General features: G+C 42.6%; 4 protein-coding genes, 2 long non-coding RNA genes and 1 other non-coding gene across 18 annotated transcripts in view; 3 read left to right on the plus strand and 4 right to left on the minus strand.

Annotated features, from left to right (window-relative positions):
* Window positions 1-17810: 17810 nt before the first annotated feature.
* On the minus strand, window positions 17811-150729 carry LOC123620221. The gene is made up of 3 exons (XR_006728788.1): window positions 150668-150729; window positions 148994-149095; window positions 17811-17878 (listed from the first exon to the last, which is right to left on the minus strand). It is a non-coding gene; the product is annotated as an uncharacterized LOC123620221 (long non-coding RNA).
* A 3558-nt stretch (window positions 150730-154287) lies between these two features.
* On the plus strand, window positions 154288-154428 carry LOC123621306. The gene has a single exon (XR_006729046.1). It is a non-coding gene; the product is annotated as a U4 spliceosomal RNA (small nuclear RNA).
* Window positions 154429-175069: 20641 nt separating this feature from the next.
* Window positions 175070-212937, minus strand: UTP18 (UTP18 small subunit processome component). Its single transcript, XM_045525165.1, has 14 exons — window positions 212545-212937; window positions 210866-210978; window positions 208944-209042; window positions 204472-204539; window positions 199736-199824; window positions 198059-198184; window positions 197784-197958; window positions 192853-192953; window positions 192482-192572; window positions 188641-188764; window positions 182275-182449; window positions 177239-177381; window positions 175980-176016; window positions 175070-175222 (listed from the first exon to the last, which is right to left on the minus strand). Exons 1-13 carry the CDS (start codon window positions 212935-212937, stop codon window positions 175992-175994), a joined length of 1722 nt encoding a protein of 573 aa, XP_045381121.1. The 3' UTR covers window positions 175070-175222; window positions 175980-175991.
* A 46-nt stretch (window positions 212938-212983) lies between these two features.
* Window positions 212984-272932, plus strand: MBTD1 (mbt domain containing 1). Of its 8 annotated transcripts, none has more exons than XM_045525162.1 (18): window positions 213270-213348; window positions 214269-214332; window positions 218120-218211; window positions 232242-232443; window positions 236109-236248; window positions 237574-237688; window positions 238513-238595; window positions 248981-249098; window positions 251500-251634; window positions 251916-252004; window positions 252214-252448; window positions 253067-253122; window positions 253445-253549; window positions 257712-257859; window positions 258740-258822; window positions 259360-259594; window positions 260085-260162; window positions 269709-272932. In XM_045525162.1, the coding sequence occupies exons 4-18, from the start codon at window positions 232290-232292 to the stop codon at window positions 269825-269827; spliced, it is 1893 nt and encodes a 630-aa protein (XP_045381118.1). In that variant the 5' UTR covers window positions 213270-213348; window positions 214269-214332; window positions 218120-218211; window positions 232242-232289; the 3' UTR covers window positions 269828-272932. The 8 variants fall into 8 exon arrangements, with proteins under 8 accessions (XP_045381112.1, XP_045381113.1, XP_045381114.1 ...); XM_045525160.1 differs by lacking the exon at window positions 213270-213348 and adding an exon at window positions 213411-213633; XM_045525163.1 differs by lacking the exons at window positions 213270-213348; window positions 218120-218211 and adding an exon at window positions 213411-213633.
* Window positions 272933-275721: 2789 nt separating this feature from the next.
* Window positions 275722-279823, minus strand: LOC123620149 (nucleoside diphosphate kinase B). The gene is made up of 5 exons (XM_045525166.1): window positions 279591-279823; window positions 279139-279268; window positions 277777-277878; window positions 276795-276907; window positions 275722-275982 (listed from the first exon to the last, which is right to left on the minus strand). Exons 2-5 carry the CDS (start codon window positions 279262-279264, stop codon window positions 275865-275867), a joined length of 459 nt encoding a protein of 152 aa, XP_045381122.1. The 5' UTR covers window positions 279265-279268; window positions 279591-279823; the 3' UTR covers window positions 275722-275864.
* Window positions 278899-287420, plus strand: LOC123620151. 3 transcript variants are annotated; one of them, XR_006728775.1, is made up of 3 exons: window positions 278899-278937; window positions 282696-282836; window positions 287183-287420. It is a non-coding gene; the product is annotated as an uncharacterized LOC123620151 (long non-coding RNA). The 3 variants fall into 3 exon arrangements; XR_006728774.1 differs by lacking the exon at window positions 278899-278937 and adding an exon at window positions 279911-280022; XR_006728776.1 differs by lacking the exon at window positions 278899-278937 and adding an exon at window positions 280055-281003.
* Window positions 283272-288358, minus strand: part of NME1 (NME/NM23 nucleoside diphosphate kinase 1) — a 6681-nt gene continuing 1594 nt past the window's right edge. For all 3 annotated transcript variants that reach the window (XM_045525167.1, XM_045525169.1, XM_045525168.1), the window contains exons 2-5: window positions 288213-288342; window positions 285489-285590; window positions 284072-284184; window positions 283272-283573 (exon numbers count right to left, since the gene is read on the minus strand). In XM_045525167.1, the coding sequence (XP_045381123.1) occupies window positions 283456-283573; window positions 284072-284184; window positions 285489-285590; window positions 288213-288338 (459 nt within the window). In that variant the 5' untranslated portion in view covers window positions 288339-288342 and the 3' untranslated portion in view covers window positions 283272-283455. The remainder of the gene's footprint in view (window positions 283574-284071; window positions 284185-285488; window positions 285591-288212; window positions 288343-288358) is intronic.

Consider the following 288358-nt stretch of genomic DNA (forward strand, 5'->3'; position numbering starts at 1 on the left):
TGGGGATTGGTCCAAAGATTAACTGGGTCACTGACCCAGCTAGATGTGGTCACTGACCACCTTATTAAAGGGAGTTTCCATGAAGTGATGGGGGCACTGCCCTACTGGGGAGCAATGAGAAGAAAATGGGAGGGGAGGAATGAGAGACAGGGAGCACAGACAATTCTGTCTCTTTATGAAGGGAGGCAGAGGAATGGGGTGATAGCTGGGCTGGAGACACGGGGGCCAAGGCAGGATGTGCACCTCCTTCTGCTGTCTGTGTGCTGGCGGATAGAAGCCCACAGACAGAGAGAAACCAGTCATGTAGGGAACAGGCAGTAACCACTGGAGCAGAGCCCCGAGGAAGCACGAGAGGATGGGAGGCAGGGACCAGGGAGCCGTATCCACCCTGAGTAAGGTCAGAACACCGCCCCAGCAAAACTGACTGGGTCGCGCCTAAAGGCTCATTTGCAGAGAGTTGCAGACAATAAACGAAGACACCAGTCTCTAAACAAGAAAATCCCTAAGAGTAGTAAGTGTGATGAAGATAAAACAGTGACGGGACAAAGAATGATGGGGCAGTAAATGGGCTACTTCCAGCCCAAAGGCCTCCGTCACCAGCACCCAGTGGCCCCTGCCCTGTTCATGGTGCTCTGTGACGTGAGCCCTCTGCTCCAGCCAAGCCGGGAAATAGTTTGGAACCAATATGCCTCAAGCACCTTCTATCTGCTAGATGCTTTACAAGTATTCTCTCATTAAATGCTCATAAGAACCCAGTGAGGTAAATATTAGCCCCATTTTACTGGTGACAATACTGAGGTTCAAACAGCCTAAATATCTTCCCCAGGGCCAAGCAGCCAGTGCATATCAGAGCTGGTACCTGACCTCACATCTGCCTGATTCCAAGTATCAGATACTTTCCAGTATCCCACATTGCATCAGGAAGAATTGGGTGGGGAAGCATGGGAGAAGGTGAACGGAACCTTCCTGAAATTCTTCCCACTATAAAATTCCCTCTCCGTGTTACCTCTACTGAACCAAGTTTCCCTCTGCCTTTCTAATCCTAAATTTAAAATTTTCCCTCCAGGAAATTTTGCCTGGATTCCCTTCCCAATCCTGTTTCTCACCTTCTCCATCATCTGGCGGAGAGCGAGCGATACTATTTACCCAGCAGGAGAGTCACTGGGATTAAAGGTGAAATGTGCAGGTGGCTGGAACCTAACAGGCGCCTATTATTAACTGTATTTATATTGTCATTACTACTCTGGCCTTTATTATTATTACATTATTAACACGGCATCAACTGCTGAAGGCTTTCTCAGATGTGGTCTTATTTGTCCTGCCTCTCTTCATCCTAAGGTACACGGACCACAACAAAGAAGGAAAACAGGGCAGACGATGCTCATTTGTACACAAGGAACCAAATCCTTGCTGTCACCCGCAATCTTGTAAAGCTCATTCATAATGCAAAGGTGCAATGAATTCCATCCACATCACAGCTCTCCATTTTCCCCAGCTCATTGCTCGAAGTCACACATTATAAATTGCCTTTTATGTTATCTCTCTATTCCAGTAAACCCTTCCCCTAATCCTTTTACCCTGCCCAGAGCCCACGCTCCAGGGCTGCCTGCAGCAACCTACCAGAGACTGCATGGGCTTCTCTTTGGAAAGCTATCGATTTCTATAAACTACTTTATTAGTGGTCATTATTATTCTGTTTCTAATCACCGCTTTAATTAAAGTTTTATCATCCACATTAAAGAGGGGATATGACTTTTAATAGGCTGAATGGTTTTCTCTCAGCCATGAAGCATCCCCGTGAAATCAGCCAACAGACTCTCAGTTTCAAGGACTTCCTGAAGTTCGTCTCTTTCCAGGACGCAGGTGTGTGTGTATAAGTGATGATGGGAGTGAGACTCACTGAGCTGGCTCCTCAGCAGCCCCTTTGTCTCCCCAGCAGCCCCTTTGTCTCCCCAGCTCGGGAACCCCCAGACAGGGAATGCCAAGCTTAGTGGCCACAACATTAGAATTATCTAGTCACGGTACTGGAAGTACCCACCTAATTTGAATGATCCGTAAATTCAAAAGGGGATATTGATTGAGACTCCAAAATCTCCTTTAAGTCCCCATTTCTTATAACACCCACTTGAGTCAAATCTTCTCCTCTCACGGGAGTTCCCCACTTGCTCAAGGGCCAAAATAATAAACAGAAGCAATTGCTTCTCTGACCAAACCTAACATCCACATAGAATCCTTTGCTGATACACCTACCGGCAGAGGCTTCCTAAGTCCCCTCCCCACAACACTAAACTGAGTTCTTTGAGGGGAAGGGCAAGTTTTAGTTGATTTTGCATCTGTAACACCAAACCCGGTGCCAAGAACACAATGGGTCTTCAAAGGATTTGAAGCAAAGTTGCTGACTCCATGCAGGGAGCCAAGACTACAACGAAGAATAAAATGGAATCAGCATAGGCACCACTCTGCAGGGGCCTCTTTTTTATTTCTCCAGGAGTAAGAGGTGGGAGAGTATATTCATAGCAACATTATTCACAATAGGAAAAGATGTTTGCAACCCAGTGTCCACCAACAGATAAATGGATAAACAAAATATGGTTACGTATGCACAATGCAACATTGAAAAGGACGGAACCTCGAAGACATTATGCTAAGTACCTCAAGCCATTTGCAAAAGGACACATTTTGCATGATTCCACTTATATGCAATACCTACAGTAGTCAAATTCACGTGACACAAAGTAGAAAAGTGGTTGCCAGGGGCTGAGGGGAGAGCAGAATGGGGAGTTGTTTAATGAGTTTGTTTGTGAAGATGACAATTTTCTGGAGGTGGATGATGGTGATGGTTGCACAACAGTGTGAATGTACTTCATGCCACTGAACACTTAAAAAGGGTTAAGGTGGTTAATTTTGTGCTATGTATATTTTATCACAATTTTTTTTTTAAGTGGAGGAGTATTCTTTCTTCTTTTGGGGCTGGGAGATATAATGATTTTGCAATTAGATCTTTTCAAAAATCTCCTCCTGGGTTCCAGGACATCACACACAGCACGTGTCACACATTGCACTCATCCTTCCACTCAGCGGACACTGAGCACCCACTGTGCACAGAAGGAGAATGACAATTTAAACTGCCCCACTGTGCAAGGCACGAGCTTCATGGAAGCTACACTCCATCGTTGCCCAGCCCTCCGGGGGCCACAGGATGTTGTGTTCCCTTCGGTTCCTCCCACACAGAGTCACCCTGGATTCCTCCAGATATGCCCAAGGCTCTGTCATATTTGTCCCTGGGCCTGAAGCCCCTGTTTCCCAAATCCCACGAGATCCCAGTACAAACGAAACAGTCCCTTTACCTCCAACTGGCAGCTCTCATTCCAGAGGCCTCAGAACACGCCCATGGGGCCACCCTGGGGACAAACACCATCCCTCTCTCGTCTCCACAGGGCTAGGACTCGCCTTGGGCACAGATTTTGAGGGGATGGCAAAAAATTCAGTCATCAAGATAAACAGGAGTTCAAGGAGATATTTTTTAAAAATTAAAATTAATGCAAAGAATACTAAGATAAACAAAATATCAAAACTTCAAAGACAGGATCAGTATTAGTGATTTGTTCTTTTGCCTCAGGCTTCAAGATGGCTTGGCATGACAGTGAGACTGACCTTGCCTTTATTTGAAATTTTGATGTTTTGCTCATGAGTTTTTGTATTAAATTTTTCAAATACTGCATTACAAGATAATTTATCTGGATTACTGCCGAATTCTTCGCCACCTCTTTAAATTTTGTGCCTGATGCAAGCGCCTCACTTGCCTCACCTTAATCCCAGCCTTACTTCTCCATTTCATTCTCTCCCCGCTCAGCAGGAAGGACCCCAAACCTCTTCCTCTCAAAAATCGTCAGCAACTCCACCCAATAAATAACAAAGGGCCCACCAGTCCATCAGAGAGAATGCGGCCTGAATCATTCCAGGATCATCTCTTTGGGGAGTGGGGACATCTGTCATGGACTGAATGTTGTGTCTCTTCAAAATTCAGGTGCGGAAATCCTAACTGCCAATGTGAGGGTACTAGGAGGTGGCAGCTTTAGGAAGTGATTAGGTCACAAGGGTGGGGCCCTCATGAATGGGATTAGTGCCCTTTTAGAAGTGTGCCCCCCTCCTTTGCTCTCCACCATGTGAGGACACAAGAAGGGAGCCATTTGCAACCCAGAAGAATGTCCTCACTCAAATGAGACCATGTTGGCACCCCAATCTTAGACTTCCAGCCTCCAGAACTGTCAGCAATAAATCTGTTGTTAAGCCACCTTTTCTGTGGGACTAGGTTACAGTAGCCCAAACTGACAAAGACAGTATCTCTCCACATGCTCCTGCCCACTCCCCGCCAGTCTGCAAGCACTTGCAGACAGGCTCTGTGCTTTCTACCTTCGAGTCTGTATCCCAAGTTGAGCATCTACTAGAACAGGGCCGGGTCTTGAGCCATCTCCCTGTGAAAATATACAAACAAATACATTCGCTTCCACATTCTGTCTCTCATTTGCCTCAAGTTTCACAGCTTTATGTTTTTCTTTTTTTCTCCCCCCTGCCCATTTCAGGCTTCTTGGAGAGGTTAAGCTGCTTTTTAATCAAATGCATTTCCCTTGCAACCTGTTCCTTACATCTTCTGTATCGAGCAGGTCACAGACTCTTGCCTGTAATTACCCCCTATTTTCTGCTTTGCCTTCTAAGCCTTCACTGTGGAGTTCATCCCCTACGGGTAATTTTCAGCTGTGTTGTGAGCTCAAACCAATCCCCAACCCACCCCCCCAACAACCTCTCATAGACACTTCACCATTCGCTACTTTATTTCCTTAATTGGATTTTAATTTGTCTCACTAAACCCAGATCTACTTGAAAATTCCTCATCCCATGTTGAAATTGCACATTGGAAAGACACACACCTTGCAGAAGGAAGAAGAAATAGGATGTGGGCCAGAAAAATTACAAACGGCAGAAACAGTGCCAAAAGACAGAGGGTCAGAGAGAACCTTTAGATCAATTCTGGAATATTCTTATACTGGAAAAATGTTCCAGGCCAGGCGCGGGGGCTCATCCCTATAATCCTAGCACTCTGGGAGGCCAAGGCGGGAGGATTACTTGAAGTCAGGAGTTCGGGAGCAGCTTGAGCAAGAGCAAGACCCTGTCTCTACTAAAAATAGAGACATGGTGGCACAAGCCTGTAGTCCCAGCTACTTGGGAGGCTGAGGCAGGAGGATCGCTTGAGCCCAGTAGCTTGAGGTTGCTGTGAGCTAGGCTGATGCCACAGCACTCTAGCCCAGGCAACAGAGTGAAACTCGTCTCAAAAAAAATTTCCAGAAAGCCCACTTTGCCCACTGATAACCAAGGTGGTCTCTAGGTTTGCCTTGGCCAGCCAAGGCAATAATCAGACAACACCACCACTGAACATTGTCATGATAAGAAAACACTTTCCCTTACAAAATAGCTTTGATCACCAGAAACTACCACCACCACCCTGGGAAGTGAACATCACCCATCAGCTTTCTCCAAAGGCAAGCGCCAAGGCACACGTCCTCCTGTAGCAACACGGTCCACACGGCATAGTACAGGGTTGGTGGGGGGTGGGGGGGTGCTCACCAGAAGCAGACACTGAGATGTCAATTTGGGGTAAAAATTGTTTATTAAGGACCAGCACCTGAAAAGGGACGGGAGAGGAAGCAGGATTGGGCAGGAAAGGCCGTATAGTGAGTCACTGAGCCTCCTGGACACGGAAGTCCAGTCGGTCATCCACCTGCACAGGGGCAGGTTTGAGCCGAGAAGACACTGGTCCTGTTGGACCAGGATTAGGTTCACAGAACCATTTAACTTGTGAGTATAACACCTCATGGCCATTTTGCAATGTTACATTCCAAAAACCTTCCAAACCACAATCCAAAAAATACACACACTGAAAAATAACTAAAGTCTTCACTTTGCTCGTCACTATTCTCTCACTCCCACCCTCTCTCGGTAAATCAATAACTTCTCTTTAGCCTCCTCTGATCCTCCCCATCCTTTATCCTAATCAGCACAGCAAAGACCAGGAGCTCAGCAGGTGATTTGGGGATCCTTTCAGAAAGCCCTAGGGAGGTCAAGACTGTGAACACCGAGACACTGTATTATATTTGTCTCTGTCATGTACATGCTGCTTCTGAATCCATTTCAAGATGAATCTGTGGTAGGTACCTTAGCTCAAGTGGACAAAATAACAGCCCTCCCTTCCTCCCTGAGACACGCACACACACACACACACCACACACACACACACACACACACACGTACCAGATTGGAGCCTGGGACAGAGCTGGTATACAGTTGAGGCCCAGCTGCCCAGTGGGGAGCAGTGTGTGCAGGGGTTCCCCCTCCATCCTGGCTCATGGAAACGTATGGCCAGGTGCCAAGTCCTAGCTCCATCCTGATTCAATCTTAGCACATCTTTAAGAACAGATTTTCTCAATTAACTTATATAACCTGGCATCTACGCCCTCCCTGCCCCTGGGTTAGTGTTTCCAAACTTCCCTGATGATAAGCATCACTTGAATGCTTGTACTAACTATGAATCCAGCCCCATCCCAGAGCCACCAGTCCAGAATCACCCATGCAAGGGCCTGGGGAGCTATGCAATCAACAACTACCCCGGCGGGGTCCTAACAACAGGAAAACTGAGAAATGTGATGCCTGGACCCTATCCTCAGAAATCCTGGAGCAGAGTTTCTCAAAGTTGGTATTATCAACATTTTGGACTGGATAACTTTTTTGTGAGGGGCTGTTCTGAGCACTGGAGGAAGCTTACCAGCAACCCTGGCCTCAACCCACTAGATGCCAGTAGCACCTGCAACCCGCTTGTGACAACCACAGCTGTCTCCAGACATGGGCAAATGCTGAGCAAGTGTGGGGGGAAATCAACATAGTTGAAACCCACTGGTCTAGGGTGTGGCCTGAGCACTTTGGGTTTTTTTTAAAGCTCTCCAGACGATTTAATGTGCAGCCAAGGTGCTTTAGACCAGCACTTCTCAAACCTTACTGTGCATGAAAACCGCCTTTGGATTTTGTTAAAATGCAGATTCTGATTTTGTAGGTCTGGGTGGAGCCTGAGGGTCTGCATTCCCCACAAGCTTCAGGAAATACCAGAGTGTGAAACGCCTAAAACCTTACAACAAAACCAAGCTCCGAAAACCAGAAAGAGGTAAAAATTCTTAGTAAACTAGCACAAAAAAGGTGCTTCCTTAACATAATAAACCAAGGAGCAGCCAACATCATTCTTATCAATGAAATATTAATGGCATTCCCATCGAGGTGAGGAATAAAACAAGGATATCCACTATTACACACCATTATTTATCATTATTATTTTTTGTTATTATTTGGGTAATCCTAGCCAGTGATTGGGAAAATCAGAAGGGCATAAAAAGCAGTATAAATATTAGAGGAAAAGAAAAACATGATTATCTACCTGGAAACCCCAAAAGAATTAACTGAAAATTTTGCTCTAGCAGGAGTTTAGTAAGCTGGCTAATTACACAATACAAACACAGCAATCAATAGCCAATAGCTTTTTGTGCATGCCAAGTCTGGAAAAAATAGCCTAATAATTTACATTCTTTCCCAACCCACTATACAAAAGAATCCTTAATGGTTTGAAAGCTATTGGTCCACAATTCTTTAATACTTCCCTCAAGAAGTGAAGTTTAATTCTACTCTCCCTGTCTTCTGGCTTGGGGTCTCTCTCTCTCTCTCATCACTTGCCCTGGGGAAAGCTATTAATAGCTACCATACCATGAAGACACTTAGCCTATATAGAAGCCCACATAGCAAGTGTCTTAGTCTATTTTGTGCTGCTGTAACAGAATACCACAGATTGATTAATTAATGAAGAACAGAAGTTTATATCTCACAGTTTGGAGGCTGGGAGGTGCAAGGTCAAGGTGCCAGTAGATTAGGCCTCAGTCTCTCTGCTTCCAAGAGGATGCGTTGAATGCTGCGTCCTCTGGAGGGGGGAATGTGTGTCTTCACACAGCAGAAGAACAAAGGAGAGCAACCCCAGTCCCACCAGCCCTGTCTGCAGGGCATTAATGCATTCACAAGGGCATCATAACCTAAACACCAGCCATTAGGTCCCACCTCCCGATGCTGTTGTATTGGGAATTAAGCCTCCAGCACATGAATGTAGAGGGGACAAAACATTTGAACCACCATGTGCGAGAGCTTGGAAGCAGCTCCTCTCCACCAACTGAGTCTTGAGATGACTGCAGCCTCGTGAGAGAGTCTGCCCCAGAACCATGCAGCTAAGCTGCTCCCAGATTGCTGTCTCAGAGAAAGTGTGAGATAACAACCCATGTTTTAAGGCACTAAGGTTGGGGTCATTTGTCATGCAGCAATAGATAACCAATACAGGATGATTTTTTGCTCCAGTGACCAAGGGTCTCAGCTTGGGTGGTGCTGATCAGAGTAATGGATAGACAGGCAGAGTTGGAATAAAACTAGAAATACTACTTTGGGTGACATGCAAAAGGGCCTGGAGCTACCCAAGGAAGAGCAGAATAGATCTGAAAGAGGAGACTAGAGAGAGGGGGAATGCACAGCTGGCAGGATAGGTGCCCAATGAAGAGCCTTGTAGCCTGCTCTGCTGCAAGCCAGGCAATGTAATGGTCCCCTTCCACCATTCTGTGAGCCTTCAGGAAAGATTTTAATTGTTTTTCAACGCTTTTGAATATTAGCCTTGTGTTCTACTAAATCTAACACTACTGAAATCTACCCTGTGGCAGTTCAGCTTCATTTGCGTATCAACCATATCAATAATAACCAGTTGGAAATGTAATGGGATAATAGAGTAAACATTCCATTTGTAACATTAACCAAAAGTCACAAAATGTCTAGCAATACAGCAAACATGCAGGATTTATATGACAAAAGCGATAAATTGTTACTACAGTATAGGACATACAAGCAGATCTAAATAAAAGACAGTCCATTATTCATTTAGTCAACAAGCCCTTCATTGAAAAATCTAGGTCTCAGGGAAAATAAAAAGGAAGCAATTTAAAGTGTACATATGGTTTAAATTTGAATACGTGTTGTAAAACAAAGTGCAAACATTGTAGGAGTTATCTCCTTCCAAAACAAGCCACACATGTTAGCATTAGAACTTTTCTTTGGGAGGAAACTCTCTTCTTGAAAAACTTTTTTGAAGGAACACTGCTGTGGCATCACAGTGTTCTGGGGCAGATGATGGTCCGATGTTACGTTATGGACACAATAATTAACATTTTGAATGGTTTTTTTCTAAATTTAAAGGTAATACCTTTCCTTTCAATCTCTCATTTCACAAAAGTCAGCAAAAAATGCCTTTGAAGAAATTGTCACAATACTAAAGGTAAATTTTCCAGGACCTCATGTCTGTATATTGAGAATTAGAGTATAATCTTTCTCGCTCTGAACCACCCCACTGATCAGTTCATGTGGCCTACTGAGAGAACCAATGATTATTAGCATATTCAAGTCTGTTTTAAAAATTATTAATTTTAAATTTTATGTTATGCAAATATGAAATTAAGTAACTCAAAACTGAGGTAGGCAAAATCATTGTAATCATGCACATACGCCTGTAGAGCTCTCCTATGGCCGTGGGTACTATTATTCCCATTTTATGAACAAAGAAACCAAGGCCAAGGGCGCTGTTGAATACATTGCTAATATGTAGCAGAGCTGGGACTCAAAGCCAAAAAAACTGGCTCCTATCTTCTTAGCCACTTCATAATCCCAATGTCCAACAGTACAGAATGAATTGCAGTCATTAAAAATAATATACAAGAGCAATTTGAAAACTGGCTTTCAGAAGCAACAAGGAGGTGATATGGCATGACTTACTCCACCCAACCTTTATTCAGAGAAGCTCTGTTTTCCATTTTGTATATTGGGTTTCCACAAAAAAAGTTCATTTTTAAAAATGATTAGCATGATTATATTGAAGAGGGAGAGGTTAAAACCAGAGTTATAGAAGAATATCAAATGACATAACAAAATGTGGAAGAACAATTTTCTGAACAGTATATATAGCAAGACCCCAATTTGTAAAAAAGACACACATATGACTGAAAAAACATGTCAGACAGTAACAATGGTTATATCAAAATTGTGAAAATACAAGGGTTTTTTTCTTTGACTTAGTATATTTTTAATTTTCTACAATGGATATCTTTAATTTTAAAAAATTTAAAGCACATAAAAATGCTCAATATTATTAGTCATTAGAGAAGTGCAAATTAAAACCACAATGAGATACCATTTCATACCCACTAATGACTATAATAAAAAAGACAGGCAATAATAGATGTTGGTGGGGATGTGGATAACCAGAAACCCTCATGCATTGCTGGTGGGAATATAAAAAGACACATCTGCTTTGGAAAACAGTTTGGCAGTTTCTTAAAGTGAAACGTGGGGGCCAGGCGTGGTGGCTCACACCTGTAATCTTAGCACTCTGGGAGGCCAAGGTGGGAGGATCGCTTGAAGTTCAAGGAGTCAGAGACCAGCCTGAGCAAGAGCAAAACCCTGTCTCTACCAAAAATAGAAAAAATTAGACAGGCATGGGGGTGCGGGCCTGTAGTCCCAGCTACTCACTGGGGAGGCTGAGGAAGGAGGATCACTTGAGCCCAGGAGTTGAAGGTTGCAGTGAGCCAGTGAGCTATGATTATGCCACTACACTCTACCCAAGGCGACAGAGCAAAACTATCACCAAAAAAAAAAAAAAAAAAGCAAAACATGAATTTTCCGTATGATTCAGCAATTCCACTTTTAGGTACTACCTACAAAAAATGAAAACATGTGCACACAGACTTACTTGTACATGAATGTTCTTAGCAGCATCATTGATAATTTCAAAAAATTGGAAACAACCCAAATGTCCATCAACTGGTGAATGAATAGGTAAACCATAGTGTGTGTATATATATATATATATATATATATACATATATATATATATACATATATATATATATAGTGCAAACTATTCAGCAATAGAAAGGAATGTGCTACCTATACATGCTATGACTGGGATAAACCTCAAAAACTTTGTGCTCGTTAAAAGCAGCCAGGGACAAGAGACCACATATGGTATGATTCCATGTATATGAAATAGCCAGAAACAGCAAAGCTATAGAGACAGAAAGTAAATTACTGCTTACCTGGGGCAAGGATGGAGAAGAGAGAAAGGAATATTCCCAGTAAATATGCATGAGGGATCTTACTGAGATGACGAAAATATTCTAATCTGATTTATGGTGATGGATGGACAACTTGGTAAATTTAATTTAAAAAAATCATTCAATTGTACACTTCAAAAGAGTGACATATGATATGCAAAATGTGCCTCAATAAAGCAATTTTTAAACAATTAAAACAAAACATTTGGAGGGCATCCAGAGGCCTCAAACCCACGGGAGCCAAAGACAGTTTGCAAACCCCAAAATTAAGAGGGACAGACATCAAAATGAGTGCCAGGGAGTCAGAGGAAAAGGAAAGAAGAAAGGGGTTATTCTAAATGGTGCTTTTTAAACTTTCTCAGAAAGAGTCCCACTGGTGGGAACATGAATCCACGTATCCCCTCTGCAAGGTAATTTGTCAATGAACATGTTGTATGTTTAAAGTGTTTATAGCTACTTCAACTCCCCATTCCACTTTTGGCAATGTATGCTATGGAGTCTGTTGGACAAATGCTCAGAAATGCGCACACAGGTATGTTCATCACAGCATTGTTTAGCAGGGCAAAATATTGGCAATGCCTAGGAAGTGTGGATTGGTTTTAAAAATTACGGTGCATTTATACAATGGAACACTATACAGTCATTTTTAAAAGTTCGTCATTTGGAATGGTATTTATTGATATGGAAAGATGCCCATAAAACATTATGGAAGAAAAATGGAAAAAAAAAAATTTAAAACATATAGAAAATATCTGGAAGATTCTATGCCAAAATATTAACAGCAATTTTCTTTGGTGGATGGGATTGTGAATGCTTTGATTTCTTTCTTCTTTATAGCAGCCTATATTTCTATATACAGAAAAGGCATTAAGGTATTTTGATGCGAACAGGGCCTTTGAAGCAAAGTCTCAGTTTCATCCCCTACAATACTATCTCATGTCTTGGGCATTACCTAACTTTTCTAAGCCACACTTTACTCATCTGTGAAATGGGTATAATAACATTTCCTCCCTTCTAGCATTGCTTATGCATTTCACATGCTTGGCCCAGTGGCATAGAGTTAGAGCTCAAATCATTGTCAATTCTGATGATTTTTCAATAACTTTCAGAATACATAATTTTTAGAAAACATTCAAGCATTGCTTCAATGAAGTTCTTTCTCCTAATATTTTTTTAAATAACAGTAACTTGGCATGGCCAACAAACATATGAATAAATGCTCAAACACCTGTAATCATCAGGGAAATGCAAATCAAAACCACAATGAGATATCACTTAACTCCAGTGAGAATGACTTTTATCAAAAAGTCCCAAAACAACAAATGCTGGTGTGGATAAGGAGAGATGGGAACACTCATACACAGTTGGTGGGACTGCAAACTAGTACAACCTCTATGGAAAGCAGTACAGAGATACCTCAAAGAGCTAAAAGTAGAACTAGTAATGCCATTTGATCCAATAATCCCACTACTGCATATTTACCCAAAGGAAAAACAGACATTTGCACTGGAATGTTTGTAGCAGCACAATTCACAATTGCAAAGATGTGGAAACAATCCAAGTGCCCATCAATACACAAGGATTAATAAAATGTGACATATGTATACCATGGAGTACTACTCAGCCATAAAAAATGGTAAACTCATACCTCTTGTATTAACCTGGATGGAAGTGGAGGCCATTCTTCTGAGTGAAGTAGCACAAGAATGCCAGGGAAGTCCAAGGCACGGCACCAAAGACGTCAGGGTAGCCTTTGCTTCTTGGTGTGCTCTTGGCCGAGGAATGACCAGACACACCAAAGTCTCCAGTCCAGACTATTATCCTGGTCCTGTGACTCCTTGCTTAGAAAAAATCACCAGCATGGACATGATGATGGAGTAACCCCAGTCAGGAAGCAATTTCACTCGAGCAGCTCTTTATTGTAGAGCAAAACGGGTCTGTCTCCGTGAATGGAGAGAGACAGACCAACTCACTCACCCACTCTCTGAGTCACTCTCGCTTCTCGGATTGTCTCCTTTTATTAGCCCAGTCCCGGGTAGCGTTCTTGGGAGGCGTGGGATGTTATCAAATGATCAACAGGTGTCCTCAAAATCCCACCTGTGTCTATGAGCGCCCTCTCCGAAAGCCCGTGGGGTGGCTGGGGGGGTGGGGAGGACCAAAATGTAATTCAAGCTAATGGCATAATAATTACCCTTACGTTACTCTAGGTCACTTTCTAAATCCTATCATGCCTGAGCTGGGGAATTCCCAGATTGAGAAAGCATTTCCCTCCTTCCCCAGGTGTAGCAGTTACTCAGGATAGGATTAAGGGTGGGGCAACACCAAAATGGAGTAGCTGCCCTTAGCCTTCTTCCCAGGTGGAGCAATTGCTTGAAACACCACCAAAGCACGGCTCCCTTGTCCTGAGAAGAGCCGGAGATGCTAACTATCTACCTACCTACCTACCTAGCACCACATGTACTCACCATTAATTGGAACTAATCAATCAACACTTATTTGCACATATGGAAACAACATTCATCAGAAATCAAGCAGGAGGGAGGAGGAGGAGGGTGGGTATATTCACACCTAAAGTGGTACAATGCACACTATCTGGGGGATGGGCACACTTATAACTTTGACTCAAACAGTACAAAACCAATTTATGTAACCAAAACCTTTGGAGCCCATAATATTCTGAAATAAAATTATTAAAAAGTACCAGGAAAAAATAAATAAATAGCTAAAATTAAAAAAGAAAAATGGGCAACGCCACTGGCTGGATGTGAAGGCACAGGAATTCCCATTCACTGCTGGTGGGAAGGGAATAAGGTGCAGTCACTATGGAAGATGGTTTGGCCGTTTCTTACAAAGTTAAACATGGTCTTACTACACAATCCAGCAATCACACTCCTTGGTATTTACTCAATGGATTTGAAAACTTAAGTCCATACCAAAAAAAAAAAAAAACTGACCAAGAATGGCTTGAACATTCCCCTCAGCTTGACTACACTTTAGACAGGTTTATTCCTGACTGTAAGCCCCTAACCTTCCTTTTCTTAGATCATTTATTAATACTTTAGAAAACTTGCTATTGTAAATTCTTTCTCTACCACTTTGAGATGTAAACATTCTCCAAGCCTCCTGCCAGTTTTACACTCCAAAAATATCTCAAGTCATCCCAAACAGTGCCCGTTTCCCAGTCGCTGGGGAAAGAGCCCGACCTCTACAGTGCTAATTAGCAAAAGCAGATGCCCTCATCCCACTGGCCAACCTTCACCCTAACGTCCTTCAGTACTTTTTTACCAGCTCACCGCAGCGCTTAAAACCTCCCCCAACCTTTGTTTCAGCACAACTGATTTCAATCTCTCCCCTATTTTAACAGTCTTGAATAAAGTCCTCCTTGCCTGTTCAGCTTGCCCAGTGCAGTTATTCTTTGATAAAACCTACAAAGAAACACTTATAGCACCTTCATTCATAATCATCAATAACTGGAAGCAACCAAGATTGCTGTCTTGCAACAGGGGATGCATAAACAAACTGTGGTACATCCATCCAGTGGAATAATATTCAGTGATGAAAATGACCTATCAAGTTTTTCAAAGTGATGACTGAATCTTTAATGAATGTTGCGAAGTGAAAGATGCCCATATGAAAAGATTTCATTCATATGACATTCTCAAAAAGCAGAACTACTAAGCTGGTAAACAAATCAGGGGTTAGGAGAGGAGAGGGTTTTTTGTTGTTTTTTGGGGGGAGGTGAAACTATTCTGTATGATAATGTAATGGTGGATGCATGCAGTGTGCTTTTGTCAAAATCCCTAGAGCTTTACAACACAAAGTACATCTTAATATACACAAATATTTAAAAAAATTCATTTCAGTGGTCAGATCATCCCAGGATGGAATGCAGACTGTAATATTTCTAGTCTCATGTGACATTTCCCAGATGTTCACTATTTTCTTCAATCACAAGCCTTCCTATTGAACCCAGGACCCTGTAAGGATTTTTGCATTTCCACACTTTCTCCCTATAACATTGTGACTTAAGATATATATATATTTGGTTTTCATCCCTGTTTCCTAGCACAGAGGTCCTGAAACCCTTGTAGATGAGAGTGCTAGAAGAATTTCTTTTTCTTTGACTCTAGTTCCTGACACAGAGCTCCTAAATCTCTTCGAATTTCCTGGGTAATAAGAGCCTCTTTTGTTCTAATGAGGTGACTCTGTGCTGGCTCGTGGTGAGCCTCAGGATGGGGGCTGGTTGCCAGGGGAACCAGCCACGTGATTAGAGGGTTGGCACTTTCAGCCCACACCTGACCTTCAGAGAGGAAAGACTGGTAGAAGGTTGAGTTGATCACCAGTGGCTAATGATTTAATCAATTTGCCTATGTAATGAAGCCTCCATAAAACCCAAAAGGACTAGGTTCAGGAAGCTTCTGAAAGTTCCTGGAGGGGCACACCCAGAGAGGGCATGGAAGCTTCCCCCACCCTGCCCACATGCCTTGCCCTGTGTGTCTCTGCCACTTGGCTGTGCATCTGTATCCTCTGTGACATCCTTTGTAATAGATGAGTAAGCATAAGTAAGGGGTCTCCCTGAGTTTTGTGAGCTGCCCTAGCAAATTAATCGAACCCAGTGAGGGTCCATGGTAACCACAGTTTATAGCCTGTGGTGGCATCTGAAGGTGGACGGGGAGAGGGGGTAGTCCCATGGGACTGAGACCTCAACCTGTGGGATGTGACGCTGTCCCCAGGTAGAGTGTCAGAACTGAATTGATCTCAGAGGATAACCAGCTGCTGTCTACTGGAGAATGACTTACTTGGTGTGTGGGGAAAACTCCCCCATGAAGTGGTGTCAGAGGGTTGTGCTGAGTAGTATGTGAGAGAGAGGAGGAAAAACACCTAGTTTCTCTTCCCTCTATTGCCCTCTGTCTCAAGTATCCCCCTCCTTTACCTTCAGGGCCTAGTAGGTTCATATGCTCCATCCAGAGCCCAGCTTGGTGAGTCCTCCCTTTGCTTCCCTTTGCAGAGCTCCTCCCTACTTTCCCTGTTTCCGTGACACAGCAGTCGCACCTCATTGTGGTGTTGGAGATGTAAACTGCCAATTAACTCCCCCTCCCGCCCTCGGGGCTCTAACTGATTGAGAATGGATGAGACTCAGAATCTCATCAGCTTCATTGATGATAAAAATAGCTAGGAGAACCCATCAGAAAGAGGCCCCAAATGTGCTTTCTGCTCCCTGCCTTGCAACTGAAGACAGTCAGCCCCTGGGAACGGGCTGACCTGGTCCCCCTGCCCCCTTCCCAGGCTAAGAAGCTGGCAAAGAAAGAGCCAAGACCTGGATGGGGGAGCAAGAGGCAGGTCCCACCTGTATGTGCCCCACCGCCCAAAGACTGGGAGTCCAAAGAGCCTGATGGAATCACTGCAGGGTTTCTCTGCCATGACTACACCTTAAAATCACCTGAGAGCTTTTAAAAACACCATTGCCCGGGCCTTACCCAAGACCATTTAAGTCTGAATCATTGGAGGTGGGGCTGAGGCAGCAATAGTTTTTAAAATTTCCCCAGGTGATTCTAATGTGCAGCTAGGGTTGGGAACCCCCAAGTTAGTCCAAGAGGGCAGCAGGACACATGAACCCCACCAAGAGATAAACTAGGCCAATGAATGTCAGTGGCTTCACCCACTTTACCAGTCAGGCTAGCTATGCCCACACCCCCCACTGGAAAGGGGTGAGGAATGAACTGGTGGAAGGAGGAGGAGAGGCTCTTCCCTGCTGGCTGGGCAGCAGTGCTGTCTGTTCTCTTATGGGCTGAGGAAGGAATATGGGGAAAGGACAAATATTTTTATACATTATTTCATTTGACCTTCACATTTCCTGTGTGGTATACAGGTACCCAGAAAAGTATCCATGTCATAGGAGAGGATATTATTTATATACTGTCATCCTTATCCTCCTATTTGAATTTTACTTCTTTATTATTTTTCCTGATCATAAAAATAATATATGTTCACTATGGAAAATTTATCAAAAACAGAGATATAAAGCAGAAAATAAGAATAAATAATTCTAGTCCCGACCACTGCTACCATTTTGTTGTATTTCCTTCCAATTTTGTTTACATTCTGCCTTTCTCGTCCAATGATATATCCTTTTATATAAATATTTTTAATGACAACATAATCTCCCCTTATATGGCTGTGCCACAACTTATTTAGCCATTCTCCTAACCTTAGGTGTTTAGGGTATTTCCAAATTTACACCGTAGTAAAAAAAAGCTGCAGGAAATAAGCATGCAGGTTTCTGCATTTCAGATTATTTCTTTAGAATAAATTATAAATGGAACTACTGTGTCAAAGAGTATGAATATTTTTTAAGGATCTTGATACATTTTTTCCAAAATGTTTTTTGGAAAAGTTTTTACCAGTAGAAGCCATAATTATTTATGAAAGCAGCCAAAACACTGGAATTTTCTTTACTAGTGATGACTCAAGAGTATTGTCTCACAATGTTTTATAAGTAAAAGGGATTTCTGCTGTTCATTCTTTATTGAAGGGATGCCTTTTGTTCTTCTGTAAGAAATGACAGAGATACTTCTACAGTCGGTCATCTCCGTAGCAATAGTCATTTGCTCACTTTCCCTGATTCAACAACCAAGTGGTTCCGCCAGCTCCTGGGTAAAAGATAAATGAGGCGAGAGAAGCTAATCAGTTTACCAATCATGCTTTCCAAGTAATAAAGAGCTTTCATGTACTCTCTCTGGTTCCACGGAGCTCTATAAAGCAGTCATGACAAGGTTTACTATCCTTTCGCTGCTGGAGAAAAGTGAGGCTCAGACAGATTGCTGTCCAAGGTCGCAGCCTGGTGAGCGTTCAATCAAAGGCAGTGGCCAGGTCTTCTGGAGTGCTTTGCCCCTACACCTCAACTGCCTTTTTGTCATGCTCTGTGTAAGATGGCATGGAGACGGCATTCCTTATTTAAAAGACCCAGATGTCAGCTGAGATCTGCCTGCCTCTTGAGATCTAGGTGACACCGCCTAATCCCTTCTCATAACAAAATACCATAGACTGCATGGCTTCACCGACAGAAATTTACTTCTCACAGTTCTGGAGACTGGAAGTCCAAGATCAAGGTGCCAGCAGGGTTGGTTTCTCCTGAGGCCTCTCTCCTAGACTTGCGGATATCCCTCTCACTGTGTCCTCAAGCACAGCCTTTTCTCTGTGCGTGGCCTTCCCTGGTGTCTCTTCTTCCTCTTCTTGTAAAGACACCAGGCCTACTGGATTAGACACTCCCCATGACCTCATTTAACCTTCATTACCTCCCTAAAGGCCCTATCTAAAGTTGTGGCTGTTAGAACTCCAACATATGAATTTTGATGGGACAGAACTCAGTCCCTAACACCCCTCATTCCACCTCCCATGGGAGTATAAAGCTCTTCTCCACTTGAGATGGGTTTTTGGTGGGGAGCAAAGGCGGGGGTGGCCCCCCTCTGGATCCAAACTCCTGCTTTCACCAAATTAAATCATGTTATTCATCTTTTCTGCTACCAACGTCTACTGTCTCTCCCCTCCCCGCTTCCTGTTGACATGGAAATGAGAACGAGCTGTTGTGTTTTCCAGGGTGAAATCATTCTCAGAAGTCATTTAGGTGGGTATTAGATGTTATTACAAGGACAGAAGGGATAGAAAAGGACTCTATATAGACAGTTTCACCTTGAACACCAGATAGCCTTTTTCTTTGGAGAACAACCTTGCCACATTGGTCTCCTAGTATCTATTCTCAACCACTTAGAACCCAGAGGGCAGGAGGGGTGGTTAATTGATAGTTTATACCTCCAACACCCTAATAGTGAAAATCCACCCCCAGGAACTTTTCACGGGCTACCTCACCCCACGCAGTCCCAAGCGTAGTGCCCTAGCATAGGTTTTTCTCTCTTGCCTACCTTTCCTTTGTTCTTCCTGACTCTCACCCTCTAGGATTGCCCCTTGGGAACTCCAAATTCTTCTCTCTCCATAAGATAGAGTTTTTTCAGCTCTCCCCGGCTCCTAGTGACAAACTCTGCGCCAAACTGCCTTCGAGTGGCCAGACCAAACCCCTGAAGGCCCAGTGGAATAGAAGGCCTTCAATTTAACCAGCTCCACGTCGTCAAACTCCAGTGGCAGTTTTAAATAGCATCTGTGTCTTCATTATTCAAACAAATCCTAATAATGTTGATATTAGTGAAGATGAATGTTTAACAGCTTGGGACTGAAATAATGAAGTTGCTAAATAAAGAAGGATGTCAGAGTTGCTAAAATGCTTGAGAAGTGTCAGCTGGGATGGATAGAAGGGCACACTGTTGATAAATGGCTTAATATAAAGTAGAAACATCTGGGAGAGAAAGTGAGGCAATGCAAACTACAGTCTTAGGCATGCATTTAGCTACAATCAATGATAGAGTTTAGTCCTGAAGTCGTTGCTTATGACTGGGGTGGGGGTGGCTGTGGGGGGGAATCTGACCTTGGGGAGAGACACTTAGTGAAAACTGGTAAAGAAAAGGCACTATCAGGCAGCTTCCTCCCCTCACTGGCCACTGAGACCCAAAGAAAATGAATTTTGACTCATTGCATTCCGTGACTTAAAAGCAGGAAAATGATTGTAGTAGAAAACCAAAGTGCAGGGTTTAAAAAGAAAGAAAACATATAATAACCCCCTCAAGTGCACTGAAATGTGAGCTCCCATCTCAGCCTCCATAATATTAATAGCCGCTCCCATTTATTGATCACCCCCAACTATGTACCAGGTATTGTTCTAAACTGGAAACAGCCCAAAGTTCTTTTAACAGGAGAGTGGGTAAGCAAACCATGGGGCTTCCATACGTTGGGAGAGCCCTCAGCAAGACAAGAAATCAACTATTGATACACGCAACTTGGATGAATCACAAAGGCTTTATGCTGAATGGAAGAAGCCAGTCCCAAAAGGCCAAATGATTCCACGTATTTGACGTTCTCAGAAAGACAAAATTATGGTGACAGAGAACAGACCAGCAGTTGCCAGAGGTTAGGAGTGGGGAGGGTGTGATGATAAAAGGGTAACATGGTAGTGCTGGTTACACAAATCTATACCTATGTTAAAACTCACGGAACCATACGTTCTCAAAAGGTCAATCTTACTGTATGTTTTAAATAATTTTAATTATTAAAAATTATTATAAAATAATAAAAATTAACCATGTGAATAATACATCAACATAAACATTCAAAAATATACATGCACGATATGTGTGTGTGATGTGATTCCACCTTATGTTTCTCCAATTCCTAGGCTTCCTCAGAGATGCCCCAGAGGCCCTGCAGACAGGGCTTCCTGCTCTTCTTCCACTAGAAAGCTCCACGCTCATCTGTTCTGTATATTTAGGTTTAAAGAAGATTTCATTTGAAAAAGTAAAGTTTGAACTGCTGACGTAATAAAACCTAGTATGAATTAGCATTTGAGAGCTCACTATGTGCCAAGCACTGCATGACATGCCTTTTTTCTATGCATCATCTCATTCATTCCTACATACAACCCCATGAGATAGAAATTCTTATTTTGCCCCCATAATATTCTCAAATAAAAAAAGAAAGGAAAAGGTTTAAAAAACCAAAAAATAAATACATAAATACATTCTCTTAAAAGATGAGGAAAATAAGACTGAGAGAAATTATTTAACTTGTCCACAATCACTTAAATAGAGGGTGGCAGAACAGGGACCCACCAGGGTGGGGGTGGGGGAAAGTTGGCCCACAGCCCTGATGCCACCACCCTCCCCAGCCCCCCATCTCCCTGCCCACTTTCCCCCATTGGGAAATTCACTTCCCCCGATGAATTCTCACACCTCTCACTCATCTTGGTGTCTGCTTCACCGCGGAAGGGGCGTCACCACTGGATGCCCCTCACCTGGCTTGTGGCATATACTCAACAGTCATTGGATGAATGACACGAAATAAAGTTTGTACAACCACTAGCTAGGAGGCACTTAATGAAGGCTTGTTCTCTGGCAGTCACAGAGAACAGAGGAGGGAACGGCACGCAGAGTCCCTCCAGGCATCTGGCAGTCCCCGCTTGGGTGTCTGTAGGACCACACCACCGCCAGCCTCTTCCTCCCCGCAAACTGCAGCCAGACGCAGAGGGGCCTGGCTGCCTCTTCCCACTCCCACCCGCTTTTCATACAAAGAAGAGTTTTCATGCTGACATCCAAGCTGGCCCCCATATCTGGTGAAAGTCACTTCATGGGCTGAAAAAAATCTCTCTCTGAAAGGATTACTCTCATAAAGTGCAGTGAATTGGACCCTGACCTGGAGTTGACCAGAGGAATTTTTCAATACCCACTTTTATGTATAAAGTGTGTAACCTTTCTCGTCTCATTGAAACTAGGTGGTATTGATAGAGTGGAAATTTCAGCAAAGTGTGTTTGGGACTTAATAGGAGTGACTCGTGGTAATGGCGGCTACCAGCAGTTCCATTAAGAGTCCTAACCAAAAAGAGAAAATAAAATCAGAATCAATACTTCCACAGGCGCACAGTTTAAGAATTTTGTGGTGATTGGAGCAGAACCTCCTTCAGCCACAACCAGCTCGCATTCCTGCCGTGAGCCTGTTTTCCCATCATTTGTCAATCAGGGGGCAGAGAAAAAAGAACTGAAGGAGGAATAAATGGAAGATGACTGCCGCAGAGAGACAAGAAATCCATCCCTAGGGAAAGATGACCAGACCTAAGAACCAACCAGAGAGGAAAATACATGCCCCCGTGGAACGACAGGGCACTGGCTCTTTCCAGTCAGTAGTGGGCAAGTTCTTGTCTCCAGAACTTGTGGGAAAATTAGAAAATGTCAGATCTAGAAGGGTCCAGAAGATTCTTGTTTTTCAAATAAAACTGAGGCTTAGCAAGACCAAGCAACTTGCTCAAGATCATGAAGAAACAGACAAGGAAGTGACTAGAATCCTGGGCCTATCAGTTATACCCCTCCCTACACAAGGGCCTCTTTGTCAGGCTGATCGATCTCACTACTTGGAAGCTTCCCCCTTTCCTCTTCCTTTAGTTACCTAGACTGTGGTCCCCAACCCACAGGCAGCAGACCCCTACAGGTACCAGTCTGCAGCCTGTTAGAGACGAGGCTGCAGAGCTCCACTGTGGCCACCCCCCTCCCCATCCAGGACAGTGGAATAACTGTCTTCCATGAAACTTAGCAACCAAAGTGCCATACTGCAGGAGGTGAGTGGCAGGCGGGCAAGCAAGTGAAGCTTCATCTGTATTTACAGCCGCTCCCCAGGTTCGCATCACTGCCTGAGCTCTACCTACCTGCCCGCACCCCGCCACCCACCCACTTGGTCCGTGGAAAAATTGTCTTCCATGAAACCAACCCCTGGTGCCAAAAAGGTTGGGGACCACTGATCTAAAGGACTCTACTTTCAATTTTCTTTAAATCTTCTAAGACCCAGGCACCCAACAGTTTATGTAGTTTCACTTCCAGTGTGAGGTGGGGCTCACGGGTTGGTGTATGAAACATCCCAGGACTCAGAGAATTCCATGGGCAATGCCTGACAGGCAGACGTGGACTCACAGTGCAGCAGAAATGTGGAGGTGGCAATTGGTGCTTAAGGGACCCTGCTCCATAGGTTGACCCAAGAAGTTGGCCCAGGTCCAATCAGAGCTTCCACATTATACCCCGAGTCTCCCTCTCCACCGCTCCCATTGTACCCTCTTCAGGATTGAAGCATGACTGAAAATCCTGAAGCACTGAGATCCCCTCCCTCCTGTCCTGCTCAGAGTATGCACAGTCTCCTGTAGAGCCAGGGGGCCTGATGAGTTGATGTTTTGCTAATCAAAAGAAACCAACTTTTCAGACATGATCTTCTCCCACCCATGAGATCCTTCTCCACGATCCCATCTCTGGAGTGTTGGGGGTATCTAGCATCCAGTGCACAGCTGGCAATTTGGAATAAATGGAAAACAAGGGAATATGTAAATAATTATCACAAAGAAAAGCACTGTCTGTTCCACTTGGCTGCATATGTCCAGCAAATGAAAGCACACAATAGTTTACCCATGAATTTCTAGTAACACAACATTTTTTAAAGGCTACGTTGAAACCCAGATGGCTCTCAAATAGCTGAGCTAAAGCCTTATGTCTAGCCTTTTGCAGTAGCTGCTTGGAATCAAGCAAAATGCTTAACTAAAGGCAGAGAAGGAAAGACATGAAAAATAGAAACACTCATTTCTTTGAGTGGTAGCTCATGCAACCTTCTGTAAGTCCTAAAGCTATTCTCATGAGACAGAAATTACACAAATCATGTGTTGACCCAAAGCCCAGGGGTGCACTGCTTGGGGCCTGTGGCTTATGAGGAACCCCTGCAGCTCTGTGTAGTGTGAGGAGGTCCCTACACAACCTTCTGTACCCTTAGATGTCAGTAGTGACTGCTGGCTCCTCTCTGGAGAAAGAAGTGAGGGAGGGCCTCTCAGAAGTTCCCTTTCTCTTCCCCTTGCTCCACCACTACCACCAACAACTCCTCTAAGCTTCCAACTGATTAGGGAAAAGGTCAAAAAGACAGAGATTTTCCTTCCCTGTTCATATGAACAGGACAGTATAGTATTGCTCTAAAAGGTCTCCAAGCTGACTTCCCCTTCTCATAGCCCCATCGTCTCCACATTCCACTCCTCTATTCTACAAATATTTATTGATTAAGCACATTCTAAGTACCAGGCACTATGCTAGAAACTAGGGACCCAATGCAATAAAGAAAAAAAAAACAAATACTATCCTTCCTGTTATGAAACTTAATGGAGAGAAAAAGAAAGATTTTTTGATGAGGAACAGCCCCATTAAGCTGTGAATTGGGATCCATTTTACTAGTCTCAGCATTGCTGGTAAAACAACTCATCGGCACAAAGTTATCCACTACCTTGCACATGGGACCTTCCACATAAGTCCACTACTTTTGGACCTTGTGGACATGTTCTATTCTCACTCCCCTGGAAGGTAGCTGTGAGATAAGAACCTCTCCCTTCATGGAAGTCAGGCTCCCGAATATAGACAGTTCTGACAGTTCATAAGGAAAGGATATCTTTCCTCCATGCCCACTATGTACCAGGCACAGAAATGGGTGCACACACATAGTTCCTTATTGAATCCTCACAATAGCACTATGAGGAAGGTACCAAACACCCTTTGGCAAAGTTGCAAGATACAAATTCAATACACAAAATCAGTTGCATTTCTATACTCTAACAATGAACAATCTGAAAAGTAAAACCACAGTAGCCTTGAAAAGAATAAAACAGTCAGAAATAAATTTAATCAAGGAGCCAAAAGACTTGAGCCCTGAAAACTACAAAACACTGCTGAAAAAAATTAAAGAAGATATAAATAAATGAAAAAAAATCCCATGTTCTTGTACTAGAAATCTTCAAGACATTTGATTTGGCAATGATTTCTTAGATATCACACCAAAAGTATAGAAAACAAAAGGAAGAACAGATAAATCAGACTATCTCAAAATTTAATACTTTTGTGCACAAAAAAATTACTATTACAATAGTGAAAAGACAGCCCATAAAGCAGGAGAAAATATTTGAAAATTATATATATGATAAGAGGTTAATACTCAGAATATATAAAGAATTTTTACAATTCAACAGTAGCAACAATAACCAAAAAAAACCCGTTCAAAAATGGGCAAAGGACTTGAACAGACATTTCTCCAAAGAAGATACACAGATGGCCAATAAGCTCTAGAAAAGATGGTCAACGTCACTAGTCATCAGGAAAGTACAAACAAAACCACGATGAGCTACTACCTCACACCCATTAGGATGGCTATTATTTAAATAAATAAATACACAGAGAGAAAATAACTAGTGTTGGCAAAGATATGGAAAAATTGGAGTGCTTGCTGGTGGGAATGTGAAATGGTGCAATGCTATGGAAAACAGGATACAGTTCCTCAAAAAGTTCAACATAGAATTACCACATTCAGGCATTCCACTCCTGACCCAGCAATTCTACTGCTAGATACATACCCAAAAGAATCGAAAGCAAAGATTTACACATATATGTATATACCAATGTTCACAGAAGGATTATTCATAATAGCCATAAGGTGGAAACAACCTAAACATCCACTGGCAGATAAATGAATAAACAAAATGTGATATGTACTAACACATACAATGGAATATTATTCAGCCATAACAAAGGATTAAATTCTGATACATACTACAACATAGATGAACCTTCAAAACATTATGCTAAAGAGGCATAAGCCAGAAACAAAAGGGCAAATATTTTATGATTCCACATATTTGAGATACCTAAAATAGGCAAATTCATGCAGACAGAAAGTAGAATAGAGGTTACCGAGGGCAAGACAGGGAGAGACGGAAATAAGGAGTTATCATTTAAGAGTTTGTCCGGGATGAGGAAATAGTTCTGGAAATGGATATTGCTGAGGTCGCACAACATTGTGAATGTACTTAATGCCATTGAATTGCATACTTAAAGGCAGTTAAAATGATAAATTTTTTATGTTATATGTATATTTTACCACAATAAAAAAATATGGAGTCAGACATTTACTAAGGTATAAATGGCACAGATTTTTATATTTCTTACCCTGATCAATGGGCTATTCATACTTTCTACTTCTTCTTGAGTCAGTTATGATAATTTATATTCACTCAGAAAATCATCTATTCCATTGATATTTTCAAATTTGTTACGCTGTAGTAGAATTTTATACTTCCCTTTAATATGTATTGCTAAATCTTTTTTCTAATTCCTCATTTTGTGTGCTTATGTTTTCTCCTAATTCTTGATTTGAGTTGCTAACAGCTTGTCTATTAATATATTGCTTTTCTTTCATTATTTTTAAGCTCTGCTATAATCTTTCTTTGCTTTACATTAAGCATATTCATTTTTCTAATTATTGAATTAAGTTTTGTATGCAATTTATTTCTTGTTTACAAATAAAAGTATTTAAAGTTATACATTTTCTCTCAGTATAATTTTGGTCATATCCTATAACTTTTGATAACTAGCATCCTCAATGTCATTATTGTCTAATTGTACTTCTTCATTTGTCCTTTACCTCAGAACTGTGTAGCTGAAAGTTTTCCATTTGTTCTGTTTTTAATTTTCAAGTGGTTAGAGGCTTATTTCAGCTTTTGTTTATTAGCAGCATTGTAGTTAAAGAATGTGACCTGTGCAATTTTGACGAAAGGGAAAGAGAAGAGTTTAGACTTACTGGAGAATTCCAGAGACCCAGCAGCCTCAGGGAGGACGCTGAAGCTGTACGACACCGCAGCAGAGGTTTAATCTCTGCTCACAAATTTCTCTGCCATGCTGGAGCAGCAGCCCAGAGTTGGCTGGGGAGTGCCCCCATGCGTCGCTTGGCAGAGCCATCTGCGCCAAGTGCAATCTGTGAGCAGGCAGCACGCTGGCACTCGACCCCTGATGGGCTCCTTCTCGCAGGATCCATCCATTTCCCTCCGGCTGCCTGCAGCCCACCCTTGCTTCAGCCGGCAGCCCTCAGAACGAAAGACTGTCCCTGGATTCTGGTGAAGTCTCTCCTACTCATCTCCCAGGCAAACTGATTTTAAGTGTAAAAGGAGCCATGAATCTAATCAGTCCTCTTTGGATCCATATTTAACAGAAAGGCTATAGCTTCTGGCATATATGGCTATAGGAATTCCCAGTGTCTGATGCAGGTTTCTCATTCCTCTTATAACCTTGGCCATTCCCATGAGATTCTCCGACGGTGGGAGCTAGATCCAGGTGCTAAAGTCACTACCTTACTTAGAAGTCCTCCTTGCCTTCTTTCCTTTTCTTTTCTTTTCTTTTTTTCTTTCCTGCTACTCAGAGCAATAGTCTATTGGCAAAGTACTCATTAGAGGATAGGTTAATATTTCCTCTTCAGACACATACTCATAATCTAAGGATGTGAAACCAAACGCACTAAAAACACCACCATTACAGAATGTGCTCTGCCTAAGAGCCTGGTTTTAGCTGAGCTTCAGGGCCACTCTACTCGTACAAGAACAGCAGATGTCCCTGAGTCACCAGAGCTCACTGTCAGTAATATCTTAGGTCTGAAAATAAATCCAGCATTAGGCAGCTGACCGCATATGTGCCTCTGAAACTATGGCAACAGAAAGTCCTTTTACCTCTGTGTCCCAATTAAAAGTGTTCTGTTGGCTATAATTGGGATGTTTGGTCTCCAAAACTAATAGATCAAAGCAATCACATAAGCCTCAAATGTCACCATGATACAAATTGATATTTTCCATGCAAGCAGCTAATGAGTGGTCAGACCAAAGAGCATGTAGGATTGAGGTTATGGAGAACAACTGGATTAATCCACTTTGGGATCCTCTTCTCCATGTTCTGCCCCACCTGAGGTTTGAAACTGATTGAACATTGGGGAGGGGAGGAGAAAGGATGATGGAAATGTCAGGTTGGGCATCCAGGAGGATAGAGGAGCTTTTAATAGAAATGGAAAGAAAATACAGGGAGTAAGTTTCATGGAGAGAATAAGAAATGGTGAGAAATAAATGCATTCAAGTCTACTCTGCTAGGGTAGCCACGTGTCTGGCCTTGAACCAGGGCACATAATGTTTGAGTTTTCTGCCTGGATAACAACAACAAAAAATTAACTAGTAATATAAACATCTTCTTTTGATCATTATACTTTCAGATTTGTTTTGTTGTTATTTCTGATTGATTCTTAATCAGCAATAGCATGGAACAACTCTGCTTTTAGTTCCTCCTCTATTAAGTATGAAATGATCTATAAACAAACACTTAAAAAAGACGCAGTTGAAAGGGATCCTGTGATCCTTTTGTAATATGAAAAGTCCTCTGGTAATGCAAATAATCTCACCCTCTAATAATCTGTTTGCTAACAGAAGTAGTACTGTGTAAAGGGCAATTTTTTAGGAAAATAAGGTACACATACACAGATTTCTTTTTTGGCTATATCAGAGGAATGAATATGTTTGACTGCAAACAATAGAAAGCTCAACTTAGTGGCTTCATCAAGTCAGAAAGTAGGCAGTTACCAATATTAGTTCAGCAGTTCAAACATGTCAAAACCAAAGCCCATGGCTCCTGGCTTAATGGTGACTGTAAAACTATTCTACTTCTGACATGGCACCCAAATTCTAAGCAAAAGAGGAGGGTGAAGGGGGAAATGGCTCATGAGCTGGGTCTTCCCTGCTGTGAGGGAAACTTCTTGGAGGTTCCACACAGTGACTCCACGTGCATCTCATTAGCCAGAACCACATCACATGATCATCCCATCTGCAAAAACAACCTGGGAAATGTTGTTGCTTAGTGCACACATCACCATCTTGCAGCTGGAGTTCTGTTAATAATGAGGAAGGGAAAATGGATATTGGGTAAGTAGCTATCCTCTCCCCTCTCTGTCCAACCTCTGAAGAAGTTCTGGCATTTTTGTGGCGGCCATTAGGCAGCTTTGAATTTAAGGTTTCAAGAGGCAAGTCATGCATGATCTATCATTAGAACAAAGGAATTCAAGTCAAAAGACCTGGGATCAGGTTCTGGCTCTGCTACTAGCTCTGCAACCTTGGGCACCTGAGTCATTTACTTCTGTTTCTTTTTTTTTTTTTTTCCTAAAGCCAGTCAAATTTAGCAATGGGGATGGGGGGTTGTATACCAACTTTAGTGACACTAATGTTAATAAGTTCTAATACCCCACTACCATCAGATCAGCCATACTTCCATTTCTAATCTGCAAAATGAGAGAGCTTGCAATCATTGTAAAGATCCTGAAATCCTCTGCTTCCATTCTAAAGCCTTACCTGGTGGATAGCCAAGTTATATTATGCTCCTCTCCTGGCCCCTGTGCCCCACCCTTTGTTCCTGGTAGACAAGGGAGCATGGCTGCAGTGGTCTGCCTAGGACCTAAGAGCAGCATCGCTTCAGGAAGCCCGTTGCTTTGGAGAAATAGAAAGAGATCCTTCTATCCTCTAAAAAGAAGTTAGAGGGCCATGGCGGTTCTAAGATAATGTATATGATCCACTTCCCTGGGCTGTGCATGACCAGCACACCTGTGTCCAAGGCAAGAGGTCATCCATGGAAGTCAAAGGTGAGACAATCTGTCAAAGGTGAGACATCCAACAGACGTCTCCAGACAGCAGCAACATCTCCCACCACCATTGCACACAAACTGCCAGGAAAACTGCTGGAAGTGAGGTGGGAAAGGGAGGAAGTAAGGAGAAAAGAGGGGTAAGAAAACTTAAGGTAACATGGGTAATCTTGCTCAGACCTACAACACTGTGAGGTCCACGGTGTTTTCTTTGGTAGATTTACACCACAAAAGAGGAAAAATTCAATTTCATCCTCCTCCCTCCATCCAGAAACCTCATCCTTACTTAGCTAAACCCACTTTCCAGCTAGCTGGGAAAAGGAGGAGTATTCTATTTGTTACATGCAAGAGGGACCAATTACACTTTGCATCAGGGACCTGTTTGACCAGTTACAGCATTGTGAGTGAACCTGTTTAATCCAAAGAAATTTCACCCTCTATGTCGCTCTTTTAGCTCTGCCTACCACCTTCTCACTGCATCAAATTTACTGGTGAATAGAGACTTTCAGGAGCTGCCTCTGGTTAGTTGATAAATTGGGCTTTGAAATGCATCTATGACTTTATATCACCCACTAAATTCTTTAGATATTTAATAATAGAAAAACCTGGCCTCTGTTGGAAGTAATTCACAAAGGAGCACATCAATTGCAAGAATAAAAAGTGCCCCTTTTCCATGTAAATTGCACAGGCTAAAACCAGATCTACCAAAGCGTCTGAGAGATCCCTGAGGTTTCTGAAAGGAGAGATATCTCACACACCCGTGGGGGGGTCATTAGAGAAGGAAATTTTTAGCTGGATCCAAAAAGCTTCACTCATTTTTGGACTCATATTTCACACCTCACACCAAAATAAACCCACAAAAGTTTCAGAAGAATACATATGAGAAATAAGAATTGCACAAAGCCTGGGAGTTTTAACTTCTAGTATTAACTGCATTTTTTAAAAAAGTCTCTGTATCTTTGAAATATTAACCAAGTTAAAAGACAAATTACAAAATGGAGGAAAAATTGTACCATATCACAGGTAAAGGTATAATTCCTTCAATATATAAAGAGAATCTGCAAAATCAATAAGAAAAGGACTGACAATCCAACAGAAAAAACCCAGCAAAGGATAACTATTGCCCAAATGACTATTCACTGACTATTCACTAACTAGGTAATACAAATGGAAATCAAACATACAAAAATGCTCAAATTTGAGCATCTCAGTTGTGCTGGGGAGAAACAAAGACCCAGCTACTTTCCTTCCCTAAGCCCAACTTTGCCTTCAGAGAATAAATTTCAATATGCAGGGTCAATTTATAAAAATTTCTCATACCACCATTACCCTGCCCCAAATCACTTGGGAAAAATGTAAGCTAAAAATTGAAGAGGGACAGCAATTGCTGTGATTTCAGATTTATTAAGAAGGCTCAGTAAAATGCTTCCCACGTTGGATACAAATGCCTGAACTCCCATCATTCAAGATCTGTTCATTCAGCTTATAGACTTCCCCATTAAAAGCTCATAGGAGAAATAGCCTTCTAATTACTTATTTAATATTACTTGGTATGCATAATAATGGCAACGTAACCTGGTGTTGTGTTTTGCCATTTGCAATAAACTGTAACAACTGGATCTATTTGATCTTGTGGATAAGTCTGTAGAGTAAGAAAAGGGAATATGATTCCAACTTTATACATACTTCTTCAACATAGAACTACTCAAGTCCGGGTTGTCTGACTCCAAATGCTAAACATTTTCCAGAATCCCATGCTGTATGTAGGTGGGTCTGTAATGTCCTTTCCAGAGATGGCATTCTGTTGGGGCAGTGACGTGAGTGTAATGAGGCCATGAACTCCTGGTGTGACTAGGAGTAAAGGGAGGTGAAAGAGAAAGCACCACCATAGAAAAACAGTACTCTAGGAGTGGTCAGGCCAACGGACGACATGTTAAACTTGACTCACTGAAATTAAAAAACAATGAAATAATACTGCACACCTATCTGAATGGCCACAATCCAAATTACTGACACCACCACATGCTGACAAGGATGCAGAATGACAGGAACTCTCATTCTTTGCTGGTGGGACTGCTAAATGGTACAGCCACTTTGGAAGACAGTTTGGTGGTTCCTATAAAACTAAACATACTGTACTATCCAGCAAATGTGCTCTTTGGCATTTACCCAAATGAATTAAAAATTTGTATCCACACAAAAACCTGCAGGCAGATGTTTTTAGCAGCTTTATTCATAATTGCCAAAACTTGGAAGTATCCAAGATATCCTTTAATAGGTGAATGGATAAATAAACTGTGGTATATCCAGACAATGGAATATTAGCCACCACTAAAAAGAAATCAAGCCATGGAAGACATGAAGGAAACTTAAACACATATTTCTAAAGAAGCCAATCTGAAAAGGCTACACACTGTGTGATTCCAACGATATGACATTTTGAAAAAGGTAGAACTATGGAGATAGTAAAAAAGGTCATTGGTTGCCAGGAGTTAGGGGTGAGGGAAGGATGAATAAACAGAATACAGAGGATTTTTAAGGCAATGAAACTATTCTCTACGTATGATACTCTAGTGGTGGATAAATGTCATTATATATTTATCAAAAACCCATAGAATGTACATTGCCAAGAGTGAACCCCAACATAAACTATGGACTTTGGGTGATAATGATGTGTCAAGGTAGGTTCATCCATTGTAGCGAATCTGCCACTCTTGTGCTGGTGCCAGATGTCAACAGCGGAGGAGGTTATGCCTGTGTGGGGTGGGGGGATGTGGGAACTCTCTGTACTTTTCCCCCAATTCTCCTGTGAGCCTAAAACTGCTCTAAAAAGTAAAGTTTATTGATTTTTTTTAAAAATTGTATCTGCTGATCTAAAAATGAATGCAGATGTTTCTAACCCGTCCTCACCACCCAAGAAATGAATGCTTCAATGTTTCCCAAAGAGGGATTGCTAGAAATTTCTGAGCATCTACTGATTGCCAGCATTTCAGTTCCGTCCTCTTCTCACCATTGTGGTCGATGTGCTCTTTACTCTGCCCACTGAGCTTTCAATTGCGATGACTGCATTTTTCATTTCTATAAGTTTTCTTTGGCTCTCCTTCATTTTTTCCCATATTCTCATTTTCTTCTATTATAACTTTGATGATTTTTTTTTAGCATACTCATTTCAGGGTCTTCCTCTAATTACTCTGTTATTCAAAGCTCTTGGGGCTCCAATCCTATTGTGTTTTTTGCCTAATGACTCTTAGATATGGCAGATGGTTTCCTTGTGCCTTTTGTAATTTTGGCCTTTGAGCTCAACTCTAGTGGGGTTCTATCTGTGCAAATATCAAGTGGCCTGAGTTAAGAGTCTATCCAGCTTCCCAAGGTAGTTTTGTATTTGCTTCTGTAGTCATTCCTAGGATACTACTTGCCTGAAACCAGTGCTATAGATTCATTTTTCAGGTTAGAGGCTCCCAAGACCATGCAGGGAGTATAAACTAGAACTCCAAACCTGTGCAAAGAGTTTGTTATGGATGAATATATCTACACATTCTCAAGGAGAAATTTACCCCCCACTCAGAAGTCAGGTGGAGGCCAATACATTTCACTACAGCCTCTCTGCCAGTGGGTGGCCTTCTTCCTATCTAACCATTTCTCCAAAGGTGTAGCCTTGTAGGTGCCCCAGATTTTTTTAGTTGTCTTAGTTCCAACTTTCTGGCACACAAGGGCCCAAGACCTCATCTCCCATCTTTACATGAGCTTTAAAATCAAAACCTCTTCTTTACCACTGACAATAAACTCTGGCTTCCCCTGGATTGCTGCATCATCAGCTCTGCTCTTCACTTCCCAGTGGTTTGGGCTTCCAAGGATTCCCTTTAATTTCTAGGCATTTGAAAGGATGTTTGCTCAGGTTCAATTTTGTTATTGCTTATGATAAAGTATAACGTTTATGAATAAAAATTAGAGGGTTAATCCTTTCTGAAAGTTACTAGAGAACCTACACTGGTATAAAATAGCTAAGCATCTTATGTTGCAATTGCTCAATCTGTTATAATGTACCTTTAAATTTACCTATAACATGTACCTATTGAACAGTCTCTTGTTTTTCCCATACCAACATGAGAATAGATTAAAAAAATCAAGTATAAAATCTATTGGTGGAAAAAAATAAAAGGATGTTAGTAATATTCTATTCAGCATTTCTGGGTATTTTCTAGTAGAAAGGTTTTCAGACTAGACTACTCTATTACTGAAAATGGTGAAAATGGAACCACTAGTCATATCGGATACATTATTGCATTTAATCCCCATCCCTACCCTGCAAGACAGATAATCATATTCCCATTTCACAAATGGGGAAATTGAGACTCATAGAAGTTAAATAATTTCCCCAAGGTCACACAACTAATGCTGTCTGACCTCCAAGACCTCGTTCTTTCCCTTATCTCGTATTTATTACCTCTCTGAAGAACTAGCCTGTTTCCTCTACTGTGTCCAAAAGAAGAGAAACCAGAGCTGTGAAGAGTTTCCACTGAGTATACCTTTCAATGTTCTCCTTGAAGAACGTTCTAAAAAAAAAAAAAGTTTCTGGCAAAGTTCCATTATTAATTATAAGGGTGAATGGTAAGCCAAAGAATTATGAGGACTGGATGAGGCTCGACATCACCTTTGGGGAAACTGTCAGTCCTTGAGTAGGCTCATGTCTGAGCACACGGAAAGTGAGAGGCAGACCTTCCCTCCCCAGGCAGCCGGCCTCATTTTATCCAGGGGTGGGTCAGCAGGAGGTCTGGAGGATTGGTTCTGCCTGAAATCTGGAGGAGAAAGTGGATACAGGAGAGGTTAATGTCCATGCTGAGGAAGCGTGAAACCAGTGAAAACCTGAATCATTGGGTTAGAAACTGGCCAAAGGCCAAACACAAAATATAGCCATAATTGGAGCCATCCCAAGTAGAAAAAGGTTATTAGTGGAATCCCATTAATCACAATGATTAATGCTGAAATCCATGCTTTTTATTATGTAAAAGGCTAAAAGAGTGTATGAAGAGGGGGGAGTGTTTCCAATTTTGCAGAAAATAGTGAACCAAAGAGGGACAGTAAATATTCAGGATGTGATTTGAAAATCAGAAACCTGGACAAGTCACGCAAATCACGGACGCATAAAAGCTGCTTACACAAAGAAGTTTGCCAGAAAGCAAATGTGCCTACAGATGGCCCATCAGGAGGCAGTTGGGTAGTCCCTGCGAGCTGCAAGGGCAGCCAGGCCAAAGGACAGGATGAGGACGGGGAGAGACGGGGGGAAGGGGTGTGAGCACAAGCTGAGGACAAAGATCTGGCAGCTCATGGTCCTCCCAGAGTCCACAGCCTGCCAAGGGCAATGCCCAGGGGAGGTCATCTTGGAACTCCAGGGCCTTTAAAATCTGCTACCCCAGACAAGTCAGGGCAGAGGAACAGTGCTAACCAAAGGTAAGTTGTGAGTCTAAAGAGAAATTGCAAAAAAAATGAAATAAAATAGCAATGAATCAAAATGAAAGCACATAGATCAAAGCCTCCCCTGTGAATCCAAACCAAGCTAGATGAGAGGTTGATCAGTGAAGAGGTTGCAGACCAATGAGGTCATTTGACAAGAAAGAAGAAAGTCTAACCTGGAGAACATGTCTAAACTGGAATTAGGTGCTCAGGAGGCTTTTGTGGTCTGACCATTACTAATGGTATGGACCCAAACTGATGGACCAGGAAGAACCAAGGGCGTCCACGCATATTCATAAGCTTCCCAAACTGAGAACAGACCCTAAAATAATGGTTTCCTGCTTTATATTTCAAAGAAAAAAATTTCCGGAAGAAGAGAGTTCTTTTTAAATTAATTTCTTAACATGGCTGTTTCCAAAAGGATCTAGAGTAAGTTACTAATATAATATTAAAGCACATGCACACAGCAGTTAAATTAAGATGCTGGGCAAAGACTGGCTCACGCTTCACCAAATGCATTTCCTCTTTCCTGGCCATAAGCTAGACCACATTTTTCTGCCTCCTTTGCAATTAGGTATGACCTCCCTTGCAAACAGGAATGTCTGAGTTCTAGCCAGTAGTATGTGAACAGAAGTATTGGTTCCACTTCCAGGGCTGGCCCCTATTCACCCCCCAGGCACGACCATCCATACTCCTTCTTCATGTTCTGCTAAATGCAGAGAACTCTGAGTGGGATGATTCCTGGTCTCTGAATCTCTGCTTGTGGGAGAACCGCCTGATGACCAGGAACACCCACTGGCACTTGACATGAGAAAGAAATTCCTACTGTGATAAGCCACTGGGATTTGGGAGATTATTTGTCACAGCAGCTAGCATTATTCTGCTTAATACAAAAATTGGTAACTTGAAGAGGAATACTGACATAATAAACGCCTAAACAGTGCTGGCTTAGCCATCGGTGGCAGGCAGAAAGGAAACTGTCGTCAGAGAGTAGAAAGATGGAGAACCATGACATTCCATGGCACAATGTTAAAACTGTTACTTGCCATAACCTGGAAGCCAGATCATGTGCCCACTGAGCACATGTAGTGCTAGACAAATGGTTAGGGAAAGGCCCAGATTATTTCTGCTTTTAATAAAGAGAAAGAGGGAGGGATAGAGAAAAACAGAGATTAAATTGGGGGCCTCTAAGCATTGGATGAGGCTACTATTTCAAGGCCCCGAACAGTAATAGATAAGACTGAAGGAAGCATTAAAGGAAAAGGACCCACAGCTTAGGGCGTGGCCCCGGCCAGGGTCTGCAGTATGACAGCCTTTCTGTCCCAACGTCAGGCCTCTTCTGCCCCTGACTTTCTCTAGCACTTGCACAGACCCCACCGAAGCACTCGGGAGCCTCTGACTCCCTGGACATCATGCGTGGACCCCGGGGAACTGGAGAACTGTCTCAGGCCCAGCTGCATGGACATTTCCCTCAGCTATGTCTAATCTACAACCCCCGCTCAACCAGCACTGTGTTCCCAGAAACCTTGCTGGAAGCGGCAGCCATCGAGAGAGCAACTAGTTATGACTAAAGCACGAGAAGAAGAGCTCTAGGAGACGTTAACCTCCAAGAAAGGCTAACATGTCAACTGACAGATGACAGGTGCATGTGGAAAATCGAATTGAGTAGAATTTTATAGAACTACGGCAAGATATGGGAAGATTTAGGCAGAGACTCCAGAAAGTAAAAGAAGTGAAAATAAATGAGGTAATTATTAATTTTAGAAAAAATAAGGTATTCAAGAAGGAAATATCATAGCAGACTCTTAACTCAGGAATGAGCAGTATGAAACTGTATACTAAAAACAGTAAATATGGATTTTACTCTAGTTATGTAGTACTCTAATTTTATCAGGAGGGTGAGGAGATAGCAAGTGGGAATAGAAATGTAAAATTCTCATCTCCCCAAAATAAACACTTTCTAAAAGTGACTAATCAAGAGAGGGCAGTGTATCTATATTATTTAGAAATATGGAGGTAAATATCACAAGAAAAGAAAGATTAGGAGCTAAAAGTGACTGTTTCGAGAGAGAGAGAGAGAGAGAGAGAGAGAAAGCTGTGAAGCAGGGGGAAGGTGGGTGTTTTATTAAGTAAGTCTTTTAGCACTACTTGACTTTGTAAAATAAAAATACTCTTCTAAAAAATAGGACTTCTTTGCAGGCTCTTGTTCTTCCATCTAGCAATTTTTTAAACTATAATAATAAATCTGTGTAAGATGGTGGGAGACGAAGGCATTAATGATGAGTGGAAGATATTATGTCCATTTCAAAGTCATTGTTGAAGCACAGAACAGACCCAACAACCTGAACAGTGAGTAATCAGGATGTTTTTCATCATTTCTGGCATCCAGAGCTGTTGAATAGCCTTCCTGAGTTTAGGAACGTTGCCACCAGAAGGCTACTGGTCCCCTAGGTCAGAACCTTGCTTTCCCAGTCTTTGCAGTCAGGACGTGGGCATGAGGATCGAGTATAGGGGAGAGTGATGTAAAGAAAGAAGCACAATGTGCAGATTCTGGCAGAATGGGGAGGAATGGCCGGGTGAAAGCCAGTCCTCCAAGGCAGCACCAGCAAAGGTCTTAGCGGTCGTCATGCCAGGCCCAGTGTCAGCTGCACAAGCCACATTGCCTGTCCGTACACAGCGGGGAAAATGAATAGTCAGTCCATGTCACTGGGCTTTATTTCTGACTGTGTTGCTCAAAGCTCAGTTCTCTGACCTCTTTAATGATTCTTTAAGCTATCTGATATCCTTTAATAAGTTCCCCTTCTGCTTAAATTAGCTAGGGTAGCTTTCATTATTTGCAACTAACAACCTTGACTGATACAGGGAGCTAGAGCGGCATAGCCTGCGATGGAGATTTATGAGAGAACAAGAGAACATCAGAGAATATTGCAATGTCAAGATCCAGGGGAAACTTCCTAGCAGCAGCCAGAGCAGGAGGAAAGGAAAACGGCAGATGCACGTGGCAGCTTGGAGGGCTGAATTCATGAACGCTTGAAGATACCATGTAGAGTCTTCCCAAACTCATTGTGATAAATTTTAGGACAGGCTGGAATTCTGACAAAGCAGACCAGGGCAGCACCAGAGAATACATAGTTGTATTGCTGTTACTGTGGGCCTGGTTTTATCTCCACACTGGTGTGCCTAGGATGCACAGCCTACAGAAGTCAAAAACCTGGAAGCAAAGCTATGCGTCACATTCAGATTGTCCTCTCCCCAAACCCTGCTCAAACCCATCTCGCTTGATGCTCCCGCCCACCATTAACTCTCTGACCTTATGTCCTCCCCGCTTCACTCCTTATGCCCCAGCTACTGTCCTCGCTGTTCCCCAGACCTGGTCCCACCTCGGGGCCTTTGCAGCGCCTGCTCTCTGGAGCATCCTTCCCCAGATACTCACAGAGCTCGGCACTCCCTTTCTCCAAGAGCTTGAACGCAAGTGGAATTTTAAATTCCACCTTTCCCAAATGCTCCCCGAACCCCTGCTTTATTTTTTTCCATAGCACTCAATACCATCTAATTCACCATACAATTTACTTATTTATTCAGTTTATTAACTGTCTGCCCCAACTAGATCGAGGATGTTGGACTCAAATGAAGTGATTTGTTCCTTGTTAGTTTCCTTATCAACTGATCTTACAAGAAAACAAAGTAATTTTTGCAGCTTCATATAGTTGAATTTCAAACAGCAGAAAGCCACTGGCCTGAGGACAGCGTGGCTCACCTTTCACCCAGACGGAAGTCTGCATGGTAACGAGCATGGCAGGCTGACATGGTCTCTAATTGACGATCTTCTGTGGCCATTTACAACCAAGTTAAGTGACACCGATCTCTGTTCTCAGGAGCCATCCAAATCCACCTCACTGTCAAGAAGATCAGATTCCATTGTGTTCTTCAGATCTGAAATCACTGACATAGGAAAGAAAACTCCAAAATACACACAAACATACATACACACACACCCTCTATACTATAGGAAGTAATTCCCCTTTTCCCCTAAATTTCACGAGCTGACATCATACCAAGCCTATATGTGAATGAAATGAGAATGGACATTCCTCCCAGTGCAGAAATCCACTCACATTAACATTTCCAGCAGTGTCCACGTTTGGAAATGAGAGTGAAGTGCGTGCTGCCAGGGGGCCAGTCAGTGCTCCCGAGGAGAGAGACCTAGGGGCTGCATCAGCCCCCTCAACTGCATGCTCATGTCTGCTTCTTGTCCCACCCTGGGAAGTGCCACATTACTGAAAAACCACAAAGATCTGGAGGGCCACGTGGGGTCTCTAGGCTCCCTCCCAGACAAGGGGGGCCCCACCCAGGCTGGACTGCAGGAGCATACTGAGTGCATGCAAAGGCAAGGCAGATCCACGTGCTGGGATGCAGAGCAAAAGGAAATGAGAAACTGTGCTATGTAGTCCGTTCTGGCTGCTATAACAAAATACCAAGACTGGGTGGCTTATCAACAACAGAGATTTATTTCTCACAGATCTGGAGGCTGAGAAGTCTAAGACTAAGGCAAATTCAGTGTCTAGCAAGGACCTGCTTGCTGGTTCATGGACAGACATCTTCTTGCTGTGTCCTCACATGGCAGAAGAGGCGAGGAGCTCTCTGGGGTCTCTTTTATAAGGGCACTGATCCCATTCGAGAAGGCTCCAACCTCATGATCTTAACACCTCCCGAAGACTCCTATCTCCAAATCTCATCCCATTGGGGTTTAGGTTTCAACATATGAATTTAGGGGGGACAGAAACATTCAGACCATAGCATTTGCCAAGGACAAAGAGCACTTGGAAGTGAGGAACCTTCCAAATCATCAGGTCTAAGGGAGCAGACAGAGAAGCCAGAATAAAACCAAGGCTAGAGGCTCTACCCCAAGCCGTGACAGATGCAGCAGGCAGGCTCAGAAAACAGTGCCAAGAGAGGACCCCTGGGTACCAGCGCACGGAGGACGCAATGCTCACGAAGCCCCAAGTTCTCATTCTCAAACAAAAAGGGGGCCGCTAAGGATCCTGGACCACACCAGACTGTGTGGGAAAGAGTCGGTGAGGAGGCAGCTGCATCATTGTCCTCAGGGCCAATTGAAGGCTCAAGTCCATGTGGACCACCACAAGGTGGAGGGAGAGCCCAGCCCACAAGGATGTTGAGTGAACATGTGCTAGACCATTCATGCAAGGTTTGCCACTGGACAGGTGTTCAAAAATTGATTTTGATATGCAAAATTTTAAGGACATTGAGTTTAGATTTTTAAAGGAAACTCTTGTGATATAAATAATTCTTGAGCTGTGGTGTAACCTTAGATCTCCAGATATTTTAATGTCTCGAAGCAAGTCAAACAAGGACATAAATAGAAAGAACCACTTCTAGCATTTATAACCCTGCCTCCTGCTGGCAGGGTCTAGGTAGCAGGTAGGCCTCCCAGACAGGAGAGGAAAAACAAAATCTCCCTGAAGCAGAGCTCTGCAAGGGGAGGCGGAACCTCTTATTCAGTCCGATGTGAATCAGAATCTTGACCATAACAATTATTTCCAATTTACCCAGTTTGAGGGTTATCTGCATAAAATACCTCAAGAGATTCTTTTCTTAATATGTTTTGGTTTTAATTGACAAATAATACTTGTATATATTTACGGGGTACAATGTGATGTTTTGATATATGTACACATTGTAGAACAATTAAATCAAGCTAATTAACACATTCATCACCTCATCTGCTTTTTTTTTTTGCTTGTATGCTACAAACATTTAAAATCTCTGTTAGCAATTTTGAAATATACAATACATTATCATTAACTAGAGTCACCATGCTGTGCAATTGATCATCAGAATTTATTCTTCCTGTCTAACTGAAACTTTGTACACTTTGACCAGCACTCTTTAACTTGAAACTTTGTGAAGGCAACAGAATAATTTCTTGAGAATGCCAGAATTCCTCTGCGCAGTGTGGACACCATCTGGATACTCCACTTGTCAATACACGACAAACAGAGAATGTATGGGGGACTCTCACCCCAAGTTCCCCATTTTCTGCACAGTACAGAGCTCTTGGTGACTGTCAGCCAGCAGCCTCAAGGGTTCTCTTATCTGTCTCGAATCCTTTTGTTTCTATTTCAGCTTGCTCTTGGCAAATGCCACTTCTTACTTATCCTCTGGTTTGCAGCCATTTGATATATACTTTTTAAGTATAGAAGACTTTTGTCATTTACAAGGCCTTTTGGATTTAGCATTCATGGTTCTGGCATGCTTGAAGGGCACCGAAGGTCCACGGTGTGGACTATTTTGCAATTTCTTTGAGACACAAATCTCAATCCTATATCCTGCAGGATCAGTGGTCTGAGCTAAGTCATCAACTTAGCTAGTGAATACACCTACCCAAATTCCAGAATCTGCATTTCAACATGATTCAATCACTCTCTCCTTGTCACGTAGAGCATAACTTTCATGAGGTGACTGAAGTTTTGTTTCTGTGTGCTTGTGGCTCCCAGAACAAAGTCAGCTGCTGGTGCAGAGGATAAATATGAAGAAAAAGTAAAGATGCCTGAGAGAGTGATGGTTCTTATCAGACAATCAAAATGCAGGGTACGATAAGGGTGCAATGTCACATTTGGCAGCATCTATGATCTGAAGGACTCCACCATGCATCCTATATAATAACAATAAAGGCAATTTGTAAAACTGCTTCAGGACATTTTATAGTCAGTGTAAAATAAAAATTGCTCATTGAGTGAGCAATAAGTCATTTTCATAAGAGTCCCTTAAACTGTTTGGTTACATTTATGAGGAAAAGTACATGCTATCATGGTGGGGATTCTTGTTGCGCTTGAGATGTACCTTGACTAGCAAAAACATAGCTCAACCACCCATGTAGTAGGTCTTTAGTAACCGGCAGCTGCACAAGGTTTTGCTTTCCCCAGCCCGCTCTGCCACATGGCAACCACATCTGTGATGTTGCCTCTCTCCGTCTCTCTAACTCGAGGACTCTGTGCTGACATCGCTCTTGCCCAAGATTGCCCTCCATGTACTTAGGGGATGGATGCAATGGTCTCTTCATGGGCAGAGTCTCTCCCTGACTGGACCTAACTCTGAAAATAGCTCCCTCTTAAAGCAGAAAGATCCATATGGTGACATTCCCTGGGTAACAACAGTGAAAAGTCCCCAGGATTAATTACTTCATTCATTCACTTATTAATTTTCCTTTTTGTGTTAAGTTCTTAAAAACAAACAGCATAGGCTGGGTGTGGTGGCTCACACCTGTAATCCTAGCACTTTGGGAGCCCCAGGAGGGAGGATCGCTTGAGGTCAGGAGTCTGAGCCCACCCTGGGCAAGTGCGAGACCTGGTCTCTACCAAAAAGAGAAAAAATTAGCTGACCATCATGGCACATGCCTGTAGTCCCAGCTACTCAGGAGGCTGGGGCAGGAGGATCGCTTGAACCCAGGAGTTTGAGGTTGCTGTGAGCTAGGCTGACACCACAGCACTCTAGCCCAGGTGATAGAATGAGACCCTGTCTCAAAAAATAAAAAATAAAAAGCATAATTCTTTATCATCTTGAAAACCACACCTCTTTGTAATACCAGCCATCAGCCATCTGCATACACACACATGCATTGTTACCAGGGGAAGGTAAAATCTTCAGACTTCATGGGCTTCACCTTAACTCCCTGAGACCCCCCAAACTGCATAGGCTCTCCTCTCTCCTCAAAAAAAAATTTTTCCTTCTTTTCACCATTTTCTCACAAGCTGGACAGAAGTTCCATGGCCTCTGAGGCAGTGTGAGTTTAGCATATTTCACACTTGAGGCAGATTATTTTATAATACCTCTTCCTCTATACAACAAAATTGTTTTCAGTAATAATCATAAAATAAAACAAATAATAATGGCAATGGAAATGCACACAGTATTAATACTAAGTCTCTTCTATTGAATTTCATAGGTATAAAATCATGTCAATAAAATTAAAATAACAAATAATATTTCATCACAAAAACAGGAATAGCTTAAAGCTTTTAAAACTCCTGCACTCCCCTCCTCAATTTGCGTGTCCCCAGGGCTGAGGACATCCACAAAGGGACAATGAAGCAAGCAGCTGCCTCGTCAAGATCACAGCATAACTCTCTGGCCATATCATTCTTGGTTTAGTTGAGGAAGGAATTTAGGCCTTCAGGGATTTATCCCACTTAGTCTTTTGGATTCATCCAAAGCATCTAATATGTTCGAAGCTGTTTTAGTAAACCTGTGCCCAGAATTTCTCCTGGGACAACACAGTGTCCTTCTGGATCTTGCCTGTTTTTTGGCCAAATTAGTACAGTCTGGTTCTCTAAGTACCATAGATAATTTCCTAGAACCATATAATGGCTTATAAAATGTCCCCATAATGTGCTAGTCATTATCTTGGCTGTTTTATCTTTTGAGAAATATGTCTATGCATAGAATTAGGTCCTCAAGTCAGAAAATCCATGCACAATCATCTCCGTGCACAATAATTCTTATGGGGCACATAAGCCTCTTATTCCATTCCTTTAGATGCTCTCTCAGTCTGGGCCTTTCACTTTATATGTTTTACAGAACTGTTGATAACTTGATTTCATATACATTGCTATTCCTGGACAGTTACATTAGCCTCTTGCCAATTTATTTACTCAGTAAATATTTACTGAGTACCTGCTCTGTGCCAAGCACAGGTAATACAAGAATGAACCAAATAGTCTCTGCTTCAAGGAACTTAAAGTCCAGTAAGGATCCAGACAACATATAGTTAATGACAATATAGGAGCCTTGATGAAGTCTTGGATCTTTGCCATATGACGGTACTACTTCCCTCTGTGGACTTGGTAAAGATTCTTGAGAAAACTGAAAAAATACTTAATTTACACAAATTACAACAGGGAAGTGAAGGGATGCCTGTGAGTTCTATAGTCTTTCTATTGTGAACTTGCTAATTTGTAAACTTTCTATTAGAGAATTCAGAAATACCTACTTTCTGTACCCAAACGAGAACAGAAAAATTGTAATTGGATGACATCATTGCCAAGCTTCCTAGGTATAAAACAGGCAGTTACATGAAGCAGCAGCAGCAGTGACTTACTCAGGTGTGTCTGCAGAGCTCGGTGGTGGACGGTCCTCCCTCTGTAAAACGGACTGGGGCTGGGCTGCTCTCCAGCCCTGTGAGGGTCCTGGAGACAGGGCAGGGAGAGATCTCACCCACAGAGAGTTGGGAAGGCACTGTCGCCATATTCTGATTCTTACCTAATGTTACCTTAAACAGAAAATGAAGAAAGTGCTGCAAAACCCTATGGTAAATATCTATCTTCTAGAGTTCTGAACCATTTACTCACTGCTTCATTTCAAGAATCCATTCATTAATTTGAGGCCTATAAAGGAAAAGGGAGTGTCCACTCACCTCTGGCCAAAATTTTTCCCAATATGGATGAGTAGGATGTAGAAAGTTGCAAGGGACCATTGATTTTACCATAACAATGAGAAAATAGTCTCTAGAGCCATCAAAAAGCTGTGGATGCAAAGAAAACAAAATGAACTAAATTCCAGAGAAGGACAAGCCCTTACTGGGTGGGTAAAGCCTGGCAATCATCTTTGTCTCTGGAGGCATCTACCAAGTCAAAGCAGGGCAGGAGAGGATCAGTTTGCCAGAGGCAGGGGACTTTGTGGGGAGAAGGGGAAAACAGTCAAATGACCACATGTGGGCTGTCAGAGCATACTGGAATCTGGGGAAACTGCAAAGGCTGAGCCACTTTGCTATGCCTGCCAATTCTCCACCATGGGAATTTTGCTTAGGAAGTGGTGGTGCTAGGGCTGGGTGGGGAAGCCAGGAAAGACCTTTCACAAACTCACAGTGCAGGCATGTCTCATCGTATTGTGCGTGCCTTTACTGTGCTTCACAGATACTGTGTTTCTTTAAAAATTGAGGTTTGTGGCAACCCTGTGAGGACCAGATCTACTGGTGCCATTTTTCCAACAGCACTGACTCACTTCTTGTCTCTGTATCAGCATGGTTTAGCGATAAAGTATTTTTTAATTAAGGCATGTACATTTTTTTAGACATAATGCTATTGCATACTGAATAGACTAAAATACAGTATAAACATAACTTTTATACACACTGGGAAACCAAAAAATTTGTGTGACCCACTTTAGTGTGATATCTGCTTTATTGCAGTGGTCTAGAACCAAACCCGCACTATCTCTGAGTTGTGCCTGGATTAAGATTCCAAAGCTCCGCTACAGAGAGGTACTTGATCACTTGATCCCACTGTCAAGACATTTGAAACCAGAGGTGACCTGAAGGTGTTTAAGCAGCAAATGAGCCCAAACCCAGCTCAATTTCTAAGTAGAAAAAAGAAACCAATCCTTGCCTTAGTTTCCTGATGGAAACAATCCCATTGAGGGGAAATATTATCTATTTCAGACTCTGCTATTCTATTATATATAATGTGGCTCAAAACCAGCAGAAAAAGTAGTTAATACAAATAAACAGACCTACAGATGACCAAGATAATACAGAGATAATATCTTTAAAATAACTAGTATACACGTAATAAATAAACTAAAGGACAATATCAACAAATTGAGTGAAAAGATGAGGAATTTCCATAGATAAAGCAAAACCAAAAATTGCCAAACTGAACAATAAAATATCTGATTGAAGAATTGAAGAATTCATTGGATGGCCTTAACAACAGACTAGACATATCAGTAGAAATGATTAATGAAATTGAAGACAGGTTAGTAGAAATTATCCAAACCAAAGTATAGAGAGAAAAAAAATAGTATAGGAAAAGAACAAAGAAAAGAGCATCAGAGACCTCTGGTACATTATTCAGTGTATAATTGGAGTCCCAGAAAGAAAGAAAAGAGAGAATGTCTTAATGTTTGAAATAGTTGAAGAGATAATAGCCTTGATTAAAGTTATCAACCTGCAGATCCAAGAAGATCTACAAACTCTGTGCAGGATAAGAGCAAAGAAACTCACACCTATCTATGCTGAAAAGCAGATAAACAGAAAATTTTTAAAGCAGCAAAAAGGAAAAAAGATATATTGCATTCAAGGGAATAATAAGAACAATGAATGACTTCCCATTATAAACAGTGGAAGCTAAGGAACCATGGAATTATATGTTTTAAATGCTTAAAAGAAAAAAGAAACTGTCAACATTGAATTCTATACAAAATGAAGCAAAAAATAATGCTTCAAAAATGAAGAAAAAATAAAACTTCCACCTCCAGGAAGATAGACGTGTATTTCTCTATTTCTACTTGTAAGTACAACTAAAACCACTGTATATAATATTACATATAAAAGAAATATAAAAAGATTCTGGAAGATGGAAAAAAGGGAGACTGGCTAAGGACCCCAGGACCCAGGGGGTGACATGGTGGTGAGTTCCCTGGGTTGTCTTTTTGCCTTATATATCCCAGATTGGAGCCAAAATAGCTGGCAGCCTAGAAATGCCAACAGACAGAAATAACAAAAGTCCTAACAAAAGCCTGAGCCCTCTAGTCAAAGGAGAGGGGCACCCTAGCAGACAGAAAACGTGTAGTCAATAACTACTCTACTTCAACCAAACACCACAGAAAAAAACCCACCCACCCATATCAGTAAAGGCCACATGGAGAGCCTAAACTTCCACTCTCACAAGATTTTGATAAAATATTCCCATGCCCCTGCCAGTGTAGGTAAGGACAGAGATGGCCACACAGGGAGCCTGGGCTTTCACCTCTACTGAGAAGTAATAAGAGATCCTCCCCTCCCCACACTGGAAGTCAACAGAGGTTAAGTAGGGAACCTGGAATTATACCTCCACCTGTTGGTAAGAGGAGATGTTTCCCCTTACCCTGCCACATCAATGCCAAAGAAAGCCAACTAAAACAGGAGGTTTAAATAAAATCCAGAGTTTTAGAGCATAGTATGAAAATGTCTAGGTCTCAATAGAAAATCATTCGCCACGCCAAGAACCAGGAATATCTCAAACTGAGTGGGAAGAAATGACAATAGATTCCAATGCTAAAATGACAGAGGTGTTAAAATAATCTAACCAAGATCTAATGCAACCGTGATAAAAATGCTTCAACAAGCAATGACACCCACTCTTGAAACAAATGAAAAAAGTTGAAAGCCTTAGCAGACAAATAGAAAGTCTCAGCAAAGAAATAGAAGATATAAAAAAAGACCCAAATGGCAATTATAAAACTGAAAAATACAACAGAAATAAAGAGCTCAGTCTATAGGCTCATCAGTGGCAGAATGGAGGGGACACAGAAAATAAGCAGTGAATAGGAAGATAGAAATTACACAATCTGAACAATGGAGAGAAAATAAGCTTAAAAAAAGAAAATGAACAGAACCTCTGGGACCTATAGGACTATAACAAAAAAATCTCACCTTCGTATAATGAAAGTCCTAAAAGGAGAGGGAAAAGAAGGCAAGGCTGAAAAAGTACTTGAAAAAAATAATGGCTGGAAACTTCCCAGATTTTGCAAGAGACATGAACTCCAGATACAGAAAGCTGAGCAAATCCCAGACAGGATAAACCCAAAGAAATCTGCACCAAGACACACCATAATTAAACTTGTGAAAACAAAAGAGAAAGAACGAACCTTGCAGCAGCCAGATAAAACAATACCTGGTCTACAAAAACTTATTCGAATGACAGCGTATTTCTCATTAGAAGAGAGGTTACTCTGAACACGTTATCAACTGGAGAAGGGCACAAGGGAACTGCCACTGTAACTGAATCTTGATCTGGCGGCACGTGATAAAAATTCATCTTATCTGTGCACTCAAGATGTGTGCATTTGGGGTATGTAAATTTTTTCTCAATAAAGTCCTGTGAAAATCCAGTCCCAAGATTAAATATGGGTTTGGAACAAAAAGGAGAGACATAGGAATAAATTAGCCATATTACAGCAAACTTCTCAGTGGTGTGGCCTAGGATGGCTTTACTACACACAACCTCTTCTCCCTCCACACAAAGAGAACAAATAAAGCTGTCATTTCTAAAACGTCTGGCTGGCTTTAAATGGATGCCTTAGCATATGAGGGTAGTCAGACTGTCGGGGTCAAAGCCCACTTTTAACATCTTCTTTCTGTCGTTTAATGAACTTCAGCCATTGTCAGAAGTAACCACTTCTTTTCAGAGCCTTGTAACTAACCCAGAGATTCTCCCCAAGACTCTCAACCCTGATACACATTAGACTAATATGGGACGCTTTAAAAAAATAAAAAAACAAAGCCCAGGCCCCATCACAGACCAATTAAATCAAAATCCTTGGGGGTAGGTCCAGGTGTAGGATGTTTTTTGAAGTTCCTTGGGCGATTCTAACGTGCAGGCCAGGATTGAGATTCTCCTCACTTAGCAAATGAGCAAAAAATGCTTGAAACCCGATCTGATGCAAATCTGATTGCAAACAGAGCCAAGGCAGGCAGCACAAAATTGGCTGCAAAAAAAGGAAGAGTCCTATTCCCAATCCAGGCGCGGGGGCGGTGTTAAGCAGCAGTGATTCTGAAAGAGCATGTCAGGCTACTTAGGTTTTCTGGACAGCCCCATCTCCAGCATGAGACTTTTAATAGAGCTCGGTCGCCAGAGCTCATCAAGAGACAGCTGGGAAAAGAAAACCTCAATCAAGACTTCTTGCTGGACTCAATCTCCAGATCCAATTCAATCAAAAAAAATTTTCCCACAGGCCTTATGAGTGTTACGTGTTCTCAGTCTCCAGCTCTGAAATAGCGGGTGGAAGACACCCGTGCCCCAACCTCCGGACACTTTGATGAAGTCCGACTCTGAGAGAGCAGGCTACAGTGCAGGGTGTGTTTGCGAGTCAGGCAGATGCTTGGGTATAGGTGCACACACCCCAGGCACATGAGTGCTGCAGAGTCAAAACATTTGCCAAGGTTGGTGACAGCCCTAGCTTTCTCTGGACCCCCCCTCCGGCTTTGAAATCTAACAGCAGGTGTAAATAACATCTCTGCCCTCGACCTGGTATTGAGTTTGGGGGGAGGAAGCCCTGAGTTCCTGCATTCACCCATGAGTGCAGCTTTTCCTCACTAGCTGCCCGTCTCAACTCTAGCCCTCACTCAAGTCCACCCTCTTGGGGGGCTCGGACACCTGCCTTGCATCTGCAAGCCCCTCCCCACTCAGACCCTGACCACTGCTCTCTACGTCCATGTACACGAGCTGAGAACTTGCCGTGCACGGACATGAAAATGGGCACCTCCTCCTCTTGAATATCCATCATCCTCTGCTTATATGCCCACTTTCTTGCCCCAAACTGGACTCCCTGAATTCCAACACCTGCCAAAACAAGCTCAAATATTTCACAGACATTTCAACATTGCCTATTGAATCACTAAGCCACTCTTATAGAATTACTCACTATAGCTGGGTTAACATCCCCAGTCTCTGTCTTATGGAGCCCTGACCTCCTGCACCTGCTGATTTCCTGAACCTCCAAGTTCCGGAGCTTCCAGCACAGCCCATGAAGAATCCATCAAAGTTCTGACTTTTGCAAATCCAGAATTCTTTGGATAGAAAAAATAAATAGGTATTATTCTATTACTTCATCTTTTTCCCAAAGAAAGAAATTGATTATGCAACATACAACAAAAGAATTGGGGACAGAAGAGAATTGCTTTTCCCTAGAGTGGCAAGTAGTTTTCACCTCTAATAACCCTAATCAATGAGCAGGGGCTGCCTGGAGAGCTACTTTGAGTAGAATTCTGAGGCTATCTCTGGGCTTGGCTAGAAAGCTTATGTGCATCGATTAGCAATGTCTGCCATGGACAAGGTTCAGGAGCATCAGTATTATTATGTCAAATGCCAGCCAACACTGATTCTATCCCACATCAGCAGCAAAGTCAGGCCTAAAACACAGGTTTCCTGACACCCAGTTGTTCCCACGTGCCATTAAAGAACATCCAAGAGACATACATCTGAGTTTACAAAATAGAAACTAGGTCTGATCCATTGCATTAGAGAACTCTTCTTGACCTTAAAATGTGTTAAATGAAAAATATCATGCCTTTAGTAAATTAAAGGGCTGGTTTGCAGACCATTAACCACTTGGCAGTGAAGCCTGGGAGCAGATCATTGGGAGCTCTTGCTAAAATGACCATCAGAGAGAAACTAAGCTAAAATCTAAGCGCAGAGATGATCAGGTAAACTGGTGGTAAAATAAGACGTAGTCTGTAATAACTCCATTTACCCTGAGCTTTTCAGAATCGTGACTCCTGAGGGGATAAACATACACTCCAATTGCAAAGGAAAAACAGAAACACAATATTTTATCTTTGGTGGTCTCCCTAAGGTATGAAAATGATTTTCTTTGGTACACATGATTTGTGAAGTTAAACATTCATTTGGGAGGGGCAAAAAAGTTTTAAATGTGAATATCCTTGGAGCCGGCAATTTTGCTTGAGTTCATGGATTAGCCAGAAATCCCATGAAGAGACTTAATACTCCTCTCCTAGGAGAAGAAACCTCTAAGCAACTGCTCTCATTGTAGCAGGTGTAATGAGACGTGATGAAATAAACAGTCAACTGAGGGAGGATACCCAAGGACTGGGAGCTGAGAGACACGAGTTTCCCAGGAAGGAGTTAGAGCAACAGTCCCCAACCTTTTTGGCACCACGGACTGGCTTCATGGAAGATGATTTTTCCATGGACCACGGGAGCGGGGTGGAGGAGGTGGAGCTCAGGCGGTGATGCGAGCGATGGGGAGCAGCTGTGAACACAGATGAAGCTTTGCTCATTTACCTCCTGCTGTGCAGCCAGGTTCCTAACAGGCCACGGACCAGTACTGGTCCGCAGCCTGGGGCTTGGGGACCGTAGAATTAGAGGAATGAGAGAAGGAGGGAACTCCAGGCCTGAGGACCCAGTGAAGCCAACTCCCCATTGGTTATGGAGGTCTGCCCAGTTGGCCCTGGCTGTGGACCCCTGGCTGGTGAGGTGAGGGTTCACAGGTGGGATACGGTCCAAGGAGCTCTTCCTCCATTGATGAGGAATGTCCAGCTGCCTGCGGGCTTGCGGATTAACTGTCTTTCTGGTCGATTCCATGGCATGCTAGTGATCTGGGACCTGCAGCACTGTGCCACTTGATTCAAACCTTCAGGCCAGGGTGCAGGTAACAGCGTCCCTACCCTTGGCCCTGGTGATGACTCAGAACCAGCTGCCTGCCCCCGGTCAAGTCTGCGTCTTTCAAATCCACAACACTATCTACAGCTGCAGCATCCTGGAAGAATAATGATCCCCAACAATAAATGAACAGGGGGTTCACCTTCCATTACAGCAAGAGCAACTTGCTGTCTGCCAAATTAACTTTAAGTTCCAAGATACATTCTATATCATATCCATAAACTTCAGGCACTGAAACTGTGTTGGAATGTCCATGCACACAAATGAAGAAGCTCACTGATATTTTTTTTAATCTACTTTTTACTTTTAATAAAAGGGGGCAAAACAAAATTATATCAATAATTCTTGTGGACTGGAACTATATATCTATGTCAAGTGACTGCCTTTGGCAATTTTTTTTTCATTTTTTTAACTGCATAATTACAAGCCTGCAAGAGGCGTGGTGTATAATGAAGTCACTGGTGTAACCTTAACTGGCTCCATGCTAATAAGTGTCTCTCTCATTTTGCAAATTATAACCTGCAAAATGATGACATGCCTGAACAGCAGTGATGGGGACTCATGAAGCTTAGCACCAAGAGTTAGAAAATGCCCATGAGAAGCCAGCACAGGCAGATTTATTATGACATTAGACAATACACTCGTGGCATTAATTATACCCTCTGAGCTTTGCTAGATTGCAGCCCCAGACAGTATGTCAGGCAATAACACCCCATCCACAGTGTCTCTTAGCCACTTACCAGTGACATCTTTGTCACAGGCAACCTGCTGTCCTAGAAGCCCCAGACCCAGGCCTGGAGGACAAAGACTCCAAATGTTCCATCCTGCCTCAGTCTGGTGGGCAGCCGGTGAAGCCAAGCTAATGACGAGAAAGGAGTACTGTCCCCAAAAAACGACATCTCAAGATTGAAGAGAAAATGAGAGAATGACTGAGAGGCTGGATACAAGACTACAGAAGAAGGGAGAAAAGACTTGGAACTTTTTAGCTAAGGCAAACGAAGGCTAGAGATGGCAGCAAAACAAGAGACAAGGGAAAGAGGAATGCCTGTCTTTATGTCGTTGAATTTGTAATCCTCATGACTAAAAGAGACCTAGTCTCCCTGCCAACACTTTGATCTTTAAACCCTGATACAACATCCCACCAAATGGGCATCCAAACCCCCCAGCCATGAAATTTTCCACTCCCAAGGCAGGTCATTTCGTCTTAGCTCTGATGACTAGCAAGTTCATTTTCCCATTGAGCCAAAGATCTGTCTCCCTGTTACTGACAGCTGCTAGAAGAAACATGGAATGACTGACCCTCCTTCAAGTGACAGCCCCTCAAGTATTATATAAAAGCTACTGTGTCCCACAGACTACCCTTCTTCAATATGGCATAGATCTGTCTCTGACACATTGTGACATTATTATCAAAAGCAGAAAAGAGAAACTTTTTAAATAAAGCAGTGTATAAAATAAAGCCATGGAAGAACTAACTGATAATAAGAAATTGATAAAGGATAATTTTTCCCTAAAAAAATATAAAATCATGACTGTCATAGGGAAATAAATTAAACCATGTGTTAAAGACTTAATTCATTACCAAATGAGGGAACAGTAAGATGTTACAACTAGTTCAAAGGACAAATCAAAGAATGGACACATTTATAGATGAAGAATATTGAAATCAATGTGCAGATAAAAACAAAACTGGCTCCTTTCACAGCAAGGTAAGGAAGCCAAGTACATCTCTATGTGGATAGGACAAAATTTGCATGAATTATTTTGTATTGCTATCAGTAATCTACAATTTACAGAGTTTAAAATAGCTCATAGGCAATATATTTGTTTGCTAGGTCCTTATGAGTGTTATAATGCTGATGAGCATTTAATTTATTTAATGTTGATATTACAGTATCACAAAGCAAGCAAATCATCTTATCTTTAGCAGAAACAAGATAATATTGCAATTCCCAATCCTCATTTAAAAATCTGTTTTCTTCCTTCAGCATTCTCTTGGTCTGCTTTGACATGATGGGCTGTTAAGCAGACAGAATTAAAAAGTACTCTTGAGCTGTGCAACTATTCACAAATGCCACTTCAAACAGAAACACAGTGCACCGTTGTCAAAAGCTGATAACTGACATACTCGACCTCCATAAACTCTCATCAACCAGCCGCAGGTAGCAGGGGCTCCAGGCAGGCAGGAAAAGTTAGAACTAAATCATGAGCATAGCAGCCATCAATTTAGTCCTGATAGTTTAATGTTCTAATTGTGCCCGTCAATCTGGGAGGATTATTTTGTCGAAACTTATTTTATTCCTTGGCATTTTAAATATGATCATTTTAAAAATAAAATAAAAATATAAAAGATGAACAAAAATGTATTAATATAATAAAAATAAAAGGATTTGTTCTGTAAAATTTGGATTTAGGCAAAAGGTTGCAATTAAGGACCTAGAAGGCCACAGGTTTCCCACCCCTGCATTAGACCGAGGTGGCTCTGACACCCTGAGTTCCTACATCAGCAAACCAAAACCTAACTCAGAATTTAAAAGAAAGCAAAACTTAAGCTTGGCCAATGTACAAGCAGCCAACTGGGCAACAGTTACATCATCTTGAACATCCCACCAGGATAGTCCAAATAAGGAAATTGCTCAAACTTTAACCAATCAAATAATTTCTTTGCTCTGTTTCTGCATTCATCCTACAAAAGCCTTCCCCTCCTGCCCCGTGGGCAGAGCCTCTAACACTTCTGACTTAGAGTTTCCCAATTCATGGATCATTGTCTGCTCAAATAAACTCTTTACAATTTTCATGTGCCGAAAGTTCTTATCCTATAAATGGGGAAGCTGAAGCTCAGAGGACGTAAATGACCCCTCCAGAGTCAGAAAGCCGTGCAGAGGGTGTATGGCAAGCACCCTTGCCCAGTTTTATCATGTTATTTTCCTGCCTTTTTCACCCTTGGACCAAACTTCCTTTCTATTCTTTAAACTATTGGTTAGTATTAGTTTCTTAAACTATGTCCACATGCCTTGTTGAAATGGAGCAAGAAATAAAGAAGTGAAAAAGCCATACAACCAGGACGTGAATACAGAGGGTGCTTCTGCTTGCATCAGCACAGCTACGGAGACAGTGAGTCCTGCCCCTCCTCCTGCACCCCCACCCCGCCCCAGGCTCCTCTCCCTGCGGGTCTGGTGAGCAGGACTGGTGGGCAAGGCTGGCGCTCAGAGCCCTGGAAAAAACAGTCAAATGCCTATCACATGTGTAGGCGGGGCTTAGCAAAAACATACACACCAGGAGAGTCACACCGTCCTGTAGCATCTTCGTGTGAACAAGGTATACAAAAACAAGAAGTGTAGGGTCTCAGAACTCCAGAGGACCACGGTATATTGTGTGACAGGGACTGGCCCCCAGCAACCGTTCAATAAAAATTAATTTAGTTGATTGTCTCCTTTCCATCCCTTGAGTAAAGCCAACCCCACACAGCATGCAGACTTAATTCATCCCTTTCAGGACATATTTATCTCGCATTTGTTTTAGAGTTTAAAAGTTGAAGGGAATTATAGTTTGTTTTGCAAGATGAAAAAGTTCTGGAGACCTATTGCACGACAATGTGGAAATACTGAGCAGTACTAAACTATACACTTAAAAATGGTTAAGATGATAAACTTTATGGTACATGTTTTTTTTAACCACAATTTAAAAAACAAAAAAAAAACAATAAAAGGTGAAGGGAGACCTGGAAGCTTCCTAATCGGTTATGGTTATTCCTCAGGTGTTATTGATTCAAATGATTTTTTTTTCCATAGGAGATTGAGGTTTTTCTCCACATAATCAAAACCAGCGGGTGGTTTGGTAAGGAGGCACTGCCAGCACTACTCACTGTTGCTCATACCTACATATTTCACACTTCATTAGTATGCACATGTTAACTGCAAAAGGAAGGGAGAAAAATCAGGAAAGCCATTTTAAATGGAACTGCTTGCTCTAGGTACCTTCAGGAAGTAGGCTGCTTTTCAAAAGGGATTCTCGTAATATCCATCCCCTTTCTCAGACTGCAGGTAATTTAGATTCCAAGAAAACCTGTGTATGAATTCTGCCCCCAACCCTCTACACCCACTCCAAACATACTTATTTTCTCCAACCCTCCTGTGTGCGTGGAAGGCAACAGCAAGCAATGAAGTTTATTACTCGAATATAAATTGCACGGTGCCAGCAGAGGGAACAGCAACTTTCTCTCCCCAGGCTGAAGAAGGACAGTCCTCAAAGTAACTCTAAATGATCGTTTTGTCATAGGATAGTCATTGAGCCCGACACTGTGCTAGTTTCTGCAGACTATAATTCTAGGACATGGCACACATGTCTGTGTAGCTACCTGGTGTGGATGGGCAGGTCTGATTCCTGCAAGAAGGTTATTAACTGTTCCCTTGCACATACAGAGGCAGGAATGGACGCTGCAAGTCCCTCTCTTCCAGGCTTAGCACTGTTTTTATATTTCCTAGAGCTCCAAACGAGCAAAGAATCCATGCACATCGGAGGCTTTACCTTGCTCTATAGGCCTTTCACAAATAAAATTAATCTAGCAAGAAGGAGACATCTCTCCCCTGGGTGATACATTAAGAAATGAGCGCTGGCTCAAATTCTTTCATGCGGGCTTCCACTTAGATCTGAGAAACACTGAAAGCAAGAGCTGGAGAGAATCTCGGGAACTTTCCAGCCCCAACTCCTTTTGTTATAAAGGGGGAAACTGAGACCCAGAGAAGTTAAGCAACTTGCCCAAAGTCACACAACTGGAGCCAGAACCCAGATCTCCCAGACCAGGGACTTTTCCAACACACCTTAAATGGCTTGGTTTGATATTAAAACACCCACACCTTCTCCTCCTAGTGGCCTGTCAAGCCTGACAAGTTATTATGTGTTTGCTTGTTGGAAGTTTTGTATCGTTGAGACTTTTTAGAGTAAAATAAATGAAATCTTGATGTGAGGACTTCTCTTGAAATTTCATGAGAGTTCTTAAGACTCCTGGAGAATTTCAGGCAGTAGTTTTTAACCACATGTAAGTTGAAAAAAAAAATGCCTGAGCTCTTTTCCGAACCTACGGACTCTGAATCTTAAAGATGAGGTCCAGCACCTGTATTTTTTAAGCCCCACAGGGGATTCTTAAGGTCACAAACCGTGACTCCAGGTTGTTCCAGAACCAGTCTGGGAATGGTCCTTTCACAGGGCACATTCGTTCAGCACAATCATTCCAAAGAGAAGGAAACTAATGCCTCTAAGCGTTAAGAAACTCAGGGCAGCGTGCACCCACGTGATGCCCACCTTCTACCATAAAAACATAGAAATGTTAGACACAATTACAAGGCAAGTTCACTGTGCACTGGGCACTTCAGCCCACTGTATCTTGGGCTGCACTTTCACTACTTGCTTGAGTTCAGTGAGACAGAACATACACACACACACACACACACACACATTATATGAAACAGGTTCACTATCTGCAGATAACAGCAAGGGACAGCAGAAGCCTAGGATTCATGACAAGCTGGCTCCCCCAAGGCTCAGGAAGGCGGCCCAGGGTGGAAGCAGTCTTGTCTTCTTATGCTCCACTTACACCACAGCCGAGGGACCCTGGAAAGCAGCCCGCCCTGGGTTTTATACCCCTGAGGCCACAGGATCACTGGGCTAACGTGTTAAAGGACATCCTGTTTCTAGGAGGGACAGAGCAGAGCCCGGGCTGTTCGGGCCAGTCCCTTTTTATTTCATGATATTGTATTCCCAGCCCATTCTACAGTAATTCTTGAGGACTGTGAGCAAAAAGAGAGAGAGGGGAAACTGAGCTAGTCCAAGGCCACCCAGGAAACTGTTCTACAATACTTTAAATATATTTAAACAAATACATAGCTATACAATAAACAAATTGTCCTATATTCATGTAATGGATCCAACAATAAAAAAGAATAAATTACGGAGACAAGTATCAATATGGATGAATCTTAAAAATCATGATGTTGAAGAAAAGAAGCCAGACGCAAGAGTACATGGTGTATGATTGCATTTATATCAAGTTCAGGAACAGGTGAAACTAATGTGTTGTCATAAAAATCAGGCTAACTCTTAAGGGAGATGGTACTGCCTAGAAAGAGGCCCAAGGGAAATTTCTGGGACGAGAGAAATGTTTTGTCTTGATGTCGGAGATACAGCTTAAGTACACTTTAGATTTTGCCTTTTGCTGTATATAAATTGTAACTCAATAAAGCTCTGTTAACAAGAAAATGCAAAAAGACAAAATACAAAGCTGAGCTCAAAAACAAGAGGAGAAAAAAAGGACAGGAAGGATATCGAATTCAAGACAGTAATTGCCTGCCGGGAGAGGAGGCAGGGCCAGTGCTCGGGAGCGAGAGAGAGGCTCACCTCTGTCTGTGACATTTTCTATCTCTTATGGAAAGCAAACAGGACAAAACCATTTTTAATTCCGGACTGTTAGACTATGAGTGTTTATTAAATTATCCACTCTATTTTTCTGGTTTTGTTTTTGTTTTAAGAAGGAGGAGAAATCCATGTGAGCCGGAGCTCCAGGTCACGGAGCAATAAGCAGAGGCCACGTGTTTGGTCACCAGGCTCAGCAAGCTTTCCGCCCTGCAAAGCCGCCGTGCAGCCAGCGCTTCCCCGAACAGGTGCTTCAAGAAGCTTCTCGGTGAAAGGACCACGTGTGTCACGTGTGTGTTCTTTGTTGCTTTGCCTTGTAGTGTTGGCAGGGAGGAGGGAAGGAAACTTACAGATCAGTTGGCCCAATCAATTCATTTTACAGGTGAGGAAACTAAGATACAAAACATTTTCTTTGGAGGAGGGTTTATGGCTCATCTTTTCATCAGACTGAGTAAAGGAGCCCAATAACACCCAAACTGAGTCCCTTCTTTCCTTCCTTTCTTCCTTCTTTCCTTCAGCTGGTCAGGTATTTTTGGAGCTTTCACTGTTTGCCAAGTCTGATGCTCTGTCTCTTTCAGGTCTGACAACCCACGTACAAACTCATTCCATCGTGTGTTCATTACACACGTATCAAGCATCTCCTGAATGCCAAGCTCTGTGTCGGGCACTCGCCAAGAAAGCGGAGAGGGCAGCTGTGACACTGTGGACCCACAGGCCACGGGACGTTTGAACTGGACAGGAACTCACCCAGCCCAGCCCTGTCTTTTACCAGGTGAGGGAAATGAGATCCTCACAAAGGATGTGACTAACTCAAAGCCGGGTACCTGGTTAGAGCCACAAACCTGGTCTACCTGACTCCAGACCTCATTGAGGCTGGCAGTCCTTCCGGAGGACAGTAGGATGAGTACCAGGCAGTGCATATATCAATGCCAAGTTAATGGCACAATTGATAATAGCTATAGGAGCCAAGAGCAGGAAGGCACAGCTTCTGACTAGGGTAACAGGAGAAGCTTAAAAGCAGCGGTCCCCAACCTTTTCATCAGGGACCATTTTCATGGAAGACAATTTTTCCATGGACCAGGGAGGGAGAAGGGGATGGTTTCGAGATGATTCAAGTGCATTACATTTATTGTGCACTTTATTTCTATTATTATTACATTGTAATATATAATGCAATAATTATACAACTCACCGTAGGTTGGGGACCCCTGGCTTAAAGGACAGCCACCATTTGAGACAACTGAGAAAAGCAAGAGGACATACCAAGCAGGAAGAAGAGAAGACGCCTAGAGGCAGGAAAATGTGCACAGTGTTCCAGAACAGTGAGGAAAGCAACCTGGCTTGAGCGGAGAATTCAGGAAGAAGGTGGACATAATACTGGGGAATGATTACTATTTGTCAATTATTCTGGCAGTTTTGGATATTTGTGGATCTGGTGTCGTGGCAAGAACACTGGGAAGAATTTGAAATCTCAATCGTTTATTCAAAAAACTGAGTCAGCAGCTCCTGCTAAGTTCCAGTCTCCGTAGTAGCCACTGGTGATCGGCCTTGGCTACGCGTTAGAATTACACGGGGAGTATATTATTAATAATCAGCTCGGGTGCATATCCAAGTACTACAGACCGAGTGGCTTAAACAACAGAAATTGGAGCAGTCTGAGATCAAAGTGTTGGAAGGGTTGCTGTTTTCTGAGGCCTTCCTCCTTGACGTGCGGACGCCGTCTTCTTCCAGGGTCTTCGCGTGGTCTCCCCCCAATGCCCATCCATGGCCTAATCTCTTCTTACAAGGACACCAGTCATATTGGATTAGGGCCTACTCAGATGACTTTATTTTACCTTAATTACCACTTTAAAAGCCCTATCTTCAAATACAGCCACATTCTAAAGTACTGGGCATTAGAACTCTAACATATGAATTTGGGAAGGGACACAATTCAGCCCATAACAGAGAGCTTTTGGGGGACAAAAAAAAAGCAATTCTGGGGTCCCAGAATTGGTCTGGATAGGGCCTGGCATTGGTATTTTTGTAAAGCTCCCAGGTGATTCTAATGTGTGCCCAGCAGTAAGAAGTACTAGGTAGGCCTTCAAGGCAGATTCTAGCCTCAGTTCAAGCTAAAACAATGTGCACCATAGTTATAAGATGAACCAGCTAGACAAAATAATTTTAAAGTTCCTCTCAGCATTGGAATTTCACGGAGCAGAGGGAAGAAAATAGTCCCTAGCCGAATTCTTTTCATCCTAACACTGCTACCTTTTGTCCTGAAAACAAGCGGCACATTTGGGGTTCAGGAGTAAATGTAAAGAAACTCAGAAGAGTTGCAGGAGGATCAACTTCCAGCCAATCAGGTGTTCCCCGATAATACGGTTGGGCAGGATGCTCATGGCATTCTGCCTAAGTGCTTTGCAGCTGAAAGCTATCGGGAAAACATCAAGGGGCCCTGCCATTAGCGTCTCCATGCAGCTGCAGTGGGACTCCTCTGAAAGCAAATTTGCACAAAGAGTGAGGTATGCTAATTAAAATGGAATTCTATGTGGATGTTTCACTTGTGGATTAGTTAAATGCAATTAGCATCTGGGGCAGAAAAGGGGTCTGTGGGAAAGAGGCTGAGCTGGGTACATTTTGGGGTGGAATGGAAGAGTTGGGCTTTGGCTGTGGTGCTTAAGGGAGCCGACTCTGCAGTCTCCATGGGGGCCGTGTCACGGTGAGATGAAATCCACAAGGCAGGCTGGCTGAATCCCAAGCACCAGGCCACGTGACAGATTTACTGGGTTCTTGAGCTTAGGCCTCTTTCTACTTCCTGTCTTGCTCACCACCATTAGAAACATAATAGAATAAAAGCAGATTGATACGTGTTGTGTTCATTTGTAGCTAATTGGTAACTGGAGACATCAAATTGCATGTCTCTAGAAATCAGTACAATGAACCTTGTGGAGGGCACCGGGGGCAGGTTCCAAACTGCTAGGTCAGTGGAGAGTGGGCCATGAGAGACACGTCATCGGAGGACATGAGTGAACTAGAAGTGATTTTTCTTCCCTCTGCCCAGAGGCAAGATAAAAAGGTCTGGAAATGGGAGGAAAGAGTTGATGGAAGATAAAAGAAGTTAGAGAGACTGTAGTAGCTGAGGGTTGCCCATCTACTGAGGGCAAAGCAGGGGAAAGGAAAGGAAAATATGAGAGGATCCCCCAGCAGTTTGGGTGGATCTGTAACTGGGTGGACGAATGTGCTCTTTTTTTGACTAACGTTAGAAAGTGAGAGTCCCACCGATGCCATGCACAACACAAGACACTGGCAGGACGACCAATAGAGAGTAGTATTTCCAGACAGAAAAAAAACAGAGAATTCCCTTCCCCACCCCCACCCCCAGTTCCTTACAGCTTTTACCGGGCACTGAGAAGACCCAGAAGGTCCCCCGGGCTGGTGGCAAGGGAGGCACAGAGAAGCTGAGAGTCTTGGTTGTCATACTTGACCAGGGATTTCCATGGCAAGAGCCAAAGTGACCTTGGAGTAGGAAGGCTTGAAGGACAGCCTGCCTCAGCCCCAACTCCAGCCAGAACCAAGCCTGAGGTTCCCCTAAAGAGACTGCTATCAGGCAGGGTCCAGTCAGGGGACAGAAACCACACCAGTTATTTGTACAAGAGAGAATTTATTATCATAGAGCTGTTAACTAGGTAACTGGAAATGCCAAAAGAAAGTTCTAAGGTATTATGAGAGCAGCGACTGAGGGAAGAGCCCCCAACCCCCTAAGGCTGAGGGAACAAAGGACAGAGATTGCAATTATTAATATTTAGAAGCTTGAATAAGGAGGGGTTCCATGGTGGTGAAACTCAGATCCGTGAGGACAGGGTGCCAGCCAACTGCGGCTGGTGTCTCTGGGTGATGTTGGAAAAACTGCTAAGTAGACTCAGCTGCTGCTACAGGGAGGCACTGCTACTGCCAGGATGAAGAAACACCATTGCCAGAGTGATGCTCAGAGACAGACAGGAAGGAGCCAGGAAGGAGCCAGGAAGGAGTACGCCCCCTCCCCCTGCCCCAGCCTCCCAGTCTCCTTCTAGCACCCCTGATGGGTGCCTAACAGAGAGCCAGCCAGCAAACAAGAAAGTTGTTCACAGTCCCAGCTCCAAGAGCCCAAGTATAGAGTATAGATGTGGGGTTTGGATACAAGAGGCAATAGTTTAGCAATAGTTATTATGCAATAATTACACAAGAACAATTGAGCAAATTACACAATAACAATAGCCAACAGTAGTTGGCACAACTGGTCATGATCCACAGGACCACACTGTATGATGCAAAGAGCAGTGAACAACAGCCAGCCTCCCTCTGGAATATCAGGAGAAAAGGGAATTCACTTCTTTCTGTGCCCTGCCCCTCCCTGATCACATTTGCTAACCCTTGGGGCCTCTCACTTTGCTACTGGTCACCGCCTAGAACTCTGGAACTCTTGGGGTGCAATGCTGCTGCTACTGCTACCAGACTTCCCGGTATGCAGATGGCCGTCTTCTCACTGCATCCTTACACAGCAAAGAACAGAGAGTGACAAAAAGCCGCCTTCTGTCTTTCTATAAGGCCACTAATCCCATTCATGGGGGCTCCGCTCTCATTACCTAATCACCTCCCAAAGGGCCCACCCCCTAACACCATCACTTGGCGGTTAGGATTTCAAAATATGAAATCTGGGGGGGCACAAATATTCAACTGATAGCACCCTCTCTCCTCCTTGTATGCACCTCCAAATTCCCACTTACCTCTTTGTTTTGGTCTCCCTCAAACCTCTGTAAGAGTTGTCTATGGATTTCATCTCACATCCTCTACACACTCAATAGTCCCACCTCTCATCTAACATGGCTTTTGCAAAGTCTCTTCCCTCTTCTTGATGATCACAGCACCTTGTACCTCTCACAGAACTGCATTTATTGACTGTTTTCCTCCACTAAACTATAGGCTTCCTGAAGGCAGGGACATTCTATCTTGTTGATGTTAGAATCTCTAGTTGCTAGCACAGTGCATGACCTGCACATGATGCTCAATGGTTTGTTGTTGAAAACAGTGTTTAGAGATTTCTAAAATTGTGAATCTCATCACTTGGTAAAAAGTCATTAGTGTGCATGTCATTCCCTTAAAGTTTTATTCCCATTCATATTTTTACCATTGTGTACATCTGATCAATTTTAATATATGGTATGGTCTGAATGTTTATGATCCCCCCCAAAATTCATATGTTGAAATCCTGACCCCCAAGGGGATGGTATGAGGAGATGAGGCCTTTTGGGGGGTGATTAAGTCATGGAGGCAGAGCCCTCATGAATGGGATCAGTGCTCCTATAAAATAGGCCTGAGGGAGTTCTTTCTCCCCTTCTTGTGAGGACACAGCAAGGAGGTGCTGTTCATGAGGAATAGGCCTTCACCAGATGTCAAATCTGTTGGCACCTTGATCTTGGACTTCCCAGCCTCCAGAACTGTGAGAAATAAATGTTGTTTATAAGCCACCAATATATGGTATTGTGTTAAAGCAGCCCCAAACTAAGACAAAATATAAACATTTTTTACCATCCTAATGTTAACTATCTCAGATGTTAGCCCTGAATAATTTTACTCATAACAAATTTAATTAAAAAAACAGTCTGCGAATTGGTCAGGGCCACTTACAAGTGGAATATGAAATTGCATATTTGGTCACTAATTGTGTCTTAAATTGATATAGCTACTGCATTCAAATAAAACGTTCTCAACTCTCTGACTTTTAAGGAACCTCGATTACACTTGCGTATGAGCCGGTTCCCTCGAGCAGCCTCTGGGATGGAGCAGAGAGTGGAGGCGGGTGGTTAATGCAAAGGCGTATTTCTCGGTAAAGAACAGACAACAGGGACCAGATTTTAAAAGGTTCAAAGCAATCCCGTTTCCCTCTGAGACCAGTCTTGTTGACCACATAAGACAAGGAGTTAAACTTCTCTTCCCTCTTTGAACCTCATGCAAATATAAATGGGAAGTGGAGAAGCTAAGGTAGCAGCCTGGGATTTTGTTCCTAAACCACAAGTGTGAGCAGCAGCCTTTCTTCCGGCAAGTCTAGGGTTTATTATGTTCTGACACATGCAGTCCGGGATGACATCAGCACAATCTCAGCTGTGATATATAAGGTGATGACAACCCTGACTGATGCCCACTTTTAGCTTCCCATTTCTAAAAGCCAAAATGTGCCCTATCTCCCTCCAGATACAGTAAATTCGCATTGACTTAGGACGGCGGTCCCCAACCTTTTGGCACAAGGGACCAGTTTCATGGAAGACGATCTTTCCACTGGGGGTAGGGAGGAGGCAGAGCTCAGGCAGAGATGTGAGCGAGCAATGTGGGGCAGCTGTAGGGGCTGTAAATACAGAAAAAGCTTCGCTCCACTGGCCTGCAGCTCACCTCCTGCTGTGTGGCCCAGTTCCTAAGTTTCATGGACGATTTTTCCTGGGTGGGAGTTGGGAGGTGGGGGCGGAGCTCAGGCAGTGATGTGCAGCAGCCGGGTTCCTAACAGGCCACGGACCACTACCAGGCCGTGGCCCCAGGGTTGGGGATCACAGACTTAGGAGACGCCTTTTCAAATAAGATATCAAACTTTAAGAAGAGCATTTCTTTTTAGGGCAGTGGCTACTGTCATTGGCCCAGCTGGCCACTCTGCCCTTGCAGAATTCTTCCGAGTGTTACTGAGGCTGGGATCCCTTCTCAGTGGCTGTGGCTCTGATTCTAGGGTAGTTTAAAAGTAGACAGAAACCAATCCGGCTGCCATCCACTAGAGAGATTGTGTTATCTTCATAAAGCCGAAGAGTCTGAAAGCGAAGTTAACAGCTCCCGGGCCTCTCTCAAAAGTGCCGATGATCAAGACTGCAGTTGCTTAACTTGGAGATGGCCACCATCAATTACTTCCTCCCTGTAGATACTTGTTATTCTTCTATCAAGAGGTGAAGCCTTTTTTCTGAGTAAAACAATAAATACGCAATGTTTCTCTGGGCATTAGCTTACAGGCAAAGCTTTCCTTGAGTCCTTCAGACTATTATGAACTTTCTCCTCCAGGTGGCTTCTTGCATCACAGCACTTATATTATTATTTGTAACTCTTCTATACCTACCAGATTGCAAGCCCCTGGAGAGTTCCAAGCAAAAGGTGTGGCCAGGAGTGGGCCGTGTAGCTCACAGTTAACTCTAAGGGTTTTGAAAACATTCAATACCAGGTTCAAATCCTGACTCCCCACTTACTTTTATTTATTTTTTATTTTTTTGAGACAGAGTCTCGCTGTTGCCCGGGCTAGAGTGAGTGCTGTGGCATCAGCCTAGCTCACAGCAACCTCAAACTCCTGGGCTCAAGCGATCGTCCTGCCTCAGCCTCCCAAGTAGCTGGGACTACAGGCATGCACCACCATGCCAGGTTAATTTTTTCTGTATATATTTTTAGTTGTCCAACTAATTTCTTTCTATTGTTTCAGTAGAGACAGGGTCTCGTTCTTGTTCAGGCTGGTCTCAAACACCTGACCTTGAGCCATCCTCCCACCTCGGCCTCCCAGAGTGCTAGGATTAAAGGCATGAGCCACCGCGCCTGGCCCCCACTTACTTTTAGATGTGGGACTTCTGGCAAGTTATTTGACTTCTCTGATTCTTAGTTTCTCCATCAGAAAAAGGCAGTAAGACTATCTCAGGGTGGTGTCTGGGCATTAGATAAGGCAATGTCTGTAAATTGGTCAGCACAGGGCGTGACACAGCAAAGCCTTCCATAAGTGGTAGCTATTATTTATCAGGCACTCAGCAAATGTTACAGAACAAATGAAAACACTTCTAACCTCTCTGCTGCTCTACTGAGATGGCTTCTTTTATTTCTCATTTGTAATCCCCTTCAGTCAACTGCTCTTCACCTTAGCTGCACAGTATTATCACCTGGAGAGCTTTAAAAATTCAGATATCAAAAATAAATACATACATAAATACATAATTTTTTAAAAGCGTTTACCAAAAAATAAAAAATATTCTGATACCCAGGCTGCCTTCCAAGCCAATAAATCGGAATATCTAGAGGTGGGACCCAGTCTTGAGGAGCTTTCTTAGTCTCCAGGTAATCCCAACGTACAGCCGAAGCTGAGCATCTCTCCCTGAAGTGGGTATTTCTCGAGGCCCAGCCCTTGGTCCTCACTCTTCCAGGTCTGCACGTTCTCCCTGTGGGATCCCATCCCTGCTCATAGTCTCACTGCCTTCCCCTAGGCTGGTGGCATTTCCTTCTGCGGCTTGGCCTTCTCATCTGGATAGTGCACAAAGCTCTGAATCAACACATCCAAAACAGAAGACTCTGCCATTCATCCCCACCCTCAGCCCACCCTGCTCCTGGGTTTCCCATCTCAGCTGAGAGAAGGAGCAGATTCCCAAATGCTCAAGCTGAGAATCACAAAATCATATTTTACTCCTTCCTAACTCTCCCTCCAGCCCCACAAAAACCAACATCCAAACCTATCAGTCTCCTCTCCACATTGCTCTTTCACCATCCCCATCTTAATGCTCAAATTGTTTCTGCCCTAAATCAAACCCCAAATGCCTCCGGCTCAGACAATGGCAGTGGTCTCCCATCCTGGTCTGCCTGGTCTCTTATAAATCTTTCCATACTTCTCACAAAATGTTCTTAAAACATAGCTCCAGCCAAGCCACCTTTCTGCTATAAAATGTAATGGCTTCCCAAAGTCCTCGGTCCAACTCTGCCTGCGCTCAGAGCTTTCCAAGGTTGGAAATTGGTGACCTTTCCCTATCTCCCACCTAACCCCAGCCACAGCTTACTCTCCAGTCATACGGTTTGCCCGTCCTTACCAGGGCACACACGCACCCAGCACCTGCCTTTCGGCCTGTGACCAAGAGGGAGTTTCCTTCCCAGCCTCACCCCATCACCCTCACTCTTCTCTCTCTCTCTCTTTTTCTCTCCTTTCTTCACTCTCGAGCTGCCCTCCTTCAGAATCAATGCACCACTCAAACCTCCAAAAGTGCTCCATCTTCCTGTGTCAGCTACGAAGCCTCAGCTAGTTTATCCATCCCTGGGTCACCTCCAATGACAGCCTTGTCATGGAAAATTCCAGGGAAAATTCCATTATCCTCATTCTTGTATTCTATCCTCAGCTACCCAGACTAGGGCAGTTGAGCCCCTTGAGGCCCTAAAAGGATGGGCTTGGGCAACTGGAAGCCCATCTCCCTATTGGCATCCACCATCGAACGTGGGTTTTCCAAGCCACTGGGTTTACCATCTCAGTGCTGAGAGGTGTTTTAGCTGTTGTACCAAGAGGAAGCACAGCACAGGACTAAGAACACAGATTTTGGAGCAAGGGTGCCTTTTAGGTTTGACACTGGCTCTGCCACTTATCATTTGCATGAACTTGAACAAGTTTCCTAACTTCTTTGCTTCAGGTTCTTCGTTGGTAAAACGAGAGTAATAATAGTACCAACTTATAGGGCTGTCATGAGGATTGAACGACTTAATATTTAAGCTCCCCAGAATAGTATCTGGCACATGATACTAAGCGTTATGTAAGTGCTTGTTAAATAAATAGAGAATCTTAGTATCTGTTAACAAGCCACCTAACAGCATGTAAGCCCCCTCAGGGCAAAAATAATATCTTATTTGTTTGGAACACAGTAAGTTCTCAAAAAATATGTGAGTGATGATAGCTGGTGGAAGTGGAAATTGGTACATTTCTGGAAGACTGTTAGATAATATGTATCAAAATTTTTAACATGACTATTCTTTGATACAGTAATTCCAACTCTCAGAATGTTTTCTGTGGACATAACTAAAAAATGTGAAAAGATGCATCTATAAGGATGCTCAGTGCAGGGCTGTTTATAGCAACAAAAAAAAATGGAAACAGCCTTAATGTCCTTTAATAGAGAATCAGTTACATAAACTGAGACGCATACCCAATGGAATATCATGCAGCTATTAAAAGATGGTGCGTATCTGTATTTTGAGGACATGAAAAGATGTCTAAGACATATCATTAGGTTTTAAAATCAGGCTACACAACATAGTATGATCTCAATTTTTTTTACACATACGTGTATATGTGTTTACGATACAGCTAAACAGTTTGAGGTGTAAGCTTTCTGATCTTTATTTTTCCCTTCCTTTTTTTTTTTTTGCATCCAAACATAGTTGAATATTAAAGAAGTTTTTCTTTTTATTTATTTAGGCTAATTTTTTTTCTATTTTTTAGTAGAAATGGGGGTCTCGCTCTTGCTCAGTCTGGTCTTGAACTCCTGACCTCAAGCGATCCTCCTGCCTCGGCCTCCCAGAGTACTAGGATTACAGGTGTGAGCCGCCACACCTGGCCTTAAATGAGGTTTTTCTAAGCTTTAGGATTGAAATAAAATTGGCGCCAGTTCCCTCCACAACCTTCTAGAAGTCCGAGGCCCTCACCAAGATTTCTATGAATCCCCAAATTGACACATTTCTCATGACCTCTGCTGGCTTTGAGTCCCTGCTCTTACCAAAATCAGTTCCCTTCCCCACCTCTTCTTGACTTTACCCTCACTGAGTCTAATATGCAACAGAGTTCCTTTTTTTCTAATTCTGCCCCAAATCACTCCCATATATCTAAAAGAGTTTACTGAGGGTTTGGGGCAGTGCATGGGGACTTTTCTCAGCAAAACAACTTGTAATTTGATGTCAAAAATCGCCATTCTTGAAAACCCTCCTGTACCACCCCCCATACACACACACACACCCCACCCCCATCCCCAAATATGGGAATTTTTCCCCACCACCTTTCTCAACAGGCTCAAGACTCCAGCCAGTTTTCTTGAACTTTCTATATTCCCCAAGACCCTCCTTATATTTACTCACATTGGTGAACTTATAAACTGTTCAACAAAAAGGTCATGTTCTCCAGGTCTCATCCTTAAGGGGACATATTAGAGACCCCAAAACACATTGTGCCGCTGAAGCCTCCAGACACTCCCGCAGACGGAGCCCACGTGGTGGGACTGGAGGCTCACGGCATCCCACGGAGCACGGGTCTGCGTGGATGAGGTCTTCCTCTCTCACTCCCTGGTATATAAATGATCCTAGATAAAGGGTGAATTTCTAACTCTGCTCACCAAGCCACCCCTCCTGCCTCGTGGCCTCGAGAGGGGTTTCTTCCCACCACTGATGTAGTAACCCTACCGCAACCGCCCAGCAGCCTCGGCGTAATCAGCAGATTCCAGGGGGCCCATGTGTAGCTTGTGATCGGGGGAGGCCTGGGAGGTGCGATTCTGTCTTCTAAGGCTTCATCTGTCCCACGCTCATCCTCAGACTCACTGTCCACACCACCTCCCTTCCTCCCTAACAGTTGGCAGCATCCCCTTAGGAATATTTTCTGAACATCAGAAGGAAGTTATAAAACTCTGTTGACATCAGGGCGGGTGCAGGTAAACTGTCAGAGGGCCAAGTACTTATGGCATGAGGTCCAGAAATTTCCCTCAGGTGAAAGCAGGCAAAGGAGGCCTCTGGAAATTGTTCATAAAAATCAGCATCTATAGATACAGGATTTCTTTAAAAGTTGAAGTGTTTGCTGGAAGACATGCATGGACTGATTGAAAATCCCCACCCAGCTTATCTAGCAAGGCAGAGCCCTGATGCGGCACAGGAAGAAATCAGGGGTATGACAGACTCCCCGGTAGAAGCTGTGTGCTGTCAGGTACAGGGGAAATTCTAGGAAAATGCAGTGCGGGGCTGGAGAGCATAATTGTAGCATGTGGTTAGACATGCTCTGGAGATGTTATTCCAACACTGGCAGGGCCCCGAGGCAGAGGAGCTGGGGCTGACAGTGTCTCCAAGTCCCTGCTTCAGAAGCCAGCGGCTGTCTTGAAGCTTCAAACGCCTGGGTCCCCATGGCTGACTGCCTAACAACGCTCAAACACGTAGCTGGCAATGCAGAGGGAAGCGGGGACTCAGACGCTAACACTTTGACTATGTATCACCAGAAAGCAGGTAAGATCTCCTCACCTGTGTGCAAAGAACAGCTGCTGGAGACAGAGCGGGAACTGCGAACCGGCTCCAGAGAGAGGCCCTCCCTGGTGGTGTGAACAGGCCCTGCGGTTCTGCTCCTGACACTCCATGTTCAGGGCAGTGGGATAGGTCCCCACCTCTGGCAGAGGGTTCCCAGCACAGACCTTGCTGGGAACAGCAATCCCACCAATGGAGATAGCTAGAAAGTAATCGCCTCTTAGTGTTCAGCAAAGAGAACGTGGCAGATCCAGGAAAGAGCAAAGAACATTAGCAATCTAGACCTTGGTGACTCAGGGTCCCTAAGCTGGCTGCAGGCACCCTCAGACATGGAAGTCTGGTGCTCTGGGGCCTAGAATTGGGCACAAACCTGAAACCACAGATAACCAGCGCCAGCAAGGAGCTTGATGTTATCACTTCTACTGGGCGAAAGCCTGTGTTCCTTAGCTTTTTCCCATCACTCCTAAGTCACAAAATAGTATTGTAATTATTCTTCAAAGCATTCAAAGGAAGCAGTGAACGTGCCGGGACACGGTGACAGGTAAGTTTCAAGGGGCTCAGGTGAGAGGCAGGTGAGCCAGGAACAAACAAGCTTGAGAAGTGAATGCAAGACCTGGCCCTATGTCCTTGTGACCACAGCAGACCCACCTCTATCTTGCTTCAGGACCAATTTTTACTCTGCTTTTTGGATTGTTAATGGCACTTAGCATGTCCACAAGCGACCTCAGTTCCAACTGTAAAGCATTCTGTGGGATAACCAATGAAACCCATCCTCTTACAACACTGACACCTAAACCATTCAAATCAAACCACTATCGGCATCGAAAGAGTGCCGGTGCACATGCCAGACGGTGCAGGGCACCACTACCTTCAGTATATTAATATAATCATTAATACAGTAGCTAAGTTCATTGGCGTCTTCCTCTGTGTCACGCACAGTACTGAACGCTTCGCACAATGTCCGTTAATCTTCACAGCAAGCCCATGAGGTAGCCTTTGTTTTAATCCCCATTTTCCAAGAGAGGAACCTGAAGCTCAGAGAGATTAATTAATTTTCCCCAGATCACACAGCAAGTATGTTAAGGAACTGAGACTCTGAAAGCCATGCTCTTAACCACTCCTCTACATGGGCCCTGACAGGGAACAGAAACGGGCATTTCTTGGGCAGCTACTATGTGCCGAGCACTCCTCTCAGGGCTGAAGGGACAGAAGTGAGAAGAAATGCTCTCTGATCTGAAGCAGCAGAAGGCCCTAGAGAGAGAGTCGTGCAGCGCAAGTGATAAAGCAGTAACGTGAGGTCACTGGTTTCCCCGAGGCTGCAGGGGCCCTTCCCGGCCTGGGCAGGGAGCTTACTCTCCAGGCATTGTCTTTCCTATCTCTGCCTCCCCTGCCGGGCTCTGAGCATGTAGATAAAGGGACTATGGCCCGGTCAATACCACGTCCCTGCTAGGTGGCATCATGCCTCACAGTGCTAATGCCCCCTTGACTGGAAGGTTTCCTTATTGAAATGAAAATTAAATACTGGACACATATGTTAATTGGAATGTAAAAACTGACATATGCACACTCTGGAGAAACAGAGTACACAGCAGGGGTGCAGAGAAGCAGGACAGAGGGAGAGGCAAGGCCCAGCACCGCGCTCTAACCAAGAAGGCTCTCCCCGTGCGGAAGCCGTTAAACAGCAGTCAAAAGGATACCAGGCAGGAGACAGAAAGCAGGGCCTCTAGCTCAGCTGGTCACGCTCCCGATCTGCACTTCCGCAGTCTCTAAAATGGGAATAATCACAGCTGCAAAGCTCACCTCATTGGGTTGTAGCAAGGCTCATGCAGTCAATGAAAAGACAGAATATTAAAAAGTGCCCTGGACACTATCAAGTGCTATTCAGGAATCAGGGGCTATGGTGGTTCCCGTGTTTCCCATTGGATGGGCATGCAGGTCATGGCAGCCCCAGCAGGGGAAGTGGCAGCCCAGGGTCAGGAGAGAGGAGTTGACCAAGGCCTCCTGCCAGCCTCTCTCAGCAGCACCCAGCTCATGCTGGCTCCAAGGGGCCCCCATGGCACCCCCTCCTCCCCTGGGCCTTGGGCCCCAAGGACACAGTGGCAGACTAGAAGCACCTCTTCCCCAAGGAGAGAGACCTGGGCAGGCCCTTGCCCAACCTGGGCAATTCGAGCTAAGCGGCCCTCGCCAATCCTTTCTATCAGAAAATCCATTCCTGCATTACTTGGTGTGGTGCAAATATCACTTACCTCATGCTAGGGTTTGAATATCTGCCCCCTCCAAAACTCATGTTGAAATTTATTTATTCATTGATTTATTCATTTATTTTTTAGAGACAGGGTCTCACTCCATTGCCCAGGCTGCAGTGCAGTAGCATGATCATACCCTCAAAACTCCTGGGCTCAAGCGATCCTCCTGCCTCAGCCCCCCAGGTAGCTGGGACTACAGGCATGCGCCACCATGCCCAGCTCATGTTGGAATTTAATCCCCAGTGTGACAGTGTTGAGAGATGGGGCCTTTAAGAAGGGACTGGGTCATGAGGGCTCTCGTCTCATGAATGGATTAGTCCATTCTTGGCTTAATCCATTCTTGGATTAATGTATTAATGGGTTAATGGATTAATAGATTATCATGGGAGTGGGACTGGTGGCTTTATAAGAAGAGGAAGAGAGACCTGGCCAGCACCCCCTCACCATGTAATGCCCTGTGCTGCCTCAGGACTCTCCCTACCAGCAGGAAGGCCCTCACCACATGTGGCCCCTTGACCTTGGACTTCTCAGCCTCCAGAACTGCAATAAACAAATTCCTTTTCTTTATAAGTTACCCAGTTTGGGATATTCTGTTATAACCAACAGAAAACAGACGAAGATACCCGGGGTGCGGCGAACCTGTGCTCTGGTCTCGTCTCCGGCTCACGTGAGCTATGCTACCTGCGGGTGGGAACCCATCTCTCGGGAACCCCGTTTCCATACCTGTAAATAAGGGGTTTCTGAGATCAGATTTTCTCAGTCTGAGCACTGTTGACATTTGGGGTCAGACGACTCCGTTCTGTGGGGAGCTGTACCGTGCATCACAGAGTGTTCAGAGGCCACCCGCTAGAGGCTAGCAACACACCGCCACCTCCATCCCAACAACCAAAAACGTTTCCAGACATTATATAAATCACCCCCAGGTGAGAACCACTAAACTAGATGATTCCTAAGGACCCCCAACCTGCTCGGGCTTCTCCAGCCCAGGCACCAAGCGCTCAGTGCAGGCTTCCCTTACCCGAGACAGACACCCCTGAACCTCAACTGTCCCCTCCTCTTCAACAGCCACAGCCAAGACAAAGGCATTCACCTCTATCCGTGGGTGCCATCAATTGTCTACATTCTCGTGTGTTATTCAAATGACTGTCAGAGACGGAAGTCTTAGCAGAAAGGACCCAGCTGTCATGCCACAGGGCTTAAAGGAAAGGGAGACTTCTGGATTGGCCCTGGAGTCAAGTAGATCTAAATTGGAATCCTGGCTCTCCTACGTGTCCTTCACCAATTCACACAATCTCTCCCGGTTTCAATTTCCTGTCTATAAGGCAGGGTAATAAAATAACTCCATGGGGTTGCCGTGAGGATTAAATGAGATACGTGTTGCAAGGGCCTGTCGCTGTGTCTCCCGCACAGCGGGAGCCGGGTGTGCGCTCACTCTGCGCTCTCTAGGTGTGTTGACAGTGAGGGACTCAGTAAAGGGGCCCTCCCGCTCTTTGACCTGACCCTTCGTGCAAACCTAAGTTTTCACTCCGTGGCTTTGCTCCACCTCCCTTGGCCATCGCGGTATGTGGCCAGAGGCCCCGGCCAGTTTTCCATCTGGCTTCAGGGACAGCTGCCTGGTCCACCGGCCAGCTCCCCAAGAGGAGAGCCCATCCTCGTCTTCAGAGCTCCCCCACGGGCAGCTGATGTCGTATCGGTGCATCCGGACTAAGTGGGAAAAGCTGCTGCAGAATTCATTACTCGCTGAAGACAGAGTCTGCTTTTAACCCTGCTTCAAATCCCTTCCTGCCCGCCCTCCCCCAGTCCTCACAGTTCAGTAATTTAATGGGAAGGAAGCCCAAGCGACAGGAAACAGAGCTGCCTGTCTATTTGCAATAAACACAGTGAAATCTCACTTCCAGAACAAATCCAGGAGCACAAGCCCGGCGATGAGCCCTGCCTGCTGATGAAGCACCCTCCCTCCCTCGACTGCAGCACCCAGCCCTCCCTGAGAGCAGGAGAGGCGAGCAGGGAAAGCACACGGGTTCTGCAGGGTGCCCGTGACACCGGCTCGTCTGCCCCGCCTTCTCTCTGTCAGATAGAAAACACCAGAGCAAACTGAGCTCCTCTGGAGGCCTCGAGCAAGTTATTTCACTGCTCTGTGCCCCCCTTCCTTATTTGTAAAGAGGTGGTAATGAGTGCCCTCCTGCAGAAGGTGGTTGTGGGGATTCAGTGAGTTAATGTATGAAGCACATAGGACAGTCCCTGGGATATGATGAGTACTGTATAAGTGCACCCTGTTGTTGTTGCTGCTATTGTTATCCTCAGTCTCTGTTCCTAATTATTTGAGACAGATGAGATCCAACACAGCACCATACTCCAAGCTTTCCTGATTGCAATCACAATCAAAGCCAATGCTGATTGAGAATTTACTATGCATATGTTTCTTTAGTCTTTGCAACTGCTGTATGTGGCTGGTATTATTGCTATTATCCCCATTTTACAGGCAAGAAAACTGAGGCTCAGGGGGTTTGGAAGACTTATCCCAGGACACCAATAAGTAGAGGAGCCACCAGACATCACAGCCGATTTGGCTTAGGTCTGTCCACTCCAGACCCTGAATATCACTGGGTGGCCTGGCCTGTACTTCTCAGCACTTCTGGAAATATCTGAATGGCAGAGTAAATATTCTCACCACAAGTTCACATTTAAGAAGTTTAGCGGAAAATTCTTCCATAGGTCTGTGGTTGCAAACAATAGAAACTGATTTTGCCTAACTTGAGCAAAAGGGGATAGCGTGGAAGGAGATGAGGAACATGCAGAATCCGCTAGAAGACTGGGACCCAGGCCTGGGCGCAGTCGGGGGCACAGGCAGCTCCTGGAAGCAGGAAGCACAGGAGTGATGGTCTCCCTGCAGGAGTGGCCAGGCCCAGACGCCACCAGGGCACTGGGCAACACCACACATGTGCAGCCTTTTCTGATTCACTTAAGATTCAAATTCTAGGACAGGAGCATCTGTTTAGCTGGGTTTGGGTCACAGGTTTATATTAGGTCAAGGCCCCACCAGACTAAAGCCTCTGGGCAAGAGGTAACTGCCCCAAAGGGTACCGGGGCGCTATTAGGAATGAGAAATGGATGCTGGATGGCCCAAACACACGCTCACCACTACCACGAGGCTTCCCAGAGTTTGCACCTCGCAGAACACAAGGAAAAGGCATCCTCTGATGAGGGTTGAGTCGAGCTGTCTTGGGCATGGCAGGGCTAGGTAAGAATTCTAATTTGCTAGACTTTGAAGGAACCTTAGAATTATCAAATCTACCCTTCTCCTCGCCCCGCCCACCTTTTTTTTTTTTTTTTTTTTTTTTACAGGCAAGGAAATGAAATCTCACCACTGATTAGTGACAGAGCCAGGACTAAAACAAAGGACTCTCCAGGCCATCGAGTGCTTCTTCCACTAAAAACTAAAGCTCTGTCACTATCCAGGGGCTGCCACCCACTCCAAGCCCCAAGTCAGGCCCCCACGCAGTCCCAGAGATCTTTCTGGGTCAATCATCTACTCCAGACTTTGTAGGGCCTCCGTCTCCAGCCAGCGATGTCTGCAGGGGAGGCAGAGAACCATAGAGAGAGGGGAACCCCGGCCAGCCGCGAGACACCCTTCGCACACACCGCACCTGCTACTTGTTCCCTTCCCCTCTCCACACCCCTCCTAGGCTCTGTGTATCCTTCTGAGCTGTATCCGCCCATCCCATCCCCTTCAGGGGCTCCTCAATACTCACTGTAACCAAATTTCCCAGTATCCTGATGTGAGGCAGTCTGGGGGTTCCTGCGGCACCCCCTGAGATGCCCCCTGGTGCCACAATCCGATAAAGATGGCCCTGTTGGTTCTTGGTCTTTTAGGGTATGACATCTTAGCTGCCACTTCTTGTTGCTCTAATTTAGACCCTGCACCCCCACAGAGGGAGAAGTAAGAGGAAAGAGAAAGGGATACGTGTCCCCAGGTGCCAGAGGCGTGGCTCCTGCAGAAAATGCTAGTTTTTGCAAATTCTAGCCCAGCTATGTGGCCTATAGGAAGACTGGGCACAGCCATATATGACATTACCCAGGGGCATCGTTAGTCATCCACTCCATGCACTCCCTGTTCATATACTGTCAGAGTCATGCAGATAAAAAACTAAATACCACCCAATCAAACTTCCACGTGGGGAAGAAAATTCATTGCCCCATCTGCTTTTTAAATAAGCTTCTGAGAATCTCGATGCCACTACCAGAGAAATGGCTTAGACAAGAGTAGATCTCCACTGAGAAGGCCGAAAATAATGCATTGTTCTTCCTCCTTTCCAAACGCAGGAAAGCTTGCATTCCTCTACCTTAAATTGGGAGTACTCTTCAAAACGTTCAAGATCATGAAAAGCAGCAACAGATTCAGAAACCATCACAGACAAGAAGAGGCTAAGGGTCTACGACGACTCAATGCACTGTGGGATCCCAGATTGGATCATGGAACACAAAAGAGACATGAGTAGAAAAGCTTGTGAATCCTGAAGTCTGTAGTTTAGTTAGTATTGTATTTGTTACTATCAGTATTGTACCAAAAGACGTTAATAGCAAGGGAAGCTAGACAACAGGTATTTGGGAATTCTGTACAATAATATCTTTGCAACTTTTCTGAAAATCCAAAATAAAAAGTGAATTAAAGCTGGGGAGGGATCTCAGGTAGAGCAAAGGCTGGACCGCCCCTTGGCGCCAAGCCCACCATGCGTAAGGGAGCCTTGGGTGAGGCACAGTGAAGAGCAAACCCAGCTCAACCTCACCTGGGCCCCGAGCGTTCAGAAACACTTTGGCAGAAACACCAGAGGGAGGAGGCAGAGAGAATGCTGAGTGACACCGGAGCTAATGAGCAGTGCCAGCAGAAAAGCCAGGAGAGGTCACGGGACTCCTCTCATCCTTGTGAAACACAGACAGTCGGTAAACACCAAGCTGGGCCAGCTGCAAAGCTCCCAGATTTTTTTAAAAGAAGAAGAAAGAAAATACTGTGCTTTTTAATAAAGGAAAACCTTAAAATTTTAAAGTAGCATTAAAAAAGGGGTCAAGAGGTCAGGCAGACAACGGGTGGAAGGGAAAGATGTGCACAAAGTCTCCTCTGGTCACAGTCATGGGGAACAGAAATCAACCTGACTGTGCAAACGCACTCCCTGGAAACCAAGCACACCCTTGACAAGCCCCAGGTCACCCTTCCCACATGCTCTGCCTCCCTGCCGGGCTGACTGCTGGTAGCACAGGCTGTCGCCCCACATGGTGGGCTGCTGAGTCTCCTGCAGGGGCCCTCCTGGCTGTACTAGAGCTTGGGAAGCTGCGAAAGCCCACACTCTGCCCAGCACCTCTACTTGCAACCTGCAGCCACCTCTTGGCTGAGCTCACCCCCACTACTTTCAGCTGAAAAGCAAAGGCAGAGAAAACTCCGGAGAGTGGTCTTACAGCCAGGACACATCTCACAGTCTACAGGCTTTGACCCTCTTTTTCCTTCCCTTTCCACCCATCCATTTGTTCGCCCGGCAACTGTGCATGCTGGTTCTCAGAACTCTAGCAGATTTGATCCTCTTAGCCTTATTAACTACCCTGCCAAGTTACTCCCATCTCAGGGATGAGGAAGCTGATGGTCAGCATCGTTAGTCAAGCTCATGTAACTAACAAGTGGCAAAGCTGGGACAGACACCACTCAAACTGCAGGGCCAATGATACGTCCCCTACAGCGTACGAGTGCATTTCCTACTGTGTGTAAGACTCAGGGGAAATACAGGAAACCAGTTTTTTTAAATGCTTTGTCCCCAAGCAGATGAACAAAGAGACCAAAACTGCCCTCATACAATTCAATTGAATAAACACTCATTAATAATTAAATCTAAGTAAATGATAAAAATGTGACTTGAATGGAAGAGGCATACTCTAAGAAAAAATGTTAATAAGAAAACTAAAATTCCAAATTATTTTGGCAAAACTAGAGGAACATGATCATTTTCATTTTTGTAATTGCTAGGGAGATATATTTAAATATGTATATTAAATATAAACACTAATTGAATATAAATTCATATTGGAACTTCCAATTCACCAGAGAGGAAAAAAAAAAAGAATAAATAAACTTTATCAAGTTTACAAATATAAGTAAAGGAGAAATGAGAAAACCAATAGAAATGAGAAACCATAAAATTAAATGTCAGGAATGAGAACAAACCTCCTGGATGCCAAAAACATGTGAGAGGGTTAAATTCCACTATGAAAAGACAAAGGTCCTTAGAATGGATTTGAAAACCAAAAATCCAATTACGTGCAATTTATAAGAGGAGAACCTGAAACAAAATGACACAGAGAAGGTGAAAACAATTGGATAAGCCAACATGTACCAGACAAAAGCAAACAAAAAGAAGCAGGGCTAGAGATATTAATGGCTAAGAATAGAAGGTTAGGCCAAAAATTTGAACACTTTAAAGAAGGATATTCTAAATGATAAAAGGACACTCCATGAAGAAGTTATAATCGTCATGAATTTATGCACTGAACCACATACAAGGAAAGGCTCTTAGAAATGCAAGGCAAATTCAATTTTTAAAAAAGCACAGTGAATCTGTTTAAGGTATCTCCATATTGTTTTCCATAGGGGTTGCACTAGTTTGCAGTCCCACCAGCAGTGTATGAGTGTTCCTGTCTCTCCGCATCCACGCCAACATGTATTGTTTTGGGACTTTTTGATAAAGGCCATTCTCACTGGAGTTAAGTGATATCTCATTGTGGTTTTGCAAACTGGTTTCCCTGATCATCACCTAAGTGCACATTTGGGAATAACACCAATTGGGCATGGGACAGAGGTGGGGGCTGGGGAGAAGGGATGAGTGTATACCTACTTGATGAGTGTGATGAGCACTGTCTAGGGAATGGACACGCTTGAAGCTCAGACTCAGGGGTATGGGGGGGTATGGACAATATATATAACCTGAACTTTTGTACCCCCATAATGAGCTGAAATAAAAAAAGCACAGTGAGAGTCTAAAACATCACTCTTCCAATTTTGTAGATTAAAGAGACAAAAAAAGGAATAAGTATAGGAATAATTTGGGCAATATAATTATCAATTCTGATTTAATAGATATGTAGAAAGATAACCACGTACACTAAAAAAGAAAATATATTCTTTATGCCCATAGAAAATTTAAAAATATGGGTCATGTACTTGGCTACAAATGTATGGTTTTTATAAAAAAGTTAATATTTTACAGTTCATGTTCATTGACTATAATCACATAAATTTAGAAGCTAATAATTAAGAGATAAGCACACAAAAAATTTTTAGCCATTGGGGAAACCTGAAAATAATCCTTTAAATAACTTAGGGATTTAAAAAATTATTAGAAATAAAATGACAAAATTATTTAGGGCTAACAAAATTTAGAGTACTTCTTTTCAAATTCCTTGGGATATGGCTAAACTCATACTCAGAGGAAAATTTATAGTCTTGAATTATTTAACTGTAAGAAAAATTTGAAAACTACACTCAAATAATCAATAAGCCCATGAAAAAACACTCAACATCGTTAGTCTTCAGGGAAATTAAAACCATGACGAAATACTGCCATACACCTGTTAAAATTGATAAAATGAAAAGGATAGATACCACCTAATGTCGGAGAGAATGCTGAGTAACCAGAACTCTTATACTTTGTTGGTGAGAATGTAAAATGTCATAACCAACTCTCTAAAACTATCTGGCAGTTTCTCAAAAAGTTAAACATATATTAACCCCATAAACCAGAAATTCTACTAAGTATTTGTCTATGATTTAATTAATTTGTAGAAAGAGTTTAGGATGGTGCCTGGCTCAAAATATATTCTCAATAAATGATAGCTATTATTATTTCAAAAGAAAGGAGCTGGCGGCTGAGAGGCCAGGTGATTTGGTAAAGTCATGCCCTATTAGAAGGTCCAAGAGTTTAATGATGGGACCACTTATCAAGTAGTGTGATCATCCCATCCTCACTAAGATTTCACTTCTGTCTTTTTCTGTGAACAACAGCAGAAAATATCTGAACAGGGATAATACCCACTAGGTCATCTGGGCTAGAAAACAAGTGTCCAGCCTAAACACCCTACTGCCATTTCCTCCAATCTCCTTTCCCAAAAAGCAGGGACCCGCTGAGGGCAGATCAACACTGAGCGGCACTGGCTAGTGCCCTGCTCACCTGTGCTCAAAATAGTCTCTCACCCATGGCCCTGTCTGCAAATATCCACTGATGGAGAGTAGCACGATGTGGAGGAAGTGGCAGAGACTTGGGTGGTGTCTGCTGGGCTCTGAATCCCAGCACTGGGGACTCAGGGGCAGCGGTCCCTGCACACCCGAGCCCCACTTTCCACACGGGTAAAGCCAAGAGGAAGACAGGCAGCTCCCAGGCTGCCGGGAAGCTCACCTGAGATATTCCACCTAAAGCAGCCTCCAGGACATGGTGTGCAGAGTGTGGTACATTTTAATTCTCTCGCTTAGTCAAGGTCTTTCTTGGTCGTGAGCACCTCCTTTGAAATTTTAATTGCCTGTATTGTTTGAATTTTGTTTACAATGAGCATGCATCACTATATAATCAGAAGAAACAACAAAGATATTCCCTGTGCAATGTGGGGGGAAAAGCAATTACTGTAGACAAATAACCTTCTGTGCATTGATCAATTAGTCCCTTGAGGATACAGACTGGTTAAGGGGGTACGGGGAGTGGGCAGGCAACAAAACTGTCAACAACAATAATAACAACACCTTACACTTGCATAGCAAGGCACCTTCACACGTGCCATTTTGATTTGTTCTTACAGCAAAGCAGCACAGACTCTTCCAGATGCCTGCGCGGCCCTCCCTTGAGGAAGGCCTCTTGGCCCATCAGAAATGCTGTCGGTGGCTGCATCAGTAGACACACCTTGCTCTCCATTTTGCCATCCTCCATCCTGCTCCGTAGTCCTTCAGAGTGCTGATCACCACCTGACCCTAAATATATAAAGAGTCTATGTCTGTATATTATCTAGATATAGATATGTAAGTATAGACAGAGGTATTTCTCTACATATATCTAGCTGTAGATATGTAGCCTATCTCCCCTGTCGCAATGAAAGCTCTAGGAGGTACAGAATTTTGTGTGTCCCATTTGCTGTTGTATCACCAGGGGCACGTAGTAGCCACTCAGTAAATTTTTCTTATCCAAATGAATGGCTGTGAGCGACAGCCTCTGGGGTAGCCCCAGTGATCCCTCCTCCTGGAACTCATGCCCTGATGTAACCTCCCCTCCTCCAGTGTGGGCTGGACTGAATGACTCGGTTCTAACAAATAGCACTGGGCACGTGATGGAAGGTCACTTCCAAGATTAAGTTATAAAAAGACTGCCTGGGAAGCGCTTTCTGGCTCTCCCTGGATCACCGGCTACTGTGTCATGAGGATGCTCACTCAGGCAGTTTATCCAGAGGCCCGTGTGGTAAAGAAGTGGCTACAGACAGAATTGTGTGTTCCCCAAAATAAACATGTTGAATCTCTAAGCCCCAGTGTGACCCCCACTGCCCTCAGGGTGGCACTTGGAGATGGGTCTTTAGAGAGGTAATTAAAGTTAAATGAGGACATGAGGTTGGGGCCCTAATCCAGTAGAACTGGTGTCAGAAGAAGAGGAAGAGACACTGACCCTGCAGGCACTCTGACCTTGGACATCCAGGCTCCAGACCTAGGAGAAAATAAGTCCCTGTTGCTTCAGCCGTCCCATCTGTGCTATTTGCTATGGCAGCCCTAGCAGACTAACGCGGGAACCATGGGCATGTGAGTGAGCTTGAACTTGAGCCTTGAGATGACTGCCCCACGGCTTGACCACCACCTCATGAGACACCCAAAGCCAGAAGTCCCTGCTAAGCCATGCCCAGGTTCCTGGCCAACAGCAACTGGGAGATGATAAAATGTTTGTTGTTTTAAGCCACTACATTCTGGTGTAGTAACACGGCCATCGGCAAATAATACAATGGACAAACAATTCTTTGAGTTAGATAAAGGCAGTATTATCATTATCCCCTGTCTGTGGGTGAGAAAGCTAAGCCTCCGAGAGGCAGAGTGACTTGCCTAAGGTCAAACAGCCTGGCAGACCCTCCCCAGGGAGAGGAGAGGAAACCAGAGACAAAGCTTGGCCTCCCGCAAGCCTTGCCCTGGGCTACCCTGCCAGGCCTGCTCAGCTGGGGGCACCAGAATACAGAGAACATTCCTGAAACACCCTAGAGTGTCACCTTAATGGCCTCCTTGGAGTCTTCGCTGACAAAGTTAAACAAGAATTGGCATTTAACAAGGTCCACCCAGGCAAACTTTACCTCATGAAGTAATGAGGCCCCTTGGAGGCAGCTGGACAGTGTGCTGTTGGGGACCGTGTTAGAGAAAACTCTCATTGTGGGGATCTTCTCAGAAATTATAACAGCAAGGCTTATAGAACACTTGCTGTATTCTAGGCGCTGTGCTAAGCATTTTATTATATTCATTTAATTCTCTGAGGTAATTCTATTATTACCCCCATCTTATAGATGAGAAAACTAAGGTACCTAAAGGGGTTGAGCAGTCTGCCCGAGGTCCCACAGCTGCACGTGCTGGCACCAAGATCTGAAGTGGGTGCTTTAGCTGCAGAGTTAATGCTTTGACACATTTTTCTGTAGGTCTTCACGTTACTTAATATCCATAATATAATAGCAATTTGTTGGCAAGCTCCTGTATCCTGTAGCCTCTCTAGTTTTAAAATATCAGAGTGAAGAATAATCACAGCACAAGGACATCTTGCCACACCCCAGGGAAAACCTTTTAGGGCTCCCACTGCCCACAAGGTGGCTGATGAGGACCTCTAGGCTCTGACTCCTGCTTTCGCCCCAGCCTGAGCTCACCCCTCCCTCCCCCACCCAAACAGCCAAATTTCCTCTTTACCCGGATCCTGTGTCTCCCTGAGCTTGCACAGGCTCTGCCTGGGAAATCACCTTCATTCATCTCACTCCCTGCTAACCACCACCCACCCTTTACCTCCCCCTGGGAAGTTTCGGCGTCACCTTCGCACCAGTCAGGTGCCTTAGCCCCGCCCCCACCATGCCAGAATCCCCTGGGCCAGCAGTGGTGTGTTGTCCTCCCTCGCTCACTGGGCTCTGATTTCTGCAAGGGCAGAAACAGCTGATTTGTCTTTATATTCCCAGCTATTAGCACAGCACCTGGTACCTATTAAGCACCAGTTTGTTGAATGAACACAAGCCCTCCAGGGAACTTAGCAACATTGTTTAGTTACCCACCCCAACTAGCTCCACTAGACAGTCTTGGAGCACAGAGACATAAATGTTAGGCTGGCAGGGGCACAACAGAGATGCCAGTTTAGTCCAATACCTTCAGTAAACAGGCAGGAAAATGTTGCCTTAGCTGGTCAAGAGCACCATGCGAACAGAGTGGGATCAAGTTTCCAGGAGTCTGAGACCCACGCCCCTAAACTCTCAAAGTGATCTGTATTAGTTTCCTGTTGCTGCTGTGACAGATTATCACAAATTTAGTAGCTTCAAAACAGCATAGATTTCTTAGCTTACAGTGCTAGTGCTCAGAAGTCCAAAATGGATCTCACTGGGCTAAAATCAAGGTGTTGGCAGGGCTGCGTTCCTTCCTGGAGGCTCCAAGGGAACATTGGTCCCTTGCCTTTGCCAGCTTCCAGAGGCCACCTGCATTCCGTGACTTGTGACCCCTCCCTGCCTCAGAACCAGCAGCACTGAATCTCCAAATCTCTCTCCTCTCTGATCTCTGCTTCTGTCATCTCCTCTTCTGCCTCTGCCACCTCTCTCCTTCCCTTATAAGGACCCTGTGATAATCCAGGACAATCTCCTCACCTCTGGACCCTCAATTTCATCAAAGCTGCAAAATCCCTTGCCATGTAATGTAATATATTCCCAGGTTCTAGAGATTAGGACGTGAACATCTTTGAGGAGCCGCTATTCTGTCTACCACAGCATCCTCATGTTTCTGAGGTAGAAACAGACTCATGATCTGACACCTTTCCATAAGGGGAGGAAAAAATCTTCACCAATGTTCAAACATAAATGTCTAGTTTTCAAGAACTGGAAGGAGAAGTGGTTCCCAATATATTTATATAAAATATAGTCTTACGTATTAATAACTATAGGATACTCTTCTATAAGGTTTATGTTTTAGGCATGCATTTTCTGCTATATGAATCCTTCTGATTGATTCCACACAGAGTCAGTAACATCTAATTTGCAAAGAGAGGGGCTGAAGGAAGCAATGTTCAGTGATTATCACTATACGCCAGGCACACTGAGTCTTCTTTAATTCAAACCTCACAATAGCCTTCTGAGTTTGGCTCTATGACGTCCCATTTCATAGATGAGGAAACTGACTCTTAGATGTGGTAATTTATCTAACTCACAAAGCCGGTAAGTGGCAGAATGGGTGTGAAAACCAGATTTATTTGGCTCCAGAACTCATGCCCGTTCCAGTACCTGTGGCTTCCTCCCTAAAAGGTTCAACTTTCTTTTAGCTGCCTGGATTATTCAATGCAAAGAAAGAAGGAAAGAGGGGTAGAGGACAAAAAAAGAGAGAGACAGACAACAGAGAAAGAGAGAAACCATCAGGATGGATGAGTTTGGGTGGAAATTTCCAGAAGCAAAGCAACTTTGGGGAAATCCTTCTTGAGGCAGGAGGGATGCCATCCACCAAAATCTGCAGTGAAGTCCAGGAGACAGCTGGTTGCTAGGCAACTCCTCTCCAACCACACTCCACATCAATCTAATTAGCAGATTTCACCTGAGTTCCGACAGTTGCTAGGTAACTCTCCGACTGGGGTCTTCTCCCCTCCCCTTCAAGCCATTTCTGATCCGAAAGGAAGAAGAAAGGGGTGTTTGTAAAAATTCCACTGAAGTTATATCTATATATAAAATTCCCCTTGTGATATCACTATATCCACCAAGAGTAAGCAAATCCAGGAAATATAATTCAGTGCCCTGTCATTGCAAAAATGGGGTTCCGTGAGCCACGGAATTGATTCTTTAGGAGCAAAAGACTTCTGGGATGGGAAAAGGCCAGAGACCAGGCTGAACTATGTTTGCAAACCACTTCAAACAAGAACTCTTGGAGACTCTGAAGGGACTGATCTTTGAGTGCCCTGAGAAGGGGAAAAAGGGACTAATATTTACGAAGCACCTGTCATGTACCTGGCAAAGGGTTTAATAGTCTCACAAACACCTCATTTAAATCTTCCCCAAATTTCAGTGAGATAGCTAGCTGTTACCACCCACATTTTACCAATGAGAAATTGCAGTTCAGAAATAGTAAATGATCATAATCACTTGCCCAGAGGAACTGGAAGTTAAAGACAGGACCTTCTGAATAAATTCCACACGTGATCTTTCCACTACACCCTGCAGATTCTCCTGTCTCCATGGGGCTATCTCCGCAGGATGACAAGTATTATCATTCATTCAGTACAACCTCAGTATTAAGACAGACTACTGGAAATGAAGATGCAAGCTGAAAAATGTAAATTTCCTTCCCATTTATCGCCAAGGATTTAACATTGCCGTGAGGCAGCGATTTTCAAACTGGTCCCAGGACCCCTTTACACACTTAAAAATTAATGAGAACCCCTAAGAGCTTTTGTTTATGTAGATTATATCTATTAAAACTTGCCATACTAGACATTAAAACTGAGAAATCTCTAAAAAAATGTATATATAAATTAATCATTAAGGTAACAATAATAAGCCCATTGCATGTTAACATAAATTGTCTATTTTTATGTAAAATAACTATTTTCAAAAAACAAAAACAGTGAGAAGAGTGGCACTGTTTTCCATTTTTGCAGACTTCTTTGATGGCTGGCTTCATAGATGAGCTGGTTTCTCACACCTGCTTCTGCATTCAGTCTGTACAATGATCACATGCCAGGCAGCCCCTGGAACATTCTACTCTCCTCCACTTTACACTCGTGAGACAATGAAAGTGACATAAGCAAATAATGTCTTATATTATTATGAAAATAGTTTTGACTTTGAGGACCCTCTGCAAAAATCTCAGAATCCCCGAGCAGTTCCTAAACCACACTTTGAGAATCACTGCCTTAAGGTATAATATCTTGAATTCAGAATTTGACTGTGCTCTTTCTGTTTTTTCAGCCCATTGTTTCAGATTATATCTCACATCTTTCTTGCCTGTAGCATTTTACGGTCCTTTGGAACCCCCAACTATCCCTCTGGTATGCAATCTTTAGGAAAAACAAGATACAAAGATAGTGGCTTCAGACTGACTGAAATAGTTAGAAATATCAGAATACATCGTTTTTGCCTTCCCAGCAGCCTTTCCGCCACCTCTTCTGGTAACTGGTGCAGAAAAAGCATGGACCTTCTGGCCTCTGTGATTGGTAGAAGGGAGGGAGGGACTTGGACCCAGCCAGGCCAATCAGAACCCTTCCCTGAATTTTTTCACCCTGGCTTGCAATTTTTTTCCCCCTGTGGTATTAGCGGGTTATATTGGACCATCAACTTTATGTTGTTATTTTAGTGTCATCATCTCGCCCTTCCACTTCAACCCCACACTTATGATTTCACTTGTGGGGAATTCAGATGATTTCTAATGGGGCTTTTTAACATTGAGGTTTTGCCCTAGGTTGTCTTGCTGAGCACATGCCTCATTGCCCCTGGGAAATCCCACCTTGGCTGTAGGAACCCTGGTGGACTTCTTTCTCTCTGCTCCCTCCCATCCTCCCACACACTTGCCCAAATTCCTTTTCCAGGGGCTCAAGCCTTCTCTGCTTTCACAACAGGGATGAAGTAGCTCAGGGTGTCTCACCACCTTGCAACTAAGTGCCATGGTGGAGCAAGCCTTTTGTCTTCATGTGAACCATTCCCTCTGCCTGAAAGTCAGATCAATGCACTTCAGCAAGCATGTATTGAGCACCTACTATGTGCCAGATACTGTACTGAGAATACAGAACGATAAAAGTCAGTCCCAATTCTCAAACAGCTCCCATCTAATAGGGAAGATGAAACATAACCAAGAACTATAGTAAGAACTAGCTAGTAAGATTTACATATCACATGGGACTTTTGCAGTACAAATGATGAAACAGCCACCTCAAACTGACTTAACACAAAAAGAAGGGTTACTGGCTCTCCTAGCTGACAAATCTAACAGACATCAAGAGCAGCTTTGTGCTGGCTTTTTCCATTTACCTTCCCCACCCCAGATCCATTCTCTGCCCTCTCTACCTGCTCTGCATCCAGGAGGCTGACCTTGATCTCTGGCTTTAATTGCATCCAGCCAATGCAGGTACTAGCAGAAAATGGGAAGGCTCAAGGAGGGTAAGGCCAGAGGATTTGCTCCCCCAGCCCACCTCCACTTCCTCCCTGCCTCATCATAGTCTGACAGTGGCCTTGTCCCTCTGTGGCCACTACCCTTCTTCCATGGCTCAGCTCTTGTCAGCTCTGGTAACATTGTTTCCCCCTACTCTCCTACTGGACTAAGGTAGTAACAGCTCCCTGCTGTGGCTAGGTCTTGGGTGCTCCAATGTGCTTTTGAATTTCCCCAGTCCTCCCCCATGCCTTTGTACACAATCCTGACATCACCCTCTCTTCAATTATGCCCTTTTGAGTCTTCTCTTTCCTGCTGAGACTTTGAAATATGCTTGATGCAGGGACTCAACTGATGACATCAAGAACTGAATTCTTTGTGTAGGTTCTACCCTACATGTGTCAGCTCAATGCTCTGACAATTCTCCCTCACAGTGACAAGGTGACTACTGCTGGCTAAAGCCTCCCATCCTCAATTGTTAAGATCCAAGGCAGTAGAAAGAGAGTGCTTCTCTTTCCTGAGCACCTCCTAAATCCTAGTCATGTGCCCACCCCTGAACCAATCACTCTGGCTGGAGGAATTCAGTGGTCTGATGTTCTAGGTGTGGCCACATGGTCCACCCCCAAAGCTAGTAATGGAGCTGTCTTCATCTAAAGCTCATGGCCTAAGCTTGAGGGAGGAGTAGCAGCCCGAAGGAGATTCTGGATTCGGCTTCCAAACGAAGGAGGAATGGGCCTGGGTGGCCCCAAAGTAAGGAATTTCCACTTCAGCATGTCCCAAGGGAGAAAATCAGGTGAAAGGCTAGTGGAGTTAGAGATAAGACAGGCCACCAGCAACAAAGCTTGTCCCTCTGTTGACTGCCTGTGCTGGAAGGTTTCTGTCCCCCTTTTACACTAAAGGCGATTCTTAGCTCTATCATGCTCACTGTCTCGCACCAAAACGGGGCCTAGCCTCTGCATATTCTTCTGTGATCCTCTGGGCTGTAGACTTCTTCCAGTACAGTCACAGGAACATGACTACCATTTTGTTTCAAGTTAATAAGCAAACTCAAAAGTCGATGTTGAGGTGTATTCCAAACCTCACCAGAATCAGTGACTTCTTCCAAAATTATCATAATATGCATGGACACATGTGAATTTCCAAGTAATAAGTTGTAACAGAGATCCCCCTTGATTCAGTTTAATGCAGCAAATGTAATGTGTGCCCAGATTAAAGCATTTTGCAAATTGAAAAGCACCCTACAAATAACAGGCATAATTGATGCCATGTTTAAGGATTGTTCTGGGCCCCATCCCACCTGCTCAGCCCTTTAAGAGCGCAGTCTCATCCCCCACGCCATGCAGCCGGTACCATGAGTGACAGATCTTTCATATCTACTATTCATTCACAACCTCCAAACTCCTGCTCCAAATCCCAAAGCCTGTGACCTCAGGACTCTGTCTTCCCTCTGCTGACTTGAGCCTTCCCAGATGACCTTGTCTCCACACCTGCGTGGTGAAGTCCCCTCGCCAGCTACACTGTCTCAGACCACATGATAGAGGGCCTCCCTCTGACCCAGGATGGCCAAATACTCCCTTTCAAAACGCTGTTAGTCCTGGGGTCCTCCTGACCCTTAAGAAAGAAAGTAGACAACTCTGAAGTATCCTGAGCCGTGACCTCTGAGAACAATACATCGATTGTTTTCCAGGGAGTTCATGATATCAGGTGGCAGCAGAGTGAGACACTGCAAAGCCCCAGAAAGAACTTGATGGTGAGACTTTGGCACACCTGTCCATCGGGGCACCCAGAGTCCAAAACAATAGCTGATAATCTTGCAATTGATTAAATCTGATTCCTTTCTGGCCAATTTGTTGCCCTTCTGCAATTTCTCCTCCCTCAGTTTGGATATCAGTATCTGTGGCCATACAGCTTAGGCATTAAAAGCAAAAGTTATAGGATCACATGACCTATTTTCAAATTTGGCCACTGTGTGACCTTAGGAAATTCACTTAAACTCTCTGAGCCTCAATAGTAAAACAGGGATAATGATTCTCCTCTAATCACCTAAGAGATGCCTGAGGATTAAGTGAAACAGTGAATAGAACATAGTAGGTGCTCAAAAAAAAGTGAGTGTGAGCTATTCTGATTTTATCATAGCATTACTATTAATAAAACTCAAGAAGACATAAATTCCATTTTCCTCCCCTTCCTAAAACCACATGACGCCCCTCAAATTGCCCCTCAAATTGCCCCTCAAATGCAGTCACCTACTCTGCCCAAGCGCAAGTCCCTCCCTCACCGCCAGGGAAATGTTTTCCTCATATATCCCTCTTTAAAAGGATCACCACTCAGAGCTCATCTCTCCATAGAAACCCAGAGAATAAATAGAAGCACTTGGTTTTCAGCAGTTTCCACTCTGACTGTTTCAATTAAATAAACCCCACACAGCTCTTCCATTAGCACGTGGGCGGAGAAGCCGGCAGTGTCTCGGTGACCCTTGTTCCATGGTTCACTTAGACCTTCCCATTATTGTCAGCCAAGATCATCTCCTTGGCTGGTGTTGTTACCAATAACCTGTACCAGTGTCTGCACAAAGAGATGCAGTCGGGACAAATCTGCTGTAACCTTCACATCTCTTTCAAGTGCTGAAATTATAAATATATAATTTCCAAATCATAATTCTTCCAAATCATGAAATCCTTTATCAAGTACTTTTCTTTTTTTTTCTTCCAGTGAGCTCTCTCTGCAACATCCTCTGTTAGCAGACTCTTAGACTCATAAAAAGGTGAGCAATAAAGAAATGGAAACAGGAATGCTCAGCTTAGATGAGAACGTATGGAATATAATCTGCATATTCAGAGCCCCTTGGCTGCGAGGGCACACAAGTCAATGTGCCCGGTATAGGATTCCCGAGTCTTTCCCCATGAAGGCTTTCTCCAAGAACAGGGGTGCAGACAGCGAGAGCAAGCTCTCTCGTTCCCACCAGATGTAGCCAGGTGGCATCTCACAGACACGGCCTGGCTGGCTGCCAGAGGAAGAGGTCTAATTGCAGCGAGAGGAAGATGCTGCAGAACAAGAAGAGAAACCCTGACGTTGGTGTCAGTGGGAGATGCGAGGAGGAAGGATGAGATGCAGCAGGGGAGATGTTTCCCTGCTGTAAGGGAAACGGTTCTGCATTTGGATTTAGAAATCTTGAGTATGAAATAGAAAAATGAGACCTCCATACCAAAAGAAACAACGCAGCAGTTTAAAAGAATGAATCCTATCTGCACAAACTAACATGGAAGAATATCCAAAACAGATCACTAAAAGAAAAAAGCCAGTTGCCACTTATGTATAGTATTGTATGCATGTTTAAAAAAACCACACAAGCACACACCAAGAAAATCTACATGTTTCCATAGAAATATAGGTACTGTGTGTAATGTGTGGGAAAAGATCTGGAAGGCTAAACACCTAACAATTAACAGCAGAGTCCCGGGAGGAAATGGGGTTTGGAGTGGGGGAAGGAGAACTCAGATCCCACCACTTGGGACTTTGGCGTTGAGCTAATTCTGATTTTCCCCATTCTGCATGTGGGAAATCTGAGATCTCAGAAAATTACCCAGAAACCCAGAGAAGTCTCTGGACTTCTTCATAAACATTGAGCATCTTTCCTTTTATAACTGAAGATAATGTCCTCTGCTCCCTGTGTGCACGTGTCTATAGCGTGCCTTGTGTGCACGTGCACGCTGCTAGCTGATGATTCTCAGACCTCGCACCTGTTTATGCACATACTCTCCCCTGTGGCCACATCAGCGTGTCCCTGTATCCTGGCTGCACCTACCGCGGTAGGATGGTACTCAGCTCCCACCACGCTTATTTCAAGGAAGTCCTAAGTGGTCTCCCTGCCTTTATCTAATCCACCCTACTCCCGCTCCAGGGAGAGTTATCCAGACCACAGATTCAGCAACATCACCACTTGAAACTCTTCAATGACTCTTGTCTCCTTCCACAATAGTTCTCAACTTCAGGCTACACCACAATCACCTGGGAGCTTTTTTCCACAAATACAGATTTCTGGGTCCCTCTTCCAAAGGCTCTGATTCTGCAAACCCTGAATTTTAATAAGCACCTCAGATGATGCTAATGGAAAGACTATGGGGATCAAACTTTGCAAAACACCAACATTAGGCTAAAGACAGCCCTAGTTCCTCAGATCCCTCGTAACCTGGTGCTTACTTATCTCTCCAGCCTCACCCTGCACCTCTCCCTAGCTCATACATTTCCTTCCAGCAACACAGACCAGCTTCTGTCCCCCCCTCACTGTTTCACCCCCAGTGCTATTGTTCTCAGCTGTCCCATCGGGCCTCCCTTCCTCATCGACCACCATCTTCATCTGGCTGATGCCTGTGCATCCTTTAAAAGTTAGTTCAGCCAACAGCTCCCCCAAGAAACCTTCTCCAACACTCCATGGTTACATTACATGCCCCCATCTCATCATTCTAAGAGGCAAGGTACAAGTCAGGCAAAACTCTTGCTTCAGTCCCTGGATTTTCTAGATTTCCTGGATGCTGAGATCCTTGCAGCAAGGCTGTGTCTCACTCATCACTCAACCTCCCCAGGAGCTAGCACAGAGCCTGGCACACCATACACAGTTACACTGGTATCCTGTAATCACTTTGCTGGTGGTTGGATGAGGCTACAGCAAGGGAAGACCTTTCAGATGATACCTCCTTGAATCCCTAAGAGCATGTTGGCCAAGTGATAATACACATGTTCCAACCCCTCCCCAACCAAAGGATGTTGCTGCTCAACCTAAAGTTTGGTATTTTTCCAACCCCACCAAAAAAAAAAAAAGATGGCAATGACTTGATGCTTTTAACAGCAGTTTGGCTCCAAAACATTCGATAACCACTGCTACTGAGAAAGAGAATTTTGTCTGGCCCCCTCATAAAGCAGATAGCCTTATGCTGGCTGAGGTCCTTATTCATCCTACAATTTGCCACCATTTCATCTCCCGACCCCACCCTCACTACCAAATGATTTCTAATTTCTGGCAAATACTCACAAAGACTTTACTCTCTAGAAAGCAACGCCTACCCTTAGGGCCTCTCTCCTTGCCCACAACATGGGTCTGGAGGTCGTTTATGAGTGAATGCGTGAATGTTCATCTCATTCCTGGAGGATTCGTGCTAATCAATCATAACGCTGTTTGGATCCAGGTCACAAGTTTCTGACTTGCTGCTGCTGTATCCTGGACATCACTGAAAGGAGACATTTCCCAAACTTACAGGACAGAGTGTCTCATAAGACTAAGTTCCCGGAAATACATTTTGGTAAATGCTGTTTAAGAAACTACTGAGTCTTGAGATGTGTACAATAAATCTCACAGTCATGTAAACACATTGTCTCAGGGTCCAATGCTTCATTCCTTTTCTAGGGCATGCTATGGAGTTCAGACAGAGGAAAGAACTGACCTCATTGAATTGAGTTGATCTCATTTCTCTGAGACTTAGGGGGGAATGCAGCAGCCCCTCAGAAAAGGCAAAAACTAGGAGGGATCACAGAGGCCATATCCAGTGCTCTTGTTTCCCAGCAAAGGATTGTGAGTGCCAGGAAGCTGAAGGAATCTAAGTTTACAGCCACTCAGTCATGGAACTGGGATCCAGGACAAAGTTCTAATTCAAACCTAGAAATCTTTCCACTATACCATGCTGTCTTCAAATCATTTCTTACATCTATAGGTATACTTTCATCTCTACAGTAGAATAATAGCCTGCAGTGATGCCATTAGGTGGCTAAAGCACCATAAGTGGATAATGTATTTCTGCAAGATTTTCTTAGGTCTGTCTTCTCGGTTTCAAAGATCATTTCATAACCATACCTTCCTTCCATCTCAAACCCACTACCAAGTGATTTTTAAATTTTAGAAATTATGCACTAAGATACTGCTCTTTTGGTAGGCAATGCCTACCCTTTAGGGAAAAGTCAAAGAATAAAGCCTTCACCTCACTCCTCCCCCATGACATGACTTTGGAAGTACCTGACATTCAAATCTAGCTAGTTCTAAAAATGTTGCTCTCAAAGCTCTTTCTGATCCATGAAGCTACCCTGTCTCCATCCTTCTATCCACAGCCAAATTTTCTAAAAAATGGTATACTATCTGTCACCACTTCCTCACATACCATTCACTCTTTTTTATACAGTCTGAAAAACTATCAGTTAGCTGGTGAGTTTAATCCATTCACATTTATTGTGATTGTCAATATATATGGGTTTCTACCATCTTATTTTGTGCTTTCTACTTATCTTTTTCTTTGCTTCCTCTTTCTCTTGGACTATATTGTCAAGAGCTGGAGGAGATTGTGTTTTTGTTACTAATTTAGTTTTTCTTTGCTTCCTCTTTCTCTTGGACTATATTGTCAAGAGCTGGAGGAGATTGTGTTTTTGTTACTAGAAAAAGGGGGAATGAATAGCAAGTAGGAAAAAAAATGGGAATTTTATTCCATGCTGTTCGAATAATTTAAAATGAAATTCCAGGAGTACAATTTACTCAAAAAAATATTACATTAGTTGCAAATCTTTCTTGTGTATTCATTATAGCAAAGCTAGAAGACTCCTAATTTTCTTACTAACCCTTCATAGTATGTTCCATTTCTCCTCTATTTAAAAATTATTCACTCTTTTATTATTAATATTTTAGTGGCTACCCTTAAAATTTTACCATAAGTACTTAGCATAACAAAGTCTAAAGTCATTTAGTATCTTAAATTCATCTACCCTCAAAAAAAACAAGAGCCTTAGAACACATTATTTTCAATCACTCCCTCCTAACATATATGTTCTTATTGTCCTGCTTTTTTAGTTCTGTCCATTTCATTATCTCACAAATTTCACATTTTCATCATCTTCCTCATCATCATCCATCATAACCAGACAATGTTTGTTTACATTTACCTACATGTTAACTGATTTATTTATTTACTATTTCTTCTTGCATCTCAGACCTTTTTTTGGGATCATTTTCCTTCTGAAATACATCCTTCAGATGTTTCCTTAGGGAAAGTCTGCTGGTGATAAATTCTTAGCTTTTGTTAATCTGAAGTTTTCTTTTTTATACCCATTCTTATTGTGGAGAGAGTGCTAGATTATTGGTCATTTTCTTTCAGTCTGTGATCCTAATGAGACATATGATACATATTCTCATTCTATCCTCAATATCTCTTATCTCTCTTTAGTATTTCTCAATTCTTTATCTCCTCATGCTTCATTCTATGTAATTTCTTTAGATCTATCTTCCAGTTCACTAATTCTATCTTCATCTCCCTCTTGTCTGCTGTTTAACACATCTATTGAATTTTTAATTTCAACAATTACATTTTTTATTTCTAAAATGAAATTATATTTTTCACTTCTAAAATGTCTGTTTGCTACTTTTTAAAATCTACATGGCCATTTTTTATGATTTCTTATTTCTTGCTTATAGCTTATTTCATCTTTTATATCTTTAAACATTTCATTCATACTTACTTTATATTCTATATCTGATAATTCCAATATTTGAAGTCCTTGGAGATCTAAATATCTTGTTTCTGTTCTACTAACTCTCCTTCATAGTGACTCATTTCTTTGTATGTTTGCTAATTTTTTTAGGCTTATATTTTATAGAACTTAATTTTGGGAATTCTGAGGGCCTAAATTGGAAGTATTTTCCTTTAGGCCAGACTTGTTTACTCCTACCATATCTAAGAAACCCCACTGACTGGGAACCACTCTTGACACTTTCAGCTCCTCTCCTTTGCCTAGGTTCCAATGAGAGACTTAATCTCTCATTTTCAGAGCTGATATCATATTTGCCCCTGGAGAAATCCCCCTTTTTGAATTTTTTTATTGCTCACAGCTCCCTGTTCTATTTTTTAACTCCCTGATTTATAGGGGCTTTTTGTCTGGTTTTGTTCTTGCTCTTGGTGATTTCTCTTATTTTCTAAAGTAAGATGTTAATTAATTGTTAAAATTATAGTTGGTGTGTAATTTACAAACATCTGGTTATATTTAGCATGAGGGCCTTTCAGAGTATTTTGTTCACTGTATCATCAGCCTGTTGATGCTTCAGCCAGTGTAGTCTGGTTCTGACCTCATCACTTTTTTAAAACCAGTCCCACAAAAGTCACTGGCAACCGTATAACACACCCAATGGCTTTCTCATTTCAGCTTTTATCTGATTTGATCTCTCTGTAGTATTTGTTAATATTAGCCACCAACCCCCCTGCTAAAATTCTGTGCTCCTTTGGTTTCTGTAACAGCACTGTCTACCTCCTCTACCTGTAGTTCTCCTGCTATTTCTCTGGCTATTTCTTCTCACTCTTTTCACTGACTCCATTTTCTCTACCTAAGCCTTAGGATTCCACAGAATCTAGTGCTTTACTTCCTGTCATACTCTCTTCCTGCCCTCTCACAACCACTTCCTGGTATCAGTACTCATTCAAACTTATCCATCCAAATATCCATGATGCCTAAACCCATGTCTACAGCCCAGACTCTCACCCAAATGCCATTCACAGAACCACCTGACTCTCACTGGCACCCAAAGCTAATTGCATCTAAAACAAAATTTATTTTACCTACCCACAATTTTTAAAAATTTGCTCTTTCTCCTTTATCCTCCATCTGTGATAATAGCATCTCAATTTCCAAAGTCACTCAAACTAGAATTACCACTACTCTTGACTTCTCCTTCCCCTCACCCCATGAGAGGTCTTTGTCAATTCTTCCTCTCTCTCTAACAACTGCTGTTCCTTTGATCCTGATCTTCATTTTATCTTGCCTGGACTGTGTCAAGAGCTGCCTAACTCATCTTCCCCACCTTCCTCACTGCATCTTCATGGTGATATTACCACACTCTGATCACATCATTTTCCTTCCCCAGCTAAAGAATTACATTTATGATGACTATAAATACTACTTTAAGTTTTGAAAGTTGTATGATACAAAAAGTAAAAGGTATAGAAGATATATATAGATATAATAAAAATATACAAAGGAATAGATATGTATAAAAATAGACAAAAAATACATTACCTAGTAGTTGGATTGAGGTGATGGAATTAACTGTGGATTTTTCCTTCTATCTATTTTTCATAATGAGGTCATATTACCTTTTCAACTAAAAAATAAATTTATTAGTTAAAATTAAATCTGGTGAGCTCCCATCACCTACAGCAGAATTTTCTGAAGTGTGTTGAGATGTTAACAGGTCTTATGTGAAAAAAAAGGGGGAAACTTGATGATCAAATAAATGTAGGACATAATTAATTAAACAGAGTTAAACAGGTCTCTTTGCTGCAGGACTTCTTGTGGCCTTTGAATTATTAGTGCTCATTATGAATCTTTGAACGGCAACTAGAGTGTTCGGTGGTACCCAAAGTGATTTCATCTTTAAACCTTATTTCTGCAGAACATACCTAGGAACAGAACACTTTTTTGGAATCTCTGTCCTATAGGAAAAGGAAATGTAACCTGTGAAGGTTCTCATACCCTGGCACTGCCCACTTTTCAGACTCCTCCCCCTCAGCCTCTCTTCCCAATCTGTGTTAGTTTTCTACCCCTGCTGTAACAAATTGCCACAACCTCGGCAGCTTAAACAACGTAGGTTTATCACATATTAATATATCTTCTGGAGGTTAGAAGTCCAACCTGGGTCTCACCGAACTGAAGTCAAGGTGTCAGCAGGATTTTGTTCCTTTCTGAAGGCTCTGGGGGAGAATCTATTTCCTTGCCTCTTACTGTTTCTAGAGGTCACCCACATTCCCCGGCTCCCGGCTCTTTTCTCCATTTTAAAAGCCAGTTAAGTTAAAAGTGAGTCAAGTCCTTCTCACCTTGAATTGCTTTGACTCCCACTTCTGCCTCTCTCTCCACTTTAAAGGACACTTGTGATTACATTGAGGCCACCTGGACAATCCAGGGTAAACTCCCTATTTTAAGATCAGCTGATTGGCAACATTAATTCCGTCTATAACTTTAATTCTCCTTTGTGTGTCAAGTAACATATTCACAGGTATCAGGGATTGGGGTGTGGACGTTTGGGGGCAGGAAGCATATACTGCCTACCACACCATCCTTTCCTTTTCCCCTCCTTTCTCCCGTAGTACTGTCTACACTTCTCACCAAAGCTACCTGTTATTCTCAGAGAATAAAATTTATTTTCATAGCCCTAGTTTCTTCTACCTCTAATACCCATTCCCACCTTCACCGTTGTCTTATGTATTCAGAGCATTCCTACTCACCCATCAGTCTTGTTCAAATCTCACTTCCTCTGTGAATATCTCTCTAAATTTCCCAGGCACAACTGGACACTCTGGGATCCTATAATATTTTGTCATGTTACCACAACACCACCCATCACACTGTATTGTGTTTATAATAATATAAAAGCTAACTCTAACTGGACACTGGGTAATGTGCCCACCACTGTGCTATGTGCTTTACCTGCACGATCTCATTTACTCCTCACAGCAACCCCATCAGGTAGGCATGACCGATGGCGCATCTCCTCCAGCCCCAAGTGATGGGCATTTACAATGCAGGGACCCTGCACACCTTATTCATCTCCACATCATCAACATCTCACCCATGGCTTAGCACATAATTCAGGCTCAGCTCATTCGGATCAGTTTAACTGCTGGTTCTCTGAACCAAAAAAGTGTTATTGGCCACCCAATTAAGTGATGGAGTCAAAGCTTTCACAAGGGTCAAACTAAATGCATGTGACATCAGATCTGTCTCAAGTCTCGGGGTCAGGAGCAAACATGTCAGACCTTGATGCACGACAGATCACAATGCACAATGCACAATGTTTGAAGGCCATCACGCAAAGCCCATAGTGAAAGAACAGCTGGCAAGGCAAGCGCTGTGTCGGATGCAGATTTCTGCCGCAGCATCTGCAAATACCACCGGGGTGTTCAGTTGGTCGTGTATTCTTTCTAAAAGAATGAGCCGTCCATCACTAGCTGATGACTCGCTTCTTAAACCAACTGTGGAATAAATATTTGTCGACTATGCCCCATTATGGATTAGTATAAAATAAATTCCCTGATCAAGAAATATAGTAAAACACATTCAATGTCAACATTTCTTCATATAATAAATAATACCTGAGGATATTTCTGGCACCGAAGATGGATAAAATCAGGCCCCTGCCTGTGATTAACTCGTGGTTCCACAGGAGTGACAGACTGGACAATAGATCAGTACAAAGGCCTGTGATATAATAACGAAGCCCTTGGATACTTGCTTTATCTTATAAGCCTCAGGTTCCTCATTTTTGAGTTGGGGATAATAATAGTACCTACCTCATAGGGTTTGTGTGAGAATCATAAGAGTTAATGCATATAAAGAGTTCAGAACAGGGTCTGGCACCTAAAAAATCCGATCCACACTGGGCAAAGTGCTGCGGAAGCAAAGAGAGGCACTGAGCTCATGTGGAGCTAGGAAAGGCTTCTAGGATTGGTGATGTCCAGCCTGGGCCTGGAAGGATAAGGGAAGGGTCACATGCCTAGAAGGATGGGAAGGAGAGTTTATGCAGAGAAAACAGCAAGGACAAAGGCATAAAGATCTGAGTTACAGAGACAATGCTATCTGTCCATCAAGTCCTTTTCTTTGTACTCTCGAGCACACAGCTAAACTACATTCCCCAGATTCCCCTGCAGTTAATGATTGAGTTCTAGCCAATAAAATGGGACCAGAGTGATAAAAGGTCTGACTCCTAAAACTTCCTGAGTATCCCTCCATGCACTTTTATCCTCTTATCTGCAGGCTGGATGACTCCAGGATGAACTTAAAATCACTTTTAGAGATGGAAGGAGCCTGGATCCCTGAGTCATTGCTTGGGGGAGAGCTGCCCAGGAAAGCTGCCCAACCAGGAACTTCACATGACACTGAGTAAAAGCAATATATAAAATTTTATTATGTTAAGGTACTGAGATTTCAGAGTTTGTTACCTCAGAAGAGCCTAGCATTACTTACCCTGATACAGTATGAAACCTCATGCTAAGCTTGAACAATAACTAGTTGTTCATTAAAATTTGGATTTGTGGAAGAAAAAGCTAGAAAGGTAAGTGGGAATCAATTTGCAAGGGAGCCTAAATGCCTTACTAAGGACCGTGGACTTGTCCTATAGGCGCTGGGAAGTTATTAAAGAGTTTTAAGTAGGGGAATAGCAGAATCAAATGTGTGCTTTCAAAAGATCACCCTGAAAACAGGGAGGAAAGTGAACTTGAGTAGGGGTGAAGCTGAAAGTGGAAATTCAGGTATCAAAGACCATTAGCTAGTGAGGCCTTGAAGGAAAAGACTATATGGTGCTCAGTATTGTGTCCCAGGGCTTAGCCCAATACATAGCACATGGCAGGCACTTGGTACAACTGGATGAATGGATGGATGGATGGATGGATGGATGAGTGGATGGGCAGATGTTATTACAGCAATCCTAGATGATGAGACATGAAGTAAGATCATGGCAGTGGGGATAGAGAAGAAGGGACAGATTGGAAGTATATTTAAGGAGTCAGAATAGACAGGCTTGTGGACCAGTTGGCTACAGAGGATGATGTATTTCCAAGAAACTTCAAGTTCTGGGTCTTGGTATCAGAGCCTAGAGGCAGAGAAGACAAATAGTAGATGAGAGCTCTGTCGCCAGCCAGGCTTCCAGAAGGACCGTCTTGAGACTTGGCCTTTTGCCAGACATTCAACACATATTTTCTCATAATCTCTGCAAATGACTTTGCATCCCCCACAGAGACAGAGGAATTAAAAGAAGCAGATTTATCAGTTTCCTAATATTTCCTGGCTAGTCTTTTGGGGCTATTGCCAGTCTGTGGAAGATCTATATTCTCCCTTCATTCGCCTCCCTCCTTTCTCTACAAAGTGGTGTTTTCTCCCAAATCCTGCTCTTCTTTGACCTTTCGAGAGGTTTCTCACTTTTCTGATTCTGTGATTCCCCACTCTGAAATTCCTCCCACCTAAAAAGGCAACGACGTATTTCACCAGGAATCAGTAAACTTTTTCTGGAAAGGGGCAGACAGTACATATTTTAGGCTTTGTGGGCCAGGCAGAATGTTACAATTACTCAACTCTGTTGTTGAGCCGTAGACAACATGTAAATGAATGAGCTTGGCTGTTTTCCAGTAAAACTTAACTTACAAAAACAAGCAGTGGGCCAGATTTGGCCTGTGGGCCATAGTTTGCCAACCCCTGCTCTAGACAGACCCAAAGCCATATTGGAGTGGAAGCTACAACAAGCAAGAAGACCTGACCCTGGTGGTTTTACTGTGTCACCATGAGCAGAGAACGTCAGCTCCCTGGATCTGAGTTCAGGGGTAATAGGGATGTTGTTACCTGTTACTCCTGCCCTCCCTGACGTTGCAGACAAACAAGGAGAAGGGAACTGACTGCCGTTCCATGCTAACCATGTGCCAGGAACTTTATAGTCCATATTTTATCTAATCATGGGGTTCCTCTGGGGAACCCTATTATATACTATTGTGTCCACATTTCAGATAAGAAAGGCAAGTTTCAGAGAGATTAAGTAGGCAGCTCAGTGTCACATTGCTAAGAAATGACAGAGCTGGGATTTGACTGCGGGTCTACCCAGTTCTAAGTTCAAGGCCTTTCCAGCATATCTCACTCTCTCTTAAGTGTGATATGAGAGCTGTTGCCAGGGAAAAGCCAGCTGACCAGCTCTGGCCAGAGAGGCCCTCATCCTCACCACCATATCCCAGGGTCTGGTCCTCAGCTTATAGTTAATTGACCAGACACTTTTGGACAGGTTCCCATTAACCAAGCTCATAAGGGACTTATTATTAATCAGAATGACAAAGTATCTGTTTCTCATGGGGGATACCATTTCTCTTTTTTGTATCTAGAATATTTCAGTCCCTAAACTAACACACACCCCTTCTCAATATTAGGGCACACAAAAGTCAAGTTAAAATCCCAGTGAATATGGAATCAGAACCAGGGGAAGTGGGAAGCCACAGTGAGGCCCAGCCCATGATCCATCTCTGGAAATAACACAGCCTGGAATTCTCATGGCCCCAAATTCAGTTCTCTATGATCAGGACATTGCTGTACATTGTGCCTTTCTGTTCTCCCTCCAGCTCTTCATTTTCCTGGGCGTGATGCTAAATACCTCCCTTTTAATGGTTTGTTCTTTCTTTCTTTACAAACATTTATCTTATTCCAAATACAAATTCATTACAGGAAACTAAGTTAAAATATATAGTAAAGAGGCCAGGCACAGTGACTCACACCTGTAATCCCAGCACTTTGGGAGGCTGAGGTGGGAGGATCACTGGAGGCCAGGAGTTTGAGTCTAGACTAGGCAACATAGTGAGATCCCATCTCTACAAAAAAATTAAAAATTAGCCGGGACGGATGTGCATACCTATAGTCTCAGCTACTTGGGAGGCTGAGCAAGGAGGATGCTTAAGCCCAGCAGTTTGAGGCTGTAGTGAGCTGTGATCACACCACTGCACTCTAGCGTAGGGGACAGAGAGAGAATCTCAAAATAAATAAATAAATAAATATGGTAAAGAAAAAATTTCTAAATTATCCACAATCCCACCACCCTAGGATACCCACAGTCAATATTTTAGAATATAAACATTCAGCCTTTTTTAGTACATGGTAATACCTATACACATATACATACATGCATATACATATATATACACATGTGCTTTTATAAGACTTCGATCATGTTGTGCATATTTTCTGGTCCCTTTTTTGTTCACTAAATAATCTATAGCAACCAACTTCTCAAGTTGACATCTTCTTGATCATTAATTTCATAATTGCATGGTAGCCTATTATAAGTATATGCCATAAAATTCATTTAACCAGTCTCCCTGCTGTTGGACTGATTCTTCCTTTAGCTCTATTAATATCCACCAATTTGACAATAGCTTGGCCTGGGAACCATTCAGTCTCTTAATCCCTTGGCTTATATTTATTAGTCATGCTCCCTGCCTCCCCTATCTGAGTCCATTCTTCCCTCACGGCACGCTCTGAGGTCTAAATGAGGTGCGCGCATGAAAGCCCTCCGTGTGCCGTAGAGCACGGTCCCCAAGGAAGGGATGATCAAGTCTGCATTCATATATTGAACCTGACAGGAGGCTGGGATTAGCACCTGGGACAAAGGTGCCATGGGTTGGTGTGGGGAATGACCTTGAGTGTTCTATCTCTGCCTCCCCCTCCAACGGAGCTCCAGAAACACACACTAGAGAACAAGGAAGTGCAACTGGGCAGGCAAAAGCCAAGATGCATCAGTGCCCAGAACTCTCAACTGGGACAGCCCACAATGCTCCTGTACAGACTGCAGCTGCCCTGCAAACACACATGCACATGCACGCACACACACATGCACACACGTCAGAGTCTGCCAAGAATAAGAAGTCCCTCAATGTCAATGTCCACGTGGAGTATCCCCTTCTTCCTGTGGCTGCTGGGAGAGTAGTGAGAATTCAGACTCTGGATTCAGACTGTCTAGGTTTGAACTCCCAGTTCAAACCCTCCCAACCGCGTGGCCTTGGGGCCACTGCTCAACTTCAACATGGCTTAACTTCAACATAAAATAATGTCTACCTTACAGGATTATGAGAAGTATGAAATAATGTCCAGTAAGTGTTAACATATGTGCCAGGCACACAGTAAAAGCTTAGCAGGCATGAGCTATTGTACTACCATTATTATTGTTATTATTATTATTATTGCTGTTGTTAACAGAGGTGAAGTAATGTCTCAGAGCCAGCTACAGAGAAGAACCTGAGCCTTGATAAATTCCAGCTCACCAGGGCCCGTAACAACTCCATTATCACAGCCATAAACCACTGGGGGCACCTTCAGCACACTGGCTGATATAATGTCGTACTCGGGACGACAGAGGCCAGCCCATAAATAAATCAGACCAAGCTTCAAAGCCAGGGCACTCAGACTCCTAAAACTTAGCAGTGTGCTTGTCATTGCAGCTGACACCATTTTCCCATCAGCAGGGGCCCAGGGCCTGGGTTTCTACACCCCATGGAAACCTTCTTGGACTCGCTGGTCTAATGAAGAAGGGAGGTGGCATATCGTGGTGGAAGTGGAGGAAGGCACAAGGGGGAGCGGTGGGGGTTGATGTTATTGGAGGTGGAGGTGTCTGGAAATGGACAGACCATGAGACAACCACTACCGCAGCCTTTAGAAGGTTCAAACCTGTTGCTGCTCCTCTCCACTGTGATCTGAACTAATAGCAATAGGCCCAGAGTACAGCATGAGGGATTCAAGTCAGATCCGGGGTAGAACTTTATGGCTAGAACAACAGTTAAAACAGTAAACCAAGGGGTAAAAGTTAGTTTAGTATACCTTTCCCCAATATAGCATTAAAAAGAAAAACAGACTGGATCTCCCTGGTTCAGGCCAGACTTCCCTGGGAGAGGAAGAAGGGGAGGGTGAGATGGGGACAAGGAGGCAATGAACAAGATGTGCAGTGTGCAACCTATGCCTGTTGGTCCCATGCTCACTATACTCGGAGATCAACTGCATAACAAGTTTCTATGCTCCAAAGTCAATCATGACATTAATTCCAAAATGCGATTTATTTCCTCGCCTGAGTTGAAAGTCCTGTATTGACACACGTCTGCTTCTTGGCGCCCTTCTTGTAAATTAGTGCCTCTTTCCATCAAGGTCTGCATGCTGATGAGAGCAGGTGGTTTTTAGTAGCAGAGTCAGGCTCCGGCTGCATGGTTTGAAATTACACTCCAGGGTGCAGCTGGATCCCAAGCGATTCACTCACTCCAGACTGACACCACCACCCCTCGGCCCACCCCCAGGAGAAGGGGCTTCTTCCTGTGCTCTCTGAGACAGAGGGGTTCCCTTCCCTGCTCCCTCGTTCTCTTCTTCCCACCCTCACTCCTTCCTGAGTCACAGCCTTTGGTAAGGCAGACAAAAGAGTCACTTTGTCAGGATTACAGCACCCCCAGGCCCTCTCGTAAGAGGCTGTGGGTAACAGCAAAACAAAGATTTTTGGTTTTACGGAGGTGTCATTCAAAAGGCTCAGCAAGACCTGCACTGCCCGGGGTTGGGCCTATGCTGATACCTTTCAGAATGGAGCCAAGAGGAAAAAGCAAGAACCTGAGAAGATCAAGAGGATCCCAGGTGGCAGGGGAGAAGAAGGTGGCGGTCAGAGAGAGAAGAGCCTCCCAAGCACCCAGCGACGAGAGTTCAGTGTGGACACAGAAGTGGCCAGATGGAGCAGGGCAGAAACGGCTCACACTCTCTGGGATTCTGTGTTTTGCTGGTCGACTGAGGCCAAGACTTTCTGTCTGGCAGTAGTTCACATAACCGCACCACCGCAGATGTCATGGGCACTGTCCAGGGTTCTGTCCTACGTTGAGCCTCTGTCGCCTTTCTCTGATGGCCCCCCCTGAGAGCCCAAAAAAAGAAGGTATCATCATCATCATAGCAAAGAAGGATTTAGAGCTGATTGCATGTCGGGTGCTGGTCCAAGCACTTTATACGTATGAGCTCATCTAATTTCCCCAGCAGCCCTCTTACAAGCATAGCTCTTACCCACATTTTACAGATGAGGAAACCGAGGACCAGAGAGGTTAAGGAATTTGCCCATGACCACACAGCGCGGCAGGGGGTGAAGCTGGGATTCAAATCCAGACATTCTGGCTCCAAGCAAAGACTATGGGCCAGGATCAAAGCTGAAGAATAGAGTTTGCAGCCACGTCAACGAGTTGGGAACAAGGAGATAAAAGGGAGAGGGGGTTAGCAACAAACATAGGTGGTAAGGGAGGGCTTGAGTGAGTGCCTAGAACATCCTCTAGCATTCAGGACTTGTTTGGGGGTACAAAGAAGCATGGGGCATGGTGTGCAGATGGTCACACCTGGCTTGATAGGCCAGGAGTGGTCGACAAACCAGGTAGGCAGCATGGGTTCATCTACTGCTCCTGCACGTGACTTTCCTCCCCTCTCTAACCCTTTCACTGTATTGGATAGGAAGAGCCTATCAGTGAATCAACAAATATTAACTGAGAGGTCCCCGTGAGTTAGGCACTGTCCCAGGTGCCAGGGGCACAGGGCAGTGAACAAGACACAGTCCTGCTCTTAAGGTACTTGCATTCAAATGGTCCCAGAAGAATAAATTTTGAGCCAGAAAAGGAGTGAGTGATGGGATGAACCCATCCAAAGGGATGCTTTGAAAATAAAAATCCAAATACAATCTGGAAACAAAGCAACGTTTTTACATCCCTTCTGTGCCAGTCTGCAAGGAATGTCAGTGTTAAGCAAACCAATTTGATCATTTTAGGGAATTTGCTTGCATGTGGTACAATAAGTCTTTTAAGGGTTAGCTAAACACCAATAAATTGTTCCAATAAACTCATCATAGTCAGTCACTTGTATCACCCTTCATGAGTTCCATATTTTTTAAAGTGGTATCTGAATGCACTTTGCAAATTATGATGCCTTCCCCAAATGGTATCTAAAGTTCATGACAATTTTCAGTGACAGTATTTGTGTGAGTGGGTACACTATTCATTCATTTGTACAGTCAACAAGCAATTATTGAGCGCCTGCTCTATGTTGGGCACTCAGTGCACAGTGTTGTCCTCAAGGATCTGTGGCATGGTGGGGACAGAGAGAAGAGCTGACAATTACAACATGGCCTGAAATGTGGCACTTAGTGCTGGGATAATGATATGATCTGGATGTTTGGCCCCTCCAAGTCTCCTGTTGAAATCTGATCCCCAGTGTTGGAGGTGGGGCCTGGTGGGAGGTGTATGGGTCATGAGGGTGGATCCCTCATGAATGGCTTGGTGCCATCCCCGAGTTAATGAGTTCTCCCTTTATTAGTTCTCACAAGCGCTGGTTGTTTAAAGGAGGCTGGCACCACCTCCTCCCTCTCTTGCTCCTTCTCTCGCCTTCTGCCTTGATTGGAAGCTCTCTGAAGCCCTCACCAGAAGCAGATGCTGGCTCCATGCTTCTTGTACAGCCTGCAGGACTGTGAGCCAAATAAACCTCTTCTCTTTATAAATTACCCAGCCTCAGGTATTTTCTTTATAGCATTGCAAGACGGACTAAACCAGATGAGCACCCAGGACCTAGACTTGAGGGCTAAGGAAGAAAGGTATACGAAGGAAGCAGCATCTTAGCTGAAACCTGCAGGATGCATAGAGAGGCCAATAAAATACCCAAACAAAAAACATGCTCTGCCTTCTGGAGAGAATAAAAGCTCCAGATGCAGAAAATCCTAACTTTGAATTGTAGCTTACCAGTTAGGCATTGCTGGGCTAATTCCTTCTGAGCCTCTGTTACCCAACGTGTGAGATGAGCATAGTAACTTTGACGTTGAAGGCTCAGTTTGAGGGCTACTTGTGAATTGCCTAGCACAGTGCCTGGCACATAGGACATGCTTAATAAATGGGAACCACTGTTTGCATGACAGTAGGAGGTCAATAAACATCCGTTCCTTTCAAAGGAGCAGGAGTTACCCTGAGCTGATGGGCACAGGCAGCCGGGGAAAATACAGTAAAAACATTACCATATTTCCTCATTAAAACCTGACTTCGCTTTGGAAACGGAAAGATTTTTCCTCCCTCTTCTCCCATACGTTGTGATTAACTAACATGCTCCAAAGTGGGAGAAATGCCACTTTCCCCTCCAATAAATAATAAGATGAAATTCTTCTACATGCTCCAGGCCACCCCTGGTCTCATCTTTGTGAGCCAGCAGGAAGCCTCTCCTGAGTGCTGAGGGTGACTGTAATTGAATCATTTGGCATGAAATTGGGGAAGGCACCATAATAAATCAGACCCACTGCTGCAAACTGAAAGAAGCAGGCACCTAAGAGACCCTGGTGCCAGATCTAGCTGGGAGGGCCCAGCGGCTGAGGTCGCATGCATTTCTGCACAGTTGTTGAAAGGAAGGATGTTGACAGGTCATATCATCCATCTTTCTGGCCCCAGACAGTCCTGAATTCACCTGGTGCACACAGACAGGACCTTTGATGGGTTCAAAGTTGTGCTCAGGGGGCAGATTCCTCAGGCAGCAAAGTCAGATAGTGGGAGGGGCAGAGGCTCTGGGTCTAACAGTCTCGCTCGATGGGAACCAAACCTTTGTTCCGTCTGTCACTAGCTGTGTGTCCTCGGGCAAGTTGGTCAATGTTGACTCACTGAGGATTGTAAGAATGCTACTGTACTAGTTTCCCATTGCTGCTGTAACAAATACCGCAAATACACAAATGTATTCTCTTCCAGTTCTGGAGCTCAGAAGACTGAACTCAGATTCACTGGGCTAAAGTCGAGGTGTCAGCAGGGCTGGTTCCTTCTGGACGTTCTGAGGGGAGAACCCACTTCCTTGCTCTTCTCAGCCGCTAGTGGCCACCTGTATTCCTTGGAATGGCCCCCTCCTCCATCTTTAAAGCACATCACTCCAACTTCTGCTTCATCGTATTGCCTTCTCCTCTGACTCTGCCCCTCCGGACGCCCTCTCACAAGGGCCCTTGTGATAATATCGTGCCCACCTAAATAATCCCAGGAAGTCCCTGTCTTAAAATCATCTACTTAATCACACTGCACAGCCCCTGTTGCCATGGAAGGTAACAGTCACAGATTCTGGGGATTGGGATGTGGACATACTTGTAGGCCAATATTCAACCTATGGCAACTACCAAAGGACAAAATGAGACATACATGTAAAGCACCTAACACAGTGCCTGGGACCCAGCAGGCCCCCAGTAACATTCCATCCTTTCCTCCTCTCCCTGCCCTCCCAGGACACTTGTGCCCAGAGGGAACATCTCGCAGCAGGCCCTGTCCAGCACAAAGGGCATCCTCGGCTCCAAGGCAGACTCAGGGCCCCACCTGGAAGGTGCATATCTTCTAGGAGACTCTGATTGTTTCTGGCTCCAAAGTGAGTCACCTCTAGTCATCAGAGGCCGTTCTTATTCTGGTCAGGGGTGGTTTGCTTGCAAGGAAAAGAAACGCTCTCGGGCTAGATCGAGTCATTACAGGACTACAACAAGCAAGTGAGCACACAGGGACAGGAAACGTGGTCACAGTGGACTGCGGATGCCCTCACAAGTCTCCCACTGGCCCTCATGCTCCTCCTCTCTGCTAATCTCTGCTCACCCTCTCCAAAGACCAGCCCTGGGGTCTCTCCTCACACCTCAGCTTGCGCATGGGTCCAGTGGGCCTTGGCACCAACTCTGGTGCCAACATTGCATGACTGTCCCTTACACAACCCCATCGCATTTGGCCAGTCGCTATATCCTTTCATTCAGTTTATCGAGAGAGATCATGGATTGGCCCAGTGCATCGTAGATCCCCCTGGGTTAGGTGTGCACCCTGGGCTCAATCAGCTGTGTCGTTAAGGGGCTGAGATCACAGCCTTAGGCTCTTAGGTCCACACCTGAGGGAGAGAGCCATCTCCAAAAAAGATACTCTGGTCTAGACACTCACTCTAAAACATACATATGTGGCAACATCCATCCCTAAAAGGGACACAGAACTCTGTTCATATGGAGAAGTAATAATTAGTTTTATTAGTGTGTAGAATACCCAAGAATCATTATAGCTGCCTAATCATGAAGAATGAGAACTCTATAAATTGGTAATCAAAATTCCCACTTCCTTGCCCCACTGCTAGCAGCCTAGCATAGTAAAAGACACAAACGGGCCCAGAATCTCCTGCTGCCACTGCTCTGACCCTATAAGTAAAGATGTCCATTTTCTCCAAGGGTGGGGGAATGGGAGCGAGGTTCATGCTGCATGTGTTTATCAGCCCGTTTCCAATTTTGTGTCTGAAATCAAACAACCAAGGATCTGCATGCTCTGAATTTTAATCTGTCCCTTTAGGGCAGTCACAGGTTATGAATACAGAGAGTGAGCCCCTGGCACGGGGAGCCAGCTACATACGTACATCTATCCGTGTCTTCCCTGCACCAGGGCCTCGGCACAGAGCCCCTGCTGGTCTTATTTTAGCCAAAATTCTTGTGCCAAAAAAAAAAAAGGCATTTTTATTCCCATCCAATAAAGACCATCTGACCATGCTCTGGAGGCGACAGGGTAGCTGATGAAATCTCATTTCCTCTCTTGAGCAGTTATCTGTTCTGACATCTCAGTCCCCAGGTGACCGTGTTAGGAAAGGACTTCGTTTATCACTGATGTTTGGCCTCCACAAAAGCAGATTCTTCCTTTTCAAAAAATCTTCCCCACGGTGGCAAAAAGAAACCAAATACTCATTCTATGGGGTCTCAAAATTGAAATGGAAGTTAAAGTGAACATCAAAAAAATAAAACATTAGAACGTTGTGAGTAGCCATCGATTTTTTTAGATATTTTGAATTTATGGATTCCTTTTATGTTGCCCAACGGTATGCATTCCGATATCTTCGGGCATGCTCTGCATTCTCCAAAGCTATATGTTGTCTAGAGATGTGAGGGGCTGAGTTCTAAATTATGCAAAAAAAAAAAAAAGAAACGTTTTGTGAGAAGGAAAAGATGATACCACAAGCAGCTCCAGAAGTTTCCTGTAAATCAAAGCACCTGACATTCAACTTGGACTTAAGGAGCTCTGACGCTCAGCCAAGGCTCACTCTCCATATTTAGCAAGTGTATAATGAATGGCTGATTGGGATTTAATCCTTTTTAACTTGCGAATATGAAGAAAGAAAGAAATCGAGATAAGTTTTTTCAAGGCGAATTGGTTTTATTTTTGCAGAATCAAAGGGCAGTGCTGCTTTCTTTTCCCATCTCAGGCTCTATTCAAGATGTCCATTTAAATCTAATCAAAGGCGCCTTCCCTCGCATACCACATCGGCGTTTCTGAAAATTACGGGTGATCAACCACCAAAAAGCTGCAAAAAGGTGAAATCGTGTTTTGGTTTGTTTTTAATTTAAGATCTACTTTGGTAAATGGATTAAATTATTATTGAGCCTACAAACTTCATGTCAATTATACTTCCTTTAGGATTGGTAAAGAGCACACACACACAAAAAGAATCAACCTCTGTGAGGGGAAGTCTTTGGCCATGAGCCATTTATGCAAACACAATTGTGGGGAAAAAAAAAAAAAACCCAATTTGCACACAGACATTTATCTTTGTACCTTTCCTCCTTTAAATCAGTCTCAATGCTAAATGGACCCCTGCAGTTCATTGATTTCTTTCTCTGTTGCCTTCAAGGACAAGATTTCCTAGAAACAGGGTTACTAGGAGAATTGACTCTACAAAGTGGCTTGAGAAAGCTGAGAATAGTGGATTCTCCCAGGGCACGGGCAATAGGGCAGTGTTCTGGAGACAGGAGGGGAATCTCACCACAAACAGGGAAACTGAAAGCCGTGCCCAGCAGCCCACAATGCGAAAGGTATATTTGGCCAGCTCTGTCCTGTGCCTCTAATGCCCTTCTTTGTCCTCTCCCCTCATCGCTTGCAGCTGGAAGAACTGCCCATCCTTGGAGGCCCGGACAAATTGACCCCTCTTCTCTCAAGTCTGCTGGATGATGACAACCTCAGAGGAGAAAGGGTTTCTCATGAGAATGTATCAGTAATAGGCTGAGAGCAGCAAGGGAAGCAAGAGGGAAGCTAACACTTGCTCTGCCCCCCATCAGACAAAACCAGTAGACTTTGCCGCACCCCACCCTGTGTGAAGCTTCCCTTTTATGAAGTTGTGACTTGCTAAGTTGTCTTCCCAGCTGATTCTACCTCTTCCCACCCACCCAACCTGTAACCACGTATCCCCAAGGTCCAGGGCTGTATTCCCAGCATCTCACACACACGAGGGCCTGGGACATAATCAGCTCTCAGGAGACTGTTGAGCAGATGGGTGACGGAGGTCATCTATGCTTAGACACCGGGAAAGATAGGCCTCGGCGTTGTCTGAATTAGGGACTACTGACTATAACAGGGCCCTGGGGGATTCTGAAGGCAAGAACGCCTAAGGAAGAAAATGCTGATGGCCACACCGAGCTGACCATTGCATAAAGGAACACAGGGCAAACCCTGACTGATAGGAGACAGACACTGGAAGACACTTCTCCTCCCCTCCAGTCCCACTGCAGCGACAGGCAGTTTCTGTCTTCTCTGCGGTGGGTGTTATCTTTATTCACTCCATACTCTTCATTCCCTCTTCCAGACTACACCCCACCTGAGGCCCATAAAAAACCAAATACCCCTCAACAAATGTGACCCCAGCTAGGGCCATGAGAGTCCTTTGATACTGGAGCTGACCAGAAATACTCTCTTACCTTGGGGGTCATTGGGAAAGCCCTTTGCGGGAAAAGGGAATGAAACTAAACGAAGCCCAGCAGAGAGAGGCAGAGGTGACAGAGAAACCGAGAGACAGAGACAGTTCCATCGCACACGCCTGATTTCCATCATGACATCACTCACACCCCTCCATGGACATCAGTGAAGGTCCACGCCTCTTCACAGCTGTGGCCTTTTGTTTTGTTTCTATATAGTACAATTTCCCAAGGACTATTCCCTAAAACACAAATTCCTCAATACTGCAAAGGAGCCCACCATCCACTAACATGGGGACACACTGCTGTGGATGGGCTGCATTGCACCCCTCCGAAGTTCATCTGAGCTCCCCGTACCCCGGCGTGTGACTGTATTTGGAAATAAGGTCTTTAAGAGATGATGAAGTTACAACAAATTCTTTAGGAAACTGACTTGTGTCCTTATAAGAGAAAATATGGCCAGCTGCAGTGACTCACATTGTAATTCCAGCACTTTGGGAGGCCAAGGCAGTAGGATCAAGAGCGAGGAGTTCAAGACCAGCCTGGGCAACACAGCAAGACCCCAACTCTACAAAAAATTTTTTAAAAATTGTCAGGCATGGTGATGCTCTCCTATAGTTCCAGCTACTTGGGAGACTGAGATGGAAGGATCGCTTGAACCCAGGTGTTTGAGGCTGCATTGAGCTATGATTCCACCATTGTACTCTGGCCTGAGTGACAGAGTGAGATGAAGAAGGAGAAGGAGAAAAAGAAGACAAGGAAGAGAAATTTGGACACACTGAGAGATACCAGGAAAGCACAGGTGCGGAGGATAGATCACATGAGGACACAGCAAGAAGGCAGCCCTCAGTAAGTCAAGGAGAGAGGCCTTGGGAGAAACTGAACCTGCCAACACCTTGATCTCAGAATTCTGGCCTCCAGAACCGTGAGAAAATAAATACCTGTTGTTCAAACCACTCAGTCTGTGGCACCATGTTATACAACCGATCTGACCCATATCCTGACCCTAACATCTTCCTGAAGAGTCACACTCTCCACTAACAAGGTAAAGGCTCTGTGAAGTCTTGCTGTAAAGGCAACTGATTACCTTTAAACCGTGTTTCCCAAACGTCCTTTATCTATTCCCTGCACAGAACTGCCATTACCAAGACGGATCGCAGAGAGAAGGCCATCTGGATATCAGTAAAAATTATGTTCTTGCTCTTCAGAAATAAAGAGGAGGATAGATAATTGTCAAAAACATTTACCAAATTATAAAAAAGGAGAGATATCATAAAAGTGTAGACAGCTTCGTGGTGTAATGAAAAAAGCACCAAAGTTAAAGCCGAAGTTTAGATTTCATTTCTGCTGTTAACTGACTGGGTGACCTTGGTCCAGTCCCTTTCTCTTCTCTGCCCTCGGTTTCCCCATTTGTAAAGTGAGTGCTCTCTTTAAATAGGCTTTCCCTGAGTCATCAAGTTTGCTGGCATGCCAAAATTTCTTAGAAATCCCCCCTAGGGAACCCACCAGGGACTCTTCCTGGTTTCTAGCACTCAGATTGGAGTTTTCTTGTTGCCATTTTAAATTTGAAAGCATACCTCATAACTTGGTTCTCAACTCCTCTCTGAGGCTTCCAGTGTGCCTGATCTTTAATTTTTTTCATCTTTAACTTTTGTAGCAAAATAATATTCTGATAAATTACCAGGATGGCCCACACATTTCCTTTATCCTTTTTCCTTTCTTATCCATGAATCTGAGCATTCATTCTGTAATAACCATCTCAGGAAGAAATCACATAGCAAAATACAAAGAACAAGTGAGTCAGTTCTTGGCTTTTGAAATGTGAATCCCAAATTCTGAGTCAGTTTAGGGCATAGGAGATACACAAAGAAGAGCAAAGCTGGACTAGCTGGAGATTTCCAGGAAAGACTTCTGGGTCCAAAATGGTGACATAAAACTCTTTCCACCCCCTTCCTTTCTCAACAGTCATCCCAAAATAACAAGCAGAGCAAGATACTGAAACTCTAAATTAACAAGGCTACAGGTTATCTGTAAAATCAAACCATGACACATAGAAACAGGATAGAGGGACCAAAACAGCATGGCAGAGACAGGTCAGAGCTGAGAGCCCAGAGGAAGAAACCATCAATGACAAGAAAACAAGGTCGCCCCTCTGACCTCAGAGAGGCAAAAAGGATCCGAGATAACACATTCCTTGAAAGGAGGGGGGCACTGAAAATGGGGGACTTCTGGAAAGTCTGTATAAACAACAAATAAACCCTGCCATGACCAGCCTCTAAGATGACTCCCGAAGATCCCCATCTCCTGGTATTCACACAATTTGCACTGTTTCCTCTCTGCTGTACCTGGGTTGGTCTGTGTGACTCATAGAACACACAGAGACGATGGTAAGTCCCTTCCAAGTTTAGGTTATAAAGACACACTGGGTCCTAGTGTGTCTCTGTCTCTCTGTCTCTCTATCTCCCTCTCTCTTTCATCACTAGCTCTACGGACTAGCATCAGACTTCTTAACAGCAAGCCTGGAAGTTAGAAGATAATGAAGCCACACCTTAAAATTCTAAAAGAAAATTATTTGCAGCCTAAAATTCTTCCCCTGGCCAAACTATCAATCAAGTGTGAAGCTAGAAAAAAAGATACTTTCAGATGTTCACAGACTCAAAAAATTTCCCTCCATGCACCCTTGTCTCAGGAAACTGCCAGAATCTGAACTCTGCCAACGTGAAAGACTAAATCATGAAAATGGAGCTGCAGAATTGAGGAAGCGGAGTTTCCAATGTGGGAGAGAAGTAAGGGGCACCCCAGGATGATGTAGCAGGCCGAGGCACTAGGGACAGGCTGGGACAGCAGGACACAGCGCTCTAAGACACATGTCTCCAGGGTGCGGGGAGAAAGTTTTGACCATGTGGAAATTTGTATCAAAAACTGTTTTACAGAATTATTGGAAGATGCGAGGAGGCTTAGCCAGAAATGCAAAGAAAACAAGAAAGCAAATAAAATGGCACAATTATTAACATTTTAAAAGAGTTGTTCAAGAAAGGACGTAGGATCGTAGTGCATTCAACAGTGAGCAATAAGAGTATAGTTATAACAATGAAATGCTTCATGTTGGCAAAAACTTGAACCACTGGATTGGAAGGAAGAGAGAGTTGAAGGGGGGGAACAAAAGCAAAATATTTTCATAATAGGAATTAAGTAGAGAATGTCTAAAGTGGACAAACCAAGAGAGAGCCATATACACATATTATTTATGAACCTGGAGAAATGGCTTTTAAAAAATGGCAAGGGCTGCCTCTGGGGAACGAGAAGGAGTTGGGCGGAGGAGAGGGAGGGAGGCTGGGGTTGCTCTTTTTAATTACAAGACGTTTAGCACCATTTGTCCTTCATGGACTGATGCCCAAATGAGGAGGAGGATGCCTGGGGAATGACAGTGGGACGGTCCCAAGTCCCCCCACCTCAAGGTACGTGAGACCTCGGCATTACATAAGGCTCCTAGTATTCATCCCGCCACAGGCAGAAGGAGAAGGACCCCCAAAAGACCATTAAGTGTCCCTCACCCAGCACAGTAAGGGCTGGAAAGCAATATTAAATTCAGTCGTAGAAAAATGAAACTACATTTCTTAACCACTTAAGTGAATGGACTGATATTCACGCCTGCTAGCAGCACAGCCCAACAGAACTCTCTGGAAGGGTGGAAATGTTATTCACTGTCCAGCGTAGTAGCCATCAACCTCATGTGGCTATTGAGCCCTTGAAATGTGGCCCGTGTGTCTGAGGAACTGAATTCTTAACTTCATTTGATTTTAATTCATGTCAATTTGAATAGCCACTCATAGCTAGTGGCTACCATAGCGGACAAGCAGTAGAGTGTCTCTGGTCACATTGGTCTGTCACTCAACAAATGTCGGTGTCTACTGGGTGCCAGGCCATGTTCAAGGATATGTCACAAAGCATTCCTCCTCCCTTTCCTCACAGAGCACAAAGGCGAGTGGGTGAGGCAGACACTGGGCTCCTATTAATACATTATTGCAAACCGTGTTCCGTGCAAGGAAGGACAGGCTGGTAGGAGAGAGTATAATTCAGATTGAGGAGACCTCTCAGGAAAGGGGGCAGGAGAAAAGCCAGGAAGTAACAGGCCAACCGAAGCCCAGGGTATCTGCAGCCCCAGGCTTGAGAGAAGACAGGAGCAGAAGTTGAGACCAGAGGGTTGAGAAAAAGCCCCCTTGTTAGGGCCGCACGGGCCAGGCCGGGGACCTTGTATTTTACCCTGAGTGGCGTGAGCAGATTCGCACTGCGGGAAGTCCGTTCCAGGAGCTGCCTGGAGAATGACGCAGAGAGGACAGAGGGAAGGGGTGAAGGCCCGTAGGGGATGTCACCAGGTCTAGGGGAGGGGGAACGGTGACAGGACTCGAGCCAAGCTGGAGGCAGCTGAGGGGGAGGATGTAAAGGGGATCCGGCTGTTGGGGGAGAAGAGTGGATGTAGTGACAGACTGCATGTGGGAGGGGACAGGGAGGAGCTGGTGGGTGGGGGAGGTTCACCGATGGATCCCTGGGTGGGCACCCAGTCGGTGCTACAGTGTCTCAGCCCCAGGGATCTCTTCCCCACGCCAATCTTGGAAGGCACTAGGGAGGAAGCCAGGGGTTCCTTTCTTTTTTCTTTATTTTATTGATACATAATATTTTACATACTAATGGGGTACACGTGATATTTTGTTACATGCAACAAAACGTCACATGTGCCCCATTAAAAGCACAGACAACAAAAACAAAAATAGACAAATGAGACTATGTTACAGTCTAAGGCTTCTGCACAGCAAGGGGTCATTCTATCAGCCCTGGGTGGATCCTCCTTGGGCCTTGGGCGCTCCTGCTCAGGTCAAAGCGCGCTCATCCCTCAGCAGGGGCACCCTCTGGCGGCCCAGCCCCCGCTCCCCACCCACATACTGGGCTCACGCCAATCTGGGTTTCCACCTGGGGTCCTTACTTTCAAACAGAATCCTTGCCTTGTGCTTTCAGAACAAGGACCCCATGCTCAGGACAGGGCTGGGGGCTCAGGGTGAGGGGCTGGGCATGGGAATAGGCTGGATTCCAAGCGAGGGGTCAGTTTCCAGGATGAGAACGTGACTGGACATCCAAGAATGAGCAAGAATCCTGGAGATAGAGGGAGAGGAGCGAGAACAGAATCCAAGCAGAGAGAAGCGGGTGGGGCCACAGCCAGAGCAGCCCCTTTGCATGGGGCCTTGGGAAGACCCCCCGGGTCAGTGGGATACAGGCAAGGGGCCTTTTACAGGCTGCCTACGAGGGAGCTCTGGGCTGAAGCAGAACCCCCAAAACTGCCTCAAGGAAAACATTTAGCTCTGGTGAAAGGCAAATTCTGAAAAGCTGGGCCATTCTCCTTTACGTAGAAAAGGTGCTGCAGCCCAAACTCTGCAAAAGCCTCACTGCCATCTGCCACCTGGTCCGAGCATCCATGCCCTGAACAGGCTCAGCCTGCTGGCACCCTGAGGCCAAGTGGCACAGCCATATCTCTCAGTTCCAGCTAATCCATGGTGCAGTTGCGACCCCCAAAACTGCCTGAAACTCCACTCGGGGTCAGCCTATACCCCTGATGAGCTTGTGTTGGGTTTTTCTCCTTCCCATAACCTGACTGTTGAACCTGTCTGAGCTCTCAGGTGTGTATCCTCTCTCCAGCTGGAAGGGTTCACTATCTGAGTGGCTAGGCTGAGGGACCCCTAGAATTTAGGCATATCTGAGAAATCTGGAAAGTCATGAGCCACCACCCCCCCAGTGAGTGATCCATGTGCAAAGAGAAAACAGGGGCCTCCTGGGGCAAAGGGACCCCAGCCTAAGGAAAGAGAAAATGCAATATATAAATGTTTAGAAAGAGAATTTTTTGGAAAGGTTGGTGAGGGTAGGGGTGATTCTGACCATAGTCCTAGGTAGAGGACTTGCCTGGAATAGGAGCTCTATGACAACCTCTGCAAGGTGGTGTCAGCAGAAGCCAGCCCCAGGGTGACACACACAGGCCTCAGCATAAATGCCACCTCCTCCAGAGGGCCTCCCAGCACCCAAGCTAGGTATCTTCCCCAACCATATGTTCCCACAGAGTCCTGCGCTTCCCTCTCCCAGGATTTATCATCTTTATAGTAAGTGCCTGTTGACTTACCCACCTCCCCCGCTGGATGTAACCACTGTGAGCCCAAGGGCCACATCTGTCATGGTTACTGTTGTGTGCCTGCAACAGTGCCTGGAATGAGAGTCGGGAAGTCATGGTGCGCGTGTCGGTGTTTTTCCCGTTCCAATAAGGAACCAAGCTCCTTCCTCGGGGAAGACACCTTCACCATCCACTCCCCTCCTGTGCCAGAGACCTCTTTAAGGAGCTGGCAGGAACCCAGAAGAACCCGCAGTTGTCACAATTCTGCAGGCAGGAACAAATGCAGGGAAATGCTGCACTCGCGGGCCTGCCACCCTGAAATTGGCCTAGATAGCAAACAGGTACTACACGCACTTGAACATCCTAAGCACAGGATTCCAAGGTCAGGGCCACGTCTCTCCTACCACAGGCTAAAAATGTGTGGACTGCATTGTTGCAGACGGATGTATATAAAAGTAAAGGTTCTAACAGAAGCAACAACATTTCTTCAGCTTTTCAGACGCTGTCAGATGCCATGACAATATTCATTGTCTTTTCTCCTGACTTAAATCATTTCCTGGGCCACGGGACCATTAGTTTAGAATCCGATGTACAGCTATCAAAGAGAATAACAGACACTTGCCGCTCCAACCTTGACTCCCAAAATAAGATAATAATTCTTTTGACACCTTAGAGAATATTCCATCAGTTGGTCAAAAATGGATGCAGTCATCTAAATATATTTCCAGGACTCAGCAGGGGTTGATTTAAGCACATTTGTTTTAAAGAATTGGAGAAGGGGGAAAAAAACAGAGACTGCTGTCCTTAAACCCAGAGAAGTCATGGATTTACTACTTGACTGCAGGCTAAAACCATATTAATTTTATTTCAAATGTATATATCCAAGCTACGAGAGGTTGCCTTGAAAGGTTTAAATCTTAAATCAAATGTTCCTTCCAATAAGGTCATTAGTGACAGGCTAAAATGTTGCGAAGGATGTATTACATGATGGATGTTTGTCATTTATTCAAAGAAAAATGCTACAGTGAGCCTAAAGGGTCATTTCTCCAACCACAAGGTATTCTCAAGGGGCAAAGCTGCCAAGCGATGAAAACTAAATTGCCCTCCTCCCCCTCCCACCGTGTTAATTACTCCTGAACTTTGCAAGGACAAGCATTCTGTTCTCCATCAGCTGTCTCCCACGTTGCCTAAGGACGTTAGAGCCAGCACGCTTGAACGTGTGCTCTTCGGGAGATCACCAAACCCCAAAAAGGGGAGAAGGAAGAGGAATCTTACACAATCAGAGAAGTCTAGAGGCTTTTCCTTAGCATGATGTTTATGGACATTTCTGGATGTTTATTATATATTTGGGGTTAATCAAAGTAACCTAGGACAGCACTGGCCAGAGGCCGGTGTGGATGCAAATTCTACCAGTTGGTACAAGACCTGTCATGGGCCCATTAACTCACAATACCACTGCCGTATCTCCAGCATCCACGACAGTAATAATCAGGTATTTGCAGCATCCCTGAAATCCTTATGAACAATCTAGGGTTCCACAGAACAGAGTTCAAAAACCACTAGGGATTTTGAGATTGCATGGGGATAGACAAGGTTAAAGCCTGACCCCACCACTCCTAGGTGGGTGGCCATGTATAAAATGTATAGCACACTAAACAGCCTTCTCTTAGTGTCCCCCAACTCTTCACAGAACCCCCTCCTTCACCCCAAAACCTGACAGTATCTTTATTGATGAGTAACTGTAACAATCAACTAGCAACAGTTCTTTCAATAAGCAGAATACCTGTCATATGCATAGCGCTTTACAGTCTACAAAGCCTTTTCAATATATGTTATCTCATATCCTCTTCCTGACAACCCTACATGGGTGGGGAGGGGGTCCCCACAGGGCTACTTCTCTATGTTATAAGCCAAGAAGCTGAAGCTCAGAGAAATGAAACAATTGGCCCAAAACCAGGACTCAGCAAGAAAAAGACATGCCTGGACTAATACCAGGAGCTTCCATCTCCAGCTCGAATGTTCTCTCCCCTAAACTGTGCTGCCTCCTCACCCAGCACCCAGAAGTACCCACCAGTCACCCAGCACACACCTGGGTGCATAACCGTGCCCCAAAGTCTACTCCGAGAGGCCTGCAGTAAGCCTGTGGCCCCAGGAGAAATGACTGACTGTGTCACCTGACTGGCCTGGTCCGGGCTTTATGAAAGATGCCATCGACAATGAAATAAAGCCAAGGCTCCCTTTGGAGCAAATAAATTGGCTCTTGCACAACACCCAAATCTCTTCTTGAGCACTGCAAGCAAGAGTTCATGGACATCCATAGAAATGACCATATTATGGTGATACTGCTGCTCTGGGCTCCTCTGGTCAACTATCTTCCACAATATTGGGTTTTTCTGTTCGGAAAAGTCATTATAGGAGGATAATTCTCTACATTCATTGTGAATTGCTGATATGGACAAGTAGTCTTTGATAGCATATTCAAGTGGCATTTGGTGTTGAAAACTAGTTGTAATTCACAACTCTTCTTGGACTGGCAACTTCAAGCTACATTAGCAAAGTACATCTGCAAAGTTAAATGGCAGGGCAGCACCTGTCCTTCACCAACACTGGCAAAGTAGCTCTTCAGGCCCACTCCCTCCCTGCATAGATCTTTCCAGACTGCAAGAGTCAGAGTCAGGTACCCTCAGTTGATAGCAGTCTTACAAGTGGTCAGCTGTGACTAGGCTTCAGGGGACTCATTTTCCTGTGCCGAACGTCTCCAGATTCCTGGGCTTTTCTTCCAGGAGAGACCTTACGGATGATGTTTTCTTACAACCTCATTTTACAGATAAGAAAACTGAGGCCAAAAGAATTAAAGGCCCTTGCCCAGAGATAATCAGCAATTTAAGATATGAGCTAGGACGCTGATAGCGACACTAGATGAAGCAAAGCAGCAGGTGTTGTTCCTGACTGTGCAATAACATAATCATTTTTCATTCTTTAGAGTAAACATAACTCCTCTGTGCCACCAGGCTAAGCTCTGGGCCTTATATGATTCTTACATCAATAAAACAGAAGAGCCAGTCATGGTGGCTCACACCTGTAATCCCAGCACTTTCGGAGGCCGAAGCAGGAGGATCACTTGAGGCCCAGGGGTTGTTTGAGGCCAGCCAGAGCAACAAAGCGAGACTCTGTCTCTACAAAAAGTTTTTTAAAAAATTAGCCAGGTATGGTGGCACATACCTATACTCCCAGCTACTTGGGAGGCTGAGGCAGGAGGATCACTCGAGCCCAGAAGCTTGAGGTTACAGTGAGCTATGATCACACCACTGCACTCTAGCCTTCAAAGATGTCTGTCAGGAGAGTAGAAAACCTGAGCCAAGAAACAGGGCAAAGGTCTAAGACAGACATGAGACTCAGACCCACGTGACTCAGACTGCACCGGAAACCTCCCTCCTCCTGGCGCAGATGCCCTCCAAGCCAGGCAGCCTGCCTCCCCTGGGCCCCAGGCTCCACGCTTCAGGGCTATGCTCACTCAGAGGAATGACAGACTGCTTCTGCATGCGGGTGTGAGGAGAAAAGCAATTGATTTTGTTTGGGAGAATTTTACATTAGTCCTTTTTATTATCTCAGGAAGGGTCATGAAATCCCCTAAAGCTAAATCAATTACAGTCACTGGGGGGAGGCCAGAGCAGCCCTTCAGCTTTGGCCGACAGGCAGGTCTCCAGACGAGGAGCCCCAGCCTTTGAGTTGCTTCTGGTGGTCCCCCTGCTGGCTTGGATCCATGTCACCCTCTCCTCTCCATAAAGCTCCTTTGTCACCTTACCTAATGGCCCTGCCCCAAGACCCACAGTATGGGGCAGGGGTGGACACCTGGTTCAAGTTGGACCAACTGATTCTCACTCCCAGGAATTGAGAAGTGCCAGGTAGCCTCTGAACGTGACAAGAACAGAAGGGACATTAACCTGGTCACTGGGGAGAGGACATCTGCCACATGTTCTGAGAAGCAGAGAAAACCCATCTGAGCAAGAACAGAAGCAACTGGTAGATAAAAACAAACAGAAAAGAAAGAGAGCAGAGTTCAGGCAAGTCTTCAGGCCCTGGCCCCAGACCCTCTGACTGGTGCGGCTTCTGGAAGGAATTCAGGTGAGTCGATAATCCCCTTCTTCTCAATTAAACTGGCTCAAGCCGATGTGTGTGTTCTTTGCAACCAAACAGTAGAAGTATTTTTTTTCTTCAGTTTGTTTGGTAAATGTAAGAAAAATACCCCACAAATTTGTTTAGTTGTTTCCATTAAGAAACAATATGTTACATGAAATATCCAGAATAGGTAAGTCCATAGAGACAGAAAGCAGATTGTTATTTGCCATGGGGCCGGGGGACGAGGAGATGGGGAATGACTGCTTAATAAGCATGGGGTTTTCTTTTGGGGAGATGAAACGTTTTGGAACTTGATATAAGTGCTGGTTGCACAACATTGTGAATATACTAAACACCACTGAATTGTACAGTTGTAGACAGTTGATTTTATGTTGTATGAATTTCACCTCAATTTAAAAAAAAAAAAAGATAGGACGCTGACTTGCAGATCCCAAAGTAAATAAATAAATAAATAAATAAATAACAGTATATTATACCTATGAATGCCAGGAAGTCCCATTAAAGATGCAGAATTTCCCAACTAACTTGTTGAAATATCTAATTTATTTGTCCATTTATTCACTAATGAGAACATATGTACATAGCATTGACCATGTGCCAAGCATCGTGCTGAAGATACCATCGTGAGCAAAAGAGACGTAAGTCCTTGACTTAGAGAGCTGAGTGGACAATTAACAAGCCATAACATTAAAATACTTGTTTTTGTCCTCCAGCACCCACTCCCTTTCTTCTAACAACAGAACTCGCCTTTCCAACAAGAAATGTGACACAGAAAGGAGGCTGATTCTACCCACTCCTTCCAAGAGGTCAATCAGCGTACTCCCACCCTCCTGGCCACAATGATTGGTTCAGAAATAGGCACATGACCAAAGGTGAGCCAATCAGAATCTCCCTGGAACTTTTCTGCCATTATTAATCTGAAAGACCCTGTCTTTCCTCTGGTGTTGCTAAGTAACAAGATGCAAGTATGGGATGCTGGTGGCCATCTTGCCCATCACGTGGAGAAAACTGACCCAAGAATTCGAAGAAATAGAGAGACCCAGCCCAAAAATTAGCTGCTCACTGATATTTCTAGTGATTGAGCCAAGAAATTATCTTCCTTTTGTCTTAAGCTAGTTGAGTGGCGTTCCATCACTTGTATTTAAGATTCTTGCAGGCCAGGCATGGTGGCTCATGCCTGTAATCCTAGCACTCTGGGAGGCCAAGGCGGGAGGATCATTTGAGCTCAGGAGTTCGAGACCAGCCTGAGCAAGAGCGAGACCCTCTCTCTACTAAAAATAGAAAGAAATCATATGGACAACTAAATATATGTATATATATATATATATATATATACACACATATATATATATATATATACACACACACATATATATATATATATATATATATAAAGTTAGCTGGGCATGATGGCGCATGCCTGTAGTCCCAGCTACCCGGGAGGCTGAGCAGTAGGATCGTTTGAGCCCAGGAGTTTGAGGTTGCTGTGAACTAGGCTGACGCCACGGCACTCTAGCCAGGGCAACAGAGCGAGACCCTGTCTCAAAAAAAAAAAAAAAAAAAAGATTCTTGCATTGCAAGAAGAAGGAAAGGCTTCTCCCGGTACCATGGAGCCTCCTAGCAGGCCCATCTGTTAGATGATCACAGACTATTGAGGTACTTTGTCCTCTAATTTACATGTATATATGGAATTTCAATGTTGATTGGCTATTGAAGATTTATACTCAAACTCCTGTTGTGTACAACATTACATTATGATTTCTACAATATTTTATGGCCACTGATGCTTGGGAAACACTACACCACAACGTACCGTCTCTAAGCCCTTGGAGAACAGGCTGTCAGGGAGCTATTCCTGGGGCCTCTGTGTTTCCAGAGCCCGGAGGAAGGAGCAGGCTGAAGCCACCCAATGGTGGTGGCAGTGCAGGGGTAATCCTCAGTCTCTGGCAGCTCAGAAGAGCCTGAATTGATCATGTACATTTCACATTCCTCATCACATCCTTCCTCTCAGCAGGACTGAGGTTGGTTTCCTAGCAACCCTGCTCCCTTCCTGTCCACCCACCCAGAGATGCAGTCCGTTCTTCCTCCCCAGACTACTGGGATCACTCCCTGATGGCGGGATTCTCAAAGTCTACTGCCTCCCTCCTCCCTCAACTGCCCGCAGGAAGGGAGTTCTCACACGTGACATTTACATACAGCTCTACCGTGTATAACACATTCCACTTCCTTTTCTTCATCAGCTATTCACTGCCACCCTAGGAGGTAGGAATTATTCTCTCCATTTTGTAGATGGGGAAATTGAGGCTCACGGAGGCTGAGTAACTTACCTGAGTTCACACAGCTAGCAAATTAAGGAGCCAGTATAAGATATCACCCCATTCCAACGGACTGCTGTCCACATGGATACTCAGGCTGATCACTCTCCTACCCTGGTTTCTGGGCTTTCATTCTATCATCAGTCTCGGTGAAACTTTGTGCCTCCTGCTGTTTTAACTGCCAAGCGCCCTGATCCTGCTTTACCTGCCAGGATGCAGTTTCCACAACCTGCTCCCATTCTTAGGGACATCTCTCTTACTATTTTACTTCTCACCCATCACAGACATGCCAGAGGGTCACAGGGTCACGGCATAGGACAATGGCTCAAAAGCTCCAAATCCAGGAGGCCTTTTGCCAATCAGGTTTAGGTGCTCCCTGGACAGTTATGGCTAATAAATAAGTTGGCAATAGTGACACACAAAATAATTCAGGGTGTGGCTGATATTTCCAAAACCAATTGGACCTTTACAGCAAAGAGAGCTTGACCCTAGCAGGACTCTTCCCTGGCTCTCTGGGGTGACAAGGGGCTCATTTCACCAAGGCTGGAGCATCTTCTGGAGAAACCAGAAACAAAGCAGTTCTTCCAGAAGAAGGTACTGACTGAGTAAGCTGAGGAGATTGTACAAACTTATTCAATTCAATTTAAAATTCTGGGGAAAAACTCCCAGAGACCTTGCATCACAATATTGGCCACAGCGGTTGCCTGTGACAACGCTGGCTCTTCTGAGCCAGGTCGCCAACCCTTGGTAAGAAAAGTCTACCTGTACATGATGGTATGTGTTTACATGCATGTGCATGTCTCTGTGTGTGTAGTTTTATGATCATGGCATATAAAATTGCTGTTTTTATAAGTCCAAAGCAGCAAAGTATTGACAATTTCATTTGGCTCGACCTAATGTTTTGAAAAATGGAAAATTCCACGTTCATGGATGATTTATTCACAACGCTCTTCTGAAAGTTTGCTTTTCAAAACCAACAAGCAACACCAAGAAACTATTTGGGTTTCAGTTGACCAGCGTAAGAGACAGGGGCCTAAGAGTGAGCAAGCCTCACTCTCAGCCACATCCAGGGCCTGGCAGCTCCGGCAGGAGGGTTCAGCCCGCCCATCAAAGGCGTCATCTGCTGGAATCCAGTCGGACCCTCCGTGTTCTGCTCTGAACCCCTGTTTGCTTGCTTTGCTGGCCAGATTATCCTCTTCTCTGCTTCTGTTTCCTCTTCATGGATTCTCGTGCTGTCTCCCCTTCCCAGTGAGCTTCCAGTACTGTGAGCACCGCCTGCAACTCCACCCCGGCTGTCTGTCGGGCTGGAAGTGCCTTCCCCTTCCTGCACCCCTCCCCTCTCCACGGACTCCCTTTCCTGTCTGGCTCCCTTGCTACACCCCATTCAGTGCCAGCGCACCACTGGACGGCTTTTGCAAATGTTTTTAAATGTCTCGGAAATGTATTACAATGGAAAATGCTTGCCATTTTTATCCAGGTCTGTTCCCCTAAAAATGTGGACAGTCTTAAGAAAACCTCAAAAAGGCAGCATGTTGCTTTCAGAGAGAAGAGGCTTGGGGAGAAGCTGGGAAACCTGCAACCTTGTTGAAGACCTAGGGAAAGAGAGTCCTGGAAGATGGCACCCCAAAGAGGGGCAGAGTTGACCACAAAGAAAAGGAGCTGCCCAGGGGGGGACTAGCCCTAAAAAGCCCCCTATAGGAGTTTTCAGGGTCTGATTTGCCCCAGGAAGGCTTCTCCAGGAAAATTCAAGTTTAACCCGTGTCCCACGTTTTACTGGCAACCCTAGGAAAGCAGGGAAGCTACAGAACCAACTACACAGCCCATGGTGACAGCCTGCCCACCCCTCTCCCCACAGGCTGAACCCACACTACTGCTGGCACAGGCCGGGGCGCTCACACTCCAGAGGGACAGTCACGAGAGCTCAGGGTGAAGACCCGAGAGAGAGGTGCGCCCCAGCTCCCCACATCCAGCCTGGCTCTGGCCCGGTTCCCAGACTAAGGATCTAGCAGAAACGATTTAAGTAGTTCCCACACTTGCCCATCACCCCAAGGAGGTGTAACTCTTTCCCCAAGGCACATTTCGTGGTCCCCACGGCAGCATTTTTTAAGAATAACTTTTCTTATAATCTTGACTATGCAAATGATAGCTGTAAATGATTATGCAAATGGTTCCCTGTAAAAGAAATGGAAAATAGAGGCAACTCTAAGTAAAAGAACGTGACCCAATCCCGTTGTGCTGATATGTTCTCTTGCTGTCCTTTCATATGCATATATGAACTTCTGTTTACATAGTTGCTATCAGACTGTATGCTCATTTTTTCTCTTGCTTTTTTCACTCCAGTAGTTTTTTCATTTGGCATCATCCCATTCAATTCAACTTTAGTCAATAAATATTTACCAAATGCCTCCTCTCGGCCCCTCACTGTGTGTCAAGCAGTAAACAAGCCTGACACAGTCTCTGCCCTATGATGCTGTGGTTCAGGGTGGGAGTCAGACATTGAACCAGAGAGATAAAAAGTGAATTAAATAGCCTCCTACAAAGTCTGCAGTATAATTCAATCGTACATTTTGCTTTTGAGGAAATATGTTCCTAGAAACAGAGAGAATATTTTAAAGGGTTATATTTAAAGTAAATACTTTGTGTGTGACTCCAAGTGGCAGAATATTTAAATGAAAATAGATAACGCCTATTTTTATTTATTCTCCACTCACATGAACCCTGAGGCTTCCAGGGATTACTGCTTAACAAAGCACTGTGATGTCTGTGGGGCTAACACGTTCTTCTACAACACAGTTTTTGGGACTGCATAGTATACCTTTGTGTGAATTGACCGTAAATTCTTTAATCCCTTATTGCTAAACACTGAAGTTGGTTCTAAACATTCACTTTTATCATAACAAAGCAATGAACATCTTTATGCATGAATATCTGTGCGTGAGAATCTGATCATTTCTTTGGGATAAACTCTACAGTTTATTTAAATAATGAGACTTGGGGCAGAGATTGGCTAGTTATACACAAAACCTATTTCCTCATCCTCCTGTGCATGCACAGAGTACATTTCCCAGCCTCCTTTGTGGTTAGGCGTGGCCAGGTGACTCATTTCTGGCCAAGGGAATGGAGGTAGAGTGATGCCTCCTTCCCCACTGGGCCAGCCCATAACACCTCCCATGCTTGCCCCTCCATGTCCTTTCCACTTCTTCCAAGAGTCCTTAGAAGCCACATGTTGAAAATGGAAGAGTCACAAGCTAGAAGAAGGCTGGGTCCTTGAATTGCCATTTGAAGAAGAACTGCCCATTTGCTGGCCAGGAGCCTCTGTTTTGAATATTACATAAGCAGGAAATGAACTTCTACTGTGTGAAGCCACTGAGATTTGAAGTTTCTTCTGTTACGGCAGCCAGCGTTGACTGATATAGGACTCCTGCCCTCACTTCCCATACCTGAGTTCAGTCTCCACGGGGCAGCTCAGGTAGTAGAAATGCAGTGGCCCCTCCAAGGTTCCCTCCCTGGCCACTGTGCACTTTCCCAGTTCCACCACAGGGACCAGGGGCCAGTCCTGTTCTCAACAGCCTTCCTCCCTGGGGATTGGCTGGGCCCCCGCTGAAGCTGCCCGACCCAAACATTCACCTGAAAAGACCCCAGAAAAGGCTGCCAGCTGCCTGTCCTGGGACTTGCCCTGTAGCCTCTGCACCTGGAAGGCTAACACCAATTTCTTTCTACAAAGCAAAAAGAATCTACACAAGTCACAGGATAAATAACCCCACAGATTATAAATAACCTATTCTCCAGGCTCACTGGCACGCATTCTGCGCTCGGAAACCTCTATGTCATTTTGTCTCTATGTCTCTTTTATCACAAAGCAAAATGGACAGTGGTGGCCCTGTTCTGGGAAGGGCTATGGGTTGCTGCAAATGGAAGCATCTGAATATGACTGCCCGGGGTTTGGGTCAGCAGGGCATGTCGGCTTTTCAGTCCCCCTCAAAAGCCCCTTCCCCTACTGTGCACTGGGGAGCCCGCTCTGCAGTTGGGAGACAGACGTTCCATGTTCCTTCGGGGAGGCTGAGGCTGCTCCATCATTGTGCCGTGACTGCCATCTTGTGGCAGAGAGAGAGCGAGGCAGCAGGGCTTCCCTCAGACATCAAGAGAACCCAACCAAAGATCAGCCTCCCGAGAGCGCTGTAAGATGATGGTCAAAATCAAAGTCGCTTCCTCTTGCTGCCTCTCAAAGCCCTTTCCTTTGCCTGCCCCCTGCCCCAAAAATCCATGATTTCTGTTTAGCATTCTTCAAATCATCTATGCTTTAGGGATTGTCTGCAACTAGATTTTTTCCCATTATTATAAAAATGATATATGCACATCATTTAAAAATTAAAACATGACTGAAGACATTAAGAAAGTCACAAGTCACCCCAAATCCAGCCATTCTGAACGAGCCAGCGTTAGTACTTGGAGAAAGTCCCTGCAGACATCTCTCTCCGTGCCACCCACAAGCAGAGAAGCAGCATGGCCCACAGTGGTTCAGAGCTTGGGCTCTGGTGCCAACCTCCTGGGGTTCCTGGCTTGCTCTGCCACTTCCTAAGACCCTGGGCAAGTTACTTAACCTCTGAGAACCTTGTTTTCTTATTTTAGAAATAGGGATAATAGCGGCATCCCTCTCATAGTGTTACTATGAGGACTTCCTCCATAAAGATTCTGCACAGTGCCCAGTGTGTGGGAAACCTTCACATGTCAGCCATTGCTATCATGGATGGATGAGCAGGCAGATACTGAAATATGCTTTTACAAGAAGGATATTTAACAATGCATGTTATTTTTCACTTAAAAAAAAAGTATAGACTGTGAAAAGAACAGGGATAGGGCACCCATAATTGGAGAGACTAGGAACTGAGTAGTTGAATCCTCCCAGGTCCAGAGGTGATTAGCCACATGTCTCCTGGCTGGCTCTAAATCCCTGTCTGGTTTCCCCCTGCCATCCCCAGGGAAGCTGCCTCTAGCCATAGCAATCCCCACTTAAGCAGTTCCCACTCAGGAGGAACAAGGAGCGTTAATAACCAACCAGGGAGAAACAGAATTAGGAGAGGAAGCCTATCCTGCTGCTGGCGCGAATCTATGAGCTCCAGGGACAGGTGCTAGCTCTCACACTGTATTGTCCCAGCTGGCATGTCATGGATGCTTGATCACGTATACTAAAGGAGTAAGTGAATGGTGGGTGGGCCTGGAAGGCCAGGCCTAGAGAGCCACTCCCCGGAGATGCCCACACTGAGAAGCCGCTCTGACAAAATTCCTGCTTATTATCAACAGACGTGGTCCACAATGGAGCACTTCCCCCCAGTGCCCACAGAAAGTACCTTAGACATACATGTCACTTAGTTCTCTGGGTTAGATATTATTATCTCCATTTTGCAGTTGGGTAAACTGAGGCTCGGGAAGACAAAGAAATTTACCTAGGGATACAGAGCTGGTAAATAGCAGAGCTGGGTCAGGATCCCAGTTGTCTGACCCCAAAGCTCTTTCAAGTTCTTACAGCAAAGAGAAAGCAATAATCAACCCATTTGCCTGTTACTTCCAAAGAACTTCAGGAAGTTTCCATATCTGGCCTCAATCCACATTCAGTCTAGTCAAGGAATCCCAGAGGCAATCTGAAGTTTGCTTTTTAATCTTTACTTCCCTTAATAAGCACCAGGTAGAATAAAATCTTGGCCATCTAGAACCCTCATAAAACTGGGGTGAATGGGTGGGTGGGTTGGTGGGTTGGTTAGTTTGTTGGTTCATTCCAAAGAGGTAACCCTAACTTCTTCAAAGAGTCATATTAAAAAGTAATCATCACAATCATCCAGGAAATGTGATGGATATAGGGGTGACTCCCTCCCTCTGATCTCTTCTCTACAACCTATTGCCAACACAGCAACTAAAGTGTTAAATTAAATAAGCAGGAGGCCATTAGCCTGAAGCTGTCTGGTACTTTGAGTTCCTAAGAAACAAACTGAAACCTAACTAAGAGTATATATTTTGTGACAAATAGCCAGGTTTCAACCTATCACAGCCAAGCTTCAGCCAATCACAGGTAGCCAACTGATCAGACCATGCCCAAATAAGGCAAATGCCTACCTGTAGCAGTCAGATGATTTCTCTACTTTGCTTCCACTTCAACCTATAAAAGCTTGCTGCACATGTTGCTGGGTGAGGCACTCTGAATCTCTGAACCTCTCCTGGGTCTGAGTACTGCCTGATTCATGAATTGTTCTTTGCTCAAATAAATTCCGTTAAATTTACTTTGTCTCAAGTTTTTCTTCTAACAAAAGGGACTGACCTTTCTCTAAATCAAAGCCATCCTTGCTGCTCTCTCACTCAACACCCTTCCCTGGCTCCCTACCACCAAAGAGTAAGGCCTAAGGCCCCTTGCGTGGCACATAAGAACCTACACTGCCTGGCTTTAGCCACTGCAGTCGGCACTGCCTCCTCTGAATAAGCCCGTGCCTCTATTCAAGCTGTTTCCTTTACCTGGAAATCCTTTCCTACTTTTTACATCAAGAATTCCTTGAGAAACACCAAAACCCAGCAAAAAGGAAAACAAAATAGTCACCCCTGGAAAGCTCTCTCTCTGATATCCCTCAGACAAAATTACTCACTCCCTCCTTCGTGTCCAGCTAAAACAACTGACACTGCCTGTGTCTCTTTCATGGGCACCTAGTAGGTGCTCAGCAGGTTTGTTGATTGTGCAGAACGGATGCAGAATAACCCAAATGATCTGAGACAACCCTTAAAGGAAATAAGCCTCTGGTAGAAAGCCTATCAGAGCCCATACATTGCTCTGTCCAGGGCCTCAAAGCCACTGACAAGGATGAAATAAAGCAAGGGCCATTTCTGCAGCTGCAGATGGCATCATGCAGACCACACCTCCTTGGTGCCCTCATCTACTGCCCAGTAACCATGTGTGATGCAGGCCTCCTCCCAGCCCCTCGTGGAATGGACCTGCCCTACCTCTGACCACCCAGAACCCAGAGGCAGGTGGTTGGACTCATTTGTGTGCTGAACTGAGGGTGAGATGGCCAAGTGAGGCAGACCTGACCACCAGGGCAGCCTGCTTTCCAGCCCCCCCGCTTCCTCATCTAGGATTTGAAGAGTTGACCCAGAGTCACCCAAAGCAGGAAAAGGAGCCCTGAGAACAGTCACAGGAATAGAAGGAAAGCTCCTAGTGGGGTCTTTTCTCCCTTATTGTTGGGATCTGCCATGTAGGAATGGGGCATAAAAGGCTACGTCCAATTCCCCTTGGGAATCCCAAGCCCTGTAGGACAAACACAGGCTGGCAGGCTAGGAATATGCTCAGAACAATGGCCAGCCTTTGGTCAGAATGACAAGGGCAAGGGCATGGACATTCCCTCTTGCCCAGGAGAGGGGCACATACCCTGGGCCTGATACTCCCCTTTCTTCCTTGGTGAGTGGAGGCATGGGCAGGTAGGGACGCCCCACAGAAGGGCATGTCCATGGTGAGGCCCTGGGACGGGGAGCACAGAAATCTCAGAAGTGTGTCCCAGGACTCCACTAGCCCACAGATTTGGCTAGTCCTGAGAAGGCCTCTAGGTCTCCTCATATACTAGTTGGCTTTGTAAGCAGACATGGGATTTGGATTCTAGAAACCTGGGTTCAAGTCCCCATCCAGCCACTTACTAGCCATGTGACCTATATAAGACACTCCCCTTTTCTGGGCCTGAGTTTGCTCAGGAGCATGACAGGGTGAACTGAGAGCTATCTCCATGGCGTCATCCCATTGTGACTGTACAGGCCTCAGTGGTGGCTATAGCATGGGGGAAGGAGAGGAGGAGTGATGTGTGAGGTTCCTGCTCAGCTTCGCTCAATGCCCAGATGTAGCAGATGAATGACTGGCTATGTTTCCACTCTTACCCTGTCCACCCGAAACATGCCTGCCCCTTGTTTAAGGCAGGAGACTTCTGGCCTCCATCTTGACTCCATGTAAGAAAGACATAAGCAGAGTGACCCACAGAAGGTCAGGAGAGATGTGGGGACCAGCTGGGCAATCCCCAGGCAAGGAAGGCAAAGCCCTGGGAGTTAGAGGCAGTGCTGGAGTTACCCCAGGACTCTGGGTCCACCTCCACAGGGGGCTGCAGGCTTTGTGGCTCATCCTGTCTTGCTGACAGATTGCCCAGAACCGCTGGGGCCAAAATGGCGCTAGAGGAACTGGTGTGGTGTGCACAGAGTGTGAATGTGGAAATTATTAATTCTATGAATTCAGATGCATTACAGCCCAATTATTTGCATGATCTCAGCAACGGCAGTTTCGTACATTTGGAGTTAATTAAATAATTTTTCTATCTTACAAGAAAGTCGGGATAATGCAATGGTTCATTCTGCGGATTCAAAGAAAGCAATGGACCCCGTCCCAAAAACACAAACTCCTGATTTTGAAAAAAATGTCAAAGGGGCCCCAAACCCAATGAAACCCACAAATAATCTATTAGGTGTTCTTGGACCCCAGATTAAGAACCCCCAGAGAAGAAAGACCTCAGGCTTTTTAGCTGAGGTTCAAATCTTGCCTCTATCACCTACTAATTATATAATCTTGGTCCAGTTTCCAAGCCTCTGAGCCTCCATTTCCTCATCTGTGAAATGGAGATAATACCTCCTCCCTTGTAGGGTAGCCGTGAGATTAAAGGAGATGTAAAACCTCGTAACACAGGGGTGCCACAAGGCTTACAGTCGGTAATGATAACTAATAGATACTGAGTACGTTCAAAGTGCCAGGTTCTGTCCTGTGCACTTTACCTGCACCATCTCGGCAACACTAGGAGGCAGGTACTATTGTGATCCCTGGTTTATTAACAAGGAAGCTGAGACAGAGAGGTTAGATTTGCCCAAGATGGCACAGCCAAATGGTGGACTCCGGCATCCATGTTCCTAACCACCACCCCATATTGTCTCATTGGCCAACAATTTAATCTACTCCACAAGTGTGGTTTTTTTTAAATAGATGGATCTTGGTGAGAAATGAGTTGACCCAAAGGCCCCTTTGCAAATCTGCCCATTTTGCCCTCTTCTAGGAACAAAGGCAGAAGAGCAGTGTCCTGAGCCCCGGTCAGTAGACACCCCAGAGGTCAGTCTCCCCGCATCTCCAGTGGGCTGGTGCTTTGAAGACACATGTTTCATGTGCAGGCACTGCCTGAACATGCTTTACAGAATCACCCCAGCCAGTTCTCACTGTAGTGCCGGGAGGTAGATGCTACCACTGGCCCCATTTTACAGATAGGGAAACTAAGACACAGGTTTTAAATGTCCCCCAAGACCACTGCTGCTCTAAACTACTTTCCACCACAGGGTCCCACGAACGGTTTTAGTATAACATACGTGGTGGTTACAATCAGAAGCTCTGGGGTCAAATCCAGTAAAAATGGGGGATTTTAGGGAGGGAGGCTAACTGAGCACAATCCATATACTGCACATGGGAGCTGTTTCTACCCAGTGGGAACTGCTTGAGTGAGTCGGGGCTCAGCAGATAGGCCATCCCAGGGCTGCAGTGGAGAAGTAGAGGAAGTGAGTTGGCAGATGTGAGTCAGAGAGTTGGTGGGCGAGGCAGGCAGCACTTTAAAAGAGGAAATCAAAGACCTGAACTCCAGCTAGAAGGGCAACCCATTCTGATTTCCAGAGCCCCTGGGAAAACTCACCACCCATCTGCCTGCAACTCAGCACTCAGTGCTCCGGCGTGAGCAACAGCAGAGCACAGGAATAGCCCTTGCCCCACCCCCTCCAGCCAGGGGAACCAGATTTCCTTCTATAGCTCTCAATTCAGCCTAAAAATAAGCGGTGGCAAGTCAGTGGTGTAGGATGGAGACTTTCCAAAGGAAGAAGTTCAGGGCAATGAAAAAGCCAACACCCCCTTTTGCATATGCGTCCTGATGCCCCTTACCTTGCTTTAAAATAGTGATTCCTAACCTTGGCCACAGAGTGGATTACCCGAGGAGCTTTTTAAAAATACTAACACTCTCTAGGGATGGGACCTGGACATTGATATGTCAGAAATGCACCAGGTGGTCCTAATGTGCAGCCAGAATTGACAATCCATCCTTGATTCATCGCCCACTGTGCCTTATCTGGGACAGCCTCTCAGACCCCTCCTACTCAAAGTGTGGTCCCCAGAGCGTGTGCACCAGCATCACCTGGGAGATTGTTGGAAACACAGAATCACGACTCCCACCCCAGTGCTCTTGAATCTGGGTCTGCCTTTTAACAAGATCCCCAGATGATTCATGTGCACAATAAAGTTTGAGAGACACCAGCTTAGATTCCGGGTCTTCCTACCCACTCACCAGCCCTTCCCATCTGGACAGTCAGTGGCTGTTCAACTCTGCACCTCCCTCAGCCTGAGACGGGAACCAAGATGCACGCCATGCCAGAGCCCCAGGTTTAGCACGTCTCGGCACCAGCTGGGCAGCTCGGTTAAAATACAGATACCCGGGCCCAGGTGCATCTAACAAGCCCTCCTCGCCCCAGGTGCTTCTAACCCAGGTGGTCCAGACGCTGTGAAGGGAAAAGCTATTATGGTGGAGGGCACGCAGGCCCTGGAATCGGGTACACTACACCCTAAAGTCTGACTCTGCCACTTGCCGTCTATGTGAACTATAAGAGTCACAAACTTCTCTGAGCCGGTTTTCTCATCTCCAAAAATCAGGATAAAGACATCTCCTTTACAGTGATGTTATGGGTTGTATTGTGTCCTCCAAAAAGATACATGTGGAAGTCCCAACCCCCAGTACCAGAAAATGTGACCTTATTGGGAAGCAGGATCATTGCAGATAAATAAGTTAAAATGAGGTCCCATTGGAGCAGGGTGGTCCCTTATTCTGATGTACCTGGTCTCATAAGAAAACACACACACAGGGGAGAATGCTCTGTCACAACAAGGCAGGGATTGAAATGCTATAGCTGCAAGCCAAGGAGCACCAGGGATTGCCACAAACCACCGGGAGCCAGGAAGAGGAAAGAAAGGGTTCTTCCCCGACAGGTTTCAGAGGGAGTGTGGCCCTGCCGACCCCTTGATTTCAGACTTCTAACCTCGGGAACTGTAAGAAACAGTACATCTCTGATGTTTTAAGCTACCCAGTTTGTGACGATTTGTTATGGCAGCCCTGGGAAACAAATACAAGTGGGGTTCAAGGATTAGGGAGCGAACATATGGGAGTTCCTACAAATAGGAGGTGTCGGTACAGGAGGGTTCCCGTCGCCTGTATCCCATCTTCTGGCTTTCCAGGCCTTGCTGGCACTCAGACAGCACTGCCGCTGCCCACTCCTTCAAGGAGCTTTGGGTCCAGAGTGAAATGTCAGAGAAAGTTCTTTGCAGGGTGATACACGCAGAAACTCAGTCCTTGCACCGCAAGCAGACAGACAACTGCTCTCAGACCAGCGTGATCAAAACGTAGCTCTGCCTGTGCCCAGACTGCAGCAGCAATGACACCCCTGCGTGGCCCCAGCAACTGTCAGGAGCCCAGAAGGAAGCCTTCACTCTGGATGACCCGCTCCCGCTCCTACCCACACCCCGAAAGCAAAAACACAAAGGCTGGATCAAAGAACTAGTCAGACTTGGAAAATAATTTCAGAAAAGTCATAAAATCTTAAAAGGAAATTTGAGCGATGTCAACTGGATGGGGTAAAGGAGAAAAGAGATGCAAGAACAAGGCGATTTGAATATAAAAAGCAAAGAGTTGCTCTTAGAATGAGTGAAGAATCATAAGACATTCCTGCCACCGAAAGGGGACTTAGAAACCATCTTCCATCCCCACAGCTGAGAGAGCAACAAGCTTGTCCTGAATCATTTTACAGACAGGGGACTGAGCCCAAAGACAGGAAGGATTGCCCAAGGGCACATAGGCAAATAAGTACATAGCTGAGACATATGCCTCCCAGCCCGGCTCCCTTTCCACACTAGAATTCCGGGGAGAATGCTTCATTCATTTGTCTGCATAAGATTGTCGCATCCAAGCTGGGGTGATTGTAAGTGGTTCTCTCAAGCCAGAAAGCTAGGAGCATGTGAAAGAAACCCCACAAGAGTGTAGTAGCTGGGATCTTGCCATGGGAGTCAAGCCAAAGCGAAAAATTTTGTTTTGCCATAAAAAAATCAGACCCAGAAACTCTGCCAGGCAGCAACTGTGGATAGTGCTCACCTGAGCTCACCTGTAGACTTTGCTCCCATCACCCTAGATTGTGTCCTGACCCTTTGTTATGAATGTGTCCCCCACCCCCAGAACTCATAATGTTAAAGCCCTAATCCATAATGTCATGGTATTAGGAGGTAGGGCTTTGGGGAGGTGATTAGGTTTAGATGAGGTCATGGGGGTGGAGCCCCCATGATGGGGGCTTATAGGATTAGTATCCTTATAGAAGAAGAGACCAAAGCCCTCTGTCTGCCATTCGAGGACACAGTGAGAAAGAGGCTGTCTGCAAGCCAGGCAGAGGGCCCTCACCAGAACCCGACCATGCCAGCACCCTGATCTTGGAATTCTAGCCTCCAGAGCTGTGAGAAATGAACGTCTGTTGCTTAAGCCACCTAGTCTGTGGTATTGTGTTATAGCAGCTTGAGCAGAGTAAGACACCCTTAAAATCCTAGAACGGTTTAGCTGGAGAGGGCCTTAGGGGGGTTCTGGTCAAACCTTCCAGGGGAGGAGCTGCCCAAGGGCAGTGCTGAGTCAGAGAAAGAGTCACCTTGAACTCAGGTCTTCTGGCTTTAATTCCATGTCCCCACAATTCTAGGATTTTTTGGTTATAAGTATTATGGACTGAATTATGTTCCCCCAAAATTCATAGGCAGAAGCCATCATCCCCGATGTTACTGTATTTGGAGATAGGGCCTGTGAAAAGGTAGTAAAGGTTAAATGAGGTCATGAGGGAGGAGACCTAGTCCAGCAGGACTGGTGTGCCTGTAAGGAGAGGGAGAGACACCAGGAGAGTCTGGACAGAGGACAGAGGAAAGACCACGTGCGGGAAGGTGGAGACAACAAGGAGAGAGACCTTGGGAGAAACCAACCCTGTCAGCACTTCGATCTTGGACTTCAGCCTCCAGAACTGCAAGAAAATAAATTTCTGTTGTTGAAGGCACCCAGTCTGTGATATTTTGGTATGACAGCCTTGGCAAATTAATGCAATAAGGAAGAATCCTCCTCAGGCCTCCCTCAAGTATTGGGCATTTATTATAAGGACATACCAATGCAAGAGAAGGGGAATTACCAGAAAAATTCAGGAGACTGACCAGTGACTGGCTGACACCTATAATCCCAACACTTTGGGAGGCCAAGGCAGGAGGATTGCTTGTGACTAGGAGTTTGAGGGCAACATAGCGAGACCTCATGAAGCTTATGAAGAATGCAGATTTCTTGGCCCTAATCATAGAAATTCCTAAATCTGGGTCAGGGCTCAAGAACCTGCCTCTACACAAGCCCCCACACTCATCCGTCCACCCACAGAAGATGGTTCATGGGCCTCACCCGGAGTAACACCACCCATGCTAAGGACCAGGGTATCTGAATCCGAACCTGTGCTTCTGTATCACCCCAGTCCTGCCCAGAATCCCTCTCTAAGGAAAATCTTAGTGGGTCATTCCCTTGCTCAAATAAAACCTTTCCCCAGCTCCCCATGCCCCTACCCCAGCGCCAAATCCCAGCCCTGAGCCTTCATGACCTGGCCCATTCTTGCTTCTGCTGCTGGCCCCCAACTTTGTGCCCCACAGTTTGCCTCTGTGCCTTAGCTAATGCTGTTCCCCCAGCCAAGCCTGCCCTTCCCCTCCTTTTCCACTTGACAAATGCCCATTCTCCCATCAAGACTCCAGCTTTGCTCAACCTGGAGAGAGTCGACTCTCCCCACAGCCTGCCTTCCCTGTAATTGCTGCCCTGTAACTGTCGCCCTTTCTGACTCGGAAGGAAGACAGGACTGGCTCTCGTCCATCTCGGATTCCCCAGCCCCCAACACAACAGGGGTGAAATGTTGGTTGCAGCAACTGGAGCTGATTCCAGCTGCTGCCCACCAGGCTGCATAGCACGGGACGGGGGTGGAGGCAGCTCCAGAACCCAGAGGCTCCTGCTGAAGCAAGATGGAAATATTCAGACAGACTCTTGGCAAAACTTCTCTTCTCTCTACAGTGGAAATACATGAAAGGTGCTGGCAACAATCACTGTTTATTTTACCTTATTTTTTTAATAATCATTGTTTAAACAATAATAGCAAGATGTTTCTGAGTTCCCGAGAGGTGGGGGGGCTGCCCAGAGGACAGGCTGTCTTTCCCAAACATGCCACAAACTGAGTCCTGCCACTCTCAACAAGTCAGAATGAGCCAAGTTCTTTGGCAGGTGCCAGGAGCATAGCCTTGGTGACCCTGGAGAGAAGAGGGGAAGGAGGAACCCCTGCAAACTCAGTGGGTCACCGGATCTTCACCCAGCACCTTGGGATGCCCTCCCCTCCAAGGGTGGGAAAGGAAATAAAAGAAGACTAAACACCAAGTGGCTGACGTGGCTGCTACTTAGCAGACAAATGGGACCGCAGCAATGAATCCGAACAGGATCAGCATAGCTATAGCTAATCATCATACTGTTCGGTCCTGCAGGAAGCAGTTATTAAGGCTGGTGATGGGAGGCAGGGGATCAAAGGGCATTTTGAAAATACAGTGGACCCAGTGACACCCCAAACCAACTAAATCATGACCTCTGGAGGTGAAGCCTGGGCATCAGAATTTTTTAAAGCTCCCGGATGACTCTGGTGCCCAGACACACTTGGAAAATACTGGCCTAGATGCAGAGCTGGGAAGATAGCACCGGGCGAGGCACCCGGGTGTTCGTTCATTCATCCTGCTTCCCTGAGACCCACTCCTGCCAAGTCACTGGGCTAAGTGCGGGGAATGATAGGAGTTTCGTTCTCTGGGCTCCCTGGGTTCACGAAGCTCATGGGCTACTTCCAGTGCCCTGCAGCCCTGGCCTCTGAGAACAAGGGTGCAGTGTCAGGGGGCCAGAGATGCCATCTATGACAAGGGTTCCCATGCTTTCAGAACTCACAGATGTGGGGGAAAAAAACTTTTTTAACAAGGAAATTGATGATGTTGGTTGGCCAGCTTTGTATTAAAAAAAAAAAAAAAGAATGGGGCATTTTTAAAAAAAGAACTACCATTGATCATTAGAATCAATTCACAAAATGAATCACATTTTTTAAGTTGGTTGGACTGTAAGAACCTTTGGAGGAGGATAAAGCCGACCTGTTTTTCCAGCTGCACCCCCAGGCCCAGGAAGGACACACATTTGGAATGGAAAAATGATCACAGCAATGGCTGGTGACAGTAACAGGTGCTTATTAAACACTGACTATGCTAACCATGTGCCGGGCACTGTTGTGCAGTGCTTTTGTGACCTCCCTGAATTCTCGCAACGATCCTGGGAGGCACTTGCATCAGTTGGGGTTTCATACAAGAAACTGAAAAAACTTTGGGAATTTTAAGCAGAAAGGGATTTAATAAAGGAAATTAAGTGCTACAAAATCACTGGAAGGGCTGGAGGAGTAGGCTCTGGTTGAGGTGCCCAGGATTGATTTCCAGAACAATAAGAAGTAGTCAATTTGGGGGGATGCTACCCCTAAGGCTGCCACTAGAACTGCTGAGTCCATGACGCAGCCCTAGTGCTGTGACCCAGAGATGAGGAACCAGAATCAGAAATCTTCCAGCCCCGACTAGTGTCTCCATAACCACTGCTCACCCCAGGGGGCTGGGGATGGGACCTTTCACTTTCACTCCTTTGCTTGCCAGCAGAAGGATCTGGAAGAAGGTCTGTGCCTCTGCCTCACTTGGCCTTCCTCATCCTGGGCAAGCATCTCTAATTAGCAGACCCTCCATTGCATCCTGAACCCTAGTTGCAAAGCAACTAGAAAATGTAGATTTTTATCTTTCCAGGCTCTATAGTCCAGGAAGGCAGCTGAGAAGGAAGGTGGAATGGAGATTGAGCAAGCCAATGCACAGCGTTGCTAGCCAAGTCATAGTAATTACTCATATTTGTATATCTTACAGACAGGGAAACTGAGGCATGAAAAGGTTAAGTAATTTGCCCAAGATAACAGCAAATCAGTGATGGAGCCAGGATTTGAACCCAAGGGGTCTGACTTCAGAGTCCTCACTCTTAAAATGATTCCTTTCAAGAAAAGACAGTTTACAACCTTAGACAGCAAGTTATAAAAGAGACATACTTTTTCTTTTCATTGCAGAAAATTACAACATAAGACTTTATTTTTTGATATTACACTATCAAAAAAAATTGTCAATGTGGGGCTCTAAATTCAGCAGAACTGCCTGAAATGGACTTCAAATATTTAAGAACTTTTTAAAATAGCCATTGTATGAAATCCAGTTTCACATGTTGGTGGAAATAGAAGCATTAAGCAACACTATTTTATTCAAGATGGAATATCCTGGGAGAACAAAGAGAAGCAGAGCAACCATAGCCCCTAGAACATTAGCAGTTTGTCCTGCTGCTTCTTGCAGGGCCATGAAAAAAGGCAAATGGGAAACTGTAAAACTACTAGAAGAAAACCTAAGGGGAAAGCTCTGTGACATTGGTCTGGGCAATGACTTCTTAGATATGACCCCAAAAGCACAGGCAACAAATCAAAAATAGACAAATGGGGTTGCATCAAACTAAAAGGTTTCTGCACAGCAAAGGAAGCAATTAACAGAGTGAAGAGAAAACCCACAGATTAGGAGAAAATATTTGCAAATTATACATAGATAAGAGGCTAAAATCCACAATATATGAAGAACTCAAACAATCAATAATAAGAAAACAAATAACCCATTGAAACATGGGCCAAAGACCTAAATAGACATTTCTCAAAAGAGCACATACAAATGGCCAACAGATATATGAAAAAAATACTCAACATCACTAATCCTCAGGAAAATGCAAATAAAAACCACAATGAGAGCTCACCTCACCCCAATTAGAATGGCTATTATCAAAAAGATGAAAAATAACTAAAGCTACCGAGGATGTGGAGACAGGGGAACTCTTACACATTGTTAGTAAGAATGTAAATTAGTACAGCCATTAAGGAAAACAGTATGGAGCTTTCTCAAAAAAACTGAAAATGGAATTACCGTATTATCCAGCAATCCCACTTCTGGGTATATATCCAAAGGAATTGAAATCAATATGTCAAAGAGATGTCTGCACTCCATGTTCACTGCAGCATTATTCACAGTAGCCAAGATATGAAAACAACCTAAGTGCCCATAAATGGATGAACGGATTTTTAAAATGTGGTATACATACACAATAGAATACTCTTCAGCCTTAAAAAAGAAGAAAATTCTGTCATTTGCAACAACATGGATGAATCTAGAGGACATTACGCTAAGTGATATAAGCCAGGCACAGAAAGGCAAATACCATATGATCTCCCTTATATGTGGAATACAAAAAAGTCGAACTCATAGAAGTGGAGAGAGTAGAATGGTGGTTACCAGGGGCTGGGGGAGTGTCGGGGGGATGGATGGGAAAGGAGAAATGTTGGTCAAAGAGTACAAAGTTTCAGTTAATCGAGAGAAATAAGTTCTGGCAATCTGTTGCATAGCATGATAACTATCATTAATATTAATATAATATATATTTCAAAATTACTAAAAGAGTAGATGTTAAATGTTCTTACCACAAAAAAAGGATAAATATGTGAGGTGATAGACATGTTAATTAACCTGATTTGGTCAATTCCATAATGTCTACATGTATCAAGACATCACATTGTATCCCATAAATATATATATGATTATTATTTGTCAATTAAAAGTTTAAAAAATAAAGGAGATTAATTCTGAAAAAGAGAAAGAAAAGCAGATAGGCACCTGGAGAGGGTTCCAGAACCTTCCCATTCCAAGGCTACTTATCACAGAGCCAGGAATGCCGTAGATGAGGGAAAAGCTGATCAAGTTCAAGCAATGATTCCCAAACCCTCACGTGAGTTACAGGGCACAAGACCCAGGGGCCTGCCCTGTGGGCACTCCGGGGAGACCGACGGGCAGCGGTGCTCACCCGTGGTGGCCACCCTCCTTTCTCCAACCTTACAAATCTGACCTCTAGAAACGAGATCTAAAACCCCCAGCAACATGAGCCAGATTTTCCTTCTGCTCAGTCTTCCAACAGACAACAAGAGGAAATTTTAGGGGAAGAAAGAAAAGGTTTGAGATTAACTGCATTTTTTCATCTTTTACGTAACTCCCTTTGCTTTTCTGTAACTATGGGAAAGCATGAGTGGTGCACAAGGGTCATCCCTTAGCCAAGCATGGTAATCTTTGCTAATGTAGAGCCACGGCATGCATGGAGGAATAAACTGATAGTTAGGTAGAAAAATGAATTAATTGGTGGGTGGATGAATTGGTAGATAAATAATGTTGTCAGGAGAGGGACAGAGACAAAAACTTTAAACAATCAACCAGCAAGGCCAGAGCTAGAACAGATACTGTCTCTCTAGAACCCCTAGAAGAGGGATGTGGCTCCTTCTTCTGGGAGCCTCCTGGGACTGGACATCAAAGACTGTTCAAACTGCCAAAAGAAGCAACAACAAAAACAAACCAAAAAAACGTCATCATCCAACTATGAAAGGATGAACAGAATAATTATGAACCTCAGCAATTAGAAACAAAATAGGAAACAAAATGGAAAGAGAGACCTGTGAAAAACCTTAACACCTCTATCAACTGCCAGGTGCAAAGTGATGTTCAAACCAATCAGCAAAATTCCTAGGAGGAACCCACAGCTGCAAGAAATCATGCTGAAGTCACCGAGTCCCTGCCCTGCATGGCAGAGGCAGAGCTGTTCCTAAATCGCCTTCCCCAGGAATAGAAGCTGACCACGGCTAGGATCCCAAGGGCTGACCCCTGCACCTTGGAGAAAGACTCTAAAGTTAAAATATCACCTTGGTAGGTACTTTGTTTCTTCTCTTGCCCAGTCATGCGTTACCAAAAGGGAGGAAAAGCCGCAAGCCTCAGACCCAGCGGCCCCACTCTCAGTCTAGGAAGGAGCTCCCGTGTGCACCATCATCAGACAGATTTGTCCCCAGAGCCAAGATGTTCTCTGCAGTCTGGGTTACAATGCCCAGAAAATCAGATCCAAGGCCGCTGCCGTTTCTGCACCTTGAACTTGGTCAGTTACAGATGGAGCAGGGAGGAAGGAGTGGATGGACAAAGTAATTATCTGTTCTGAGTAGGATGGCAAGCAGGCAGCATGCGGGGAAGGCAGAACACACACAGATCTTTGGGTTTGCTTTCTACTCTGCCCGATGGCAACTGTGTACCCTTCAGCAAGTTACCTCGCCTCTCTGAACTTGCACTTCCTCGCCTGCGAAAAGAGACAGTAGTGCCTATTTTCTGATGTTATTTCAGGATTAAATATCATGCATCACAGGGCCCATCCCACAATCAGTGAAAGCCGTCATCATGGTTGTCGTCCCTGCCTGGCTCCCGGCACTGCCCCGTGCTCCAGCCCTGCCCACGGAGAGGCCTCTGAGCCCCTGTGCAGGTTCTGCCCCTCCCTCACCTCCCAGAGTGAAGGCACCTCCGGACTGAAACTCTCAGCTCAGCCTCAGCCTTCCTGGCTGCTATGCCCACCCTGATGGGGTTGTCCCAGCATGAGAGGTGGCTTGTAACCTGGTGTCTGCCTCCAATTTTTTGTCCTAATAAAGTACTCAATGGTCTTACTGAGTATTTACTGAGCACCTGCTAACTCAGGTCCCTTCTGGAACAGACACCTCTCCTGGCTCCTGCCTTGCTCTCGCTGTCTCTCTCCCAGCAGCTGGAGCCCCACTCTGAGCCCCGGTTTGGTGACAAATGCTCTGTTATTCAAAGAGAAACCTCCGTGCTAACAGAATCCTGAGCATCTCCTACACCACGGCCCCCATTGCTGGACACTGCCCACGTCAATGCCCACCACTTCATTCCTGCCCCACTCCTGTGGCAAGCTGCCTGCCAGAGGTTGCCAGACACCTCCTGCCTTCCTGCCAAATTTTTCTTCCTCTGCAGAGTGTGGTTTAGTGAAATAGACACAGATTACACAATCAGACTGCCTGCACATCCGCTGTGTGACCTTGGGCAAGTTTCTTCACCTCTCTGAACCTCATCTATGAAACAAGGATACGATCAGCTTCCCGGGGCCATGGAAGAAATTCCAGGGGTGATGCAAGTCATGAGCCTAACACAGTGCCTTGCACATAGGCAGTGCTCCCTAAGGGCCCACTCCCTTCTGCCTCCTCCCACCCTAGATGGCCTGTAACTAGTCATGACCAGCTGAATCCAGAGATATGACAATGGTCATTAAAACAAATTTGTCACTTGGTTCTATAACCAGGTGGCACATGACAGCCATTAATTTTTCACATGAAAAATGGCTCTGCTAATTGAAAAACATCAAAAAGATTGAGGTTTACACAAACGTTCAGCTCTGTTTATTTTTTCTAATTTACTTTTCAGCAGTCAGTAAGAACTTAATGAGCTCTCATTTATGGCTTCCTCCCTATTTATAGATATTAGCGCCTGTGGTGTTCTAGACGTATACACTGAGAGCATTCAGCCTGGGCTGCAGGGCCGGTCGGGAACAGTTACAATACCCAGGTGAATTCCAGACCGGCGTTCCCACTCCCCAGAAACTTAGCCGATACACTGCTGGTTAGGAAAACATCTCAGCTGGTACTTGCTATTAGTTAGCTTCTGTTTTCCTCTTCTCGGGCCAGATCTTTCTGGCTGGAAGTTCTTTCCATTGTTTTATTTGGTGTGACATGAAAATAGATAACATTTATGGAGCAATGACTCTGTTTCAGGCACCGTGCTGTGCACTTCGCATGGATTATCTCGTTTCGTGCCCATCGTGATACGACGAGGAAAGTACCAGTGTTAACCCTGTTTCTGATGAGAGAACAGAGATGTCGGGGGAGATTAAAAATTTGGAGACCCAGTTCTTTCTGGGTCCAGAGCTCGTATTTTTACCATTGGTCTGCACAGCCATATCCTCTTTTTTTTTTTTTTTTTTTTTTTTTTTTTGAGACAGAGTCTCGCTTTGTTGCCCAGGTTAGAGTGAGTGCCATGGCGTCAGCCTAGCTCACAGCAACCTCAAACTCCTGGGCTTAAGCGATCCTCCTGCCTCAGCCTCCCAAGTAGCTGGGACTACAGGCATGCGCCACCATGCCTGGCTAATTTTTTCTATGTATATTTTAGTTGTCCATATAATTTCTTTCTATTTTTAGTAGAGACAGGGTCTCGCTCTTGCTCAGGCTGGTCTTGAACTCCTGACCTTGAGCGATCCACCCGCCTCGGCCTCCCAGAGTGCTAGGATTACAGGCGTGAGCCACCACGCCCGGCCCATATCCTCTTTTCAACAAGCAGAGCCCCAACTGACGCGTTCTGCCTATTTGAGGAGAGAGAAAGATGGAGACAGATCACTGAGCCAAGAACCAGGAGACCTGAGCTCAAGTCCCACATCTGTCAAGGGTTCTCATGACCTTGAGCAAGCCCCTCACCCTCTCTGCCTCAAAGCTTAGAGGTCTAGGGTAGGGTTGGCGCCAGAATATTAGCACAGACCCTTCTTCCCCTCCAGCTGACCAGCCAATAAACCCAACAAGGGGAATTAGAGTATCAGGTTTATTAATGGCCAGTTTTATACCCAATAACTCCCAAAAGATAGAGCCCTCTGACCAAGCTGGAACGGCAAACACAACCTGGACAGAAGCCAAAGTGGAGGCCTCCTCCTCCTCCTCCCTCCCCAAATTGGGATCTTGGAGCCCACATCACCTGGGCAGGCACAGGGGGAGGACAGAGCTCCTTGAGTCTTGGGAAAACAGGTCAAAAAGAGAGAGGGAGCCTCTTTCCCACTGCTGAGGCACCAGGAACCCTGCCCGGCAGTAAAACACAGCTCAACTTGTTTCTAGTGAAGAGAAACAAGTCAGAGGGCAGAGAGAGGGACAGAGCTTATACTGCAGCACTTCCCTGAGCAGACAGACATGACAGCAAAAGGTCCCTCCTCTGTGGGCCAAGGTGGGGGCCTGGGGAGAGGATAATAAAGAGCTCCCTAAAATTCTTGACCTGTAAACCAAAGGGCTGGACACTAAGGCAAGAAGTGACTCAGATGCGCCAGAGGAACGGCTGCAGTGATGCAAAGTGAATGGATTCAAGAAGTTTGCTTGTACCTGGCTGCAGACTGGCTGTTCAGTGGGGAAAGGTTAGTTCCTGGCTTGGAGAAACTGAGGGTGATCCCCTTGGGTTAAGGACCCTGTCTTATTCATTTCCATGTCCCCTGCACCCTACACAGACGGAGCCTGGCTCAGGGTTAGGCTCAATCACTATCTGTTGAACTCACGAGAGAATGAACAGAAGGGCCATGTGCAGTCTCCTCCTGAGACAGTAGGTTCACAGGGCTGCTCTGAGACTGGATCGTAAGCCTTGCAGTGCTGCAGGGATGTTACTCATGTAACAACCGTTCATTCTGATTCCAATCACATAATTAAAAGCCAAGGCAGCAGCAGTTTCTCTACAGTAGTGTTTGTGGGGAGATGATAGAAAAGGAAATAATTTACTCGAGACAGCAGCATGTGACAGCTCAATCACTGGTGTAACCACAGACCTCAGGCCTTGGGAGTATATTTGAAACAGCCTGGAACCCCGGGCTCCTGACTTGTATTCTGGTCATTTTTCCCTATGCTGCAGGGCGGGGGCAGGGGCTGCTGTGGAGGTAGAGCTACACACAGCATGGGACTCCACAAGGACCCTGTCCACAGCCTGGCGTGAGATCTCTTCTTATGAACTGGGTTTGTCACCAATCCTAGCCTTGCTGTCATGCTATATGCATCAAAGAATAACCATCCTCTTCTTGGACTTCAAATACCAATGCCCAGGAACACACAGAAATATACGCCTAAGCTCTCTCTCTGTCTTATGTTGACAACTGAACCAATGAGTTCGTGCAAAACTCCTAGGTAACTGGACTGGGATGTGGTCCCAGATACCTGGGCCAAGGTTCAGGAAAAGCTTTTCCAAGGATGTGATATTCAAGCTGATCCTAGAAGACGAGTACTCAGGGGTCAGCTTGGGGAAGGGGATGGGGGGAACTCCTGCAGGGAGAGGGAGCAGCACTTTCAAAGTCCTTGAGGTAAGAGAGCCTGTGGTTATCCCACCAGACCACGCTGCCTCCCAAGACCCCATTTTATGCATGCAAAGAGGACTTCTCCAGTACAACGACCTCAAACCATATTAAGGTAAGGAAAGGGAAGGAAGAAGAGATCTTCCCCTTTCCAGTCTTCCAAAATCCTTTTCAGCAGACCCCTAAACCTGGGAGATGCTCCATAAAAATAGAGTTGTGAGATCAAATAAATTTGGGGAATAACCACATGCTATATCCTCCTCTTGACAGATCACACAGTTCATTAACCATTTAAAGACCTTGAGAAGTGCCGCAGCGAACAACATGAGTTCTCCAACTCATTTGACTACTTTTGCAGTCAATACCTATTTAACACTCCACGGAATACACATCAGGGAAAGACTTCCATAAATTAATTTCAACAGGCACGTGGAAAGTGCTCACTCCGACATTGTCCCCAAGGCCCAAAAGCCCTTTAACAGAACCGTCTATGGCCCCAAGTCTCCTGCACAGTCCCAAGAGCCTCACAGGTGCCCCGGTCAAGCCCCAGGCTTAAGGTGCCCATCCCATGACAAGGGGCATGTGGAGTGAAGCGCACACGCCCCGTTTGATTCCTTGGGGGAAGGAGGAGGAGGCATGACTCGAGCTGGCTTAACAGAGATTTACTTCCCCGACCTCCTTTGGAACGGATATCCTGCATGATTGAGCCGGGCTTTGTTCAATTCTCAAAGCAATTTGCCGGGAGTGAGAAAGGAGCACTTAGAAAAGCAAGTTGGTCAGTCCTGGATGATTACTTCTTATTCCAAAACAATTACTGTAAAGGTAAAATGGGTTATGTTGCTGTAAAAAATATGACTCTCTCCAAACAGTAGCACATGGATTCCCAACCAGAGCCATCAGGGCCACGGCCAAAAGCAGGCCAGGCACAGGAGCTGTGGGGAAGATGCTTCTGCCCGGCACACAGTACCGGTTTGAAACAGGATTAACACAGATGAAAGAGGGCTAGACAAGGTGGGGCACGGGGGAGAGTGACGGGGTGCCCCGGAGACAAGTACCTCCTAAGGAGTATCCTGAGGGTGTGGAAAACAAACACCGCGCTGCCTTCTCCTTCCACCTGGAGCCCCAGACCCACTGAACCTCCTCCAAGAACAGGGCCGGGCAGGATTTCTCAGTCTAGGCACTGTTAACATGCTGGTTGGGTAATTCTTCGTTGTGGGTGCTAATCCTGGGCCTTGTAGGAAGTTCAGCAGCACCCGTGGCCTCTACCCACTAAATGCCGATAATAGTCCTTCCTCCCTGCCAAGTTGTGGCAACCCAAACCATCTCCAGACATTGCCAAATGTTCCCAGGGGGCAGTGAGGGCAAAATCACCCCTTGACAACCATGGGACAAAAGCAATATGGACATGGGGGAAGGATCCCCCCAGGTCGCTGGGTCCAACACATCTCCAAAGAAAACTGTGCTCAGTACAGGCCTATCCAGAGGTTGTTGCTGTTGGCCCTTTTCTGGGCACTGAGGGAGCAGGAGTGGTCTGAGTCCCTGGACATGCTGCCCAGGGGCTGGCATCACAGCCATGTGCCCAGCCTGCCCTGTGCAGGACAGCCCGCATAAAGGGACAGACACCAACAGATCTCAGTCAGAGCCTTCCTGACAAGCCCAGGAAGCCGCTCCGGGCAGCCTCTCCCCTGCCCTCTCCTGGTTACCAATCCTTCCTTTGCTGTTGCCGGAAAGCAACTTAAAATATGAGGCTGCCTTGTAAGACTCAGGGAGGCTCAGTAGGAAGAGTCTGAGAACTCTTCCTCGAAACTAAAGGTGTTCACTGTTCCCCGGCTGCAAAACTAACAAACGATGTTGCTATAGGACGGCCTGAGTCCACTTCCCATAATTTAGGAATGAGCTCCCATTGATACCAACTGCCTGTGGAGGGCAGAGCAGGAGGAAAGCCTCGGCCTGGAGTGAGACGCTGAGAAACAGGTCCTGACATTTACCCGAGATCGCTTCCCCTCAGCATCCCCTGGTCTTCTCTCCACCATAAAATGAAAACATAGCGATACCCACCTCACTGGGCTGTTGCGAGTTTCAGGTGTGCTGTGTGTGAAAGCACTTGGCAAAGGTGGAGCACCTGGCAGGTGGCAGTTGTTTTCACCAACTCACAAGGTCCTGAAAGTCAAAAGGCAAGGCGATGTTAATTCACTTAAAAGTATACACCAGGCCACAATTTGCAGAGAAGACGGGAAAGGAATGTCTGCTTTGAACAGAGTGATTAAGAGGAGCTAAGATGGAAAAAAAAATGTGGGACAATGTTTATCAGATTTTAAGAGTGATTATTAAAATATCTCAAAACTCTTAGGTACACAGAGAAAAAATAACATTGCTCTTCAAAGTGGTCCTCTCTGTGTCTATTTTTCCACATCTTTAGACCTTTATTCTCTTTTCCCCCATTCACCTCATTTCCACTGCTGCCCGGGCCCCTGAAGTACGCTTAATTGTCACTGCCAGCCTCATCCAGAGCCACTGTGAAGCATGTAACTGCTGATGGCACCATACCAGGCACTGTACCGAGAAAATTACTACTGGTGTAGGAGGGAAGGAAGGGGTGGGGGAGACAGAGACAGAGAGGGAGAGGGAGAGAAGGAGGCGGTGAACAGAGCGGGGAGCTGGACCTGGCCTCTCTGGGGTTTTCAGTCCCAGCCTGGACATCCAAGCCTGGAGGGAGAAGGGGGACTGGAGACCTAGCATGTGCCAGGGACTGTGCCAGGTGCTTCCCGTAGCTTAGTGCATCGAATCCTTGCAGCATTCCTGAGTAGGGCAGCCTTTCCCAATGTGTGTTCCACGTAGCTCCCTGATGCATTCATTCAACCCATGTGTACTGCGCTTTCTCTATGGGCCAGACGCAGGTCTAGGTAATGAGGAAAGCAAATATTTATATAGGGCCCATTATTTGCCAGACATCATTTTATACGTGTTCATTTAATCACAACTTTATAGAGCAGATATTATTATTATCATCCCAGTGTTACAGATGAGAAGGGCTCAGTTATTGCCCAAAGTCACACAACTAGTGTGACAGGCAGACTCTCAGATGGTCCCTCATAACCCCCCCCCCCCCGTGTGGTCTCTCTCCTGGAGTGTGGACTGGCCTAGTGACTGCTTCTAACCAATAGAGTATGGCAATGGTGACAAGCTGTCACTCCTGTGATTAGGCCACATAAGATTGTGACTTCCACCTTGCTGGCAGACTCTCTTTCTGGCTGGCTTTGACGAAGCAGAGTGCTATGCTGGGAAGGCCCACATAGCAAGAAACTAAGAGCTGTCTCCAGCCAACAGTCCACAGGCAACTGAGTCCTGCCAACAATCCCATGGTCATGGGAGCAGATCCTTCCCCAGCAGAGATTTAGGATGAGACCCCAACCCTTGTCAACACCTTGATCGAAGCCTCGTGAGAGACACCGAAGCAATGACTCAGCTCAGCTCTCCTGGTTTCCAGACCCCCAGCAAATGCAAGATAACAAATATGCACTGTTTTCAGCCACTGTCTTTGTGGCCATTTGTTACACAGCAGTAAGTAGCTAACACAACTAGCAATGGACAAAGGCGGGGCTTGTACTCAGACAATCTGGCTCCCAAGTCTGTGTCCTTAACCACCGTGCTACATCACCTCTCATGTCTAAGTGAATATTCTATTGGTTAAAAAAGAAAGTCATACAAGTTTGGAAATGTTGAATCTTATACCTGAGAGAAGTCTCGTGGTGAAGTGTCTTCATCTTCGCCGGGGGGTGGGGGTTCATCTTCGCCTGACCCCACGCTGTGTTCATGTACCTTCCTGACTGCGTAACTCTCTGTTCACGTGACACTTGTGGGCTCCCACCAAACCAGGACTCCATAGAAGGAATTTTAGAAATGCTGAGGCAGGCAGAATTCCTTTTTTTTTTTTTTTTTACAGATGAGGAAACTGAGACTCAAGAGAGTTTAAAAAATTGTCAGAAGTCACACATGAAGATGGTGAGCCTGAATTTGTGGTGTAATTAGAAGACCCCTGCTTTTCCCAGTAATCTGCCCAGAAAAGGGAAGGGCGGACGAAATGACCGGGCGGGTAGGGTGAGGACGTGCTGCGGGAGGCGAGATGCATCAGGTGACTGAAACAGGCGCGGTTTAAACCTCAGCCAGCCTCACACCTGCAAGCCCTCAGTGCCCAGGTGAGATCACCTGCATGCTGAGAAGGAAGGAAGTCTCGTCTGCTAGGGCCGCAGCTGCAAAATGCGGTGAGAAAGGACAAGTGGAGAGGTGCAGCCTAGTGAGCAAAGTGAAAGAACATTCTGGAGCCTGTGTCAAGGGCATATGCAAAGCTAACTTTCCTACACGCCTCGCTTTGCTTGGACAAACAGGTCCCAAGGCCCTGAAAGTGCTGCCCATGAGTAACCTAGAGACCTGCTGTCCTCTTAGGCTAGGTGGCCACCTAGAGTCATCCCCTGTTTGAGGGAGCTTAGCATTATCACACCTAATGAGCTCACCTTTTGAACAGACCTCTGAAAAAGTGATGAGAAGGAGGGAGGAACATTGCCAAGCGGCTACACTGTTCCATGCTAGATACTGGACAAACACTGTAGCGTTTAATCCTAACCACCTTCTGAAGTGGGGACTCTCCTCCCTCTCCCATTTTACAGATGAGAAAACTGAGGTTCAAAGAGATTAAGCCATCTGCTTAAGGTAGGTAAGTGGCAGAGCCAGGATCTAAACACAGGTGGGTCTGACTCCGCAGCCCAGGATTCATTTAAATGCAGCATGAAACCGGCAGTAGTTTAGTGGAAACCCTTTCCCCTCTCCCGACCTTCCACGTAAAGGTGATGAAAAATGGGTGCATTGGGAGCTTCCAGAGAACTAGCAATGTTAGGGGAAGGCACCCCTCTCTTCAGCACATGAAACAGCCCTTGCGATGTCTCAAAAAAAAAAAAACAAACCTTGCTGCTCAGAACCATTCTAGAAGGGAATGTTTTTACTCCATCTGTGGACAAATGTAGGAAAACACTCTCGGGGGTAGCTTGGGACGTGAGGTTTTGGTTTTCTTTTAATGGCCATTTTATAAATGAAGGGGACGACACGTCCAGAAATAACAGAGGGGGAGTTTTGTCACCCAGATGTCTTGGAAGCTGCGTGGCTCAGACAGAGCCAGAGCCGGTCAGTGGCGGAGGTTCTGCCTGTTACAAAGCCGTGGTTTGGGTACACCACTGGCATACCAACACGAGCAGGATCCACAAACAGCCCTTCGTGCAGACAGGCTGTGAAAGCAGATGTCTTAGTTAATATTCTGCCAGGCTACTCCTGGGCTCACATTTCCTTCTCTCTCTGTGTGTGTATGTGTGTGTTTTTTTCAAGACTCAATCACCCCTAGATGGGCAAATAACTATGAATCACTCCATCAACCCACAAAGGAACACGGAAGAGGAAATTTGCATGTAATGAATTCACCCTCGACTCTGTGCCAGGCACTGAGCATACTTTCTCTTGTGTAATGCTCAGTTTGCAAGGTGGACCCTCCCCACTGCTACCCCCCATTTACAGACAAGAAAAGGAGGGCTCTGAGAAGTTAAGCTACCTGTACAAGACCACATGGCCAAGCCAGCACCTCACCCAGGTCAGTCTGGCTACAAAATGCATGGCCCATCCTCTGCATCATGCTGCTTCTTAAAGGAGAGACAAGGAAAAGGAAAATGAGCAAATACCAAAGGGCCCGGCTGTATGCACAATGTCTGTGCCGGCCGCCTGACACATTCAGTCCTTACAGCAGTCCTGCACGGTGGCTCCTACCATGCTCGTTTCACAGAGGAGAAACTGAAGGCTCAGAAAGGTTTGGTTAATTGCTACAAGATCGGCTGGGATCTGAATCCAGGTATGTCTCAATTCAAACCTGGGATCTCTCCACCACACCATCAACACTCACCAACACAACTCCAGCTGTCTCCTCCCAGCTCCCCACCCTCACTGCCCCACCGCTCCCCAACCCGCTCCCGAACACCGACTCAGGGAGGTAAAAACAGGGACTGGGAGCTAGACCAGGCGTTTGGGCACCAACACATAGAGTGGGGTTGGGGAACAAGGGTTGGAATCAGCCTGCTATAGTGAGTATGGATGAATTCGGGCAACAGTAGAATAGCTTTCATGTATGGAGTGGTGCGCATGCCCTGGAAGAAGGAGGGGTTTGGGGGAGGGAGAAAACAGGTATTTGTTGCCTCTGTTGTTACTGTGCTCGCTTAGCTTCAGAGGTCCCATCTGTCCAGTGGGGTCAACTCAATGGGTCCTGAAGGCTCTCCCCCCGGGAGGTGCACACGTGGAGGTAGAGCTGGCCAGTGCCCCTGGTCCAAAGCCAAAATCATCCAAGCACCAAGTGGCCAGAAGATGTCCACATTAGACTGTACAAACCCATCTTCCACACTCACCTTTCCTACTCCACCCTCCCCTCCTCTTCATTCTAAAAGATCTGCAAATGTTACATTATAATTTCTAGTTTGTTTATTTTTGCCTAGATAAGAGACAAATTGCTTTTTGGTTTGGGATTTGATTATTTTTTTTCATTTTTTCTTTTTTGGTCAGATAATATTATGTGATTCCTAGTTTTAGCTCCCTACAGCTACATTCATTTAGAGAAGCATCTTAGAATAATGAAACATATTTTTAGTAAGTGCTTCAAAAAGGAGTCTCCAAGTTCTTGCAGGAGACAAAGGGGTCTCAGCCTAGGGCATCACCCATCCATCCATCCATTAATTCCTTCGTCACCGGAATTTATTTATTTATTCAACACCTACCAAGTTATAGTCTGTGTTGGTCGCTTGGGAAACACAGTCATGAATGAGCCAAAAATAGACACCATCCTTCTCCTTGTGGAATTTAGTGTCTAGTAGAGAAGAAAGAAATTAACCTATTAGTCACATGTAAAAGAAAATGTATAATTAAAAACCAGGATAAGGGCTCGGATGGAACAGTACATGATACTTTGAGGGAAAATTACAGAGGGACCTGAGGAAAATGGCATTGGAGGTGAGATCTAAGAAAAAGGGTGGGGTGGGGAGCAGGGACGTGATCAGATGTGCATTCTGGAAAGGTCCCTGGATGCAGTGCAGGGAACGGTTTGGGAGAACGGTTTGGGAGAAGATGCACGCTCCAGGGCACCTGTGGAGAGCAGGTGGGAGGCTGCTGCAGAACTCCAGGGGAAAGGCGGTGCTACCTTGGACTGGGGTGGTGGCTACAGGGTGGAGAATAGTGGACAGAGTTCAGAGCCATTCCAGCAATATCACCGACAGACTCGGTGACAGGGGTAGAAGCATGAGGCACCAAGATTGACGATTGACTCTTGGTCCAGCTTTGTACCATGGCAGTGTCATAGCCAGTGAGGTTTATCTGAGCTGCAATTATTGCTAATTGAAAACTTTTCCCAATACCCTGACATGATGACTTGAAATACAGTTGGCTTTGGCAATTTTTGACAGTCTCTATGGAGACTAACAAAAAAAAGGTTGACCCCGTCTCTACTAAAAAATAGAAAGAAATTATCTGGACAACTAAAAATATATACAAAAAAGTAGCTGGGCATAGTGGCACATGCCTATAGTCCCAACTACTCAGGAAGCTGGGGCAGGAGGATCGCTTGAGCCCAGGAGTTTGAGGTTGCTGTGAGCTAGGCTAACGCCACGGCACTCACTCTAGCCCAGGCAACAGAGTGAGACTCTGTCTCAAAAAAAAAAAAAAAAAAGATTGACTGTTGGCTTTGGGGCTGGGGAACTGGATGGCTGGTGAGACCATTCGCTGCACTTAAGCACCCAGCATGGTGCCACGCCCTGAGCACACCAAGGGAGTGCCAGTCTCAGACCTTCCGCTGCATCCATACCAGACAAAGGCTAGATTCCACAGTCTCTCGTACAAACCCCACTCAAGCCATTAGGTCTGAAGTGAAGGCTAGAATGGCTCCCCTGGCTGTGCTCTGAGCCCTGGCCACAGTGAATCCCACATCCTCTCCATCCCAGAAAATGCCAGACCCCACTCTAAATATAATGGTTGAAAAAAAAAAACCAAGTCAGGCATGGACGCCCAGATGTCCATAGACCCACAGCCCCGTGTGCAGCCACTGTCTCAGGCCCTCTGGTGGGGCTGTGACCTGGCTCTTGGTGTCCCCTCTGTCCCAGCTTCCAGCAGCTTTGCACGCGTTGCCCACAGACCCCGTCTCAGCAGAGCACCTGGTGCCTGCGTCTGGTGACCGAATTAGGCTCTCCTGCTTTAAATCCTGTGTGCTGTAAGGTCAGAATTCTGTCCACCTTCTAGCTCCTTCCACCACCCTGCAGGACAGGCTTCCAGGACTAAAACAATCATAACGGAGCAGCTAAAAGCCCTGGGACAGACAGCCTGAGTGCATCCCTTTGGTGTTGTTTGCTTTTGTTTATTGGGAGAACAGTAAATATGTGAGAAGCTGATAATTACCTAGATGGCTCAAGGTTACCAGAAAGCAGGCATGGCATCTGTGATGTCACTACCATAAAGAGAAGTAGATTTTCTCCTGAAGGAGCATTTTACCAGGTTCTAAGAAAGCCCAAGCTCAAGAGTCGCCACTTAACTGTTTATTTAAGTAAGCGATGTCAGAAAGGTTAGAGCATCCGAGTTTGGCTCCTGTCCCTTGTAAAACAGAAAATAACATCCATCTGACAGGGTCATGATGAGGTCTAAATGGGGTTGTGACAACCACAAGGTGCTGCACACAGTGGCTCTTGTCACTGTCAGCAGGTCTACAGGCTCATTTGAAAGCCTCCATCCTAACGTTCGCCTTCTCTAGACCTGTTTCCTCTGCCCTCTGTTCAAAGCGGTGCTTTGGCCATCAGAAGCCTTCCCCGAGGGCTGGGCGGGCACTGTTGCTTTCCTCTCTCATCGGGAGGACAAGGAACTGATGCATTCAGACCCCAGAACTTCATCCCCATAGGCACCCTCCCTGGCAAGGCCCCCCAACCCTATTCAGTTATTCATGCAATAAATATCTAGTGAAGGCCAACTTTGTGTTGGGCACTGTTTGGGGGGCTGAGGGTATAGAAGTGAAGAAATAGACAGGGCCCCTTAAGAAGCCCATGGTCACGGGGAAATAGCTAAGGTAACAGACAAGTGTCCTATGATAAGACACATACCTTAAGATAAGGCAGGTGCTGGCGTAAGACATAACGGCACTAGCGAGGAGGAAGAGTTAGCCAGGAGTCCAGGAGGTTCACAGAAAGGGGAAAGCTTGAAGGGGCCAGGGGACAAATGCAGTCAACCTGTGATCTTCCTGGGGCCATCAGCAGGCATTTAGGAGACAAGGCCTTTCCTGGATCGAAGGGAGCCATGTGGCAAAAAATAGAGAGAGAGAATCTTCCACGTCTGCCCCTCTTGGGGTGTTTTCCTGAGAGGTCAGAGAATTTTTCATCACAGAGGAATCAAACATTCTTGGGCTGGAAAGCGAGACAGGTCACTCATGCATGTTCTTTTAAAAGCGTGTTGCAATCAAACCAGTGACCTGGTTAATGGCCTACATGGATTGTCTTCTTTTCTTCTTCCTTCCTTCACTTCCTTTTTACCTGAAATGGACCGATGTGATACATACCACGGCCACTGATAAACTGGACAGCCACAATCCCCGAGCTGAGTGACTTTGGGGAAAGTAAACATTTTTTTTGTTTGTTTCAGTAATCACATGCACACGATAATCAAGGGACAAAAAAAATTAATACTCTTCCAGTTACATTCAAAACTCTATTCCTGGCATTTACTTGAAAATATGAAATACCTTCAAGGCAAATCATTGAAGTGGCTGAACAATCTCTACCGCAATATTTAATGATGCTTATAAATCCTAAAACCCTTATGGGGCCCTTCCTGGCTGGTGACAGAACAGTGTTTGATGTTTCTGAAATTGTGAGTGCTTAATTATGTCGAACAAAGTCAGTTATCAATAAAGTGGGCATCCATGAATTTAATCCGTCTCTTCTTGTCATTCAGGATAACTGGGAATCAGTTTGAATGGAGCTGGTGAGCTTTTTCTGTAAAAAGTCCAGTGAGTAAATATTTTACGTCTTGCTGGCCATGGTGTCTCTGTGGTGATTACTCAACTCTATCACCATGGGGCAAAAACAGCCATAGATTAATCTGTAAGTGAATGAGCAGGTCTGTGTTCCAATAAAACTTAAAGACACCAAAATTGCAATTTCATATAATTTTCATGTGTCATGAAATGCGATTATTCTTTTGATTTGTTTTAACTATTAAAAAATGTAAAAGCCATTCTTAGATCACAGACCACACAGAAACAGGCAGTGGGATGGACTTAGCCCGTGGGCAGTAGCCGGCTGTGCTGGGAGAGTACGAAGAACATAAACTCTGCCTCTCCACAGTCCTTACACCCGGGCAGCCAAGCAGCACCCTTAAGCTCCCAGGGTCTCTGTTTCTTCTCTCTAAAATGAACAAGGAGAGGCCCTTGGTGAGGATTAAATGAGGTGATGTATGTAGAGCAGACAGAAATTCTGGAAGAATCCAGAACAGTTGAGCTCAGAAGGGATTTGAGTGCTCCACAAATGCCAGCTCTCTTTCTTTCCCCTACTTTCCAATTGTCTTACTACCGATGTCTTTTATTTATTTCTCTTTCTTTGTATTTAATCTATGCTTGTAGCAATGGATTAAGTCATGGGGCACAAGAACTGAATTTGCTCCCAAAAGGAGGAAACCCACCCCCTCCTTTGTCGACTTGAGCCCTCGGAGCCGGAGCAGGAGCTAACCCTGTTCCTCTCAGTGTGGGTGGACTACGCTGCCCCTGGTGGGCTGGGTTTTAGCTGCTATTAAATATCAAGGAGAGACTAGTGAAGCCACAATTAATTCATCGAGCTGGACGCCATCTCCCTGTGAAGGCGTCCCCTTAGAGATGTGGGGTCTCTTTGAGATTTACAGCAGCAGCAGATGTCAGTGGCAATTGTATGCATCTCATCTTTCTCATCTCAGCAGAGCCTACTTCTCCCCTTCCCCCAGGTGCCCCAGGGTCTACCAATCACAAGCACCACATGTCAGAGCGTGCTCCACCGGGCTCTGTGTCCTGCAGGCTGCGGGGAGGGGGAGCCTCTCTCCCCATCATGGAAGGAAAAAGTGAATGATGAGACCCAGAAGGAAATAAGGAGACCTGAGCTTCCCGAGGAGACTGGAATACAAGTGAGGTCTTCAGAATCCACTAAAACTGATTCTTTCCAACTGTGAAGATATCTGGAAGTTATTATCAAGAGGCACGCTCTGAGCTGCTGCTTCTTGAAGAATGGGACTAGAAGCCCTCCCATGTCAAGTGTTGTATGTCTGTATTAGTCAGGGTTCTCCAGAAAGATGGAACCAATAGGATACAGGAAAGGGAATTTGTTGGGGGGCATTGGCTCACACGATCACTGAGGCAGAGAAGTCCCATGCTAGGTGTGGCCGAGCAGGAGAACCAGAGCGGCAGGCAGCAGGGTTCAATCCAAGTCTCAGAACCAGGGAGACAATGGCGCAGACCCTAGTTCAAGGTCGAAGGCCTGAGAGCCCCCGGAAGGCTGCTGGTTCAAGTCCCAGAGTCCAAAAGCCGATGACCCTGGAGTCTGATGTCCAAGGAGAATAGGTGCCTGCTCCAGAAGGAGGAGAGAGAGAGCAGGAGAGAGAGAGAATCCGCCTTCCTCTGCCTGTCTGTCCTCGCCAGGACCCCAGCTGGTTGGATGGTGTCCACCCTCAGTGAGGACAGGTCTTTCCCTCTCAGTCCATAGGCTCACCCGTCAATCTCCTCTGGAAACACCCTTGTAGGCACATCCAGAAACGATGCCTCACCAGCCATCTAGGCTGCTCTGGTTCTCCTGCTTCACAACACCTAGCATGGGACTTGTCTGCCTCAGTGATCGTGTGAACCAATGCCCCCAAGCGATGATATTGCTGCTGGCCAATATGCCAAAGTTGATTGACGCCATCAGGAAGAGTTGATGAGATGCACTAGAGCCGCAGCAGCTTTAGAATTAGGAGTCAGCGTCCGGATTTCTGCCACACACTGCCTTGTGACCCCAAACTCACCTCTCTGCTCCCCAGTGTCTGAATCTCTAAAGCTACGGGAAGATGGAGTTAGTAATTCCTAATGTTGCTGCAGGGATCAAATGAAGTAACCAATGAGACAGCACTTGTTGAAGCTGGTGCGTTTTCCTGTACATATCTCGTCCAGGAAGGTCCTTCTGATCACAATTCCTCCACAAAGGTTTATCCTTCCAGCGAGTTCCTTAGGGGCAGGGAGCGCCTTGTGTCTCTCACTGTCCGCAACAGCCAGCCAGTGCCTGGACCTAGCAAGGGTTCCATGAGTACTTGTGGAACAGTCCCAGCGTGCCTGGGATCTACTTGGAGAAGAAATTGAATGGCCACTGTACACAGCGGGCTGGGGCTGCCATAACAAAGCACCACCAACTGGGTGGCTTAAACAACAGCGCTTTATTTTCTCACAGGTCTGGAGGCTGGAGGTCTGAGATCAAAGTGTTGGCAGAGTTGGTTTCTTTGGAGGCCTCTGTCCTTGGCTGGCAGACGTCCACCTTCCTGCTATTTGTCCATATGATTATCTCTGGGCCTGTGTTTTCTGCATCCTAATCTCTTCTTCTTGTAAGAACACCAGTAATATTGGATTAGGACCTCCTTTTACCCTAATTACCTTTCTAAAGGCCCCATGTCCAAATGTACTCCCATTCCGAGGTACTAGGGCTTGGCACTTCAACATATGAATTTGGGGAGACACATCCCCATCCTTCCACTCTGCCTTTGTAGCTTCACTGGCTTGGATCTCCATGCAAGGCCCAGGTTGGAGACACCACAGCTGACCATGACCCCCTCAGAACCCACAATTCAGAAAGTCTTCCATGACTGACCAGCCCTGCCTCTGGCTGGGCTTCAGCTTTGGGTCCCTGCCAAACATTCCCTTTGCCTCTGACCACTTGTTCTTGTTCCCAGAGACAAGCATGGGGTCACTGGTAGAACCTCTTGTAGCTGCCGCTCTGTCCCCCTCCACACGCAAACTCCTTACACTCCTGCAGGCCTGTGCTCTCACCCTCACTCCCTCAGCCCATCTTAGTCCACATCTGCATGGCCAGGCCTTCCTGGCCCTAACACCAGCCTGAGGTCCACGGGCCCCAGCAGAGACACAGCCTTGGGGTGTCAGGTCCCCACCACCCTGACCGCTGGCTTGTTCTTGGCCTCTGAGATGCGTCTACTCTTTATATCTCCTGCCCACCCACCGCTCTCCTCCATGCTGGGATGACATTGTGAAGAGTTAACTGGTGTGTCTTCCTGACCATTCAGTTTTCCCCGGCCATCCCTCACCACCATGGCCTCTCCTCCCACATCCACCTCCCAGCTCACCACATCTTCATCCACCCCAGATGAGGGGAGGAGAAAACTGCTTACAGCTGATCGCACCTTCTTCCCAAATCTTTCTACTTCACGGGGGCTCCTGTGTCTCTGGAACTCAATGGGTCATAATCCGCCACCTCTCTTCTCTGTTCTGTCCAATGCTGGTCTCCTCCCTCTTGGGGAGAGTCACGGGGGGCAGAGAGTCCAGGAGGATAATCAGGGAGGGTGGGGAAACCACATGGGTTAGTTCCGCACCTCACCGTCCCGCCACACACAACTGAGGGCCTTTGTTTCAGACCCCACCTCACTCTCTTGTCCCCTGTCATGGACTGAATGTTTGTGTCCCCCCCACCAAATTCATCTGTTGAAACCCTAAGCCCCGAGGCAAGGATATTAGGAGATGGGGGTCTTTGGAAGTAATTAGGCCATGAGGTGGAGCTGTCACGAGTGGAATTAGTGCCCTTATAAGAGACCCCAGAGAGCTCTCTGGCTCTCTTTCCGCCATGTGAGGATACAAGAAGTCGGCAGTCTGCAATCCCGGTGAGGACCCTCACCAGAAGGCTGTTGTGACACCCTGATCTCAGACTCCCAGCCTCCAGAACTGTGAGAAATAAATGTTTGTTATGGTAGTCTATGGTACCTAGTCTATGGTATTTTTGTTCTAGCAGCCCAAACTGACTAAGACAACACCACCCAGACAAACCTAAAAAGGCTTGGTCTCTCCTCTGGGCCTGGAATGTCCTTCCCCCCCTCCCCAGTGAAGCCCGGTCACCTCTGGGGAGGCAACAGCATCTTGGCTTCTCCCACCTGGTTTCAGTGCCCCATGTCCATTCTCTGGTGGAAGCCCATGCACACCTCTATCTTAGCACCTATGAACCCTGCTCACTAGCGCATGCATTCATCATCCTCATGTCCACTGTGGGCTTCACTTTGTACTCCCCCAAGCATCCAGCACAAAATTTGCAACATTGAATGAATGAATGAATGAATGAGCAAGTAAATGAATAAACTAAGTTTTCCCTGGAGTGGGGACATAGAATTGTTCCTTAATTTTTTTGTAGGTTTTCTCCTTCCTCCAGCTTCTACACCCCAACTCAGGATTATTCTAAAGGGCTGTCCCAGCTCCAGAGTCCCCTGGCGGCTAGTGGTGGCTTTTATTGGGACTTTCTCAGCACTCAGCTTCTTCCTCTGCCCCATCCTGCTCCGGACTCGTTCCTTCCATAGGTGTTGATCCCAAGAACATTCCCTCCTAAATCTCCTGCACTCGAATCCTCACCTCAGAGCTTCCTTCCAGAAGCCCTAATGCTACAAGGTGTTAGGAACACGGATTTTGGACACTCCTAACATGCCTGGGTTTGAGTCCTGGCTCTTCTGCTTACTCACACTGTGACCTTGAGAAAGGTCGCCTGACTTCTCAGAGGTTTCATCTGCAATAAAACTGAACTCACTGGGTTGTGGGAATTAAATGACATGTTTGACGTACACTAACCACAGCACCCGGCACAATGATAAGCACTCGCTGAAGGATTATTTGTATCAGCATCAACATAGCATGGTCCAAAGAACGTGGCAAGGCTAAGGAGCATACTGAGGCCTCTAAAGCCAACTGGATGGACTACAAGGCTGGCCCCAAGAGAGGCAGGTCCCCCGTGGCTTTTAAGGGGGCACACCACACAGGTTGTGGTTGGGCTTGCAGTCATCTGGCGGAGGTACTTGAGGTGTGCATGCGCCAGGGGCTGTGTGGTGGGTGCTTTGGGAGTTGGTGGAACTTCAGGAGGGAGTCTAGAGTCTAGGTACTCCTCCAGCCGTCAAGCAAGTTCCAGCACCCCGGGGAACTAGAATTTAATCCGCTGCTAGAGAAAGCAAGAATTCATTTTTCCAACGGTGCAAGGGATGTTGCCCTAGGGGTATGCAACTCTGAAATCTGTCTCAGACTAGGGAGGGGAGGTACTGTTGTTCAGACGGCGATGTTGGGGACAGAGCTGAACACATGCACAGAAATAGTTATATTTTGAGTAAATTCGGCTTTGTACAATCTCTTCTCTTAGCCTCATAAGCCACAGTTGCGAAATTCCTTTTGTCTCTTAAAGATCAGGAAACACAAAAAGGATGGTTCCTTGTTAAAGGCTTTCTGATGTTCTCTTCTCACTTAGTTTCATGAATGAATACCAGGCAACAGGGTTGCAGAAATGAATAGCCCCAGATGCCTGCCCTTGAGACACTGACATTCTTCTAGGAAGAAAGAGATATGTAAACAAATATTATAAACTATTAATATAAACCTTATCATATAGGTGGGCATTTGTCCACTCACTGCCTCTGTGCTGAGTGCTGTGCTCAGCGTGGCAGACGCAAAGAAGAACTAGATGTTGTTCCTGACCACATGATACTTAAAGATAGTGGATATGGGGTAAAGTAGGGGCATTAAAGAATCAAAGGAGGGAAACCTGGAAACTGGAAACTGGGATTCTGAGCCAGGGCCTGGCTCTACTCATGACAAGCAGACCAGTCCTGATGTTCCAGAGAATCCCAGACACCTTAAGTCTTCGCTTTGTCACTAACCTAGAAATATCGAGGTAATAAGGCAAACCCAAAGTACACACAAATGCAGGAAACCTATTTCATTGGGCTCATTTGAGTCTCTAGCAGAATATAAATCAGATTTCTGCTTAATGCAATTCTCTAGCACCTATTCCACTAAAAAGAACTCAACTAAATAAGTGCAATCTCTTTTTTTGGTTAATATGTTCACATTGGCATACATGAAATATATTTTTATACATGCCCAAAGGAGACAATTAGAAATAGCTCTACCCAGTCCTCCAGCAAATAATTCATGATATAAAGTAATTAAAATGGAATACCAGATGTGTCTAGCTGAAGATGGTAGACTGAAAACATATATTTATCTCCTCTCCTTTTTTAGATTTCACTAATTTTTTTTTTTTTTGAGACAGGGTCTCTCTATGTTGGCCAGGCTGGTCTCAAACTTCTGGCCTCAAGCAATCCTCCCACCTCAGCCTCCCAAAGTGCTGAGTTTACAGACATGAGCCACCATGCCTGGCCAGATTTCACTAAATTTATAGTACAGGAGTAGAATAACACATGCCCACAAAAAAAGAAAACACAAGTAAAGAAAATAAGGGATTTCAGCAAAATTCAAGCTGTCAGGCAGCCAGGGGAAGAATGATAATTGATGTAGCAAGGCAAGCAAGCCCTGGCAGGGTGCGCTCCTCGGGGGACAACAGACAAGAAGAGAGTCAATTTGCCCCCAAAGAACCCAACGAGGGTCAGAGACTGCAGGTTTAGAGAAGGACAGAAGTGAAATGCAGGGTTGAAAACAGATTAAATTGAAAGGTCTTTTTTAGGAATAGCTTACCCCTGACATGTCCCTTTGCCACGACCCAACCCCATCCCCCAGCCTTACAGAGCACTGAGGAGTAGGGAGGCGTTCCCCCATGCCCACTATGGCAAAGGTTGGAAGTTTCTCTTCCGAGAAAATATCAAGCCATCCCAGGAAAAGAGACCACCTCCTTCTGGCAGTATCCTCCAGTATAGCAATAGTATCTTCCCCACTCACCGGAAGCAAAGCCTGCCAATCACAATGCCTCCTTCGCACCTGCACATAAAGCTCCAGGCAGCTTTACTGCACCTCACTCTTGTAAATCAGCCAAGAATCACCAGATTATTTGAAAAACATGAAAAAAAAAATCTCCAACACAAAAGAAGGATAAGAAAACGTGACATTCTAACCTAAAAAATCTATAATTATTATCTTAAAAAGAGTAGATATCAAACCCATAGAATAAGAGGAACAAAGCTTTATGAAAATGGAGCAAACATAAAGCTGAAAAAAGGAGGCTTCAAGGAAATTAAAAACGTGCTATGAAAATATGAAAATTTAACAGACAGGTCAGAAGAGAAAGCAAAACAAAAACAGAGAGACAGGATATAGGAGGGAAAAAATAAGAGACATTTCAATTCAAGAGTTCCAAAATCTAACCATTGACTTACGAGTTCTGGAAAGAGAGAACAGAGAAACCAGAGGAGATGAAATTTTTCAATGAAACAGTTTGAGATAATTCCCATCGTAGATGTTTCCAGACAGACAGTTCCACTGAGAGCCCAGAACAAGGGATGCAAAAAAATACACACCAATGCACATCATGCTAAAATCCTACAGTACTGAGAATAAAAACTGAATTCTAAAAGCTTCCAAAGGAAAAGGCAAAACATTTTAAAAATTACCTGAAAGTAAATAGAATCAGAATATTATCAGATTTCTCAACAGTAATACGCAATGCCAAAGAATAATGTCTCAAAAATCTAAAGGACTTAATTTTCAGATTCAAGTAGATATTTTGAAACACACAAATTCTAAGAAAATTTGCCTCCAACATACTCCATTGTAGAAAGTTATTTGAGAAGGTGCTAGAAAAAAAGCCAGGAACTGAACCCAGAAAATGGAGGCTGTGGGAGCAGGAAACAGAGGCTAACAACCAAGAGAAAAGCCAAGGAGAATCCCAGAGTCCAGGTGGTAGCAGAAGGAAGGTTCCAGAAAACAGACACTGGATCTAATGGAACAGCTGGAGGAAAACCCAAAAACAAAAGGAAGATATGATAAAGAAGGCAATATAAGAAATTAAATGTAATCAAAATATACTATTACTACTTCCTTTTCTAGTTAATAATATTCACTTAGTCATAATAATAGAAACAAAAATAATAAATACTTTATTGGAAAGACTGAACAGGGGAGGGGAGACCGGTGCAATAGAGATAAATCCTCATTTAAATGTTATAGAAGGAAGTAAACAGAAAATGTCTGAAGACGACAGACCATGAAATAGAAGTATGAGCATATTATTTAGAGATATGGAAGCAGCTATCAAAAGATAGGGCTAAAGCGATTCCAAATGGCTGTCTCTAAGCAGAGGACTGGGGGCTTAATTCTAGGATTGGGCACCACACCTAGCAGAAATTGCACACCAGAAAGACGTGTCCATAAAACAAAATAAAACTATAACTGTTTCCAATCAAGCTCAAACACATTTTCAAAACTACAAGACATAAGAGAATATTATAAATCAGAATTAGAAAAACTCAGAAGCAAGGCAACAGAACTCAAGAAAGGGTTGGAAATAAAAGAAAGCACTTCGTAAATGAAGACTAAACTAGAACGAATGCAAGATCAAATAAACACAACATGTTTTTTAAGAGAAACAGAAGGTGAAAACCAAGGGAGAAAAATTCAACAAAAACATGAAGAAAGAGATAAAAAGGATTCAAGAGAAACTGACAAATCTTGAAGGCAGGCAAAGGAGATCATACAGACAGATAATAAAGTCCCTAAAGAAAACCAAAACAAGGGAACAGAACAGATACTCAAAACTATAACTCAAGAAAACTTTGCTGAAATAAAAAAAGATTTGAAATTTCATATTAAAAGAGCAGACCTCATACCCGAGGACATTTACCCAGAATGATCAGTATCAAGACATTCTAATAAAATTACTTTAAAGAAAAAAAAATCCTTTAGCTATCTAGAAAATGACAGCATATGATTTAATAAGGGAAAGAAATTCAGCTTATTATCAGACTTTTCAACAGCCATATTTTATGATAAAAAGAAATGGAGTTAACATATTTAAGATGCTCAGGGAAAGAAAGAGCGAGCCCAGGGTTTTATATCCAGTAAAACTGACCTTCAATTGTAAAAGGCACAGATACATATCAATATGCAATACGTTCCTTACTCCATCTACACTCAGGTTGGTCTGTTGAAAAGAAATAATGACCAACCTCAGTAGCAATGATGATCACTAGCAGCCAGAGTATGACCTGGATGTACAATTTCTCATCCAAAGAAACCAGTGATTCTCGGAGAAATGGCTCATTCCAGGTCTGGAAGAGGAAATATACAAGATGATCCTGGAACATTTTGTCATGCCAAATAACGAGGAAGCTATAAAAAAAAAAAAAATACCCACTGGGGTCACATCAAAAGGACTCAGGACCCAACCTGAAAAAGCTCCTGCTGACCAAAAATGGGACAACGTGAGCATCAATGATGATAATAATTGCAATAGACTAGAACCCATCAAATATATTTTAATCCATGGATTCATAATGATATTTTTTAAATGATTGGTCACCTTCAGAGGATGATAGGGAATTAATTCATCGTCTTGAAAACTGGTAATTAAAGGGAAACAATCTAGCATTTATCCTGCCTTTCCTATATGAACTATACCATGGGGTAAAAAATAAATGATGGGAAGTATCCCTTTATAAAAATATTCCAACTAATAAATGAAAAAGAAACGGTAGAATTAGAACATCACCATTCTGTAACCCTCAATAAACTAAATACCAATGGTTACTAACATCGTAGAGAGACCGTCAGATATTATGCACTTCCTATAGTCATGCCTACCACCACCAATACTCCTGCCAAAGAAACTGAACCTGAGTTCTGATCCAGTCTCAGAACCACCTGCCAATTTGTAGGAAATACAGAGGATTCAGGAATATGCTTAGCTGCACCATGAGTATACAATCAGCAAAACCCAAGCTGTGGGAAACTCTGCAAGTCAAATGACTTGACTTCTTCAGATACATTGTAATGAAAAAAAGGGGTGGAGGAGGAATTTACAGAGTAAGAGAGACTTTTTTAAAATATCACATTATTTAAGTGGGCAAGAGTAAACTATCTTATCTAGGAATATACATTTGGATTTTAAAAAACTAAAAAAATCAAGGAAGTGATTACTGTAAAAGAAAAGTGGTTGCTTATAAAGAAAGAGGATATGTGATTGGAAGAGCTTCTGGGTTGGGAGGCAAAATTCTACAGGATCTCTCTCAGTTGCTTGGGCAAGAGTGCAGTAGCATCATCATAGCTCACTGCAAACTCAAACTCCTGGGCTCAAGTGATCCTCCTGCCTTAGCCTCCTGAATAACTGGGACTACAGGCATGCATCACCACGCCCGGCTAATTTTTCTATTTTTTGTAGAGACGGGGTCTTGCTCTTTCCTGCTCAGACTGGTCTCAAATTCCTGAACTCAAGTGATCCTCCTGCCTCAGCCTCCCAGAGTGCTAGGATTACTGGTGTAAGCCACTGCACCCGGCCAAAGTTCTGCTTCTTGACCTGGGCGGTGTTCAGCTTATAATAATTAATTAAGTTGCAAGTTTGTTATGTGTGGGATTTTCCTGGTGTTTTATTTTTCAATTAAAAAAATGTGATGCTTAGGTAAAGACAGTAAATTGGGAACTTTCACACAGAGTTGATGGGAGTATAAACTGATAAAGGTTTTTATAAGGCAATTTAGCCATATCTATCTATATTTCAAATTAATACTGGTCCCATGTGCCACATAGGTTTGGAGCAAATGAAGTAACGAATGTGACCATGGACGGGTAAGTGTGAAGGACTGTAGACACATAAGATAAACTCAGGCTGACCAAGCCCCTACTAAATGTCAGGGGCAGTGCTACGAAAGGCTCTTTACATACATCATCTCAGTGTACCCTTTACACAGGGCTGTGAGACAATTCCCATGATTTCAGATGTGGCAGCTGAGGCTTAGGGAGGTTCAGTAACTTACCCAGAGTTGCCCAGTGAACAAGGGAAAGAGCCTTTCATTTCAGAAATTAATACTCCAGAGGTAAGAAAATAAGGGAACATTAGCAACTACCCTGCCAACCCATCAGACAGCAAAAAAGGATAAAACTCAATGCTTTTCTTGCACAAAATGGAATGTTCTTGGTAATATATAAAAGCAATAAGCCCAGACGCCTTGCATGAGAAGTTATCCTTTGAATAAAATGTAAGTGTAAAAACTCATTAGTATCTTTTCAGTATTATCATATATATTATAATACCTGTTATAAAATTAAGTCATTCTGCAATTTTTAAATGCACAACCATATGACAGGTTTTTTGTTTTTGTATTTTTTTTGAGTCAGAGTCTCACTCTGTTGCCCAGACTACAATGCCGTGGCATCAGCCTAGCTCACAGCAACCTCAAATTCCTGGGCTCAAGCAATCCTCCTGCCTCAGCCTCCCAAGTAGCTGGGACTACAGGCAAGCACCACCATGCCCGGCTAATTTTCTTTTCTATTTTTAGTAGAGATGAGGTCTCACTCTTGCTCAGGCTGGTCTCCAACTCCTGAGCTCAAGCAATCCTCCCACCTCAGGCTCCCAGAGTGCTAGGATTACAGGCGTGAGCCACCGCGCCCGGCCTGTTAGGTTTTATTTCAAGCTGAAGGGATTCAATGTAATTCCACCCAATAGACAACTCAGTTCCTTCCCAACTGGAGGCACTCACTGCATAGGCAGGAACCCACCAGCTTTCCCCGCAGCCGAGTAGCCCTCCTGAGAGGCCTGCGTCCTGGCCTCACAGCGACAGGTAGAGGTTTGGCCCTTGGGTTTCTGGAGACTAACATCAGGCAGAATTCTGACAAGAGGAGGAGAAGGTGGAAAGAGAGAGAATTCACAGACATGAAAGTTGGTAAACAGGTCCCCAGGGGAAACACCATTCATTTCCGAGGCCACTCAGAGGGCAAGGAGCACTGAACTCAGAGTCAGGCCACCTGGAGTCCTGGCTGCCATTTTACTGGCTTTGTGACCTCAGATCAAGTCATTTAACATTTCTGAAACTCAGCCTTCCCAGGGGTATAAAAGGGTTAATAACACCTGCCCTGCCTACCTACCAAGGCTGCAGCAAGGCTCAGATGAGAACATAATAGCAGCTGGCATTCACTGAACGCTTGCTATGTGCCAGGCAGTGGGCCACGTGCTTTATATGCTGTAGCAGCTCCTAATTCTCCATCATTCTCCTAATTCTCTGATGTAGCCTCGACTGTTAAACCTCTTTCACAGGTGAAGAAACTGAGACTTGGAGAGTTTACATAATTTGGCCAAGTTAAGGCTGACGTTAAACTAGAACAGATTGACTCCCGGTTCTGTGTTCTTAATGCTGATACCACGCTGCCTCCTGGAGCACGTCTCTGGAAGGACCCTGGGTACTTAAAACTACACAACGGAAGATGCGTAGCAGGTCCCGGCTGGCACCTGCAAGGCCATCCCTCCATAAGCAAAGCAGAGGGATGCTTCAAGGACACTTCTAACCAAAGACTGGGGAATTTAGGGAGATTCCAGGATATATAGGTCCTCCAAACCCTCAAGACAAGATAGACTCTGGGAAGCAGCCTGAGGAGGCATTGTATCCTCCCTTACCCCAACCCCACCCCCAAGAGACAGCCAGAGATGCTCTCTGGAGAGAAAGACTTCCTGGGAGTTTCTGGGATTGCACAAGACAGTCCACTCTGCAGAAGAGACGAAAAGAGCCGTCTTAGAGTACAGAGTCAAGACTTTTGCCACCTTCCAGTAACAAAAGACAAGGACCCCACAAAGAGACTGGAGAGCATGCGGTACTGCGGTAGAGAGAGCATTAAAGTACTGGGTCTGAGAATTAGGACCCGGATCCCAAGTCTAGCTCTGATGTTAACAAGTTGTGTAATCCTCGACAAAGCACTCCCACTGTCAGGACCTGATGACCTCTAAGGTCCTTACCAAACATGTGATTCCTACAGCCCTATCTTCTCTGCCCTGCCTGGCCCCCAGGCACTGGGACGGAGGGAGGGAACTCAGCATTTATGAAGAGCCTGTTGTGTGCACTGTGCTGGCAGAGTCTATTTAAAATAACAATAGCAATAATATATATGAAGAGCTTACTCTGTGCTGGACCCAGTGCTAAATGCCTCATAAATGTGGGCATTATTAGAAAAGTTATCCAAAACTTGGAAATAAGACAAAATGAGTACCCTATGCCCTTTAAAGTTCATATTAGAGCACTGTGTAAGAAGAGTCACAGTAGCATCCTCTGTCACCGAACTGAGATAGGGGTGGCAGGTGGATGGACAGAGCCAGCAAAGATGAGAGAGAGACTCACTGGCGACCCAGGACTTCAGGGAGGTCCCAGGGCTCCAAATAAAGAGAAGCCATCGGAAATGCACAGGGAGTTTTCACAATCGGATGGGGAATTGCACAGGGCGCAATGGAGAGCAGGCCTGGGGAGAATGTCGGGGGGCAGAGGGAGATAGTCCTTCTCCTGGGCAACTCCTACTCACTCTTCAGAACTCAGCTTAAATACGGCTTCCTCAGGAAGACTTCCAAGGACCCTTCAGACCAGGTCCCATTTCCTTGCCCCACGTTCTCAAAGCAGCCTGCCCTTCCCCTTTGGCCACGCTTGTCCGGTGTGTAATACCTACTGCATGGCTTTGCTGGGAACCCCGGGTGAGCCTTACAGTACCTGACACGCCCCAGCGCTCAGTCGATACTCACTGGGTGGACGGACGATCTGAAAATCCAGATGAGGGCAACAGGAGGAAGGCGCGTGTGAGGAAGCAAGGGTTTGGGGAAGTACAGGAGGCACATAAACGTAACAGCATATAACCTTGCTGGAACGTTGGGGAATCTGATTCTATCTTACTATGCCAAGCCCATAGATGCTTTCTGGAGAGCAGGCAGGACCTACAATGAGGGAATTTTATCACTGTTTAGCTGTCAACGAGAAAATGCATTTGCCAGCTGCTGGCTAATTCAAAGTTTCACGGTTTATTTTCAACTCATCATCTATTTTAAAAACTGACTTGAGTTTTGCCTCCAGCTACCTACAGTTCATCTCTCCTTCTGCCTCAACTTTCCCTCTTAAGCTCTTCTTTGCAAATTTAACCCCCAAAATAGTCCCGATTCCAAATATTCTGACTTGCTGTGCATATAAACCATCAAAATACCTCAGAAGTTTCATCATTTCTACATTCCTACTATGCCTCCAAGACAATTTCTCACATCTGAAAGTGGCACAAAAATCCCTAGTTAGCCCATGTATCTCAATTCGGGATTCAGAAAATGTGCCTTTAGCTGTTACCCTATGTTTACTCTCTGTTGTATCTGTAATCAAGTCAGATTTTTTTAAGCACATAAAATTATGCATCTAATATATGGAGCAAGCACTAAACTAGATGTTGGAGATACAAAGATGAATAAAATACTAGCAGGAAAGCAATGTTAAAAAATGTATGGCAAGAATGTGGGGGGGCGGGGGCAGGGGTCGCGGCATGCTGCTTTCCCTGTGGAACTAGTATAAACTTCTCTTATGAACAATGTGAATCACATAATTTTTGCTGTCCTTTTTTCAGTGGAAGGAATCAAAACCATGACTAGAGAAAACTAAAATGATAATAGGTTATCAGTTCTCACTCATTAGCTTATGAAAAGTATCTAGTGGCGAACAAACAAATAAAACAAAGGGTATAGGCACTATCGTATACGTCCATCCAGTTTACCATTGTAACAAAACGAAACACAGACCAGGAATTCCAACTGAGTCCTGCTAGCTGAGCAGCATTTGAAAGGGAACATCAGCAAGAACAAAGGCATGGGGAACAAAAATATCTTGCCTTGTCCAGGGAAATCGCAAGTAGCTCAAGACTTGTGGAGCGAGGAAGCTGGAGAGATGGGAAGAGGGCGAAATAATGGGCCTTTCTACAACGCTAAGGGGCTTGAACACCATCTTGCACCTGACCATGGTCATGCGGATAATGATGGCAGCTAACATTCACCAAGAGCTTGTTCTGGGCCAGGCGCTGTCCTAACTAATCCTACAAAGCAGGTCTATTTTTATGCCCTTTCTACAAATGGAGAAATTAAAGAGAGCTTGCGAGAGATGAGCTATTGAAGGATTTTTCAGCAAGAGTAACATGTTGAGATTTATATTTTTAAAACACATCTCTGTACAAACTCAGTATTTACAGATGAAATGACACATCTTGCCTTTGCTTCAAAATAACCAGATAGTTTACAGGTGATGATGTAAAGATTTCCACAAGCTGATAATTGCTGGAGCTAGGTGATACACACCATCATACTAGTGTCTCATCTTTTATATGTTTAAAGTTTTCCATAATAAACTTTAAAAAAAAAAATCTCTGGCTACTATGCAGAGATCTGATTGAAATGTGGGAAGGAAGAAGGATTAAGACCAGTTAGGGGATTATTTAAAAAGCGAGAGCTGATGAAGGCTGGGGAAGCGGCGGTAGGATAGAACATTTTGAGAGAAAAAAAAATTGCTTGGTAACTAGCAATTGGGGGTTAGGGGTAGAGAAAAATCTCAGGTTTAAATTCAGTCTATGTACTGGGCTTATGTGATGGTTAACGGAAGAGCTGTTAGCCTTATAGTAAACACAAAAAGGGTTTGGGAACAGGAGAGAGAAGGGTGTGGAAATGTGTCAAGTTTGGTGTGGCAGTAGATTGGGCATTTAGGTCAGTGGTCCTTTAGTACAGGAGGTATCTGACTGTACCCCCAATGTAAACATATTTGTTTATAAATTACATGATCTACAGCATGAATAAGAAACAAAATTACTTTTTGCACAGCATAGAAATTACAGTATTTCCTTCGTACATTCTAATGGGCTATATATCTCATAAAGTACGCACACCCTACTTGGAGGATCACTGATCTATGTAAAGATTATGGCTTTAGGATTGGGATGTTCAATCTCTTGAAACATCAGTTTACTTCCCTGTAAAATGACAATATTACTCTCCGTACAGAGGAACAATGAGAATTACACGACAGTCTATGTATATACTGATGTCAGCACAAGTGGAACTCCAGGGTGTCAGAAATGCTCTCCCCACCCCACGCCTTTCTCCAGTTTAGAATAAAAGAACGGACAATATTTTTGTTTCTTGTGTAATGAATTTGTAGATGCATTTAAGTATGATCCCGAGTAGCTTAAGAACTCTTGGAGGTTGTGAGCAAGCACTTGACCTCGTGGGCATTGGCTTGCTGCCATCATCCCCAAGCTGAAATGCAGATATGCTGGTCACAAACCCTGCAGCCGGTCACTTCGTTCTGTGCAGGTTGGAGAGGGTTACATAAACTCACCAGAAACGCACACACACTTAACACCTGGTAAGGCAAATGACCTTTCACTTGTAATTTGTTCAAACAGAGGAAATTTCTTCAAAAGACAAATAATTCTTCAGTTCACTGAATATGAGTGAGGATGGGGAGAGAGGTGAAATGGGGTATATCAAAGATTTCAACTTGTCGATTTATCACTCCAAGCGTACCCGAGTACATCCTGTGGCTCTAGATGGCAAAATATCACCACACAGCTCAGGAGAGGGACATGAGCCACATTCACGCTATCATAGCAACTGCCAATAGAGAATTGTGTGAAGTTCACGGTGTAGCTCTCATTTCCTTGAAGAATTAGTTTGGCACTGGTTACAAGAAGCAATGAGAGCCTGACCCAAATCCCCAACTCCCACTGAGGGAGGAAAAAAGCATTAAAAACAAGACACAGAATTGGTAGCATCTGTCTGTAGAACAAATACCACATCTGTCTACCTTAGAGATTAGAACTGGGAATTCTTTGCTGTGCTCCTCGTAGAGTATAAAAATGATCTACAGATTTTAACTAAGTATAGTTAAAATTTAAACTCTGCTTCCATCATTTTCTCTAGAATGATAAATTCTTGGGAACTAAGAACCATATACAAAATGAGCACATACAAGGCTTGGTGCGCATTTCTGAAACAATGATTTATTTAGCTGAAGCTAAAGACAAGGTGATGCTAAAAGCTAAAGAAAACCTTGCCTCCAATTATTCACATGATCCAATGCTGCCCTCTAGCAGCTTGAGAGAGAAATAGCATTAATAGGCCAATTGGTTTCAGGAATGTGAGGTTTTAGCATTAATATTACTACGGAAGATGTTGCTGAAAAAAGAGGGGACAGGGGCAGCGTCTCCACAATTAGATAGCAATAGTCTACCTAATAAAAAAATGTGCTTTTTAGAAAGATGCTAGAGGAAGTTAACACAACCCACACCTATCAGACTGCTCTGGGTAATCTCCAGTAGACCTGGGAGGGCCTTGAAGACAAGGAAGATACCCCCCACTGACATGTTTGTTTGAATATTCTTAAGTGGGACCTCTTACTTCACTGGGCAGAGCCATATTTTGTCACTGGAGAAATTCCTTCATCCACCCGAACTTCCTGTTCCATGTTTTAGCAAGGTGGTTAAAAGCTATTAGAGTGACTTGGTACTTCTCATAGCCCACCCCCTTGACCCCTTTAATATCTCTTAAATAATCCATATAGTGTGTTTCCTAAGAAATGCAGAGACTAGTCTAAAGCAAGGTTATATTATGGTTACAGAATGACAGAATCAATTGTCAACCTTGGAACCCAAATTAAATGAAACATTTAAGTTGGCATGATGAACACTGCCAGGAAGGGGAGTGGCTAATAATTAGTAAGACAAGACCACCAGGTTTTCATATGCTCCCTCAAGTAACAATGACAATGATTCAAAATAAGCCAAAAAAAAAAGCCTTTTCATTTCCATAACCACCTTCCTAGGAAAACTTGTAAGTTCAAAACTCACTCATGAGATTTCACTGCTCTCGTGTCAAGCCTGTGACTGACCGTCACAGCTCATCAGAGTACTGTTAGCTGATACTCTGAAATGAGAGATCTCTGCAGGAAGAAGGGAAGTAGGAGAAATCTGCCTATATTATGATATTTTTGGCTACAGATAGGTGTTTCCAATTTCTCATGTTTAGCCTTAAAAGAAGTGCATCCAAGTTAGAGAGAGAGTGTGTGTGAGTGTGTGTGTGTGCGCGCACGCATTGCAGGTGGGAGAAAGAACCACATACACTTATCTTCAAACAAAAGCTGCCATATGTTTATTAAGACACTGCTGTTAACTTAAGCATAGCTGACCCTATAAAAATCATTAATCATATATTATCACACATTCAGGAAAGTTTCTGGGAAGATATATCAGGACGGGTTTCTCTTGTGGCTCAACTGGATCTGAGGAAAGAACAGAAGAAATCACATACCCGATTTACAGCTGCTGCTCATCAACAAACATGTGCTGGCGATCTGATTTTGAGAGGCAAGATAGCTGAACTGCCTTACCCTCCTGGCTAAGGCTTTGCTTAAAAGTCCTCTACCTTTAAAAGTCTCTCCTCAACATTCATGAATCTCAGAAAAGACCAAAAACTCAATTGTGATGAACAGGCCAATTGCAAATGTCAACCACAGAACTACCACATCTCAGATCAAAGATCAAGCTATGAGAAGGGAAGCGTGTCCTACATTTTAAATATTGGGCAGCAAAACTAACAGCCAGCCATTATCTACCTCTGTGAAACAGGGCAAGCCAGTTATAATCCTTCAAGAAACATATACACAGTAAGAAGGTTTAAGTTCACACAAGCTATAGCTATATGTGAAGATACCTATTTCTCTGTTAAGTCTATTGTCTTTTCTGGATTAAGCACGTTCAGTAATTAAGATTTAGTTGAATATTACTGAACACAATATTAGAGCTCTGACCTCAGAAGAACAGAGCCATAATGTTGTGATTTGGGATAAGAAATTCCCAAGGAAGGTTCAACTCTAGCTAGACAGTTCCTGACCTACTTACATCCCACTCCCCTAACTGAAGATGCAGCAATGTAGAGGCAGAGAAACAAAGCCCAGCTAATGTGGTCCACCTCTGCCAATTGACAGCAATGGGTGTCATCTTAAAACCTGTAGAATTTATAAAAAAGGATTTTCTTACTTCAAATAATCTTCAGAAGTCTGAGTAATGATGCAATCTGAAAAGTGAAAAATAAGTCATTTAAACAAAGCATCAAACTGGGGTCTTTCAAATACCTTATCAACCATTCCCAATAGAAATGTCCGTCCAACCCATTTACTGGTATAGCTAGAAACGGTCTCACTCTAGAAAGCAATGCTCTGGTGAAAAATCTAATGGCCTCTGGGGCTTACTTAGAGAAAAGAAAATTTCAGTTATAAAAAACCAAAGCTTTGGAAGAGAATTTCTAAGTGCAATAAGAATCTGCATCCTTTTATAAAATATGAACTGAAACAGAACCACCCCAAATCTCATCTAAAATGAGACTGATGGAATTACCCAGGTATAACCCATTTTCCTTTCAAAGTAAGTAGAACTATAAAACCACATTATTGTTTGTTATATTATATTCTCTTTTCACAATTCTCTCCTCAAAATCAATTTACATTCTTCCTTGTCTTCACTCCCGATTTCAGTTTATTTTGAAAGCTGACATTCCCTAAAGCATGCAAACATAAACTTAGGGTTCTATGTAGCATTCACTACCCACACAAGGAACAAGGAAAAAGGACTGTGATTTAAGTCATAGGTTTTCTACTGAAAGCTCTTTAGTTCTCCCTGAAGATCTACCTTGTCGCCTATATCTTTCAGCAATGATGCAATTAGATTTTGTTTGTTCCTGTTTTACAGCCAAGTACGTTGGATGCAGAAAAGAACCTGGACAGAGTATGTAACTTTTGGTTATTTTTGTGGTTAACATCCTTATTTACAGCTTACAGCTGCAGGGAAAGACAGACCTTTTTAAAAAAAAAAAAAAAATCCCTTAAATCTAGTGGAGTAAACTGTGAATTGTCAAATCAGCAAAAGTTAACCTAGGGAGTTGCTTTGACCCTATTCAGGTTTGGGGGGCTGCCCGATTGGCAAACAAATTAAGTTAATCTAAACATAAGGCACCAACAAAGTGGCTATCATTAAAGTGGCTACTTTTCTTCAATGTGACATTCTCAAAGTACAGCTTACCAAAAAATAAAATATTCCCCAGGTGAACTTTTCTGCTAGTGACAATTTTATGACAGAAAAATACACAAAGATAATGAAGATGAGAGTCAAGCTGAAGATGCTACAATTTATTGACTGTGAATAAACTGTATGTAATTGTAGAATTAGGAGTACATACTATCTCTTCACGTTGTCAGACAGTTCACAGGTATCTCTGACTTTTAAACATACATAATACCTACCTATACATCAGGGCCTTGCCCTTCTCATTCCCCAAGGCAAAGTATCCACTTCTGGGAGAAAAATCCATGGTATGAACATGAGAAATATTCTTCTTTTTAACAACAGGGAAGTTTGAAAATACTGTACAAGAAGGGAGGTGAACCTGCAGGAGATAATAAAAAACTTTACAGTGCAACAACTGGGAACTCATCTTTCTTAAATTTTAATCTTCATTCCATCTTTTTGCTGAAACAAAAAGTTCATTTTGATTATAGCATGCCAGAAGTACAGTCTCTTAATGTAGCAAAGTGTTCTAAAATTGAAATTTGATCTTTAATGTGTTGTTAACTAAGCAGAAAGGGAGGGAAGAGAAGAAAGTGTCAATGCAGCATCTAGCATGATGCCTGGGAGATTCAAATGTTTGCTGAACAAATGAATGAATAAATAAACTAAAGCAAAAAGTCAATGGCAGCGCTCACTAATGCTCTAGCTTAATGACCACGGGCAAAGAATACTAAAATCTGATTACCAAGAAAAGATATTTTAAACATCATGAAGAGTCTGATTTTCTATAACTGAAGCCCAGGCAAAGTCATACCACATCTTCCAATATCATATTTCCTTTTTACACTTTTATTTTTCACCTATGTGATAACTCTTTGCTTTTTGCAATTTCTCCTCAAAGAGGGCTGAATCATGAAAACCTGACTCCAAATGAAACTGTGTCCTGATTTAGAGAGAGCTAAAAGCTCACTTCAAAACTAGGCCTAAGCATGACGAGGGCACAGTCTCGTTCTCCAGAGTCTACTTCTAGGAAAAATGGGCCCAAGTCCAAGACAGGTAAAATAAGTCCTCATGCAATCTGTGGATGAGTAAAATCTAGGCGTAGAAGCAGTTACCTTCGTACTACGATGGCAACAACTCTCACTTTCAAATCTTCTCCAGCTCTTCCAAGACATACAGCACTTTCATGTTCAAATACATACAGTTATCATTTGGCTATTTATCTTAGCAGTGTGTCATCCTCCATATATTTAGATGAGACTATATCAGCCATTCAAGGCATTCAAGGTGATTTTCACAGACAAGTACTGGGGTAAAACTCACTGAGATATACACCTATTTATTAAACAGCTTTCAGTCAGTCATTTATTAGGACCAACTCCCTCTGATATATATCTGCTGATCATTTTGTGAAGAAAGTAAAATTTACACTGAATCTCTAAGCTATGTTCAATCATTCTGAATTCTGCCAGAAGGCAGGTCCTGTTGCCTGTACACATGGCACTGGTGTGCTGATAAGAAGTGGTCTTGATCCATTAAAGCTAAGACACTGGCAGTATCCCCATTTGATCTTAACTTTCAAGTTCTTAAACACTGCTCTATATACAGATTCCTTGAGAAATTACTTTAAGTATATGTGCATGTGTGTGTGTGTACCCACACACACACATACACATATGTAGTTTAAAGCACTTAATAAAGCAGACTCCTGTTTTATGGAGAGAAGCTACAATATATATATTGCAAAATGTATTTATACTGAGTTTGGGAATGCAGAAATTATATGAATTTTTGATAACTACGTTGGCTTCTTAATTGTGTTTTGCTTAGGTTATTATAAGTTTGCATCCTCCAAGCATGCATCAGCTATGAACAGGTGACCTAAAACATCAGGGAAGCAGAACATCAGGAAAAAAACATCTGCTATTCTCTGCCTGACTTTTGTTCCTACCTTATTCACCCTGATATTCTGAAACAATTCCTCAGATACTAACTCATCAACTTTCTTGGCATGACTTTGAAGTTTGGGGAGCTGGTTTTGTAACTCTTCCAAATCAAAACACACGAAAACCAACCTTTCTATTTGAATGACTTCTTAAAGATAATTATATTAAACCACCTACCTTTCTATTTCCAACCAAATTTGGGGGGAAAAGATCTTCTTATTTGGATTCATGTAACTTTAAATTAATAATTAAATCAATTGCTTATTAGGACAAAAACTGGAGCACAAGACACACAGCAATTTTTTAAGACCATTTTTACCAGAAGGTAGCTGCTTATTTTTGTAGCTAAATAAAAAGCACACAGTACCAGAAATATTGTGGTAAATACACACATTTACAAAGTCTTTGACATAAATGGTGTCCCCCTAGACACAGGACCCTCATGCAACAAATAACTTACAAAACCACACACAGTGGCCATGCATTCACACAACAAGCCAGTGTGTTCCTTCTGGTGGGAGATAAATGCCAACTTATTGACAACTTTATTTTTAAACTTGCTCTCTTCTATTAACTTGGAATATCAGAGGCAGGGGAGTCAATGTTTACAATGTCCTCCTAAGAGTCAATAGTATCTATCTGCAAGGCTCCCCAGTGCAATCTCTACTGATTACCACGTCCTCCCTCAGACCAATGATCCCACCTGGGTAGATCTATGCTGTGCTCTGATTTCTCTTTACGGCCTCTGTATTGAAAGCTACAATTGAACTCTTAATTTTAAAAAAGCCCCGTAAAGACCCAACTTATTTAACTCAGAAAGTTCCTTTTATCTCTGACACCATTTCTGTCATGATAGTTAAGGGTCCAGATAGCAAAATTCAACAAGTAAAAGCTCACTCATCCTTGATCTAATGGATAAGAAGTTCTATGACTTTCTATTCTATTACATCCAAAATTATAGATGTAATAACGATTTGACTTCTGGGTCTCTTACAGGTGCAACAGCTTAGATTTATATTCACTGCTTTGTACTGGGATAAAAAAACTGTTTGGATCATTATAAGCGATTGTGTTTCACTGTTTCACTGAGGCATTCTGAAGCTGCTATGCCTGGCTTCTTTCCATTAGAGATGATGGTTGACTAGCATTTAAAAATTGTGATTTGGCTGTTACTAATGAATTCCTTGTGTGATTTTGCCACAATAAAAAAGCATAAATGCTGTCATGATCACTGAAGCAAACTATGCAGAACTAACTATTATACATCTTGTGGAATATATTATGTCAAGAGGAAACAGATCCCATAGTTTTCTAAAACAATTTACTACCATTAAAATGATAAAAGGTTAATATGTACTAGTACATCACTCCCATTAGAGGAGAAGGGATTTTAAAGCTGACCTGAATTAGAACCTTCTCATTTATCAAATGATTCATTCCACAGAGAGGCTATAAAATGCAATGCTATATTTTTCAAACTTTTCTAGCAGAACCCCTTCTTAAGAAAATCATATTATCTCAACACATACCATGGCTAACAGTGATGCTGCTCTATATGATACAGGTAGAAGCTTGGCCTCCTCCTTGCCCTATTTGCCATATAAAGTCTGTGCAGATTCCAGGGCTCTGCACGATTCAGTTGGAAAACCACTAAATTGCTAGAAAGAATATGGAATCTAGAATCATAACTCTGCCCTTTATTAACTATAGACTTTGGGTAAGTTAATCCTCTGCAGAACTGTTATATGACTCAAATCTTTTTGTAAAATTCTTTGTAAATCTTTATAAACTATATACTGCAATACAAAGTTGATGGAGTATGCAAGGCTTTTTGCCGAGTGAGCAAGATAAAAACAACAAACTGTAAAATGGGTACAATCTGGTAGTATACACATAACGATAGCACAATGCAATACTGCTATTCAAAGTTCTATGTCATCTGTATACCTGGTGCCTAGAGCAAACAACTGTTAAATGAATGAGAAAATTGGTTTTGCCTCAAGGGTAGAAAACTTCACAGAGATGGCGGGGCATTTAATCTGAGCTCTGAGGTTGGGCAGGCCTGTGGCTGTTATCCTTAGAAAGGCCTGCTTGCAAGGGTGGCCCTTGGATGGTATCTGGGAACTTGACTAGGAAATAGTTCCTTACACTGGCCGGAAACTTCCCCCAAATGATAAGGATGCCTCACTGTGCCTAATCCACTTGTACAAACAATGTAGTTTATGCTTAACACCTGCCTTTACTTCTGGGACTCTACAATTTTGGTACATGTTAGGCAGAGGGTGCCTACAGTAACAACTTTGGGCACTGAGTCTCTAATGAGCCATGTTGTCACAACTCATTGCTAGAAGAATTAAACATGTCCTGTGTGACTCCACTGGGAGAGGACTCTTAGAACTTATGCTTGGTTTCCTTCAGACTTCGCCCCATGCACCTTTGCCCTCTGCTGATTTTGCTTTGTATCCTTTTGCTGTAATAAATCTCATCCATGAGTATGACCATATGTAGAATCCTGTAAGTCTTTCCAGTAAGTCACTAAACCTGGAGGCAGTCCTGGGGACTCCTAACACAGAGGTATATTCACAAGTACTATCTAGCTATTTAATTTGCAATATTTTTACACAATTTATTTTCAAAATCTAAGAACTGCCTCCTTTCTAATAAGACAACAGGCCTTAAAAAGGTAGATGAGGCCAGGTGCGGTAGCTCACACCTATAATCCTGGCACTCTGGGAGGCCAAGGTGGAAGGATCACTTGAGGTCAGGAGTTGGAGACCAGCCTGAGCAAGAGCAAGACCCTGTCTCTACTAAAAATGAAAAAATCAGCCAGGCGTGGTGGCACACACCTGTAGTCCCAGCTACTAAGGGAGGCTGAGGCAGGAGGCTCGCTTGAACCCAGGAGTTTGAGGTTGCTATGAGCTATGATGATACCACTGCACTCTAGCCAGGGTGACAGAGTGAGACTCTATCTCAAAACAAAACAAAAAAAAAGGATAGATGAGGAAAGAAAAACGTAGAGGAATAAAGTGTTTGCCTTACATACATACCTTAATATATATGGTGGAAAAAAACCTCCGAAAATGAGGACCACCGTTTAAGAAATTCTAAGTGTGGACAGCACAGCTCTCCCAAAAGAGCTGACATGATACAAACTTGGTGGCTACTGTGGATCACTTGAACAATTATATCTAAAAGCTATAATACTGGTAATTTCTGCATCAAAAGCCACTCTTTTAGAAATAGTCCAACATTCTCCTGATACCTTTCCATGTTTTCAACTTAAAATTTAAACTTATCAATGATAAAAGGGTAAAGAGAAATATTACCAATCTGACTGCTTCTTTCGTTTTTTCTGAAGCAATTGCCAAGATTTCTGTAGTAGGATTGAAGGTCAGAGAAGTAACACCTGTAACCAAGTTCATTATAGCTTTTATTGGCTTTGGGTTTGTTTCTTGGAGACAAGAATCTTGATTGTATATGTTTACCACTCCACAATTAGAACTGCAAAGAGAAAAGGCAATAAAATAGATTAAAAAACAAGTAAAAGGGCTTTCACAACCTAAGTGTATATAGATTTAACCCCACAGACTGGTATTTGCAGGAATCATATGTTACAAAGAGACCAGCAGCTGGAGAGTTCATCCCAAGGCAAAAGCTAGACACATTCTACCAGTTCTACTTCAGCCTTGCCAAACTCTTGTTAGGCAGCTTTTCAATTGTGGGTCTAGCTAGAAAACCCAAAAAAAACACAGAATCTCCATTATTCATTCCTTCAATAAATATTTATTGCATGTGAACTCTATGCCAGGCACTAATTAAGTACTTAGGATGCAAAAGTGAACAAAAGAGACCAAGACTTCTACTGTCATGGTGCTTGCAGCCTGAAGTCTTAATGTGTGAATGGTAACTGTCCATCCCCCATTTATATTATTATAAGAGATATTATAGTATCTCTTTTGTTTTTTTATTCTATGACATTTGTGAGAACTTCCAAAACTGGTGAAAAGCAGCAGTAATAGTAGGCATCTTAGTTTGGCTTTACTAGGAATATTTATAGTCAAGATTATGGAAGTGATCATTCACCCCAGTTATCTAAATATATACCAGCAATAAATTGTACCGAATACTCTTAAAAAGTAGATCCTAATGACCTTATGTTGTAAGCATGTCACTAACAGAACCATTTATAGACAAGAACTTTAAGCAAACATTTTGATCCCAACTTTCAGATCCCTTAATTATGGGAATCATACACAGTATAAGGTACAGCATTAGGGTATTTGCAATTCACAGATACTTAATTAGTAACTGCAATATAAACATGAAAATGTAAGAAATTAAGCCTCAATCTCACAAGAGTGACAAACACATATTCCACCAAGTGTAGTCTCATTCCTACCACTCAAACATCCCCATTTATTCACTTAACACTTAACATGGACTGCCAACAGTGAGTCAGGTACAACGCATAAAGATGACAAATTCAGTTCACGTGAAAGGTTCTGTAGCTTGAAATGACAGCTAACACACAAATGGTTATGTTAGAATTATTCAGTCTTCAAACTACTGACATGCACATCTTCTATTTAATTCTAAATAACCTGTTAATTTAAGCAGAGCTAACTGTATGTAGTCCATACTAACCACTCAGGATAAACAGTATATATCCTTGGCTTACAGAATTCTGTTATGAATTAAATATGTCTCCCCAAAATTCATATGTTGAAATCTTAACCCCCAATGTGATAGAATTAGGAGGTGGGGACTTTGGAAGGTGATTTGGTCCTAAGAGTAAAGCCCTCATGAATGGGATTCGTGCCCCTATAAAAGAGACCCAAGAGAACTCTCTCACCCTCTTTCTGATCTGTGAGAGTGCAGCAGGAAATCCGCTGTCTGTAGCTGGGAAGAGGGCCCTCCCCAGAATCCAACCATGCTGGCACCCTGATCTGACTTCCATCCTTCAGAAATTTCCCTTGTTTATAAGGCACCCAGTCTATGGTATTTGTTACAGCAGCCTGACAAATCTCATCTTTTCCTTATTTATATTTTTGACTAGGATCAAAATATTTATTCATTGTACTTATTCTGTACTAAATCTCTTTTCTTGCTGAAACCTGATTTATGCCTAAATCCATGTTAATTAAGGACAAAAAGTTATAATCCATATGGCTCTTCTAAATCGCAATTCTAGATCAAATCTTACCATCGTGAACACCACTGGCTCCTTAAATAATGCCTATCAACTCTTATTTGACTACTGGTTAAATTTGTGGAATAACAATGGTAGAGGTTAATTATTTTGATATATAGAAACTTAGTATTTGTGGTAAAAAAATATATAACTTATTCTAATATGCCAGTAAGAGTGATCAGTAAATATTTGTTGAATGATATCCAAGTCCAGTAGTATGCAAAGTGTCACAGGAATACAGAATATCAGAAGGAATTTATCCCAGAAAAAAATACACCTGCATAAAACAGCCAGCAATGTAAGAGAATATAATACAGCATTAAGCTCTATCTGTGATCTAGAACCTCAAAGAAGGGAAACAGAATGAGATGAAGTAGCTCCAGATGAGCTTTGTGGAAGGCAGAGGGAGGACTGGAGCTGGGATGGCAGACATTAGGTGGGAAAAACAGGGTATTATAGGTGAAGGGAAGAGCAAGAACCAAGGGAGAAATAAGTGTGCCTCCTAGCTCACCTCTCAACCCCTAAATAAAGGCATGACTTGACTGTTATCTTCCCACCCCAACCACAGCTGACTGGACTAAAGTGGGCTTCTGAATCCAGGGCAAGCCCATTAGCAGATCAGCAACCACCGAGTGTCCTGGTACACAAAGTTCTTCCCAAACAACAACGATGCCCATTGGCCACATCAATGTCTCATTTATGAATCTGGACTGGGAACCACCACATGGTGGTGGTGGTGGTGGTGGTGGTGGTGGTGGTGGTGGTGGCGGCGGAAGGCGAAGCTGAAATGACATATAGAAAGAGCACGTGCGGGCCACTGATAATATTATGACCAAGAAGAAACTATACAGTAGGATAGTGGTCATCAACCAGAGGCAATTTTGCCCCCTAGGGTACATTTGGCAATGCCTGGAAACTTTCTGACAGTCTCAACTGGGCAGTGAGGGAAGTGAAGGTACACTACTGGCATCCAGTGGGGAAAGGCAAGGGATACTGCTCAACAACCTGCAGTGCACAGAACAGCCCCCACCACAAAGAATTATCCAGCCTAAATTATATCAGTAGGGCCGAGGCTGAAAAACCCTGCAGTAGAGGGAAAAAATGCAAACAAGTGTCAGGTTCCCACACTTTATAATGCATCAGAACCACTCAGGGTATTAAAGAGCAGCTTCCTGGGCTTTCTGTGCCAATCACAGAGCTGGAGTGGAGCCCAGGAATCTTGGGTTTTAACCAGCACTCCGGGTATTCTGACGCTGGAGGGCCTGAAGCACCACTCTCGAGGGTGAGGCACGAGTGGCATGCACAAGCAGAGGACGAGAGAAGCTGTAGTACCACAACAGCAGAACATGAAACCACCCACCGCCGAGGGACTCCCAAGCAGTCCACTCCTTAGGGCTGCTTGAATCCCTCCAACACTCCAGGCTTGCATGGCTTACAGGTGGCCGTTTCTTCTCCTTCACTGCCGCGTGAAGGTGGCCTGAGGAAGCACAATCCTCAAATTAAGAGTTTAGGACACAGCCACAGCTGCAGATGTCCTACAGAACCTCCAACAATTCAAATTCTCCCCTATGTTGACACCTCGAGGGCTGAACTCTCCTGACTCCTCTGGAATCCTCAGGCTCCCTCACAGTCACCTCTCTCCGCTGACCCTCGTCCCCAAGGTTCTCTTTCTGACCTACCTCTGGCGTCTCACTCATCTTGTGTACTCCCACAGACTACCTATCACCCGCCACGTCCAAATCCGTGTCTTTCGTCTTGATTTCACCTGCATTTCTAACTGCTCGTGGGTACAGCCATGTGCACTTTATCTCTTCCAACACCACCGCTCCTCCTCCTCCTGCTCCCCCTATTCAATGACACGTCCACTCTTCTGGCTGTTCAGACCTGGAGCCTGAGAACATGCCTGCTTCTCTCCCACTCCCCATTTTCTAAGCAGTTATCAAGTACGTTACAAACATTCTCTGCCCATCTCTCCTATTCCTGTTCCCACTGCCCTGTCACTACCGCATTACCTGATGCCTACTGCCACAGTGACCTCGAGGCTCATCCCCCTGCCCCTTTCTTCCTTCTACAGGCTTAAAACTTTGCTTAAGATTCTTGAAGAATAACTCGAAGATTCTAAAGGCTTAAATAGTCTTTGGCCAAGCACATCAGAATTCAATTACGATGAAGGGCAATTAAAATTAAATGAGTTTTAGTGGCTCACGCCTGTAATCCTAGCACTCTGGGAGGCCGAGGCGGGCGGATCGCTCGAGGTCAAGGAGTTAGAGACCAGCCTGAGCAAGAGCGAGACCCCCCCCCCCCGTCTCTACTAAAAATAGAAACAAATTATGTGGACAACTAAAAATATATATAGAAAAAATTAGCCGGGCATGGTGGCGCATGCCTGTAGTCCCAGCTACTCGGGAGGCTGAGGCAGCAGGATCATTTAAGCCCAGTAGGTTTGAGGTTGCTGTGAGCTAGGCTGATGCCACGGCACTCACTCTAGCCCGGGCAACAAAGTGAGACTCTGTCTCAAAAAAAAAAAAAAAAAATTTAAATGAGTTTTAGATTCTTTCCTGTTTGGGCCCTTCAAAGGGGACTAATAAAAAGTGATACAGAGAAGAGACGACAAGGATCAGAAAGACTAACTTACTGACTTCACAAATGTGCATAAAGGTTATTTTTGTGCAGTTATTCTTGCCCCACACAGAGGCAAAAGCAGTTCTGCTTAAAATTACTTATAATTTAGTTTAAACACTAGTCTTCATTTTAAAGGAGCTTTATTCCCAGAAGATCTGCTAATCACGAACTGCTGCCACGGCACACACTACCCTGGCAAATGCTTGGCTCGTGATAACCTGTCCCTCCCTACAGGTTTGGCACAGGTACAGTGACTCAGGGTAACAAAGAAAAGGAAGGGGCCTTCATCAGGGCACTCCCACATCAAGTTATCTGTCACTGTCCCATTGCCTAAGGCAGGTGGCCTCTTCTCTAAGTGCCACAGCCTAGTTGTACTTGCCTTTCCTCCCAGGCCCCAGTTTCCAAATGGTGGTGGGAATATTTACAAACAGTTTCCCCAGTTTTAACCGTGAGGAAGGGAATGAACATAGAGTGCAGAGTATGCTGTTTCTGGACAGCAAGACCCCCTTGACTTCCTACCCGAGGGAGGATTTGACTGAAATCTTTTTATGACTCAATTGTGTTTGGTCTATGAAGGTCATAAAAACCCACCCCTTAATGCTATAGAATTACAGGTATTAGGCCAGGTGTGGTGGCTCACACCTCCAATCCTAGCACTTTGGGAGGCCAAGGTGGGAGGATCACTTGAGGTCAGGAATTCGAGACCAACCTGAGCAAGAGCAAGACCCCCATCTTTACAAAAGTAGAAATATTAGCCAGGCATGGTGTACACACCTGTAGTCCCAGTTGCTCAGGAGGCTGAGGCAGGAGGATTGCCAGAACCCAGGAGTTTGAGGCTACAGTGAGCTATGGTGATGCCACTGTACTCTAGCCTGGGTGACAGAGCAACACCCTGTCTCTAAAAACAAACAAACAAAAAACTAAACAAAAAAGAATTACAAGTGCTAATCAGTGATTTGGTAAGATAGTTTAGAATTACTGGTAAGTATCCAATGTCTCCTCCTCCCACCCTGCATCTTAAAAATCAAGTAGGAATATAGCCATCTTTTCCCCAGTGTAATAACCATTTTTTCCAGTTAATAGCACAATAACATGAATTCTAGATAATATTTTTAAGGTTTCTACATACTAACAAATGGTATTTCCAAGGAACACATTTTTGCTTTATACCACCTAGCTAGATGAAGGAAAAATGCTGTAAATATTTTTAAAACTTAAACCCAAAGTTTACTTATTCTACCTCCTCATCAATGACAAGAAGCTAAAAATAATTCTAGAAAAACTTGATGTGACCAAACAGGTATTTCAAATACAGGAAAAAATACAATGATATAAGTAAGGTAGTCTAGTATTTTCTTTGCTAAAAAGTTGGTAAGCTGCCATCATAGTAGTCCTCCCTCATCCGCAGGGGATACATTCCAAGACTCCCAGTGGATGCCTGAAACCAAACTCTAAATATACTATGTTTTTTCCTATACATACATACCCATGATAAAGTTTAACTTATAAAGTAGGCACAGTAAGAGATTAACAGCAACTAAGAATAAAATAGAGCAATAATATACTGTAAGAAAAGTTACGTAAATGTGGTCTCTTTCTCAAACTATCTTATTGTATGTAACATTTTCGGATTGCAGTTGACCACAGGTAACTGAAACCATAGGAAGTGAAACTGCAGTTAAGGGGGGACTACTATAATATTACTATTAAACACTGTACTAGACAATAAAATGCAAAAGACACAACTGGGTTGACCAACTTCATATTACTGAGTAGTTTGTAAACAGAAATACTCATGTATCACCTAGTATACTCAATTCCTTAATATCTTCTCATTAGCACAATGTGACTGAAGTTACAAGAACCTCTCTCTACTTACCCACAAGCCACATACTGTCCATTCCTAGATGTGGCAATGCTTAATCCATATAAACTGCCTTCATCAACAAATCTGTTAAGGCACTTCCTGGCATTCACATCCCAAACGTAAACTTCCCCATCCCCTGAATGAAATAGCAAAAAAAAAAAAAAAAAGGGGGGGGGGGGTGGTTAATTTTGCTTTAAACTTGAAAAGGCAAGTACTTCAATAGTACAAGGAACTATAAATATAAATCTATAATAATCTTCCTAATTCTAGAAAACTGGACTAAAAATATTTCTTATAGACATTCACATATATAGAAAACTGTATCAGCGAGTCATTAATAAATATCTTTAGGTTTAGAGTGAAAAATCACAAAATGTTGGTTTAAATTGAGCTTTTAGAAAAGCTATGTTCCACTCAGATAAATTATTGGAGCAAAAATATGAACCAAAACACAACACCAACACTATCCAAAAGCCTAGCTCTTCCAACACCTATGAACAGGTATTACAGTACCTAATATGTAAGGCTAGGTGATTTAGATATTTAATACAAAACTGTTAATGATGATGATGGAGAACAACATAAAGAATGAACTGATCCAGACCACAAGGAAGTTATAATTAAGAAGATAAACACACTTTATCTATTACCAAGTTATTTAAAAATGATAATGATACACATAAGCTTATTAATAAGCACAAATAGTTCAGAGAAGGAAGAATTATGTGTGCAAAACAATAAAAGAGGACATTATGTCTGAAGAGACCACAAGTTATCTCCATGATGGAAATGGCTAATGGCCAAAATCAGTCTTTATTCTCCTTTCTCTCCTACAGTACTTGACACTGACCACCACCCTCTTCCCCACACCCAGTGTTCACTTCTATAGCGACCCTACATCCATCTCAATACGGCTTCTCACTCCCTATCCTACCTCTTCCTCTTCTGTGGATGCTGCCCTAAGGTTCACCCTCTATAGGTGCTCTCATCCTCCAAATGAGAATGCAGTGAATTTCACTGTTTCAACTATTCCTTGACAAAATTTTCCAGGCTAGAGTAAGATTACAAGTTAAATAGTAGTAAATTATATTTGGTACAATTGAATAGGGTCAGATAAAAAAATCTCTGCCTTATATGTTTGTTTGTTAATGTTATAATAAAGGAAGGTATTTAAAGATTAATTTAGCAATAGACTAAGATGGGAAGGGAAGAGATCAAGGCCAAGAAGATTACCTAGAATGCAAGTGCACAAATGGTACAGAGAAGACTGAAAGCAAAAGTGGCAAGAATGACTCCACAGGGAAACAAAAAGAAAAAGCTAGTAAAGATGAAAAGATAAAAGGTAAATTCTTTCTTCAACTCTCCTATGTATGCAGCAATATGAACAGCGTGATGCCAATCACATAAACTCCTCCATACAAAATAAGAAAAGGAAGAGGAAGGAGAGCAAGGGGAGAACAGTCAAACTTTAGGCAACCCAAGTAGGGCACAGTGGCTATATAATCCCAGCATTGTGGGAGGCCAAGGCAGGAGGATAGCTTGAGGCCAGGAGTTTCAGACCAGCCTGGGCAACATGGTGAGACCCCACATCTACAAAAAATTTAAAAATTAGTCAGGCATAGTGGTGCGTGCCTGTAGTCCTAGCTACTCAGGAAGCTGAGCCAGGAGGATCACTTGAGCTCAGAAGTTTGAGGCTGCAGTGAACTATGATGAAGCCACTGCACTCCAGTCTGGACGACAGAGCGAAACCTGCACTCAAACAAAAAAAAATGTAGGCAACCCTTCACTTACCAAGACTCACCTTTTGATTACTCTTTCCCTACTTTTTAGGACCTTTCTTATGATAAATTGGACCTTCATCACAGTCATGACCACATCTGTAAACATTTTATATCTGTAACCAATTCATATGCCAAATTTCAGTACCTGTGCCGACCAACCCTCCCCACCTCTTCTCCCCCATGGTCAAGGACCATTTCATCAGGAATATTACTCTGAACCAACATTTCTTTATTCCCTATTTCTCACAAAACCTAGCACAATATTGAGAATATAGATGCTGCTGACCTTAGTTAATTAAAACATACAAATATAAACAACTTTGTGAAAATCTGAGTCTAGGATAAAAACAGGCCAGGTGTGGGGGCTCACGCCTGTAATCCTACAGTTTGGGAGGGTCACTTGAGGCCAGGAATTTAAGACCAGCCTGGGCAACATGTAATCCCAACTACTCAAGAGGCTGGGATAGGAGAATCACTTGAGGCCAGGAGTTCAAGGCTGCAGTGAACTATGATGATGCCACTGCACTCCAACCTGGGCAACAGAGCAAGACCACATCTCTTTAAAAAAAAAAAAAATTAAAAACTTTTTTTAAAACTTAAAAAATTAATGCTATATTACCAAATGCTCCTTTGGTAAAATAAAAACTATGCTAAAAAGCCTTGACTTGCATAGACTGCAGAATGCTACTCACAGCAGAACCACTCTAATGCCTCCTGCTACCAAACAGAGCATGATCTATGCTGAGATTATGTAGTTGTCCCGAAGGATGGCCCCCACGGTCCTTAGGGATAAAGAGCAAGAGTCAAAGAAGACATGAGACAGTCAGGAAAGTGCAAGGTTAGAACCCTTCTGGGATGATAAAGAGTTGGTCAGAACTACAGAAATGTCAGAAAAGATGGGTCAATAATGAAAATTCAACATACTATCCAAGTCAAAAGGGTACTGCTACCAAGATAGCTGTGAGACTCGCCATTTTCCTCAAGAATGCCTGGGCCAAGGAGCCAGTGCTGGTCATGTCCTTCACCACTGGGGCCTCGCTATAATTCTGCCCCCACTCAGTCCCTACACCAAGTACTATATCATGATTGGCAAGGCCACGCCCTACAACTACCCAGTGCCCCTCCAAGATGATGGGAACATGCCCAACGTGCCCAGCCACCCCCAGGACCCCCAGGGGCCCAAGCTTGTTGTGGCTGAAGAAACTGTGAACACCTCCACTTACAGGGAGGAGGCTCCCCCTCCCCCTTGACCAATAAAAATGTGAAAACCAAAAAAAAAGGGTACCGCTAAAAGGAAAGGGGTGATTCTAAGTAACTTTCAAAAAGAAAGCAAGCCTTAAAATGAATCATCTTTTTTTTATGTCTGTCTTATTTTTATGAGAAGTGTGACTACTTATTTTAAATGATGCCTTTTGAGATAACTGCAGATTCACATACACCATAAGAAATACAGAAGACACAGTATACTCTTTACCCAGTTCCCCCCAATGTTAACATTTTGCAAAACAATATTACAACCAGGATATTGATGCTGATACAGTTAAGATGTAAAACTTTCCATCACTACAAGGACCCCTCATGCTGCTCTAATACAGTCACCTCCACTTCTCTCCTGCCCACAACTCCTCCCTTAAATCCTGACAATTGCTTATCTCTTCTCTATTTCTACAGTTATCTGTATTTCAAGACTGTTAATATAAATGAAACTGTAGTGGAAGTTTTCCGTTCACCCTCTGAAGGTTCACTGCAAATTAACTGACAAAAGACAAAATAATAAGAGAAAATGCACAAAATTTTAACATTCTTAGGGTGGGGGAACCACAGGAGAATGATTACTCCTGAATCATCATTTATATAAACATTTCCTTCCCAGTCTTTCCCCAAACATGTTAACACTGCCTGTTAAATGTGTAGCCCTTCATTATGACTACTTAGTAAAGGAGAAAGCAAATGGCAACAAAAATGCATTCTAAAAATAAATCTGATTTTCTAATTTAAAAAAGTTTAAAATCAGTTTTTGGTTAAATGTGAAATGTAAAAACATCCAAAGTGTCTCTCGTTCATTAACTTACCCGAAGAAGCATATATTTTCTTACTATCTGAAGAGAACGTGGATGCTGCAACCATTCCATTAATTTTCATGCTACCAATCAGTTCTTTGGTCTAAAAGAATAAATATTACTCATCAAATTGTTAGGAGGTACAATCACACTGTGTAGAATAATAACAATCTAGTTCTCTATTTTCTAGCACCTACTCAACTTTGGTTTTCTCTACATTCAAAGGTTTTCCTCCCCCATCTGCCCACAATTTCTCCCCAAAGTCCCACCTGTGTACCCCTACTTGAGATGCAGATTTAAGGACTCACTGAATTAAGGTTCAAGACTAACCCTACACGAATGTCTTATCCGAGAAGAACAAGCAACAACTAATAATGCTTCACCTTCACTGATAGCAAATGAAGATACCCAGCAATGCCATTTATGAGCAAGAAGGACCCATCTGGGGAGACTTCAAAGCTCCTCACTATCTTCTCTTTCAAACCTAAGAAAGGACACGAGATTAAATACCGTTTAATGTGGTTTTCAATAAAGCTATCTTCTACTGACAATTGAGTTTCTTACCTTTTAAAACATGTAAGTGCCTCAAATTAAACAGAAGTTGAGGCACTTGGCTCAAACCATGAATAAGTCTGACTTCATGCATCAGTGAGTTTGACCAAAACATAAGGTAACTACAAAGTGCTTAGCAAACCTCTCTGGTCTTGGTTAGCATTCACCATTTTAATTGCAGGCCAGATATTCAGCTCTCCAAACACTAAACATATTAACTAATTTTCCAAATGTAAGCATTAATACCTCTAATTAACCAGAAAGTTAAATTATACTTCTTTGTCACAAAGTTCATCACCGAAAGAGAAATACACTAACATTAGAGACAGCCAAAAATATAATAATATATATAAACTAGTTCCTAGCCATCTACTAAGCACCCCATGATGAACAGGAGTCTAACCTTTAACTTTGTGGGTCCAAAAAAAAAAAAAATTCACAACTTATCTGTGTACTTAAGAGTTGATTAGCTTTTCAGAGCTAGGTATATAAACCAGGTCAACTTATTTATTTACAAAGGGACATGTTTCTTTTTCCATGTCTGAAAGGTTCACACTGACTATACAGGAGACGACTCCTGATATCAAAATGCTTAGAGAGTCAAGTTACTCGTTAAGAAGTTGCCTAACTGAAAGAATACAAAAGAATGGGTACAACTGGCTACACCTCGAGGAAACGGAAGTAGGTGACCAGGGAGATGGAGCATAAGAGACTTTTCACTCTACACCCATTTGTACATACTAGATTCTTGCACCATGTGAATGTATTGCCTAGTCAAAAAATATATATTAATACATATATGCCAAACATTTTAAGTTGCTAAATTAAAATATTAATTAAAGAAAAAAGATTTAGAAAGATCTAGCGAAGTACCCTTGTTCCCCTAAAAGGAAAATGCTTGTTGTGGCTCCTACTTCACATTACTACAAACCAGACATCCCACTCTAGTCCTGCCTCCCGGAGGCTACACCCTAGTTTCCTTGGCTGGACTCGGGTTTCCCATTATCAATTCAGACACTTATTTCCAGTTACTGGGGTTACTTCTGCTGATGACCAGTCTCCTTCTATGAAGGGTACTTCACTATTCCTATTAAGTGTTTTAATCCCAAATTCTGGATAAACCTTATGCACTGACTATAGGATACAGAAGAAGTTCCAAACATAAGGAAAATATCATTACATAATGAGGCAGGAATGGGCAGCTAGTTCCAGCACAGTACGAAGCTAAAGCTGGAAACTCCTCCAGACCTAACCCTAATGTGGCACAGGGTCAGGCAGTGGGAATGTCAAAGTGAGCTAAGTGTTCACCTTGGAGCCCACAGCTGGGCACCACTGCCGTCCTGTAGCAACACAGACGACATGGCCATCATCAGAGTAACAGTGAACAAGGTCTCAACATACTGCGCAGGACCAGTATGAACACAGACCCAGTGTGGCAGCAAGCGGCAATATGCCAGAGGACTCACTGCACAGTCCCCTGCTCTCTCTGCCTGAAGGTGCTAGAAGACCTTACTCTCCTGGCCTACATAAGCCTGCTATTTTTTGGCAATTCAATAGAGAGGGGTTGTCCTAAAGAAGGACATAATAGACTTCCAACAAGTAAGGACAGATAGCTGCTTTAGCAATTAATTAGAAAACTAAGAAAAATATTACAACTGTACTTTCACCCAAAGTTTATAACACATTATATATTTATATGTAGCATTTTGCTTTTAGCTGCACAAAAAATAGTGACAATAAATGCTAATATCAGTACCATTGTTCTTTACAAATGTTTGACCTTTTGAAATAGGAACCAGATAAAATTTATAATACAGCCTAGGGAAATCAATTACAATGCTTTCAAGGTGTCAGATATAAATCTTTTTATAGATTGGTGGATGAGAAGTTCAGGTCAATTGCTGAGCAACTGGTAAAAAAAGGAATGACCAGGCTGGGCACAGTGGCTCACACCTGTAATCCTAGCACTCTGGGAGGCCGAGGCGGGAGGATGGCTCAAGGTCAGGAGTTCGAGACCAGCCTGACCAAGAGCAAGACCCCATCTCTACTAAAAATAGAAAGAAATTAGCTGGACAAAAATACACAGAAAAAAATTAGCCAGGCATGGTGGCGCATGCCTGTAGTCCCAGCTACTTGGGAGGCTGAGGCAGAAGGATTGCTTAAGCCCAGGAGTTTGAGGTTGCTGTGAGCTAGGCTAACGCCATGGTACTCTAGCCCAGGCAACAGAGCGAGACTCCATCTCCAAAAAAAAAAGGAATGACCAATGGCCAAATTCCACTGGATGGCAAGTGGACTGATTGCGATCAGATGGATTGTATGCTGTTCCTAACACTGACAGGGCTTACCATTTATTGAGCATTTACCCATACAGCAGGTGCTAAGTTAGGAGCTTTAAAAAAAAATCATCTTTTAACATATATGACCCTCTGAGTTTACAGAAAGAGAAAACTGAGGCTCAGACATTACCATACCATAATGCCTAAAATCAAAATGGCTACCTGACCAACCACTGATTTTCAAGTGGTCAAATTCCTTTTTTTGTTTACTGAGAACAAGAGGCATTGAGAACTGTCCTTCTCAATAACAAACAAAAACTACTGTATGGTTGTTAATTTTTCTTGCGCCATGGACCCTTCGGCAGTCTGATGAAGCGTACAGTCCCCTTCTCAAAATGATGGTTGTTCAAAACATTCCTAACTGACGGAAACGCTAAAGGTTAACAAAAATAAAGATGTAATGTTTTTCCCATGCAACTTCATAGACCCCTGAATTCTATCCAGAGAATTGTGAGAGTCTGTAAAACCCCACATTATGGGCCCCAGGTTATGAACCCTGACAGGTTAATGAATGCACCATGGGCATCAATCTTGTACTCTTCAGTTTTCAAACTAGCATTTATGACCACCAAGAGTTTACACACACACACACACAACACACACACACACATAAGGCTTATATGTCCTAACTAGTCAGCACTTTTTCCCCTTAGTCTAATGTCCTTAATTAATTTCTTTTTTTTTTTTTTTGAGACAGAGTGTCGCTTTGTCGCCCTGGCTAGAGTGAGTGCTGTGGCGTCAGCCTAGCTCATAGCAACCTCACACTCCTGGGCTTAAGCAATCCTACTGCCTCAGCCTCCCGAGTAGCTGGGACTACAGGCATGTGCCACCATGCCCGGCTAATTTTTTATATATATATATATATATATTTTAGTTGGCCAGATAATTTCTTTCTATTTTTAGTAGAGACAGGGTCTCACTCTCGCTCAGGCTGGCCTCGAACTCCTGACCTCGAGCGATCCACCCGACTCGGCCTCCCAGAGTGCTAAGATTACAGGCGTGAGCCACCGCGCCCGGCCTAATTTCTTGAGTTATTCATAGTTCTATAATGATAAAAGACTGAAAACAGTGCTCAATAACATACCGCCACAAAAAGAAATACATTTATCATAACTATTATTATTACCAACTTACGCTTACTGAGGAAAGAAAAGGGAAAATACTAGGAAGGAAAGATGAAAGCCATGGCTTAAAAGCAGCTGGTAACTAGATACACACTCCTGCACACCTAGCAGATTCAGAGTAAAGATCACCAACTATATCTTGGCCACTCCTTGGTATGCTTGTTCCCAAGAGGACACAAAAGCCTAGGAAGGCATAAAATCCACTCGTTTTGATTAGTGAAATGATATGTAAAAATAATTACACACTGCTTTATATTTCAATATGAGAAGATGATTTAAGGCTTTTAAACAAAGTGAGGTCCACAGACCATCGCCATCAGCTGAGAGCTTGTCAGAAATGCAAAACCAAGACCACTTAAGACCTACGGAATCAGAATCCTCAGCTTACAAGATCCCCAGGTGATTTATATGCATATTAACTTCTGAGACACCCTAACTTAAAGCATGATTAGATAAACCAAGAACCTATTTGGAAAGGATCATTAAAGGCATCAGGGAACACAAGAAAGGTAAGATTAGAAACACTGAAGATAAACATCATAAATGTTTCTAAAGTTGGCCTTACTCACTTTCAACCACTAGTAGAAAAACGGTTGCACAGAGCTCCCCTTGTCCCTTCCAGGCGCACACACGTGCAATTTAATAGGGAGACCACCAGTGAGTTATGGTATATGCCAACACTACCTCCCAAGATTTATGAGCCAGCCAACCCCATTACAAGGGCTTTGGCTCCCAAAGGATTCATGAAGGTGGCAGTACATTTTAGAGTAACAGGGGTTGGGAAACACAGGGGATGAATGGGTAAGGGAGAGGATAAATTTTCACCTGCTAAAAAAGGTGGGTTTTTTTTTTAGTAGTTCAATCTTTAAAATACATAAGAGCCCCCCAAAGCAGTGCTTTATTCCCTTTAAATATAAATCAAAATTCTATTATAACAAATACTAAAACTAGAGGAGATCCAAATTCCCTGATGACCAGACAGGTGAAAACAGCTTGTCCAAAGAAGGAGATAGACCCCAGGTCCTCTAGTTCCCTGGCTCATGCTCTTTCTGCTGCAGCAACTGCTAACTTTACAGCCAAGTATTCACAATTCTCTCCTGGTCTAGGGATATGTATTTCCATAAGTGCTCAATAAAAAAGTCAGTTTACTGGTTTCATTCAAACATACTATCTCAATAACACAATGACATTTTCCAAATACAATATTAAGAATCTTATGTGGTGAAATAAGTGGTTGTAAACACTGTTAAATGAACTCGGCTTACAGGATATGATGGACTCCCTGTTCAACAGATATCTTACCTCTCACTTGATGCACAGGAATTAACTTTCCTGCTAGCATATCATAGACATAAAGAACCTTGCTGTGGGTACTCGTGGCTAAAACCTCTTCTCCATTAGCACTAAAACAAGCCTTAAAGATTGGAAACCTTTCCAAATAGATGCTCTGGATTTTAGGATTTGTTTTTCCATCAACCTATAAGGAAGTACAAAACATTTCTTTTGGTTATTTCCATGGACTCTGTATGCTGGTAGTATACACTTTTCACTATGAGTCTTCAATTCAAAATGCATACCTGAAATAGTGATACAGCATTATCTAATCCAGCAACCATCACAACCTGTGCACAAGGATGAAACTGCACAGATGAGATTCGAGCAGTAGTAGGACGTTCAGCATTAGCATGTTGGCAGTTCTTCATCTATGGAAAAATAAAGCTGGAATTTTATCAATTCAAATGGGTTAACATCATTTTCTTTAGAGCATGAAGACAAGACATCACAGTTTACAATGCAGAAGAAAGTGCACTAGAATGGCAACAAAAAGATCACAGCTCTGGCACCAACTGGCAAGTCACTTTACAAGAGTCTTCTTTTAGCACCTTTCAAATGAAGGGATTAAATCATTAAAGTCCTTTCCATGTCTAGAAGTCTAAACTTAAGTATTCTTGGAGCACTAGCATACAGTCATTTCCCCAAGATACATTCATTTGGATTAAGAGATTTTTCACTTCTGGGGAAATTTTACTCACAACTCTACTTTGGCATCTTCGCATTCATGGCACAAATACAACAGGCACTGTAGTTGTTCCCAGAGTCTTATTGTTGGCACAGATTTACTTTCTTCTCTCAGGGTACATGGTTGCTAGTTTAATGGCTATCTCATCCATCACTTAAACTATTTTCAGTTATATCTTCTGTTTTTACAGGTTTTCCTCCTGAATTTTTAAAATTCAATTTAAAATAAAGTATTACATGTATTTTTTTTTGTAACCACTGATGTTTTTACGGTAACTACATTTTCAATGGAGGTGAATTCACCTTGTGAGGAGCTGAAAGAATTGTCCTCATAAGGTGGGGAGGAGACAGAGGTGACTACTCTCTCCTAGTAGTTTACTATGACAGGTTCCCCTGCCCCATCTAAATACACATGCCACCATATAACTGAAAAAAAAAATTCTATGTCACAGAGAGATCTATTAACATGACAAATATTTAACTAAAGCACCATGCCAGGTAGATACTTGGTTAGCACAATGAACAAGCTGGACGCAGTGATGAGTTAGGAAGTAACTAGCGTAGGCTGCTTTAGAGAAGGTCCTAAGGTGCCACTGGAGCAGAAACGTACAAATGAGCTAGGCATTAGCAGTGCTTGAAGAACAGACAGGCAGAAAGGAAAAGCAAGAGTAAGGTTCAGAGGCAAGAAAGGACCAAGCACATTAAAAAAACAGAAAAAGGAAGTAGGAAAAAAGGGGAAACAGGTCTGAGCAAGGCCGAGGATGTAGGCAGAAGCAAGATCATGAAGGGTAGTGTATACTATAAGAAATTCAGAAGTTTTGAAAAAGCAACGAAAAGTGACATGACCTGATATTTTATTTTTAAAAGATCCCGCTAGCTGCTACATTAAGAATGGTTTAAGAAGAGACAAAGTGGAAGTAGAGACCAGTCACAAACTACTGCAATATGCTAGGTCAGAGATGACAGCAGGATGCAGTAGGCTGATGCCAACGAAAATGACGAGAAATGCAAAAGGAGAAATCAAATAGTATTTCTAGAATTACTGGGAACATAATTTAGTACCTCTTGATCATTTTTGCAAAAGAAAAAATTCTAACATAAATATTTACCAAGCCAAAATGACAGCAAACATATTTAATCCCACAAATAATAGGAATCCATGCATCTGTAACTGGGAAGCAGATTGAATTTCAGAGGTAAATAGCTGGATAGGCCCCAACTTCACTGACTCTCACCTTCAAGATTCCTCTTGGAAGAGAAGCTGATGTGGATATGAAATTCCCAGTCCTTTGCAACAAATCATCTTCATCCTCTTCACTTTCATCTAAGTCAAACAAACCCACAAGGCTGATCTTTAAAATCAATGAGATGGTCCTTTACCTACTCCAAACTTCTCTATTTCCAACTTCAACTCCCCTTCCAGCCTCCCAATCGCAATCACTTTTTTAAAGATGCAATTGATAAAAGCAAAAACAGCAAATACGCTTAAAGGAGAGGAAAAAGATGAACACAGCTTAACATCTACAGTTAAAATCGAAGTCTGACTCTGGAATGAAAAACTAACACATGTACAGATGGTTACTAAAACAAGATGAAGTGAAATAAAAGTTTAAAACCAGCATTTCATTTAAAAAGAGTAACTTGTATAATTATGGCAAAAGTGGCAATAGGGTGGACAACAGATCTAGCTTAACAACTCACATGAAAAAGAACTAGAACTTTCAGCTGAATGAAAGATTAATGTTAAATTGTGTATCAGAACTTCAAAAAGATCTAATAGGGCTGCTCTTCCCATGGAAATGATTGGTGATTCTAGTAGAGACAGCTGAGAAGCTAAGCAGACTTTTTAAAACATTGAGCTAACAAGGCAAAAACTAGCACTAAAAAGCCCCCTCAGCATCCTAAAGGGGTCCAGTAAACCACCAGGTTTTTGCACTGGGGCCACAAAAGGCTACACCTAGGATTAAGGGCAAAATTAAAGAATTATAAGAAAATCTTCCAAAAACCGAAACCTAGCTTTGAACCCTCACAATTCCTCATTGGAATAAAAATGTTCTGGCATTGTTAGTGCCCTCTGCCAAACTACCTACCTAGAAACAAACATACAAACCATTATCCTAGATCTAATTAATCTACATTATTTTTCATATACAATCTCTAGCACTCAATAAAATGTAACCAGGCAAACATTGACGAGATAAAATAACTTGACTAAAAACCAAAAGGAAAAATAAGACAATCCTCAAAAGGAACTAGACGATGGAGTTATCAGATACAAACTAAAAATACTATGTTTGTTTTGGCCGGGCGCAGTGGCTCACGCCTATACTCCTAGCACTCTGGGAGGCCGAGACAGCCGGATTGTTTGAGCTCAGAAGTTCAAGATCAGCCTGAGCAAGAGCAAGACCCCGTCTCTACTAAAAATAGAAAGAAATTATCTGGACAACTAAAAATATATATAGAAAAAAATTAGCTGGGTATGGTGGCGCATGCCTGTAGTCGCAACTACTTGGGAGGCTGAGGCAGAAGGATTGCTTAAGCCCAGGCGTTTGAGGTTGCTGTGAGCTGACACCAGGGAACTCTAGCCAGGGCAACAGAGTGAGACTCTGTCTCAAAAAAGAAAAATACTATGTTTGATATGTTCAAGAATAATGAAACACAAGATTCAAAATTGAGCCAGAGAATTAGAATATTAAAAAAGAACCAAATGGAAATTCTAGGACTGAAAAATAGACTAATTAAAATTAAGCTCCCAACAGAAGTTTTGACAGTATTTCAAAACTAGCTGTAGGCCTGGGCGTGGTGGCCCATGCCTATTATGCTAGCACTCTGTGAGGTCAAGCTGGGAGGATCGCCTGAGATCAGAAGTTCCAAGACCAGCCTCAGCAAGAGGAAGACCCCATACCTACAAAAAGTAGAAAAATTAGCCGGACATGGTGGTGTACACCTGTAGTCCCAGCTACTCAGGTGGCTGAGGCAGGAGGAGTGCTTGAGCCCAAGAGTTTGAGGTTGCAGTGAGCTGTGATGATGCCACTGGACTATAGCCAGGGCAACAAAGCAAGACTGTCTCAAAAAAAAAAAAAAAAAAAAAAAGAAACAATATTTGAAGAAATAATAGGTAAGAATTTCCAAAACTTACAAAAGACATCAAAAACCAGTTCAAAAGCACTATGAGGTCTAAGCAGAATACTAAGCAAGCTAAAATGTCTGGGAAGGGGAGGATAGACATAAATAAAACAGCAACAACAAAACAATCCACATTAATGAATCGCTGTTGAATTTCAGAGGTGTGTGATGTTAGTATTGTGGTTATATTTAAAAGGGAGTACTTTTCTTTATTTTTTTTGAGACAGAGTCTCGCTCTGTTGCCCGGGCTAGAGTGAGTGCCGTGGCATCAGCCTAGCTCACAGCAACCTCAAACTCCTGGGCTTAAGCGATCCTACTGCCTCAGCCTCCCAAGTAGCTGGGACTACAGGCATGCGCCACCATGCCCAGCTAATTTTTTCTATATATTTTTAGTTGGCCAGATAATTTCTTTGTATTTTTTTAGTAGAGATGGGGTCTCACTCTTGCTCAGGCTGGTCTCGAACTCCTGACCTTGAGCGATCCACCCGCCTCGGCCTCCCAGAGTGCTAGGATTACAGGCGTGAGCTACCACGCCCGGCCAAAAAGGGAGTACTTTTCTTTTTAAAAAAAAAAATCAATGAAGTATTTACAGATAAAAATAACACATTGGAGAAAACTGTGAAGCTGAGTTCGAGTCACCATTCTGCCAATAGTAAGCATACCTTGACAAGTCAGTTTATCTCTCTGAACCTCCCTCATCTGTAAAATGAAGATACTAAACTAGGATATCCCAGACTATGGCAGACTGGATAACTATTGACTTAATTCATTATCTTTTTCTCCTGGAGACAAAGCCAAAGTACACTTCCAGTATCCTCTACAGTTAATATGGCCTTGTGATTGAGTTCTGGCCAACAAAATGTAGGCAACAGTATCATGTACCACTTCCAGCAACAGCCAACAGAAATCTCCCTTGGGTGAGCCTCTCTCTCCTCCCCATAAGCCAAATGGATGTCAACATCTTGGGCAACTTTGGAAGATCTGACCTGAAGATGGCTCACCACTCCAATTTTATGTACATGGGAAAAAACAACTTCAATTGGATTAAGCCACTGGAATCTGGGAAGTTTTGTTTCAACAGCTAGCATAACCATATCTACAATTACATGGATCTAAATTGTTGCATTTCTCTCTAAAATGGATAATAAAATTACATTTCATCCAGGAGGGCAAACTGGTGACCCAGGGTCTAGAAATATGTCATAGAAAAAATGGTCAAAGGAATAAGGCATGTTTAACATGTTAAAAAACAAATGTGGAAAGAGATTTCCCAAATAACATAAACAATGTTAAGATAATCTGTATATACGCAAAAGGTAGGACTACAGAGTTGTCAAGAGGTCAATTTCAAAACAGCAAAAAGTTTCTAACAATTAGTTCTTAAAGAAAAGGTGAGAACGGAAGGAACCGTCCAGTAAAGAATACAACACTATTTGATATATTAAGCAGGATAACAAAGTGGAAAAGATTCTTGCAATAGACAAAAGTTGGGCTTCATCACTGAGATTCCTTCAACCTCTAAAAGCATCTGGCTGGAAACCGGAAGGTCAGTTTCTACTTAATAACAGAGTGAATTTTCTAACAGAATTACATAAAACACTGGCTCCTTGTACAGGCTCCCTGTACTTAAATACCATGAAGACTGTCAGGGGTGGGGAGAAAGGAGGGAGAGATGATAGTGGTGGCAATCAAACAGGTCATTAGACATCTGAGAGGCTAAGGAAGGCAGGGCCTACACTATGTGAGAGGATACACTCCAACCTCCCTAAGGATTTCAAAGGTTAATTCTAAGTCTAAAATTCATAACTCCAAGCACACAGATCAGATCTTGGCTAAGCCACTCATATTTACAATATCTAAACTCAAAAGATCTAAAAACATAAAAGAGTTATGATACGAGCCCAACTTAAAACCTCAAGTTGAAAAACAGATTTTTATAATGTGACCAATCATTTGGGCCTAATCTGATATGTGCTCCTTATAAAGAACTCCCATTTCCAAATGGACAGCTACATTAGCTGCCAGTGTCTTCAGAAAGAGCTCTCAGTCAGAAAGTAATAATACTCATTTTTCCTTAATCCTATTCCATAATGCAACATAGTTCTATTGAGAAAAAAACATAAAATTCATCTACCCTTTATTTCCATAATAGTAGAGAATGCTATTAAGTAAGCTGTATACTGTTAAAAAAGATGTCTACAGAGAAATTGTAGACCTTAAAACCAGACATAAAAAAAAAAAAAAGGAAGGCACAATAGTGCACCTGTAGTCCTACCTACTCAAGAGGTTAAGGCAGGAGGAGCCCTTGAGCCCAGCAGTTTGAGACCAGCCTGGGCAACATAGTGACAACCCATCTCAAAAAAAAAAAAAAGGACATATCCAGGCCGGGCGCGGTGGCTCATGCCTGTAATCCTAGCCCTCTGGGAGGCCAAGGCGGGTGGATCGCTCAAGGTCAGGAGTTCGAGACCAGCCTGAGTGAGACCCCATCGCTACTAAAAATAGAAAGAGATTATCTGGCCAACTAAAAATATATATAGCAAAAAATTAGCCGGGCATGGTGGCGCATGCCTATAGTCCCAGCTACTGGGGAGGCTGAGGCAGTAGGATCGCTTAAGCCCAGGAGTTTGAGGTTGCTGTGAGCTAGGCTGACGCCACGGCACTCACTCTAGCCCAGGCAACAAAGTGAGACTCTGTCTCAAAAAAAAAAAAAAAAAAAAAAAAAGGACATATCTGAAAAACCAGGTTTTAACAAGCCTCATAAAAATGCTCAAATAATAACAAAACAGGAATAGGGACTTACTGACTAACTTAAACAGAGATATCAACACTCAATATCAATACTCACCATCTGAAGATGTTTTCCGCTTATTTGTATCTGCCCAGGCAGGTACTCCCCCCATGGCATGCTGAAATCTAAGCAAAAATATTAAAAAATTTTGTTGTAACCACTACATGTTCATAAAACTTGATACATTTAAAAAGTATAAATAGATATTCCTTCAGAATATGGAAAGAATCTCTTCCAAAGAAGTTACTACCTTTAAAAATAGAAGTTATTATCCTTACTCACAGAATAGTTCCGACCTCCCTGCATTGGAAACTTGCATGAACGTCTGTCCACCTAAAGTAGTCCTAGATACCAGACACCTGAATATACATTTGTTAATTATTTACATCTAGTTGCTCATATCAACACATTCCAGATGTCAGGACTAAGCAGAGAAGTCTCTTTGAGGTTATAAGCAATGCCACAGTACATAGAGCACATGACAGAACAAGATTAAAACAAAATGACCAGACTGGTAAGAATATACAAAGCTTCATCATATATCATTTGAATAACATAAGAGCATTTCACTCTGGAAAAAGTAAGCTTTTAGAGAAGCATGATAGTTGTGTTCTAAAGGATTGGAAGAGAGCAAAGAGTTGTTCTCATTTTTTAACACAGAAGTACAGACTAGCTCACCAAACTAAGCCCACTGGCCATAAACAACTAGAAAACTGGACAAAATATATGAAACAACTGTTTTCAGAAATTGGACAACAGGCAGCATACCTTGAGAGAGGTGAAATAACAAAGATGAGCCCTATTGCCACCAGGAATCTTCCCAAGGCATTTATAAGACCCTGGCATAGAGCGGAGAAAAAGATCAGACTTGAAAGAGGCTGATGTATGTACAGTTGGAAGTTGAGGAGCAGTGTACTGTAGAGAAGAGAGAAAAAGAGCTCCAGAAATCCTCATTGGAGTCCGATGACCATTCTGCTGAATACAAAGCTCCACACTCAAGGATGACACTCCATGAAGTCAGGCAAAGAACTACTAAGGGAGCTGTAAGTTGCACAATACCAAAGCTCAGACACTTGAGTTTCAAGTCCAGTCAGACGGAAGGTCCTTACTGAACACTCATGGCATTCCATAGAGATCCAGAAAGGTCATACCTTAGCAGTGGGGCTAAACCAGCCTGGAGTAAATACTACTTTAGACCTGCGCTAACAAAATTTTTAAAAAGCCTTGAGAGAATCAAATTGATGTGCAAGACATTTAACTGCCTGCCAACCCAAAAAGCAAAAAGCAAAATCCACTCAACATTCACACAACCCAGAATCCAATCAAAATCACTAGACATACAAAGAAGCAGAAAAACATGAACTATAACCAGAAGAAAAATCTCTCAATAGAAATAGACAGAAATGACAGGTATGACAGAATTAGCGCACAAAACTTTAAAATAGCTAACAAATGCATTCAAGTATTTAAAAGAAATATAATAAACATAATAATAATAAACATGATAAAAAGGCAAATAGGAATAAGCAAAAAAAAAAAACAAAAGGTTTTGAGCTGAAAAGATTTCCTAAAGCTGAAAAAAATGTCTGAAATAATAAATTCAGTGAACGGGTACAACAGATTCAATAGACTATAAAATGGGCAAGGCACAGTGGCTCGCACCTGTAATCCCAACACTCTAGGAGGCTTAGGCAGAAGGATCTCTTGAGCCTAGGAGTTGGAGGCTGCAGTGAGCTATGATCGCACCACTACACTCCAACCTGGGCAACAGAGCGAGACCCTACCTCTAAAAAAATAAATAAATAAGGATAAAAGACTGCACATTATATTATTTCATTTATGTGACATTCTATAAAATGCAAATCTTTACGAACAGAAAACCGATCATTGGTTGTCAGGGGTTAGAAGTAGAAGAGAGAGGGTTGACTACGAAAGGGTATACTACTTTAGAGGGTGATGGCAATGTTCTAATTTCACTGTGCGTAAATTATAACTCAATAAATCTACTTTTTAAAAAAGAAGATAATGCAGTGAACCTATAAGAATATTAAAAAATATTGTCAATACAAACAAAAACAATATATTTTTAAATATTTTAAAAGATCTGGAAGTTTGAATTAGAGGTATCAATATGAAACCATTATTTTAAAATATATATATTTTCCCAGCTGTGTTCAACTAAAAGCCTAGAAGCAATAAGATCCTATAATACGGATGCTTATAATACAGCCAGGTGCAATGGCTCACACCTGTAATCTCCCACTTTGGGAGGCCAAGATGGGAGGATCACTTGAGGCCAGGAATTCAAAAAAACAGGCTGGGCAACAAAGCAAGACCCAATCTCTAAAAAAGTCTAAAAATTAGCCAGGCACGGTAGTGCATGCCTACAGTCCCAGCTACTTGGGAGGCTGAGGCAGGAAGGTTGTTTGAGCCCAGGAATTCGACGTGACAGTGAGCTATGATCCTCATAACAATAACCACACCTGGTGTCCTGTTCTTAAATATCACTTCCCACTAAAAGAAATCAGGATTCCTGGAAAAACAGACTGATCTGGGGCAGGAGAAGGCCAATGTGAGCTTGGGACATCTCTGTGAGGCCAAAAAGCTAAAAAATAAGAACACAGGAGCTAGCTTGGAAGGGCTCCTATGGGCCAAATCTGGATAATCTGAGCAAAGAGTTACGATTATAACAAGCTGAATAAAACCCATGAATCCAAAAGAGTATTTGTAAAATCCAGAGGGCAGAGGGGGAAGCTCTTTTCAAAAGAATGTCCACCAATACATGCAGAATGAGAAATAAAACAATATGCAAATTAACTATATCATGACTTGCAAAACAGAACAAAACATGGCATGCAACATAACCTATGTAAGCTCAAATTGTATAAAGCCAGCTCATGCAGACCATACATTCCAAGACCACAGCAGCAGTAACTGCACAGACTTCTATTCCAAAGACAATGGTTCCAACAGCTTACCTAATTTAAAAATTCTGACCAATCCCTGCCCAAGACCATAACTACTAACTTCCACCCTGAATCTACTCCTATGATTAACCCCAGCCCCAAAACCCATAAATATGCTTCCCTACTTCCTCCATAGAAACTGAGACTCTCTCAAATTGATGTTCTATTAAGACGGTGCTTTCTCTTGTTCAGTAAATTTAATAAAAACCACCTTTCACAATCAACAGGCTTCCATGATCATCTATGTATGGGGAGTTAAACGACGACAGAATCAGAAAAAACACCATTCTGCAACCCTTAATGTAATGCTAAATCTACTGTAAATCTGAAATGCTCCAAAATTCAAAACTTTCTGAGCGCCAATATGATTCTCAAAGGAAATGCTCATTGGACCATTTCGGATTTTCAGATTTGGGACGCTAAACCACTAAGTATAATGCAAATATTCCAAATTCCAAACTCCAAAGACTTCTGGTCCCAAGCATTTTGGTTAAGGAAGCAGTCCCTCAACCTTTCTGGCACCAGAGACCAGTTTCATGGAAGACAATTTTTCCACAGACTTGGGGGTAGGGGGTGAAAGGAATGGTTTTAGGATGATTCAAGCACATTACATTTATTGTGCACTTTATTTGTATTATTATTACATTGTTACTTGCTACTCACTGATAGGGTTTTGATATGAGTCTGCAAGCAATTGATTTATTATAGTCTCTGTGCAGTCAAACCTCTTTGCTAATGATAATCTGTATTTGCAGCCACTCCCAAGCACTAATATCATCACCTCAGCTCCACCCCAGATCATCAGGCATTCGATACTCATAAGGAGCAAGCAACCTAGATCCCTCACATGCACAGTTTACAGTGGAATTCATGCTCCTATAAGAAGCTAATGCCACTGATGATAAGATAGGAGGTGGAGCTTATGCAGGTATGCAAGTGATGGGGAACACCTGTAAATACAAATGAAGCTTCACTCACTCACAGATCACCTCCAGCTGTGTAGCCCGGTTCCTAACAGGCCATGGACCAGTATGAGCTATGAAGCTATTAATTTCTTAGGTATGACGATGATATTGTCAATATGAAGGGAAAATGTCTTAATCTTAGGCAATTCACCTTGAAGAATTTAGGGGTAAAGTGTTGTGTGGCCTGCACCTTACTCCCAATAGACTGAGAAAACACACCCCCACACACAAATATATAAAGCAAATATGGCAAAATGGCAAAAAAAAAAAAAGAACAAAAAAAACACTCAACCCATGTGGCACGTATTTAAATTTTTTTAAATTCTCATATTACAAAATTATGGAAAAGAGATGGTTTACCATATACAAATGAACAAGCAAGTAAGCAATATGATTGTTGTTTAAATTTTTTCCAAATTTTGTATCTCCCTGCCTCACAAAATAGCGAAATGTGGTTATTGCCTCCAAAAGCAATGCTCCTGTTTCAAAATGGAAATTTGACTATTCAAGAAGATGTTACAGCTGAAGACTGAACAAACTGAAAGAAACCACTGGTTATATACACCTCTTGGTTAATCACATGAAAAAGGACACTTACTCTTCTTTAAGTCTCTTCCGAAGGTTGTCTTTTGAAAGTTTACTTTCACTGGCATTTTTCATCATATCTTTCCGAAACCGATTGTTCATCATGTCAACCCTATGAAAAAACAGAACAGCATATTTTAAATGACTTAAAGAGACAACATAAATAGCTGCTGCCTTTAGTAGTATGAGAAAACATTTAATGGAACAATAAATGTCAAGCAAGATGTGTTAGACGTAAACTCTTTATATGTACAGTCTCTGTTTTTCCTGAAACAAAAAGGAATCTCTCTTCAGATCATCTAGTTCAGCAGTCCCCAACGTTTTTGGCAACCTTTTTGACACTAGGGACCAGTTTCATGGAAGACAATTTTTCCATGGACAGGGGACTGGATGGTTTCAGGATGATTCAAACGCATTACGTTTATTGTGCAAACCTCTCTGCTAACGATAATATGTGTTTGCAGCTGATCCCCAGCACTGCCATCACCACCTCAGCTCTGCCTCAGATCAGGCATTAGATTCTCGTAAGGAGTGGGCAACCTCGATCCCTCACATGCACAGTTTATGGTAGGGTTCCCCTGTACTGCTGATCTGGCAGGAGATGGGGCTTAAGTGGTGATGTGAGCTCCCTGAGCAATGGGGAGCTTTGGAAGCACTAGGTAGACTGTAAATTTGGGCTTGCCACTTACCTCCTACTGTGCAGTCTGGCATTAGTCTGGGGGAGTTGGGGACTGCAGATCTAGTTAACCCTTTGGAAAGCTAATATTTCAGAAAATTTATCATGACTTATCCATACACAGTTTATGTCATTCTCCAAAACAAATCCCAGGTAAATCAAACAGTTAAATATATAAAAAGCAAACCTTACAATACTATGAGGGAAAAATATAGGCAAAAATTTGTCTCTCTCTGATAGAGAATTTTTTAATACTTATAAAACAGTAAAAATAATGAAGGAAAAGATTCACAGATTTGACTATACACAAATTTAAAACTTCTATACAGAGAAAGCTGGGGGAAAACCTACACTAAATCTGATATATAAAGGCTTAAAATTCTTAGTATGTGATATACTAAGATCATTAAAAACCAGCCTCCAATAAGACAAATAAAGACATAACAAAGAATACTTGTAAGTAATGCCAGTGACTAAAAACAAAAATGTTTTCTCAAATGAGGCAGAGCTATTACCCACCATCAAATTGACAAAGTCTGAAAAAATAGATAAGGCTCATTCCTGTAATCCTAGCATTCTGAGAAGCCGACGCAGGAAGACTGCTTGAGCTCAGGAGTTCAAGACCAGCCCAAGCAAGAACGAGACCCATCTCTACTAAAAACAGAAAAAAATAAGCCAGGCACAGTGGTGCACTTGTAGTCTCAGCTACTCGGGAGGCTGAGGCAGGAGAACTGTTTGAGGTTGCTGTGAGCTAGGCTGATGCCATGGCACTCTAGCAAAAATGTTGAGTATTCAGTACATTCTCATCCATGAAAGTATATACGGTGCTAATTCGTTTTTTAGCCTTTACTCAATTTCAGGCACTGTACTAGAAGTTCTGCAAGTACTATTTCATTTAATCCCTACGGCCTCCTGATATAGTTACTACCATTGTGCCCATTTTACAAATAAAAGAAAGGCAGGTTCCAAACTTGCCCATGGTCAAATAGGAACTGGCCAAATTAGAAGGCAAACTCAGGTCTGACTCCAAACATTGTGTTCTCTTAGCTATTCTATACAGCATAGAAGAGAAAAGACAAGAAACAGAAGTATGTCAACATGCTAACAATCATTTCTCCTTGATGGTGGGGTTATGAACAATGAATGACCTTTTCTATGCTTTCAAATGTTTCTCAAATATTCACATAAGCACAAATTTGTCAAGAGAATGATTTTTAAAGTGTCCAGAGGGATTCTGGAAGAAAATGTAGGCAACTTACATTTCCTCATCTTCATCTTCTTCATCCACCCAAACTGGCTTCTTCTGAGTTGGAAAATTATCTTTTGCTTCATTCTCCCCTTCTGAGTCACCTGAGTCTTCATGTCCTTGAACCTACAGAAAATAAAATGCCCTCAAACACTGAGTTTTCCTATCACATGATAGCGCGCACACACGTCTTGTAGTAACATGGCTTGTAGAATGCTTTTTTATGGCCCTCTGATGGAGTAATGAGATGGAATGCTACCACAGCCAAGGCAGAAGCAGAAAATGAGACCAGAGAATGACACCACTGGTTGGAAAGGCAAAAGCAGGATGGAACACTGGAGCAGAGAAAACTCAACACACTGGAATGCAAAGACCAAGTAAGAACAAAAGGTATTGACAGATGAAAAAAGGAACAAGAGAAATGCCAGAACTACAGAAATCACTGGACCAGAGGCAGACTAGTGCCCAAGATACCTCGATTTTTCTTAGGTGACCTTGACTACCTACTTCCTTATGAAACTTTATGCCATACTGTCAAACCTAAAACTACAGAATACCCCTTGAAGCCAGTTTGAGCTTTCTCAAAACCATGATAGAAATGTCCAAGTGATTTCTACTTGCCTACTACCAATGTAAGATCAACAAATTGTTTGAAATTCCAACAAACTTGACCTCCATAGACTGCTCCTTTTCCTGACTATAAAACTGTCACGCGGTTCATCATTTTTCCAGTAGCAGTTCTCTATCTCCCGACTAGATTGCTGCTGCTTCTCCCACGAGCACCCAAAAGGAGGTTCTGGCAATCAGCTGATACTCTAGGTTAGCATTCATTGAACACTGACTGAGTACTTCTCAGTGATGCTTTCCTTGGCCTCTAAAATTTCACAGTCCTCCTCTACACACGATAACCCCCGTTACCTTAATTTCTTTTTCTCTTCAGCACTTAACATACTTGAATTTTACTTTACTCCTTTACCTTGTCTCTGCCACTACTACACAAGGTCCACGAGGGCAGGGATTTTTGTTAGTTTTGTCCATTGCTGTGTCTTCTCCAGCGCCTAGAACAATGCCTAGGACTCCATATCTTGAAAGAACAGCCAGGTATAGAATAAAACGAGTGATAAAAAGTGTGCAAAAGTATAATCAATCACTCAGTGTTTGCCATTGCCAGAAGACGACCTGGCACCCAACAGGCTCGAAAATATTTGTTAAATAGACGAATATGCCATCATTCTCAAGTGTGTCCCACAATCACGTGGGGAGATTTTTAAAACGCAGGTTCCCAGGCCCGTGCTCACGAGTTGATTCCATCAACGAAACTAAACTCCTGAATCACGGCAAGGAATTAATCACGGGAGGTGATTAAAAGACCACGCTGAGTTTGGGGAGTGGATTTGGAGCCTAGCTTTGAAAGATGCTCACGACTACAGTGCGCAAAACAAAGGGACACCAAACGCAGCAGCTCCTTCGGGGGCGGAGAAAGGCGCGGTCTCCGCCCTCCAGAGACTTTCAGTCTAGCGCCGAGAGGCAAGGGCCGCGCAGCCGCGCCCCTCGGCGCCCGAGTTCTCGGGCTCCCTCCCACCTGAGCGTTTCTCGCCGCCGCAGGTCGCCCAGGCTCCGCCCTCGGAGCCTCGCCGCCCACCGCGCGCTCCGCCCGAGCGCGCCCAGCCCGCGCGCCGCGGCCTCCCTCACCCGCGGGCCCCGCAGACGCCGCAGCAGCGCGTCCTCATCGTCCTCGACGTCGCCGAAGACCAGCTCTTCCAGGCACCGCTCCACGGCGGGTTTGTCCTCCTCCAGCGCCAGGCGGTTCCGCTGCCGGAGCCGTCTCTCCTCCTCCGCCGCCGCGACTGCGACCGCAGCGGCCGCCGCGCCCGCCCGGGCCGGCGGTTTCCGCTGGGATGAAGGGGCAGCCTTTCGGGGCGGCCCGCCCGGCCCCGCTCGGGCTCTACGGTCCGGCCTCAATCGGCTCTTCCGGTTCGGCCTCGCCGCGGCCCTCCGGTCGGGTTTCATTCGTTTCCTCCGTTCCGGCGGCATCGTTAGGTTTGAGAAGAAACGCGGGCGCTCACGTGGAACCTCACTGTGCATGCGCCGGGGCGCCTCGCTTTCCGCCGCAGCCGAGGCCCCGGGGGGCCGGAAGGAGCCTGCGCGGCCTCTCGCCACGTGACCCACACTCCCTCCCTACGTAACTCCCACTCCCGCTCCGGCCCCTCCCCGCGAGGGAGTTCCTCCGGGAGGGCCGATCTGCCGGGCGTAGGGGAGGCGGCGTGACTGGAGTGGAAAATTTTCCCAGCACAACTTCGCAGCTGCAACATATTGAGAGGAGCGCAAGCAAGCCAGAGTAGAAACTGCAATGACTGAATGAAACTTCTACTCTTCCTTCTGACTTTAACCGCTCGACTTAACACAAGCCCCCAAACCTTTCCCACCCTTCGTCTTGGTACGGTCCGTAGAGTACGGAGCCTGCGGAGGGTCCCACGCTGGAAGAGAGAGAGGAGGGTATGTAGGGAAGTGGGCCAATCGGGGCGCGGGTCACGGCGCAGGCGCGCTGGGGAGGGAGGGCTATGCTAATGTTGTTGATATCCTGGGGCCACCCGAGTTAAAGGGGGGAAATCCGGGGGCTGCCGCAGCCGCCACCGGTCTGGGCCCAGCCGGGGGCCCCCTGTAGTCGCCGCAGTCCCTGGGAGAGGCACCTGCCCCCAGCTCGGGGAGGGGGCGCCGCGGGCTCGGGGAGCACGGACAACCCCTACCCATGAGGCCCTGATGGAAAACACAAAGGATCTGGTGAGAGCCGAGCGCGGCAGCCGCTTTGTGTGCCAGGTTGGGGGGACTCCTGCAGCTCCCCGACCCCAGGAACCCTGCAGCTCCCTGACCCCGCTCCCAGGCCTGCTTCTTCATCCCACGCCCCCTCAACCTCCAGAGCCCCCCCTCCCCCTACCAGCCGTTAAACGATTCAGGGGTTCCCCTCCCCCCACCCCCCTCCGCCCGGGACTCGTTGGGGTTCTCTCTGTCTCCTCCACTCTCTGGAAGAAAAATTTGACAAGAAAGTTTTTCTCTGCGTCCCGCCCCTGCCCCCTGCTCTGGCTGGGGGAGAAAGACTGGATCTGAGACTTTTCCTTTTTTAGCCTCCCAGGGTGGGAGAGTGGAGTCCTCACTCCCCGGAGGGGTGGGGAGGGAAATAGTTTTGGTGCTTTTCTGGGAAAATGTGCCTATCCGACTAGGGGCCAGTGCCGCGAGGCATTTTGCACGTGGAGGTGGAAATATTGAAAGGGGGCGGGGTGGGCACGTGCGGAAGAGAGAGAGGTGGGAGTGATGTTTTGGGAAGCAGCCGCCAAGGCAGCTCTTTATAGCGTTCCAAGTCGGTGGGCTTCTGTGAACGTTGCGTTCTCTTTTGTAAAATAAGAATCCTAACGTTTCAGAGTCGGAAGAGACATTAGAGGTCACCCAAAACAGCCGTCCCCTCTGCAGCTTCTCTGACAAGTGGTAGGTAATCTAGCCTCTGCTTAAACCCCTACAAACACTGAGCGCTCACTATTGCCCAGGAAAGCCCGTTCCTTTTTTCAGTAGTTCTAAAGTGTTGTTTGCCTGCCCTTATTAGACCTTTCAGTCTCATTCATGTCCTGGTTAAGTTGCTCCTTTTTTTTACTTCTCAAATTTTCTCTCACATCCTCCTCACCCACCCACTGCTCATTGGCCTATATTTTGTGTGCCAGGAAAGAACAGCAGGGAAGTGGAGGAAGGAGGGTTTGAGAGATAGTGAGGGCCCGCTGAAAACTTTGCTGGGTCAGTTTCAAGTGTGCTGGCTTACATGTCTGAAGATGATTGATATTTTCACTAGAGAATTGCAATCTAGAGATTTCATAGCTATTTTCTCTCACTAGTGCGTCTTTTTGAAGTTAAAAATTTCATCATTATCTCTGTAGTTCTCCTATCATAGGACACATTTGCTTGTTACTTAAATCACTTTTTCTAAGGGTGCCTAAGATTGCCCCCTGGGTATAGTATGGAAGCTGTTAGAAGCATCATCTGGTAGAGGGATGATCTAAAGAACCGCTTCCCCTCCACCCATTTGACCTGGGATGGTCTAAAGAACTGCTTCCCCTCCACCCATTTGACCTGTGTTCCTTGCAAGCCCCTCTTCCAAATGTTTTATTTCCTTTTTTTTTTTTTAACAACTGTTTCGTGAGATTTTAAATTTAGATTTGCCTAGCGTTTACAATATTTTTAGTATTCCTTACATTAATATACACCAGTATTTATCACTTGGTAGCTGAAATAGTTCAGTTGAAACTATTGTCAGTCAGTGTTTTTCTATGTTCTCCTTTATTTGGTGAGCTATGCTGCCCCCAAAGTAGTTGTTAAGAATCTTGGGAGCACATGTTTTCCTTTTCCTAGTATAGTGGAGTGGGAGTCAAGACCTAACAGATACAGTGTAGAAGTAATACATCTGGTCTAAAAGCCAGCAAATAAATTTCATCTTAAGCCCCCAGTCTCCTGTTGGAAAGGTTAGAGGACATTTTTTTCTCTCCCCTTTTATGACTTAGAGACTGTTTCTTTGCTCTTGTGTGCTTAGACTGTTATTTTATTTTTTGTTTGTTTACCTCAACACCAAAGAGTGTTTAGAAAGAAAATAGCTGTCTCTTTCTGCACCACCTCCTTCTCTGAATAACAAGTAGCTTCTATTTATATAGCACCCCATACTCAAGGCTTATGGGTACCTTGCAAATTATGGCAACATCTGTCTTGAATAAGTATCTGTTCTTAGTGTCTCATGTTGGGCCATATTTTTTAATCGTCCAATTTTTAACTTTATGTAAACTTTGACATAAAATATTTCTTATAAATCTAGTTACTAGAATTTAACATAGGATTGAACATTAGATGGTGAAAAAAAATTAGGGGAGCTGAATAATTGTCTTTAAAGTTTTTAATTAATATGGAGTTCCAAGTTGTTTGCCTGCTTACTTTAGACATGAACTGTCATGACTATAGTTGACTGCCTTTGGATACATTTGCATTCTAAACATACTAGACAGGAACAACTGGTTTTATTTTTGAAGAAGACATTGATGTATTTTTTATGGCTAGTTATATGCTGACTTTATTATCTAAATCTTTCTAGATGTTCAGATGCTAGTCTCCCAACTATGTTGAAAATTAAAATGAAACAGTTTATTTTAAATTGTTTTAAAACATAGTGGTCAAAAGATGGCCAAACTGTAGAAGTATAAACAACATATTAATATCATAAATACTAAACCATAGTATTACTAAAAGCCAGGAGTGCTCAGCAGTCTGAGTGACCACATTCTAAAATTAGACAAGTCACATTCTTTGGGTTGCTCCTTGTTTCTCAATTTTTCATCTTTAAAATGTTTGCTATGTAAGATTTAACCTTTCACACTTAGAATTTCAAGATAAGTCAGTTAATATGTATCATTAGGCTGAGGGTTTCAAATCTAAGAAAGACAGAAAACATCAAGACGATAAAAGAGGAAGGAATTAAAATAGTTAAAATAAGCTGTGCTTCCTAACAGGATATTCTCCACTATCCAAGATGACTTTTGATTTTATACAAAAATTGCAAATTGGTTTAGATTTAATCATTCTTTTTTAATAAACCTTTGTTTTAAGGATTTCCCCCACACACACAAATTTAGAATTTCTTTTCTTGCTTCGCTGGAACCCACAAGAAAAAGTGAAAAGGAAATAACTCCCATTTGAACAAACCTTGAATATGAAGTAGAATGATGTAATACAATAGGAAGGGCACTGACAGATGAGGTTATAGTTGCAGTTCTGCCACTAGCTAGCTCCATGACCTTTGTTGCTCAAGATCCTGTGCCTCAGTTTTCTCATCACAGTTGAAGGATTGATCTGGAATCATCGTTGTCCAATGGAACTTTCTCCCATGATGGAAATGTCCTATATCTGTGCTGTCCAGTATGGTAGTCACTAGCTACATGTGGCTATCGAGTACTTAAAATAATAGCTAATGGGACTGAAGAACTCAATTTTTTGTTATTGTTTTAGTCAGTGTAAATTTAAGTAGCCAAATGTCTGCCATACTGGACATGCAGCTATAGAACAGTATTTTCCAAGCTTAATTAATCACTAGAATCACCTCTTTGGGGCTCCTATTAAAATAGAACCTGTCACTGTAGGTTATTCAGTAGGACTGCAGTGGGGCCTAGAAATCTATTTTTAATATATGCCCCAGAAAAATTTTTTATCAGATTGGTTAAGGGAACACTCCATTAGGAGATTTTCAAGCTCACTTCTAGTTTTCACTTTAATATTGACAATTTAGAATTTAGTGTAGTAGAAGTAACCTCTGGACAAAGTCAGGAAACTGGCTGGTTTCTAGCTGTGACTCTGCCAGTCCTGACCTGTGATCTTAGGCAAATTGCCTAATTTCTTTGAGCTTCATTTTCCTCATCTGAAATATGGGGTGAGCATCAGCGCTGCCTCCTTCCCAAAGTTTCCATAAACCTCCACTCAAATGTGATGACCACTGCATGAGAAAATGCAGGCTGCTAGAAAAGATAATTAAAATGTTAAAATGTCTTCCCAGAATCCCATTCTTTTTCCCTTTTCATTATATTATCTAATTCCTACTCTTATTCTTATAAAACTGGTTATATACAGTACTCATTAGTTTGTCTAAATCATTGTGCCCCAGTTATTTGGCCACAGCTTACAGTCTAGTTGTAGAGCAAGCATATTAAGTCTAATACATTTTTATATTTCTGGTGTTTAGCATAATGATTTGTATATATTGCTCAATAAATATTGGTTGATATAATCTGTTACTGTACTTTTAGACTTCAAAACTTTAATTTGATAGTTATAGATTATTTTATATACCAGAGAAATATCCGCCTGTGTACATGTGTTTTACCCAATTTTAATTGTTTCGTTAACACCCTATAGTTATTATTGTTCAGTGATTATATATCGTTTGAGCAACCACCTCCAAATATATTTTTAAAAGATAAACACCAAGAGAATGTCATTATTTTATATCAAGTATTTTTAGGTTATATCAAATCAACATGGCACTGAATAACCTGTATAACTTATTTTCTCTATATTACCACATTAATGAATGATCTTGTTTGATTGCTCAAACCACGTTTGTACTACAGACCCAGACTTAGCATGTATTCTGTTATGAGTAAAATTGATAGCTGATAAGTATCTCATAGACCCACTAGGCCACTGCGTGATTCAGACTTAATTTTGATATGGTCATCTTATTTTTAATTAGCTTTTCAGGTTCATACTTAAGGATTCATAGCTTTCTTCTGAAGAACTGAGTCCATTCATGTGAATTATTTTATCATACATCCTTCCTGTGTGGTAAGTGATGTTTTACTTATGTAGAAGAGAGGGAAACTGAGATCCAAGTAATTGTTACACTCAAAGTCATAACAGTGATAGAACCAGAAGTTGAACCCAAAGTGGTAGAAATTTGTATTTCTTGTAAATCAAAGAATAGCTTCCTTTTGTTCACTGTTGTGTTAAATCTTAGAATATTGTTATATAGAATATTGTCCTCTCCTGTCATTCTCCTGGAGGTACTTTTCAGTTTGTTGAGGTGAGTTATTCAGAATATTACTGCTTTCAGTTTCTTCTTGATTGTGTTATTGACATGAATTTATTGTTTCACATTGAACTTGTGGGAAACAAAAACCCAATAAGCCTTAATCCTTACTGTTTCTTGTCCTTATAATAGTAAACTTAGAAAGAATGAAGGCATTTCTGTTCACACTAATGAGTTTTATTGTTATGCCAGACCCTGCTTTCCATCATGATAGTGGAATGAGGAAGAGTCCTGGGGGGAGCTAAATAGCTCTCTAGCTCCTACTAAGTTTAGTCATCATAGAATATCTATTAATTTCTGTATTTCTATTTTTGAACTTTGTGATCTCATGCATACAACATTCAAATTTAAGGTTTCGGAAAATATATATTCCATGTCTAAACATAAAACTTTGAAAATTATGTGGGCCACTGCTCCCAATTGGTTTGGATAATGAAGAGTTGATTAACTTTTGATGAATTTATTAATATTGAAATTATACTATTATTCTATTATTTAGAATCTCAAATATTTTCTGTGATTTCTGCTAGGGAAGTTTACAATTTTATTGGAACTTGTGGTTCCTTATACCACAAGTTAATGGGTATATCTTTTAATCCCTTTGTAGATTTCATAGGGAGGAAGGTTTATCTAGGTGACAATTATAGTAGGAAAATGAAATTCTGTGATTCATGATCCTTTAACATTTTGTCACTATAAGAACCTTTTATTTTTCATTATACATGTACATTTGCTGTTTAGAAAAAGAAAATAGATACAGAAAAGGTAGATTCATCTTCACATCCCACTCTCACCATGTTAAAAGTTTAGCCGTTCCTTCTAGGATGTTTCTGAATGCACATATAAACAAACATAGATATATCCATCTATGCCTGTGCCAGTGCATAGTTTCTTTTAATAAAAAGTGAGTCATACTATCTCTTACACTATATTTTGTGATTTGCTATGCTGTATTTCTGTTGTATTTTAAACAATGCTAAAAGTACTCCCCAAAAGGGTCTTTTGCAACACTCTTTTTCTCACCCCAATTCAGCTCTGGTGAGACAACTACTTTCATTCTTTCAGCTTTTTCATCTAGTATCTATCTCCATAATTGTAAATATTAGGCTTATTTTTTTATTGCATGAATTTTAGACATTATCTACTGACTTCCTTTGTGGTGAATAAGGAGTTACCATGTATACCCAAATGTAAAGCAAGATTTCTGCACCTGCAATCATCCCATCACCTTATATTTGAGGTCTTAAGTAGTCATCTGATGTGATTTTCAGTTTTATTTTGAAAATCAGAAATGTTCAAGAGGGCACATTACCTGAAACAACCTTATATGATGCTTGTTTTTTATGCTTACAGAGGTTAGCTGACAGAACCAATATTAAGGAAAAAACAGAAGGGAAATTTAAATTTAAATTTTAAGATTATTCCTGTGACTCGTGTTATTAGTGTTCGTTATGTCTGTATGGTCTTGGGAAAGTTCCTCAGCCTATTTGGGCTACTCTTTCCTCATCTGTAAATTGGGAGTAATACACATTGTCAGGATTAAATGCATTATTATGTATTAATTGCTTAGAATGTGCCTGATACATGCTAAGCATGCTATAAATATTAGTTGTAATAATAATCATAACAGATCTTTCACAGATCACCAACAAAAATGGTCCAAGGTTATTATAGAGTTTACAGATAAACTCCTATAGGACAAAATGTGTTTCTGAAGCAAATTAGATGAAAATGAAGACAACTTACTCTGGAAAACTGTGTTAGATGACAAGAAAACATGAATCTGATGACAGGTGAAGTGTTTCAGAAAATGGCAAAAGCAATATATTTAAGATAATTTTTAATATGCTACTTAATGTGTCTGTGTAGCCTTCTATGGAGAATAATGCCAGCAGCCTGATCCAGCTTTCCCACCCACCTTGCTATAAACCTGTAAAACCGATAAGGAGCACGTATAAATCACATACTACCCATGCCTTCAGCGTGACCAGGAAATAGATCACCACAATCTTCAAATTTACCTAAAAGTAGAGAAATAATAAGAGTTCAATTCATAAATTTGCTTTATTTTTCTACCTATAAGTAAAAATTTATAGGTACTTAGAGGTAGAGAAATAAACTAAATAAAGTACAGAAAACCACCCTCAGAAAGAGAAAATCCACAAGAAGTTCCAAAACACTGAACAGAGATCTGGAGTTTAATAGTTCATAGCTCTAGATAGAGAAGAGTTTGAAGGTAAGCAGTACCAGAATTGATAATCTTAAATTATAAGCACTGCTTCATAGGGAGAGGGTGAAGACATAGAGTTTTGGAGATACGGCAATGAAGAAAAAGAGGAAAAATCCTTCAGGAATATAAATAAAAAACAAGTCAGAAAAGAGAGTGTTCTTGAACTAGGAACTCTCAACATGAAATCAATAGAAATAGAAAAGAATGGATTATATCCATATAGAACTATAAAAATAAGCAGAAATATATGAACAAAAGCATTTCAACTAAGGAAAATCTACCCATCCAAAAAAAAAACACACACAAAGCAGGAACACTAACATAACTCAAAGTGAAAAAATTAAACACCCTAAAACTAATGTTTGGAGTTATGAAAAGTAACATTAAGAAATATTTTAAAACAAAAAATTCAGAACAGAAAGGAACAAAAAGCATGGGGAAGTGACCTCAAAATAGATTCAACTCAAGAAGAAAAAAACAAAATTGTATCAGTAAGGAAAGCTAATTCTTAAGTTTCACACCACCAGATTCAAATGCAAATTTAATAAAAGGTGTTGAAAAGCAGGAAAACAAGCAAGAGAATGAAAATGAGATTTTTTTGATTGATAGAAAGTTGAAATGGAAGACCAATCACAAGTCTAATGTATGTAATTGATGTTCTTTAAGAAGAAAAAATAATAAAAACACTTAAAACTATAATCCAAGAAAATTTTCTGAAAGTGAAAGGAGACCTGAATCTATACATCAAAGTTCATATCAGAAGATACATTCTGGGATATATCCTAGTGAAGTTATATGACTGTAAAGATACAGCAAAATTCTGAGGGTCTTCAGGCAAAAAGATAAAGTGACTTACAGGGCAAGAGAATTATACTAGTATCACATTTCTCAAAAGCAACATACAAAGCAAGACAGTGGGGTGGCATAAGAAAAGTAACTGTTAACCAATGGTTTTTGTCTAGCCAGCTGTCCTTCAAGTATCAAAACTATAGAAAAACAGTTTGGAATGTGCAGGAACTCAAGGGATACTATACTCACCCTTCCTAAGGAAACTCTTAAAAAATGAGCTTCATCTAAAAAATGTTCCGGAAATGCTCTGCAAAAAGACTGGCAGTAAGTATTTTATATATCTTTCTGAGCTAAGATTAAAACCAAGAGTAGGGACACAGATAGAAAAGTACATAAAGATTCTATGTTCTGAAAAAATAAAAAGAATGCAACTAAAAAACAGGAGAGGAAAGGGAAAGAAAAAGAAATCTAGAATGAGATTAATAACTGTAGTTTATTATAAGGGAGTCAGAGGATACCATCTAAAATGGAAAGACCAAATGGAAAGATTAGGTAAGAAAAAAGATACTAACTAGGTACTATAAAAGATGTTAACACAAAGATAAGTACTAGGGAAAAAATATATAGACCTTCCAAAACACTGAGAAATTTTTAAGGGTACAGAAAAAACCATCCTGGAATGGGGAAAAAATGGTAGATATTACATAATGCACACAGTAATTATAAAATAGTATGACAGAAGGGAGATTAAACATATCAATGAGATCTCTCTCCCCAATCAAAAGAGAAAGATTTTTAAAATTGGCTCAAAAATCAAAACCCAACTTTATAACAACAGACCCTCACAAAGGCTAAAATTAAAAGATGGACAAAGATAAACCAGGCAAATAGAAGCCAGAAGAATGCAGGATTAACAGTGCTAATACCAAAGTAGAAGTCAAACCGAAAAAGCATTAAATGAGACAAAGGAGGAAAAGTTACAATGCTAAAAATCATGATTCACAACAAAGAGATAACCTTTGTAAATAAACATGCACCAAAAAACACAGCAACAATCTGTATAAAGCTTTTAAAAACTCTAAGAAATAGAAACACTAAAAATAGGAGACTTTGACACTTAGCACAAGATAGGTATAGTGGATAAATAATAAAAAAGATCCAAACACCATAATAAAGCAGATCTTCAGGTATGTTCTTAAGAATAGAGAATATACTCTCTTTAAACAGAATATTTACAAAAATTGTCCATATATTAGGAAAACTTTAGTAGGTCCCATACCAAAAAAAATTGCAAAAAGCAAAAGGGCGCTGCACTTTGATCTTGAAATTAAGGAACATGGTATCATATGTTTGCAAGAAAGAAGAGGAAGTGAGAAAACATACGTATACCTGTACGTATACCTGTTTACTTTTTCAAAACTTACGCAAGAAGGGGGAACCAGAAGGCAATAAAGTTGGTTACCCACTCACAAGGGTGGGTGGTGAGGCAGAAAAGGAAATGACATTTGTTTAAGTTACCCCTTTCTGTGTAGTTCTTTATTTTTGCAAGCATGATGATTTTCCAGATAGTCCCCAAAAAATGAAATTAATTCAATAAGGATGATGATGAGAAAGACTGAAAACCAAAAGCAAACCAAACCCAACTTCAAATCAGTAACAACATCACTGAAGAAGGAGGAAATAAATAACTAATCTAAATAACTCTTAAACTCAGTACTGTTCCTTGGTCTGGGGAAAAGTGACTGCAAAGAAATACTGATTTGGTTTTTTGTAGTGGTACAGATGTAGTGCTTCTGTAATTATTCAGATGTATCAAAGGATTGGGCAAATGAGTGGATATGTTGATTTTGTTGTGGAAGAGGAGACACAAATATGACATGTGGAAAAGTGAGAAAAAAGCCCTGTGGGAATGATTGGAATCGAAGGTTTGAGTATGAGTTCATAATTTTCTAAAATCTATGTGTGTATGCATATGTCATCACATATGTGTGTATATATTTTTACTCTGTCCACTGCAAAGGCCCAGGAGCAAAGACCTTCCCAATAGCAATGAGCACATGGAGCATCTAGATCTTTATTTCTAAAATCATTCCCCACTTAAAGAAACCAAAGCTCTTTGGAGAAATATTTGATTCCATGGCTGGGACAGAGAAATGATTATAAGATGTCTGGAATATCTTGTGCCAGAAAGTAAGGAATTGCTCAAAAAGTGGTAAGGCCCGTCAGAATGACAACAGGAGTTGGTTGGCTTGAAGGGCCTCCCACTGGCCTAATCTGGGACAATTTGAGCCCCTGAATAATTAAGCACAATAATGAATTAAAAACATTGAAAAGTATAAATCCATGGGTTGATACCCATAATAAATAAATACATAAATAAGAGAAAAAGAGGGCTGTTCGTTACAGGAAAATGCTGAGTAATGACTAAAGAGGGAATGCTGAGGTTGGAAAATCATCACAGTTAGTTAAAGATTGGGCAAGTATCATCATTAGATGCTAAATCTGGAGTCAGATTTTGGTGAGCAGAATATTTGCATGGTCTTTAAATGTCTCTTCACAGATTGCTTATTAGAAGAAGGAAAACAGTAAAAGTACAGCGGAGAAATCAGACCATACCTAGACCAGGCGATCAAATAAGGGAAGCAACAAGGAGGCAGATGGACATCGTGCCTCTGGATTTGATACCCTGAGAAAGACAGCATCAGTTAGGTAGTACAACTTGAAACTAATCATGAGAAAATCGCAAACCAAAACAAGGTCATTCTAATTTTTTCAAAAAAGGGAGGAAATCTGTGCAGAAGTATTCCAACTAATTTATGTAAATACTCCGCCCTCAAGGAGGGAAGCATGCCCCTTAAGTGTGGGCTGCACATAGTCACTTTCTTCCAGAGAGTACAGTATGGCAGGGGCTTAAGGGTAACTTCCCAGTAGAGAAACCTGATAAACACTGCCTCAGTCAGATGATCAAGGTCAGCATCAACAGTGATAAGTCATGTTGGTAGTATGTATCCTTGGTGTGATGTGATACAAGTGGCACTTCGGAATGTACTTCCCAAAAACATAACCCCAGCTCAGTCATGAGGAAACTATCAGACAAATGTCAGGAGAAGTCAACAAAATACCTGACCAATATTCCTCAAAACTGTTCAGGTCATCAAAGAACAGGAAAACCTGAGGAATTTTCACTATCCAGAGGAGTCTTACGATGACTTATGTAATGAAGACTTACATGTGAAGATTCATGATGACTAAATGTAATATAGGATCTTGGAACAGAAAAAGAACATTAGGTAAAAATAAAAGAAATCTGAATAAAGTAGACTATGTAAGATGTTAAAAGGGAAACGGGTACATGGGAACTCTGTACTGTTTTCAGTTTTTCTGTAAATCTGTAACTGTTCTTAAAAAAAAGTTTGTATTTTTTTTAAAGGAAGGGACTGCATTCTTAAAAGACATCAAATGTTTTGTTTTGGGTGGGGGTTTTTTTGGTTTCTTTGTTTTGTTTTGTTTTTTGGGGTCTTTGTTTTTTGAGATACAGTTCTCACTCTGTCGCTCCAGGTGGAGTGCAGTGGTGTCATCATAGCTCACTGCAGCTTCCTCCTGGGCTCAAGCGATCCTTCTGCCTCAGCCACCTGAGTACCTGGGACTACAGACACGCACCATGACGCCCAGCTAATTTTTCTGTTTTTTGTAGAGATGGGTCTTGCTGTTGCTTAGGCTGGTGTCGAACTCCTGAACTCAGGCAGTCCTCCAGCTTTGGCCTCTCAGAGTGCTAGGATTACAAGGCATGAGCCACCACTCCTGGCCAAGACAACAAATATTAAGAAAGACAAAGACTCCTTCCAGATTTAAAGACTAGGACATGACAAATAAAATATGTGATTCTGGACTGGAGAAAAAGTCTCACAAAGGATGTTATTCAGTCAATTGATAAAACTGGAATATAGATGGTAGCTTAGATGAAAGTTTTGGGTTAATGTTAAATTTCTTAAAGATAATAGCTGACCTGTGATTATGTAAGAGAATGTCTGTATTATTAGGAGAGGCACAGTTCTCAACTGGGGTGGTTTTGTCTCCCAGGGGACATTTGGTAATGCCTGGAGGCATTTTTGGTTGTCACAAGGGAGTAAAGGAAGTGTTGACTGCCAGAAATGATACTAGACATCTTATATTGCATAGGCTAGCCGCCCACAGCAAAGCATTATCTGGCACAAAATGTCAATATAGCCAAGGTTGAGAAACCCTGAGCTATACTTCTAGCCCTGATTGAGAGGTAAAGGAGCTTGAAGCATGTCACATATTCACAAATGGTTGAGGTACAAAAAAATAGAGGAATAAGTGGGGCAAAATGGTAATAATTAGTCAGTCATGGTAAAGGGTATCCAGATGTTCTTTGTATTATTGGAACTTCTATAAGATATAATTTCTGGGTAAAAAGTTAAATATTTCATAGTAAAATCCTATTACTATCCTTAAAGAAAACAGAAAGGACAGGATCTTATAATAGGGGACAGTAATTTAAATTTAATAAATTAAGCTTTATGAAAAATAAAAAATGTATTACTCAGTTGAATAAGTAGACATTTGCTCTTTTTACCTCCGTCCCCAAGCTGGTTTTATTCAAGTTGATCAAAAAATTTGCTTCTGTTTTTTAATCTCATTGGGAAATGAGAAATCACCTTCTTTTCACATTTACCCATATGACGTGTCATCATCTTACATCACAAATTTTGGTTAAATCATTAGTGTTTATATAATACATAGGATAGTATTTGCTGCTCAGCCACTGTACTTTTTCCTTTCTGATACAACTTTTTTCCTGAAATTAATAATTGTCTCTCTTTTTCATTTGGTCAGTGTTAAAGTGTCTATTGCCTTTTTTCACATGCTCCAATAAACTGTCAAACACAAAGATTCATTTTTTTCCTGGAGCCCTTCCAGAGCCACCATCCATCCTCCTCTAACACGGTCTGATTGCTTTCCAGAGCTGCCATACAGCTGTAATCCTGAGATATCCCTTTCTTATTGCCTTAGAAATTCTCTTTACCGCTGTCCTGTGTTGGATCACATAGTTCCTAAATCAGTCATCTTCCTCTTTCTTGGTTATTTTGACGTTATAATGAAGCATATCTTCTAGTAATAATTTTCTGAGAAAAAGTGAACATGGGAGCTAAGTTTTTTGAAGGAGCTTCAGGGACAATATCTGAAGATGTCTTTATTCTACCATTAGAATTTGTTGATAATTTGGCTGGATATAGATTTTTTTAAATAGCTTTACTGAAGTAAAATTTGACAAAATTAAACTACAATTAAAATTAAAATGTACAGTTTGGTAGGTTTTGACATAGGTATGCACTGCTGAAACCATCATCACAACCTAGTCAATGAACCTATCTAGTGTCTCCAAAAATTTCCTCACACTCCTTTTAACTCCTTCCCACCCTGGCCCCCACCTCATCCCCAGGTGATTAGTATTCTGCTTTCTGTATTTGTATACTAGTTTGCATTTTCTAGAATTCCATGTAAAAGGAGTCATATTAAGAATATTCTTATTGTCCTTTTAACATCTGTAGACTATATAGTGATGTCACTTCTCTCATTTATGATATTGGAAAATTTGTCTCTTTTTTCCTATCTCTGATTTGAAGTTTATTGATTTTATTGATCTTCTGAAAGAAGCAGCTTTTGCTTTCATTTTTTTCTTTTTTAATTTCATTAATTTTCCCTTGGAGCTTTGAGTATAAATCTTCTGATAAGAATTTTTTTCCTTTAGAAGTTTGAAGGAATTACTTTTATCAGTCTTGCTGTTGAGAAGCCCTCTGATACTCCAATTGCCTTCTCTTTTTATGTGGGCATAGTGTTGAAGCTTTTAGTATCTTTATTGGCAGAGTTCTAAAATTGTTATAATGATACACCTTGGTATAGATTTTTTTTTAAGTCATTAAGCTGGGCTTACATGGTCTCTTTACGTATAGAAACTATATTTTGGTCCTGGGATTTTCTTTTTAAATTTTTTTCTTTTATATAACTTTTTGCCATCTATTTTCTCTTTCTTGACTATCTCTATTAATTGGATTTTCGATCTTTTAAATGGAACTCTTATTTTTTTCCTCTTGTACAGGTTTTTGTCTCATGTATATACACATGCATGCTTTTTGAAAGATTTCCTTGACTTTGTCATTCGTTTATTGAATTTATTGTTTATCTCTTTTGTTTTTAAATTCCGAGATCTATCTCATTCTCTGATAGTATCCTATTCTTACATCCCTGAAGAATTAGTTATATCTTTTGAAGTTTTCTTTTGTTCCCTGCATTGCTTCTGTTTCTTACAGATTCTTTTTTCCCCGGAGATTTCTTTCAGTCTTTCACATTCTTAGAGGCGTTGCTCAAGTGATCAGTGATCCTTGCCTGTCTTCTCATATTAAATGATTAGGTGCTAAGCAACTGATCGGACTAAGTGTCCCTGAGTTGGATTTGTTGACTACTGAGCTTCACTGTGCTGATTGATTACTTTTTAAATCTTCTGTTTGGTGTTCTGCGGTTTTACCGTAATCTGTTTAGATGTGGGTATCTTTTTGTTGTACTTAATTTGTATTATAGTTCTATCTGTGAATTCGTGTTCTCATTTCTACAAAATTCTCAGCCAGCATCTCATTCAGCATTCATTACCTTTCTGTCTTCTCCATATTCTCTCCTTTAAGAATCCTTATTAGACCTTTATTAGATCTTTACATTTGTTTACATTGTTTTAACCTCTTACTTTATACTTTGGCTCATTTTTCGATAATATTTTATTTCGTCTTAAACAGTTCATGTATGGTTATTTTATATTCTGTCTCTGACGATTCCAGTGCCCAAAGTATTTGGTATTCTTAATTTATTTCTGCTGACAGTTGTTCACAGTGGATTGCTTGTTACATTTGATATTTGACTGTATACTCATATTTGATAAAGTCTGTGGGAATGCTGAAAGGCCTGAATTGTAGGTGACTATTTCATGATATAATTTAGGATTGCTTCTGCTGGGTATGAAGGAGCACTAGTAGTCTGCAACCACTTTAATTTCTTGGCCTGGGGATTTCCTGACCATAGAGGGGAGGGAAAATTACAACCTCACAGTTACTTATGAGGGCAGGCCTGTGATTACAAAATCCCAGAGAAACTTCTCCACTCAGAGCGTGGACAGAAAAGGCTCCCTCGTAGGTCCTCTTTGCATATACTCAGGTTCCCAACCCCCCAGACTGTCATTGAAGTTGCAGCCTCTTTCAGGGGTTTTGGTCTAATGCAGGAGTTTCCAGTTAAGCTCCCCCATAGTAAATAAATGATAACTTGTACATGGGGTGAATCAATTACAGTTTACAGATGTGGTTTAATAGTATTCTATATAAACGTGAGGAAAAAATACTTGGAGAATGGCACTCCATAAGTAGAATCTCAGCTTCCCAACTAGTATGCCCTGAATTATGAGTATGTCAAGATATTCTTCCCTGCATTACTTGGGACAGTCAGAGGCCTTAGGCCAGGTGCATCCCAGGGGCTTCTTCTCCTTGTGTTATACAAATGATCATTTTCTTTGTGTGCTAGAAGCATGGAAAAAATCAGAGAACATTTCCCTAAAACATTAGTCCTTCAAGATGTTTTGGAAAAGGTGGCATACTATATAGCCCTCTTTAATCATCACAATGTTCATAAGCATATTAAAGGTTCCAAAAGATGTTGAAGTAAGGAAAATTTCCCAAACATATTTGATCATGGTACTTTTTAAAAAAATGTTAACAGGCTGGACGCGGTGGCTCACGCCTGTAACCCTAGCACTCTGGGAGGCCGAGGCGGGCGGATCGCTTGAGCTCAGGGGTTCAAGACCAGCCTGAGCAAGAGTGAGACCCTGTCTCTACTAAAAATAGAAAGAAATTAGCTGAACAACTAAAAATGTATAGAAAAAATTAGCCAGGCATGATGGTGCATGCCTGTAGTTCCAGCTATTCGGGAGACAGAGGCAGAAGGATTGCTTGAGCCCAGGAGTTTGAGGTTGCTGTGAGCTAGGCTGACGCCACGGCACTCTAGCCTGGGCAACAGAGTTGAGACTCTGTCTCAAAAAATAAAAAATAAAAAAAGTTAACATCCTAAAATTATTGAATCCAAGATGTCTATAATCATTGATCCCCTGAAATTTTAAGGTTATATTCTCTGAAAGTAGCATCAGAATAAGATATTCTGGGTTGATGTTTAAGAGTCAGTAAACATGTATGTCTACTAACTGAACTGGCTATATAGTAGACAAACCTGTATGAATACTGTGGGTATAAAAGGTCACCTCTACATGGAGGTGAGCTATGTGAGTCCAGTGTTTATTAAGTGTGTAGGCCAGGCACTGTGATAAATAGTTCATAGTATCTTCCCATTGCCTCTAGGAACAAAGTCAATTTCCTACCCTGGCCTACAAAGGCCCTCATGATCTGGCCACCTCATCCTCCTCGAACCTCCCACACCTCTCACACTGGGCACCAGCCACACTGGCCTTCCAGTGCACCAAATTTATTCTACCCTAAAAGCCTCTGTCTTGCTTTTTCCTTTGCCTAGAATATTCTAGCACTAAATTTTCAAGTAGCTGCCCTTTTTGTCCTCATGGTCTTATCTCACTGAGGCCTTTCATCACCACTGAATCTCAGCTGACTGCCCCTGCCTGAGTTCCTGTCATTGTATGGCCTTGCTTGGTTTACTCCTGCCAGTAGCCTACAACCTTTGTGAGAACCATGGGTCTTGTCTGCTCTGTGTACCACGCTATCTTTAGCCTCAGCTACTGTGAGACACACAATACTTGTTAGATAGTTGTGGAATGAGTAAGAGAAGAAACTCAAAACTTATTCAAGTTCACAGCTAATATATGGCAAAGCTGAGTTTCAAACCCAGCTCTTTCAGAATTCTGTATTCAAAGCATGACACTGTGTCTAAATGAGGGTTGTCCCGTTCCCCTACCACCTGGTGTTGTTAGAACTTTCCTTTTGGAATTGCCTTCAGGGTCTGATTTGTCCTTTTTAAATCTCTTGGTGGTAACAAATCTTGATTCTTTGAAGATACCTTTGATTTGTAGAAATACCTAAAAGTTATTCGGAACCAAATATGCTAAATGAGATGGATGATCAAGCTAGCGAAAACTGTTGTTGGGAACAGAGGGAGTAATTCTGAAGTGACCATAAACAATAAGTTTTTCTTTTTAATATTGGGTCTAAAAAAGAGTTCTAGGTTGGGGGTGGTGGCTGAAGCCTGTAATCCTAGCACTTTGGGTGGTCGAGACAGGAAGATTGCTTGAGGCCAGGAGTTTGAGACCAGCCTGAACAAGAGCAAGACTCTGTCTCTACAAAAAAAAAAACAGAAAAATTAGCCAGGCGTGGTAGCATACGCCTCTAGTACCAGCTACTAGGGAGGCTGAGGCAGGAAGATCACTGGAGCTCAGGAGTTTGAGGTTGCAGTGAGCTATGATGATGCCACTGCACTCCAGCCTGGGCAACAGAGCAAGACTGTGTCTGAAAAAGAGTTCTAAAAGAAGATACTAAAACCAGTTTGGGGTTGTGGCAACATTATTAGAACATGTATAGAACCTCCCAAGGGGACTTCTTTGGGAATATAATATTTCCATTGTGTGGACTAAGAAACCCAGTTTTTGTTACTTTCGTAGTTATGCTTGTTACAACTGAAAATCAGTTTCTCATCTCAATGCAAATGTTTAATGCCTGAAAATGAAAATTCTCTAAGAGATGCATTTGGATGATGGTATCTTGTCAAGCTTTGGACTATAGCTTTCAGCTTCGTTATTGGTCATGGAATACCAGAAAGAAGGTGGACTAGCCAGAAAAGAAATTCAGTATAAAGTGTAAGATTTAAAAAAATATATTAACTAAAGCAAAAGAATAAGGATAGGTGCCAAACCCTAAAGATTCTTTGGTTGACAGTTTGCATCTATCTAGTTATAACTCACTACATGTTTAGTAATGGTGTGGGGTTTTTTTTGTTTGTTTGTTTTTAATTTTAGATACCATTCAGTTGTTTTTCCTTTTCTTTTGACTTTATTCTCACCAAACCTGAAGTTCTGGGATTTATTTGGGAAGGGTTGCAGTAGAAGTATTAGTTTTTTCTTTCTTTTTTTGTAGCTTGAATGAGGGAGCATCTTTTGGAGGAGATATATGAGCAGCATTCACTAAAGAGGATATAGTGTCTGTCTCCTACAATTTTTGAAATAGTTCATCTCTAAAAATTGTGTCTAGAATTTTAAATTCTCCATTAATCGATCCAGAACTCTTAACAATGATTTTTAAAATCATTTCTATTTCTGGATCCTCTAAAATGGTATAGAAATTTAGTTTTAGAGATGAAAGGCAAATTAAGAAATCATCTGTTATGTGTATTTCACCACAATTTTTTTTTTTAAAGAAATCTGATCTAATTTTTTTATAGAAGAGAAGTGATAATCTAGTTTTAAGGCAAACCATGAGTTACATGATAGTCTTCTGATTAACATTCAGTGTTCTTTTCATCGCCATCGTTATTAATCTTATTAGCTAACATGATAGCTAATAGATTTGTTCCTCATGGAAGTAGAGGGCTTCGTTTTGACACAAATATTTAACTTTTCATTATAAAATAAAATGATCATTTCTCAGGGCTAGATTGACATTTGTCAAATCTGATTTACCAGAATTTGTACTAAGATCTTTTAGGTGATATATATGAGCACTGTGTCATGTGTTACTGGTTTCTTCTGCTTCAAAGACTGAACATTCTTCACAAGCCAAAAGGAAGAGCAGAGACTGGTTCGGGATGTTCGACGGTTATGATAGCTGCAGTGAGGACACAAGTAGCAGCTCCAGCTCTGAGGAGAGTGAGGAGGAAGTTGCTCCTTTACCCTCTAGTCTGCCAATTATCAAAAACAATGGACAGGTCTACACGTACCCAGATGGTAAATCAGGAATGGGTGAGTATTTTAGCCTTCGTGTTGAGATTGTGTTTTCATTTGATTTCTTCTGTCACTTCCCCTCATTAGGTTTTTTTTGTTTGTTTCTGGTTTTTTTATTTTTCTTTCTGCTTTTGTTTTGAGACAAAGTCTTGCTTTGTCCCCCCCCAGGTAGAGTGCAGTGGCATCCTCGTAGCTCCCTGCAACCTCCACCTCCTGGGCTCAAGCAATCATCCTGCCTCAACCTCTCCTGAGTAGCTGGGACTACCTGCTCGCACCACGATGCCCAGCTAATTTTTCTATTTTTTTTTTATAGGGTTGGGGACTCGTTCTTGCTCAGGCTGGTCTCAAACTCCTCACCTCAAGCAATCCTCCCACCTTGGCCTCCCAGAGTGCTAGGGTTACAGGCGTGAACCACCACACCCAGCCTATAACAACTGCTTATAAGAAGTTTTCTGTTTTAAAACTTGCAGTGATAGAGTATTCTCTGACTCAGAAAGCAGTTTCATTTTTTAGTATCTCTAATAACTAGAATATTCTTTATATTAAACCAAAACTATCCTTGCTCCAACTTTTGTCTTTTGGTCTTATTTTTGTTTTTTAAAGCCACACAGACTAATTATAATCCTTGTTCTAATGATATCTCTTTTCTCCACACTAAAACACTTGGTTCTAAGAACAGCCCTGTGGTCAGAAGTGGCTAGGTAGTGGGGGGAGGTGGCACTTAGTTCTAGTGTGTTTCCAGGACACACTGAAGGAACCGTAGTTGCTTCACCCAGTTCTCATGGTATCACGGTGATTTAATTCATTGATACCATGATCATTTTCTTCTGATACTTCAGATTATGTGGTAGTAGGATGACAGCTTGTCCTGATTGATTTGCCCAGGACTGTCCTGGTTTTGCCATCGAAAGTCCCACATCCTGGAAAACAACTCAAGCAAATGATCATTCACCCTTTGTGAGCACAGAAGAAAGTTCAGCCTTTATCTCCCTTTTTCAGAACACTGTATTTCCATTTCTGCCACCAAAATTGCCTTAGCTTTTTTGAAAATAATATTGAACTTGCAAATAACTGATGTCCTTTTATCTTTATCACATAAACTAAACTAATTTAAACCAGTCTTGTGCTTTTGCAGTTGATTTTTTTAATCCCAAATTGTAGAACTTTTGAGTCTCTCTATGTAACCATCTTTCTTAATTAACTTTTGGTCTTAGAAATTTCTGATTGCTAATTCTGTCATCTAATGTTAAATGCTTTGTCATCTAATCTTCCAGCTTTATATCATTTTCTTTCTTTCTTTCTTTTTTTTTTTTTTTTTTTTTTTTTTTTGAGACAGAGTCTCACTCTGTTGCCCAGGCTATAGTGGTGTGGCGTCAGCCTCGCTCACAGCAACCTCAAACTCCTGGGCTCAAGCGATCCTCCTGCCTCAGCCTCCCGAGTAGCTGGGACTATAGGCATGCGCCACCATGCCCGGCTAATTTTTTTTCTATATATATTTTTAGCTGTCCATATAATTTCTTTCTATTTTTAGTAGAGACGGGGTCTCGCTCTTGTTCAGGCTGGTCTCAAACTCCTGACCTCAAGCGATCCTCCCACCTCGGCCTCCCAGAGTGCTAGGATTACAGGTGTGAGCCACCGCACCCGGCCCCTATATCATTTTCAGTTTTGATAATTCTGCCTTGTGGATCTATTCCAGTCCTTTGATTAAAAAGTTGAACAGCACAGTCTGGTACAGATTCTTACAGACCATATCGAAACACTTCACTTTATTTATCAGAACCCACTAGGTGTGCTCATCCTACTGGTTAAAACCTACCTGGGTGTCTTCTACTCCAGCTGAAATTACTCAATCCTAATTGACAAAGCTGCATGACAGAGTTTATCAAATGTGTTAACTCCTATTACTATATATTCTTGCCGTGATTTAGTTATATCAGTCTGGTAATCTCATCATAAAAGGAAATAAGGTTTATTGAAGCTTTATGTATACTAGCATCTGTTTGAAATACTAGAGATACAGAGATGAACACAAAATAAGGTCTCTGCCCTGATGGAGCTTGTATCCTAGTCATGGGAATTCTCATTTGCCATTTGTCTTCTTTGGCAAAGATTCATTGTCCCCATGGGATCACAACTTTTTTATCTGAGTGGTCAGGGACCTTCTTAACTATCTGTTCTAGAATTTTACAACAAGAAACCATTCCTTTTTTTCTCCCATGAGACACGTTTTCTTCATCTCTAATCTTCTGACACTTTATCTTCTTTCTATGATTTCTTATAGATTTGTAAGTACAGGTATCCCTCGGTATCCATGGGGGATTGGTTCCAAGACCTCCTGCAGATATAAAAATTAACAGATGGTCAAGTCCCTTATATAAAATGGTGTAGTATTTGCATATAACCTATGCATATCCTACCATATACTTTAAATTATCTCTGGATTACTTATAATACCTAATACAATGTAAATGCTATATAAATAGTTGTTATACTACATTGTTCAGGGAATAATGACAAGAACAAAAAGTCTGTACATGTTCACTACAGATGCAATATATTTTCCCAAATCTTTTCAATCCACAGTTGGTTGAATCCATAGATACAGAACCCACAGATACAGAGGGCCAACTGCACTGGTTACATGACCAGTCTCTTCAGTTTACCTGCTTGGATAGAGACTTTGACTCCCGAAGGCAGTTATTTGCTATGTTACTTCCTGTTTATCTTTTTTGAACTTCAATTCTTGTGAACTTTATTCTTCTGATTCTACCTTTCTGATTATTGTCCATCATGCAATAGTAGTCAAGAGTTCTACTGTTCTCTGCTATCACTGGTTAACAGTGATACCTCAAGATTTGAACCTATTTCTTCCTTCTTGTCCCCTAAACATAACTTGAAAGAATCCTAATATTGCCCTTAGCATTTTTTCCAAGTGTTAGATCTTTTTAGGTTTCAACTTTTGTGGGTGTTTTTGTTGCTTTTTGAGACAGGGTCTCTGTTGCCCTGGGTAGAGTGCTGTGACGTCATCATAGCTCACTGCAACCTCAAACTCCTGGGCTCAAGCTATTCTGCTTCAGCTCCCTAGTAGCTGGGACTACAGGCTCGAACCACCATGCCTGGCTAATTTTTCTATTTTTTGTAGAGATGGAGTCTCACTCTGGCTCAGGCTGGTCTCAAGCCCCTGTCCTCAAGCACTCCTCCCACTTGCGCCTCCCAAATTGCTAGGATTATGGATGTGAGCCACCACACCTGGTCTCTTTGCAGTATTTTAAAATCTTATGCTGTTTTGTCTTAATCCTCCGTTGTGTTGCACTTCATTTCATCTTTTGTTTATAATCCTTCCAAAAGCTGGAATTCATAATGTATATGGAAATGCCTGGCACATGATAAGCACTAAGGAAATGTTAGTTGAAGCTGATATATTTTATATATGTGTGTCTTTTGACCCTTTTTGAAGCCTTTTCAGAGTTCAAGCTCTATTATCAGACCTTCTAGAGCCCCTCACCGTGGAATTATACCAGTGCTCTCTTTAACTTTTATGTAGGTATCTCTATCATTTGTATGGGAGATGGAAGAAATTTTTAAATTAAAACCTTTAGATAGTTGGAAAAACTTTTATTAAACTGTTAAAGATTGATTTTATCATATGATCATAACAGCAGTGTTTTTATTTTATTGATTAGCTACCTGTGAGATGTGTGGGATGGTTGGCGTGCGAGATGCTTTTTACTCTAAAACAAAGCGTTTCTGCAGCGTTTCGTGTTCAAGAAGTTATTCGTCAAATTCCAAGAAGGCAAGCATTTTGGCCAGACTTCAGGTAACGGTACAGAAACCTTCTTATTCTTTATATGTGTTATTTCTATGGCTTTCACTGGTTTTATCTGTCATTTGATTGTGATTCACTGCACTCCACCTCTGCCCAATTGGCCAGTTATTATTTTATACCCTCCATTTTTAGGAAATGTGTAAGGCCCAAAGTTTGTTCTGTATATAAAGTTGAACAACTATTTTAAATGGACGTGGCATACCATGCAGAATAAACTGAATTTTTTATGTGAATTAAAAATACCTATTCTTTTTGCAAATAAGTATAAATACAACGAACACCTTTTTATATACAGAAACTGAAGCCATTTTCCTTTCCCCCCTTGTTTCCTTTTGAGTTAACATAAAGATAGAATCTTTAACATTTGGGGGGAAATAATTTAATCTCTGGTTATATGTTAACCATCATTGTTGCTTTGTACTTTTGAGTACAACCCATTTGATACTTTGACCAAATGTATTTGGTTACTCCAACTAATCTTTTTGAAAACATTCATGGTATGGAAAGAAAGTCATCTAGCTTTAAATGTACATCATGGCCTGTTTTAGTCTATGCCTATAAAACAACTAGATACTTGGTCATTTGACTAAGTTGTTACTATTACAGCGTATGAACAACTTTTTAAAGGCATTACATAACTGATTTTTGCAACATATTTTATTGGATGATCACATTCTTCTTATTCTCATTTAATTTATTGTGATCATTAAGTAGTACTGAAAGGCTTATTTAAATCCTCCAAATAAAGGAAATACATCACTTAGATGTATTTCTATATTTCAGATAGACAGTACCTAAAGATCCTGAGCAGTGGTCTGTACCCAAATGGATGGCAGTTTGTCACACTGTGAATTTGGCCCATGATCATTTTGTCATTGATCTTTTGCGTTAGCACTAAAGGTATAAACCTCAGTCACTTGCTCTTTGAACATTAAATTATCTTCTCTTACCATAAAAATAGCAATGCTTGGCAGCCTGCATGAGTGAATAACCACTGGTTCTATCTACTATAAGAAGGAATCAAGTATCCACCACAGCCTATATTTTAACATCTTATGGGATATAATTTTTTATTAACATATTAATTTGCATATTGCTATTTTAGTCTGTGCCAGCTCTGCTACTCATATTAGATATGTACATTGTAGCAGAACTCCAGAAAAAAATTTCTCATGTTAAAATTTCTTGTATGTTTCCTCTGCTTTAATAATTTTCTAAACCCTCAATGTTTACTTAAGCAGAATGAGTAGTGTGCAATCAAGTTAAATTTCAATGGTGGGGGGGTAAAAAGAATCCTATTTACTTAACTCTTCTTGTTTTAGGGTAAGCCTCCAACAAAGAAAGCAAAAGTTCTTCAGAAACAACCTTTAGTTGCTAAACTTGCTGCATATGCTCAGTATCAAGCTACCTTGCAAAATCAAGCAAAGACAAAAGCAGGTAACAGAGGTGAAATATTTGATATTGATTCATTTAGTTTTAATTAATGACGTTTTAATTTTGTATTCTATTTAACTAAGCTATTTCTGTGCCCTGTTATCACATTTTGACTCTACCCTTCCTGATGGTGGTTTTGGTTTCAGTAAATTACTCTAAAGAAAATAGTTGCATAGACGAGTTCCAGTGCTTGTCGGAATTGCCTTAATTTTTTACTTGGTTTATTATTTATTTTTTATGCATTGATACTCTATGCTGTAGATGGTAGGCAGCATTGTGGAGATAATAGGACATGTAGAAGGCTTTAAAGGGATTGAGGAGAGGAAAGTACTAGAGATTGAGGAAAGGACCATTTCTAATGGAAGATTCTTAATAGGAGTACAAAGGTAAGGAGGTAAGTAGGAAGTAAGGCAATTAAAATCCCAGTGGAGGTATTAGATGGTAGATATTGGGTAGATAACTCACTGAGGTACATAGTAAGAGCTGAGTGGGAATAAAACACAGAAGCAGCCACAGCAGTATTTGTTATTCTGGACACTTCTCTCAACTGTTCTTTGCTCTTCCTAACTTTGCTTTTCCTTGTACTTTGATTCCCAAGGAGTATGTGTTATATATAGAATATTTAAAGAAATTGCTGCTTGTTTGCCAATATGATATAAGCTAAAGCTCATGATAAATGGGAAGTTCTTCGATTCTTACGGAAAAAAAGAAAACTTTCTTTAAAGGAGCTAAATTACTTTTGTGTCCTTTCACATTTTAACAATAATAGCCCTCTTGTAAATAAAAGATTTGAGAATTGTGATGTATCTAAATTTGTTTTATTTCAGCAGTCTCCATGGAAGGTTTCAGCTGGGGTAACTACATAAATAGCAATAGCTTTATAGCAGCTCCAGTCACCTGTTTTAAACATGTAAGTATGGAATTTCTCACCTTCTTATTTTGAAATGCTTAGTCATTGTTTAAATCTGAAGGTACAATAACACCTAACCATCTTATCTTTAGAAAATGTTTATTTTATACATTGTCATTGAAATGCTTCTCTTTTATTATACTTACTAATTGCTAAAAATAACTTCTGTAAGTTTTTTACGTGAAAGCTCCCTATAAAGAAATTGGAATTTGAAATTATTTTTAAACAAAGGGAAAGTACTAGTCTCATCCAATTTTCATATTAAGTTGAATCATATAAAATTGCTAGCTTTGTATATCAGAAATAGTTACATATTGGCAGTGTCATTTGGTTCAACCTAATAGAAACCATTCATCATGTATGTTACTTAAATCTGTGGTTTGACCTGATGATTCAAAAAAATGAAGGATCTTTCTTCTAGTGTTGTTTTTGCCTGCACATGTAAAACTACAAAAACAAATAAGGAACTGTTAATAATGTAGTATTGTGAGCTGAAATATGTGATATATATCATGAAAAACCCTTCAAAAAGGTGTTCTTCACTGGGTACTAGTGCAGCGGTGAATAGGTGAATAGATAGTATGACAGGGAGGCACTAGTTTTGCCAGAAAGTGTCATAACAAAGAACGTAAACTGAACCTTAAAGAACAAATAGGAAAATAAAAACCCAAAAGGAATAAATAGGAACTAACCAGGTAGAGCCTAGATGGGAAGCTCTTCAAGGATAAGGAAACCATGTAAGCAGAACAGAGAACCTCCTAGAAGAAGCTCCACTCGGCTACATACAGGGCAGTGTCTGGGCCATTTTGCAGACCTGATGATCCCCAAAAACCACTCCCACTCTGAAATCAGACAATCATAAAAAGTGAGAAATCCACTATGCCCCTTCTAAGTCCTTTACTTTCCTCCCCAATATAGCCTTTGACCTCATTAAAATGCTTCTAGAAGAAATAGTTCAGACCCCCTTCTTCTTACCCGCATCCCTCTGTTTTCCTTCCAGGCTTCCTTTCTTGCTAGGAGCCCATCTCCTCTGCCATAGTCTTTTAACTCTCAGTCCTCTTCCTCACCTCAGCAGGCCTGGTCCCCCTCCCTTGTGCCAAAGAGGGGTCCAGAAGGCGCAGGCAGCTCCATCATCTCTCCAGCTTGCTTGCCCACTTTCTAAACTCCTCCCACTGCCTCCCAGCCCCTGCAGTGATAAATCCTCCGTCCCTCACCTAAGCTGATGACCCTTCTGCCCCCCAGTAGGTGAGTCTGAATGTAAGATGAGCTGTAAGCACCAAAGTATTGGTGGGCTTTAACACCCTAAAAAAGGGTTTATTAATTCAGGGGGAGATTTTGCTATTGCAGAGAACACAGTCATTAAAAAAACTTTATTTCCTCCTCATTTTTGACAAGCCAAGATACTTCCTATAAAATAGAAGATGGTGATGTATATTTAATACTCAGATATGAATTATTCACCCAAGTTCAGCTTGTAATCGATTCACTTAAAATCATTTAAGAGAAATAACCCCCCTCCAAAGAGTTAAACATCAATATTAGAGCTGACCCATTCAAATATAAGTGACATCAGAACTCTTTCCTTGAGGTCACATAACCCCATCATTGTGCTGCCTGAAGTTTCATTTTACTCACCTACCCTCAGAGTATTCCTGGTAATCATGCCCTGTAGGTATCTTGTTTGTTCCTGCACAACACACCAGCTTGTTTAATTATTATTTAAATATAATAATGGAGTGGTTTCAATGTAGAATGTAGTATTTACCACTCTTCAGAATAACTTTTCAGTGTTTTAGGTCTGTCAGAAGTAAGCCCTGGGCCAGGCGCGGTGGCTCACGCCTGTAATCCTAGCACTCTGGAAGGCCGAGGCGGGCGGATCGTTTGAGCTCAGGAGTTCAAGACCAGCCTGAGCAAGAGTGAGACCCCATCTCTACTAAAAAAAAAAGTAGAAAGAAATTAGCTGGACAACTAAAAATATGTAGAAAAAAGTTAGCCGGGCATGGTGGCGCATGCCTGTAGTCCCAGTTACATGGGAGGCTGAGGCAGAAGGATTGCTTGAGCCCAGGAGTTTGAGGTTGCTGTGAGCTAGGCTGATGCCATGGCACTCACTCTAGCCCGGGCAACAGAGCGAGACTCTGTCTCACAAAAAAAAAAAAGGAAGTAAGCCCTGGACATGACGGTGATGGTGCAGTATTGAGGGGTGGCCATAGGTGCTTTCTCCCATGTGGCTACAGGGGCCTTTGTGCTGTCTCTCACAGTAGGGCTGACAAAGTGGCATCTACAGAGGCATTCTCTGCAACTGTTAGAACAGCTTCCAGTATTTATGTTAAGTAGTCAGAGTTTCTCTGCGTGGACCTTTGGTGTGGCATACTCAGGCATAGGACTGAGAAGTATAAGTTATGGGAACTTGAAGAGATATCTCAAGGTGTTGTCAGGTTGCTTTAATGGAACTACCTCATCTTCAAGGACTGTTCTTGTATTATTAGTAGAATACTGCAGACATTGAAATCTGAAGCAACTGGCTTCCCCTTTAAGGATCCTTTAATTTGGGTAAAACATTTTATTGGGGAAAACCATTAATTTATACAGTGGCATTTCCCAGAAATGCTGCACAGACCATTGGTCTCAGAATTGTGCCACTGCGTTTATCATGTCTTCCGTGAATCCTGAGCATGTGTTCATTATGTGAATGCCTAACCAAGGGGGCCAAGCAGGGGAAGTCATTGCCAATGAAATAGTTTGTTACATAAAATAGAGAGTGATATCACACTCCCTACACAGTCTTGGCTTTGAGCTTTTCCAATAAAACTTTAAAAATTAGAACTCGAATTACAAAGACCTTCAGAACCCCTGTGCCCTTGCTGTCGGGTGAAATATTTTTTTCTACATGTAGACTCAAAAGTCCTAATTTGGCCTCATCTAATAGTTTTGTCAGTTAACTGCCCAACCATCTTTATTTCCTTCTGATCCTCCTTCCCCCTTGCCAGTAAGTGCATGCCCCTTCCTGTTTTGTCTGAATTGACAGTAGTGATGTTCCTTTGAGATGACATGAGGGTGTGAGCCTTTCTCCCTCCCTCCTGCCCATTGCTCTGATTGCAGGGAGTCTCCTGCTCCCCACCCCTGTCAGCTCCGGAGTCTGCCTCCTTTTCACATCACTGTTTCCTTCCTTCTCTTTCCTTCTGTGCATCACTTAAATTGCCAATTAAATTTATTGGGTACTTCAGCCTCTTTTCTATATGAAGTCCAAAGAGCAAAGTTCAGTAAGTGTTTTAATTGACTCGACTGGTTTGCTAAGATTTTTCTAAACCTTTTAAAAAAAAGTATCTAAAATAATTTAGGGCCTAATACAGAAAAAAGAAATTTAGGAAAAGGAGGGTTCTATTTAAAGTATATTTTCAAAAACTCAAAAAATAGAGGAAAAAAATCTTTTTAGCAAGTAGATTGTTACAGAGTGTCTGAAGTAATTCAGAATTATGTTTAAAATGTATCTGATGACAAATTTTCCTTTTGATTTGATTATCTGTGATTAATTCTCTCCAAGACTTTTTTTAACCTGGCTACAAGTTTAATATTTGAAGATTCCTATCTGCTATTGTCCACGTATAAGAGAATTTAGAAAATTAATGAAATTTTGTTTACACTAAGCATTTTGTTGATTTAGGGCTTTATTTTTAAATAATCAACATATGACCAAAACTGGGCTTGGGTCCCTGCTGTGAAAATCCAAATGAATTTTCACTCATTCATGGTCAGTGAAGGATTTTGGTCATAGTCAAGCATATTAATCTGGAGGTAGAAATTAAAGCTCAGTTCATTAAATTGCCAGTGTCCTTTCTGGAAAGTACAGATGTCCTTAGTCAGTGGCAGGCTGACTGTCTCCAACTTGAGTGGAATCTTAATCTCAACATAAAATAGGTAATTTATTTTGCTGTAATGCTAATAGTAGTATTACATTTGTGAGATATATTCCATATACAGCAGCAGCGGCTTTAAAGAGAACTACAAAGCAAGTCTTTAACTCTCCTCTCTTGGGATAGTGCTTTCCTGGTGCTAAGAAGCTCAGAATTAAATTAAGTTCTCAGTTATAGTAACACTTTCATCTCACATTCCTGGGACATTTGTCTGTTGTCTCCTTCTGAATGGCCTTGATCTCTCTTCATATCTGTTTTTATGTCTTAAACCATGTCAAGCTATTTTATATAAGTTCTCAGGGTACCAAAGAGAGTAGCATTTCAAAGTCTCAAAACATAAGGTATTATTTCATGTCCAAGTCTTGGGGGGGGTTTTTTGGTGTTTGTTTTGTTTTGAGACAGGGTCTCACTCTGTTGCCCACACTAGAGTGCAATGGCATCATCATAGCTCACTGTAACCTTAAACTCTTGGGCTCAAGTGATCCTCCTGCCTCAGCCTCCCGAGTATCTGGGACTATAGGCACACAACCACCAAGCCTGGCTAATTTTTTTTTTTCCCTTTTATGATAAAGAAACAGGGTCTTGTTGTGTTGCTATGTTGGAGTAAGGATCCCAGCTAAACATTTTCTATTTTCTATCACTTAGATATTATTGTGATTAGTTCTAAAGTGATAGAATTGCAAGAGTAGAGTTCTTTCCATGGTCTGTCTTCAGACTTCTGATGTCATCCTCAGAGTAGATCATAGACTGTATCCTTTTTGATAATTATTGTAACTATTTAATCAGCAATGGAAATCAAGCTGTGGTTGGCAGTTAGTATATCTACTTCCTCGAAATCTATATATTATGATTGCCATGTATCTGATATATTTCATTTTATCTGGGTGGTCGTTTTCAGACCTTTTATTTAACTATCAGAATTCTCCTTTTCCCTGATAAAATCTTACTCAGACCTTAGAGCACAGTTGGGATTAGAGGAAGCTGCGCTGATGGGTCTGGCAGGAACAGGGTGGTACTGCCAGAGCCTTAGCCCCTGATACTTGGCCACCCCTTCCTTGGCAGTCCCTGAGGTTGGAAACTGAATTGAGTAATATCACTTTTATTTAATCCGAAATCATATGGTCACAAAGCTGGAAAACATCCTTAAAATTCTCTAGTTCTTCTAGTCCATCTCTTTCTTTAAAGAGACAGGATTTCCCTTTGCCGCCCAGGCTGTAGTACAGTGGCCTGATCATAGCTCACACAGCCTTGAATTCCTGGGCTCAAGTGATCCTCATGCTTCTTCAACCTCCCAAGTAGCTGGGACTGCAGGTACACACCCACCACACCCAGTTATTTTTATTTTTTGTAAAGATGGGGGTCTCACTTTGTTGCCCAGGCTGGTCTTGAGTTCCCAGCCTCAAGCAATCCTCCCACCTTGGCCTCCCAAAGTGCTGGGATTACAGGCATAAGCCACCATACCTGGCCAGTTAATCTCTTATAAATGAAGAAACTGTTGCTGCTTTTTTGAGTAACTAGATATAATATTTAACTTTAGGCTTTAACCTACTTTTCATAATTCAAATTCTTGTTTTTAAATGTATTTTTAAATTAAGACCATAAAAGCAGTATCCATATCTATCCTAACTGGAAAAATCTCCAAAATATTAATACAGTACCAAATGCCAGTTAGGTGGACTGTAAACATTTATGAAATTCACAGACTATTTTCTTATATTAGTTGTTTATTTTTGAACCCAAGGGAGCCTCCAGTTTTATGTGTATTCAGAACATTTAGCTTAAAGCTCTCAATTTTTAAAAGAAAAAAATTTTTTTTTTTTTTGAGACAGAGTGTCGCTGTGTTGCCCGGGCTAGAGTGAGTGCCGTGGCATCAGCCTAGCTCACAGCAACCTCAAACTCCTGGGCTTAAGCGATCCTACTGCCTCAGCCTCCCCAGTAGCTGGGACTACAGGCATACGCCACCATGCCCAGCTAATTTTTTCTGTATATATTTTTAGTTGGCCAGATAATTTCTTTCTATTTTTAGTAGAGACGGGGTCTCGCTCTTGCTCAGGCTGGTCTCAAACTCCTGACCTCGAGCGATCCACCTGCCTCGGCCTCCCAGAGTGCTAGGATTACAGGCGTGAGCCACTGCGCCCGGCCTAAAAGAAAATTTTTTAAGACTATAGTCTTTTAAATTGAAGCACACCTTTTTCTCATTATTTGCCTTATGAAATCAAGTGAAATATTTATTTCCAAAGATCACATCATGGGGCAAAAGGTGCTAATATCAAATGTACATGAAACCATGTAAAAGCTAAATTCATATTCCTTTAGTGTTATGCATTTATAGACTTCAGATTTCTTTTGTTTGGTATCTGAATAATACATTAATCAATGTGCTTGTTAAGACCAGAAATACTGTAATCATCCCTTTTTCTTCCTTGAAAATAGGTTCCGTTTTGCACCCAAAAAAAAAAAAAAGGTTTTTGTACACATATGTGCTAAAACTTTAAAGCTGAATTTATCATACTTTTTCATTCTGCCACCACAGACATACCTATCACTTGCATGATATATTCTAATACTCTTTTTGTGCCAGGCCTCTATGTATGCCAGCTTTTTTGAAGGGATAATGTTATCCATATTTCTTTGCAGTATGTATCACACATATATTTTTAGGTTTTAAGGACAGAAAAAGCCCTTTTGTTTGTGTAAGTACAATGGCAATAATTTATAGTAAAACTCATCTGTTTCTCAGGTATGTGCTTATCAGTAAAATAATCTTTTTCCAGTAAAGTTTTCTTCTTGTTTTTTTTCCCTAGCCTTGACCCCACACACAGGATTCTATTTAAAGTTGGAAATAAATAATATGACTTTGTTTCCATTTTAACTGCAGTTAAAATCTTTAGTATATCCTAGATTGCAAAATTTCTTTCTAATGGAAATATAACTTAAATTAGTTTGTGGCACTTACTAGTGCTGTTATGAGGGTTGCCATGAAATAAATTCTCTGCAGGAGAGCAGTGGACTCTACTGTAATAAAAATTATCTTTCTCTTATGTTTTAAAGAAAGCCTAATAAAATTTTAATCAGCAAAAAGAAAGCCTAAATAAATCGTGATTATTTTCTTAATTTTTTTCTGTTTCCTAAAGTGCTTTTTGTTTTCCTATGGGGATCTCCCAATTCTTAACCAATATTGGTTTAATATGGTTTTTTTAAAAAATTAATGGATTATTTTATGCCTTCCAAATTAGTAGCCACGGCTTCCTGTCTTTTTACATACGCGTAGCATTCTCTCATTCTTAATCTTACTTCCTTTCCAAGCATCCCGTTCTCCTTTTGTACTCTTCTTGTACTCCCCATCTCCCTGCTGCCACCACCCCAAAAAGTAGATTCTAGTATCAGTTCTAAAGGTGAGTAGACTTTGTGGAGAAGGTGCGAACAATTTCTCTTTTCTCTGTTTCTACTTCCTACCAATTCCAGTGAGTAGTATTTAAAAATTATAATTTCTTTCTACTTAATTTTATGTGATGTTTTCTCCCCCTTTTGGTCAAATAATATTTCATCTTTCTCTGCTAGATATACTTCAGTAATCTTTTGCCTGTTCATCTGAAGGTATTTTAATGGTGACTTTTTATACATTTGCCATCTCAGTAGAATACATTCTTTCTTGGTTACCTATGTGTGACCAGGTCTTGCCTCTGCCCACTTATACTCTCTTTGTTAAGAGTAAAGATTGAGTGTTATCAAAAGTTATAGGTTGGTAACTCTGCAGAGGGAAATCTGTATTTCTGCCATAAAGCATCGTGTGTGCGGTGTATCAGCCCTCTGAGAGTCTGAATACTGGCCATCTGAGCTATTGGACTATCTGGGAATGATCTTGAAGTGCAGAAAATAAGACTTCCCACCCAATTATTTCCTTACAGTCAGGTGGAGGTTATCATACATTTGTATTGGGGACCCCTCAGCATTTGGATTTGGCCATGTCCTGCAGGACCTGATGACAGCTTACCTTGCAGGGAAGGACAGTCGCTCCCAGATAGCCCTCACGAGTGGCCCTGGAGCAGGAAGTGGTGGAGCAGATCTTCCTTGTTTGGGAGGAGCCTGAGGTGGACCTCGCGTCCTGAGTCTGGAAGGTAAATTTGTTGTTACCTGTAAATCATGGTTCTGCTAGTTCATGCTATGCCAATCCAGACTTTCAGAGGTATCCCTCCTGCCAGCAAGAGGAGACAGATGACTTGGATGAAGATGGCTGTCAAGCCCTGGGTCATTTAGTCTTCCACACTTAAGAATATTCATTTTTAAACAAAAGGGCAGATATATCTATGAAATTACCTTATTATTTCAACACATTGAGCACATACTATGCTATGATTATAGTGCTCTTTCTTGTTGATGTTTTTGTTTCTTCATTTTTTTTCTTAGAGTGAACCATATGGATTGGTTTAAGAGGGCCTAGCAGAACCACAACCTTACAGGCAAGAACAAATGTCACTTTCTGCTACTTTCTCCTATACCAATCCAGACCGTAGGGACCAAAACATAATGTCCCCCACCAAAGTAAACATTAACTTTATTTTTTAATATTCACATTTTGTTTTCTTTAATAAGATATGATTAAAAGTTACTTTCTCCAAACAAATGTTAAGGTTTAAAAAAAAAATGTCAGTATGACAGGTTGTCACATCTACCTCAAAAGGGCATCCTATACACCAAACTCATTTAGCAATGTGCCAACCTAACCCCCAGCTTGTCAGTATAACCATGCCTCTTTCTTCTCAATTAAAAATAAACCCAATTCACAGATTTGGCAACCAAAGAGGGATGGATACCGTACCTTAATTTAATGCATGCATTTGACTGCATCTGTCTGCTCTAATTGGTTCATCCTCAAGAGGTGAATACATGATCTTTGTGTTAATATATGTTAGCTTAATCTATGTTACCTGTCTTCCTTCCAGCCTCTCCTTTTTTGATTGTATCTGCTGGCAATAGGGATGGCCCCACAGTCTAGAATGATATAGGGGAAGATAGCAGAACCTGAAGAGTCCAATCTTTCAGTTTAAACAAAAAGAAGGAAGTGGTCATAATGATTTTTTTTTTTTTTTTTTTTGCACAACTCAGGGATATTATTAAGTGTACCCTTCCAGAATCACAAATAGTTGAGATAGGCCACATCTCCAAGTTATATTAAGGTGTACTCATTGCTTACTACTTAAAGCAATAGCCATTAATTGATTCTGTCTTTGTTTTCTAGACTTAATCCTAGTTCAGTATTTGATATTCTCTTTCTCTCCTTCAGAAATTCCACAAACTGTTGAGAGGATAGGGTTTAAATATCGTCTTAGGCTAATCCACCAAAAAAAAAAGTATGAGGAGCCTTGCATGGAAGACATTTGCCCCATGTTCAAATTGGCTAGTTCCTGTAACTAATAGATGTCTTTGCTCATCCTGGAGTTTTGAAGCTATTTTGTTTTTTCTTGATTTGTTCACATTATCAGGTCTTTATAACCTCACGTAATCCTTTTCTTCATGATCAAGGTTCTAAATTGTATCTAATGAGGAGCTGATCATCCAGGGCAACAGAGATTGTTTAGTATTACCAGCATTTATATTCCTGAATTCACTTATTCAATTTAATTCACCATTGCATAGATTCCAAATAATTGTGAATTGCCTTGAGTTTCAAGGATTAAAATATAATGTAAATTGTAATTTGGGAACATCTGCTAGATTTTGGAAAGTCCCTTCATGGTACTCACTTAATTGGCTTTCTGAGTCCCCATCTTAACAATTGAGGGTTGAGGCTAGTGATTTCCAGTTCTAACATTGGAAGTTTCTCTTTTTAGTAATTTCTGCATGAGAAATATTGAAATAAGTTATTTTATAATTTATCATGGTATTCATCTCCAAAAACTCTTCAACTTCACCTTCTTACTTTATCCAATGCTTTTCCTTTTTATCCATCTTAATAGACTACATTTATATTCCATGAATTTAACTTAAATTGAAAATACAGATAAGTTTCCTTTCTCTAGTTCATGTTGTTGGAAACCACAGTGCTGATTGGAATTATTTTTCTTTCTGTTCTTTGGCCAGATCTTTGAAAATTAGAGATTAAAATACATTTAGTACATATTAAAAATAATTAAGTTTCTTAAATCAGTTTATCCTGTGAAATCTGCTATCAAATTTGTAATTCAGCTTTTAGAAAAATTGCCGCTTAAATCTTGTGTTAGGACAGTATTGAATTTTGAAGTCAACATGGATCTATTATAAATATGTGAATTCTCTGTTCTTGAGTTTGACCCTGACACTGGCTTTTTTCCAGTAGAATTCTGTGAAAGGAGCAATAAGTTACATTTTTAGAGAAAAATGAATGGATTACATTTTTAGCTTAATAGTCCCATTATTTGATAGTAATGTTTAATTTTGAATGATATGTTTTAGGCTTTATGTTAAGACAATAATTTAATAATTTTTATGTGACAGGCACCTATGGGGACCTGCTGGGGTGATATCTCAGAAAATGTGAGAGTAGAAGTTCCCAATACAGACTGCAGCCTACCTACCAAAGTCTTCTGGATTGCTGGAATTGTAAAATTAGCAGGTGAAAAGCATGAATAAGAATTTACTAAAAATGACAATGATACTTGTAATCTTTTGTAAAAAAAGTATGTTTATAAATTTTGCAAGTATTACCAAATAAATAATATGACAAAGAAACAGGGGTTGGCAAATTTTCTGTGAAAAGCCGGACAGTAATTTTCAACTTTTGCAAGGCGATATGACCTCTGTCACAGCTGCTCGTCTCTACCACTGTAACACGAAAGCAGCCATAGCGGTGCATAAATGGATGCATGCGACTGTGTTCCAGTAGAACTTTATGGGAAATTTGAATTTCATATAATTATTATGTATCATAAAATGTTCTTCCTTTGATTTTTCTTTTCAACCCTCTGAAAATGTAAAACCATTTTTAGATTGCAGATCGCCCAAAAAAAAAAAATCATACAGTTGACCAGATGTAGGGGCCATAATATAGTTTGCCAACCCCTGGTGTAGGGAAATACTGTGAAAAGTAACAAAAGTTGAAGTACTAAAGAAAAGTGATAAGATCCGTAATACCAAAAGTGAACAGGTGTTGATAATTTCATATACCTTGGGCTCCTCCTTTCTCTTCATTCCCATTGCCTCTACCCTACCCCAGCCCTTTTCGCTCATGAAATCAATGTGTTAGGGATCTGCTGTATTAGACAGCGTGGACACGTATGTACAGAAGTGTAAGACTTGTTTTTTTCAGCAGGCTCACATCAGCCAAATGTTGAATACTGCCAGACATTGTATGGCAAGGGACTCAGTGAGTGGTGTAGGGCACTGTAGTACTTTAGAGGAAGGGCAGACAGCCACTCAGATAAGAACAGTAATCCTTAGATTACTACGTAAGAGGTATCTAACTCATCCTACTCTTCCTAGTGTTGTCTCCAGCATTCTTCCCAAAACACTGCATATTGCTCTACTGTGTACTGCTGATAGACTTAATTGCCTAAAGTCATCTTTATTGGCTTCTTTGTACTTGAAGGGTCAAGATGGTCTGCATTTACAGCTATTGATGAGTTTTACCATATACCACTTGACAAATGTTTTGTTGCTCCCCAACATAAATGATCTGTTCTAATGAGGCTAGTCTCCCTCTCTCTTTCCTACAGCATGTTCTTTGCCACCACTGTGCCTTTGATCACTCTTGTAAGAGTGTCCCATTCCTGTACTAAACCTATGTAACCCAGTCCAATCCCCCACCTTTTCCTTGAAACATTTTCCCAGCTGTGGAAGCATTATCTAAATTCTCTACACTATAATTTAAAACAACATATTGTTTCTGTCCTAGGCATTTAAGTCAGTTACATTTAAATAGCTCTAAAGAGCGATGCATTTAATATCCAAGAATTATTTCTACCTTTCATCTCTGATTTTACATTTCTGTTTTATCTAATTGCATCATTTATCTTCTTTTAAACCACTTTAATGCCTTTGTACAAGTGAGCCTGATGTTAATCATAATCTAGAGTTCAGCAATAATTAGCAGACTTACAAGTTGTTCTGTGAATTATTGAATTTTAAAACTAAAGGTTTAATGCTGTAAATTTTCATCATAGATACTAACACATGAAAATGCTGACTGAACTTGGCTCCTAGCCCAAAGTACAAGTTTATTGGCCTTTTTTTATTCCATTAAAGACCTTAGATTAAACTTTAATTTGTTATCAACATGAGGTTTATTAGATTATAAACAGGATATATTATATATTTTTTATTCTTTCTAGGAAACAAGATGTCCAGTTTGCCTAAAACATACAGTTTTAAGTGATTTCACATACTTTTGTGTTTACTGAACTTTTTACATTGCATGTTCAAATTTTATTTCCAAATAAATAGGACAGAAAAATTTAGATTCTTAAATAAGGCATATTCAAATTATCCAAGAGAATAAACCACCTAAGCAGCTGGATAAAAGCAATTTTTTAAAAATATACTTGAACTGGATTTGTGTGACTTTACAGGGTTTTATTAGCTTATCACAACCTTCTCTTTTATATTCAGAACAATGCATTTTAGTAGAACTGCCTCACCGTTGTTTTTGCCGAGACTTTTCCAGAAAAAAAAATTTCTAGAGAAATTATGGATAAAATTGAAATATATTCAAAGGAGGAAGCCATGCTCTAAAAACAGATAAACTAATTACATTGAAGAAATAGTTCTCAAAAGTTTGGTCCGTAGACCAGCAGCAGCAACAGCAGCATCTGCTTGTTAAAAATGTAAATTCTCAGACCCACCCAAGATCTACTAAATCAGAATCTCTGGAGTGGAGGTGCCCAGCCATCAGTCTTAACAAACCCTGGAGGTGAACCTGTTGCAGATACACAGTAAAGTTTGACAACTGTTGTCAGATGCTATGTTGTTTGATATACTTTTGTTGTCTTAATATGTAGTGCGTGATTTGTTGGTTTCAGGTTACAATGCCCTTTTAAGATATGAAGGATTTGAAAATGACTCTGGGCTGGACTTCTGGTGCAATATATGTGGTTCTGATATCCATCCAGTTGGTTGGTGTGCAGCCAGTGGAAAACCTCTTGTTCCTCCTAGAAGTAAGTAGCTTATTTGCCCATACTGTAATTTTATATATGTTTACTTTAATGCTGTTTTATTTGTGGTAACATTAAAGTAATATAGAAATTAAAATAGTATTTTTTGGTGTCAAGTAACTTTTTTGCTAGCAAGACACATACTTGTTTTCTCTGTTTTGGTCACTTTTCAGAACCTAAATTAATAATCTGACTTGCAGAGAAATTTGTTACTATTTTTTAAAAAATAATTTATGGAACAATTCTTTTTGTTAAAATGTAACTGGTTATTTCTTTTGTTTTAGCTATTCAACATAAGTATACAAACTGGAAAGCTTTTCTAGTGAAACGACTTACTGGTGCCAAAACACTTCCTCCTGATTTCTCACAAAAGGTAAAAACAGGATCTTAAGAAGACCGAAGAGCTCTAACAAAAGGAGTAACTTAGAAGATTTTTAAAGAATTGTTTTAATTTCATGAACTAGATGATCTATGCTATTATAAATTTCAAGGGCATTCAGCATTTTTAAGAGTACAATATTAAAATTACTTGTAGATCTTTGTCATGATTTTTGAACAGGTTCTGTCTGCTTTTCCTTTAAGGTTTCAGAGAGTATGCAGTATCCTTTCAAACCTTGCATGAGAGTAGAAGTGGTTGACAAGAGGCATTTGTGTCGGACACGAGTGGCAGTCGTGGAAAGTGTAATTGGAGGAAGATTAAGACTAGTGTATGAAGAGAGTGAAGATAGGACAGATGACTTCTGGTGCCATATGCACAGCCCATTAATCCATCACATTGGTTGGTCTCGAAGCATAGGCCATCGATTCAAAAGATCGGGTAAGCAACCTATGGCAGGAACTCTTGAAAGTATCATTGAGGCTGTGAATTATACTACTTGGTTATTTTCTCTACAGAATTACATAGATGAAAAATACCATTCTAGTTGTTTGGGCTGTGTATTCTACCTTAATTAGTAAAAGTTCACACCAGATTAGTGTCCTAATTAATAGCTTTATATTCCTTCCACTTTTTCTCAATTAAAAAATATGTGCTTTTGGTCACAACTACCAATTGCTTTGTTACTCTTTTTTTATTCAGCCCATTTGAAAGATCTAAAGATAGCCTTTCCCTTTCCATTCAATTTTAACCAAAATAGTGAGATTAAATGTGGTTAGAATTGATACTAAACACATTAAAACATGCTTCTAAAGTTGTGAATCCCTAACTAGGGAATATGAGCATTCTAATTGGCTGAATGTATTTGATAGCATATGCACATGTACTCCAAAAAGAGAAAAGACTAGTAAAGAATATTATTCACCATAAATGTAGAAGGCATGTGTTTTTGCCATGTTTTATAGTATTACATACCTTGTGAGTTTGAAGCCTTCAAGAAACGTGGTTTTTGGTCTTCTCACAAATGCTGACAGATTAGTATGTAACTTTTCCTTGTAGATATTACAAAGAAACAGGATGGACATTTTGATACACCACCACATTTATTTGCTAAGGTAAGAAGTTTTTATAAGAACCCTCATTTGTAAATTAGATTTGAAAGAGGGTTGTGGGTTTTTTCCTAAAATTATGGACATCACAATTACATATGTTCACTTAAAAGAATTAAGACCGTGTAATCCATAGGTGTCACAACTCTTTATTATAATTATTCTTAAATTCTATTGTCTGATTTCTCTCTAAACCTTAATGGAAGTTTGAGTTATAATATTAGGTAGGTAGGAGAAGGCACCTGATAAATCTTTTCACATTGATAATATTTTAATTGTTAAAATGACAACATTTATACAGTAGATGTGCTTTCATATAATTCTTTAGGTAAAAGAAGTAGACCAGAGTGGGGAATGGTTCAAGGAAGGAATGAAATTGGAAGCTATAGACCCATTAAATCTTTCTACAATATGTGTCGCAACCATTAGAAAGGTAAGAGAATAGACTTCAAAATATGGAAATGCAACTTTAAGGAACTGTGTTTAAACTAATAGGAAAAGGAGGGCCTTGGCATATTCATTTTGATATAAAATGTGTATCTGGGTCTTCCCTGGGTTACTAGGAATATCAAATAAGTTTGAATTCTCTTATCAGATCTTTTTTTATAGCCTATTGTCAAGATTATTATTTTGAATCTGCTACCTTTATTTGTAGAACTATATCCTAAGTTTGAGGAAAAATATTTAAGGCTAGGCAAGGTGACTCATGCCTAAATTTTAATGCTTTGGGAGGCTGAGGCAGGAGGATTGCTTGAGCCCAGGAGTTTGAGGTTACTGTGAGCTAGCCTGTCGCCACAGCACTCTAGCCCAGGCAACAGAGTGAGACTCTGTCTCAAAAAAAAAAAAAAAAAAATTACAGGTTGACCAGATCCCTTCCCCTCCATTCTGATTTAATCAGTCTTGGTTGGGACCCTAGCATTGGCTTTGTTTTTCTTTTTCTGTTTTGTTTTGTTTTCTTTTCTTTTCTTTTCTTTTCTGTTTTTTTAGAGACAGGGGTCTCTGTGTTGTCTAGGCTGGTGTCAAACTCCTGGGCTCAAGTGCAATCCTCCCGCCTCAGCCGCCCAAGTAGCTGGGACTACAGGCAGGATGCCACCGCACTGGGACTGCATTGACAATTTTTTATTTATTTATTTATTTTATATCGCAGTTATTGCCTTTAAGATCAATTTTTTTTTTTAATATTGTGTATTGACATTTTTTAAAGGCCCTGGGTGATTCTCATGTGCAACCGTGGTTAAGAACCACTGATTCAGAATCTGTTGTCATAAAGCCGTAACTGAAATTGTGATTTGCATTTCAACACAGTTTAAAACCTTAAGCTGAAAGAATTAAAAACAATTATGATGACTGCCATGCTTCATGGTCACACCGCTAGACAAAACTGGCTCCAAAGCCTATTCTTCTTCACCTGACTGGTGATCACAGCCACCTGATAAGATTTAAAACACACATTCCTATGACCTATTCCATACCTACTCAATCAGAATTACATTAAGTGTGCTGGGCATGGTGGCTCATGCCTGTAATCCCAGCATTTTGGGAGGCCTAAGGCAGGAGGATAGCTTGAGACCAGGAGTTCAAGACCAGCCTGGGCAGCATATTGAGACCCCATCTCTACCAAAAAATTAATTAAATTTTTTTCTTAAAGTTACACAAAATGTTGCCCAGAAATCTACACTTGTTTAAGAAAAGGAAAAGAAAACAGTTCTCTAGGTGATTCTGACTATTAGCCAGTTTTGGGAAACAGTGCCATCAGACCATACTGTCTCTGGTCCGTCACATGAAAATGAAGTGTAGTAGGAGTAGAATACTAAGAATCGTTAGAAAATAATTAATCATTTCTGTGGTAGATTTGGTTTGGACTCTAAAAAGCTTACAGTCTTATATACAGAACAAGGGTAAGATGTAGAAAAATAAGTTTAATACAAGTTAGACTATAGTTTAAGAGAGATACACAGTACTGTTGGAATGCAAAGAAAGGTGAGATTACATCGTAGAGGAATTAAAGAAAACTGCAGGAAGAAAACTTTGTAGAAGAGGGGGCATTTGGAAACTACATCTTGAAGGATGGGAAAACTGGACCCATCAGAGATGCAGGAGGAAATTAAGCTGATGGAAAGAATGTGCACAAAAGCGTAAAGATAGGAAAGTACAGGACAAGTTTAGGAAATGGCAAGTAATTCCCATACAATAGATACCCAGAAAGTTGCATTGGATATTCTGGGCAAGGTTTTTGTTTAGGACAAATAGAAACCCATTAAAGTCAGCTCCAGGCGAGTTACTGTGGGGACGTAGCAGGCAATCTCACAGACGGCCAAGAACGATGGGTGAGAACTGGAAAGGCCCCAGGATTATCTTCTCCACCTCTCAGGAGCCTCTTTGTCCCACCTCTGCTCCACCCTGAGTCTATACCACTCTTCTTTCACTCTCTCGAGTGGTTTCCTGCTCACTCAGTCTACGCGTGGGGGCCTCCAGCCCTGTTTTTTATCATAGCCTTTCAGTTCTAGCTCCCACTGGTGGCTTGGCGACAGCCTCTGTGTCTGTTAATTCTAATTACTGAGAGGGAATCTCAGTAGCTGAGCCCAGCCTTTGGCTTTGTTCTCTGTATGATATATACAAGCCCCTGGTCCAGTCAGCTGTATTTAGAGGAATGGAAAAAGGAGTCCCATGCAAGGAGGTAGTTCTGTACAGAAGTCTTAGCCAAACTGTTAAGCTTGAAGAGAAAGTTATTGGACATGTCTAATAGGTAGAGATCACTTGGGAAAAGGACCTTGAGGGCAGAGACTACAAGATAATGTGGAACCAGGTAGTACAGGCTTGAAATGCTTGGTCAGGCAGTCTGAGAGTTCTGTAGTAGTCAAGACAAGTTGATAAAGGTTTCTGGAATGAACAGAGATAATACTGAAGGAAAGATTAACTGTGTTTAAGATGGGAAATGTCTATAGAGGATGGCTGAAAACAGTAATATCAAAGTCAAGAGAGAGATGAATGGCAGGGATAAGAAGGGACACGTTGGTCTGAGCGCAGTGGTGATTACAACTAATTGATAACAGCCAGTTACAGATTTGTTTGTTCCTTCTCCACTCCCACTGTTTGACTTTTAACCAGCCTTAAAAAAAAAAAAAAGATGAGGAATGAATGCTGGAGGTGGAGTTGTGGTTTAATTACTGAAAATTAATTACCTCGAAAGGAGTTGTTGGTTTTATGCCCTATACTAACTCTCAGAGAATGTGTTCAGCATGCAGGTAAAATGCAGGACTGAGATGCTGGAAGGCAAGCGGACTGTGATAAAAACTTTAGGAATCATTGGCATAGAAGTTAATCATTGTAGCATTGGATGTGGACAGTGTCATCAGAACAGAAAGAAAAAAGCTAAAATCAGAAATTTAAGGGTTGGAGGTGAAAGGGCAACCACCAAAAGAAATGCAGAAGGAATGATCAGAGAGGAGAAGATTGATCAGTAGACCCTAATGTGATGACAGTCTGGGAGATGTTTCAGAAAGTTAAGAGTAGTCAACACGTATCATCAGATGCTGCTGTGAGGCTGAAGTTTGAAGGGGATAAATGTTGTGGGGGAAAGCCACAGGGTTGGGCAAACTAGAAGTTTACTTGTGAATTTGGCAATTTAGAGAAGGACAGAAATCAGACTGCAAGGAGTTACATAGTATAGACTTGAATTGAGTGGTGAATAGAGTTTATTGTACTATTCTTCAACCTTTTCTGTAACTTTAAACCTATTTCAAAATATTTTTAATTTAATGGAAATTGGGAAACAAGAGATATGTGTGAGTATAAGAGATAGTATATTTGGAAAAAGGTCCCAGTAATAATAGGACAAGATGGAGAAGTTTGTCTTAGTTTTTAAGAAAGGGCTACTTGTTACAATGGTGTGAAGGTATAAAGAAGGAAGTAAGAGGACCTTTAGGTGGGCCAGCCTTGGTATCTGTCACAGAGGAGCATGGTTATCTATAGCGTAAGAGAGGTCAAGATAGAGCTTGAAAAAGATGGAGAAGGTTGGAAAAACTCGTCTATGTGATAAATAAGAAAGAAAGAAGGAAAGGCGTTACCAAGTAGGATTTAGAGCCTAGCAGTGCGGTGTCACATGCCTGTAATCCCAGCTGCTTGAGGCAGGAGAATCACTTGTGCCCAGGAATTCAAGGTAGTAGTGCTCTGTGATCACACCTGTGAATAGCAACTGTACTGCAGCCTGCGCAACACAGTGAGGCCCCCTTCTCTACAACAAAAAAAGAAATAGAGCCTAAGTGAGACTAGACAGTTAAATTGTAGAAGAGCACTCCGCCCAATTTCATGATGTCACAACAATGGGCAGCTTTAGCCATTGGCAAAGGCACTGCTTTTCCCTGACCTCTGAAATCACTTCTGTGTAATCCTGCCTTTGTTTCTGGCACAAACTAGAATTTACCCAAGTTTTTAATTAAAGTTTCTGTTATTTAACGTGATGCAATAGAGAAATGTTTTTCACTTTAAAGAGACTTTTATATAATAGATTTTCCTTTCTTTTAGAATGTCACTTAAAGTATTTTTATAATAGTAGTATCTAATTTCAAGTACTTGGGATTCTCTTAATTTAAAAGGTGCTGGCTGACGGATTCCTGATGATTGGGATCGATGGCTCAGAAGCGGCAGATGGATCTGACTGGTTCTGTTATCATGCAACCTCTCCTTCTATTTTCCCTGTCGGTTTCTGTGAAATTAACATGATTGAACTTACTCCACCCAGAGGTACTTCATCCTAATATGAGCACTAGGCTTTAATCCTTGTTTTCTTCTTACATCGTATCTGTTAACAACTTTAACACAGCCCTAAATTTTCTTGCTATGTGAATACATACATAATATGTGTGTGTCTGTATAGATAAACATACACCTACATAAAAGAGCCGTGGGGTGCTCTAAAAACAAAGCACTGTATTCTTGCTAGGTTTAATAGATTAGTATAGAATTTGTCCTGAGCATCTGTACATTTTATAATATGAATTGGTATTCTCAAACCCTGATGAGACAGTAATATAGGCTCAACAGGCTATTGTATTGATAAACATTTTTTTAAATATATTAATAGATACTTTAGTCTTTGAGGGAAAGAAGTTTCTATCTTTGGATTACCAGGTGGCCTTTTAAAAGGAGTTCTATCTTATTTTAACTCTAATGGCTTAACCAGTGATTTTCCTAATTTCAGTATTTGAGCATTGGGGTTTTTTCTAAGAAAAGAAGGGGGGAAAGCTAAAATTCAGGTCTATAGAAATAATATTTGCTCTCAGCAAGTTTTCTTTCTTGCAAAGAAAGAAAAATAATCACTCCAAAGTATTAAATGCTAGGCTATTCTAAAGCCTAGGATTGAAAAAAACAAAAGTCTGTCCTTATAATAAATAGAGGAGAAGAGTCACTTTTGTATTAGGGTAAGTAGGCACACCAGTATGTCTAGAAAGAGGGGAAATTTTTTTATAATGTGGAATTGTTGCACTTAACAGTATTAGCATGTGTTAAAAGTTGATCGTATAACCTAAAAGCTGAGATTTGTGTACTGAGTTACTTTTTGTCTGCATTTTAAGATTATGTTAATTTTAAATGAACTGCTACTTAAACCAGTTGTATTTTTTAGGTTATACAAAACTTCCTTTTAAATGGTTTGACTACCTCAGGGAAACTGGCTCCATTGCAGCACCAGTAAAACTATTTAATAAGGTAAATTTAAAGGGCAACATAATAATTATGTGGGGGTTTTTCGATGCCTCATAAGTGAAAATCATTTTGGATCAAAAAGTCTTTGACTTATGTTAGAATTTGTTAGTAGACATTAATATAAGCAAACATACAGTAATAAAACAATATAGCTGGTCTGAGTGCAGTGGTGTTTACAACTAATTGATCACAGCCAGTTACAGATTTTTTTGTTCCTTCTCCACTCCCACTGCTTCATTTGACGGCCTAAAAAATAAATAAGACAATATATTAATAAATATTTTCTGAGGAATCAAAGCTTGTTTCCAGATTATGTTTCATTTTTAATCTAAGTGAAGTAGAAATGAATACTTTTCCTGACTAGTTCTTAAATGTTTCACCTTTGTACTTTGTTTAAATAGTTAAAGAATTATTTGGGATTTATGGTTTAAATTATGTTGTTTGACTATGCTGCTTCTGTTTTTTGATTTCTTAGTAATAGTGGAGTTGTGCATTCTGTCTTCTTTACAACAATGTTGATGTTTTGCTTCTCCATGTCAGGATGTTCCAAATCACGGATTTCGTGTAGGAATGAAATTAGAAGCAGTAGATCTCATGGAGCCACGTTTAATATGTGTAGCGACAGTAACTCGAATTATTCATCGTCTCTTGAGGATACATTTTGATGGATGGGAAGAAGAATATGATCAGTGGGTAGACTGTGAGTCCCCTGACCTCTATCCTGTAGGGTGGTGTCAGTTAACTGGATATCAACTACAGCCTCCAGCATCACAGTGTAAGTTGGTATACAGAAAAGGTGTCCTTTTGTAAAAATCAGCAATTCTCCAGAGGACTATCTCACATAAATCATCTTGTGAGCTCACAGGACAAGAATATACCTAAGTCTGATTGGTTGCCAGGTAAGATATTAAGACTCAACAACAATATCACAGAATCAGACCATGTGTACCATGGCAGTGTGAACTCAGTATCAGTTACATGATAACTATAGAAACACAACAGTCACCAAATTAAACTAGACGTACTGTTTCAGTAAGCTTAAAATTACAGACTAAAAATTGATTGGCATATAATAAGTGCTATTGAGTAAATAGTGGAATCCATCTGGTATTGAGGCCCATAGTTTTGTAGGAATAAGTACCCTTATTTTCAAAGCATCATGTACTTTCTATAAGCATATGGTCTTGGTAAAAGATAGCTCATCTAAGTTGTATCTAAAATTATAAGCTATTATCTGGTACCAATTTTCCCTTTTTATTTTTCAGCATCAAGAGAAAGCCAATCAGCATCTTCAAAACAGAAGAAAAAAGCTAAGTCCCAGCAATACAAAGGACATAAGAAAAGTGGGTCACCACATGGTGTTCACATATATTTTCTAGTTGTTAACCAATTGGGTTACAGTATTCTTGCACAGAAAATGATATCTCTTGTGAGAACTGATGATTGTACATTACGTATTATGCTTAAAGGTGCAGTATGCCATAAAAGGCAAACCTTTTCGATAACAAGAAACACCTATATTGTAATTGACAGGAGAAATGATTACCATGATATTTAAAGCATACATGGTAAAGAGTAGAGCCTATGAATGATTCTTGAAATAATATGTAAACCTACTAAAAGTTAATCCTTTTTTAAAAACTTTTTATTTTACTTATTTAAAAAAAGCAGATGTTTGATACTTACAATAGACTTGGGGCCTAATAAACCCATCCTTCTTATAAAGCAAAACTCTCTTTCTAGACTAATACTTGTAAGAAATCCAGGTTGAGGGCTAATAAAGTCAGGTTTAAGCAGATTTTTCTGAATATGCTTTCCGTGTTATACTTCACTTTACAATGAATGATTGTTGGCATTAATAGCCAAAGCAAAAGTAATATGAAATTTCATTCTGAGATAAGGTTTTTTTGTTTTGTGGGTTTTTATTGGGTTTTTTATTGTTGTTGTTTTGAGACAGGGTCTTGTTCTCTTGCCCTGTCACTCCGGCTGGAGTGCAGTGGCTTGATCATGGCTCATTGCAACCTCTAATTCCTAGTTTCAAGAGATCCTCCCACCTCAGCCTCCTGAGTAACTGGGAGTACAGGCATGCACCACCACACTGAGCTAATTTTTTTATTTTTTATAGAGATGGGATCTTGCTATGTTGCCCAGGCTTGTCTCGAACTCCTAGCCTCAAGGGATCCTCCTTCCTTGGCCTCCCAAAGTGCTGGGATTACAGGCATGAGCCTCTGCACCCAGCCTATTATTGTTTAAAGAGATCTTTATAATTGGCCGGGCGAGGTGGCTCACACCTATAATCCTAGCACTCTGGGAGGCCAAGGCAGGTGGATCGCTCAAGGTCAGGAGTTCGAGACCAGCCTGAGCAAGAGGGAGACCCTGTCTCTACTAAAAATAGAAAGAAATTATCTGGCCAACTAAAAATATATATAGAAAAAATTAGCCGGGCATGGTGGCGTATGCCTGTAGTCCCGGCTACTCGGGAGGCTGAGGCAGGAAGATCGTTTAAGCCCAGGAGTTTGAAGTTGCTGTGAGCTAGGCTGACACCACGGCACTCTAGCCAGGGCAACAAAGCAACACTCTGTCTCCAAAAAAAAAAAAAAGAGATCTTTAAAATTAAAAGGTACACTGGAGGGTTAAAGCTGAAACAGATTTTTCCAGGTGACTTGCCAAATATTTGCAAATACTATGTTCAAATAGTGCTGATCTGTCTCACTAACAGCCGAGAGACTGAAGCAGCATGAAGAATCAAATATACTGTTTTTTACCTTTTTAATGATAGTTGTTTGTTTATAATTTTTTAAGTGAGGAACTTAAAAACTTCTGCTAGCCACTGTAGTGATACTTTGAAAAACACGTTTCCTCCCAGCCTGAAACCCAGGTTAGCCTCATACCAGTAACATCCCCCACAGGCCTTTCTCTTGTCCTCTCTTTTATAGGCATAAACTAGACATAGGCCCAGAAGTATTCTGTCCACCAGCTGTTTGCCAAGTCTGATATTCACCTGAAAGAAAGCATTGCCAGACCAGGCAGATCAAAATGAATGCCTGTTTATCTGGAAATAATTAGGAAGAGTTCACATGGGAACTTTATGTCAGTGGACTAACCACGGCGGGTGTAATTGCTAAGCTTTCTGTAAAGTAAATAACACAGCCTGCTTTAGCCTGTGTTTTCACTTTCTGTTGCACAAGACTTTGAGATTCCAGAATCTTCTTTCCAAGATGTCAAATTAAGAACTGTTTTTATTACTGAGTGGCTATATGACACATGCTTTTTAGAACTAATTTATGAGCATCATGTGCACAATTCACATGCCTCCCTCAGTGTGACCCTTGCAGGGTTTGTTTCTGACTTAAGGAGTTTAAATTATTTAGAATTAAATTTTTTGGATTTTAGAAAAGAGTGTAATGTATATCATGTAACACCCCTTGCAGACTCTGGGGCATTTTCTGAAGCAAAATATGTATAAGTATTTACATTAAATGGGCCAAATAAAGATTATAAATAGTATCAGCAGGTGAGGTATGGTTTTGTTGTCAAAGTTTTACTAAGAAACTTCTTGAATGTTGGAACTGAGGGTAAGGAATTGTAGTGCTGTATTAAGAAGAACCAGTTTTCGTTGGAAGAGTAGTCCTCCTTTTATTTTTTTATTTTACTCAGCAAACAGTTTGCTAGAAATTTTTCTCACAAAACTTCAGTTAACCAAATAAGAAAGAATTTGGAGTTTAGAAACCTGTCATCCATAGCAGGCAGATGTGTATCAATAGCAAATGGGCTGTAAAACGTTTGGTTTGTTTTTAAGTTTGCCTGTAGATACCATATTCTGGCTCTGTGGTCTTTGGTCTTTGGTCTTATCTTATTGCTCTTTGGTCTTTTTGTAGGTAAAATCGTCCCTCCGTGTGTTCTTTGGTAGTGCTTGTGTTTTACAGAAATAGACAGTTGATTGGCTTCATTGTTCCAGCTTGCTTTGTAATGAGCTGCGTTCATGCTATGAAGAGATAGTTATTAATTAGTGCTTTTGAAAGTAATGTCCTGCCAAGAGTATCATATAGATGGTCTGATCTCAAAAGCTTCTTTTTTGTAAGGTGTAGTAATTTCCAGAACAGGAAAATCCAGCACTAATTTCTTCTCTAAATTTCACCATTTTCAGGGACTATTGTAAGTAGTAAGAGTTGGAGATTTCTCTTTGCATTTTTACCTGTAAGTACATAGTGTATTAGAAAAAGTCTAAGTGGTTGCTGCTGGCGATTTTGGTTTGGCAGTTGAAAATTGATTCTGTACTCCTGAGTAGCTTAGTTTCCAGATCGTTTTACATAAGAATGCTATCTGACTTAGATTTATCTTTTAGCTTTGATTTGTAAAGCATAATTTCTGATTGCTCTTACCTGGGTCTTTGTATGCTCTGGTGAAAAATAGACATAACTTATAGTCACAAAGATATGTAAGTATCCTTCAGCTTTCAACCGGATTAATGCGCTGTGCTTGGTTGTTCGGCAGTTACAAAGTTCAGAATATTTTTTTGGTCGGTGAAAGCATTGTGCAAATTTTAGAAGGCTTATGTTTGTTTATGAAACTATGGCCCAGTGGTGTGATAAATTTGTTTCAAAAGAAATTAGATTGCTTAAGAACTTGCAAGCAATAATCTTTGAATTTTAGAAATGCTTTTAAGAATAAGAATTATAAGGGCTTTCTAAAAAAGTGGATGGTAAAGTATAAATTCAGGGGAACACATTTTATAAAATCCTGCCACCCAGATAATACATTTAAACTGTTATTACTTTGATTTCTCCATGTAGGCCAGTGTTTGAGCATATATGGGCAGTGAAATGCTACCCTAAAAGTAATGTTTAAAGACCCTTTCTCTCTTCCATTGAGTTTTCACCCCACCTCAAGCAGAGATTTTCTTGAAAGAAATTAGCCAGCTCTTCTCCACCCTTAAAGCTGTCTATAGTGCATTTTGCTTTGTTTTGTTTTAAATTTATTTGAGGGTCAGAACCAGGATTATCAGACTCTAAGAGAATAGAAACAGTCTCCCCCAACACAAACACACACTCCCTCTCTCCCCGCCTTGTTTTCAGAAATACAAACCTTGCATAGTTGGGTCTCTTTTCAGTGTCCTATGCAACACAGCTTTCCTAGTTTTTTTTTTTCTTTATTTCAGCTTATTATGGGGTTACAAAAGTTCAGATTATATATATTGCCCATTTCCCCCCATCCCCCCCGAGTCTGAGCTTCAAGCGTGTCCATTCCCCAGACAGTGCGCATCGCACTCATTATGGAGGTATACACCCATCCCCTCCCCCCACCCAGCTTTCCTAGTTATATAATGCACTTTTCTTACCACACATGTAAGTAAAAGCTTACTTTAGTCTGACTTGATATTTAGAGAGGAAGATGCCAGTTGGGAAGAAGCCTGTCAGTTTGTCGAGCCTGCCCATGACAGGTGGGGTGCGGAGGAGCTTCTCTGGTGACGAAGAGTTGACTCCTCCTCCATATCGAACCCTTCCAGCACAGACAGCCCTGGAGGCCTTCCCACCTCCCAGCACTAGCCGAGAGTTCAGTCCCAGCCTGAAACCAGGTAATCAGTGACATCAGCACCTCAGGTACTACAGAGGGTAAAAGGTACTGGGCAGGGTGGTGGGAGACTAAGCATGGTCTGGCATGACAGGTGCTGACTCATTAAGTTTTTCATTTACTTTCAACTAAAAAATTCATTTTCATTAGTCCTTGGTAGACACTTCACTAAGATAAATCATCAGGGAAGGATTTTTATTTTGTTATGAAACACTTCTGAGCTTCAAACTAGGGTGGTTATAATTTCAATGTGTGGAATTGTGAGACAGCTTGTAATATTTTGTGGTTTCATTAAAATGATTGAACATTTTGCATTAGAGAATTCTCTGATTTAACCTGGGGGAGAAATGTGTCATTAGGGGTAGATCTGATTAATCAGATCCAAAACGGAGGCTTTGTTCATAGCATTTCATAGTGTCTCATTCATGGAAAGGATGTTTTGAGTTCCACTGTAATTTTAGTTTTGGTGGGAACATTTACCACAATCTTAGTTGAATAACATAGATTTAGAAATATGATACCTGTACAATTTTGGCATTGAATTTGAGTGAAATTTATTTTCATAATTTCATGTTTGTGTATATATCATGATTAATCAGGGAAGTGACATTTGATTTGAGTTTAATTGGTTAGGCCAAGGCAGTAGATTGTAAGGAAGACAGCAGAAGGTTTTGCCCTTTGTAATTGCTAAGAACAAATGTGGGATCAGTGAGGCTTTGCTTGCATATAATGAACTTTAGGCATGAGTACAGGTTATATAAGGTTGTATCTGCCTTGGCATATATTCTGCCATATCTCTTAACTGTTGCTTTTAAACTAAATTGTTTCATCTAATCAGCATTCTTTAAAATGTCTTTGATATGTTGAAAGCCTAGATGGGACTTAGTAACTACCTGTTTTCCTCTCATTCTTCTGTTTGCTAATATTTTTGCACCTGCAATTCTCAGCCTTTTGAGGGGGGTGCATTTTAAGGTATGTTCTTTGGCTTTGCCTCCCTCAAAGTGTATTGAGTCATCTTGCTCCTTCCTGGTCTGTTTGTGGGAAGATCACTCTGATATTCTTACATCCAGAAGAAATTACAATACATACTTTCTTTGCATAAAAAACAGACTAGGATTACAAATTCAAAGTTATCTGCTCTTTAATGGAAAAACCTTCAGAATGTATCTAAAAAGCATTCCAATTTCTTTTCTTCTTTTAACTTTTTTCATTTTGTACTCGTTTATGAAATAGTTTTCTTTTGCCTGGTTAAGTATGGATATTATTAAGTTCTGAATATATTCGAATTTTTATGGTATTTTAGATATATTTTCTTTAAACACTAGGCTGATTTTGGAGGTATATGTCATGTTTTATGAGAGGTTCCTGATTCATGTAAAACAGAACTTGACTTCTGGGATGGACAGAACCCAAAAACTGAGAGTTAGGCGTACTAGATGGAAACAGCTTATCCTCAATGACTTTCTTCTTCCACCAGAGTATCTGTAGTATCTTCTGACCTGGGGCCACATCTTGGGGGATTTAGTGTGATTTTACTCTGGTGTATGTAGGGACTATATTGCTACCTTAACTATCTGAAAGTTACAGTTTGATTAGCTGTTGAGATTATTATTTATGGGCTTTGTAGCTGCGAAAATATGATTTCGTTTAGTTTATCTCCTGAAATGTTAGTGGTTAGTGTCAACAGAGTGACTTCATTTTAAAAACAGGGCTAAGAAAATGCATTTGTGTAGAAAGTAACCTTCAATAACAGGATCTGTTTTATTTCATCCATCATCCATTAAGAATAAGGTCTGGAAAGGAGAAATGATTAGTGTGAAAGATACCAGATGGGCTTTATTTTAGATTCCATGAAAACAATGAAGCTTTGCATTAAAGCATTCCACATCTGAGTGAATGTTTCACCTTTATCTTGAGTGACTTTTAAGCATATCATTTCCATATTTAACATGACTAGAAGCATAATCCAGAAATTTATTGTTAGCGGTAAATACAAATAGCTTCACGATATGCTTTTGAATCTCAACTTATGTTTCTTACATTTAAAAAAAATATCTGTTTGAATGGAACATGTTTGATCTTGGACCTCAGTAATTCTTTTCTCATTCATTTAGCCATCTAATCATCATATGACAAGATACTGTTTTAATCAACCTTTTATTGTGGGTACTGCACCTTTAATGAAACTTAGGTTTTGTTTTCTTTTCCATGTGTTTATTTTCAAATGTCCCTCACACTTAATGCATGTTGGTTAGATTTGAAGGATAATGATTATATGCTTGATACTATTCTTTGTAAAAGCATTTTTATCACACTATAATGTTTTTAAGGAAAAGGAAGAACTGCGCAGTCTCATTTGCTTTTACCTTTCAACAGTCTGATTGGTGTTTGTTTTGCTATTATTTACACAGTGTATTCACTTTTCTGTCTTTGGGCTATTAAGTTTTTGACCACCAATACCAAAATAAGTACCAAAGTAAAATAAAATAAATTTTCATCTCTGAAAAGATTATCCTTTAAATTAGTAAATAAGATGTCAGGGGCCATTATTTTTTAAACCAATCATTTGTAACAAAAATCAAAATATTTTCTGTGACTACACTATTTGACTTTAAAAGTTACAGCCATTTTAATATTGTTCTACCTGGTGACACTGTTATTGCTTCATGAAAGACTTTAATGGCTTGCTATCCATCCAGATACTCTTGAGTCCTAATTCTCTTCATAAATTGACCTTCTTTCCCAGTATGAGCAGTTCCCAATTTACATTCTATATATATGCATCCTTTTGCTCCAGTTACTAATAAAAAGCTACATAATAGAGAAAAACAAAAAACTTTTCCCTTCCATTTGGAGCCATACACCTGCAGGGGCAGGCAGTTTCCTGCTTGTGTCGTGGGCAGCATGAGTGTTTTGAGCTCTGTGGCAGACAGAGATCTCAGGCTGCCCAGATGCAGAGGTAGCAGCCAGTCTGTTCCCACTGATTATAGCTCTTTAAGGATGCTAGGCTCATATTTTGAGATTCTTATGTGAAATCTCTTGCTTCAAAATATACAGTAAAATAAGAACCACAGCACCCAGGCAAGCCGGGGACGGTGGAAAGCACAGTTTGTGACTTCTGCTTTAGCAGATATGTGTGTGCTGAGGAAGTTGGGGAAGAAAGTTAGTTTTGCTCACTCTGGGATTAGATTCCTTTAGATGTATTAGCATAAGTGGCCACCTCACCTGTTCTTTAAATCATTTGAAACTTTAAAAACTCAATTTTTTTTGGTAGTAACTTTTTAAGAAACCTGAACACGTCTCTTGAAGGTTGGTAGTTATTGACCTAGGGTTGTTGGTTTTGTTTTGTTTTGGGTTTTGTTTTGTTTGAGACAGAGAGTCTTGCTCTGTTGCCCAAGCTGGAGTGCAAAAATGTGATCATAGCTCACTACAGCCTCAAACTCTTGAGCTCAAGCGATCCTCCTGCCTTAGCCTCCCAAGTAGCTGGGATTACAGGCATGCACCACCCTACCTGAGTATTTTTTTTTTTTTTTAGAGATGGGGTCTCACTGTGTTGCCCAGGCTAGTCTCAAACTCCTGGCCTCATGTAATCCTTCCACCTCAGGATCCCAAAGTGCTTGGATTACAGGTGTGAGCCACCACACCTGAGCTGAAACTAGTTTCTGACACCTAGATGAAATCATTATCATTAGAAGAAAAAAATACTGAAGTTTTTTTTTGTTTGTTTGTTTGTTTGTTTTTTGAGACAGAGTCTCGCTGTGTTGCCCGGGCTAGAGTGAGTGCCGTGGCGTCAGCCTAGCTCACAGCAACCTCAAACTCCTGGGTTTAAGCGATCCTACTGCCTCAGCCTCCCGAGTAGCTGGGACTACAGGCATGCGCCACCATGCCCGGCTAATTTTTTCTATATATATATTTTAGTTGACCAGATAATTTCTTTCTATTTTTAGTAGAGACGGGGTCTCACTCTTGCTCAGGCTGGTCTCGAACTCCTGACCTTGAGCAATCCGCCCGCCTCAGCCTCCCAGAGTGCTAGGATTACAGGTGTGAGCCACCGCGCCCGGCCTTGAAGTAATTTTTTGAAGGCAAAAACTTCTGTAGGAGGTAGAATAGGCTTCAGGGAAAGGATGGAATCTGACGGTTTAGGGTAATTGTGTCGAGGAGCAATAACGAGAGGCTTATAAAAGGAGATAGGAAAATCTCAGGGTTAACTTGGCCTAAAATTTTTCAGTTTGGGGCCCAGCAAAAATGAAATTCCTCCTCTTCATGCTTGCTCGTGGCATTAAAAAGAGCCCTCCTATCACAAAGAATTCTGACTAGCATGACTTCTATGGCTACCCAGAAACCTAAGCCCCACTTAAAATATTAGAAACTGAGAAACAGTTTCCCATAGAAATAAATAAATACCTATTGAAACATGACCTATGGGACTGGTTTATTTTCATTAACAAGCAATCATCAGATAAGAACTCAGGCAGGCAGTAAATACTACTATTAAGTGATCTAATTGGAAATATTAGCAGATTTGCATCGGTGATTGTCACATTGCTGGTGTCAATAAATTTTTATTTTAGTTAAAATGATTGCTTTATTTTTCTATGATTTTAGTTTTAATATAGGAGTTTTTTGGGGTTCTGGATTTTTTTAGAGACAGGGAGGGTCTCACTGTGTTGCCCAGTCTGGAGTGTAATGGCTATTCACAAATGTTATCATAGTGCACTGAGCAAGATTCTGTCTCAAAAAAAAAAAATTATATATATATTAAATACTTATATAATTTATGTTTATATAACTTACATTACAGATACTATTTGTTAATATTTTTATAGTATTTAATATCTGATACATTTTTCCTTCAAGAAGTCTTTTTAATAAAGATACTCCTTGGGATTAATAAGGTTATATTGAAGTTGTATTTGTTATGTTGGTACTTACTAAATGTTATACTTCAGAACCATGCAAAATATACATCATTGTTTATATGAACATTGACATAAAAGTGAATACTTAATCATAAGCAAAATTCTGATTATTTTAAATTAATGAGCACTATCACCTTGAACATTTTATTGAAAGATATAAGTTGTTTAGTGTCAGTGTCCATTGTGCCATATTCCTTTTCAGAACATTGCTTAACTGCTGTATACTTTGAAAATTAAAATTAATTGAATGCTCATACTTCAGGAGTTTAATTTTAAGAGTTATTGAAGAAATGAAGAAGTCTTATTAACTGTGAAGCTGATGGAACATGAAGATTAAAGGCAATCTGAATATTCCAGAAAGGCTTAATAATATTTTGTATATATTTCTTTTTCCTGCAGTGACTACATTGCAGCTGAAGGAGGAGTTGCTGGATGGAGAGGATTATAATTTCCTCCAAGGAGCATCTGATCAGGAAAGCAATGGCTCTGCCAACTTCTACATCAAACAAGAGCCATGAATTGGCTCAGAAACTGAGGGTGGGAGGGGAAGGATTTTACACAGGACTGATTTATAATCAATCCAGCTGTACAGTGGGGCTATTCTACTGGGACATTTTGCTAAACATAGAAAATTTCAGTTCCAGATTTTTCAGGTGGGTGGGGAAACTATTTTAGTCGGGGGGGAAATTTTTCAATTTATAAAGATGGACAATTTTTGTGTTGTATTTGAAGCTTTTGAAAGAATTTTGTAATATTTTCCAAGTTTGGATTTATGTGCATTGTTAACAAGAACTGAAATTCTAACTTTTTTGGTAAGATTAAAGTTTAGGTAGCAGGATTGAAGGAAATGATTTAAGAAGGATATAGTTGTAAATGCAAATTGAACTGTCATTACAAATGAACCTTTTTGGTACCTGTTGGGAGATTTTGGGATTTCAGAAGTTAGGCCAGTCACATCTCCAGCTTCCTTTGCTGCAGAAATATGCAACTGAACCCCTCATGGAGGGTTCATCACCACATAGATCATGGAAGGGGTAATTAATTCTGCTTGTTGGCATTTTATTGCAGCCCATTTTAAATGTGTGTACAGAAATGTTTTTCATTCTGTGAAAATTTATTTGGAGTTCTATATGAAACTGGAAGAACTCTGGATACTTTTATATGTTCTCTTTTAATTAAAAAATGATTAAAATTGTCCTAACACTAAAGTGTTAAACTGGAATGGTTGACAAGATATACAGGATCTCGGTCTACATGTTGAGGGGTTGGAGAAAATGCAATATCGTCTTAACTTTATTTTATTTTCCTTGCTAAAAAAAAAAAAAAAAAATGCCCCAGAAAAGGGATTCTGATCGGTTCTTTGCCGTTTCCCTCCATCTGTGAGATGATAACTTGGTATAACCACACCCAAAAACAGATGTACTGTATTACCAGGCAAATCAAATTGAAAGTTGTCCAAAGGCAAAATAAGTTTAGATTTCAAAAATCATTCCAGCTCTGCTTTGAACTATCCTGGATTTGTAAGAAAACTAATTTGAAAGAGAATTTAATTTTCTTAAAATTCCATATATATGTTATGAATTGTCTTTAATCATATTCAGAATTTATTTTAACAGTAACCGATTTGGACCATTTTGAACATTCCCTGTTTTAAAATTGACATGGCTTCCTTTTAAAAAAGGATACAAGGGTAAATTGGTGAAGTTTGCTCTCTGCATTTTCTAACTTTCTACTGAGTTGTGACTGAATGAGAGAGCGCTAGCGTTTACCAGTGAGGTTCATAAACTAAACTCTCAGGAATTAATTGCATCTGTTCTAGAAGTGCTTCTGGGTCTTAGCCTGGCCTCTTCAGAGTGGTAATTTTGACCATCTCCTCTGGAATATAGGCAGGGCTAATTAGAAATTAATCAAAATGATTGACCTCTACAGTCCTTCAGCCTATGGAATGCTTTAAAAAATGTTAAGGGAAAGCCCCAGGAGACCATTTTAGGTAAGATTTTTGTTTGAATTTTAAAATGCATAGAACGTTAAAAACCAGCAATTTATTTTCTAAAATATTGCTCTAATTTTGGGAATAATAGCATTGGTAATACGCACAGGTTTACCTCATTCTATGCAAGAGGGGTTAATAACATAAGGTTTTGTAGTAGCTACTGGAAGTAAAATTTGTTACTTTATAGTGTAAGAATGTATGGAATCGCATGTCACCATTTCTTAATACTGACTCTTTGGGGGCATAAATGCAGATCACATCAACGCACGTTGATTCTCATGTGTCAAATATATGTGAATTCAGCTGTTAAAATTACTGGATATTTATCTTAAACAATGTTGCTGAGAGGGGGACCTACTGTAAATGTGACATCCTCACACTTCCCAAATCTTTAACTTGGAAGAATCTTCCCATAAACTTAAAGCCTATAAGCGTTCCAAAGCAAAGGTTACAGCAGTCTTTATTCTCAGGCTCAGTGAATTAAACCCAGGACTCTGATTCTATAATATGGGCACAAGAAACCTATTTATGTATGGTATACACTACCAGCCCCTTGGGTTTAGGGGCTCTATGGGGAATTGAGTAAACCAGGAGAGAGATGATTTGGAGCCAGTCAGTCCTGGTAATTAGTTCTGTGAAATGCTCATTTGTAGCCAGGTTTTATAAGCTTCCAATTCTACAACAAAGCCAGGCTCTGAGCGTCCCACCCAGTCATGAAGTGTTTCTTGTCTTGATCCCATGACCAACAGTTAAAGGTTGGTAAGGACTGCCTACAGTCCAAACACAATCTGAAGCCCTCTTCGTTGTTCATACTCTAACTCCTACTGCTGATGAACAGAAACTAAGTTAACGCAGGGGAGATTTATGTCTTAGCCATAACTCCAATTGTACAACTCAATAGCCCCGTTCTCTTACGGTTCAAAATGTACTGCTGACCTTGGGTTTGTTTTTGGTTTTTTTCCCTGTTAGAATTATTTGGGGACTTTTGGTAGTTTAAACTCTTTAACCTTTTCCTTGCTGTGTATGAGGAAAGCTAAAGCTGTTATCAACTTCTTATTCTACGGATACTAACACGGGTTTTCAGTGTTTGTTTGTTTTTATTATTATTAATTTTGCGTGATGTGAATACCCTCTCCCATCAACATTTGTATTATGGTGCTATATATTAGTAATGATCCTTTAATATTGGGAAGGGATTTTAAAAATACTGTGATTAAACTGGGTTTCTTCCTTTGATTTTCATATTTTAAATAAAGCCACAGTCATTTATACAAAAGAAAAGTATCTGTCCCTGGGCAAATCTTTTGAGGACAGAGGTCAAAGTAAACTGCATAAGGTTTTTACATCATTTCTGTATGTATTTGATATATAGATCAATATCTGTACAAATTTAATCTTTTATTTTCTTGGTAACTCGTGATCATTGAGAAAGTGTTTGAAACTTTCTCATGAAGTGTATATATAATGGCGTGAAAAATTCCTTTGGAGAAATTTATGTTCCTTTCATTTTTACCAAATCGCAAATTTTCAGCATGGATGTGAAAAGCATTAAAATTATAACTTTGTGTACAAGATGAAAATAATTCACTAAATTTGCCCTTTTTTACACAAAATAAAATGTTAAAGTTAAGCTGTATTTGAGTGATGCTTTCGTTTGGGTGGAGGGGTGGTATACTGCCTGCCTTCTAGAAGCAGTCAGAGTCCCCTGTGAAAGTTGAGTCCTTTCCTTCCTCAAGGAACCTGTAATAAGGGTAGAGCAAAGCACAAGTGCTGTGAGGAGGAATTTACTACTAGCCGGTGAGGGAGAAAGAGAATATGGGTAGACAAATGGACAAGGTTGCATCGGAGCTGGAATTTCACGGGCAGGGAGGGAAAGGGCAAAAACTACAGCAGGAGCAAGCAGAGGTGAGTGGGGACAGGGACAGTTTACGGGAAACTTGAGTCACTTCAGCTAAAACATCATGTTTTGGGGGTGGTATGCTTTAGTTAGTAGGAGACCTTTTTTGTTTGTGTTTTTAACTACATTAATCTCAGCATCAAAGTTAATAAGAGTGTAAATAAAATATCCCAGCGAACTCTTGCCCTTTACATTAAAAGGGAATGCAAAGAAGCCCCCTCTACCAACAGCTGGCTCTTTGGAAAATTACTCAACTTGTACTGCAAAAGCAATTGGTAGCGAATTTTATGAATTGGGAAAGGATATGTAAGATAGTAATGAGATGGATTGGGTCCCTTCAGGGGTTAATTTCACACTTTAGAAAAATGTAACAAATTCCAAGAAAAACTAAAGAAGAACCTAATTTCTGCTCTGCTTTCCACCTTAAATGGCTTGAACAGTTGCTCTAGTAAGCTGGAATTTCCAGGTTGGTGCTCATTTAATATCCCATGAGCTTTCTGTAAACCATTATATGCCTCTTGGGAAACTAGTTCCCTGGTACACAGTATGCCCACAATTAAGAGTAACAAGTGTTTCCCCAAAACAAGTAACTTTTTAGCACTGTGTTGTTTATCCAGGCTTGTGAGACAGGGAGAACAGTTAAACTATCTCCTTTCTACCAACTACTACTAAAGCTAGGATAGTCATTTTTTGGCCTATTAGGAATTCTAAGTCCCACAGGCCGAAGTATTTATTTCTATTTATTTATTTATTGAGACAGAGTCTTGCTGTGTTGCCCAGGCTAGAGTGCCGTGGCATCAGCCTAGCTCACAGCAACCTCAAACTCCTGGGCTCAAGCGATCCTCTGCCTCAGCCTCCCAAGTAGCTGGGACTACAGGCATGTGCCACCATGCCTGGCTAATTTTTTTCTATATATATTTTTAGCTGCCCATATAATTCCTATTTTTAGTAGAGACGGGGTCTCGCTCTTGCTCAGGCTGGTCTTGAACTCCTGACCGCAAACAATCTGCCCGCCTCGGCCTCCCAGCGTGCTAGGATTACAGGCGTGAGCCACCGCGCCCGGCCCCACACAGGCCAAAGTAGGGTTTCCTATTGACAAGGACTAGATAATGTAAAGATAATGCATTTTAAATAATGCATTTACCATGTGGTTTTTTTTCTAAAAGGTTTATTGAAAGCATGGAAGGTTCTGAATGAGTTGTCACTTTCACACCCCAAGCTGGTGGTATAGGATTAGATACTCAACCCAACCTTACTCCAGAGGCAGTATTTTAATCTCACCATACTCTTTCCCATTGAGTTCTACCAAATCAAGTCCTAACGTCCACAGCCTTCCTCTCAGCTCTCACCACTCCAGATCGACTTCACTGACCCTCTAAGCTCCATTTGTCACGTCACTGGAAAACAACTTGTACGAAGGCAGTAAAGCATAGTGGCCGCGAGCATGGAGTGTGAAGCCAGCCACTTGGGTTGGAACCTGGTTCCTCCTTCACTGGCTAGTTAAGTAACTTCATGGCTCAGTTTCCTCAGTTGTAAAATAGGGATAGTAGTGCCAGCCTCCCAAGAGTTGTAAAGATGCAATGGATTCATTTATGTGAAGTTCTTCAAACAGCCCTGTCAGAGTTCAGCCCGTGCTTACCTGCTACTGCTGACCCAGGTACCTGAACCAGCATGTGTAAGGATCACCAGGGAGCACGTTTAAATGCAGGTTCTTGGGCCCTGCCCCAGAATCTATCATTTTAATGAGCAGACTTGACTTCTGTTTAACTATGATGAGTATGTAACGTACAGGAACGTACACAAATTAAATTTGAAATTGAAAAATAATTTTTAACATGTTAAATTTCTTGTTCATTGTTGACTTGAAACTAGAATCCTGACATGACTTTCGTGCCAAGCTGTTAAGGTATTTATGTCATTCTGAAGAAAAAAAATTAACTATTTTTTTCTCAGTCACAGACCTCAACACCTCTAACACCGGATGTGTGGGGATTGTTTCCCACACACCAAGTAGTTCTGCATTGGACACCAGCTAATTCAATTCTGACGCTGTCAACTTGGAGCTTTGGTTGCCTTGCTCACCTCCTGCTGTGTGGCCAGGTTCCTAACAAGCCAGGGACTGGGTTTTGGGGACTGCAGATCTAGATGATCAACTGAAACAACGGACCTCCATGCTGCAACCAAACATTCAAATACTTTCCAACAAAAGCAGACACAACAAAGTCATTCAAAGGTTAACTTCAAAATTAACAAATAGTTTTCAGGTTTTGAAATTATTAAGTACATAATAGTCAGATTTTTACAAAATAATATACATTTTTAAGTATATCTAATTGAAGTTTCCTGAATGTGGCCTTATCTGATTACAGCTAAATTAACGGGGACTTCCAACACGAAAAGGTTCCCCACCCCTAGACAAGATCATTCTTCCACCGTAAGCAGGACTGCGTTCTGGATAATGCTGCTGTAGCCAGGGAACCAAGTCACTTCTTTTAGCTTAGTATCAAGTAAGTACAAGGAGATTGCCCAGTTTCCAAAGGCTTTATTGGTAAATATGCTTTAGAAAAGAACGATCAATCCTATTGCTTCCAAGTCAGTGGAATGAAGAGCTGTGTCCAGGGACACACCAAGCAGTGCTGAAGGGGAGTGCTGCTTTGTCCACCTCTTATTCATAGACCCAGTCATAAGCACAGGACTTGTAGTCAACCAATTCTTCAGGCTTAAACCATAGGCTGATTTCTTTTTCGGCACTTTTTACTGAGTCGCTGCCATGAATGATGTTCCTAAAGAAAGAGAATCATTACCAGTTGCCATGTTTAAAGCGCAAAAGTCTGTTTCATGGGCCCAGCAAAGGGTAGCCACTGCGGACCTTTCCTGTCGAACTGCCATTTGAAGCAGCAGACCAATTACACCCCAAACTATTTCCTTTTAAAAGCACGATAAAGGTGCTTGATTACAAAGGTCCCTCGGCTCAACTGTATTACGCTTCCCAAGATTTCCCCCTCAAAACAGTACTTGGACCTCAAGATTGCTGATGCCATAAAACATTCCTTCTCAAATTTTAAAGAAATCCAGGAATAGTCAAACCCACTCTAAACCAAAACCCTAACTAAACGTGACGTATTCTTTACCGAGGGCCATTTCTGCTGCATTTTCTTGTAACATTGATTTGCAAAGCATGACCACGACATAACATGCTTATTAATAAGAATCTCTTTATCCCATTTGAGTCTCGTAACTCTGCGGAGTTTTTGTACAGATTTTTGTACAAGTGAGGGAACCATAGATTAAATAACACACCCATGGACATAATGCCAAAAGGGCACAGGCAATGCTAGAGCCCTTCCTTTCTCCACCCTTACAAGGCACTTTCTGCTGTGCCACACAGGAACCACCCCATCAGCTCCCTGGTGCAGTGTCTTGGTTAAAAGTAAACTACGGAAGCAGCTATTTATAAAAGCTTTTCTCCAGTGATAATCACCACCTAATTTAGAAGCTCAGATTTTCCTAAAATTACCATATGCCCCAGATGCTCGCTTTCTACTCTATTTAAATGGCGTGGAGTAAAAGTAATCAACACCCCCACAGGACTTACCTGCCAACTTGAATGCAGAAGTCCCCACGAATGGTGCCTGGCTTAGAATCCGCCGGATTGGTCTCCCCAAGCATCACTCGGCCTGTCTTCACCACATTCAGCCCCTCCCAGACCTTGACAGTGAGGAAAAGGAATCGCATCAGATGTGCCACTCAGGACCAGGAGGGACAAACATTTACTCCTACCTAACAGCGCACGTCAATGAAACCAATCAGTGATGTGATTATCAGCTAATCCCAGAAGACAGTTGGGGCCTATACACAAAAAACTCTATTCCAAACATATTGCTAGGATACAGAGAAAAGTCTACCCAACCTGGGGACGTCCCAGTCTGAGACAGAGATAAACAGACTGAAGAATTTTTATAAAGCCACAAACACTGACAAGAAACAGTGAAGAGAGGGTAGGGAAAGTGGCCAGACAGGAAAGGATCAATGGGAAGACTGACATGCATGGGGAAAGTATTCCAGGAAAGAGCAGAAGGAAGGAAAAGCCACACAGGGAACAGGAAGTGGGTCTACTTTCCCAACAATTTCAGTGCCTCCCTGATACCCTCTGTCCTTCCATTCTCTGCACTCCCAGTTGGACATTCACACCATCCAGAAGAAAATGTTTCATTTCTAGCACAGATTAGAGAGTGTTCGCTTCCCTTAATATATAATTGTGTTTGAATTTTTCATGAGAAAATTTTTTAAAGTGTTCTTTTAAATTTGGGAAACATTAAGGACTAAAACACCTGTCAAACAGAAGAAATGTAGCATTTTTTTTGTACGCAGTGAGACTCTCTATTTAACCCTGGAGAGATTCATGTGAAAGTGTCCTTTTTTCCAAGGTCTGATTCCCTTTCCTTTCTCCTCCCGAGCTCCTATTGCTGTTAACTAAATAAGTGCAGCAGGCTCCATTTGTGAAACAAAGAATTTAGAGTAACTGGGGAAGATAAAAAGGACATTAAGCCATTTTCCCTGGCTCCCCAAGCACTCACCATGGCCACAACTGGGCCTGAGTTCATGTACTTCACCAGCCCAGGGAAGAATGGGCGGTCTTTCAGGTCAACGTAGTGCTGCTTCAGGTGTTCCTCAGAGGCCTGGCAGTCAAGAGGAGGTACCAGTTAGGAAATAAGCCGGAAAGGCTCAAATAAGGCTCCATCCCATCCTCTGAACCCCTCATTAACATGGTAGGTTCTCTAAAGTAACATTTGGCTGAGTTTGGTGGTTCATGCCTGTAATCCTAGCACTTTGTGAGGCCAAGGCAGGAGGTCAGGAGTGCCAGACTAGCACAGGCAACATAGCCAGACCCCATTTCTAAAAAATCAGAAAAATTAGTGGGCATGTTTGTGCACACCCGTAGTCCCAGCTACTCAGGAGGCTGGGGCAGGAGGATTGCTTGAGCCCAGGAGTTTGAGGTTGCAGTGAGCTATGATGACACCACTGCACTCTAGCCTGGGCAACAGAGTGAGACTTTCTAAAAAATAAAATAAAATATAAATAAAATCAGGTTTGATATTTTCGCCCACACTCATAAGGTGTGTGTATATATATTTTTTAAAAAACCATCAAAAACATATAATTGACAACTGTTTTAGCAGAAAGACTGTTCATATCATAAAGACACCCTTATAATGTCAATGTTATTGATTCTGTAATCCTAAGAAGTAGGTGGCTTGAGGATTTAGATTTAGGGAGTTAAATACCGGCTGCAATTAAAGTATAATAAATATGCCAGGTAATATGCCAGGCAGAGGTCATATTAAACTCCTCCAGCCTACTCACAATGCCCTTTTAAATATTTCAGATGATAACTGAGAACACTCTCGTCACTGATAAGCTGGGCTGAATTTCAGACACTGATCCTTAAATAAGTGTAGGGAATCAGATCTGTGCCCCAAATTTAATGTGGAAAATATAGTTATTAATCTATGCAAAACGAAGGGACACGTCACCTAAAACTTCAATCAACCAGAAGTTTCAGGCTAAAGCACAAAAGATTCCAAGAATCCATTCTGTGCAAATGCAGGCCCGCGTGGGTAGGGGAAGGGGGTCTCCTGCCCCGTGGCGGCGGGGGACAGGGTGGTGGCCGATGCCGGACGTGTCCGCAGGAAGCCAGCCCGGGAGGAGTCACGTTACCTCCGCTTAACCTTCCCAAGGTCGGCAGAACTCCGGAGCCTCGGGCAGGGGTCGGCGGGCGGTGCAGCCCTGAGACGGGGCAGGGGGCGGAGCGGCGCCCGCGGGCGCGGAAGTGGCCAAGGCGGACCGCGGCTCGGGAAGGAGACGCGGCCCGGCCGCTGCGGGGTGGGGGGACCCCGCGACCCGGCTGGGGAGGGGACGGGGAGGCGGGTGCGCGTTACCCGAAGGAACTTCATGGCCACGAGGCGGAATCCCTTCTGCTCGAAGCGCTTGATGATCTCGCCCACCAGGCCGCGCTGCACGCCGTCCGGCTTGATGGCGATGAAGGTGCGCTCGAGGTTGGCCATGGTCCTGCGGGGGGAGAGGCGCGGTCAGGGCCCGGGTCCCCCGCCAGCGAGCCCACGTAGGCGCCCGCCCGGCCCGCCTCCCCCACCGCGCGCGGCCTCGGGGACACGTGGCTTCCCGGACCTTCCGCCCCGCCCAGGGCCGGCGCCCCTCCGCGGCGCCCAGGGGCTCCGCTCCGACCCGGCGCGGGGGCTGGGGAGGGCCCGGGGGCGCCCGCGCGAGGCCGGAATGGGGGAGGGGGGTTGCGGGAGGCCGGGGCCGCCGGGGGCGCCGGAGCCCGGGCACGGCCGGCGCGGCGCAAACGGGGAAGGGACCGCCACCGACTCACCGGGAGGCTGGCGGGGCCGGGCGGCGGTTGCGCTGAGCTGAGCCGCGGAGGCCGAGAGCCGGAGCGACCACCAGCCCCGGGAGCCGCCGGCGGAGGAGGGCCGCGGGGCGGGGCGCGGGGCGGCCACACCCCGGAGGGCCCCGCCGTCCAACCCGCGGGGACGCTCCCCGCGCCGGCCGGACGCGGCCGCGGGACTCTGTCCACGCCCAGGGGCCCGCCGGGTGCCGCCCTCGCCGGGAAGGGCGCCAGCGAGGGATCCAGAGGCAGGAAGTGATTTGGGCCCCACCTGGACGTCCCACGAGTAAGACTACGCGCGGCCCAAGTCCAGCTCCGCACCTCCCCGCACTGCCCGTGGCCCCCACGTACCCCTCCCTGCACACGCGCGCGCGTGCACACACGACACCCTGCTCTTGGTCTGGGGTGCCTCACCCGGTCAGTACCGGCTGCTTCCACCATCCGCCCGAGCACCCTGCTCGAGCACCGCAGTCCTCATCCCTCCTACTCTGAATCCAGCCTCCCCTTTCCCTTCTTTCTGCTGGAGCCCGGGTTGAGCCCTCAGCTTTCCTCATACAAACTTACTGGCAGCCTCCCAAAGGGCCGCGACCTCCCCTCTCCTTGCTCGGCACCCTCCCCAGACGGCCATCTGATCCTGCCTCTGCTCTGCTGGGATGACTCTCCCTCCGACGCCGCCCACACAGTGACATTCAAACTCCTTAGCAAGATGCCCTTTTTGCAGTACGCCCTGCCCCCTGGATGCCTGTCTCCCCATCTACATTTCCAGCCCCGACCAGCAGCCCCGTTCCCACCCTGAGATGGGGCTCCCTGCCCACCCGGCACTATTATGCGGTCAGGTCATCCAGTTCAACCTAGATTCTCTCACAAAGATCAGGCCTGTCATGGACTTGTAGACAATTCCTAGCTCCTGGGTGCCTGGCAAACGAGTCCCCTTTGGTGGTGGGCGGCTTCCCTGGGGGAATCAACGAGCCCCTTATCTCAGCGTACTAGCACTTAGTGACACGTGCACAGCAGTGCGTGCTGCCCTGGGTTGGGGGGAGTCCGCGTGCTCTGCACTGACCACCTCAATCATGCCATCACCCCAGTAGTCCCGGTGCTGCACTGATCACCGGCCGCTGGCTAGATGGATGACAATCCAGGCCTCTGTGCCACCTCATCTGCTTTCCAAAATCCTGGTTACAGAGCATTAACCCACAACAGATTGGCAATGACTATCACTTGCCCCCATTCTGGGGCAGTGTGTCCTTTGGCCTCGATCTGAAGCACACTCTTATTTGGGTTTCCTTTTCAGAGTTACCAAATGTCAACTGTAGAAAAGGGTCTGGGAATTTCACGGGCATTTCTCTGTACAGTGGAGAGCTGTCTACCCCTTGGCAGGATCACCGACACCTACTTGGGGTACACACAGTACCAGCTAGCTGCTTTCACCTCCCCTCCCCTTCCTGGAAAGACTGCTCTTCCCTGGGGAGGCTCTAACCCACCAGCCTCACCACATCCACATTCATGCCCCCAAAGTCCTGGTACTGTCATCTCACCCCCCAAACAAATAGGTCATGCATTTAGCCCTCAGCTACCCCTAAAGAGGGAAGCCCAGCCCAACTGTCCTCCTCATCTCCTCCTGAGAAGTCCCTTCCCTCTATGGCCTCTATCAAAGCCAGGTGAACAGGGAGGATACCAAGAAAAAAACCTGCTAAAGTTTGTGGCAAAATTCATAGTTGTCCCCAGTAGCCGATCTCACTTCCTCCCTTCTCATAGTATAACTTCTGAGTTTTACCTGGGCTCAAGGTTGCCCAAAGAAAGATAACATTTCCCAGTTTCTCTTGCAGCTAGATGCAGCCATGTGACTGTGTTCTGGCCGACGGGATGTGAGAGGAAGTGAGGTTGTAAATTCAGAGTTGTCCCTTTAAAAGTGAGGGATGCTTCCCTTCCCAGCTTGCTGGAAGACAGACACAGGGGCCGTGATCCATCTTAGGTTGATTAGAAGGAACTGGGTCCAAGGACGATCTCAAGGATCAGAGCCTGACCACCATCACCACCCCTACTGACCTCCTTGGGTCTTTATTTATTTATTTATTTATTTTGGAAAGAGGGTCTTGCTATGTTGCCCGGGCTAGATTCAAACTCCCGGGCTCAAGTGATCCTCCTGCTTCAGCCTCCCGAGTAGGAGTAGCTGGGATTACAGGTGCACCCCACCACAAGCTTGGACTTGTAAATGAAAGAGAAGTAAACTTCTATATTGTCTCTGTTAAAGCAACGAAATTAATATCCTAACAACAAGGCTACTTACAAAATTTCTCCCACTTTGTTTGAAGCCATCCCAGGAACCCAGGCCTACTGTCCACATAGCTTCTCTGAATTTTGGAGTAGTTACAACTTCTCACACTCCCCATCCACTGATTCCCTAAGAGTTTCTCAAGAACAGGATGGATATCTTTCATTTCTGATGAATCCTCTGTGCCGAGTACAGTCTTAGACACCTAGCAGATGCTCCATAGATACTTGTTGACTGGCTCAGGGCCAAGGGTGGATGGATGCAGGGGACAAGGAGAGAGGTAGGCAGAGAATGTCTGTGTTTATGTGAGATTTCTCAGGCCAACAGAAATACAAGCAGTCCCGAGGTTATGGGTCACACAACTTACAGAATTCCATACTCAGAATGGGCTCCCAATGCTCCCCATAAAGATAATTTGTAATTAAATTAATCATTCGGGAACTAGTTTCTTCAGTGCATGTAAGCAAATCATCATGGCATAAGCAGGTCATTGGTGCAGCATTTTTTACTCTAGCGGCTCACCTCATAGATAGATAGAGAAGCAGCTGATAGAAACACAAGAACAGGAAGAATCAGTAGATCCAGAGCCAGGGAAGTTTACAACAACAGAATTAGCTGAATCCTTTCATCTCATTGAAGCAGGATTTGCTAAGGTTGAGGAAAAAGATCCTAACATTGAGAAGTTAACACAGGTTTACAGTGCAGTTAGAACATCAGCTGCTACAAGGCCATTTATGATGAAAAAAAGAAAAAGGCTGTGCAAACAGCCCTAGAAACCTTTTTCAAGAGACCAACTTCAGTACTCAGCTCCTCTCCAGCAACAGAATCAAACCCTGACTCCACCACCCATTCCGTCCTCTCCAGCACCATCTCCATCGTCACCTTCCGATTAATGTCACAGCTGCCTTCTTGCCTCAAACATGCCCCTGCCAGTAAGCAAGACATTGCTGCAACATTAGGTGAGTGTTAACTTTTAATATTCCTTTTTGAAATTTCTTCTGTTTCCTATATAAACTTTTTATGTGAGTTTGTTCTTATGTTCTGTTTGTTTGAATTAAAAGAGCACTATCATTTCTGGATATTATTACAATACAGGGGTATTATTATTACTCCAGTATTACAATGTGTCATTACCATATATGAGCCATTATAGTATTGTTATTATTATTATTACCATATACGTGCTGTTCATCAGGGATCCAACTTACATACAAATCCAACCTAAAGATGGTCCTGTTCTCAGGAGTGTATCTAGTCTGTAACCCAGGGACCACCCGTAATTTACATGGCATTTTTACACTCTCTATTAGCTCAGGTTATCCAGAGTACATGAAAAGAAAAAAAAATACAAAGCAAAACAGCAATACAAAGTAACCAACTCAACAAATCACACATTGAGATAAAACATTTTAATCTGATGGTAGCACATAACACTGTACAGGGAGCATTCACAGCTCCAAGAGTTTCCCTCCAAATTATAAGGAAGTTTCCGTAAATAACTGGGTTTGCTACAGCCTGGGCAGTGCCCTTGGGAAGGAGGGGAGATGGATGGGAGAAGCACTGTGGTCTGCCCTCATGTCATTCATAGATCCAGTCCTGAGCACAGCTTTTGTAATCCACCAGTTCCTCAGGGCGAAACCACAAACGGATCTCTTTCTCTGCACTCTCCACGGAATCACTGCCATGAATAATGTTCCTGGGTAGGGAAAGAGACAGCCACATTACCAAGACCAGAAGGATTAAACTGCCCAGAAGCCCACTGCACTGCTGCTTGCCAGAAATCCTACACCCATTACAGCAAAAAGGCCAAAGCTCCATGTACATTAGACCATGTCAAAAGAAAAAACCATGGCTGCCATTAATGTAAGCATGAAAAATGCCCTCCCTACATCCAGCCCTCCCAGCAACATCGATGAAGCATTGAGAGCAGGCTTGGGGAAGACTCTGGCCAGCAAAGTGTGTAGTACCAGGTTCTGCGCTCTGTAACAGAGGCACAACCACAGTGATGTTGATGACCAAAGGCAAAGAGCCCTCAAAGCCAAACACCAACTTAAGAGGGAGGAAAACAATAAACTTTGATAAAATCGACCAACCTATGGCATCATGTCCATCTCCAGCATCAGAAACCCAAATTCTTGTGGCAACTAACTCAGATTTTGGAAAAGAGTAAAAAAAAAAAAACCTAAAATCCCACCTGCCAACTTGGATGCAAAAGTCCCCACGGATGGTCCCAGGCTTGGAGTCCGCAGGGTTGGTTTCTCCCAGCATAACTCTGCCTGTCTTCACCACATTCAGCCCCTCCCAGACCTCCAAGGACAGAAGAAGATATGGTCAAGGAAAACCAATCTCAGCAGAAAATCTGGCAACTATTAATCCAAAAAAAGAAAAGTAAAAAGGCCCCTTAAGATGACATTCCTTCACTGAACAAATATTTATAGAGTAGCTACTTATTCCAGCACTGGGGATACTGGTTTCCCTGCCCTCAAGCTTGCCTTTCTACAGTCCGTTCTCAATATGGCAGCCAGAGTGGCCTTTTTCATATGCCAAGAGTAGAACCTTCCCAAGCTTTCCAGCACTCAGGAGGTACATGGCCAACACAGCCCTACGAGATGTGGCCCCTGCCCATGCCTCGGCTCTTCTCTTCCTAACTTCTCTTTCACTATCAGGCTTCAGGCATTTGGACTTTCTTTCTGTACTTCAAAAAGCAAGCTTGGCCCCACTCCAGGTCCTGTGCATATGCTGTTTTCTTGGCTGGTAACATTCTTCACTGATTTTGTACATGGCTGGCTCCTCCCTGTCATTCAGATCTTAGCTTGAAAAATACAGCTCTTTTCTTCTCTTTTCTTTTTCTTTATTTTTCTTTTCCTATCATCAGTCTTGGCCTAAAAATGCAGCTCTTGACCATCCAATCTAAAGTGGTCACTTGCTGTCACACTATCCTATTTCCTTTCTGTGCATATCACTAAACGTTAACTGATATATGTATGTTTCAGTTTCTTTATTGTCTGCCCACCCCCACCTTCACCCCCTTCAAGAATTGTAGGCAGGCCAGGCACGGTGGCTCACGCCTGTAATCCTAGCTCTCTGGGAGGCCGAGGTGGGAGGATCACTTGAGCCCAGGAGTTTGAGGTTGCTGTGACCTAGGCTGACACCACGGTACTCTAGCCCAAGTGACAGAGAGAGACTCCGTCTCAAAAAAAAAAAAAAAAGAAAAGTGTAGGCAAAGAAAACTATGAAAATAGATACCTATGTAGTCTCATTCGTGACTGTATCCCCAATGTCTAGAAGACAGCCTGGCACAAAGATGACAAGTAATACATACTTGGAGAAGTAGTACTGTAATAAACAAGAGCCAATCTCCCTGCCCCCCAGGAGCTTACAATCAGACAGGCCTCTCCGGACCACTCCTAGCTATGGGTGCTCAGCTCAGCAAGCAAATGTATCTTGTGTTTGGTGGGTCAGAGAGCCAACTCCTACCCTAACTGTCCAATCCTCCAAGCCCATTTCCTCTGCATCAGTGAGACCTGGCACCAGAAGCAGGAGCCACAACACTCACTCTTCCCCATGTGCACTGAGTCATACACATCAACATCCCACATAGGCACACTCACCATGGCAACCACTGGCCCTGAGTTCATGTACTTCACCAGGCCACCAAAGAATGGACGGTCCTTCAGGTCAATGTAGTGTTCCTTGAGCAGGTCTTCAGAAGCCTATTCCACAGAATAGAGAATGAGACTGGCCTCGAAACTATCTAAAAACCAGCAGTCTAGTTAATTCCCCCTCACCCATCTGCTATTTAAAAGCTCACTGATTCTGTTATAACCCGATTCATTCTCCATACTACCAGAAGGAAACGGTGACAGGGAATAAAAGTGCTTCTACAGTTCTGTACCAACTGTCCCCCTACTGGCCTTGACTGATCAGAATAAAACCACAAACCATTAGAATTAAATCCAGCCTTCTCAGTTTAGACAGGAAAATAACAATACAGTGAATTTCCATGGCCAGAGCAAATGTCAAATAAAATGTTAGAGGGAAATGAGGAAGATAGTCTGAGCATTCAGTGAGCAGCAAACTAAATCGGCCACTTCCCAGGGATACTGCACATTTATTCAAAATATAAATACAAATTCAAAATATAAAGGCCCAAGTGTGGTGACTGTGTGATTCCCACAGGTATTTACAAACCACCCAAAATAACATGACATCTAGCAATAAGAATTTTGCCGAAAAATGAATTGGAATCGCTCATACTGCAAGGCTGGTATGTGGGAACAAGTTAGCTAGAGAACAAACCATCTGCTTAGCAGTTTCAACTCAACTTGGCTGTGTTCTCTCTGTGCCACTGCATATGTGCTTGTGAAAGGTCTAACAGGGTCCCGTAGTTTTTCTAGTTCTATGCACTGCATCGTTTGAAGCATATTGCATACTTTAGTGATACACACAAATGTGGAGATTAGCTGCTGGAAAGTACACCCAGAACATCCAATCATTCAACCGTTGGTTGATCACCACTTGCCAAAGTAAAATTACATGGCCACGTGATCACTCCCCTCACCCTGTCCCTTCCTCTCTGGATGGAAGAATTTTGTGGTGGTAATCTCCCAATACGCATTGACTTCACCTTCCCTTGCCCAGATACCCCTATTAATTGGAACTCCTATTAATTAATACTATTAATTGGTTCTGATTATCTTTAGTCTGCAAAACAGATCACGGGCTTCCTCGGGGGGTGGGGAGGCAGAGATGCTCAAGTTTTTCTTTGTTTCCCACTTCCACACCAGATTTAAATAGCCCTTTAGAGTCACGGCAGTTATCCCTCTTTCCATTCCTCACCAACCCATATCCTTGACAGAAAATTCAGTGTAAAGGAGAAAATGTTTGCACTCAGGGCTCAGAGAGACCCGAGTTAAAATCCAGCTGCATCACTGACTGTGCGCTACCAGGATCATTAACCATTTCAAGCTTCAGGTTTCTCATCACTAACAACCATGAGAATAGGAATAAATATTTCTCAAGGTTGGCATGAGGGCTGGATGAGAAAACATATATACCCAGCACATGGTAAATGTGTTCATTTCATTTTGCCTTCTGCTGTGGTTTGAATGTGTCCCCCAAAGTCCGTATGTTGGAAACTTATTCCCCAGTGCAACTGTGTTTAGAGGCGGGGACTATTGGGAGCTGTTTAGGTCATGAGGGCTCCACTCTCATGAATGAATGAATGAATGTCTTATCTCAGCAATGGGTTTGTTATAAAAGCAAGGTTCAGCCCCTCTTGCTCTCTCTCTCTCTCTCCCTGCAGTCACACTCTCTTGTCCTTCAGCTCCACCATGGGATGACGCAGCAAGAAGGCCCTAAACAGACACCAGCCCCTTGACCTTGGACACCATGTTTTCTCCTCAGCGTGAACATCAGTCTCCCTCCTTTTACATTAAAGCAATTTTCTAAAACATCATCCAGAAACTAAATTGCTAATCAAACTACATTTAGAATGCAATAGGAGGGTCCAAAATTGATTCCCTTAATGGGAAAAAATACTATCCTCTAATTTGTTTGATTTGAGAATTTGAATTCTCATCTCTTGAATTTGTTTGAAAAAGGGTTCTTGGTCAATCAATCCTTTGCATTTATTGAAAGATTGCTTTGTAAGTGTTCTGCAAGTGTGTCCTCTCTCTGCTGTTTCAGGAGAGCCTCTCCAAAGACAAAACCATAGTTTTCCCCCATAAGCTCCTATGGTGCCTAATATATACTAGATACTAAGTGGGTAGTAAAATGATGGAAAGATTTTCTTGTTGAAAAACAACCTGCCTCAAAAGGGAAAAAAAGCACTCTAAAATTATCTGATCAGGAAGCTCAAGACCAGCAGCTCAAACATGCCCAGAGCTCTGAGTCAGAAATTACAGTGGTGCAGTAATATGTGGAACTCTGCATTGCCAAGGGAAAGGAGAGACTATTTTCGAAAGTCCCAAATAACTTGGTTTGTTCCAAGATTTAGCCAAGATGCTAGGCCACTGAGGAGTTTCCAGGTTTTAAGACATCTGTGTTCACCCTACGATGGAGAAGTCTAAAAAAGAGGGGAGGCCAGGTGCAGTGACACGCTCCTGTAGTCCCAGCTACTAGAGAGGCTGAGGCAGAAGGATCACCTGAGCCCAAGAGTTCCAGGCTGTAGTGCACTACGATTGCACCTGTGAACAGCCACTGCACTCCAGACTGAGCAACATATCAAGACCTCATTTTTTGAAAAAATGGGGAGGGAGGGGAGAAACAGGTTAATCTGCAGTGTTCTCTTATACTACAGAGGAGTCAAAATAGTTAGAATGAAGTCTACTTACCTGCATAAATTTCAAACCAACAAGGTGGAATCCCTTCTGCTCAAAACGTTTGATAATCTCTCCCACAAGACCCCGCTGCACCCCATCGGGCTTGATGGCAATGAAGGTGCGCTGACTGTTGGCCATGGTCCTGGGGATAGGCGGGT

Source organism: Lemur catta, chromosome 15 (genome assembly GCF_020740605.2).
Source record: "Lemur catta isolate mLemCat1 chromosome 15, mLemCat1.pri, whole genome shotgun sequence".
Lineage (NCBI taxonomy): Eukaryota > Metazoa > Chordata > Mammalia > Primates > Lemuridae > Lemur > Lemur catta.

Coding starts and splice junctions, on each gene's coding strand:
- LOC123620149 (XM_045525166.1), bottom strand. CDS start 279,264: ATGGCCAACCTCGAGCGCACCTTCATCGCCATCAAGCCGGACGGCGTG. Junction 277,879..279,138: donor TGGCCATGAAGTTCCTTCGG/GTAACGCGCACC, acceptor CTTGACTGCCAG/GCCTCTGAGGAACACCTGAA. Junction 276,908..277,776: donor CAGGCCCAGTTGTGGCCATG/GTGAGTGCTTGG, acceptor CTCACTGTCAAG/GTCTGGGAGGGGCTGAATGT.
- MBTD1 (XM_045525156.1), top strand. CDS start 213,211: ATGAAACTTCTACTCTTCCTTCTGACTTTAACCGCTCGACTTAACACA. Junction 236,249..237,573: donor TGGCCAGACTTCAGGTAACG/GTACAGAAACCT, acceptor TTCTTGTTTTAG/GGTAAGCCTCCAACAAAGAA. Junction 253,123..253,444: donor CACCACATTTATTTGCTAAG/GTAAGAAGTTTT, acceptor ATAATTCTTTAG/GTAAAAGAAGTAGACCAGAG.
- UTP18 (XM_045525165.1), bottom strand. CDS start 212,937: ATGCACAGTGAGGTTCCACGTGAGCGCCCGCGTTTCTTCTCAAACCTA. Junction 177,382..182,274: donor CGAAAGAAGCAGTCAGATTG/GTAATATTTCTC, acceptor TATCTCCTGCAG/GTTCACCTCCCTTCTTGTAC. Junction 176,017..177,238: donor GGCAAGGCCCTGATGTATAG/GTAGGTATTATG, acceptor TTCACTTTTCAG/ATTGCATCATTACTCAGACT.